We start from the raw sequence: 288,358 nt of genomic DNA on the forward strand, positions 1-288,358 counted from the left end.
TTACACACTTAGCCACAGCACCAGCCCCTGTAAGTGATTTTTAAGAGCTTCATTAGTTTTCATTTTGAGGCTTACACACAATAGACCTGAAATGACCGAGTAATCAAGGGTTCATTAAACCCAGAGTATATCACCTGTTGCTACTTTGCACATTCCAAGAACCTGAGCTTGTTCCAAAGGAGACCATAGCCCAGTGTACGAAAGAACAAATCAGAAAGCAGATTATAGCATTAACACTCCGTGTGAAGCCAGTGAGAACTGGGATCAAACTGGCACTGCTGAGCTTGTGGCTGAGGTTTCATTTACTTTGCAAAAGTTTCTGATGGGCGGGGCATCAACCCCTTATTTCCTAAGCTGTGTTTCAACTTCCTTTTGGAGCAAATACTTTCTGCACTAATTTCAGTTTTCAGCAGAGGGAAGCTAGACGGAGTAAGCAGTGTCAGCTCATCAATGTATCACTAAAGCTCCCCAAAATGAGACTTCCGGCAAAGCTGCTCTGGTTTGTGATAGGCACTGTCTGTGTAGCACAAGGTAAGGTTTAAAAGGGAGACCTTTTTTCCACTGCTTTATTATGAAACATTTGCTAGTCATGCTTTTTACATTGGTAATAAAATTTTGGTCTAGAATATGTGATTTAACTACTAGTCTGTAGCTTAGCGTTTGTGTGACTTTTAATATTGTTAAGTTTAAAAAATAAAAGTAACTCATTTGAATGCTATATATGATTATTTCTTATAATTTTATTTAATGTAAAGTTTAAAAACGTTTTAATGAATGTTTTTGAAAACTACAATTTGGCATAATGGTTTCCTTTGCAACTATTATACAAAGTAATTTACTCTTTATGTTTAGAAGTTTCACCAAATGCTTTAAGTGAGTCACATGCTTCTTAACATTTTAAAAACACTTCAAATTGATGAATAATTGAATTTATTTAAGATTTAATTTTAACTTTTTCAAAGAAAAGTATATTTATAACTTACAATTGATATTGCCATAGTCTTAAAAGTCTTACAGAGAGGCATTCCATGTATTCTTATAATGAAAATACCATTTTAGGTTGAAATGCACTTGAATATACAATATTTGTAGTATTTAAATTGTTTTTTCCAGGTAATTTTTAAAAGCCAAAATTCAAGTATAATTAAAATAAGTTCAAACAAAGTAGAATTTGAGATATTATTAAAATAGAGTGCTACAAAATATATGAGATAATTAAATAATAATGATGTAAACGCCTTTACATAATTGATTCCAGCTGACTTGTTCCAGTTGTATTTGATTTTTCATCAGTGTGCTTAGATGTGCTATCAGTTCCTGCTGGTGAATTGAGCAATAGCACACTATACTTGTAGTAAAAATAATAACAAATCTTATTATTTCCTAACAGATAAGCTTCAGTGATTAAGGTAATGCTGAGGTTAGCCTTATAATTTTCAGAAAATGCACGTAACGCACAGGCCAGCCAAGAAAAACATTCCGTGAGTTTTTAGTGGAAATGGAACTCCTATCTGATCCCTTGTTGGCTAAGTAGTCTAAGAAACTAAACTACCTTGAGATTTCAATCAGTTTCAACAGTTTACCATACCTAACAGAAAGATATTCAAAACCTTGATAGTTTAAAACTAAAAACCAGGTACTGCAACATTTGCTTCTGGTTTTGTATGCCACGTTGAACATTGAATATCACATTGAGAAACTATGAAAGACTATCTGCTTACCCCAATCAGACATAACACTGTTTCATTTCACAATTTGCTACAGCCCTGTTAAGAGTAAACATGATTCAAAAAATACTGTTCATTACTAAAGAAGAATAGCCAACAGGAAGAACTTATCAACTCAGCTTGGCTTGTTTTTTTCCTGTGTAATACGTGGGGGAACAAGTAGGAGCTTTTAGATGCAATGCATTGTCTGCATTCACATTCCTTTTTGTGCAGGAACATTACTTGCTCCCTCCTGTAAATGTCCTGGCTCAAAGGAGTCGCCTGCTACTAAAAACTGGGTGAGATTTATTTACAGGACAAAGTTTAAACCAACACTTCCGCAGCCAAACTACACAGTTTCAGCTTTTTGGAACCTATTATGATCAAGTTGCATTAAGTAGATCTTTTAGATTTAGGGTCTAATAATTGTATACTATATAAAATTACACCACAGAAATTCCAGAATGATTAACGTGAATAAATAAAACCTTGCCAAAACCTGTCCAAGTAAATCCTACTTCTGTTGCTTAAGGAGATGTTTACTGATGTTGGAGGTTTGATGGCCAATAATGTCTTTCAGACCACATGTTACATTGTAGACTAAAGATTGAGTGATTCCATTTCACTTACAGAAAAAAATCATTTTGTTATATATTATATTGTTTCAAGTACGATATAGCTTCAAATTTGAGTTAATTCTACATGAAAAAATTAATTTTATAAATATTTTTAAAATAATTATAAGTCAATAGAAATTGTTCTTTATAAGGATATTATGTGACTGCTATATATCATTGTCTAGTTCAGAAAACTGGTGATGATTTATTATCCTAAATTTTGTTCTAATTTCAATGTGATAAATAAGAATTCTTTTTCTTTCTCCCTAAACACTTGTATTTTCAGAGTAGTGTGGGTATTTATATGGTGTGACTTAGAGTTGTTCAGTGTCCCAACTGCCTTTTTTTTTTTAACTTTTATTTAATGAATATAAATTTCCAAAGTACAGCTTATGGATTACAATGGCTCCCCCCGCCCCATAACTTCCCTCCCACCCACAACCCTCCCCTTTCCTGCTCCCTCTCCCCTTCCATTCACATCAAGATTCATTTTCAATTCTCTTTATATACAGAAGATCAGTTTAGCATATATTAAGTAAAGATTTCAACAGTTTGCACCCACATAGAAACACAAAATGAAAAATACTGTTTGAGTATTAGCTATAGCATTAAATCACAATGTACAGCACATTAAGGACAGAAATCCTACATGAGGAGTAAGTGCACAGTGACTCCTGTTGTTGACTTAACAAATTGACACTCTTGTTTATGGCATCAGTAGTCACCCTAGGCTCTTGTCATGAGTTGCCAAGGCTATGGAAGCCTTTTGAGTTAACCAACTCTGATCATATTTAGACAAGGTCGTAGTCAAAGTGGAAGTTCTCTCCTCCCTTCAGAGAAAGGTACCTCCTTCTTTGATGCCCAGTTGCCTTTAGTATCTTCTCTCCTGCTATTTAGTTTCCATGTTGATATTACCGTAAATTCAACCAACCTGTAATTTACATGCAATGACAAACACTCTGCATAAATACATAAGGGAGGTTAAATGCAGTTAATTCACTATAATTTACTGTGAATTATTATAATAATCTAAAAACTTCCACACAATAATTTTAGGGTAGAAGGATGATGAAGAGGATAAGAGGAACAAGACGACATGATTGTGTAAGATGAAGTATTTCTAAGTAAAATAGGTCTGATGCATGAAATGCTACAGCGAGTACTATGGGAAGAGGTAGAAAAATTGCCCACAGGAATGGCACAGGAGTGACAGGTGTACCAAGACAGGCTTTGCTTATTTTAACTAAGCATATCCTGGGAATGCATATGCTACAATTTTTGAAACATTTAAGTATTGTAAACTAAAATAATTCTAAAGTAGAAGTAAGTTCCCAAATGTAAGTAGAAAAGGATGGTAAAATATCCTTTATTTTTGCCTTTGTTTGCTAAGGGGTAAGCCAAAGGCTTCATAGATTACTTTTATTTGCTCAGTCCCTGTTATGCAGTCTTTGCCAGTTTCCTTCTTCCCCCGATGTCTCCTCTTCCTGCCCTACTCCTACACCATCCACCAGCTGCCCAGGACTGAGATCCTGCCAAGGAAGTCTACCTTGTGCTCCTTTAACTAGGGGTGTACCTTACCTATTTCTTAGCAACCTTAACAAGTGCTCAGAACAGAGTGCATGGAAAGGGCATGATATAATGGGGAGGCGGGGTGATAATTAAATTTGAGCATAAAATTATAAGGAGATATTATAAAAATGGCCCAGAGAGAGTAAAGTAACTAAACAGAAATAAAATACAAAATTTTAAAAAAAGGAAAAAATGATTTGACACAGTTCTTTTAACATTTTGGAGTGCCAAGATTCTCATAAACCTAGTCAACAGAAAATGTAATAGCTTAAAAAAAGTCCTATAGAAATGTCTCTTCAGAAAATCTTTTTTTTTTAAAAAAAAAAGATTTATTTATTTATTTGAAAGGCAGAGACACAGTGAGGCAGAGGCAGAGAGAGAGAAAGAGAGGTGTTCCATCTGCTGGTTCACTTCCCAGATGGCTACAATGGACAAGCTAGGCCAACCTGAAGCCAGGATCAGGAGCTTCTTCCGGATCTCCCACAATGATGCAGGGGCCAAGCACTAGGGCCATCTTCTACTGCTTTCCCAGGACATAACAGAAAGCTGGAACAAAGTGGAGCAGCCAGGACTCCAACCGGCACCCATATAGGATGCCAGCACTGCAGGCGGCAGCTTTACTCACCTTGCCACAGTAGCAGCACCTCTTCAGAGATTCTTAGAAGTTTTTCTTTGGCTTAGATTCAAGTGATTCCGGACTTCAAACACTATAACATGAATTCAAACACATGACACACAGACCAGGTAGGCAACAGAGTTACAGATGTTAGAGTTTACTGAATTTGTGTAACAGAACTTTTAGGTGCATTAAACAGTAGTCCCCTGTCTTCTCCAGCTTTGTACATCTGACACTGTCTACTGTGCTCTTCCATCCGTAGTCCACAGATACGGAAATGTTTCAGCTAGTTCCGGTTTCTTTCACTGATCCATTTGCTTCTCTGTTTATCCACTTTTTGAGCGACTGCTAAAGTTTTTGTGGATGGATTTTTTTTGTTTTTTAATAGAAGCGTTACTTTAATAAAAATAATTTCAGTCACATAAATTGATAGGAAAACTTTTATTCTTTTGTGGCATTAAATTAATAAGAGCAAAGAAGCTAAATTTATCAAAATAGTAATATAGTTGTGGAAAATAGTTTTCTACTCACAATATTGTATAATTGCAACTCTACATGTGCAATTTAGTTAATTTATTTTTCCGGTAAACTGAACACCAGCAAGTTGGTCGGAATTTTGAATGTGAAAAACACACAGATCAGTTTATAATTAAACAAAGATTCACCATGTACAAATATGAGCAGGACATTTTTAAGACAAAAACGAAAACACACGGTTTTGGTGGTGGTGGTGGCAGGTATGTAGGAGGGAAGCTAGTTTTGTGATAGGGTATCAGCACCATCTAGTGGAATAAAATTATGTTTTCTAAAATTATAAAAATTAAAATAGTTCATGAGAAATCACATGCTACACAATTCACTAACACAATTGTGCTAAAACTTTATACAATCTTCAAAGGAAAACGAGTGTGTATGACAGCCCATGCAAGTATATTTCGTTTCATAAAATACAGGTTCACATTTTTGTTTTATGAAATGCTGTAAAACATTTTCAAATGGCTATGTTCCATCATGCAATTTTATCTAGCAGATTATTTTTCCCCACTTGGCTTTAAAATAAATTCAAGAATACAGTGATAAAACAATTTTTACTGTAAAATCAAGTAAGACAAGGAATTTCCCAATTAAAATAATAATTTTTTTTTTGACAGGCAGAGTGGACAGTGAGAGAGAGAGACAGAGAGAAAGGTCTTCCTTTGCCGTTCGTTCACCCTCCAACGGCCGCCGCGGCCGGCGCACCGCGCTGATCCGATGGCAGGAGCCAGGTGCTTCTCCTGGTCTCCCATGGGATGCAGGGCCCAAGTACTCGGGCCATCCTCCACTGCACTCCCTGGCCACAGTAGAGAGCTGGCCTGAAAGAGGGGCAACCGGGACAGAATCCGGTGCCCCGACCGGGACTAGAACCCGGTGTGCCGGCGCTGCAAGGCGGAGGATTAGCCTAGTGAGCCGCAGCGCTGGCCTAAAATAATAATTTAACAAATATGTTTTAGATATGAGAAGTATCTCAAAATTTGTCATTTTTAAAAGTAATGTGAAGGGTTTTACAATGTAACCATTGCAATATCAGGGTAGTTATATCTAAATTCATCAGTAGACACTATTAAAAACATTAATGACTGGGGTCCGTGCTATGGCTTAGCAGGGTAAGCCTCTTCCTGCAACACCAACATCCCATATGGATGCTGGTTTGAGACCCAGCTGATTCATTTCTGACCCATCTCCCTATTAATATGCCTGGAAAAGCAGAGGAAGACAGCCCCTGTATCCAAGTAGGAGACCTGAAAGAAGCTCCTGGTTCCTGGCTTTGGCCTGGCAAAGCCCCAGATGTTGCAGCCATTTGGGGAGTGAACCAGTGCATGGGAAAATCTCTGTTTCTCCTTGTTTCTCTGTAACTCTGGCTCTCAAATAAGTAAAAAATAAATCTTTTAAAAATCTCATTAACAAAATCAGTCAGCATAAGCTTAGAAATTAATTTTATGTGTTCTTTGTATCACTTTTTTCTTTTGCAAAAATGAGAATCATTATATATACTTTTTTGGGTAAAAAATTATAATTTATTGAAAAACTAAAAATAAGTTGCTGTATATAAATGATTTATTATTTTAATATTTTTAATCATGAAATATAGTACACACAACTGAATAAAATATGAATATACTATACTACAACTACTTAGAATCATACACTCAAGAAGAATATGCCCAGCATCCACAGAAAACTCATGAATTTCTTCCAGATCAATACACTTAAATTTTTTCTGGGGAAAAAATTTAACTTGATTTTTATGGTAATTACATTTTTTATTCATTAATAGTTCCATAACCTACATACACATCCTTAACATCCTTAGTAGGATAAATCTGTTCTTGAATTTTATATAGGGGCAATGATTCTATAATTGACACACCTTTGTACTTACTGTTACTTTCTGGGCACCTCAGTTTGTGGCATAGATTTTATTATTCCATTGAATACATATAACATCAATTCTTATCCCTTCAACCATTAGTGGACATTGGGTTTGTTTCCATTTTTGACTAAGAATTGTAGTGCTGTAATCATTGCCACACATGAAAGCTGACTCACGTATGAATAGGTTTTTAATCATATTCATAGGAATACAACTGCTGAGCAACAATCATTATAGATTTCTTATTTATACCTCCCACCCCCAAATTCATATGTCAAAACGTTAACCCACAAATAGGACAGTATTAGGAGGTGAGGCCTCCGGGATGTAATTAGGCTTTGATAAAGTCATGAGTGAAGGGAGCCATGATGAGATTAAGAAGAGGAACAGATTAGAACTCTGTCTCCTATTTTTCTCTCTCTGTAGGTCATGTGATGATACAAGAAAATGACAGTCATCCGCAAACATTTAGATGGCCTTCACCAGGGTCCAACCAGGCTCCTTCCTAGGCTCCAGAAATATAATAAATAACATTTGAGTTGTTTGAGCCACCCAGCCTATGGTATTTTCATTATTGCTACTCCAGCTAAAAAACAGTGTACATGTTCAATTTCTATTCTGATGTGAGGGCTTCCTTCCCATCAGGAATTCTCCATGTTTCACATTCTTTTCAAAGGTTGAGATTTTTAGACTTTTAAACATTTTTGCTATTGTCATTTTTCCCCCCAAAATGTGACTTATTATGGTTTTAATTTTCATTTTTTTAGTTTAAGTAATTTTGTTTTTGAAAGGCAGAATTAGACAGTGAGAGAGAGAGACAGAGAGAAAGGTCTTCCTTTCCATTGGTTCACCCCCCAAATGGCCGCTATGGCCGGTGCTCTGTGCCGATCAGAAGCCAGGAGCCAGATGCTTCTCCTGGTCTCCCATGCGGGTGCAGGGCCCAAGCACTTGGGCCATCCTCCACTGACTTCCCGGGCCACAGCAGAGAGCTGGACTGGAAGAAGAGCAACTGGGACTAGAACCTGGGGTGCCGGTGCTGCAGGTGGAAGATTAGCCAAGTGAGCCACGGCGCCGGCCAATTTAAGTAATTTTTGAAAAGATTTTATTTATTTATTTGAGAGGTAGAGTTACAGACACAGAGAGACAGAAAGCTCTTCCACCTACTAGCTTACTTCCCAAATGGCCACAATGATCGGAGCTGGGCAGATCTGAAGCCAGGAGCCAGGAGCTTCTTCAGGGTCTCCCAAGCGGGTGCAGGGACCCGTCTTCCACTTCTTTCCCAGACCATAGCAGAGAGCTGGATTGAAAGAGGAACAGCTGGGACTTGAACCGGCACCCATATAGGATGCCAGCGCTGCAGGAGGAGGCCTAGCCTATTGTGCCACAGTGCTGGCCCTGAGTAATTTTTTTTAAGTTTATTGATCACATGAGTTTTCTCTTTCATGAAAGACTTGCTCAACCTTTTCTCTATTTTCCTCCTTTTGTGTGTGTGTGTGTGTGTTTACTAGTCTTGAAAAGTTTTAATAGCAAAGTTAGTTGTCATTGGTGACTTTGTAGAATGAGCTGGTGCAGCCAATGTTTTCCTCCAAACTGTTATTTTCTTATAAATTTTGGTTATGAGACTGTAGATGTTTAAAAAACCTTCTGTGTCAGTTTTGATGAAGGTGTTTTTTTTTTCAAGGAATTTGTCTATTTCATCAATATTTTTTAAATGCATTGACAAACAGCTATGTATAGTATTCTTTTTTTTTTTTTTTTTTTTTTTGACAGGCAGAGTGGACAGTGAGAGAGAGAGACAGAAAGGTCTTCCTTTGCCGTTGGTTCACCCTCCAATGGCCGCCGCGGCCGGCACACCGCGCTGATCCGATGGCAGGAGCCAGGAGCCAGGTGCTTTTCCTGGTCTCCCATGGGGTGCAGGGCCCAAGCACCTGGGCCATCCTCCACTGCACTCCCTGGCCACAGCAGAGAGCTGGCCTGGAAGAGGGGCAACCGGGACAGAATCCGGCGCCCCGACCGGGACTAGAACCGGGTGTGCCAGCGCCGCAAGGCGGAGGATTAGCCTAGTGAGCCGCGGCGCCGGCCTGTATAGTATTCTAAAATAAGATTTCTAGGGATGTTCCATTTTTATTCCTGAATGTAATTATTTGAGCTTTCTCTTTTTTAAAAAATTTGATCAGTGTTTCCAGAATTTTGTCAATTTTATTTCTTATGAAAATATTTGTTTTTAAATTCATTTATATTTTATATGTATCATGTTTCATTTTATTTCTTTTCATTATTATCTGTTCATTAGTCTTTTTCCATAATTACAATTCTTTAGCTTTTTGAGCATTTTACCACCTCTTAAATTTTATCTTAGCTATAACATTTACATGATTTACAAACTTTATATTTAGAATTTTTTATATTGTTCACTTCAAAATATTTTCTCTCATTGTGATTTGTTCATTGACTCATTGGAAGTGATTTACTAGTTGGCAAACCCACTATTTTTTGTTGTCATTTTATTTTTTTTTGTAACATTCAGGGTCAGAGAATATATTTTATTTAATTTCAATATTTTAAAATTTATTGACTTACAGTATAACCCAATGTGACCTATTTTCATAAATCTTTGATGTGTTTCTGAAATATTTTAGGAATAATATTCTTTGTAAATTATATATTTTTCCCATTTTTAATATCCTTATGGATTTTTTTCTTGCTTCTCTCCCATCAATTATCAAGAGAAGTATACCAGATATGATTTTGGATTTGTCTCTTTCCATATATATTTGTGACTCTATTACAAGATGTTATATAACATTTTAATTTTTTTCTGATTAGCTAACTTTTCATCATTATGGAAAGACCTTTCTTTAACCCCTTTTCTTACTGAAACTTTTCCTGTGAGACTTTGGGACAATTCTAGGCTTTAGCAGTGCACCATGATTCTGCACAAATTTTTAGATTCTGTCAAGCTAATCACCTCCGTAAGTTTTTCTTGTATTTTCTTCTTTCCCATTTGGGCAAAGCCTGACCTTCAATCTATATCCAGAGTTAGCAAACCTAGCCAGGCATGAAATTGCTGTAGAAATTGCTATATGTTTGGTTAAAGCAGGCCCATCCCACTTAGGTTTAGTTGTTTAATCGTTTTTGCTCATATAAGTTGCTTTAAACGCACATACATTCCAACAATTGTTTGTTCTTTTTTTTTTTTTTTTTTTTTTTTTTTTACAAAAAGGGTTTATTTATTTATTTGAAAAGCAGAGAGAGTGAGAGAGGGAGACAGACACAGAAACCTCCCATCCTCTGGTTTACTTCTCAAGTGCTAGCAATGGCTGGCACTTGTCCAGGCCAAAGCTAGGAGCTTGTAGTTCCATCTGAGTCTCCTGCATGAGTGGCAGGTGTCCAGTACTTGAATCATCTTCCACTGATTCCTTAGGCAAAGTAGCAGGGAACTGGATTGGAAGCTAGCAGCCAGGGCTAGAACTGCTGCTCCAACATAGACTGTCAGCATTGCTTAACCTGTTAGGCCACATGTTGGCCCAAATTTGCCATTCCTTTAGAATTTATACTATAAACCTATTGTGATCCATGTTATTCTATCCTATTTGAAGGTCACTAAATAATTTTGTATTATCAGGGGATATTTTATAAATAATTTTATCTACCTATAATGCAAATTATTCATCTCTTTGATTACTTATTTAATGACTAACTTCCCTTTCTAGAGAGTAAGCACTTTAAGAACAAATACTTTGTTTTATTCATTATTTTGTCTGCAGAACTTAGAACATGACCCAATAAATATTTTCCCAACCAAAGAAAAACAGTAGAATTGGTGCAATGTTAAGAATAATATTATTAAGAATAATATTATTGTTAATAATATTATTCTTAACATATTATTCTTTTTTTCTTTTTCTTTTTTTAACAGGCAGAGTTAGACAGTGAGAGAGAGAGAGACAGAGAGAAAGGTGTTCCTTTTCCGTTGGTTCACCCCCCAAATGGCCGCTATGGCTGGCGCACTGTGGCCAGCGTGTGGCACCCATCCAAAGCCAGGAGCCAGGTGCTTCCTCCTGGTCTTCCATGCGGGTGTAGGACCCAAGCACTTGGACCATCCTCCACTGCCTTCCCGGGCCACAGCAATGAGTTGGACTGGAAGAGGAGCAACTGGGACAGAATCTGGTGCCCCAACTTAGACTAGAACCCGGGGTGCTGGCGCCGCAGGTGGAGGATTAGCCTAGTGAGCCACGGCACCGGCCGCGTATTATTCTTAATAATATTAAAGTATATCCATTGATGTGGAAAATCATTTAGGTTATTTTTACAGAGCATACATTATTTAAATTATGCAGATTCTATTTTTATAGATGAAATGCACATTTTATGTATATTAAAACATATTTGGTTGGATCTATAACTATATGTGAGGTCTTCAAAAAAGTCCATGGAAAATATAAATTATGGATAAGCTATTCATGTATTTCAAAAATTTTTGCATCAAAATAAACATCTTTTAATTCCATTTTCATGAACATTTAGATGTAAACTCATATAGATTTTTTTAAAACTGGACTGCCTATTTTAATGGCTACTGTCAGCAGTTATTTTGTCTTTATTGTTTGCAGATTGTAAAGAACCTCCTCCAAAAAAAAATATAGAAATTCTGTCAGGTTCCTGGAATGAACAAACATACCCAGAGGGTACTCAGGCTGTTTATAAATGCCGACCTGGATACAGAACTCTTGGAACTATTGTGATGACATGCAGGAATGGAGAATGGGTGGCTGTTAACCCCGCAAGAGTGTGTCGGAGTAAGTACTTCAAACATTTATGACATTTACAAAACTTTTAATTAAGAAAATACTTGTATGTGACATTGTAGTAACACCTTCTGAATTATATCATCATTATCACCTAAATACAGAATAATACATCATTATTTTTGAAAAAAGGTAGTATTGCTCTAAAATCAAAAAAGGCATATATAGTTATATCTAATTATAAAATAATAGTTTTGTCATTTTCAATTTTCCTTATAGCCCGTGCTGTCCTTTACTATACTATCAATATACTTGTACCTCAACTCCTATACAAAATGTGTTTCCTATTTTACATATTAATATCATATACTTTTTTTTTCATTTTAGAAAAGCCCTGTGGACATCCTGGAGATACTCCCTTTGGATCTTTTCATCTTGCAGTAGGAAATGAGTTTGAATTTGGAGCAAAGGTTGTTTATACATGTAACGAGGGGTATGTAGTCAGTATAATAAAAGATTTATAATCGAAATAGTAAAATGACCTGTATTAATGTATACTTCTAATGTTATTGTATTTTTCTATGTACATTTTTATACTACTTGAATCCTTTAGAAGAAATTGTTGGATATTGCAGATACCTAATGATCATTGGTTCTTATGACTTTAGTCTTTCTTTGGTCACAACTGAGGGAGTTTTTTCAAATGCATTTTTAGCCCAACCATCAGTCCTTTCTGCTAACTTTACACACATAACCAAATAGGTTGAAACCACGTGAGTCTGAACTAATCAATTAGCTCTTCACTCTTCACTTATGAAATATTTTTTATTTGAGGCTAATTTTCCCCCTTTTGTCTTGACCTGACAAAGAAAGTGAAAACTCATATTTCTTCCACTTGATTCTCTCCATCTCATCATTCATAATATTTATAGCTTGATAAAAAAAATAGCTTGCACTTGCCTCTAACTTTCGGCTCTGTTTAAATGTTCTTCATCACCGTCATCTTGTGAGTTCTGTTATTGCTGCTCTGTAAGAGTTACTTTTTCTAACATTGAACTTGAGCCTCCAAAAGAATTACATGTCTGTCAATGAAATAGTCATTGGGCCATCTAGCATCAGCAAATTGAAAACTTTATACTATTTTAAATTTTACTGTGGTAGTGTTTAAGCTATCTGAGGGGAATTTTGTTGGGATGTTTGACTTATCTGTGGAAGCTGGTGGTGAGACAGGATTACTATACCCATGATTTCAGCCAGCCAGTTTATCCCTTTGGATCCCTTGCCCTCATCCACTGTTCCTTTTCTGGATATCTGTTTAGTTGAATGTCAGCTCTTTAGCAGGATATTCAGAATGACAATCTAGTTTTACCACCTGAGAGAAGGCAGTTTTGAGAACACAGTCTGTAAAAAGATTTTCAGCTGTTATGCCTGTGCGGGTTGCAGAAATGTGAGCTGTTACATTTTCCCAGCCACCAACATGTGAACTATGTCTGTCTCTTCCCTCCATGCCTATATGTCTATGGGCCTTGGGTAAATTCTGCAGAGTATCTGAAAGTGTTCTGGGGGGTACACAAGGAAATCTTTCTCTCTTGAAAGATGGCACATTCTGCCTTGAAGAGCTCGAAGATTGACATAATTATCAATAATTGTGTTTCCTCATAACAGAGACAAAGGATAAAAGCTTGACTTTAAGTCCTGTAATAACCTTTCTTCCCTTATGGAATTAGGAACAGATCAATGACAATAAAAAAGACAAGGCAATTTTTTGAGAGAAAATGTTCGTTTCATCTGTCAATGAGTTAAGTAGCTCTCACCTGCAGATGAAGGAAACAAATGTTCATGTAGAATTGTTTAGAATTTAATGAAAAATACTGTTTTCAAAAATATCTATCATTATCAAAATGTTTCCCTGTTATTTATTTTTTGAGAAAATGTTTTGTCCCTTAGTGTCCATTATAATATTGAGACAATGTTTTACCTTGTTCTGGAGCATCTGACAATGATGGCACATTTTGTGCCAGCCCCAAGGATCTTGTATTCAAATAGAGCATTTTAGATTTGAAGAGCTGTCTTGACAGGCTACAGCAATTAGATATGTTCAATATTAGTTGGGTGGGATAGCCAGATTTGATTCAGTGAACACAGTCGGGAAAGGAACTGTAGGAAAAAGATGGAGACAAGTATTGAAAATAAACCACACACTAAGAATGATTGGCTAGTACTTTATTTTTATTATATAAAGACTAAAATGTCAACAAAATAGAATTATGGAGGGAAGAAATATGGGAAAACACATTTTTAGCTATTTCTTACCATTATTCTTTTAGTTTTGGTTTTGGTTATTGTTTATGGAGGCTATTAGATTATTGAAGGTATTTAATCACATTGACTCAATGAAAAAAATAAGAGTACTGTGCATAAGACAATAATGAGTTTGTCATGAACTAAATATTATGATGATTTCAAATCCATAGACCAGAGGCCTTGCAAGCCTTTCAAAAGAAGGAAATTTAAGAAAGAGAAAGAAGAAATTTTGGAAATCTAAGACAGAAAAGGGGAGGAAGGAAGGAAACAGAGAGGGATGCAATAAATGAACAAAGGGAAAATAAAGGAAGAAAATAGGAAAAAATGAAAATGCATATACTGTTAATTTTCCTTGAAATGGAGTTTCTGGACATTCAAAATGGCATTAAGCTTTAAACTGCATTTAAGGCACTGGTGCTGTGGCTCAGTGGGTTAAAGCTGTGGGTTAAGCCTCTGTCTGCAATGCCTGCATCCCATATGGGCGCCAGTTTGAGATCCAGCTGCTCCACTTCCAATCCAGCTTCCTGCTAATAATGTGCCTAGGAGAGCAGCAGAGGATGGCCCAAGTGCGTGAGTCCTTGCACCCCCACACGGGAGACCTGGAGGAAGCTCCTGGCTTCTGACTTCAGCCTGGGCCAGTCCTAGCTGTTGTAGCCATTTGGGGGAGTGAATCAGCAGATGTAGGATCTCTCTGTCTCTCTTCTTCCTCTGTAGCTCTGCCTTTCAAATAACTAGATAAATTTAAAAAAAAATGGTTTACTTAAGCACACATTAGCTGATTGCTGTGGTTTGTTTGTTTACTTTTTGGATTCTTAGGTATAGAATGTTAGGTGACATTGACTACCGGGAATGTGCGGTAGATGGATGGACCAATGATATTCCTTTATGTGAAGGTAGGTATGACATTGATTTATAAGGTATATTGAAATGTCTAAAACAATTGAGGTTTTCAAAATATCAAACATTAAAATGAAAGTCTGTAATTTCTTTTCAAATTATTTTTATGGTTTCTAGTAGAGTACAGAGTAGGTATCTCACCCTCTTAATTGCCACATTATTTCGTGTTTCCATAAACAAACAGAAATAAAGCCAGATCTGATTGAATTGTCAAAGTATTAGACATTATGAAATCTAAAATTCATTGTTCTTTACCCTGGGATCCTAACCATGAGAAAGTCATACAAATATCAGTGGGCAAATGAAGATCAGAATTTCAGCTGCCCAAATTTAGGACCCAATGCAAGCATCCGAAATTGAGAAGATGGTTGAGATCTCTCCCCGCTCCCTACAAAGGGAAGCTTTCCGGTGGTCTTAGTTTTACTGAAAAGACAGGGAAAAAAAGAGAGCTCTAATTTTTTTATTGATCTGTAAAACAAACAATGTGCATGAGAAAATATAGATTCTGTTTCCAAGTGTTGAATAAATAATCCAATTTCTAGTCATTTTAGAAATAGATCAATCAGAATAGTATTTCTTGGTCACATGGTAAGTAGTAAGTGGAGTAAGAGAAAGCAGTAGGGAAGAAAAAATGTGATGATCACTCAAAACAACTAAATGGTGAATGGAATATTTTTTCTATGGAAATGAGATGAAAGAGGTAAATGTTCTAGAGAACATCTTCACTGAAATCACCTGGGATGCTTGTTAAAAACTGAGATTTTTGGTTATTAAAATGGACTTATTTAGTCAGAATCTTTGGAGTGATTTGTCAGGAAGATACTCCTAGAATTTACATCTTAACAAGCATCAGGATCATTTGCAATAACATAAAGTTTGAATTTCAACTTTAGAGAAAATGGAAAATTCTTAGTAAAATCAAAAGAAGTACTCAAAGTAATCTACCACTGCTGTGGACAAGGAAGGAAAATTAAGGGCAAATTTCTCTGTTAAAATAAATGTTACCATAAAATTTGCTTTTAACTCTTTTAGGAACGCTCATGATTTTATTATTTATTTATTTATTTATTTTGACAGATAGAGATAGACAGTGAGAGAGAGAGAGAAAGAGAGAAAGGTCTTCCTTCCATTGGTTCACCCCCAAAATGGCCGCTATGGCCGGTGCTGCACTATATATATATATATATATATATATATATATATACTTTTTTTTTTTTTGACAGGCAGAGTTAGTGAGAGAGAGAGACAGAGAGAAAGGTCTTCCTTCCATTGGTTCACCCCCAAAATGGCTGCTACGGCCCACACGGCCAGCACGCTGCGCTGATCTGAAGCCAGGAGCCAGGTGCTTCCTCCTGGTCTCCTATGCGGGTTCAGGGCCCAAGCACTTGGGCCATCCTCCATTGCCTTCTCGGGCCACAGCAGAGAGCTGGACTAGAAGAGGAGCAACTGGGACTAGAACCTGGTGCCCATATGGGATGCTGGTGCCGCAGGTGGAGGATTAGCCAAGTGAGCCACGGCGCCGGCCCCTTGCTGATGATTTTATTTATACACATTTTTCAAGATGAAGTGTTTAAATTTTATTATTATTTATATTTATATGTAATATATATTTATTTATAAAGTATTTATTAGAAACTTACATTTATCTTTTCAGTTGTCAAGTGCTTGCCAGTGAAAGAACCAGAGAATGGGAAAATTATCAGTGAATTGGAACCAGACCAGGAATATTTCTTTGGACAAGTAATACAGTTTGAATGTAATTCAGGCTTCAAACTCGATGGAGATAAGCAAATACATTGCTCAGAAAATGGTATTTGGAGTGGAATAAAACCACAATGTGTAGGTAAGATATATTTACTATTTTTAATTTTTTGAATATTTTTAGTTTTTTTTTTGAAAATATATATTTCAAAACATTATCCAATCTAGAGAACATAAAAATACTAATAACAGCAAATGGTTGTCAAGCACTTACTCTTTCTCTATAACTGATTTAAACTCTTTGTGAGTGTCATCTCCTTTTACCTTCAAAACAACTCCCTAATTTATGTACTCTGATCATTTCTATTTTATAATTGAAGAAACTAGGATACAAGAGGTTTAATCATGTGCCCTAGATTACCATGAGATAGAGTTAAGATTCAAACCTAGGTTCTCAGACACTGACGTTCATGCTTGAACTATGATTACATCATAGCTGGCTCTGACAGGTGGAAACAGAATGCTAAGCCCCTCCTGCAAGTTGTAGTACTGACTTCCAGAACATACCTTTGTGGCTTTTTTGTTTTGTTTTTAGTTTTTAAAGCCAAGCATTCATTATTTATTTCCACTGATGCATTATGATGACATTCTATTTTTAAAGATTTATTTTATTTTATTTATATGAAAGACAGAGTTACAGAGAGAGGGAGAGACAGAGAGAGGTCTTCCATCTGCTGGTTCACTCCAGATGGCCACAATGGCTGGAGCTGCGTCCAGCTGAAGCTAGGGGCCAGGAGCTTCTTCTAGGTCTCCGACGTGGGTGCAGGGGCCCAAGGACATGAGCCATCTTCTGCTGCTATCCCAGGCCAGAGCAGAGAGCTGGATTGGAAGAGGAGTAGCTGGGACTATAACCAGTGCCCATGTGGGATGCCAGTACTTCAGGCCAGGGCTTCAACCCACTGCACCACAGTGCCAGCCCCGACATTCTATTTATTTATTTATTTTTGACAGGTAGAGTTATAGACAATGAGAGAGAGAGAGAGAGAGAGAGAGAGAGAGACAGAGAGAAAGATCTTCCTTCTGTTGGTTCACTCCCCAAATGGCCACCAAAGCTGGCGCTGCGCCAATCTGAAGCCAGGAGCCAGGTGCTTCCTCCTGGTCTCCCAGGCAGGTGCAGGGGCCCAAGCCCTTGGGCCATTCTCCACTGCCCTCCTGGGCCACTGCAGAGAGCTGGGCTGGAAGAGGAGCAACCGGGACTAGAATCCAGTGCCCAGATGGAATGCCAGTGACACAGGCAGAGGATTAACCAAGTAATCCACGGCACCGGCCCCCTATTTTTTAATGAACACTTCTAAGAAGTGGCCTTGCTTTATATTTGCATGGCAAATTTCATATAAATATTGCTGAATTTAACCAAATAAATCTTTGACTTTTAAAAAAGTCTGTACTAAACAATAAGTCAAGATTTATTTAGTCATCATATTGCTGGCCTATCAATTATAATCGATTGATCTTGGCTTTGGTATTGAATGTCATTGACAATTTGTTTAATAGCACCAAACTTCATTTCACCAATACATGTTTGACAGAAATTTCTGTTCTAATTCACTGTTAACATTGTATAAAATCTCCAGATTATTTGGACTTTCTAGAGCCAGTCTACCTGATGGTGAGATACAGAGAAAAGCATTTTTCTTCCTAAGAATTTTTTCTAACAAAATTACTTCTTTCTGTTAGTGGTTAACAAAGCAAATACCATATTCTTGAAAAGTTTGTAGATATTTATGTGCTTAAAACTAGATTTCTGTGGCTAGTGAAATCTTGCTAGAATAGCTGCAGCCTTGGGTAAGTCTAAAAGGAAGAATGAGTTTTTTAAGAGGAAGATGAAGAGGGCCAGAGCATCCCAACCAGAGGAAGTTCATGAAGTGAAGCTCCAGTGAGCACAAGGCTCCACTGATCTTGTCGGCTTTTCTCAGGGGCCCCAGTGTGCAGTGTAAGTAGGGAATTAGTGATACGTTGAGGACAGGCCAGCCAAAGTGCTGAGGAGCCACATGCACAGCAGGCTGGAGAACTTGGCTTTTATTCCGGATGATTTGGGACTCAGTGAAGGATTTTAAGTGGAGTAATGAAATGACCATATCAAAGGTTATGAAGTTACACATAAAGAAAATTGGTTAGAAAGGTGGGAGAACAGGTTTGGGGAATTAGTTATCCTTACTGCAATTCCAGGGAAATGTGAGAAATGGTGTTGAAGATAATGGCCAGTTTTTCTTTTGGAGATAAAACCTGAATCAATGGTGAAAACATAATAACATAACATCAGTTACTTTTCAGAGATATAATGGCAATGAGTTAAATGAGTTTCTCTGAGAAAGTGTCCTATTGATAATATTCCATTATCAATAAATGAAAATGTGTTATCAGGTTATTCAGTGAAAATACTTATCATAATAAACCTACATCTATATTCAGTTTCATTATATACATTTAATGAATATTATTGGCCACCATTTATTTCACAAGAAATAATTTATCTTCAAATCAATTAAAATTAGAATGAAGTTTAATACAAAATTTAACTTCTTTCTAAACCGAAGGTTAATAATAGGAAAGTCATTTATTGAGTAGACAAGTCAAAACACAACTATTTTTTGTTGACTGATTTCCCTAATGGAAACAAAACTTATGTCATCATGAAAGTCTGTCTAGGTCACAGTCCTTTAATTCATAATAAACATTTTGGAAAATAATTTCTTCTTTCCAGAAATTTCTTGCAATTCTCCAGTAATTACAAATGGGCATAGTCTTTCTCAGAAGAAAATTTATAAGAAAAATGAACGATTTCAATATAAATGTAACCCAGGTTTTGAATATACTGAAAGAGGAGATGCGGTGTGCACTAGCAGTGGATGGAGTCCAGAACCTTCATGTAAAGGTAAACGTTTTATATATCATTTCTTCTTTTTGGATATAAATTATTTTAATTAATATAAACATTTCAATTCAACAATTTTTTTCTCAAAAATAGAATATTAATTTTTATAACGATGATCCAAAGCCAGGAGCCAGGAGCTTCTCCTGGTCTCCCTTGCAGGTGCAAGGCCCAAGCACTTGGGCCATCCTCCATTGCACTCCCGGGCCATAGCAGAGAGCTGGTCTGGAAGAGGGGCAACCGGGACAGAATCCGGTGCCCCGACCGGGACTAGAACACGGTGTGCCGGCGCCGCAGGCAGAGGATTAGCCTATTGAGCCATGGCACTGGCCCCCCAAAAATCTTACACTTTAATTCCACTTACCATGAACTTTTTGAAGTGGCCTCTTACCGAGCTTTATGTGTGTAAGGTCCATTTTGAGATCTATTCAAGTGATCTTTTCACTCTGAAGATAGACATTGGCCTATTGTCATAAAAACACATCTAAAACAATAGACATTGGCCTATTGTCATAAAAAAACATCTAAAACACATGGAAAACAATTATGCTAGACTTCCTAAATCCCATTTATATACAGTTCCCATCAATTAGATTATTTCTCTAAAGCCTAGGATTTAGCCTCAAAAAGTTTAAACTTCAATTGGCAATGGAATTAAGTGGAAATAAATGGAGATTTTTGGTAACAAACCTAATATGGGTCAAAAGTGATTGTAGCGTTAGAAAAATGTCCATCATAAAAGGATGTTATAGGGAGAAAGAATTAACCTCAGTTGTGTTCTTTGCCCACCAAAAATATACCTGGAATATTGTATTCTACTTAGCCTACCTCATTTTTTTTGAAAGGAATGAATTAAAACTACATGTAGACCAAGAATTTAAGAAATCATACTATGAGAAAAATAGCAAGATACAGCTAGTAGTATAATGACCACCTTGAGATACTTGCAAACATTTCTGAAAAAGAAGTTTGTTGGCTTTTGATGAATGTTGTTGTAGTGAATAAAATAAACTACAGTGTTATGCGTGGTCAGTGACCTCCTGAAAGGGCTGCTTTATAGATACTGTAATACTGTGATAGGAAGAAGGTCGAATTCTTAAGAACCTTATGAACTTTAAACCATATGCCTCATAAATGCACACATAACTCTTGCTTTAGGGTTTTCTCTTTCACACGGCAGTTTGCTAAAAATCAACATAAATGGATATTCACTCCAAATTAGATAAAAATGCATTCTCTCTTATAATGTGCTTCCCTTTCTTGAAATATATTTGGATTAACTGAATAGTTTTCTTAATATTAATAACAGCAGCAGTAATAATACTCTACTTTCTGCACCTCAGCTAATGTATCCCAAATAATTCTCTTTTTTTCCTGGCACAATGCAAGAAATTGCTTGCTGATATATGATGAATTCAAAATCTATTTGCCCTACTTTCTCTGAAATTATATAACTCAAAACTCTCTTAGTTGCCTCAATAAGAGTCTTGAAGCCAAATAACAAAACAAAATTTAAATAAAACAATCTAGGAAAAACATACTTACATGATTTTATTTCTTTCTGATCTGTGGCATGTCCATGTCTGGAGTTTCATATCTGGGTAAATTGTCAAAACTTACAGGAATAATTAAAGGTTCCAAGACTTGCTCTATATAGGGATTTTTGATCCAAATCCATCTATTCCCTGCCCAGACTTATTTTTAATTAATTCATAACATAAAGTGCTAATCTAGATTTATTATTTATAATTTAAATGACACATGGCTATTTCTTTTTTCCTTTTTTGTTTTTAAATATTTATTTATTTGAAATTTAGAGTTACACAGAGAAGGAGAAGCAGGGGAGGGGATTCTCCATCCACTGGTTTACTCCCCAGATGGCCGCAACGGCCGGAGCTGCGCCGATCCGGAGTCAGGAGACAGGAGCTTCTTCCGGGTCTCCCATGTGGTTGCAGGGGCCCAAGGACTTGGGCCATCTTCCACTGCTTTCCCAGGCCAAAGCAGAGAGCTAGATTGGAAGTGGAGCAGCTGGGTCTCGAACTGGCGCCCATATAGGATGCCGGCGCTTCAGGCCAGGGCTTTAACCTGCTGTGCCACAGCGCTGGCCCTGGCTATTTCTAATAGTAGGGAAACAGTAGCCTGGAATTTTGAATGGTCTCAAATATTATTGTTTGTGATATAAAACATGATATGGCAATGTATTAGTAGCACTATTTATTTGAAGGGCAATTATGATGGTGTGGAATTAATGTTTGTTAAGGGATTTGTGTTTGTAGCACCAAAGAAATCACCAGAAGTCTTTATTTTTAATTATTTTTTAAATTAATATTATTTGGTTGGTATCTTACTTAAAGTTCTTTTTTCTATCTCATAGCTTTAAGGTGAGTTACACCATGGGGTGAGACCTAAGGGAAGAAAAACTATACTGCAATGGATATATGAAATGAGTAAATGAAAATATGATAGATATATCAGAATGAAGTGAGAGAGAAAATAAAAAAAAGAACACATTTAAAGCTCAGTTGAGATTAGTGTCGGTTAATGTCAAATACTGAAGACATATTAAAATTGGATGTATCTTTGGATATACACAGGAACCTGTACAGTGTGCAGCTATAGTGGGATATTTGATTTGGACCTCATTAGAGAGGTTATTAGCATAAAATGGGGTTAGCTTTTAAGTATGGAAATATCTTAACTCACAGAGATTTTGAACAGGGAAACAACAATATCAATATCTCCACGAAAACCACTGTAAAGTAGAAATGCTTGTTTACATGATCTCTATAGAATCTGCAAGAAAGAAGTTTCTGAGGGGCCGATGAGCATCCATGTGAAGATCTGGGGCAGGATCATTCAACACACAGGAATGGGGAGCTCCAATGATAGGAATAAGCTTGGGGTATAAGAGGGTCAGGGCCGGTGCTGCGGCTCAGTAGGCTAATCCTCCGCCTGCGGCGCGGGCACCCCGGGTTCTAGTCCCGGTTGGGGCGCCAGATTCTGGGATTCTGTCCCGGTTGCTCCTCCTCCAGTCCAGCTCTCTGCTGTGGCCTGGGAGGGCAGTAGAGGATGGCCCCAAGTGCTTGGGCCCTGCACCCACATGAGAGACCAGGAGGAAGCACCTGGATCTTGGCTTCAGATGGGTGCAGTGTGCCAGCCGTGGCGGCCATTTGGGGGGTGAACCAACGGAAAGGAAGACCTTTCTCTCTGTCTCTCTCTCTCTCACTGCCTAACTCTGCCGGCCAAAAAAAAAAAAAAAAAAAAAAAAAAAAGAAAAGAAAAAGAAAAAAGAGGGTCAGACAACTAAGCATGTTTGCAGTGTAGAAAGCAATAGTAGGAAAGATAAGGGGAATAGTCAGGGCCTAAACATTAAGTAGCAGAAGAGGAACCACCAACAAATATAAAAATAAAAGAAAATCATAAACTATAAAGTGAAAGTATTATTTAGACAAAGCAAGGAGAAGCAGGCAAACATAGTCAGTGATCAACAGGGTCAAGTGTTAGAAAGCGTTTTATCGGTTCAGTTCAGTACATAATGAAGGACTTTGTAATATATATCAGCCATGGTATAGGTGGAATAGAAAGAGTTTCTGGATTTGGAAAGTGGAGCACACTGGTGACTTTTTTCAGGGAAGTGGCAGAAACCAAAGAGTAGTTGGTTGTAGAAAAAAAGAGATAAGAAAGTAGAGATATCAATTGGGATAATGTATCTTAAGAATTCTGCTTGTGAAGGAGAGACAGAACTTACCACATTAGCTAGACTTTAATAAGGCTTGAGAAAAGGAGTTTAAAATCACAGAAGCTTGCATGTCCATTTAAGAGAGAGTAGCTGACAAAGTGAGAGGGAAGAAATAAACAATGGTCCAAGATTCATGGGAAAACAAGATCTGAAGCTAACCTGCATTTCAATGGAATACCTTACCACTGAAGGTCTTACCTTCAACTGCTAATGTTGTAGTTTATAAAAAGCTAATGTTGAAGGAATGTTGGAAAGAAGTATAAAGATGTCTCAACTGGTGGTTTTATCTGATTTGTGTGAATGCAGACTATTCCTGTTGGCGAAGGAGCAATAGTTTAAGTGACTTGAGGAAAGTGAGGAGACTATAGGTCACTGTGACAGCTTGAATAGAATTTGGTCTCCAAGTCCATGCAGAAGGTCAGAGCCAAAGTCATAAATCAAGGTTACTAAGAAGGTAGAGACTTGAATCTAACTATGGTGTTCAGATACCTTAGCGAAGTAATTAAGAGTAAGCTAGGCACTAGGATGAGTCTCCAAGGTTTGATCCTTGTGGCTGTATAAGGACAGAGAGACTGCAGGCTGATAGAGAAACACAGACAAGTGCCCTCCCTACATCTAACCAGGTGATGCCCCACCCAACCTTGGAACTCTGCCAGCAAGAAGGCCATTACGAGAGAAGACCCCTAGACTTTGCACCTCCAGAACCATGAACCAAAATAACCCCTTTTCCTTTGTTGTTAACCTGCTTTACAAATTTATTATAGGAACAAAAAGTTGACTAAGGCCATCACTTACTTTGAAAAATGGAAGAGGAAGTGAATTAGAGGCATATAAGTGGATTTCGGGCACTACCAAATGCCCACCATACATTTTTAATTTAAAATACAATATAACCCTAATGTAGATAACTATGTAACTTTTCTACAAAACTTAAAATACAATGTTTTATTTGAAAAGGAATATTGAAAATCGTTCCATTATTGAGAGATGGCACAGTTGATGAAAAGGAATGAGAAGAATGTTGTAAGTTAGGAAAGATGAGGTCAAAGGTAGCAGACTATAGCTCATAGGTCAAAAAAGTGTTTTCAGATCACAATCATGCCCATTTGCTTATGGTGTGTTAACTAATTGTTATGGCTACTTTTGCTCCACAGTGGCAGAGTTGAAGAACTGCAACAGAGATCTTCTATCTGGCCCTTTGCAGAAAGGTTGTCCAAGCCCTGTACTAGGTTATTCTATCACGGCAAGGAAAATCTATTGTAATATCTTGATATCTTCATAGGCTATGTTTTCCAGTTCATGCTCATTTTCAAGGATTCTCTTCATTTTAATAGTTTTAAGAATTAGATGAGAAAGATATCACTTTTCCGTGTCCTTCCGTAGTCACTGCAGCTATGAGAGAGAGCATAAAAATTCACAGAATAGCTTTGAAAACTTCCTCTCCAAGATGAAAGATACTACATCCATTTTCATTTCATTGTCTTATACAAGGCACATGGTCACATTTACTTCAAACAGGAAGGATGTACTTCCCACAAACTGTCTGGAAGAAAAAGACACTGAGTATTGCAAACAGCCCCTATGAGAATAGAAACCTAAGAGGTAAAAAGAAGTGGAAAGAACAGTTGAAGCTATATGTCATGGAGTCATTGCTGGATATGGAAAATCATGAAGTGTATGTTGGCTTTCGAGAAAGAGTGATTAAAAGTCCAAGGGGTACAAATGCATCTAATGACAAACATAGTGGAGGAAAATATGAATGATAAAGCAGAAAGGATATGAAGATGTACACATTTTGTGATGTTGCAAAGATATATAATTAACATCTACTTTTTTATCTTCATGTAGTTGATTAACTTGTCTGGGCACTGATTTCTACATTATTCACATATCCCTTTTCTTTTCAGAAGTAACATGTAATGCTCCTTATATTCCAAATGGATCCTACTTACCGAAAAGGATTCAACACAGAACTGGAGATGAAATCAAATATGAGTGTAAAACAGGTTTTTATCCTGCAACCCGGGGAAATACAGCAAGATGCACGGGGAGTGGCTGGGTGCCTGGTCCAAGATGTAGCTGTGAGTTCCATTCCAATTCTTTCTCAGACATTTTATTAACATTCAGTATACAGACCAAGAACTACACATAATTTACAGATCATGACTTTTGGTCATGTGATCACACTCATAACCAACACCCAAAATAAGAACAAAACATTGCTGGTACTGCAAGGGTCCTCACTATCCTTCACTCTCTATTTCTTTATTTTGATGTGTTAAATAAGAGTATATCATCATATACATAGTTTGATTCAGTGAAGCAATATTTACAACTAAATACCAAATAACCTGATGTCCTCACAACTTTTATCCTCTGAACATATTAACTGATACGAATAAGAGAAAACATGTGATATTGAAACTTTGGGTGTGGCTTATTTCATTTAGCACAATAATCTCTCCAGTTGTATCCATTTTGCTGCAAATATCAGGATTTCATTCTTTTTTATGACCAAGTATAATTCCAGCCTGTATATACCATACTTTCTTTATCCAGTCATCAGTTGATGGACATCTGGTTTGATTCCATATTTTAGCTATTGTGAACTGAAGGGTTACAAACATGGGAGTGCATGTAACACTTTCTTATGCTGATTTCATTTCCTTTGGATAGTTTCCCAGGAGTGGGATAGCTGGTTCATATAGTAGATCTATTTCTAGTTTTCTGAGAACTTTCTATAATGTTTTCCAGAATGGTTGTACCAGTTTATATTCCCACGAGCAATGTATTAGGGTATTTTTTTCTCCGCATCCTCACTGGCATTTGCTATTTTTTGACTTTTGAATAATAGCCATTCTAACTGGGGTGAGGTTATGCCTCATTGTGGTTTTTATTTTCCTTTCCCTGATGGCTAGTGGTCCTGAGCATTTTCTCACATGTCTGCTGGCTATTTGTATTTCAACCTGGAGGAGTTCCTGTTCATGTTCTTTCCAATTTCTTAGCTGGGTTATTTGTTTTGTTGTTGAGTTTCTTTTGTTCCTTACATATTATGGACATTAATCCTTTATCAGATAAATAGTTTGCTAATACTTTCTCCTATCCTGTAGGTTGCCTTTTCACTTACTGAGTTTCTTTTGCTTTGAAGAAGCTTCTTAGCTGATGTAATCCAATTTGTCTATTTTTCCTTTCATTGCCTGTGCTTCTGGGATCATATCCAAGAAATCTTTGCCCAGACCAGAGTCTTGTACATTCCCCCGATGTTTCCCTCTAGAAAATTGTTGGTTGGTGCTGTTGCTGTGGTGTAGTGGGTAAAGCCATTGCGTGCAGTGCCGGCATCCCACATGGGCGCTGGTTTGAGTCCTGGCTGCTCCACTTCCAATACAGCTCTCTGCTATGGCCTGGGAAAGTAATACAGTCCTTGGGCCCCTGCACACATGTGGGAGACCCAGAAGAAGCTCCTGGCTTTGGATCAGCATAGCTCTAGCCATTGTGTCCATCTGGGAAGTGAACCATGGATGGAAGACCTCTCCCTCCCTCTCTCTCTCTCTCTCTCTCTCTCTCTCTCTCTTTATCTCTTTCTCTTTCTCTCTCCCTCTGCCTCTCTGTAACTCCACCTTCAAATACATAAATGAATCTTTCAGAAAAAAAAGAACTGTACTTTCTTTAAAAAAATTGAGAGTTGCAGTTCTTAGGTATAGATCCTTGATAAATTGTAAGTTGATTTTTGTTTAAGGTATAATGTAGTGGTCTTGTTTCAAATGTCTGCATATGGAAGTCCAATTTTTCCAACACAATTTGATGAAGACTGTCCTAACTCCCAGGAGTAATTTAAGCTCATTTGTCAAAGATCAGTTAGTTGTGGATGCATGGATTAATTTATGGAGTTTCTATTCTGTTCTATTGGTCTATACATCTGTTTTGTCCAGTACCTGGCTTTTTTGATTATACCAACCCTGTGGTAGGTTTTGAAATCTGATATTGTGATGCCTCCCCTTTGTTTTATTGCTTAAAATTGCTTTGGCTATTTAGGATCTTTTGTGTTTCCATATGAATTTTAGAACTGTTTTCTTCTAGTTCTGTGAGGAATGTCCTTGGCATTTGACTGGGATTCTAATGATCTGCCCATCCTAATGTGGAACATTTTTCTTTTTGTGTGTGTCTCCTATTTCTTTCATTAATGTTTTGTCATTTTCATTGTAGAGATATTTCACATCTTTGGTTAAATTCATCCTAAGGCATTTAAATGTTTGGGACCTATGGTGAATCAGACTGACCTTGTAAGTTCTTTCTCAATCCAAGAATTATTAGTATATATGAATGCTACTGATTTTTGTGTGTTGATTTTATATCCTGCAACTTTGCCAAACTGAGTTCCATCAGTCTCAGTGGAGTCTTTATTTCCCCAGTATAAAGGATCAGATCAGCTGCAAACAGGTATAATTTGACTTCCTGCTTTCCCATTGATTTCTTTGTCTTCTCTAATGGATGTGGCTAAAAGTTACAAAAATATATCGAATAATAATGGTGAAAGTGCGCATCCTTGTCTGGTTCCAGAACTTGGTGGCAATGCTTCCAGCTTTTCTCCATTCAATATGATCCTGGCTGTGAGTTTATCATATATTGCCTTGATTGTGTTGACGTTTGTTCCTTTTATACTCATTTTTAATTTTAATTTTATGGAAGGATATTGTATTTTATCAAATGCGTTCTCTGCAGCTGTTGAGAGAATCATGTTTATTTTCCTTCATTTTGTTGATATGATGTATCCTGTTTATTGACTCTTGTTTGTTGAGCCATCCCTGCATCCCTGGGATAAATCCCACTTGTTCTGTGCGGATGATCTTTTTAATGTTTTGTTGACTTCAGTTTACTATCTTTTGTTGAGGAATTTTACATCTGTATTCATCAGTGATATTGCTCTATAGTTCTCTTTGCTGTTGTATCTTTCTCTGGTTTTGGAGTTAAGGTAATGCTGCCCTCATAGAATAAGTCTGGAAGAGTTCCTTCCTTTTAATTACTTTGAATAATTTAAGATGAATTGGGTGGGGGCCTGGTGCTGTGTCTCAGCGGGTTAAGCTGCCATCTGCTGCACCAGATTCACATATGGGTGTGGGTTTGTGTCCCAGCTGCTCCACTTCCAATCCAGCTGCCTGCTCACGGCCTGGGAAAACTTGGGTCACTGCCACCCACATGTGAGACCTGGTGGAGTCTAGATCCTGGCTTCAGCCTGACCCAGGCCTGGCTGCTGTAGCGATTTGGGGAGTGAACCAGCAGTTGGAAGATCAGTCTCTCTCTCTCTCTCTCTCTCTCTCTCCCTCCTTCCCTCCCTCTTTCTATTCCTCCCTCCCTCTCTTTAGCTGTACTTTTCAAATGAATAAATAAGTAAGTAAGTAAATAAATAAAATAGATGAATTAGGATTAGTTCTTCCTTAAAAGTTCAGTAAAATTCAGCAGTGAAACCATCAGGTCTTGGGCTTTTCTTTATTGAACAAGTTTTTGTTGCTGACTCAGTATCAGTCTTGGCTATTGATGTATTCACACTTTCCATGTTCTCATGCCACAGTTTTGGTAAACTGTATCTCTCCAGAAATACATTCATTTCTATTATATTTCCCAATTTATTGACATATAGCTATTTGAAATAATTCCTAATTTTTTCCATTCCTGTGGCATCACTTCCTGTTTCCCTTTTCATTTCTTTTTTTTTTAAACGTTGATTTTATTTATTTGAAAAACAAAGTTACAGAGAGAGGTAGAGACAGAGAGAGAGGTCTTCTATCCATTGGTTTACTCCCCAGATGGCTGCAATGGCCGGAGTTGTGCTGATCCGAAACCAGGAGCCAGGAATTTCTTCTGTGTCTCCCATGTGGGTGCAGGGGCCCAAGCACTTGGGCCATCTTCTATTGCCTTGCAGGCCATAGTAGAGAGCTGGATTGGAATAGGAGCAGGCGGGACTAGAACCAGCACCCATATGGGATGCCGGTGCTTCAGGTCAGGGCTTTAACTCACTGCGCCACAGCACCAGCCCCTCCCTTTTCACTTCTGATTTTAGTAATTTGGGACTTCTTCCTTTTTGTTTTTGTTTTGGTTATATGGACAAATCTTTTATCAATTTTTTTTTTCAAAAAAAACCAGTTCTTCATTTCACTGATATTTTATAATTTTAATTTCTTTTTATTCTCTAATTGTATTATTTATTTCCTTCTCCAGATTATGAATTTTGTTTGTCCTTGTTCTTCAGGTTTTTGAAATGCCTTTTTAGATTCATTATTTAATACCTTTTCAATTTTTGATGTAGGCAATAATTGCTATAAACTTTCTTCTTAATACTGTGTTTGCTGTATCCCAAAAGTTTTGATAAATGTTTTGTGGTATGATGAAAAGAAAAATTTTTTTGTTTTTCTATATTTCTTAAATTGTCTGAAGTAAAAATAAAAATAAAAATTTTAAAACAAAACAAAACCAAACTACTATCTCCCTATATTGCATTTTTATGAGAAAAGGTGGATTCTGATTTCTGATGAGAATTGAAAATTAAAAAAGAAAGGTATGAACTGAAAGGTAAGATCCATACCTTCACCTCTTAACAAGAATGTTCATTTAATTAGCCGGAGTGAGGATATGTCATATGTACTCGAGGAGAATTTGTAGTATAAGTCTGTACTCTTTTTTTTCCCTGAAGGCTTTATACTAGTTTGTAGGTCCTTGTGAATGACAAGACACATTTTCATTTTCATTAACAAAGAGTCCCCCCCCCCAGAAATCCGAATTCTATAACTTGCCTTATTCTAAAAACCTTATTTCAATGGGTGTAATTATAGTATCAAGAGAATATAATTCATTGACCAAATGATTCAACTCTGATGTGATTGTTCAATAAAGTAAAAGATTTTTTGCACTTTTTTTGTTTCTTATTGCAAGTGAAACCCTGTGATTTTCCACAAATAAATCATGGACGTCTGTATTATGAAGACAGATATAGACCATACTTTCCAGTAGCTGTAGGAAACTATTATAGCTATCACTGCAACCCCAATTTTGTGACTCCTTCAAATTCATACTGGGATTACATTCATTGCACCAAAGAAGGATGGTCACCCGAAGTGCCCTGTCTCAGTAAGTACCTGTCTTAGCAGTTAGATTTACATAAATATTCCCAAGAGTGCAAAGAGGAGCACATAGGTGCTAACAACTAAGACTTGCATGACAAGAATAGAACCCAGGAAGGTGAGCCTTCACCTAGTGGTCAGACACCTCTGGATCACTCACTTCCTGTTTCAGAGTGCCCGAGTTTTAGTCCTGATTTTGCCCCAATTCCAGCTTCCTGTGAATGTGCATTCCTGGATGCAGCAGTGGATGGCTCAAGTAGCCGGATGCATGTCACCCATGTGGCAGACTTGGATTGGGTTTCTGGCTCCTGGCTTCAGCTGGCCCATTCCCTGCTATTGCAGACAGTGGGAGAGTGAGCCAATGGATAGAAGTTTCCCCTCCTGTCGCTATCTCTCTCACTCTCCTTCCCTCTCAGCTTCTCAAATAAATAAATAAACTGAGAAATAGACAAATAAATATGAAAAATAAAATGAAGGAATAATTCTACAACAAATGACCTCAGTAGATTTTTCTTTTATAAAGAGCTCTTCATAAACATCATGTGACAAATATTGAGATTTTTTACAAGAATCTCGATACCTTTTATGTATATAGCAATTTTAAAACTAAAGATACATAGCATGGAATATTGATTTTTTTAATAAGCATTTAATAGTAGTTTCAGTGTTTCTTAATTATAGGTTATTTTTGGATACATATACTTTATTGTTTAAATATTATAAAGGTAATTTTTAACTTACAATATTGACCAAATTAATATTCTTACCTTTCAAATCATTTTTATGATCCTTAGGAAAATGTACATTCAGTTATGTGGAAAATGGATATCGTCCATCTTCAGAAAGACCTTATTTACAGAATGAATCTGTGAAAGTTGACTGCTATCCGGGCTATAGTCTTCCAAATGAGCAGACCGAAATCACATGTACAGAGAATGGCTGGTCCCCTCTCCCCAAGTGCATACGTGTCAGTAAGTAAAGTGCTCTGAGACCTCAGTATGTTCATCATTTCCTAATACTCTTCTCCAGTGGGAAGAAAGAGGATACATCTCTCCCTCTCTCTCAATAACTGTTATCTTTCAAATAATTAAAATAAATCTTGAAAAACAGATACACATTACAAGTCTCTTACTCAGTTGACTCAAAATTGTCATAAAATTTTAATTTAGGCCAGCACCGCAGCTCACTAGGCTAATCCTCTGCTGTGGTGCTGGCACCCTGAGTTCTAGTCCCGGTTGGGGCGCCAGATTCTGTCCCAGTTGCTCTTCTTCCAGTCCAGCTCTCTGCTGTGGCCCGTGAAGGCAATAGAGGATGGCCCAAGTGCTTGGGCCATGCACCTGCATGGGAGACCAGGAGGAAGCACCTGGCTCCTGGCTTTGGATTGGCACAGCGCACTGGCCGCAACACGCCAGCCATAGCGGCCACTTGGTGTGTGAACCAAGGGAAGGAATACCTTTCTCTCTGTCTCTCTCTCTCTCACTGTCTAACTCTGCCTGTCAAAAAAATTTTAATTTAAAATAGAAAATAATACCATTTTCACAAAAAAAATGACCTTTGTGCATTTAAGTACTTTCCACTGTACTGTTACTGAGTTTCCCTAGCATATATAACTAGAAATGGGTTTTTCTCAGACATGGTTTACATTCTGCCTTACAAGGTTTTCCTAAAATGGGTGTACCAGTGTACACTCATATGTACATTTCCTTGTTGGTCTGGCTAATGATCAAGTGATAACCCACTTTAATATTTACAGAAAGAGTGGCTATAAAATGCTATAGCATGGTAGTGTTAATGGGCATTTCCTATTACTTGAGTTAGACATGTATATTCATAGGTCAATGGCAGTAAATTATTCTAATCTGTGAAATCTAGTGTGATGGTTATTTAAATTTACCTTTTTAAGGGTTTTTATGCTGAAGAATCTTAGTCATTCTACATGTTAATCCTCTTTCAATTATATGTATTGTAAATATGTCCTTGATTTCTGTGGCTTGTGTTTTTCTTTTCTTTATATTCTAAAGAGAAGTTGTTCTATTATAAAATTATAAGTATTTTTATGATTAATCTGTTTCTTTCTAAAGTATTATTTCTCTTCTTTAAAACCTAGTGACATTATATTGAATTTTATTTTAAAAAGTAATGCTACCTTTTTTCATATATTTAATCCATTTTGAATTTATTTTCATGTAAACTAATAACCATAATTCCTTTTTTAAAATTATGGGAAATGACATTTTCGCAGTACTCTGTTATTGTACCTTTCTCATATGTTAAATATTATTAATATAAATATATTAGCTATTCTTCTGGATAATCTATGTTATACTATTTGTAAATAATTTTCCCAAGTGTTCTATTTTAATTACTGTAGATTTAGAATAAGTATGGGGGGCGGAGCCAAGATGGCGGAATAGTGAGGGCGCGCACCGATAGTCCGGGAAAATTTAGTTTAATAAAAGTGGAGTTACGGTAGCCTCAGAAAAAGGATCAGGAAAAAATTGCAGAGGAAACTCTTCCGGATCTAGTGGCTGTGACTCAGAGGACCTACTGGCAGAGCAAGGTCGCCCACCGCGTGGACGGGAGCCGTAGGGTCTGCGCGCCAGTGTGGGAAGGGGAGTGGATGTCACACAGACACCAATGGGGAGAGCAGGGACGCCCAGGGCTCTGAGTCCACACATCTGCGCTGGAAGGTGAGGTGAGCTCAGTAACTGGAGACATTGGCGGGGAAACAGCGGACAGAATCTAGAGGGAAGCAGGCTTTGAGGTGGGAAAGTTCACCAGACTGACTACAGGAGAGAAGGAAAAAAAAAATGGTGGGGGGGGTACTGGTACAAACAAGTTTCTCTCTCCACCAACCTTGCAAAGGTAAGCAAGAGACAAAGAGCAGGCCCCACTCGGGATATACATAACAAAAGGGGAGAGCTAAAGCTACAATTCAGTAGCCTAGGGAACCCAGTGGGAGTCCTCAGTAGAAACTGAACCTGCACAGACTCATTGGGTAGAAGCCAGAGATCAGAGGCTAAATACCATCAATTCTGCTCAGCCATGTGGTATTACTTACCTCCTGAATAAAAAATAAAATAAAATAAAATAAATAAATAAACAAATACATAGAGAGAGATTTACCACGCATAACCTGAGGGTGTCACCTTTGCACACCCGTAACACGGAAGAACCAAGCAGAGCTCTCAGGCCACACCCATCTCAAGCTTCCAAGGCTCCTCCAACAGCAGGCAGTCCACTTAACACAGACATAGTATAAAAAAAAAAAAAACTCAGAGTGAGGGAAGAAGAATTAACAATGCCAAGCAACAAACACAGAAATCGAGGAAACAAGATCAACGATGACACTATGACGCCTCCAAATAAACAAAACACCCCAAGCCAAGATTATGAAGATGATGAGATAGAAGAAATGCAAGATACGGTTTCAAAAAATTTATGATAAGAACATTTAGAAGTTTTCAAAAGCAAATCCTTGAACTACAGAAATCCTTATTGGACAGGATTGAAAATCTCTCTCGTGAAAATGAAATTTTAAGGAAGAATCAAAATGAAATGCAGAAACTAGTAGAACAGGAAAGTGTGATAGTGAAGAGAAATCAAAGTGAAATGAAGAGCTCAATAGATCAAATGACAAACACATTAGAAAGTCTAAAAAACAGAGTCAGTGAAACAGAAGAGAGAATATCGGACTTAGAAGACAGAGCACAGGAAAACAGACAGTCAAACCAAAGAAAAGAAGAGGAAATTAGAAATCTAAAAAATATTGTTGGGAATCTACAGTATACTATTAAAAAAACCAACATTCGAGTTCTAGGAGTTCCTGAAGGCATGGAGAGAGAGAAAGGATTAGAAGGCCTTTTTAGTGAGATACTAGCAGAGAACTTTCCAGGTTTGGAGAAGGACAGAGACATCCTACTACAGGAAGCTCATAGAACCCCCAATAAACATGACCAAAGGAGATCCTCACCACGACACGTGGTAATTAAACTCACCACAGTGAAACATAAAGAAAAGATCCTAAAATGTGCAAGAGAGAAACGTCAGATTACTCTCAGAGGATCTCCCATTAGACCCACAGCAGATTTCTCATCAGAAACACTACAGGCTAGGAGGGAATGGCGAGACATAGCAGAGGTGCTAAGAGAGAAAAATTGCCAGCCCAGAATATTATATCCTGCCAAGCTCTCATTTCTGAATGAAGGTGAAATAAAGACCTTTCATAGCAAACAGAAATTGAAAGAGTTTGCCGCCACTCGTCTGGCCCTGCAAAAGATACTTAAAGATGTGTTACACTCAGAAACACAGAAACACGGCCATCAATATGAAAGAAGGGAAAGGAAGAACACCTACCAGTAAAAGAGCATGGGAAGCTCAAAGCATATACTAGAAAATATTTCCGGGAAAATGGCAGGGCAAAGTCACTATGTATCAATAGTCACATTAAATGTTAATGGTCTGAATTCTTCAGTTAAAAGACACCGATTGGCTGATTGGCTTAAGGAACAAAACCCAACTATTTGTTGCCTACAAGAAATACATCTCTCTAACAAAGATGCAAGCAGACTGAAAGTGCAAGGTTGGAAAAAGATATTCCATGCCAATAGAAACCAAAAAAAAGCAGGTGTAGCCATATTAATGTCAGACAAAATAAACTTTAATACAAAGACTGTTAAGAGAAACAAAGAGGAGCACTATATAATGATTAAGGGTTCAGTTCAACAGGAAGATGTGACTATTATAAATGTATATGCACCTAATTACAGGGCACTGGTCTATTTAAAAGATATGTTAAGGGACTTAAAGGGAGACTTAGATTCCAATACAGTAGTACTGGGGAACTTCAATACTCCACTCTCAGAAATAGACAGATCATCCAGACAGAAGATCAACAAGGAAACAGCAGATTTAATCGACACTATTGCCCAAATGGATCTAACAGATATCTACAGAACTTTCAATCCTACATCTAAAGACTTCACATTCTTCTCAGCAGTGCATGGAACCTTCTCTAGGATTGATCACATACTAGGCCATAAAGCAAGTCTCAGCAAATTTAAAAGAATTAGAATCATACCATGCAGCTTCTCAGACCACAGCGGAATGAAACCCTAGAAAGTATGCAAACACATGGAGACTGAACAACATGCTCCTGAATGAACACTGGGTCATTCAAGAAATCAAAAGAGAAATCAAAAACTTTCTGGAAGTAAATGAGGATAACAACACAACATATCAAAACTTATGGGATACGGCAAAAGCAGTGTTGAGAGGAAAGTTTATATCAATAGGTGCCTACATCAAGAAATTGGAAAGGCACCAAATAGATAAGCTTTCACTGTATCTCAAGGATCTAGAAAATTTGCAGAAAACCAGACCCAAAGCTAGTAGGAGAAGAGAAATAATTAAAATCAGAGAAGAAATTAATAGGATTGAATCCAAAAGAACATTACAAAAAATCAGCCAAGTGAAAAGCTGGTTTTTTGAAAAAATAAACAAAATTGACACCCCATTGGCCCAACTAACTAAAAAAAGAAAAGACCCAAATCAATAAAATCAGAGATGAAAAAGGAAACCTAACAACAGACACCACAGAAATAAAAAGAATCATCAGAAATTACTATAAGGACTTGTATGCCAGCAAACAGGAAAATCTATCAGAAATGGATAGATTCCTGGACACATGCAACCTACCTAAATTGAACCATGAAGACATAGAAAACCTAAATAGACCCATAACTGAAACAGAAATTGAAACAGTAATAAAGTCCCTCCCAACAAAGAAAAGCCCAGGACCAGATGGATTCACTGCTGAATTCTACCGGATATTTAAAGAACTAATTCCAATTCTGCTCAAACTATTCAGAACAATCGAAAAAGATGGAATCCTCCCAAATTCTTTCTTTGAAGCCAGCATCACCTTAATCCCTAATCCAGAGAAAGATGCAGCACTGAAAGAAAATTATAGACCAATACCCCTGATGAACATAGACGCAAAAATCCTCAATAAAATTCTCGCCAATAGAATACAACAACACATGAGGAAAATCATCCAGCCAGACCAAGTGGGATTTATCCCTGGTATGCAGGGATGGTTCAACATTCACAAATCAATCAATGTGATTCACCACATTAACAGACTGCAGAAGAAAAACCATATGATTATCTCAATAGATGCAGAGAAAGCATTAGATAAAATTCAACACCCTTTCATGATGAAAACTCTAAGCAAATTGGGTATAGAAGGAACATTCCTCAATATAATCAAAGCAATTTATAAAAAACCCACAGCCAGCATCCTATTGAATGGGGAAATGTTGGAAGCATTTCCACTGAAATCTGGCACCAGGCAGGGATGCCCACTCTCACCACTGCTATTTAACGTAGTTCTGGAAGTTCTAGCCAGAGCCATCAGACAAGAAAAAGAAATCAAAGGAATACAAATCGAGAAGGAAGAAGTCAAACTATCTCTCTTTGCAGACGATATGATTCTTTACTTAGAGGATCCAAAGAACTCTACTAAGAGACTATTGGAACTCATAGAGGAGTTTGGCAAAGTGGCAGGATATAAAATCAATGCACAAAAATCAACAGCCTTTGTATACACAAGCAATGCTACCGCTGAGAAAGAACTGCTAAGATCAATCCATTCACAATAGCTACAAAAACAATCAAATACCTTGGAATAAACTTAACCAAGGACGTTAAAGATCTCTACGATGAGAATTACAAAATCTTAAAGAAAGAAATAGAAGAGGATACCAAAAAATGGAAAAATCTTCCATGCTCATGGATTGGAAGAATCAACATCATCAAAATGTCCATTCTCCCAAAAGCAATTTATAGATTCAATGCAATCCCAACCAAGATACCAAAGACCTTCTTCTCAAATCTAGAAAAAATGATACTGAAATTCATATGGAGGCACAAGAGACCTCAAATAGCTAAAGAAATCTCACACAACAAAAACAAAGCCGGAGGTATCACAATACCAGATTTCAGGACATACTACAGGGCAGTTGTAATCAAAACAGCATGGTACTGCTACAGAAACAGATGGATAGACCAATGGAACAGAATTGAAGCACCAGAAATCAACCCAAACATCTACAGCCAACTTATATTTGATCAAGGATCTAAAACCAATCCCTGGAGCAAGGACAGTCTATTCAATAAATGGTGCTGGGAAAACTGGATTTCCACGTGCAGAAGCATGAAGCAAGACCCCTACCTTACACCTTACACAAAAATCCACTCAACATGGATTAAAGACCTAAATCTATGACCTGACACCATCAAGTTATTAGAGAACATTGGAGAAACCCTTCAAGATATTGGCACAGGCAAAGAGTTTCTGGAAAAGACTCGGGAGGCACAGGCAGTCAAAGCCAAAATCAACTATTGGGATTGCATCAAATTGAGATGTTTCTGTACTGCAAAAGAAACAGTCAGGAGAGTGAAGAGACAACCGACAGAATGGGAAAAAATATTTGCAAACTATGCAACACATAAAGGGTTGATAAGCAGAATCTACAAAGAGATCAAGAAACTCCACAAAAACAAAACAAACAACCCACTTAAGAGATGGGCAAAGGACCTCAATAGACATTTTTCAAAAGAGGAAATCAAATGGCCACCTGTACTCTTTTTTTTTTTTCTGATAACCCTGTTTAAAAGAATCAGTTTCTGGGATCTCCTAAAGTGAAATGCTTTTTCTTGCATTGTTTATTTACTTTTTTATTTTTCTTCTTTATTATTTTAATTCTGTTCTTACTGGTTTATTTCTTCTACTTTTTCTGCTGTCTTAGCATTGTAGCCAAGGTAAATGATGTGGAACCTTGTTCTTCCTGATACCAGTGATAGTGCAGCCTGTTTATTCCACACTGCTTCTCTGTCATTCCGCAGATTTGGATTGTGGTTTATCCATTGGCTTCAGTTAGGCGTAGCTTGAGCACTGCTGAAAAGAGTCTTCCACTCAGACTGACCACATTGGAATGTCAGCCTGTTTTGCTGGTGCTCAGTTGACCTTATTGATCCCTGGAAGTCATTCTTTCTCCCTGTTCCTGCAGTCTTGTCCTACCTGGAGCATGTCAATATTCAGCCGAAGATCCAAGGGGTCATGCTATAGGTGTTCAGAGCTTGTCCACTCCAAGCTCACTTCTGCTCTGGCTCTCTCTTCTGCATATTCTAGTAACCTCAATCCCTCGGAAAACACTGAGTTTGTTACTTTTTTCCAGCAAGACTGATGTCTTTGCTTAGATTCTTTCTTTCTGTGCTGTTTTCTGGAAAATCCCTGCAAGTCTAAAACCACTTGAAACAGAGTGCACATCATTTGCTTATTTTCTCTGTAATTACGGTCAAGTACTCCTTGTTTGCTGATACATGATGACTGTTATTTTTATCTTTTTATTCCAGTTTCCTCATTGTGGAACTCGGTTTTTCTTGATTATTCTTGCCTGATGTTTACCAATTTTAATGCATATCGTTGCAAATGTTGCTTTTGTTAATTTCCTCTAATATTTTATTTTCTCATATGAATTTTTTCAAAATGTGTACTTATGTTTTGTTTTCTTTATTCTAATTTTTTAAACTCAGTAGCTTGTTTTCAGTATTTTTTCTTTTATAGAAAGAATCCTTTAGATTTTGTTAGATGATTAGATGTTAGATTGTATAGAACATACGGCATTTGTCTTTTTGTGACTGACTTATCTCACTAAGTATAATGTTTTCCAGTCACATCCATTTTTTTTTTTTTGGCATTTCATTTTTTCACTCCTGTGTAGTATTCCATAGTGTACATATACCATGGTATCTTTATCCAGTCTTCAACTGATGGGCATCTGAGTTGATTCCATATTTAGCTAGTATGAATTGAGCTGCAATAAACATGTGCTACAGGGAACTCTTTCATATGCTGATTTCATTTCCTTTGGGTAAATTCCCAGGAGTGGAATAGCTGGGTCATTTTATAGGTCTATCTTCAGATATCTGAGGTATCTCCATACTGTCTTCTACAGTGGCTGCACAGTTTACATTCCCACCAGCAGTGGATTAGGGTACCTTTTCCCCTACAGCCTCACCAGCATTTGTTGGCTGTGGATTTCTTTATGAAAGCCATTAAATTTCATGAAGTATCTTGAAAAACTATTTTTGGAAACTCATAGCTTTTTTTCTTAGACACAAGAACTTGAACAATTATACTTAATCCAGGTTTTTATTTATACATGACTCATTGTTCTTACATGGACATCTTAATAGTATTAAAGTCAATGTAAGTATAATTAAACATATTGCTATCTTTTCTTGCTTTTTTTCTCTTTTAGAAACATGTTCAAAATTAGATATAGAAGTGGAGAATGGGTTTATGTCTGAATTTGATTTTACGTATGCCCTAAACAGAAAAACAGAATACAGGTGTAAGCCAGGATATGTAACCACAGATGGTGAAACATCAGGATCAGTCACATGTCTGCAGAGTGGATGGTCCCATCAACCCACATGCATTAGTGAGTAATGTACACGTTCATATCCCATTATTTATTCATATTATTTATGACAGGATAAAGTTACTTCAGTTTTATTTTGGTTTTTTTTGGGGGGGTTGAGGGCATAAGTGATTTTATTCAAAAAATAAATAAAAACTTTGAGAAAAAATCATATATGTATTCTTCCTTTTAAGATTAGATACTAATATGGTAGAATATCAATGTCAGTTCAATTTTTTTTTCCACTTAAATCATCCTGTGATTTGGAAATTGTTTAGGAAGCTTAGGTGTTTCTGGTGTACATGCACTTATTTTAGCTGAGACCTTTGTGAATGTTAAATATGCCTGTTTTTTAGGTGATCAGCCTTTTTATATCAAAGTCTTTGCCCCATACATATAAAAGTAATGTTTTCAGTGGTATGTTTCCATAGTATACAATCCCAGAAAAATCTAATCTTTATAATGTATGCTTTCTATTGTTTGGTAGGTACATTTCTGAATACCCTTCCTCTTAGAAAATCTTCATCAATATCTAGATAGTAGAAAGAAAGAAATATTTCAAGGTGGTACCAACCTTTGCTGTGTTGAAAGATTTCTCATCACATTACCCAAATGTTAGTACAGATTTTCCAAGAGGAGTTAGTTCAGTTTATCTTATTTATCCCCAACCTGTTCTGGGATATTTTTGCCTGATATCTAACAAGCTATTAATGAAATGGAGAGTTAGACTACCCATTCCTGCTCTTTTAATTCTTTCTAATTTCTATGCTTATTATGAGTTCTATCTATAGAAAAATTGATAAAATATCCTCATATAAAGCTCATTCTGTTCTACATTATAACAAATAATCAACCTGAAACCTTCTTTTTGAGGAATAGGAAATGTATGTTATAGCTTAATCTTTGTAATCAACTAATTTTTTCTCTTATGTATGTCAGAGCAACTATGTCTGACATCTAGTTCACAAAATGCTATTCTGGTTTACTTTAAAAATTCTTTATATTTATAATGGCCTATTTTATTACCAGCAGTGCTATCACATTAGTTTTCTTAGATAATTTTTATATAGTATTTAATTTATTAGCACATGCTAATGGATAAAGCCATTTGTTCTTATAGTAAATGTTCCTTAGATTGCCCATTAAATTACATGAGAAGTGAAATATTATATTTTATTATGTATTAGAATCTTGTGACATGCCAGTTTTTGAGAATTCCAGAGCCAAAAACAATAGCATATGGTATAAGCTTGGTGACCAATTGGACTACGAGTGCCATGATGGATATGAAAACACAGATGGACACACCAAAGGCACCATAGAATGTGGTTACAGTGGTTGGACTGATTTACCCACATGTTATGGTGAGTACTGAATTTTCAGGAATTTTTTGATTAAATTATGTGTCCCATTTTTTTAAGTATTCTAGTAGCATTTAAAAAAACCACAAGGATGAAATCAACCTATTTCTTTTTGACTTGATGTAAACTGTCTTTTGAAGCCAAAAAATAATCTATTTTTAAAATACCCTAAGGTACTTTTTCCTAGGGGTGCGTCCATCACAGTATTCTGATTAGAAAAGAACTGTCTTTGTTATAGTAAATGTAAGCTTGCAAATGACTTAAAACTGGGCTCCAATGACCATCATGGTTTGTTACAACTTGCTCAGCTATTTTACTCCTGAGTTTCTACTTTTAACCTTCTACTTTGATTACTAGTTTCTGCAGATCATAAGGGTAGTTCTTTTTCCTTTATGACAAGTTGTGTGGATAATTACAGGAATCTCTTTTATATTTGATAATCAGCTCTCTGTTTTCCAGGATTAGAAGGGGAAAGGGGGGAAGATGAGCTCATGTAGAATGTTTCTAGCCAAAGGAGTAAACACTGTTTCTCAGAGTCCCATAGGAATTTGCAGGGTGGATAACCATGTATAACAGTTTTCCCAGGAAGAGAATTTATCTGATTCCCCCAGTATATCCATCACTGAGTATCTGCTCATATTTATATGACACATTTAAAGCTGACTTTGGCGAAGATTAATTATATATTCTCATTAAACTACTTTATGTTTTTAGAAAGAGAATGCAGGGTTCCTCAAGTAGGAAAAGAGGTATTTGTTATTGATCCCAAGAACGAAAAATACAGAGCTGGAGACGTGCTGAAATTCACCTGCAGAGCGGGACTTAGAAGAGTGGGACCAGATTCAATACAGTGTTACCACTTTGGATGGTCCCCTAATGTTCCAACATGTAAAGGTGATTATTTATCTTACAATTGCTGAACCAAGAAGTCAGATTTTGAATATCCTAACTGCTCTCCCTCTCCTAATTTCTGTGAGCTTCCAGCATGTCCTTATGTGAACGCTGATGCATTAACTCCGAGAGGGTTCTGTAAAAGACATGTGCTGGGTGGGGGGGCAGACTCCTCAGGTTTCCTTGCTTCAGAAAATAATTTCCAATAGTTTCTTGAACTATTTAATGGAAGTGTTTGTACATACATAGTGGTGGCTGAGATAGGAAGGACTTATTTTGATAATTTCCCTATTGCCTACTATACCACCACTAATATTGGCCATTTTTCCATAGCATGAGCCTTATGTCACAGTCCTTTGCATGTGTACGGTCAATTCAATTGAATGAGTTACTGAATCAGAGTGAAAATATGTTGATCAAGTATTGCCTCAGTCACTGTACTTTCTTCAAAAATTTATGATAAAATGTTTAAAATCATTGTAATTTAAACAACCATATTTGCTAATTGGTCTGCATGCATCTTCAAAATATGAACATATTTAAAACCTAAATTTATCTTCAATGCTAATTCAATATAAGTCATTCACAGGAAATGTGAATCTGGTGAAACACCACTCCTGTTCAATGTTTAAAAATGCTATAATGAAAGATGATGAACAATAAATTAAAGAAGATGATGTATCCATTTGATTGTTTTTTAATTATAAAATAGGCAATTTAACCAATATTTACAATATTTCTACTCTAGGGCAAGTACAATCATGTAGTTCACCTCCTCAGCTCCTCAATGGACAAGTTAAAGGAATAAAGAAAGAAGAATATGAACACAGTGAGGTAGTGGAATATGTTTGCAATTCTAAATTTCTGTTGAAGGGGCCTCATAAAATTGAGTGTGTTGATGGAAACTGGACAACCTTACCAACATGTATTGGTAAAATATACAGTTATTAATATTGAAACAGTTTTTGTTTTCCTAACACCTACAAGCTGTGTTTATCTATAACTACATTTTCATGAAATTTCCACAGAGGAGGAAAGCACATGTGGAGATATACCTGAACTGGAGCATGGCTACGTTGAGCCTTCTGCCCCTCCCTATCACCATGGAGATTCAGTGGCGTTCAGCTGCAGAGAAACATTTACAATGATTGGACACAGATCAATTACATGCATTAATGGAACATGGACTCAACTTCCTCAGTGTGTTGGTGAGAATATTTAAGAATACTAAACTATAATAATAATTATATAGTATATTATGTTTTTATTTTATTAGAAAAATAATATTTGCAGTATCTTTTTGAAAGTTAAAGATATTCCTGAAAATATGCAGTCTTAAAAACAATGATTACAGATTTTGTTGGTGATAATTGAATATGTGCTTAAAGAGTAAAAATAGAAGTAGCAAGATCTTCCTAGAGCTTTCTTTTTTTTTTAAAGATTTATTATTTATTGGAAAGACAGAGTTACAGAGAGAGGTAGATACAGAGAGAGGGAGAGAGGTAGCATGAGAGAGAGGTCTTTCATCTCATGGTTTTCTCTCCAGATAGCTGCAACGGCCGCAGCTGTACCGATTCGAAGCCAGGAGCCAGGAGATTCTTCTGGGTCTCCCAGATGGTTGTAGAGAACTAAGGACTTGGGCCATCATCCACAGCTTTCCTAGGCCGTAGCAGGGAACTGGATCAGAGGAGGAGCAGCCGGGACTAGAACCGGCACCCATATGGTGCTTCAGGCCTGGGCTTTAACCCGCTGTTCCACAGCGCTGGACCCTAGAGCTTTCTTGAATATTGCATTCAGAGAGTCCTGGCTCTTCAACCTAATTGATTTGATCCATCACATCTTTAGCTGTTAGTTAATTCCAGGAACAGGCCAGCGCTGCCACTCACTAGGCTAATCCTCTGCCTTGCAGCGCCGGCACACCAGGTTCTAGTCCCGGTGGGGGCGCCAGATTCTGTCCCGGTTGCCCCTCTTCCAGGCCAGCTCTCTGCTGTGGCCAGGGAGTGCAGTGGAGGATGGCCCAAGTGCTTGGGCCCTGCACCCCATGGGAGACCAGGAGAAGCACCTGGCTCCTGCCATCGGATCAGCGCAGTGCGCTGGCTGCGGCGGCCATTGGAGGGTGAACCAATGGCAAAAGGAAGACTTTTCTCTCTGTCTCTCTCTCTCACTGTGCACTCTGCCTATCAAAAAAAAAAAAAATTAATTCCAGGGAAAGACAGAGCTTCAAGAAAGCATAGATTTTTATATATTTTGCTCACAGAAGTGTCTCCAACATCTAGAAGACTGATGTATAGGAGATACTCAATAGGAGTTTGTCGAATGAGTCAATAAAAGTTGTTGGATTAATTGTTAACTTTTTGTCAAAAATACTGCCAGTCCTTCAGTTTCTAACCTTGTCTTGTCTTCTTCTCTCTCCAAAATGATTTACCTTACTACACATGGAGTGAACACTCAAGCTACTATCAGATATGAAATTCTCAATTCTTCATTCTAACTTACATCAAAACTTCTTTTTGAATTATTATTTCTTCCAGTTTCAGAGTTTTCCTTCTTAATGTTAATCTCCTACCCATATTCAGCTCAATATAAGTTATTTTTGTCCTTCATAGACCTACTTGAATTTTTCCCTCCCAGTATTTATTCATTTATTCTGTACTTTCTACTAGCGTAGTGTTTTGTTTTTGTTTTTGTTTTTTAAGGCTGGCAGAGAGAGAAAGAGAGAGAGAGAACAAAAGAAAGAGGGAAGGAAATATACAGAGATATCTTCTATCCAGCTATTCACTTCCCAAGCAGCCAGGGCTGGGCCAGGCCAAATCCAGGAGCCAGGAACTCTATCAAGGTCTCACACAGCTGGCAGAGGCCCAAGCACTTGGCCATCTTCCACTGCTCTCCTGGGTGCATTAGCAGGACGCTGGATGGAAGTGGAGCAGCTGGGACTCCAATCAGCAAGATAATGGATCAGCCTGCTGTGCCACAATGCTAGCTCCTAGTTTAGGTTTTTAATTTTTCCCAACAAAGAAAATCTTGCAGAAACCAGTCATGCACAGACCATAACCAGCACCACCACCACCTCTCCTCTGGCCTTAGGTTTCTCTCCACCTCTCAAACAACTCGTTTGTCTTGCTCAGGACTCCAGTCCTCAAAATGGAACTTATGATCACACATAACAGCTTGCATTATGCAATCTGTCCAGGACTAATTCAGCTGATGGAATCTCAGGAAATAAATCATAATGTTGTTATACACTGACTAAATGGCTATTTTATGTCATTATTTGATTCTTAATTAGTCTTTGCATGGAAATATTTCACTTTATAGCGACAGATCAACTTGAGAAGTGTGTAGTACCAGATTCAATTGCAAGTGAGACAAACCTATCAAGTAAGAATGAATATAATCATAACTCCAACGTAAGTTACAGATGTTGGGGAAAATCAGGAAATAAACACTCAATCTGCATAAATGGGAGATGGGATCCCAAACTAACTTGCACAGGTAAGCTTTTTTTACAAAATTTATTTTATTGCTTTCTCACTTGTGAGAATAGTATCTTTGGGCTCTATAAAAATGTAGTTATTTGTTATTAAAAGTCATTTTTAAGCTGATAAGCTGCCATAAAGCTGAAAAGTATAGCATACATATGTAGAATATTGAGAATTTATGATAGTATATTATCATAGTTATGGATATTTATATTTATTGACAATTATCTTTTTAATACTTTAAAATGATTTTACTCAAGAAATCTAATTTTAATATTTTTTAGAAGTAAAAATACAGCTATGCCCACCACCACCTCAGATTCCCTATTCTCAAAATGTGACAACCACAGTGAATTATCAGGATGGAGAAAAAATGTCTATTCTTTGTCAAGAAAATTATCTAATTCAAGGAGCAGAGGAAATTGTGTGCAAAGATGGAAGGTGGCAATCAATACCACGCTGTGCTGGTCAGTACTCTATAACTTCTTTTGTTAATTCCTTCCAATGCTGTTAAGTCTCCCCAGTGCTTTGTGTAATGAAAGAATGAAAACATATACTTTATCCTGAAACCTTACATCAAGATTACAAAGAATATGAAATAATTACCATTGTTTCACTCCTGTGAGCAAAACTGAGATTAGATCCTTGGGATATTGTGTAAATATTGTGTAAAGTATCTGTTTACCCATATTTTACTCCTCACAATAGGACACAGATGAAGGAGGATATTGACCAAAAAGTTGATACTAGAAAAATGACACATATATCCTTGAAAGTTTCAATGTTTAAATTTTTGACTATTTGTTCAAATTACACTTATTTTAAACTCCCAAGTATTAGTTGATTTTGTTTTTCATTTTAAACATCTTATTTGGGTTTTATCCTTGATTTCTCTTCTTCATATAGAAAAAAGTCCATGTTCTAAACCGCCTGACGTAGACCATGGAAGAATTAGATCATCTATATTTCCAGAAGAAGGGGAAGGCAGAGTTTACCCACATGGCACTAAATTAAGCTATGTTTGTGAAGATGGTTTCAGCATATCGGGAGGAGATGGAATAACGTGCCACATGGGAAAATGGAGTTCTCCACCTCTCTGTGTAGGTGAGAATGGACCATGTGAAGCTTCAAGTTCTTTTTATAGTTTAATTCAATAAGCATATCTATTATCAAAGTCATGATCTAGAATAATTTAACCACTACACATATGGTGTCATTCATATATTTTACCACTGAAATGCTTTCTGCATAATCTTATCCTAATTTAATATTATCGATTCATTAAAAAATCACCTATTATTCTGTTTCATTGTTTTTTAAAAAAAAGTATGTTGTGAAAATAAGCCTCCTATTCATGCAAGTTGTAGTGTTTGCTTTGCCTCTAGATTTAATAAGTGTATGTTATGGTCTTCCTACAATGTCCCTTCTGATATCTTGCAGTGTACAGTGATTTTGATAGCTTTATAATCCTCTATGTGTTTTTCCGTTAACAGCAATACTTGTTAATTCCTAAGTGTGTTGATAATTTTAATTTTACATGCTTTCTCAAGCTCTAACGTTTTGACAGGCAGTCACATACTAGAATGGCAGCTTTAGGAAGTATTAGCATGCTTTCTCGGTGATATCACTGTAACTGCTATGCTATCATACCTTTTCAAGTAAAACTACTGAATATTAAATCCAGCGCCTGCAATTCAATTCCTGAGTCAGTGAAACTTTTGGTTTCAGGACTTCCTTGTGGCTCTCCACCTGAGATTTCTAATGGTGTTGCCTCTGACATGTCGAACAGTTACCAGTATGGAGAAGAAGTTATATACAGGTGCTCCAAAGGTTTTGGAATCGATGGACCTGCATTTGCAACATGTTTAGGAGGAAAATGGTCACCACCACCAGAATGCATAAGTATAGTATATTTAATGTATTCTATGTATTAAAATTGCCCTTCTTTCAAAGTATAAATTAGATAAACAAGAAAGCTGTAATTCTAGAATATCATAAGGAGTCTATTGAAGGTTTCAGATTCTAAGAATCACAGCCCTAGTAAGATTAAAAAAAAGAGTTTGATGTTATGAGCCTAATAACTTCAGTTTTGCATCATTTTGTGTGAACTTTCAGCTTCATGTAACACACATTCTCTGACTTCTCATCTCTGTTCTTGGAGTGTCGCTCACCCCAACTCATAAAGCTCATCATTATACATTCTGCTGTGAATTTATAAGCTACTTCCCTACAAATGTACATTTCCAAAGTTGTTTAAAATAATTAATGTAAGTAATTACATTTTGTAGAAATTAAAAACAGAAATACATAACATGGGTGCCAACAAAAAGTAAAGTAAAATGAATACAAAAATAGTCTCTCAAGTACAACTGCCACTGTCTCATCAGACATCCAGTATGATCCCCTTTTATATTTTTTTTTTTTTTTTTTTTTTTTGACAGGCAGAGTGGACAGTGAGAGAGAGAGACAGAGAGAGAAAGGTCTTCCTTTGCCGCTGGTTCACCCTCCAATGGCCGCCGCTGCAGCCGGCGCACCGCGCTGATCCTGGCAGGAGCCAGGAGCCAGGTGCTTTTCCTGGTCTCCCATGGGGTGCAGGGCCCAAGCACCTGGGCCATCCTCCACTGCACTCCCTGGCCATAGCAGAGAGCTGGCCTGGAAGAGGGGCAACCGGGACAGAATCCGGCGCCCCAACCGGGACTAGAACCCGGTGTGCCGGCGCCGCAAGGTGGAGGATTAGCCTATTGAGCCACGGCGCCGGCTTCTTTTATATTTTTAATAACAATAGAACAGTTCAATGCAACTAAGTCAAAACTGCTAACATCACATTTCACATCATCAAAAATGACTGTGCAATATTTGCTGGCTCTAGGTGTATCTAACAAATATTTTAGAATATAATTATTGTATATTGTGATTTTCTGAACATATAAATATTCTTTTCCTTTCAGAAACAGATTGTGTAAATTTACCCAGCTTTGACGGTGCCATACCCATAGGCAAGAAAAAGAAGTCATATAGATCAGGAGAACAAGTGAGTTATAAATGTCCAGAAAATTACAGATTGGATGGGCCTGGTGTTATAACATGTATTAACAGCAGATGGATAGGAAAGCCAACGTGCAAAGGTACTTTGATAAGCTTTTATAATGTAATTATGAAAGTATCTCAAGCAATAAAAATAAAACTGCATCCAGTATCATTAAAAATGGGTATACATTAAGTTTTTAAGCCAGGACCACATAGGTTTATGCCAAAAAAATAAAATGATGAAATTAAATACCAAGTGATTAATCTCATAGCCCAGTGGTTCTCCTAGTGTGCTTCCTGCACCACCAGCATGTCCTAGCAAATTGCTAGAAATATAAATCAAGATTCATGAACTCATCTTTGACCTACACAATCAGGAAATCTAGGGATGGGTTCCTGAAACTTGTTTATCTCATCCTCCGGGGAATTCTCTGCAAACCTCAGGATGGAATAGTTGCCACATCCTTCTATGGCTCCACATGGCCCTGAAGGTCTCTGGTGATTGATACCTTGAAACTGATAGTATTCTTAAACGTTTGCAGATAAATAGAGTGGACTTTATAATAATAGATATTTTTGTCATTTTCACAATCTTTAGTTGGTAACTTTTCTGATCTTTAAGATATTTTTGGGCCGGTGCCGCGGGGGCTTACTAGGCTAATCCTCTGCCTGCGGCGCCGGCACACTAGATTCTAGTCCTGGTTGGGGCGCCAGATTCTGTCCCGGTTGCTCCTCTTCCAGGCCAGCTCTCTGCTGTGGCCAGGGAGTGCAGTGGAGGATGGCCCAGGTGCTTGGGCCCCTGCACCCGCATGGGAGACCAGGAGAAGCACCTGGCTCCTGGCTTCAGATCAGCGCAGCGCAGCGCGCTGGCTGCAACATGCAGGCCATAGTGGCCATTTGGAAGTGAACCAATGGAAAAAGGAAGACCTTTCTCTCTCTCTCTCTCATTGTCTAACTCTGCCTGTCAAAAAAAAAAAAAAAATTAAGATATTCTCAAACTGTGTTCTTAATTCTAGACTGATAGAAAATCGGGTCAGTTTTAGGAACTGTTTCTAGCTAGACGGACTGGTGTCCTTCCAAGTCGAGCATTTGGGATGTGGGAAGTTGTTGTGGTGTGGTAGGGTTTTTGTTTTCTTCTGCTTCGAGTTATTTTTTCCAATGATCTCCTGGCTTTTTCCTTTCCCTTTTCTTTCTCCTACATTGGCCAGCCTGGGCCTTGCCCCCTGTCCTTGCCTCTAGGAAGGTGCCCGGCCCTCTGCCTGCAGACTGGGTTGGTGCCTCCTCTGCCTCAGGGGCATGGGAGCTGGGGGAGAGGCTTTAAAAAATTAGTAATAGAAGGAAAAAGGGTAAATCCTTGGCAGTTTCTCCCCACCCAGCCCCTGGAAGGCTGCAAGGCTGTGCTGACCTGAATTCATCAGGGAAGTCTTCCTGCCAGCCGTGCCGGACCCAGGCCAGCTGCAGCAGAGGCCGTCCTGCCAGGAGACTCCGTCCCTCGGGGAAGGGGGCTCTGCACAGAGGCCTGGGTCCGAGGTCTCAGGCTGCAGAGGTCCGGGGCAGCCAGCGTCAAGAAGCCCCTCTCAGGGGCCAGAGCTCCTTTGCCAGCGTGGATTCCTCAAGTCAGGACTGCATAACTAAAGCAGTTGCAGTTTTATTTTTTTTACAGCTTTTTTCCCAAAAAGTGATTTGTAGTTGTGTGTGCAGCACTTTGCCCTGATGCGTGTGCTCTACAATAAAAACTAAATCTAATATATTTTAGGAAAAAAAAAAAAAGAGGCCCCGCCCCCCTCAGCGCCTGAACTGCGCAGGCGCAGTAACTGGTCACGCTCGCTGCTGGCGGCGTCTCGGTGAGGTGACTGCGGCTGGGTGCGCGCCTTCCTGGCTTGCAGGTGGCGGTTTCCTCCTGAGCCCGAGTCTGACAGGACGGCGTATGACAAAAGGACTCGCGCAGGTGTCTGGGGCCAGTTTTCCTGCTTTGCTCTAACCTCAGGGCCGCTAATCCGTCCACCGGCAGTTCCGGTTGGCAACCCCAGAGCGTCAGTGCTGCGTGGAGAGCTCTCTGCTGTGGCCTGGGAAAGCAGAAGATGCCCGAGTGCTTGAACCCCTCAGGGGAGGCCAGGAAGAAGCTCCTGCTCCTGGCTTTGGATCGGCCCAGCTCTGGCCATTGTGTCCATTTGCAGAGTGAACCAGCAGGTGGAAGACCTTTCTCTGTCTCTCCCTCTCTCTGTAACTCTACCTCTCACATAAGTAAATAAATCTTAAAAAAAAAGTGTTTAACTTAAAAAATTAAATTATAAGTAATAAGCAGAATAATGGCAAAATAAAATCTGATGCCACGTAATTTCTTTTTTTCCTTTTTTTACAGTAAAACCTCATTTTTACATAATTTTAAACACAGACAAATGTAGTGGTAAAACAGTTGGTCCCAAACTTTCACTGTCTAGATAATACCAATTGACATTTAAAAATAAAATAAACAAAATAAATAATACGTTTGCAAAATTAGATATTCAAGCAATATATACACAGGACATATACAGAGGATAATCTTACAAATAGACCATCACTTTCAGCAAGACTTTTGTTCCAAAGTAAACATTGCTGAGTTAAAACATCAACATATTCACGTTTTATTAAAATTATGACATTTATAGATTTATGCATATTTTGTGTTTGAATGAAAACAAAAATACAGTGATATACATTGTTCTGCACTTTGATCCTTGGATGTTCTGGTAAATCTAGAAACTGCCTCATTTCAGAGCAATTTCATTGTTTTAAATGCAATATAGTGTATACTTGCATGGATATATCATAATATGTAAAGAGAATAAAGAATTTTTTAAAAAATATTTATTTATTCATTTATTTGTAGGTCAAAATAACAGAGAGAGAGAGAGAGAGAGAGAGAGAGAGAGAGAGATCTTCCCTTGTTGGTTCATTCCCCAGATGCCTGCAACAGCCCGGGCTGAGCCAGGCCAAAGCCAAGGACTCCACCTGGGTCTCCCACATTAGTGGCAGGGGCACAAGCACTTGGCCATCTTCTACTGTTTTTCCTAGGCATATTAGCAGGGAACTGGATCAGAAGTAGACCAGTCAGGACCCAAACCATTGCCCATTAGGGCAGGCATTGCAGGTCATGGCTTTATTCATTATGTCACAGTGCCTGCCCTTAGGGGAATGAAGAATTATTTCAAATATTCTATGGTGATTTGTAGCTCACAAGACTTACACTGTGTTTAACTATCTTAAAATTTTTTTTATTAAAGATAACATACAGATCTGTGGACTACAGTTTGACATTTCAATATTTGTATACAATGGGTGCTGATGATTCAGGGCAATCAACATTTCCCTTTTGTTGACATTCCTTTATGTTAGGATCCTTGGAGCTCTCTTCTTTTATTTGCTCATAAGATATCTAATAGATTATTTGGAACTATAGTCACCTCACCTTACTGTGTAAAAATCTCTCTCTGTTTTGGTACCTATTCTAACTTTTTGCATTTTCTAAATTCATATTGAATTTCCAGAACTTGTAATATGTATTTTGGTAAACTCAAGTAGAAATATACTGGAAAGGGAGCCCATGTTGTGGGGCCCTAGGTTAAGCAGTTGTTGCAATGTTGACATCCTAATTTGAGTGCTGGTTTGATTAACAGCTGCCCACACTTCCAATCCAGCTTCCTGCTAATGTGCCTGAGAAAGCAGTGGAAGATGGCCCAAGTACACAGGCTCCTGTGACCCTTGTGTGAGACCCAGATGGAGTTCCAGGCTCTTGGCTTTGGCATGGCTCTGCCCCAGCAATTATGACCATCTGGGGAGTGAGCCAGTGAATGGAAGATCTCTTTCTTTCTCCCCTCTTCTTCTCCCTCTCTCTCTCCTTCTCATTCCCTTACTCTTCTTTCTCTTTCATTCTTCCTATTACAAAAATAGGGAAATGTACAGGAAAACTCATTTTCACTGGCTCCCAAGGGAGGAAATGTTTATCACTATTCTAGTGAAGGAGGTGGAAGATTTTTAAGGAGATGAAACTTAAATTTTACAAAATATGTGTTATTTTCCTTAATATTATGTGTCTATATTTGTTGACAAAAGCTCATGTTTCCTGACAGATTATCTACTGATTTTAAATATCCCTCAAAACATATTTGCTTGTGCAATGACTGGCTACTCAACAGGAACACTAGAATGATTCTTTTTCCTGTTTATTCAGATGTTTCCTGTGTGAATCCACCTAGCGTGAACAATGCTATTATAATATCACGTAAGATGGCCAGATACCCTTCTGGTGAGAAAGTACGTTATGAATGTAAACAACCTTTTGACATATTTGGGGAAGTAGAAGTAATGTGTCTAAATGGAACCTGGACAGAACCACCTCAATGCAAAGGTAGGATATCATGTTTCCCCACAGGTATCTGAAAATATAGTAGGGACAAATATGTTGATATAAAATGAAGTAATTCTTGTGCAATAAATAAAATGACAATGCTAAGAATTCAAGACATTTTATGAATGGGATCAAGAAATATGGCATTTTTTAAAGAAAGATTCAATCAAATTAAAAGGACAATTGGAATCTGAGAGAATTCTTTATCTGAAATGTTATATTATTGGTTATTTTCTGAGGAGTATATTCACAAAATGTAGATTATATCCACTTGACTGGCCTAGGAAATATCTAACATGGTATTTGGTATACACAGTTGAAGAGTAATCAGAGTATATGTTTTACATTTGGGCATAATCAGTATATAGATTGTAACTGAAGAAGGAGACTGACTAAACTTATCTAAGAAAGTACTACACTTATAAAAAGAAGTCATGGGCAGTCTGATACTCAGAGTTCAGGAAATAAGAGAAACCAACAATGGCGATATTTCCATTTTAAAAAATAATTCTCTGCCTAATATTTTTCCTAGTCTTTCACTTTGAATCTACCTGCGCGTTCATTTGAAAGGATTTGATGCTTACAACATGCAGTTGGGCCTTCTTTACATTTTTTCTTTAACTGGCATATTTAGTTCATTTACATATAAAATACTATTGATGTGTTAGGGCTTATCTCTCATTTTGTTTCTTTATATTTCTTTTCTGATTTTTTGGTTCTGTTTCTCTTTTCTTACCTTCATGTGGGGGACATTTTTAAAGAATTTTATTTTGATTTATCTTTGATGTTTTCAAGTATAGCTTTCAACTCCACTGTTGTTACATGTTTATAGATAACTTATTCTCTACTCATGTTTACATTGTGCCATTAAATTGAAATCTGGAACTACTTCCATTTAGATCCATTTATCCTTCCATATTTGGGATATAAATGCCTTAAGTATGTTCGGTACATATATTGAGCATGTAAATGCCTTATATTTGGGATATAAATGCCTTAAGTGTGTTCAGTACATATATTGATATCACATGATCTAATTTGGCTTCAAACAGCAAACATAATTGTGCTAGTTCATGAGGAATAATGTCTATTCAACGTTTACTCTTCTGTTTGTCCACTGTATTGTTCTTTGTTCCCTCCTGAAGTCGTGGGATCTTTCACTTATATTCCCATTTCTCTTTGAAAAATTTCTTTAGTTCTTTAAGGGTAGGTCTGCTGGAGACAAAGTCTCTTGGTTTTCGTTTGCCTGAGAATGTCTTTATGTCTTTATCTGAGAGGATGGTGTCCTTGGATTTAGAATTTGAGGTTGTTGGTTCAGTTCTTTCAACACTGGAAAAATGTGCCAATTCTTTGTGGCCTCCATGGTGACTGGTAAGAAACCCACTTTCATTTGATGTTTGCTTTAATAGGAAATACATAGTTTCTATGTAGCAGGTTCCAAGATTTGTGTTTTTTTTTAAAGATTTATTTATTTATTTGAGAGGTAGAGTTACAGACAGAGAGGCAGAAACAGAAAGATCATCCATCGACGAGTTCACACCCCAAATGGCCACAGCAACCAGAGCTGGGCCTCTCTGAAGCCAGGAACAAGGAACTTCTTCTGGATCTCCCACAAGGGTGCAGGGACCCAAGGACTTGGGCCATCTTCTGCTTTCCCAGGCCATGGCAAAGAGCTGGATCAGAAGAGGAGCAGTAGGGATATGAACCAGCACCCATATGGGATGCACGTGCAAGCCAGGGCTTAGCCTACTATGTCACAACACTGGCTCCCCCAAGATTTGTTTTCTTTTTATTTATTTCTAAGCAGTTCCAATATGACATATGATGGCATGAATGTCACTGGGATTGTCTGAGTTCATTCAGTTTTTGGAATATGGTTTGATGCTTTATCCTCAATGCGGCAAATTTTCACCTTTTTTTTAACTTCTAATTTCAGAATAATTTTAGATTTATAGAAAAGTCAAGAACACAAACTTCATTTAGCTTTCTATAATGTTAACATCTTACATAACTGTGATACATTGTTCAAAACCAAAGAATTAAGTACCAGTTTAATTGGTATCCAATTAAGGAAGCCAGGAAGCCACACTACCATTATTTTTCGCATTTGTTTTCAGTCAAATACACTTTCTCTTGTCTTTCTACATTTCTAATTTTTTGTATTCTTCTAAAACTGATGAAGTTCAGTTCTTTGTTTTATTTGGTTTTGAAACTGAGTCATTTGTGTTGTTTTATCTACAAATTCACAGATTTGTCCTTTGGTCATCTTCAATCTATTATGAAGCCCATTCTGTGAATTTTTAAAATTTTCCTATAATTCTTTCAGATTTATGCATCATATTGGGTTTTTAAAAATGTTACAAGTTTCAATATCTGTATCATCTCACTGTTGTACATTAATATTTAAAGTTTCCTGGTCCTTAATATGAGAGATATAATTTTTTGTTTTTAATTTGAGACAGGCAGAAAAAGTCAAGGGAAGCTTCAATCTGCTGGTTCACTCCTCAAAAGCTCCAGACAGGGCTGAGCCAGGCTGAAGCCAGGAGCCTGCAATTCAGTTCATTCCAGGGTTCCCATGAGGTTGGCAGGGACCCAAATATTTCAGAAATCAGCTGCCTCTTCTAGGCTGAGGTTTAGCAGGAAGTTGGAATGAGGACTGGAGTCAGAACATGAACATAGGCGCTCTGATATATCATCCATTGTACACAAGTTCCCAAACAGAGCAAACAGCACATTTTGTGTTGTTCTTGAGTCCTAAAGAACCTGGGCAAATGGACTTCTTTACCTCTTTCAGGGTCTTTCTATGTTGTTGTTTTGAATATAGCATGTCTAGGGGTCCGTGCTGTGGGGTAGCAGGTAAAGCTGCCACCTGCAGTGCTGACATCACATATGGGCGCCAGTTCGAGTCCCAGCTGCTCCTCTTCAAATCCAGCTCTCTCCTTTGGCCAGGGAAAGCAGTAGAAGATGGCCCAAGTTCTTGGGTCCCTGCACCCGTGTGGGAGGCCCAGACAAGCTCCTGGCTCCTGGCTTTGGATCAGCACAGCTCCAGCCGTTGCAGCCAATTGGAGAGTGAACCAACAGATGGAAGACCTCTCTCTCTCTCTGCTTCTCCTTCTCTCTGTGTAACTGTGACATTCAAATAAATAAATAAATCTTTAAAAAAAACCTAAATAGACATTTTTCAAAAGAGGAAATCCAAATGGCCAACAGACATGAAAAATGCTCAGGATCACTATCAATCAGGGAAATGCAAATCAAAACCACAATGAGGTTTCACCTTACCCTGTTAGAATGGCTTACATACAGAAATCTACCAACAACAGATGCTGGTGAGGATTTGGGGAAAAAAGGACATTAATCCACTGTTGGTAGGAATGCAAACTGGTAAAGCCACTGTGGAAGTCAGTCTGGAGATTCCTCAGAAACCTGAATATAGCCCTACCATACAACCCAGCCATCCCACTCCTTGGAATTTACCCAAAGGAAATTAAATTGGCAAATATAAAAGCTATCTGCACCTTAATGTTATTGCAGCTCACTTCACAATAGCTAGGACATGGAATCAACCTAAATGCCCATCACAGAAGACTGGATAAAGATATTATGGGATATGAATTCTACAGAATACTATACAGCAGTAAAAACAACAACAACAACAATGAGATCCAGTCATTTGCAACAAAATGGAAGAATCATCTGGAAAACATCATGCTGAGTGAAATAAGCCAGTCCCAAAGGGACAAATATCATATGTTCTCCCTGATCTGTGACAACTAACTGTGCATCTAAAAGGAAACCTGTTGATGTGCAATGGACACCAAGATAAACAGTGACTTGATTAGCCCTTATCCTGACTGTCTGGGAAGAACTTCTTTATACCTTTTAGTATTTCTTTGTTCTACTTAAGATCATAGGTTGAACTATTTTTTTATGTTTATTTTTTTGACAGGCAGAGTTAGACAGTGAGAGAGAGAGAGAGACAGAAAGATCTTCCTTTTTCTGTTGGTTCACCCCGCAAGTGGCCACTATGGCCAATGCGTTGCAGCCGGCGCACTGCGCTGATCCAAAGCCAGGAACCGGGTGCTTCCTCCTGGTCTCCCAAGTGGGTGCAGAGCCCAAGGACCTGGGCCATCCTCCACTGCACTCCCAGGCCACAGCAGAGAATTGGACTGGAAGAGGAGCAACGGGGGATGAACTCTTTATTAACACACAATTATTCTTAGGTGTCTAAATTTAACTGAAAAGTGATCCCTGTTAAATATAAGAGTAGGAATAAGAGAGGGAGGAGATGTACATTTATATTTATTAAATAAAAGTTAAAAAAAAGAAGGCAACTCCCTTTGAAAATAAAATAAAAAATAAAATAAAACAGTATGTTTCGGAGTTAAATTATACTAGGTGGAAATGTTCTTTTACCTAATGCAAAAATTCCCTTTGCCTTTTCAAATTTAGATTCTGTGGCTTTTCTCAAAAAGTTACTGTGTCTTTTAAATAAAGAAAATCAAGGTAAAAAATTAGAGCCACAATAAGCACTGCTGTATGATGCACTTAAGAACCAGAAATGTGGGGCCAGCATTGTGGAGCAGCAGGTTAAACTGTTGATCACAACATGCCATTCCATATCAGAGCAATGGTTCAAGTCCCAACTGCTCCATCAGCTCCCTGCTAATGAATCTGGGAAGGCAGCAGAAGGTAGACTAAGGCTTGGGCCCCTGCCACCCATATGTGTGAGAGCAAAATGGAGTTCCTGTATCCTAGCCCTAGCCTAGCCTAATCTGGCTGTTGTGGCCATTTGAGGAGTGAACCAGCAGATGGAATGTTAAAGATATCTCTCTCTCTCTCTCTCTCTCACCCTTTCTCTCCCTTTCTGTCATTTTGCCTTTCAAGTAATACAATAAATCATAAAAACAGCTTAAAATATAACTCAGTTTATGTGATAAAATTTCTTCTAGAAAATACTTTTTAAATCTCAAGATCCAAGATTCATGATACTATGCATTGTGCTGCAATTTTATTAGTTTTCTTAATCAGTGGTTTGATTTTATATCTCAGTAACTCATATATTTTTCAGATTCTACAGGAAAATGTGGACCTCCTCCCCCAATTGAAAATGGAGACATCACCTCATTGTCATTACCAGTATATACTTCAGGTTCATCCGTGGAGTATCAGTGCCAGTCCTTGTATCGACTTGAAGGTGACAAGAAAATAATGTGCAGAAATGGAAAGTGGGGAAAACCACCAAAATGCTTACGTAAGTACTTTAACATTCTCATGGACTCTGGAAAGTCAGTGATGTAAGAATGGAGTCTTGCTGTTTATAGTAGAGTTTTCACAGATGACTAATAACTATTGTGATGAATGCTTGACCTCCGAGTATTTATATGTGAGGTAATAAAGTTTAGAAAACTTTTCATTTTTATATTTTATTTTAAAATATTTAATTGATAAAATTGCATGAATTTCAAATGTACAGATTGATGATTTGATCTATTTCTGATGAAATGCTTACCACATGAGTAACCAATACACTATTATTAAGTAAAGTCAACATGCTTGTATGTTGAGCCCCAAGATCTTATTCATCTTACACCTTACAATTTGCACTCTTTTACCTAAATCTTAATCAAACAAAACCAGTAGTGAAAGGTTCTAAAATGTGGAGTTCTTGACATGATAATTGTTATGACTCTTTGGAATTAATATAATTTTCACATGTTAAAAATCACATTTTTATATCACTGACTATTTTTTCAACTTTTATTTAAAAAATATAAAATTCCAAAGTACAACTTTTGGCTTATAGTGGCTTTTTCCCCCCAAACCATCCTCCCACCCACAACCATCCCATCTCCCACTCCCCTTCCTAACCCATTCTTCATCAAATTTCATTTTTAATTATCTTTATATACAGAAGATCAATTTAGTATAAACTAAGTAAAGATTTCAACAGTTTGCACCCACACAGAAACACAAAGTTTAAAGTACTGTTTGAGGACTAGTTTTACCATTAATTCACATAGTACAACACATTAAGGACAGAGATCCTACATGGGGAGTAAGTGCACAGTGACTCCTGTTGTTGATTTAACAATTGACACTCTTATTTAAGACGTCGGTAATCACCTGAGGCTCTTGTCATGAGCTGCCAAGGCTATGGAAGCCTCTTGAGTTCGCCAACTCCAATTTATTTAGACAAGGTCATGGTCAAAGTGGAAGTTCTCTCCTCCCTTCAGAGAAAGGTACCTCCTTTGATGGTCCATTCTTTCCACTGGGATCTCACTCACAGAGATCTTTCATTTAGTGTTGTTGTTGTTGTTGTTGTTGTTTTTGTTTTTGTTTTTTTTGTTTGTTTTTGCCAGAGTATCTTGGCTTTCCATGCCTAAAATACTCTCATGGGCTTTTTAGCCACATCCAAATGCCTTAAAGGCTGATTCTGAGGCCAGAGTGCTGTTTAGGACATCTGCCATTCAATGAGTCAGCTGTGTATCCTGCTTCCCATGTTGGATTGCTCTCTCCTTTTTCTCTCACTTACTATTGTTTAAAAGTTTTATTTTATTTTTTGGAAAGGCAGAGTTACAGATAGATTTCTTCCTTCTGCTGATTCAATCCTCAAATATCTCTATTAGTGAGGGCTGGGCCAGGCCACGTACAGGAGCCAGGAGATTTACCTGGGTCTCCTACACAGGAGGCAGGATCCCAAACACATGGGTCATCTTATGATGTTGTCTCAGACCATGAGCAGGTAGCTGGATCAGAAATGGAACAGCCAAGACTTGAGCCAGTGCCCATGTGGGATAATGCAGGTGGCAACCATATCTGCTACACCACAATGCCAACCCCAATCACTTATTATTTTCACTGAATTTCATCAATATGAAGTCTCTAAAGACCTTCTATAGAAAGGTTTAAGAAAGACTTCCTGGTCTATTATATAACATTCTACTTCTAAACATGAACGTTTTTGGAGAATATTTGTGTACTATTTAATGTTTTCTGTTCATTTTTCTGCTTTCAGATGCATGTGTAATATCAGAAGAAATCATGGAAAAATACAACATAACATTGAAGTGGAAAGAAAGACAAAAGCTTTATTCCCAAACAGGGGACACAGTTGAATTTATATGTAAATATGGATATCATCCAACAACTTCACAGTCATTTCGAAAAACATGTCAGGATGGCAAGTTGGAGTATCCTAGTTGTGCGAAAAAAGCAGGAAGATATTACCATTATTAAAATTTTTTCAGAGTTTTTATTAATGTATTTCTCAATTTTGTTTTTCAAGTATTGTTTAACTCATCTTTGCTGTTAATTAAGGATATGTATTGATCTGTGATGATGAATTTATAATCTGAGAGACTAGTGCCACACTTCTTTTTAAAGATTATTAGCTGATGTATTTGAAAGGCAGAGTGACTAAGAGGGAGAGGCATAGAGAGAGTGAGAGAGAAAGAGATCTTCCATTCCCCAAAGACCTGCAACTGCCTTGGCAGGGCCAGGTTCAGGGTAGGAGCCAGGAACTCCCTCCAGGTGCCCCACATGGGTTTCAGGAACCCAAGTACTCCAATTACCATCTGCTGCCTCCAATGTATATTAGTTGTAAACTGAATTGGAAGCACAGATCTGCTGGCTCTATGATATGGGATGTGAGCATCCCAGGCTGTGAGTGTCACACTTCTCAGAAGCACTACACTAAACCTGATGAACGAGGAGCAAGGACTTAGCCTGGTGGGATACCTGCATCACATGTGAGAATGCCTGGGTTCATGTCCTGGCTCCACTCCTGATTCCAGCTTCCTGCCTCACTGGGAGGCAGCAGGTTGATGGTTCAAATGGTTGAGTCTCTGTCAACTATCTGGGAGACCTGGACTAAGTTTCCTCCCCAGCCCAGCTCCAAAGTTTGTTGAGCATTTGGGTTGTGAGGCAGTGGATGGGAACTCTATGTCTGTCTGTCTTCCTCTCACATGAATAAATAAAAATTAATAAATAAATAAAACTCGATGAAGCAAAATTCTGTGTTTCCTGTTCTTATAATGTCTATGGTGAGAAATTAGCTATACTTACTTCAGTCTGGCCTCTATGCTTCACTCTCTTAACACTCTCACAGCTTTGTAGCTAGTGGTTTGGAGGCATTTCACAGGAAATGCAATGTATATTATTTTCATCTAGAAAATTATACCACACAAAAATATAAAATCAAATACTCATATCTTATTTATAACAATAAGATATAATTACTACTGAATACCTAGCCATCGGTAGATGAATTATACCACAATTATTAAATACATAAATTTCTGTAATACATCAATCTAGCAGTGATATAAACAAATCATTAAAGAAAACTACAATTGAGTACATGACTATCATAACCCTGACACAAAAATCAAAGTTACATGACACACAAATGCACATATGCACACATAAGACTTTGTTTCCTGATTTAATGTTTCTTTCTTAAAAAACTGTCAGGATATGGGGTAAAATATGTTAAAATTACTTGTGTTTAGAAATAGTAATGTTAGCAGCTACTTAATTTTCTTATCCTTATGTGTATTTTTCAATTGTTCTACTTTAAACATACAATAGTTGAACCACAAGAATATATTATTTTAAAATTCAGATGTTTAAGAAGAAAAGCTGGGAATAGTGAGGGCGCGCACCGATAGTCCGGGAAAATTTAGTTTAATAAAAGGGGAGTTACGGTAGCCTCAGAAAAAAGAACCAGGAAAATATTGCAGAGGAAACTCTTCTGGATCGAGTGGCTGTGAATCGGAGGACCTACTGGGAGAACAAGGTCGCCCACCGCGTGGAAGCCGAGTCTCGGGACCGAACTGCGGAAGCTGCAGGGTCTGCGCGCCAGTGCTCGAAGGGGAGTGCATGCCACACAGACAACAGCGGGGAAACTTGGGACGTCCAGGGCTCCGAGTCCACACATCGGCGCTGGAAGGGGAGGTGAGCTCAATAACCCGAGACATTGGTGGGGAAACGGGGGTCAGAATCTAGAGGGGGGCCGGAAAGTGCAGCAAACTCACTACCGGAAAGAAGGAAAAAAAAAGCTTCGGGATTTCTCTTCCCCCTAACCTTGCAAAGGTTGCAAGGCTGCAAGGCTTGAAGAATTCCCAAGAGACAAAGAGCAGGCCCCCCTCTCTGGATTTACATATCAACGAGGGAGAGCTAAGGAACTGAGTCACTACAATTCAGTAGCCTAGGCAACCCAGTGGGAGTCCAGAGGAGCCTAAACGGACGCTGTGGGTAGAAGCCAGAGACTGGAAGCTAAATAACATCAATTCTGCACAGCCGTGCCATGCAGTGTTACTTACCCCCTGAATAAATAAAATAAATAAATAAATAAAAAGAGAAGATTTACCACGCATAACCTGAGGGTGTCACCTTTGCACACCCATAACCAGGAAGAACCAAACAGAGCTCTCAGGCCGCACCCATCTCAAGCCTCCAAGGCTCCTCCAACAGCAGGCAGTCCACTTAACACGGACATAGTATAAAATAAAAAAAAAAAAAAAAACGCACTGTGACACAAGAAGAATTAACTATGCCAAGTAACAAACACAGAAATTGAGGGAACAAGATCAACGATGACACTATGATGCCTCCAAATAAACAAAACACCCCAAGCCAAGATTATGAAGATGATGAGATAGAAGAAATGCAAGATACGGTTTCAAAAAATTTATGATAAGAACATTTAGAAGTTTTCAAAAGCAAATCCTTGAACTACAGAAATCCTTATTGGGCAAGATTGAAAATCTCTCTCGTGAAAATGAAATTTTAAGGAGGAATCAAAATGAAACTCAGAAACTAGTAGAACAGGAAAGTGTGATAGTGAAGAGAAATCAAAATGAAATGAAGAGCTCAATAGATCAAATGACAAACACATTAGAAAGCCTTAAAAACAGAATGGGTGAAGCAGAAGAGAGAATATCGGACTTAGAAGATAGAGCACAGGAAAACATACAGTCAAGCCAAAGAAAAGAAGAGGAAATTAGAAATCTAAAAAATATTGTTGGGAATCTACAGGATACTATTAAAAAAACCAACATTCGAGTTCTAGGAGTTCCTGAAGGCATGGAGAGAGAGAAAGGATTAGAAGGCCTTTTTAGTGAGATACTAGCAGAGAACTTTCCAGGTTTGGAGAAGGACAGAGACATCCTACTACAGGAAGCTCATAGAACCCCCAATAAACATGACCAAAAGAGATCCTCACCACGACACGTGGTAATTAAACTTACCACAGTGAAACATAAAGAAAAGATCCTAAAATGTGCAAGAGAGAAACGTCAGATTACTCTCAGAGGATCTCCAATCAGACTCACAGCAGACTTCTCATCAGAAACACTACAGGCTAGGAGGGAATGGCGAGACATAGCAGAGGTGCTAAGAGAGAAAAATTGCCAGCCCAGAATATTATATCCTGCCAAACTCTCATTTGTGAATGAAGGTGAAATAAAGACCTTTCATAGCAAACAGAAATTGAAAGACTTTGTGGCCACTCGTCCGGCCCTGTAAAAGATACTTAAAGATGTGCTACACTCAGAAACACAGAAACACGACCATCAATATGAAAGAAGGGAAAGGAAGAACACCTACCAGTAAAAGAGCATGGGAAGCTCAAAGCATATACTAGAAAATATTTCCGGGAAAATGGCAGGGCAAAGTCACTACGTATCAATAGTCACATTGAACATTAATGGTCTGAATTCTTCAGTTAAAAGACACCGTTTGGCTGACTGGCTCAAAGAACACAACCCAACTATTTGTTGCCTACAAGAAACACATCTCTCTAACAAAGAGGCATGCAGACTGAAAGTGAAAGGTTGGAAAAAGATATTCCATGCCAACAGAAACAAAAAAAAAGCAGGTGTAGCCATATTAATGTCAGACAAAATAAACTTTAATACAAAAACTGTTAAGAGAGACAAAGAGGGGCACTATATAATGATTAAGGGTTCAATTCAACAGGAAGATGTAACTGTTATAAACGTATATGCACCTAATTACAGGGCACCAGTCTATTTAAAAGATATGTTAAGGGACTTAAAGGGAGACTTAGATTCCAATACAGTAGTACTGGGGGACTTCAATACTCCACTCTCAGAAATAGACAGATCATCTGGACAGAAGATCAACAAGGAAACAGCAGATTTAATTGACACTATTGCCCAAATGGATCTAACAGATATCTACAGAACTTTCAACCCTACATCTACAGACTTCACATTCTTCTCAGCAGTGCATGGAACCTTCTCTAGGATTGATCACATACTAGGCCATAAAGCAAGTCTCAGCAAATTTAAAAGAATTAGAATCATACCATGCAGCTTCTCAGACCACAGTGGAATGAAGCTGGAAATTAGCAACTCAGGAAACCCCAGAAAGTATGGAAACACATGGAGACTGAACAACATGCTCCTGAATGAACACTGGGTCATTCAAGAAATCAAAAGAGAAATCAAAAACTTTCTGGAAGTAAATGAGGATAACAACACAACATATCAAAACTTATGGGATACAGCAAAAGCAGTATTGAGAGGCAAATTTATAGCAATAGGTGCCTATATCAAGAAATTGGAAAGGTACCAAATAAATGAGCTTTCACTGCATCTCAAGGACCTAGAAAAACTGCAGCAAACCAAACCCAAATCTAGCAGGAGAAGAGAAATAATTACAACCAGAGAAGAAATTAACAAGATTGAATCCAAAAAAAACACTACAAAAAATCAGCCAAGCGAGAAGTTGGTTTTTTGAAAAAATAAACAAAATTGACACCCCATTGGCCCAACTAACTAAAAAAAGAAGAGAAAAGACCCAAATCAATAAAATCAGAGATGAAAAAGGAAACGTAACAACAGACACCACAGAAATAAAAAGAATCATCAGAAATTACTACAAGGACCTGTATGCCAGCAAACAGGAAAACCTATCAGAAATGGATAGATTCCTGGACACATGCAACCTACCTAAATTGAACCAGGAAGACATAGAAAACCTAAATAGACCCATAACTGAAACAGAAATTGAAACAGTAATTAAGGCCCTCCCAACAAAGAAAAGCCCAGGACCAGATGGATTCACTGCTGAATTCTACCAGACATTTAAAGAAGAACTAATCCCATTTCTTCTCAAACTATTCAGAACAATCGAAAAAGAGGGAATCCTCCCAAATTCTTTCTATGAAGCCAGCATCACCTTAATCCCTAAGCCAGAGAAAGATGCAGCACTGAAAGAAAATTACAGACCAATATCCCTGATGAACATAGACGCAAAAATCCTCAATAAAATTCTCGCCAATAGAGTAGAACAACACATGAGGAAAATCATCCAGCCAGACCAAGTGGGATTCATCCCTGGTATGCAGAGATGGTTCAACATTCGCAAATCAATCAATGTGATTCACCACATTAACAGACTGCAAAAGAAAAACCATATGATTATCTCAATTGATGCAGAGAAAGCATTTGATAAAATTCAACACCCTTTCATGATGAAAACTCTAAGCAAATTGGGTATAGAAGGAACATTCCTCAATATAATCAAAGCAATTTATGAAAAACCCACAGCCAGCATCCTATTGAATGGGGAAATGTTGGAAGCATTTCCACTGAAATCTGGCACCAGGCAGGGATGCCCACTCTCACCACTGCTATTTAACATAGTTCTGGAAGTTTTAGCCAGAGCCATCAGACAAGAAAAAGAAATCAAAGGAATACAAATTGAGAAGGAAGAAGTCAAACTATCCCTCTTTGCAGACGGTATGATTCTGTACTTAGAGGATCCAAAGAACTCTACTAAGAGACTATTGGAACTCATAGAGGAGTTTGGCAAAGTGGCAGGATATAAAATCAATGCACAAAAATCAACAGCCTTTGTATACACAAGCAATGCCACGACTGAGAAAGAACTGCTAAGATCAATCCCATTCACAATAGCTACAAAAACAATCAAATACCTTGGAATAAACTTAACCAAGGACGTTAAAGATCTCTATGATGAGAATTACAAAATCTTAAAGAAAGAAATAGAAGAGGATACCAAAAAATGGAAAAATCTTCCATGCTCATGGACTGGAAGAATCAACATCATCAAAATGTCCATTCTCCCAAAAGCAATTTATAGATTCAATGCAATCCCAATCAAGATACCAAAGACATTCTTCTCAGATCTAAAAAAAATGATGCTGAAATTCATATGGAGGCACAAGAGACCTCGAATAGCTAAAGCAATCTTGTACAACAAAAGCAAAGCCGGAGGCATCACAATACCAGATTTCAGGACGTACTACAGAGCAGTTGTAATCAAAACAGCATGGTACTGGTACAGAAACAGATGGATAAACCAATGGAACAGAATTGAAACACCAGAAATCAACCCAAACATCTACAGCCAACTTATATTTTTTTCTTTGCTTCTCTGTTTATTGCAGTAGAAATAACAAAAAAAAAAAAAACAAGATATGGAAGCAATCTAAATGCGCATCAAATAGATGAGTGGATAAAGAAATGGGGTACATAGACTCTCGGTCCAGAAACCATCTTGGAAGTGAAATCACTTTTTATCAAATCTATTTCTCTTCTGAGTATGAAGAATTCACAAGGTACGAGTAGAAACTGATAGGGTAGTCAAGGGAAGAACGGTGGGCACCCACTAAACCAAGCACATTTTTACCAATTGTGAATTTACCAAATGTGAATTTGTTTACCTGCACCAGAATCCCTATTACAGAATATTCCTATCACAGCAAGAGCCCATGATGAAAACAGCAACACATTTGCAGGCATGGAAAGCCAAGACACTGTGGCAAAAAATGACCTAAATGAAAGATCTTTGTGAGTGAGATCCCAGCGGAAAGAACGGGCCATCAAAGAAGGAGGTACCTTTCTCTGAAGGGAGGAGAGAACCTCCACTTTGACTATGGCCCTATCCAAACAAGACCGGAGTTGGTGAACTCAAGAGGCTTCCATAGCCTTGGCAGCTCATGACAAGAGCCTAGGGTGATTACTGCCGCCATAAATGAGTGTCAATTGTTAAATCAACAGGAGTCACTGTGCAATTACTCCCCATGTAGGATCTGTGTCCTTATTGTGTTGTACTATGAGAATCCTCGGTAGAAATAGTCTGCAAACAGTACTTTATACTTGGTGTGTTTGTGTGGGTGCAAACTGTTGAAATCTTTACTTAGTATATACTAAGTTGATCTTCTATATATAAAGATAATTAAAAATCTTAATGAAGAACGGGATGGGAGAGGGATTCAGAGATGGGATGGTTTGTGGGTGGGAGGGTGGTTACGAGGGCAAAAACTGCAAGGATCTAAAACCAATCCCTGGAGCAAGGACAGTCTATTCAATAAATGGTGCTGGGAAAACTGGATTTCCACATGCAGAAGCATGAAGCAAGACCCCTACCTTACACCTTACACAAAAATCCACTCAACGTGGATTAAAGACCTAAATCTACGACCTGACACCATCAAGTTATTAGAGAACATTGGAGAAACCCTTCAAGATATTGGCACAGGCAAAGAATTTCTGGAAAAGACCCGGGAGGCACAGGCAGTCAAAGCCAAAATCAACTATTGGGATTGCATCAAATTGAGAAGTTTCTGTACTGCAAAAGAAACAGTCAGGAGAGTGAAGAGACAACCGACAGAATGGGAAAAAATATTTGCAAACTATGCAACAGATAAAGGGTTAATAACCAGAATCTACAAAGACATCAAGAAACTCCACAAAAACAAAACCAACAACCCACTTAAGAGATGGGCCAAGGACCTCAATAGACATTTTCCAAAAGAGGAAATCCAAATGGCCAACAGACACATGAAAAAATGTTCAAGGTCACTAGCAATCAGGGAAATGCAAATCAAAACCACAATGAGGTTTCACCTCACCCCAGTTAGAATGGCTCACATACAGAAATCTACCAACAACAGATGCTGGAGAGGATGTGGGGAAAAAGGGACACTAACCCACTGTTGGTGGGAATGCAAACTGGTCAAGCCACTATGGAAGTCAGTCTGGAGATTCCTCAGAAACCTGAAGATAATCCTAACATTCGACCCAGCCATCCCACTCCTTGGAATTTACCCAAAGGAATTTAAATTGGCAAACAAAAAAGCGGTCTGCACCCTAATGTTTATTGCAGCACAATTCACAATAGCCAAGACCTGGAACCAACCTAAATGCCTATCAACGGTAGACTGGATAAAGAAATTATGGGATATGTATTCTTTAGAATACTATACCGCAGTAAGAAACAACGAAATCCAGTCATTTGCAACAAAATGGAGGAATCTGGAACACATCATGCTGAGTGAAATAAGCCAGTCCCAAAGGGACAAATACCATATGTTCTCCCTGATCGGTGACAACTGACTGAACACCAAAAAGGAAACCTCCTGAAGTGAAATGGACACTATGAGAAATGGTGACTTGATCAGTATAGCCCTGACTGTTAATGAACAACTTAATACATTATCCCTCTTAGTATTTTTTTTTGTCTGTTCTACTTAATATGACTGGTTTAATTTGGTTTAATTCTGTAATTATCACACAGTTATTCTTAAGTGTTGAAAATGAACTGAAATGTGATCCCTGTTAAACATAAGAGTGGGAATAAGAGAGGGAAGAGATGTATAATTTGGGACATGCTCAAGCTGACTTGCCCCAAATGGTAGAGTTAGAAACATACCAGGGGATTCCAATTCAATCCCATCAAGGTGGCATGTACCAATGCCATCTCACTATTCCAAGTGATCAATTTCAGTTCACAATTGATCATAATGAAAGGACTAAGAGTCAAAGGGAGCATATAAACAAGTTTAGTACCTGCTAACACTAACCGATAGAATAAATAAAGGGGAGAGTGATCCAACATGAGAAGTGAGATACTCAGCAGACTCATAGAATGGCAGATGTCCTAAATAGCACTCTGGCCTCAGAATCAGCCCTAAAGGCATTCGGATCTGGCTGAAGAGCCCATGAGAGTATTTCAGGCATGGAAAGCCAAGACACTCTGGCAAAAAGATCTCTGTGAGTGAGATCCCAGTGGAAAGAACAGGTCTTCAAAGAAGGAGGTACCTTTCTCTGAAGGGAGGAGAGAACCTCCACTTTGACTATGACCTTGTCTAAACAAGATAAGAGTTGGAGAACTCAAGGGGCTTCCATAGCCTTGGAAACTCATGACTAGTGCATAGGGAGATTACTGATGCCATAAACAGGAGTGTCAATTTGTAAAGTCAACAACAGGAGTCACGGTGCACTTACTCCTCATGTAGGATCTCTGTCCTTAATGTGCTGTACATTGAGGCTTAATGCTATAACGAGTACTCAAACAGTATATTTCACTTTGTGTTTCTATGGGGGTGCAAACTGTTGAAATCTTTACTTAATGTATACTAAACTGATCTTCTGTAAAAAAAAAAGAAAAAGAAAAAGAAATTATCAACTCCCAACTTGACTCTCACTAGGATTAAACACGACAATAGGTCTGATCTGATTTCATCATCATTTAAAAAAAATCATCTATTATTTTTCACTTTATGTTTCTGTGTGGGAGCAAACTGTTGAAATCCTTACTTAATGTATACTAAGCTGATCTTCTGTATATTAAGATAATCGAAAATGAATCCTGATGTGAATGGAAGGGGAGAGGGAGTGGGAAAGGGGAGGGTTGTGGGTGGGAGGGACGGTATGGGGGGGAGCCATTGTAATCCATAAGTCGTACTTTGGAAATTTATATTCATTAAATAAAAGTTAAAAAAAAGAAGAAAAGCAATATATAATTAGTATATAGGGGCAGCACTGGTAATGAACTTAAGGCCCGAGTAGCATTTTAGTGATATTTGTCATAAATAAGAGTTTTAATTGTTAAAGGAACAATAGAAATCTCTGTGCACTTACTTCCCATGTAGACCCTCGTCCTTAATGAGTTGCAAGTCTTGTTCTCAAACTGCTCTATATGTTGTGATGTGCATGGGTGCAAACTGTTGAAATCTATGCTTATCATGGAGTTGGTCCTCTGTATATAAAATCAAACTAAAAATGAACCATAATGAAGAAGGAGATGGGAGAGGGTCAGGAAGTTGAGGTGGGAGGGTGGGAAAGGGGGAAGGAAGCACTATGTTCCTAAAGTTGTATATATGAAAAAAATGCATTCATTAAATAAGAACTTTATAAAAAGCATTCTTTAATATAATTTTTGTTGAAGTACCTCAAATATTTATCCATTCAAATTTTCACTAGAAAATTTTTAAATCCTAAAAAAGAAGAAATCTTTAGGCTGTAAATAAAGATGTAAATAATGAGATAAATATTTTTAAATGATACCTCATTACTTTTGTTTTAATTTTATTTATAAAGATGTATTTATTTATTTGAGAGGCAGAGTTGCAGACAGAACAGGAAAGACAGAAAGAATGGATTTTCTATCCACTGATTCACTCCCCAAGTGACTGCAATGGCCAGAGCTTGGCCTATCTGAAGCCAGGAACCAGGAGCTTCTTCCTGGTCTTGCTCGTAGGTGCGGTGGCCCAAGCACTTGACCATCTCCTACTGCTTTCCCAGGCTGGAAGCAGAGAGCTGGATTGAAAGTGGAGCAGCAGGGACACAAACTGGCACCCATATAGGATACCAGTGCCTGAAAAGGAGGCTTAACCTACTATGCCACTGAACCGCCCCCACATCATTACTTATTATTGCATAAAATTTCTTGGTCAATTCTATGGTTGTTCTCATGTTTGTGGAATGAATGAAGGACTGCCAGCTTTCTCAAATTTGAAGGAAATTGTTATAATTAGTAAGTTATCCTTGTGTTTTATGTTACCATTCAAAATACCTTGTCACTTGGACCACTATAAAAAATGAATAGGAAGTGGGTGGTTCACAGAACCAACACAAAGCACCCACTGCCTTGGTGTCTGGTGAGGGCTCACACTGTGTTTGATGGAGGCCAGCTTCTTGCTATATTCTCACCTGGTTGAAAGGACCCTCATGACCTCATCACCTTGAAAAGCCTGTCTTCCAATATATTCACCAGTGGTGGCTGTGGTTCATCATATGAATTTTGAGGGAGAAATTTTCAGATCTTAGCATCGAGCAGTGATTCAGGAAAACATTCAATGCAAATATAAACAAAAAGGGAAAAGAATTGCTATACTTGCACCACAAAATAATAAAATATAAGCCCAAACCTACAAATCAGATAACAATGTCATTATATAGCTCTAAAACGATCAATTTACCAAGAGGATATAACAACTGTAAGTAAGAGCCTACAACTGCTTCTAAAAATTCATGGAAAATAAAAGGTAAGTTTATTTGGTGCAAAAAAATTAGAAAGCTGTGCATTAGAGATACACCCAATTTGGAAACCACTAAACACGAAAAGAAATATTAGTAGATCTCAAGGTGAAAATAGATTACTAGACTTAAATATTCCACTTTTATCGCTAAATAAATCATGCTGGCAATGGGTGAGAAAAATTGGTCTTAAACCACATGTGAGAACAAGGTAACTACCAAAAATACTCCAAACAATCCATCCAAGATCACAGAATAGACAACCTTCTTAGGTGCCCAAGGAGTATTCTCCAGGACAGGTCATATGTTAGTCCACAAAGCAAATCCTAAGATATTTGAAAATACTGAAATCATGTCAAGTATCTTTTCCAGACACAATGGCAGGAAAATAGAAATCAATTAGAAGAGAAAATTCAGAAAATTAAAAAAATACATGGAAATAGAACCACATGATACTGAACGATCAATTGGGAAATGAAGAAATTTAATAAGCTCTCAAGACAAAACAAAGTGAAAACACAACTTACAAAAACTATGGCATGTCCCAAAAACAGTTCTAAAATGGAAGTTTATAGCCATAAATGACTGCATGTTGAAAAAAAGATCTCAAATGAACAACCTAAATATACACCTAAAAGAAAGAATATGGATAGCAAACTAAACAAAGGAGAGCAGAAAGATTGGTTTCTCAAAAGATTCAGCAAAATTGAAAAAAAGCTAACTAGATTTAAAAACACAGAAAGTAAAAAAAAAAATCAGGAATTGAAAGAGGAGATACTGTAGCTAACAGCACTGAGATTAAAATATTGCAAGAGATTACTATGAACTATTAATCACCAAGAAACTAATCATATACCAAAACAATAGAACAACTGCCTAGATACATCCAATCTACAAAGATTACATCACAAATAAACAGAAAATGTGAACAGATCAATGAACTAGAAGATGAAATTAATAAAAGAAAAAAAGTCTTCATCAAAGAATAGCGTAGGACCTGAAGGTTTCACTGCTGAGTCCCAGCAATCATTTCAATATTTAACACCAACCTTTCTCAAATTCTTCCAAAACATGTACAGAAAAGACGCCTTGGAGGCTAGTACTGTCAACACCAAAGGAACAAAAGGAAACCAAAGGAAAAGAAAAATATAGTCCAAAATACCTGATGAATATAAATGCAAAAATTATAAAGTAGAAACCACAACAAAGTAATAGCAAACTGAACATAATGGCACATTGAAAGAACCATACAGCATGATCAAGTGAGATTTATCTCTGTGATGCAATGATGGTTCAATACATACCAATCAACAACTGTTACACAGCACCACAGAAGACCAAAGGGAAAATGTTGATGACTTCAACACATGCAGAAAAAGCATTTGACAAGATTCTAAAACTCTCAATAAATTCATATAAAACTCTCAATAAATTAGGGGCAGAGAAATTACCTCTAGACAATAAAATCCATATAAGCCTACAGCCAACTTCATCCTTACTGGTAAAAAGGCTTCCCCTCTTAGATCAAGAACAAGACAAGCATTTGCACTCTTACTATGTCAGTTCAACACAGTACTGGAAGTCTTAGCTAGAGCCATTGGTGAAGAGAAAGAAATTAAAACATCTGAATTGGAATGGAAAAGTAAAATTCTCCCTACAAATGACACAATTTTATATAGATGTAAACACACACACACAGAAACACACACACACACACACACACACACGTTCTTCTCTACTGCCTTCATGATGCTTTTTCAATGTTCTCTAAAGTAGCATTCAGCAGTTCATTTTCTTTGGCCGCAACAAATGAACTCTGTGAACGTACCCATCGTTCTTGGTATTAGCTGAGCTTCCTGTTCTTGATTCTCCTTGATTCTCTGGATCCTGTGTTTTTGTTTTTTTGTTTTGTTTTGTTTTGTTTTGTTTTGTTTTGTTTGACAGGCAGAGTGGACAGTGAGAGAGAGAGACAGAGAGAAAGGTCTTCCTTTGCCGTGGTTCACCCTCCAGTGGCCTCTGCGACCAGCGCATCGCGCTGATCCGAAGCCAGGAGCCAGGTGCTTCTCCTGGTCTCCCATGGGGTGCAGGGCCCAAGCACTTGGGCCATCCTCCACTGCCCTCCTTGGCCACAGCAGAGAGCTGGCCTGGAAGAGGGCAACCGGGACAGAATCCGGCGCCTCGACTGGAACTAGAACCTGGTTTGCCGGCCCCGCAAGGCGGAGGATTAGCCCAGTGAGTCGGGGCGCCAGCCAATTCTCTGGATTCCTGTCTGTAACAGCAGTGGAAAATCATCAGCTAGAATTTTTCAAATTGATTCTCTTCCACCAAATTTCTTTCCTAGACACATATTTGTTGTTTCTTGGGAACTTATTTTCTCTTGGCTTTTTCTTTTTCAACTGACAGATGTACTGCTAGCCCCAGACTCAAATATCTAAATTAACAAACCTTTACCCTAACCCTTACCCTAACCCCTAACCATAAACTACTTAAGCTCTATGATCTAATATCTATTTAAACAAAGAGTAGAAAGTGTACTTAATATTCACTGGAATGACAGTCATTTTTAGCTTAAATATCTTAATTTACTGAGGCCTGCACTGTGGCATTGCGGGAAAAGCCGCCGCCTGCAAACCAGCATCCCATATGGGCGCCCCTTCCAGACCCAGCTGCTCCACTTTTGATCCAGCTCTCTGCTGTGGCTTGGGAAAGCAGTAGAAGATGGCCCATGTCCTTGGGCCCCTGCACCTGCATGGGAGACCTGGAAGAGTCTCCTGGCTCCTGGCTTCAGATCCACGCAGCTCGGGCCATTGTGACCATTTGGGGAGTGAACCAGGGATGGAAGACCTCTCTGTCTTTCTCTCTCTCTCTCTCTCTGTCTCTCTCTGCCTCTCCTTCTCTCTCTGTGTAACTGTGACTTTCAAGTAAAATAAATAAATCTTTTAGAAAAAATCTTAGTTTACAAGTAAAATTTGACTAAATAAATAATGTTTTGGTGCTAATGCTGTGACCTGGTCTTTGATTTGTTTTCTGTTTTATGGCAATATATTTTCAACATGAAGTATCTCTAAATTCAAATCTGTATATTTAAGAATTATACCTCAAAACTTAACTATATAGTTGGTAGACTCTGTCTTTAAATAAAAAAGCAATTAATTATTAAGTGTTCTGGAAACATTTCTGTAGAATCTTTAAAGCCTTATTTGTACAGTTATGATTTCCCCTCCCTTTTCCATCTGTATAAATTCTTCATTTGATAACTTTTGAAAATATCTCATTTCCTTTTGAAATCCTTTCCTTTCCAAGTTGTTATAAATAGACTACAGCACTGTAGGATATTTCATTATACATCATTTATAAATGGAAGAGAATCACTGTGCTATGATCTTTAACTACAATATAAATTATCTTAACAGTTACTGCATGCTGGGTTTCTTATGTTATTGAAGCGTGTTTGGGCGATTTTGCTCACTAACAGAAATAGCACCAGCATGACGAAGCTTCCATGACAGTCCTAAATGTCTCAGTTAAGACAGTTTACTAGAGGGAGGGCTCCGTCATCAGAGTTTCTCATCAGCACACTGCCTGCAAGCTGGGTGGGTCATTTGATTGTCATTTCTCAGGATTCTGAAAGCGTGTCCAGTGGTTGTTCTGTCGGTTAGTGGTAGCCCTTTAAAGAATACGGCAAGTAAGAGCAAGCGTGATCACGGAAATATAAAAGTGGAAAGTGGGTAAATTCTCACCTGATTGTCCAGATGAAAAATAAGCTCCTCCAGTGAACCCTTCCTGAGAGAATTCAGATTAATGCCCTCCCGTGTGGGCTATTCCTGTGTTTAGGAGGCAAAGGAAAGAGCAAGCCAGTAAGCGCCAGGACAAGTTTGTGTAGATAGCAACATCTCCGCATTTTGCAGCGCGATATTTGTTGAGCAGCTTATTCTACCTGAAGCTGCAGAACAGAAGCTGGCAAAGGAAGGAAAGAACAGCCACTTCTACAGCATTTGGTTATGGGATAAAACATTGAAACAAGTATGTGTGTGTCTGTGTACACATGTAAATTTAATATTAATAATGTAGCTACTCACCACTCAGACGATTACCCGGTATTAAAGGAAATTGTGCTCTTACATATAAGCCTCCAAACACTTTGAAGATTGTGTATGTTTGTTCCATATACTTACTACTTATTTAAAATATATATTTATAATATATAATTATTTTATGTATATATAATATATAAAATTTATATTTTTTGGATTTTAATATATATGCACTAAAACATGACTGTTAAGATTCAGATGATCAGCTAATGGAGTCCTATACATAGAAGTAGTGACTGACATAACAAGAGAGTTTAAAAGTTTGTGGCAAAGTAGAATTAAAATATAATGTACATTTTTTTCATGAACATTTGAAGGCCTCCTTAGATTAAGTTCTCAATAAATATTGACTGCACATCCTTCAGTGAGAGTCTAATGGGAGGGAACAAAACTCTGAGAAGTTCAAAATCATTTGAATCTTAATGTAAAATAAAAGTATCCTAATTTTCTTGAATTTTACACTATTTTAGCAAGTATGACAAGAACCATATTAATTATTACATTAAATGATTATGTTCCATACCTACCAACTAAAATGTGGAGATTTTCAAAATGGATTGCCCTTTAGCTTCTATTTATTTATTTTTTTTTTCAAAACAGAGGGAAACAGAGAGACAGAATGATCCACAGAGAAATATCTCCAATCCTGGTTCACTCCTTTTTTTGTTTGTTTGTTTTTTGACAGGCAGAGTGGACAGTGAGAGAGAGACAGAGAGAAAGGTCTTCCTTTGCCATTGGTTCACCCTCCAATGGCCGCCGCGGCAGGTGCACCGCGCTGATCCAATGGCAGGATCCAGGTGCTTATCCTGGTCTCCCATGGGGTGCAGGGCCCAAGCACTTGGGCCATCCTTCACTGCCTTCCCGGACCACATCAGAGAGCTGGCCTGGAAGAGGGAAAACCAGGACAGAATCCGGCACCCCAACCAGGACTAGAACGTGGTGTGCCAGCGCCGCAAGGCGGAGGATTAGCCTACTGAGCTGCGGGGCCGGCCACAACATGCTTTAGATACTTGTACAGATACACACAAAATGTTGAATGGCTAGGCCAGCGCTGCGGCTCACTAGGCTAATCCTCCACCTTGTGGCCCCGGCACACCGGGTTCTAGTCCCGGTCGGGGCGCCGGATTCTGTCCCGGTTGCCCTCTTCTTGGCCAGCTCTCTGCTGTGGCCAGGGAGAGCAGTGGAGGATGGCCCAAGTGCTTAGGCCCTGCACCCATGGGAGACCAGGATTAGCACCTGGCTCCTGCCATCAGATCAGTGCGGTGCGCTGGCTGCAGCGCGCCAGCCGCAGCGGCCACTGGAGAGTGAACCAACGGCAAAGGAAGACCTTTCTCTCTGTCTCTCTCTCTCACTGTCCACTCTGCCTGTCAAAAAACAAAAAAATAAAAAATTTAAAAGAAATTAAAAAAAAGATACAGACACAATGTCGAATGGCTAAATCTAGATAGGTAACATTTGTTACCTCATGAAGTTATAAGTAGTTACCTGTTGTATTTTTTTTCAGTGCTCTATACACATTAAACTGCTTTGCCACTTTCATATAGTTAGTCCAAAACCTGGGTTTTCACAAAGACTATATTTAGTGCTAGTTTTTAATTTTGATTTGTCTTATTGCTGTGGAGTATCTTTCTTACTTCTTTCCATGTCTCATAACATTTATATTGAACACAACTTGTTATTGAATAAAAATGCTGGAATCTTAGATAATACATTGTGAATTGTGAATCCTCCCAACCAAGGGCTTCTTGTTACTGCAGGTTTTGTTCATTTGTCTTGTGACTCGCCTAGACTAATTCTGTAGTCTGTTTCCTCGCAGTATATAAATTTTGAGGTCTTTGCTCAGTTATTATTTCTTGTTTATATTTTGTAGTCTAATTTCCAGGGAGTGACCGCTCAGTCAGGATAGCTTAGTGGTGAACCAATAATTGCTCAGAGGTTGAGTCAGTAGGCTTCCTATCTATGGCCAATGTATCTGTGAGTGATTGGAGAAACACCTTGAACAAGAAAGTCTACAAGCCTGTCGCACATTAGTGAGGGACTGGGAGCTCACAGGACTCTCCCTCTCCTCCAGTTGGACACAGCCTGGTGCATGTCCTTGGACCTCTGCACCACAAGTAATAAGTGTCGTCTCTGAGGGACGCTTGCTGGCTCCTTCTCCAAGTTTCCCTGCTAAAATTCTGACTGGCCTGCCACTCTGCTGATTGCCTAACTAGTAATTAGGGACCTTAGTCTTCCCTAAGTGTTTCCCACTGTAATCTCTTTGTATTCGATGGTGTCCTGGGGCATGGATTATCAAAGCTACTAAACCATTGCTCTCATCAGCACAACTACCAGTCCTATGTACTTCCTGTCTGCTCAGGGCACAATCTGAGCCATAGAATTGAGCTGGGAGCTGGCAGTGGATGAAAACAGCCACTCTTCTGCACTAATATTTATAGATTTCTTGAATACATTCTCCTCAACAGTGTACTATTTAACCAATTTCCAGGGACTATACATGATTTTTAAAAGAATTTATCCAGTTGGTATTGCTGTATTTTGGAAGGAGAGAATATACCAATTTCTTTACACAGTAATCTTGAAGTCCCATGTGAATAAAATGATTTTCAAACCCAGTTGGTTCAAAAATTCCAGGAAGCGCTACTTGGAAAAAACCATTCTTAACCAGATTTTACAATATCTACAGAATGTGAAAGCTATTAAGGCAGAACCTAACCCTGGTGCCAGTGTTAAAAGAAACTCATTACTAGAAATTGATGCTGTTATATTACAATGAGAACGGTGACCGCACTAGTGCACGTTTTGAAGCAGCTGACGTCCTGGTGAGGAAGAAGGCAAAGAGGTTGCATCTCTGCCCCTCAGAGACAGGGACTGCAACGTGGAAACTGAACAGCTATCGTTTTGCTCAGATAGATAGCAAGTCAGCATTCAGAGTATTAATGCAAACACATTGATTGGACACTATTTAGTTATTTCACATGTCCCTTGTGCACTCTGATGTTTACCGAAATTACTTCACCTAACCAGTTTCCCGGTAGTCACTGAAACCCAAAGTCATATCAGCACGGCTGTGAGTGGATTCAAAGCCGCAGCACCCCGGCTGAAGCATTGTTACGCAGGATTGGAATTTTCGACATGCTGCTCTTGGTCAACGTCATATTAATCTCTGGCTTTTCCACTGTTGGGGGACAAGGTGAGTTGAAAGCTGTTCTGACTTCTTAGCTCCTTTCTAAAACATATTTACTGGTTGTGTGTGTGTGTGTGTGTGTGTTTGTGTGTGTATATATATTTGATTCTGACTTTTTTTCCATTGAGGTATATATTTAGCCTTTTATCTCTATGCCCTGCTTTGATTATTATAAAGGTGGGTTCTCCAAATTTTTAGTAGATGTTGAGTTGTAGCATTTATGTTCCAACAAGGTACCAAGATGGTCGGTTAGGGCAAAAAGATATTTGTTTCTAGAAAGGACAGTGGGCAGGGCATGTGAGAGGACATTAGTCCACCCAGCCTAGAGGTTTGGCCTTTTCAGCTACCGACCAGAAGGGTGTGTGTTTTGGCTGGCAAGCAGAAAAACCTCATCTGTAACTATTGATCATGATAAGGGGCAGCAAGGGGTACAGGAAGACAGGAAGTTTCTTCCATAGCTACCAACCTGGATAAGCAAGAGCAGAATGGGCAAAGCTGCTCATTCACAGTGTATGGTTCTGGGCTCTCAAACAGTCTCCTCAGGGTGCATGTAACAGTGTTGCTGATGCAGTGCATCTCACCAAGTTTGTGGTTAACTATTTGTGTTCTGTGGTTTTGCATGTCCTAATACTCTAACAATTTAGTATATATACAAATATGCATATTTTATAATTATGTCAAAAGAAGAAAGAAAGATTGAAAGAAAGAGGAAGGAAGGAATGAAGGAAGAAAGGAAGAAAGGAAAGGCGGGAGGCAATAAATCTTGCGTATTTTATGGAAACAGGGTTATGGAGGTTGGGGAAGAAAGGCCAAAGGAGCCTCACTGACTGCTTCCTGGGGAGAAGGAGCGTGGTTATGGAGGTGATCCCTCACCTCCACCCACTGGACTGAGCACAGTGAGGCAGGGGCAGGTACTGGACATCTCAGGAGGAGGATGTTCTTGGCGCGGGTTTGAGTGAGGTTCTGAATCACAGAGTGAACGTACTCTTTTAGCAACAGAAGGAGAAATGGAAATATGAGAAGAAAAATTGTCACCATGGGAGTGGGAAGAATCACATGGCAAGGTACCCAGGAGGATTTTTGAGACCAGCTGTATATATTACATATGTTAAGGATTCATAGATTAATAGAAGGATTACATATTATTACATTTTACATATACATTAATTAATAAAACATAATATATTAAGGATTAACATATTAATGCCAAGGATTACATACATTAAGGATCAGACAGCATTGCTGAATTTGGATGTCCTACCTGTTGAGAGTGGCATGATGGGTGAGACCAGATTGTTTGACATAAAAACAACATTTTTCTGTAGGTATAAACAGAGACCCTTTTTCTTGTGTATTTTTATAAAGAGCTTGCTCATTGGAGAGGGATGTAATAAGTCCTGCTACCCCATGCCCAGCGGGTGACAATTCTGAATCTTGCTAGGACGGGTTTTGGGAAGATAGCTATTTTACAATGAAGGCTTGTAGAAAGGGAAACAGGTAGAGATTGGTTATTGGGGGCCATGATGCCATTAAAAGACAAAGACAATAGTGCAAATTCCAGAATAGTTAGTAGGGAGGCAGATGTAAGTGTTGGTTCCACAAAGGAAGAGGGTCCCTTTTATGTGAACACATTTTATTTGGAAGGAGGCCTGTGTCATGTGAATATTTAAGGTAGGGTGCCAGGGAAATAAGCTACACTACCTATGGGATGGTCTGCACAGAACAGGGAGTTAGGATTAGAAGAGTCAGAATCAGACAGAAGGAGCCAGGAAACAGGACTGGTGTGATGTATTTGCCATTAGCCTGGGGAGAGGTGTTGAAATTTTCCTGGTGAGACTGGTGGTCAGAGGGGCTGATGATCTTGCATTTGCATTGTATTGCTCAGGAAGCTTATTTCCTAGGGTAATTGTGTCCTTGATTCAATCCAGGTGGATTGTAGGGTGAAGAGGGTGATACAAGAGGATGAGGATAAGAAGAGGCATAATCAGCTGTCCTCTGTAAGATTAGTGTTTGTGGTATTTACAAGGGAGAAATGAGAGGCAGTGTGCCCTCTAAGTGCTGTGTGGTGAGAAACTTCTGCCATGGGGCCGAGCTGGAGAGAGACAGGGTATTGGACAGGAAACCAGCTTGGGAATCATCTTTGAGTATCTGGGCTCAGACTGAAAGGACCACCCAAGCAGAGAGAAAGGCAGGCAAAAGTGCAATCAAGTGGCTTTCGTGGTGGAGCAGAGGGTAAAGCTGCTGGCTGTGATGCTGGCCTCCTATTTGAGCGCAGTTAGAGACCTGCCTGTTCCACTTCTGACCCAGCTCCCTACGAGTGCACCTGAGAAAGCAGTGGAAAAGGGCCCAAGTGGTTGGGCCCCTGAACCCATGTGGGAGATCTGAAGAAGCTCTTGACTGCTGTCTTCAGCCTGGCCTAGCCTCAGAATTTGTGGGTATTTTGGGAGTGAATCAGCAGATGAGACGTCGCTCTCTCTCTCTCTCTCTGTCTCTTCTTCTCTCTGTGTAACTCTGATTTCCAATGAATAAATAAAATTTAAAAAGTATAATTGGGACTGGCGCTGTGGCTTAGCAGGTAAAGCCTCTTCCTGCAGTGCCAGAATCGCATATGGGCGCTGGTTTGAGTATCAGCTGCTCCAGTTCTGGTCCAGTGCTCTGCTACGGCCTGGGAAAGCAGCAGAAGAAGGTAAGGTGCTTGGGCTCCTGCACCCATGTGGGAGAACCGCAAGAAGACTCCAGGCACCTCGCTTCAGCTGGGCCCAGCTCTTCTCTCTGTAATTATCTTTCAAATAAATAAATCTTTAAAAAAAAGCATATAATCAAACAGGTACATTTTGACTTCCTGCTTTCCACTTTATATCCCATTGATTTTTTTTCTTCTCTAATGGATGTGGCTAAAAGTTACAGAAATATATTGAATAATAATGGTGAAAGTGCGCATCCTTGTCTGGTTCCGGAACTTGGTGGCAATGCTTCCAGCTTTTCTCCATTCAATATGATCCTGGCTGTGAGTTTATCATATATTGCCTTGAATGTGTTGACGTTTGTTCCTTTTATACTCATTTTTAATTTTAATTTTATGGAAGGATATTGTATTTTATCAAATGCGTTCTCTGCAGCTGTTGAGAGAATCATGTTTATTTTCCTTCATTTTGTTGATATGATGTATCCTGTTTATTGACTCTTGTTTGTTGAGCCATCCCTGCATCCCTAGGATAAATCCCACTTGTTCTGTGCGGATGATCTTTCTAATGTTTTGTTGACTTCAGTTTACTATCTTTTGTTGAGGAATTTTACATCTGTATTCATCAGTGATATTGCTCTATAGTTCTCTTTGCTGTTGTATCTTTCTCTGGTTTTGGAGTTAAGGTAATGCTGCCCTCATAGAATAAATCTGGAAGAGTTCCTTCCTTTTAATTACTTTGAATAATTTAAGATGAATTGGTGTGGGGGCCTGGTGCTGTGTCTCAGCGGGTTAAGCTGCCATCTGCTGCACCAGATTCACATATGGGTGCGGGTTTGTGTCCCAGCTGCTCCACTTCCAATCCAGCTGCCTGCTCACGGCCTGGGAAAACTTGGGTCACTGCCACCCACATGTGAGACCCTGGTGGAGTCTAGATCCTGGCTTCAGCCTGACCCAGGCCTGGCTGCTGTAGCGATTTGGGGAGTGATCCAGCAGTTGGAAGATCAGTCTCTCTCTCTCTCTCTCTCTCTCTCTCTCTCTCCTTCCCTCCCTCTTTCTATTCCTCCCTCCCTCTCTTTAGCTGTACCTTTCAAATGAATAAATAAGTAAGTAAGTAAGTAAATAAATAAATAAATAAAATAGATGAATTAGGATTAGTTCTTCCTTAAAAGTTCAGTAAAATTCAGCAGTGAAACCATCAGGTCTTGGGCTTTTCTTTATTGAACAAGTTTTTGTTGCTGACTCAGTATCAGTCTTGGTTATTGATGTATTCACACTTTCCATGTTCTCATGCCACAGTTTTGGTAAACTGTATCTCTCCAGAAATACATTCATTTCTATTATATTTTCCAATTTATTGACATATAGCTAATTGAAACAATTCCTAATTTTTTCCATTCCTGTGGCATCACTTGCTGTTTCCCTTTTCATTTCTTTTTCTTTAAAGTTTATTTTATTTATTTGAAAAATAGAGTTATAGAGAGAGGTAGAGACAGAGAGAGAGGTCTTCTATCCATTGGTTCACTCCCCAGATGGCTGCAATGGCCGGAGCTGTGCTGCTCTGAAACCAGGAGCCAGGAGCTTCTTCTGTGTCTCCCACGTGGGTGCAGGGGCCCAAGCACTTGGGCCATCCTCCACTGCTTTCCCAGGCCACAGCAGAGAGCTGGATAGGAAGAGATGCAGCCAGAACTAGAACCAGCACCCATATGAGATGCCGGCACTTCAGGCCAAGGCTTTAACTCACTTCGCCACAGCGCCGGCCCACCGTTTTTATATCCGATTTTAGTAATTTGGGCCTTCTTCCTTTTTTGTTTTTGCTTTGGTTATATGAGCCAATCTTTTATCAATTTTGTTTATTTGTTTTCAAAAAACAGCTCTTAATTTCACTGATTTTTATAATTTTTATTTCTTTTTAATTATTCTCTAATTTTATTATTTATTTCCTTCTCAAATTATGAATTTTGTTTGTCCTTGTTCTTCAGGTTTATGAAATGCCTTGTTAGATTTTTTTTTTTTTTTTTGACAGGCAGAATTAGACAGTGAGAGAGATAAACAGAGAAAAATCTTCCCTCCATTGGTTCACCCCCCAGGTGGCCGCTATGGCCGGCCAGAGCTGCACAGATCCGAAGCCAGGAGCCAGGTTCTTCCTCCTGGTCTCCCATACAGGTGCAGGGCCCAAGGACCTGGGCAATCCTCCACTGCCTTCCCAGGCCACAGCAGAGAGCTGGACTGGAAGAGGAGCAACTGGGACAGAACCAGCACCCTGACATGGACTAGAACCCAGGGTGCCGACAATGCAGGTGGAGGATTAGCCTTGTGAGCCACAGCGCTGGCCTAGATTCTTTATTTGATACCTTTCCAAGTGTTGATGTGGGCAATAATTGCTATTAACTTTCTTCTTTATACTGTGTTTGATATATTTTTGGTACAATCAAAAGAAATTTTTTTTGTTTCTCTATATTTCTTACATTGTCTGAAGTAAAAAGAAAAATAAAAAATTTAAAACAAAACAAAACCAAAATGCTATCTCCCTATATTGCATTTTTATGATAAAAGGAGGGTTCTGATTTCTGATGAGAATTGAAAATTTAAAAAAGAAAGGTATGAACTGGAAGGTAAGATCCATGCCTTCACCTCTTAACAAGAATGTTCATTTAATTAGCCGGAGTGAGGATATGTCATATGTACTCGAGGAGAATTTGTAGTATAAGTCTGTACCTTTTTTTTCTGAAGGCTTTATACTAGTTTGTAGGTCCTTGTGAATGACAAGACACATTTTCATTTTCATTAACAAAGAGTCCCCCCCAGTCATCTGAATTCTATAACTTGCCTTATTCTAAAAACCTTATTTCAATGGGTGTAATTATGGTATCAAGAGAATATAATTCATTGACCAAATGATTCAACTCTGATGTGATTGTTCTATAAAGTAAAAGATTATTTGTACTTTTTTTGTTTCTTATTGAAAGTGAAACCCTGTGATTTTCCACAAATAAATCATGGACGTCTGTATTATGAAGACAGATATAGACCATACTTTCCAGTAGCTGTAGGAAACTATTATAGCTATCACTGCAACCCCGATTTTGTGACTCCTTCAAATTCATACTGGGATTACATTCATTGCACCAAAGAAGGATGGTCACCCGAAGTGCCCTGTCTCAGTAAGTACCTGTCTTAGCAGTTAGATTTACATAAATATTCCCAAGAGTGCAAAGAGGAGCACATTAGTGCTAACAACTAAGGCTTGCATGACAAGAACAGAACCCAGGAAGGTGAGCCTTCGCCTAGTGGTCAGACACCTCTGGATCACTCGCTTCCTGTTTCTGAGTTTGCATCCTGGTTGTGCCCCCAATTCCAGCTTCCTGTGAATGTGCATTCCTGGATGCAGCAGTGGATGGCTCAAGTAGCCGGATGCATGTCACCCATGTGGCAGACTTGGATTGGGTTTCTGGCTCCTGGCTTCAGCTGGCCCATTCCCAGCTATTGCAGACAGTGGAAGAGTGAGCCAATGGATGGAAGCTCCCCCTCCTGTCGCTATCTCTCTCACTCTCCTTCTCTCTCAGCTTCTCAAATAAATAAATAAACTGAGAAATAGACAAATAAATATGAAAAATAAAATGAAGGAAAAATTCTACAACAAAAGACCTCAACAGATTTTTCTTTTATAAAGAGCTCTTCATAAAAATCATGTGACAAATATAGAGATTTTTTACAAGAATCTCTATACCTTTTATGTATATAGCAATTATGAAAACTAAAGATACATAGCATGGAATATTGATCTTTCTTTTTTAATAAGCATTCATAGTATTTCAGTGTTTCTTAACTATAGATTATTTTTGGATACATGTACTTTATCATTTAAATATTATAAAGGTAATTTATAACTTACGATTTTGACCAAATTACTACTCTTACCTTTTAAAACATTTTTATGATCCTTAGGAAAATGTACTTTCAGTTATGTGGAAAATGGATATCGTCCGTCTTCAGAAAGAGCTTATATACAGAATCAATCTGTAAAAGTCGACTGCTATCCGGGATATAGTCTTCCAAATGAGCAGACCGAAATCACATGTACAGAGAATGGCTGGTCCCCTCTCCCCAAGTGCATACGCGTCAGTAAGTAAATTGCTCTGAGACCTCAGTATGTTCATCATTTCCTAATACTCTTCTCCAGCAAGAAGGATTTTTGAAACCAGCTGTATATTTTACATATGTTAAGGATTCATAGATTAATAGAAGGATTACATAATATTACATTTTTATATATGCTTATATTAAGGATTATATATTAATACCAAGGATTACATACATAAAGGATCAGACAACATTGTTGAATTTGGATGTCCTACCTGTTGTGAGTGGCATGATGTGTGAGACCAGATTGTTTCACATAAAAACAACATTCTGCTGGGGCCGTGGCTCACTAGGCTAATCATCCGCCTAGTCCCGATCGGGGCGCTGGATTCTGTCCCGGTTGCCCCTCTTCCAGGCCAGCTCTCTGCTGTGGCCAGGGAATGCAGTGGAGGATGGCCCAAGTGCTTGGGCCCTGTACCCCATGGGAGACCAGGATAAGTACCTGGCTCCTGCCTTCGGATCAGCGCGGTGTGCTGGCTGCAGCGCGCCAGCCGCGGCGGCCATTGGAGGGTAAACCAACGGCAAAGGAAGACCTTTCTCTCTGTCTCTCTCTCTCACTGTCCACTCTACCTGTCCAAAAATAAATTTTTTTTCTGTAGGTATAAACAGAGACTCTTTTTCTTTTGCATTTTTATAAAGAGCTTGCTCATTGGAGAGGGATGTACTAAGTCCTGCTACCCCATGCCCAGCTGGTGGCAATTCTGAATCTTGCTAGGACGGGTTTTGGGAAGATAGCTATTTTACAATGAAGGCTTGTAGAAAGGGAAACAGGTAGAGATTGGTTATTGGGGGCCATGATGCCATTAAAAGACAAAGACAATAGTGCAAATTCCAGAATAGTTAGTAGGGAGGCAGATGTAAGTGTTGGTTCCACAAAGGAAGAGGGTCCCTTTTATGTGAACACATTTTATTTGGAAGGAGGCCTGTGTCATGTGAATATTTAAGGTAGGGTGCCAGGGAAATAAGCTATACTACCTATGGGATGGTATGCACAGAACAGGGAGTTAGAATTAGAAAAGTCAGAATCAGACAGAAGGAGCCAGGAAACAGGACTGGTGTGATGTATTTGCCATTAGCCTGGGGAGAGGTGTTGAAATTTTCCTGGTGAGACGGGTGATCAGAGGGGCTGATCATCTTGCATTTGCATTGTATTGCTCAGGAAGCTTATTTCCTAGGGTAATTGTGTCCTTGATTCAACCCAAGTGGATTGTAGGGTGAAGAGGGTGATACAAGAGGATGAGGATAAGAAGAGGCATAATCAGCTGTCCTCTGTAAGATTAGTGTTTGTGGTATTTACAAGGGAGAAATGAGAGGCAGTGTGCCCTCTAAGGGCTATGTGGTGAGAAACTTCTGCCATGGGGCCGAGCTGGAGAGAGACAGGGTATTGGACAGGAAACCAGCTTGGGAATCATCTTTGAGTATCTGGGCTCAGACTGAAAGGACCACCCAAGCAGAGAGAAAGGCAGGCAGAAGTGCAATCAAGTGGGTTTCGTGGTGGAGCAGAGAGTAAAGCTGCTGGCTGTGATGCTGTTTGGGTGCAGTTAGAGACCTGCCTGTTCCACTTCTGACCCAGCTCCCTATGAGTGCACCTGAGAAAGCAGTGGAAAAGGGCCCAAGTGGTTGGGCCCCTGAACCCATGTGGGAGATCTGAAGAAGCTCTTGACTGCTGTCTTCAGCCTGGCCTAGCCTCAGAATTTGTGGGTATTTTGGCAGTGAATCAGCAGATGAGAGGTCTCTCTCTCTCTGTCTCTGTCTCTTCTTCTCTCTGTGTAACTCTGATTTCCAATGAATAAATAAAATTTAAAAAGTATAATTGGGACTGGCGCTGTGGCTTAGCAGGTAAAGCCTCTTCCTGCAGTGCCAGAATCGCATATGGGCGCTGGTTTGAGTATCAGCTGCTCCAGTTCTGGTCCAGTGCTCTGCTACGGCCTGGGAAAGCAGCAGAAGAAGGTAAGGTGCTTGGGCTCCTGCACCCATGTGGGAGAACCGCAAGAAGACTCCAGGCACCTCGCTTCAGCTGGGCCCAGCTCTTCTCTCTGTAACTATCTTTCAAATAAATAAATCTTTTTAAAAAGCATATAATCAACCAAATCACTCTGGAGAAAACAGCCCCACAGGATTTAAGCAGTTTTAGTTTTGATTGGAGGGAGGTAGTGGTGGCAGGTTTTGAGAAGGATCAGCAGAGTATCATAGAACTCTCTCAGATCACACTTTGAGTTTGAAGAAGTCTTACGGTTCAGTGAGTGGCTGTGTCTTCCTCTTCAATTTGACAAGGAGAATAGGAGTATTATAAGGGGATTTAGTTGGAAGTCTAGTGATTATAAGTTGAAGCCCTTGTATGGCTTCTGGGTTGAAGGGCTATTGAGGTTGGGAAGTGTTTTTGAGGGAATCTTCGTGGGCTGTGCTAAAAGGCAACTGAAGGATGCTGAGTGTCCTAGTAGGAGGGTCTACCTGGCTGGAAAGGATATATGGCATTCCTGAGAGATTTGGGGTATTCGGAGAGGGGGCTAGCAGTAGGACAGAGGGTAAGGGAGAGTGCAAGTGTGCAGGATAATGGTGGAAATTTGCTTGGTCCATATGCCCCACCCAAGGAGCAGAGTGGGACAGGTATGTAAGACATAGATGCTGTGAGTGAACATGGTGGATCCTTTTGAGCAAGTATGAGGTTGAGTCATGAGTGGCTGCGAATTTGGCCATTTTCAACCCTACTTCAATAGAGAGAGAGAGGAAGTGGCTAAAGGTCACATGATTCTTGTAAGAACAAAAAAGTTGCCCAGCCATGTCCAGGACGAAGGATATCAACTCAACTGTAACTATGAGACAAACGCTGGGTTCTCACTGGTGATGGCAATAATGGGGGCCTTTGAGGCCGGCGCCGTGGCTCAATAGGCTAATCCTCCACCTTGCGGCGCCGGCACACCGGGTTCTAGTCCCGGTCGGGGCGCCGGATTCTGTCCCGGTTGCCCCTCTTCCAGGCCAGCTCTCTGCTATGGCCAGGGAGTGCAGTGGAGGATGGCCCAGGTTCTTGGGCCCTGCACCCCATGGGAGACCAGGAAAAGCACCTGGATCCTGGCTCCTGCCATCGGATCAGCGCGGTGCGCCGGCTGCAGCGGCGGCCATTGGAGGGTGAACCAACGGCAAAGGAAGACCTTTCTCTCTCTGTCTCTCTCTCTCACTGTCCACTCTGCCTGTGAAAAAAAAAAAAAAAAAAAAAAGAATGGATTAAAATAATGGGGGCCTTTGAACCCAGGCCTGGGGAATCCACAGCACTCTGGGGAAAGATCGTCAGTTCGAGTCTGGGGTTGGAAGGAGTGACTCTGACTCCAGAGAAAGGGGCACTGGGACTTCCAGTGTACCCTGTCCCCACATGCTGGGCATGGCCTCAAGAGAGCTTGGGGACGGGTAGGCTTGCTGGGTGTCCTTCCTTGCCACACTTGAAGCCAGCCCCAGGGGTTTTAGAGAGTGTTGGCCAGGGTGTTTTTTGGCTCCTTGGAAGTGTGGAAGCAAGTAGCTGGTATTTAGCCTGACCTTGTTTTTGTTTTTGAGTTTTAGATTCCTCTTCTCTATGAAGACCCTGAAGACTGCTCTTATGAGATCCTTTTTATAGTATGCACCTAGTGGCTTCCCTTTGGTCAACAATATTCTCCCTCCTTTTCATAAGTGAGGAGATGGAGAAATTTATCCTGGAATATTCTTGGCAATTTGATCCGTAGTATTTAGAGGTACTAACATGCTGTTAAGTTTAGCATCTGATTCTTTGTCAAACAAATTAAAGGAAATCCAGGTCCAAGCACTACAGCATCATGCAGTGTTCAAAAAATTCAGTAATGACACTTTATTTGAATTCTAGTGGTAGACACATTCAAATCATATGTTAGTTATACTCATATACACCTGGGAGGTCTAACTTAAGGGGGTGGTCTCAGATAACAAGGACATGTGCAGGCTCTGTACTTTAGGTTATTTGGATACTTTTTGGTCAAAATATAATTAAAATTTAACAAATGGTATTAAGAAAAAGAAAAAAAACACTGATCCTCAGCAGTCAAGCCGGGGCAGCTGAAAAGCATTGCATCTCAAAGTGTCAATTTCATTTCTATTTCTATTTCATTTGTGTGGATCACCTTTGAGGTACTCTTAGTTGCCACAGATCAGATAGAACATATGGTATTTGTCTTTTTGTGACTGGCTAATCACTAAGTACAATGGTTTCCAGTTGCTTCCATTTTGTTGTAAGCCTCAGGATTTCATTTTTTCACTGCTGTATAGTATTCCATGGTGCACATAAACAATGATTTCTTTATCCAGTCTTCAGTTGATGGTCATCTGAGTTTATTCCGTATTTTAGCTAATGTGAATTGAGCTGCCATAAACATGGGCTACAGAGAGCACTTTCATATGCTGATTTCATTTCCTTCAGATAATGAGAAGATAAAATATTGGAGGCAATTAACACAGGTAAAGCTTGTAAAGAAGTGTAATAAAATTGGTACACATCAGGCAAAAATAATCAATAAAAACCGAGTTCCAGCCACAATGAGGAAACTGGAGTAAAAAGATGAAAATAACAATCGACAGGTATCAGCAAACAAGGATAAATTGGATAAATTCCCAGGAGTGGAACAGCTGGGTCATTTGGCAGGTCCATCTTCAGATATCTGAGGTATCTCCATACTGTCTTCTACAGTGGCTGCACAGTTTACATTCCCACCAGCAGTGGATTAGGGTACCTTTTCCCCTACATCCTCACCAGCATTTGCTTGTTGATTTCTGTAAGAAAACCATTAAATTTCATGAAGTGTCTTGAACAACTATGTTTGGAAACTCATAGCTTTTTTTCTTAGACATAAGAACTTAACAATTATACTTAATCCAGGTTTTTATTTATACATGACTCATTGTTCTTACATGGGCATCTTAATAGTATTAAAGTCAATGTAAGTCAATGTAAGTATAATTAAACATATTGCTATCTTTTCTTGCTTTTTTTCTCTTTTAGAAACATGTTCAAAATCAGATATCGAAGTGGAGAATGGGTTTATGTCTGAATTTGATTTTACATATGCCCTAAACAGAAAAACAGAATACAGGTGTAAGCCAGGATATGTAACCACAGATGGTGAAACATCAGGATCAGTCACATGTCTGCAGAGTGGATGGTCCCATCAACCCACATGCATTAGTGAGTAATGTACACGTTCATATCCCATTATTTATTCATATTATTTATGACAGGATAAAGTTACTTCAGTTTTATTTTGTTTTTTAGGGGGTTGAGGGCATAAGTGATTTTATTCAAAAAAAACTTTGAGAAAAAAATCATATATGTATTCTTCCTTTTAAGATTAGATACTAATATGGTAGAATATCAATGCTAGTTCAGGTTTGTTTTTTTTTTTTTTCATTTAAATCATCCTGTGATTTGGAAACAGGTTAGGGAGCTTAGCTGTTTCTGGTGTACATGCACTTGTTTTTAGCTGAGACTTTTGTGAATGTTAAATATGCCTGTTTTTAGGTGATCAGCCTTTTAATATCAAAGTTTTTGCTCCATACACATAAAAGTAATGTTTTTGGTGGTATGTTGCCATAGTATACAACCTCAGAAAAATCTGATCTTTATGTTTTTTTACTGTTTGGTAGGTACATTTCTGAATACCCTTCCTCTTAGAAAATCTTCATCAATATCTAGATAGTAGAAAGAAAGAAATATTTCAAGGTGGTACCAACTTTTGCTGTGTTGAAAGATTTTTCATCACATTACCCAAATGTTAGTACAGATTTTCCAAGAGGAGTTAGTTCAGTTTATCTTATTTATCCCCAATGTATTCCAAGATATTTTTGAAGTGATATTTAACAAGCTATTAATGAAATGGAGAGTTAGACTACCCATTCCTGCTGTTTTAATATTTCTAATTTCTATGCTTATTATGAGTTCTAGCTAAATAAAAATTGATAAAATATCCTCATATAAAACTCATTCTGTACTACATTATGACAAATAATCTACCTGAAACGTTCTTTTTAAAAAACAGGAAACATCTGTTATAAGATACCTCAATCTGGCCAGTGCCGTGGCTCAATAGGCTAATCCTCCACCTAGCGGCGCTGGCACACCGGGTTCTAGTCCCGGTTAGGGCGCCGGTTCTGTCCCAGTTGCCCCCCTTCCAGGCCAGCTCTCTGCTATGGCCCGGGAGTGCAGTGGAGGATGGCCCAAGTGCTTGGGCCCTGCACCCCATGGGAGACCAGGAGAAGCACCTGGCTCCTGCCTTCGGCGCGCCGGCCGCGACGACCATTGGAGGGTGAACCAACGGCAAAGGAAGACCTTTCTCTCTGTCTCTCTCTCTCTCACTGTCCATTCTGCCTGTCAAAAATAAAAACAAACAAACAAAAAAAAATAAGATACCTCAATCTTTGTACTCATTTTTTTTCTGTTTTATGTATGTCAGAACAATTAAGTTTGACAGCTTAATTCACAAAATGCTATTCTGGTTTCCTTTAAAAAGTCTTTATATTTATAATGGCCTCTTTTATTACCAGCAGTACTATCACATTAGTTTTCTTAGATAATCTTTATGCAGTATTTATTAAATTAGCAATACTAATTGATAAAGCCTTTTTTTCTTAGTTTAAATGTTCCTTAGATTGCCCACTGAATTACATGTGAAGTGAAATATTATATTTTATTATGTATTAGAATCTTGTGACATGCCAGATTTTGAGAATTCCAGACCCAAAACCAATAGCAAATGGTATAAGCTTGGTGACAAATTGGACTATGAGTGCCATGATGGATATGAAAACATGGATGGACACAGCAAAGGCACCATAGAATGTGGTTACCATGGTTGGACAGATTTACCTACTTGTTATGGTGAGTATTGAGTGTTCATGAATTTTTTTTGAGTAACTTTTTGTGTCCCAATTTTTTAATATTCTAGTAGCATTTTAACATGCAACAAGGATGAAGTCAACGTATTTCGTTCTGATTTGTTGTAAACTGGGAGAAGTAGGTCTTCTGAAGCCAAAAGACAATAATCTATTTTTAAAATACCACCCAAAATTAATGTTTCCTATGGACTATATCCATCACAGTTTTCTGATTAGAAAAGAATTGGCTTCATTACATTAAATGTAAGCTTTCAAATGACTTAAAACTGGGCATCAATGATCAACATGGTTTGTTACAACTTCCTCTTCTATTTACTCCTGAATTTCTACTTTTTATTAAGATTTATTTATTTATTTGAAAGTCAGAGTTACAAAGAGAAGATAAGTGGAAGAGAGACAGAGAAATAGAGAGGTCTTCCATCCGCTGATTCACTCCCCAAGTGTCCGCATCCGAAGCCAGGAGCCAGGAGCTTCTTCTGGGTCTCCCACATGGGTGCAGGGGCCCTGGGACTTGGGCCATCTTGTACTGCTTTCCCAGGCCATAGCAGAGAGCTGGATGGGAAGTGAGCATCCAGGACTCGACCAGTGCCCATATGGGATGCTGGCAGGCAGGCGGCCGCTTTACCTGCTATGCCACTGTACCGGCCCCCTAAGATTCTACTTTTCACCTTCTACTTTGATTACTAGTTTCTGCAGATCATAAGGATACTTCTTTTTCTTTCTATGACAAGTTATATGGATAATTACAGGAATCTCTTTTATATTTGACAATCAGCTCTCTGTTTTCCAGGATTAGAAGGGGAAAGGGGGGAAGATGAGCTCATGTAGAATGTTTCTAGCCAAAGGAGTAAACACTGTTTCTCAGAGTCCCATAGGAATTTGCAGGGTGGATAACCATGTATAACAGTTTTCCCAGGAAGAGAATTTATCTGATTCCCCCAGTATATCCATCACTGAGTATCTGTTCATATTTATATGATACATTTAAAGCTGACTTTGGCGAAGATTAATTATATATTCTCATTAAACTACTTTATGTTTTTAGAAAGAGAATGCAGGGTTCCTCAAGTAGGAAAAGAGGTATTTGTTATTGATCCCAAGAACGAAAAATACAGAGTTGGAGACGTGCTGAAATTCACCTGCAGAGCGGGACTTAGAAGAGTGGGACCAGATTCAATACAGTGTTACCACTTTGGATGGTCCCCTAATGTTCCAACATGTAAAGGTGATTATTTATCTTACAATTGCTGAACCAAGAAGTCAGATTTTGAATATCCTAACTGCTCTCCCTCTCCTAATTTCTGTGAGCTTCCAGCATGTCCTTATGTGAACGCTGATGCATTAACTCCGAGAGGGTTCTGTAAAAGACATGTGCTGGGGGACAGACTCCTCAGGTTTCCTTGCTTCAGAAAATAATTTCCAATAGTTTTTGAACTATATCCATTTCATTGTTTTTTAAATTATAAAATAGACAATTTAACCAATATTTACAATATTTCTACTCTAGGGCAAGTACAATCATGTAGTTCACCTCCTCAGCTCCTCAATGGACAAGTTAAAGGAACAAAGAAAGAAGAATATGAACACAGTGAGGTAGTGGAATATGTTTGCAATTCTAAATTTCTGTTGAAGGGGCCTCATAAAATTGAGTGTGTTGATGGGAAGTGGACGACCTTACCAACGTGTATTGGTAAAATATACAGTTATTAATATTGAAACAGTTTTTGTTTTCCTAACACAAACTCTGTTTATCTATAACTACATTTTCATGAAATTTCCACAGAGGAGGAAAGCACATGTGGAGATATACCTGAACTGGAGCATGGCTACGTTGAGCCTTCTGCCCCTCCCTATCACCATGGAGATTCAGTGGCGTTCAGCTGCAGAGAAACATTTACAATGATTGGACACAGATCAATTACATGCATTAAAGGAACATGGACTCAACTTCCTCAGTGTGTTGGTGAGAATATTTAAGAATACTAAACCATAATAATAATTATATAAGTATATTTAATGATGTTTCTATTTTATTAGAAAAATAATATTTGCAGCATCATTTTGAAAGTTAAGGATATTGCTGAAAATACCCAGTCTTAAGAGCAATGATTACAGATTTTGTTCATGATAAGTGAATACGTGCCTAAAGAGGAAATATAGAACTAGCAATAGAGTTTTGTGAATTTTTTTCTCCCTGGGGTAAATATTGTTTATCTTATAAATGTGAAGCCAAATTTTACTTATAAATTATAATTACAATTACATGTATTAATAAAATATAAAATATTAGTGTTGTATGCACTAGTTAGTATTAATTACCAATAAACTAGTCATTTTACATGGATATCATTGAGTTACTATATGATACTCTGTGGCCAGCGCCATTGCTCACTAGGCTAATCCTCCGCCTGCGGCGCCGGCACACCATGTTCTAGTCCGTCAGGGCGCCAGATTCTGTCCTGGTTGCTCCTCTTCCAGTCCAGCTCTCTGCTGAGGCCCAGGAAGGCAGTGGAGGATGGCCCAAGTGCTTGGGCCCTGCACCCACATAGGAGACCAGGAGGAAGCACCTGGCTCCTGGCTTCAGATTGGCGCAGCGCGCCAGCCATTAGCAGCCATTTTGGGGGTGAACCAACGGAAGGAAGACCTTATGAGATACTCTTTGAAGTCCTGGTAAGCCAAGAAATAAAGTTGACAAAATATCCATTTGTAACCTTCACATAGGATTCCCTCCTCTCTCAAAGCTTCTAACAGCAATGATTTCGCAGTCTGTTCCAAACACAGTGAATAGAAGTGAATGTACTGCACGATGGGCCATAGGCACTCTAAGTCATGAGCATAACTTGGTGGCACAGGGCAGCAGGGGACTAGGCCAGGAGACCTAGCTCACTGATGGACTTTACTCTTTGACTGAATCAGTTTTAAAAATTTTGATTAAAAGAGAACTTTTTAACAGGCATATAAAAAGGTTACAAATTTTATGAGGTATGGTATGATTTTCAAACATGTAAACATTGTATATTGACCAATCTGGCAAATGTATCTATCTCCTCAACATTTATCATGTCTTTATGGGGAAAAGATACCGAATGCCATGTTCTAGGTTTTTGGTCTTGTTTTTCTGTGTGTGTGTGTGTGTGTGTGTGTGTGTGGTGGGACGGGGAGTCTGTCTGTTTTAGAGAGAAATGTACCCACCCTTTTGATGATCTAGTCTTCAATGTGTGACTGGGAGGCTCTTGGGAGCCCTCATTCACTTTTCTTGTAGGCTGAGCTCTTCCTAGAACATTCTCGAATCCAGCGTTCAGAGAGTCAGGGCTAGCCAACCTAATTGATTTCATCCATCACATCTCCAGCTGTTAATTTATCCCAGGGAAAGACGGAGCCTCAAGGCAAGGCTGGATTTACACATGTTTCGCTCACAGATGTATCTCCAACATCTACAAGACTGTTTGATGTATAGGAGATGCTCAACAGGAGTTCGTCGAATGAGTCAATAAAAGTTGTTGGATTAATCGTTACAGTCCTGTCAAAAATACTGCCAATCCTTCAAGTCCTAACCTTATCTTGTCCTCTTCTCTCTCCCAAATGATTTCACTTTACTACACGTGGAGTGAACACTCAAGCTGCTATCAGATATGAAACTCAATTCTTCATTCTAACTTACATCAAAACTTTCTTTGAGTCATTATTTCTTCCAATGTCAGAGATTTCCTTCTTAATGCTAGACTCCTACCCATATTAGGCTCATTAGAAGTTCTTCTTGTCTGTTATAGACCTTACTCGAATTTTTCCTTCCCAGTGTCTATTTTGTACCTTATACTAGCTTAGTTTTTTTTTCTTTTAAGCCAGAGAGAGAGAGAGAAAGAGAGAGAAATGGCAAATGAGCAAGAGAGGGAAAAAGAGGTATCTCCATCCAGTGGTTTGCTTCACAAACGGTAACAACAGCCAGGGCTGGGCCAGGTCAAATCCAGGAGCCAGGAACTCTTTCAAGGCCTCCCACACAGCTGGCAGAGGCCCAAGGACTTGGCCATCTTCCACTGCTCTCCCAGGTGCATTAGCAGGAAGCTTGATGGAAGTGGAGCAGCTGGGACTCCAATCAGCAAGATAATGGATCAGCCTGCTGTGCCACAATGCTAGCTCCTAGTTTAGGTTTTTAATTTTTCCCAACAAACAAAGAAAATCTTGCAGAAACCAGTCATGCACAGACCATAACCAGCACCACCACCACCTCTCCTCTGGCCTTAGGTTTCTCTCCACCTCTCAAACAACTCGTTTGTCTTGCTCAAGACTCCAGTCCTAAGAATGGAACTTAGGTTCACACATAACAGCTTGCATTATGCAATCCGACCAGGACTAATTCAGTTGATGGAATCTCAGGAAATAAATCATAATGTTGTTATACACTGACTAAATGGCTATTTTATGTCATTATTTGATTCTTAATTAGTCTTTGCATGGAAATATTTCACTTTATAGCGACAGATCAACTTGAGAAGTGTGTAGTACCAGATTCAATTGCAAGTGAGACAAACCTACCAAATAAGAATGAATTTAATCATAACACCAAAATAAGTTACAGATGTTGGGGAAAATCAGGAAATAAACACTCAATCTGCATAAATGGGAGATGGGATCCCAAACTAACTTGTACAGGTAAGCCGTTTTTTACAACATTAATTTTATTGCTTTCTCATTTGTGAGAATAGTATCTTAAAAAAATTTAGTTATTTATTATTAAAAGTCATTTTTAAGCTGATAAGCTGCCATAAAGCTGAAAAGTATAGCATACATATATAGAATATTGAGAATTTATGATAGTATATTATCATTGTTATTGATGTTTTTATTTATTGACAATTATCATTTAATACTTTTAAGTCATTATTTTACTCAAGAAATCTAATTTTAATATATTTTTTAAACTTTTATTTAGTAAATATAAATTTCCAAAGTACAGTTTAAGGATTACAATGGCTTCCCCCCCCCATAACGTCCCTCCCACCCGCACCCCTCCCATCTCCTGCTCCCTCTCCCATTGCATTCACATCAAGATTCATTTTCAATTATCTTTATATACAGAAGATCAATTCAGTATATATTAAGTAAAGATTTCACCAGTTTGCACCCACACAGAACATAAAGTGTAAAATACTGTTTGAGTACTAGTTATAGCATTAATTCACATTGAACAACACATTAAGGACAGAGATCCTACATGAGGAGTAAGTACACAGTGACTCCTGTTGTTGACTTAACAAATTGACACTCTTGTTTATGGCATCAGTAATCTCGTTAGGCTCTTGTCATGAGTTGCCAAGGCTATGGAAGCCTTTTGAGTTCACGAACATTGATTTTATTTAGACAAGGCCATAGTCAAAGTGGAAGTTCTCTCCTCCCTTCAGAGAAAGGTACCTCCTTCTTTGATGGCCCATTCTTTCTACTGGGATCCTGGGATCTCACTCACAGAGATCTTCCATTTAGGTTTGTGTTTTTTTTTTTTTTTTTTTTTTTTTTTTTTTTTTTTTTTTTGCCACAGTGTCTTGGCTTTCCATGCCTAAAATACTCTCATGGGCTCTTCAGCCAGATCTGAATGCCTTCAGGGCTGATTCTGAGGCCAGAGTGCTGTTTAGGACATCTGCCATTCTAAGAGTCTGCTGTGTATCCCACTTCCCATGATGGATCGTTCTCTCCCTTTTTTATTCTATCAGTTAGTATTAGCAGACACTGGTCTTGTTTGTGTGATCCCTTTGACTCTTAGACCTATTAATGTGATCAATTGTGAACTGAAATTGATCACTTAGACTAGTGAGATGACATTGTTGAAGTGAAATGGACACTATGAGAAACAGTGACTTGATCAGCCCTTGTTCTGACTGTTGATATACAATTTAATACTTTATCCCTTTTAGTATTTTTTTTGTTTTAGTTAATAATATTGGTTGAACTCTGTAATCAACACACACTTATTCTTTGGTGTTTAAATTTAACTGAAAAGTGATCCCTGTTAAATATATGAGTGGGAATAAGAGAGGGAGGAGATGTACAATTTGGGACATGTTCAATCGGACTTGCCCCAAATGGTGGAGTTAGAAATAATTTTAATATTTTTTAGAAGTAAAAATACAACCATGCCCACCACCACCTCAGATTCCCTATTCTCAAAATGTGACAACCACAGTGAATTATCAGGATGGAGAAAAAATGTCTATTCTTTGTCAAGAAAATTATCTAATTCAAGGAGCAGAGGAAATTGTGTGCAAAGATGGAAGATGGCAATCAATACCACGCTGTGCTGGTCAGTACTCTATAACTTCTTTTGTTAATTCCTTCCAATGCTGTTAAGTCTCCCCAGTGCTTTGTGTAATGAAAAGAATATTTTATATTGAAAATATTTTATATATATTTTATCTTGAAACCTTACATCATGATAGAAAGAACATGAAGTATAATTGTCACTGTTTTCACTCCTGTGAGCAAAACTGAGATTACAAACCTTGGGATATTCTGTAAATACTATGTAAAGTATCTATTTATGCATATTTTACTCCTCACAACAAAAAGGACACAGATGAAAGGGGATATTGACCAAAAGGTTGATACTAGAAAAATGACACATATATCCTTGAAAGTTTCAATATTTAAATTTTTGACTATTTGTTCAAATTACACTTATTTTAAACTCCCAAATATTAGTTGATTTTGTTTTTCATTTTAAACATCTTATTTGGGTTTTATCCTTGATTTCTCTTCTTCATATAGAAAAAAGCCCATGTTCTAAACCGCCTGACGTAGACCATGGAAGAATTAGATCATCTATATTTCCAAAAGAAGGGGAAGGCAGAGTTTACCCACATGGCACTAAATTAAGCTATGTTTGTGAAGATGGTTTCGGCATATCGGGAAGAGATGGAATAACGTGCCACATGGGAAAATGGAGTTCTCCACCTCTCTGTGTAGGTGAGGATGGACCACGTGAAAATTCAAATTGTTTTTATAGTTCAATTCAATAAGCATATCTATTGTCAAAGTCAAGTTATAGAATTTATTCCTACACATATGGTGTCATTCACATACTTTACCACTGAAATACTTTCTGCATATTTTTATCAACCAAAAGTAGAACAAACAAACAAAAAAATACTAAGATGGATAACATATTAAGCTGTTCATCAACAGTCAGGAAGAGGGCTTCAAATCACCGTTTCTCATAGTGTTCATTTCACTTTAACAGGTTTCCTTTTTGGTGCTCAGTTAGTTGTCACCTATCAAGGAGAACATATGGTATTTGTCCCTTTGGGATTGGCTTATTTCACTCAACAGAATGTTTTCCAAATTCCTAACAGGGATAACTTTTCAGTTAAAATTTAAACACCTACGAATAATTGTGTGTTAATTGCAGAGTTCAACCAATGGTACTAGAACAAAAAAAATACTAAAATGGATAAAGTATTACATTGTACATCAACCATCAGGACAAGAGCTGATCAAGTCACTGTTTCTCATAGTGTCCATTTCACTTCAACAAGTTTCCCCTTTGGTGCTCAGTTAGTTGTCGCCAATCAGGGAGAACATATGATATTTGTCCCTTTGGGACTGGCTTAATTCACTCAGCATGATGTTTTCCAAATTCCTCCATCTTGTTGCAAATGATTGGGTTTCATTGTTTTTGACTGCTGTATAGTATTCTATAGAGTACATGTCCCATAATTTCTTTATCCAGTCTACTGTTGATGGGCATTTGGGTTGGTTCCAGGTCTTAGCTATTGTGAATTGAGCTGCAATAAACATTAATGTGCAGACAGCTTTTTTGTTTGCCAATTTCATTTCCTTTGGGTAAATTCCAAGGAGTGGGATGGCTGGGTTGAATGGTAGGGTTATCTTCAGGTTTCTGAGGAATCTCCAGACTGACTTCCATAGTGGCTTAACCAGCTTGCATTCCCACCAACAGTGGGTTAGTGTCCCTTTTTCCCCACATCCTCTCCAGCATCTATGGTTGGTAGATTTCTGAATGTGAGCCATTCTAACTGGGGTGAGGTGAACCTCATTGTGGTTTTGATTTGCATTTCCCTGATTGCTAGTGATCTTGAACATTTTTTCATGTGTCTGTTGGCCATTTGGATTTCCTCTTTTGAAAAATGTCTATTGAGGTCCTTGGCCCATCTCTTAAATGGGTTGTTTGTTTTGATCTTGTGGAGTTTCTTGATTTCTTTGTAGATTCTGGTTATCAACCCTTTATCAGTTGCATAATTTGCAAATATATTTTCCCATTCTGTCGGTTGTCTCTTCACTTTCCTGACTGTTTCTTTTGCAGTACAGAAACTTCTCAATTTGATGCAATCCCAAATGTTAATTTTGGCTTTGACTGCCTGTGCTTCTGGGGTGTTTTCCAAGAAGTCATTGCCGGTACCTATATCTTGAAGGGTTTTTCCAATGCTCTCTAATAAATTGATGGTGTCAGGTCGTAGATTTAAGTTTTTAATCCATGTTGAGGGGATTTTTGTGTAAGGTGTAAGGTAGGGGTCTTGCATCATGATTCTGCACGTGGAAATCCAATTTTCCCAGCACCATTTATTGAATAGACTGTCCTTACTCCAGGGATTGGTTTTGGACCCTTGATCAAATATGAGTTGGCTGTAGATGTTTGGATTGATTTCTGGTGCTTCAATTCTGTTCCATTGGTCTATCCATCTGTTTCTGTACCAGTACCATGCTCTTTTGATTACAACTGCCCTGTAGTATGTCCTGAAATCTGGTATTGTGATGCCTCCGGCTTCGTTTTTGTTGAACAAGATTGCTTTAGCTATTTGAGGTCTCCTGTGTCTCCATATAAATTTCAGCATCATTTTTTCTAGATCTGAGAAGAATGTCTGTAGGTTTTCTAGATCTTTGAGGTGAATTGAAAGCTCATCTATTTGGTGCCTTTCCAATTTCTTGATGTAGGCACCTATTGATATAAACTTTCCTCTTAACACTGCTTTTGCTGTATCCCATAAGTTTTGGTATGTTGTGCTGTTATCCTCATTTACTTCCAGAAAATTTTTTATTTCTCTTTTAATTTCTTCTATGACCCATTATTCATTCAGGAGCATGTTGTTCAATCTCCATGTGTTTGCATATGCTCTAGGGATTCCTGAGTTGCTAATTTCCAACTTCATTCCTTTATGGTCTGAGAAGCTGCATGGTATGATTCTAATTCTTTTGAATTTGCTGAGACTTGCTTTATGGCCTAGTATGTGGTCAATCCTAGAGAAGGTTCCATGTACTGCTGAGAAGAATGTAAAATCTTTAGCTGTAGGATTGAAAGTTCTGTAGATATCTGTTAGATCCATTTGGGCTATAGTGTCATTTAAATCTACTGTATCCTTGTTGATCTTCTGTCCTGTTGATCTGTCTGTTTCTGAGAGTGGAGTATTGAAGTCCCCCAGTACTATTGTATTGGGGTCTAAGTCTCCCTTTATGTCCCTTAACAAATCTTTTAGATAAACCGGTGCCCTGTAGTTAGGTGCATATACATTGATAATTGTTATATATTCTTGTTGTATTGATCCCTTAATCATTATATAGTGTCCCTCTTTGTCTCTCTTAACAGTTTTTGTGGTAAAGTTTATGTTGTCCGATATTAAGATGGCTATGCCTGCTCTTTTTTCATTTCTGTTGGCATGGTATATCTTTTTCCAGCCTTTCACTTTCAGTCTGTATAGATCTTTGTTGGAAAGATGTGTTTCTTGTAAGCAGCAAATAGATGGGTTTTGTTCATTAACCCAATCAGCCAATCTGTGTCTTTTAACTGGACAGTTCAGGCCATTAACGTTCAATGTGACTAATGATAAGTGGTAACTTTGCCCTGCCATTTGCCAAAGGTAAGTTCTAATATATGCTTTGAATTCCCTGTGATCTTTTGCTGTGAGGTTTCCTTCCTTCACCTTCTTTCATATTGATGACCGTGTTTCTGTGTTTCTGTGTACAACACATCTTTAAGCATCTTTTGCAGGGCTGGACGAGTGGCGACAAATTCTTTCAATTTCTGTTTGCTATGAAAAGTCTTTATTTCACCTTCATTCACAAATGATAGCTTTGCAGGATATAATATTCTGGGCTGGCAGTTTTTCTCTCTTAGTACCTGGGCTATATCTTGCCATTCCCTCCTAGCTTGTAGGGTTTCTGATGAGAAGTCAGCTGTGAGTCTGATTGGAGATCCTCTGAGAGTAATCTGACGTTTCTCTCTTGCACATTTTAGGATCTTTTCTTTATGTTTCACTGTGGAGAGTTTAATTACAATGTGTCATGGTGAGGATCTCTTTTGGTCGTGTTTATTAGGGGTTCTATGAGCTTCCTGTACTAGCATTTCTCTGTCTTTCTCCAAACCTGGGACATTTTCTGCTAATATCTCACTAAAAAGGCCTTCTAATCCTTTCTCTCTTTCCATGCCTTCAGGAACTCCTAGAACCCGAATGTTGGTTTTTTTAATAGTATCCTGCAGATTCCTGACAATATGTTTTAGATTTCTAATTTCCTCTTCTTTTCTTTGGTCTGACTGTATCCTTTCCTGTTCTCTGTCTTCTAAGTCCGATATTCTCTCTTCTGCTTCACCCATTCTGTTTGTAAGGCTCTCTACTGTGTTTTTCATTTGATCTATTGAATTCTTCACTTCATTATGATTTCTCGTCACTATCCCAGTTTCCTGTTGTACTAGTTGTTTTGTTTCATTTTGATTCCTCCTTAATATTTCATTTTCACGAGAGAGATTTTCTACCTTGTCCATTAAGGATTTCTTTAGTTCAAGAATTTGTTTTTGAGAACTTCTTAATGTTCTTATCAATTTTTTGAGATCTGCTTCTTGCATTTCTTCTAACTCATCATCTTCATAATCTTGAATTGGAGTGTCTTTTTCATTTGGGGGTGTCATGGTGACTTCCTTGTTTTTATTACCTCGGTTTTTGCGTTTGTTATTTGGCATATTGGAGATATTTGGTTTCTTCACTGTGGTGTTTTTTCTTGTTATACTATGACTCTAGATTAAGTGGACTGTCTGTTTTTGATGGAGCCTTAGAGGCTTGAGATGGGTGTGGCCTGAGAGCTCTGTTTGGTGTGCCAAAGGTGACACTCCCACGTTAGGCGTAGTAGATCTCTCTCTCTCTCTTTCTTTCTTTCTTTGATTCAAAAGGGAAGTAATTCCGCACAGCTGAACGAAGTTGGAGGTAGTTAGCAGGCAAATGATATAACCACAGGAGCCAGAGATCAGAAGCTCTTTCCCAAGGACCACACAGGGAATCTGTTCTGCCCTCAGAGTGGGCTCAGATTCTCCTTCAGTCTCCCACTGGGTTGCCAAAGTTATGTAATTGTAGCGTCTCTGGAGAGTACTCACGTGAATGTGAGTTCTGTGAGTTCTCTCCCCCACCGTCTCTTTTTTCACAGTCTCAGTTCAGTAGCACCACAAATTTACTAGGTCCTAATCTCCTGTTAATTCGCCCCACCCAGAGTCAGGTTTTTCTGCTAGGCTCAGGGCCGGTGCAGACCTGAGGTCGCTCTGCTTATGACGTATGTCCAAGATGGCGCCTGCTCTTTGTCTTGCTCGCCCTTGAGAGGTGAGCGGAGAGAGAGAAACCCGTGTCCGTACCAGTCACCTTTTTTTTTTCTCTCTCTCTCTCTTCCAGTTAGCCTGGTGAACTTTTCCCCCCCAGGGGTCGTTCCCTCTAGTCTCCTCTTTCCGCTTGCCTGCCGGTGTCTCAGGCTATTGAGGTTCGGCTCACCTCGCGTTCCAGCGCTGGTGTGTTGAGTCTGCTGCTGGTGTCCCGAACTGTGGGCTCCCACGCTCTCCACGCAGGTCCGCTGTGAATCACGCGTTCCGGAAGAGTTTCTTCTTCTGTTTCCTTCCCTACTCTTCCTTGAACCTGCAGTATCTCCATTTTTATTAAACTGTCTCTCCCCGGACTATCAATGTGCTCCCTTCCTATTCCACCATCTTGCCTCTCTCCCATACCTTCACCTCTTAACAAGAATGTTCATTTAATTAGCTGGAGTGAGGATATGTCATATGTACTCGAGGAGAATTTGTAGTATAAGTCTGTGCCCTTTTTTTCTGAACTCTTTATACTAATTTGTAGATCCTTATGAATGACAAGACACATTTTCATTTTCATTAACAAAGAGTCCCCCCGCCAGTCATCTGAATTCTATAACTTGCCTTATTCTAAAAACCTTATTTCAATGGGTATAATTATGGTATTAAGAGAATATAATTCATTGACCAAATGATTCAACTCTGATGTGATTGTTCTATAAAGTAAAAGATTATTTGTACTTTTTTTGTTTCTTATTGAAAGTGAAACCCTGTGATTTTCCACAAATAAATCATGGACGTCTGTATTATGAAGACAGATATAGACCATACTTTCCAGTAGCTGTAGGAAACTATTATAGCTATCACTGCAACCCCGATTTTGTGACTCCTTCAAATTCATACTGGGATTACATTCATTGCACCAAAGAAGGATGGTCACCCGAAGTGCCCTGTCTCAGTAAGTACCTGTCTTAGCAGTTAGATTTACATAAATATTCCCAAGAGTGCAAAGAAGAGCACATTAGTGCTAACAACTAAGGCTTGCATGACAAGAACAGAACCCAGGAAGGTGAGCCTTCGCCTAGTGGTCAGACACCTCTGGATCACTCGCTTCCTGTTTCAGAGTGCCCGAGTTTTAGTCCCGATTTTGCCCCAATTCCAGCTTCCTGTGAATGTGCATTCCTGGATGCAGCAGTGGATGGCTCAAGTAGCCGGATGCATGTCACCCACGTGGCAGACTTGGATTGGGTTTCTGGCTCCTGGCTTCAGCTGGCCCATTCCCAGCTATTGCAGACAGTGGAAGAGTGAGCCAATGGATAGAAGCTTCCCCTCCTGTCGCTATCTCTCTCACTCTCCTTCTCTCTCAGCTTCTCAAATAAATAAATAAACTGAGAAATAGACAAATAAATATGAAAAATAAAATGAAAGAAGAATTCTACAACAAATGACCTCAATAGATTTTTCTTTTATAAAGAGCTCTTCATAAATATCATGTGACAAATATTGAGATTTTTTACAAGAATCTCGATACCTTTTATGTATATAGTGATTATAAAACTAAAGATACATAGCATGGAATATTGATCTTTCTTTTTTAATAAGCATTTAATAGTAGTTTTAGTTTTCTTAATTATAGATTATTTTTGGATACATGTACTTTATCATTTAAATATTATAAAGGTAATTTATAACTTATGATTTTGACCAAATTACTACTCTTACCTTTTACAACATTTTTATGATCCCTAGGAAAATGTACTTTCAGTTATGTGGAAAATGGATATCGTCCGTCTTCAGAAAGAGCATATTTACAGAATGAATCTGTGAAAGTTGACTGCTATCCGGGCTATAGTCTTCCAAATGAGCAGACCGAAATCACATGTACAGAGAATGGCTGGTCCCCTCTCCCCAAGTGCATACGTGTCAGTAAGTAAAGTGCTCTGAGACCTCAGTATGTTCATCATTTCCTAATACTCTTCTCCAGTGGGAAGAAAGAAGATACATCTCTCCATCTCTCCCTCTTTCTCAATAACTGTACCTTTCAAATAATTAAAATAAATCTTGAAAAACAGATACACATTAAAAGTCTCTAACTCAGTTGACTCAAAATTGTCATAAAATTTTAATTTAGGCCAGCACCGCAGCTCACTAGGCTAATCCTCTGCTGTGGTGCTGGCACCCTGAGTTCTAGTCCCGGTTGGGGCGCCAGATTCTGTCCCAGTTGCTCTTCTTCCAGTCCAGCTCTCTGCTGTAGCCCGGGAGGCAGTGGAGGATGGCCCAAGTGCTTGGGCCCTGCACCCCATGGGAGACCAGGAGGAAGCACCTGGCTCCTGGCTTTGGATTGGCACAGTGCACTGGCCGCAACACGCCAGCCATCCCGGTCACTTAGTGTGTGAACCAAGGGAAGCAATACCTTTCTCTCTGTCTCTCTCTCTCTCTCACTGTCTAACTCTGCCTGTCAAAAAAAATTTAATTTAAAATAGAAAATAATACCATTTTCACAAAAAAAAAAATGACCTTCGTGCATTTAAGTACTTTCCACTGTACTGTGACCGAGTTTCCCTAGCATATATAACTAGAAATGGGTTTTTCTCAGACATGGTTTACATTCTGCCTTACAAGGTTTTCCTAAAATGGGTGTACCAGTGTACACTCATATGTACATTTCCTTGTTGGTCTGGCTAATGATCAAGTGATAACCCACTTTAATATTTACAGAAAGAGTGGCTATAAAATGCTATAGCATGGTAGTGTTAATGGGCATTTCCTATTACTTGAGTTAGACATGTATATTCATAGGTCAATGGCAGTAAATTATTCTAATCTGTGAAATCTAGTGTGATGGTTATTTAAATTTACCTTTTTAAGGGTTTTTATGCTGAAGAATCTTAGTCATTCTACATGTTAATCCTCTTTCAATTATATGTATTGTAAATATGTCCTTGTTTTCTGTGGCTTGTGTTTTTCTTTTCATTATATTCTAAAGAGAAATTGTTCTATTATAAAATTATAAGTATTTTTATGATTAATCTGTTTCTTTCTAAAGTATTATTTCTCTTCTTTAAAACCTAGTGACATTATATTGAATTTTATTTTAAGAAGTAATGGTATCCTTTTTCATATATTTAATCCATTTTGAATTTATTTTCATGCAAACTAATAACCATAATTCCTTTTTTAAAATTATGGGAAATGACATTTTCCCAGTACTCTGTTATTGTACCTTTCTCATATGTTAAATGATTACATATTAGCTATTCTTCTGGATATTCTATCTTATACTATTTGTAAATAATTTTCCCAAGTGTTTTATCTTAATTACTATAGATTTAGAATAAGTATGGGGGGCGGAGCCAAGATGGCAGAATAGTGAGGGTGCGCACTGATAGTCCGGGAAAATTTAGTTTAATAAAAGTGGAGTTATGGTAGCCTCAGAAAAAGGATCAGGAAAAAATTGCAGAGGAAACTCTTCCGGATCTAGTGGCTGTGACTTGGAGGACCTACTGGCAGAGCAAGGTCGCCCACCGCGCAGACGGGAGCCACAGGATCTGTGCGCCAGTGCGGGAAGGGGAGTGGATGTCACAGAGACACCAGCGGGGAGAGCAAGGGTGCCCAGGGCTCCAAGTCCACACATCGGCGCTGTAAGGGGAGGTGAGCTCAGTAACCGGAGACATTGGCAGGGAAATGGTGGACAGAATCTAGAGGGAAGCGGGCTTTGAGGCGGGAAAGTTCACCAGACTGACTACAGGAGAGAAGGAAAAAAAAAAATTGGTGTGTGGGGGGGGGTGTACTGGTACAAACAAGTTTCCCTACAGGGCAGTTGTAATCAAAACAGCATGGTACTGCTACAGAAACAGATGGATAGACCAATGGAACTGAATTGAAGCACCAGAAATCAACCCAAACATCTCCAGCCAACTCATATTTGATCAAGGATCTAAAACCAATTCCTGGAGCAAGGACAGTCTGTTCAATAAATGGTGCTGGGAAAACTAGATTTCCATGTGCAGAAGCATGAAGCAAGACCCCTACCTTACACCTTACACAAAAATCCACTCAACATGGATTAAAGACCTAAATCTATGACCTGACACGATCAATTATTAGAGAACATTGGAGAAACCCTTCAAGATATTGGCACAGGCAAAGAGTTTCTGGAAAAGACCGGGGAGGCACAGGCAGTCAAAGCCAAAATCAACTATTGGGATTGCATCAAATTGAGAAGTTTCTGTACTGCAAAAGAAACAGTCAGGAGAGTGAAGAGACAACCGACAGAATGGGAAAAAATATTTGCAAACTATGCAACAGATAAAGGGTTGATAAGCAGAATCTACAAAGAGATCAAGAAACTCCACAAAAACAAAACAAACAACCCACTTAAGAAATGGGCCAAGGACCTCAATAGACATTTTTCAAAAGAGGAAATCAAATGGCCAACAGACACATGAAAAAATGTTCAAGATCACTAGCAATCAGGGAAATGCAAATCAAAACCACAATGAGGTTCACCTCACCCCAGTTAGAATGGCTCACATTCAGAAATCTACCAACAACAGATGCTGGCGAGGATGTGGGGGAAAAGGGACACTAACCCACTGTTGGTGGGAATGCAAACTGGTCAAGCCACTATGGAAGTCAGTCTGGAGATTCTTCAGAAACCTGAAGATAACCCTACCGTTCGACCCAGCCATCCCACTCCTTAGAATTTACCCAAAGGAGTTTAAATTGGCAAACAAAAAAGCGGTCTGCACCCTAATGTTTATTGCAGCACAATTCACAATAGCCAAGACCTGGAACCAACCTAAATGCCCATCAATGGTAGACTGGATAAAGAAATTATGGGATATGTACTCTTTAGAATACTATACCGCAGAAAAAAAAAAAACAATGAATTCCAGTCATTTGCAACAAAATGGAGGAATCTGGAACACATCATGCTGAGTGAAATAAGCCAGTCCCAAAGGGACAAATATCATATGTTCTCCCTGATCGGTGACAACTAACCAAGCATCAAAAAGGAAACCTGTTGAAGTGAAATTGACACTATGAGAAACGGTGACTTGATCAACATAGCCCTGACTGTTAATGAACAACTTAATACATTATCCCTCTTAGTAGTTTTTTTTTTTTGTCTGTTCTACTTAATACTACTGGTTTAATTCTGTAATTAATACACGGTTATTCTTAAGTGTTGAAATTTAAATGAAATGTGATCCCTGTTAAATATAAGAGTGGGAATAAGAGAGGGAAGAGATGTACAATTTGGGACATGCTCAAGCTGACTTGCCCCAAATGGTAGAGTTAGAAACATACCAGGGGATTCCAATTTAATCCCATCAAGGTGGCATGTACCAATGCCATCTCACTAGTCCCAGTGATCAATCTCAGTTCACAATTGATCATAATGAAAGGACTAAGAGTCAAAGGGATCACATAAACAAGTCTAGTGCCTGTTATACTAACCGATAGAGTAAATAAAGGAGAGAGCGATCCAACATGGGAAGCGAGAAACACAGCAGACTCATACAATGGCAGATGTCCTAAACAGCACTCTGGCCTCAGAATCAGCCCTAAAGGCATTCGGATCTGGCTGAAAAGCCCATGATTGTATTTCAGGCATGGAAAGCCAAGACACTCTGGAAAAAAAAAAAAAAAACAAACAAACAAAAAAAAAAAAAACAAAAAAAAACCACCAAACACCTAAATGAAAGATCTATGTGAGTGAGATCCCAGTGGAAAGAACAGGTCTTCAAAGAAGGAGGTATCTTTCTCTGAAGGGAGGAGAGAACTTCCACTTTGACTATGGGCTTGTCTAAATAAGATAAGAGTCGGAGAACTCAAAAGGCTTCCATAGCCTTGGAAACTCATGACTGGAGCATAGGGAGATTACTGATGCCATAAACAGGAGTGTCAAATTGTTAAGTCAACAACAGGAGTCACTGTGCACTCACTCCTCATGTAGGATCTCTGTCCTTAATGTGCTGTACATTGAGATTTAATGCTATAACGAGTACTCAAACAGTATTTTTCAGTTTGTGTTTCTATGTGGATGCAAACTGTTGAAATCTTTACTTAATATATACTAAACTGATCTTCTGTATATATAGAAAATTGAAAATGAATCTTGATATGAATGGAAGGGGAGAGAGAGCAAGAAAGGGGAGGGTTTCGGGTGGGAGGGAAGTCATCAGGGTGGGGTGGGGAAGCCAATGTAGTCCTTAAGCTGTACTTTGGAAATCTATATCCATTAAGTAAAAGTTAAAAAAAATAGAATAAGTATTAATAACTTATTATGGGCTTACACAATAATCATTTGCTTTTTTCTATCTCTACTTTGGGGGATGCGTAGCTATGATATCTGTATATTTTAATCAGTTCTCCAGAACTTCATATCAACATATTTATATTTGCATATATTTTATTATATCTGACTTTACTTCACAAAATGTTCCATTCTTCCAAGTTTGTTTCTTGCATCATTAATTCATTCATATTGTGAAGAAATATAAAGATACTTCAAAAGGTCATGGAAAATGAAATGAAATTAAAAGATAAATTCTCACTGGTGATGGCAGTGGTGGGTGCCTTTGAACCCAGGCCTGCTGAATCCACAGCACTCTGGGGAAAGATCGTCAGTTCGAGTCTGGGGTTGGAAGGAGTGACTCTGACTCCAGAGAAAGGGGCACTGGGACTTCCAATGTACCCTGTCCCCACACGCTGGGCATGGCCTCAACAGAGCTTGGGGATGGGGTAGGCTCTTGCTGGGTGTCCTTCCTTGCCACACTTGAAGCCAGCCCCAGGGGTTTTAGAGAGTGTTGGCCAGGGTGTTTTTTGGCTGCTTAGAAGTGTGGAAGAAAGTGGCTGGTATTTAGCATGATCTCGTTTTTGTGTTTGAGTTTTAGATTTTCAGATTCCTCTTCTCTATGAAGACCCTGAATACAGCTCTTATGAGATCCTTTTGACATTATGCACCTAGTGGCTTTCCTTTGGTCAAAAATATTCTCCTTCATTTTTTTTCTTTTCTTTTTTTTCGACAGGCAGAGTTAGACAGTTGAGAGAGAGAGACAGATAGAAAGGTCTTCCTTCCGTTGGTTCACCCCCAAAAGGCCACTACAGCCTGTGCGCTGCGCCGATCCGAAGGCAGGAGCCAGGTGCTTCCTCCTGGTCTCCCATGGGGGTGCAGTGCCCAAACACTTGGGCCATCCTCCGCTGCACTCCCGGCCACAGCAGAGAGCTGGACTGGAAGAGGAACAACCGGGCGCCCGAACCAGGACTAGAACCCATAGTACCGGCACCGCAGGCAGAGGATTAGCCTAGTGAGCTGCAGTGCCAGGCCTCCCTCCTTTTCATAAGAGGAGATGGAGAAATTCATCCTGAAATATCCTAAGCAAAATGATCCATAGTGTTTAGAGGTACTTCCTTCCTGTCATGTTTAGCAACTGATTCTTTGTTGGAACCTGTTAAAGGAAATCCTGGTCCAAGCTCTACAGCATCATACAGACTTCAAAAAATTCAGTAATGACATTTATTTAAATTTTAGTGTTATGCTGCTTGTCTCTTCTCTATCTTCTTCCCAGTTATTTCAAAGATTGATGCAATGTGATCATACTTTACTTCCACGTTGCGTTTTAACACAAAGTAAACTACACAAGCCATTCTATTATGATTTTATTGCCATCTTCCTACACAGATTACTTAATAAACATTTAAGTTGCCCATTCTAGTTTTTGATTAGTCCATTACATTTTTGGTCATGTATGGTTAGTTTACTGAACCCAATATTTTTTAGGCCTTTGTTGCACTACACCTACAATAAATTGGATTTAAGATGATATGTGTATTAGTCCATTTGCTGTGGCTACCACAAAATATGAAGTTGAGTACTATATAAAGAAAATAGATTTATTTAGCTCACAGGTTTGGAGGCTGAATATCTAAAGTTAGGCAGCCTTATCTCAGTCTCTGGTGAGACTCTTGGCTGTGACACAACATGACAAAGGTCTCATGACGGGGCAACTTTCCAGAGGAAGAGATCACATGACAGTCAGGTAAAGGCTGGAGAGGGACAGCTTTTGCTCTTCTAATAGCAGTTCACTCTTGGAAGAACTAACTCTCTCTGTAAGATCAGCAGTACAATCTTTGAGGGCAGAGCCCTCAATGACCTAATTACCTTCATCTAGGGTGCCCTTCTTAAGTGTTCCACCCCCTTCACATCAATACATTGGGAACCAAACCTTCATCACAAAAAACCTTGGTAGACACACTCAAACCATATGTAAATTATACTCATATACACCTGGGAGGTCTAACTTAAGGGGGTGGTCTTCGGATAATGTAGAGACACTCAGAGGCCCTGTGCTTTAGGTTATTTGGATACTTTTTGGTCATCCTATAATTAATCATTTTTAGCTTGATCTTCAGATAAAGGTATCAACATTGTATCATGAGTATATACTGTCATCAGTGAATCATAGTACTCTTCAATTGATCAGATCTAAATTTCTCATAACCATTGTATGACAATAAGGAGAGGAATTCAAATATTCTTCAGTGGGTACAGTAAACATATTACAGTATTTACAGAAGATTGCAAATAGACTGTAATTTCCTTTAAAACGGTCACTAGAGAGAGTACATTAGCAAATGGATCACTTAGCTTGTGACATTTGATTTACTAGTATCATTTTGACTAAAGTTATGGATGGTCTGACCTTTTCAGTATTGAAGATTCTTCCATTAGCCTAGTCTTTTTTGCCCATTTTAACTAGTTAAAAAGGAAGTTGTTGGCATTCATATACCAATGTCTAAAATCTTTAATGAAAGTTGAAAATTTTTAATATGCCTCCAGTTACCAGTTTTTAAAAAACTTTACCTCTAGAAAATCTATGATTTTGTTTTTGTTGTACAGCTCTATGACATCTGAAAATCAAATAGTCTTATAATTACCAGCAGCTCTCTCACTACAATACTGCCCTCTGCTACACCTTTAGAGTCACAAGGGTTTTACCCTGAACCCTGAAAATCACTGATCTGTTCTTGATACCTGAAGTGTTGCTTTTTCCAATGGGTTATAAAACCTATAGAAGAGAATCTGCTGAGTGTGGCTTTCAGTGAGCACAATCCATGTTGTTGGGTGGATCCATGGTTCATTTCCTTTACTGCCGACTATGGCTCCCTTGTACTGAGCACCACACTCGGTTAGTCCATTCAACTATTGAAGGACATCCGGGTAACGTCTTCTTTTTGGGCATTTGTGAATCCTGCTGCTAAAGATATTTACATATAGATTTTTGATATAAATATAAATTCCAATCTCATGAGTAAATATCTAGAAGTGGCTTACTGAGTCCATAGTGAGCACAGATTTATTTATTGTAAGAAATGTATCTGGTCATGCTTTGTGGTGTAGTGAGTAAGCCGCTGCCTGCAACACTGGAATCCCTTATGGGCTCCAGTTTGTATCCCCATTGCTGCACCTCCCATCCAGCTTTCTGCTAATGCACTTAGGAAATGGAGAGGAAGATGGCCCAAGTAGTTGGGCCCTGCCCACCCACATAGGAGACCCAGATGAAATTCATGGCCAAGTTAGTAATTGGAGCCTATATAGGTTGTTGGAGTCACAGGCTGCAGCTTAACCTGCTACACCACAACGTGGCCCATCGAGTATTACATGTTGAAAAGATTATCCATTTTCCATTAATTTATTTTTGGCCATTTGTTAGACAGCAATTGCCCACAAGTTGGACTCTATTTCTGGACTCCCTCAACTCTTTCATTTTTCTTATGTTAATACTTCAAACAGTATCAAAGATTATTTAATTATTATCACATTATGAAGAACAAAAATCTTGTGATGAGAGCCCTCTCTATTTACTTTTGAAGAATTAGTTTGCTTTTTTCTCCTTGCCTTTCTGTATGACTCTTATAATTACCTGTTCAACAGGGAGTAAAATGAAAAGAATTATTAAAAAAGAGAATTGTCTTGTTCATATGTACAAAAAGATGTATGTGTTGATTTTGATTAGTATGTATTTATAGACCAAATTGGGAGAATTATCATAATATCTTTGGGTATTCAATCCACAAACATTTTATATTTCTGTGGTTTTTAGATATTGCTTGATTTCTTATGGTAAAGTGATATAGTTTCAGCATAAAGATCCTGTATGCATTTTGCTACATTTTTAATTAGTTCATGTTTTTTCATGTCTAGATATTAGCACACCAATGTTATCTATATTTTCTTGAGTGAACAATGGAAGTTTTTGGCATTTGAAAGTTTTATTAGTTCATCTAGGTTGTTGAATTGATAGGATACTTTTGTCCACAATATTCCTTTATTGTTCTTCTCAGATATATACAAACTACAGTGATGCTATTCTTGCCCTAGCCAATGCTGGTGATTTGTGCCACCTGTACTCTCTCTCTCTCTCTCTCTCTCTCTCTCTCTTTTTTTTTTTCTGATAACCCTGTTTAAAAGAATCAGTTTCTGGGATCTCCTAAAGAGAAATGCTTTTTCTTGCATTGTTTATTTACTTATTTATTTTTCTTCTTTATTATTTTAATTCTGTTCTTACTGGTTTATTTCTTCTGCTTTTTCTGCTATTTTAGCATTGTAGCTACGGTAATTGATGTGGAGCCTTGTTCTTCCTGATACCAGTGATAGTGCAGCCTGTTTATTCCACACTGCTTCTCTGTCATTCCGCAGATTTGGATTGTGGTTTATCCATTGGCTTCAGTTAGGCGTAGCTTGAGCACTGCTGAAAGAGTCTTCCACTCAGACTGACCACATTGGAATGTCAGCCTGTTTTGCTGGTGCTCAGTTGACCTTATTGATCCCTGGAAGTCATTCTTTCTCCCTGTTCCTGCAGTCCTGTCCTACCTGGAGCATGTCAATATTCAGCCGAAGATCCAAGGGGTCATGCTATAGGTGTTCAGAGCTCGTCCACTCCAAGCTCACTTCTGCTCTGGCTCTCTCTTCTGCATATTCCAGTAACCTCAATCCCTCGGAAAACACTGAGTTTGTTACTTTTTTCCAGCAAGACTGATGTCTTTGCTTAGATTCTTTCTTTCTGTGCTGTTTTCTGGAAAATCCCTGCAAGTCTAAAACCACTTGAAACAGAGTGCACATCATTTGCTTATTTTCTCTGTAATTACGGTCAAGTACTCCTTGTTTGCTGATACCTGATGACTGTTATTTTCATCTTTTTATTCCAGTTTCCTGATTGTGTCTGGGACTCGGTTTTTCTTGATTATTCTTGCCTGATGTTTACCAATTTATTACATTTCTTTACAAGCTTTACCTGCGTTCATTTCCTCTATTATTTTATCTTCTCATATGGATATGGATTTTTTCAAAATTTGTACTTATGTTATGTTTGCTTTATTCTAATCCTGAAGTAGAAGCAGTAGGTTATTTTCAGTATTTTCTTTTATAACTCTTAGGTGATGAAGCTCTGTCTCTATTGTCATCTCATTAAATTACTATATATGATTTAATTAATTATGATTTCATTAAAGCTGTTTAATATTTTCCTCGTTACTCTTTATATGTATATAAGTAAAGATAGTTCTGGGTGGTCCAACAAATGAATTAATATAAATACTTTGAGGAATTGTGATGTTAGGGTAAGGAGAAAAATAAATGTGTGTTACTCTTCCTTATCCTGTTTGATTCCATATATCCATACGGTTATAAGCACTCAATTATGATAACATTTCAAATTTTCAGAGACGAAATTTGTGTCAAAAAATGTTGGCAGATTCCTGACCCATTAGATTTCAAATAATTTCTTAGGAATATTAATGTTTAAACCTTGCTTTTTTTAAATTTACAAACCATCTATTCGGGGTGTACAATATTCATGCATTTCATATATACAAATTTAGGCAGATAGTAATTCTTCCCATCCTACAGTTCCTCTGGCCCACCCTCCGACACTTATTCCTCCTCCCTCTCCTATTCAAATTCTTTTTTTGTACAAAGATATATTTTCAGTTAACTTTATACTCATAAGATCAACCCTACACTAAATAAAAAATTCAAAAAATGGTATTAACAAAAAAAAAACCACTAATCCTCAGCAGTTAAGACAGGGGCAGCTGAAAAACATTGCATCTCAAAGTGTCAATTTCATTTCTATTTCTATTTCATTTGTGTGGATCACCTTTGAGGTACTCTTAGTTACCACAGATCAGATAGAACATATGGTATTTGTCTTTTTGTGACTGGCTAATTTCACTAAGTACAATGGTTTCCAGTTGCTTCCATTTTGTTGTAAGCCTCAGGATTTCATTTTTCACTGCTGTATAGTATTCCATGTTGCACATAAACAATGATTTCTTTATCCAGTCTTCAGTTGATGGTCATCTGAGTTTATTCCGTATTTTAGCTAATGTGAATTGAGCTGCCATACACATGGGCTACAGAGAGCACTTTCATATGCTGATTTCATTTCCTTCAGATAATGAGAAGATAAAATATTGGAGGAAATTAACACAGGTAAAGCTTGTAAAGAAATGTAATAAAATTGGTACACATCAGGCAAGAATAATCAATAAAAACCGAGTTCCAGCCACAATGAGGAAACTGGAGTAAAAAGATGAAAATAACGATCAACAGGTATCAGCAAACAAGGATAAATTGGATAAATTCCCAGGAGTGGAACAGCTGGGTCATTTGGCAGGTCCATCTTCAGATATCTGAGTTATCTCCATACTGTCTTCTACAGTGTCTGCACAGTTTACATTCCCACCAGCAGTGGATTAGGGTACCTTTTCGCCTACATCCTCACCAGCATTTGCTTGTTGATTTCTGTAAGAAAACCATTAAATTTCATGAAGTGTCTTGAACAACTACCTTTGGAAACTCATAGCTTTTTTTCTTAGACACAAGAAGTTGAACAATTATACTTAATCCAGGTTTTTATTTATACATGACTCATTGTTCTTACATGGGCATCTTAATATTATTAAAGTCAATGTAAGTATAATTAAACATGGATGTCTTTTCTTCATTCTTTTTCTCTTTTAGAAACATGTCCTGAAAGAGGTAAAGGATTCCATTTGCCCAGGTTCTTTAGGACTCAAGAACAACACAAAATGTGCTGTTTGCTCTGTTTGGGAACTTGTGTACAGTGGATGATATATCAGAGTGCCTATGTTCATGTTCTGACTCCAGTCCTCATTCCAACTTCCTGTAAACATCAGCCTAGAAGAGGCAGCTGATTTCTGAAATATTTGGGTCCCTGCCAACCTCATGGGAACCCTGGAATGAACTGAATTGCAGGCTCCTGGCTTCAGCCTGGCTCAGCCCTGTCTGGAGCTTTTGAGGAGTGAACCAGCAGATTGAAGCTTCCCTTGACTTTTTCTGCCTGTCTCAAATTAAAAACAAAAAATTATATCTCTCATATTAAGGACCTGGAAACTTTAAATATTAATGTACAACAGTGAGATGATAGAGATATTGAAACTTGTAACATTTTTAAAAACCCAATATGATGCATAAATCTGAAAGAATTATAGGAAAATTTTAAAAATTCACAGAATGGGCTTCATAATAGATTGAAGATGACCAATGGACAAATCTGTGAATTTGTAGATAAAACAACACAAATTACTCAGTTTCAAAACCAAATAAAACAAAGAACTGAACTTCATCAGTTTTAGAAGAATACAAAAAATTAGAAATGTAGAAAGACAAGAGAAAGTGTATTTGACTGAAAACAAATGCGAAAAAATAATGGTAGTGTGGCTTCCTGGCTTCCTTAATTGGATACCAACTAAACTGGTGCTTAATTCTTTGGTTTTGAACAATGTTTCACAGTTATGCAAGATGTTAGCATTATAGAAAGCTAAATGAAGTTTGTGTTCTTGACTTTTCTATAAATCTAAAATTATTCTGAAATTAAAAGTTAAAAAAAAAAGTGAAAATTTGCCACATTGAGGATAAAGCATCAAACCGTATTCCAAAAACTGAATGAACTCAGACAATCCCAGTGACATTCATGCCATCATATGTCATATTGGAACTGCTTAGAAATAAATAAAAAGAAAACAAATCTTGGGGGAGCCAGTGTTGTGACATAGTAGGCTAAGCCCTGGCCTGCACGTGCATCCCATATGGGTGCTGGTTCATATCCCTACTGCTCCTCTTCTGATCCAGCTCTTTGCCATGGCCTGGGAAAGCAGAAGATGGCCCAAGTCCTTGGGTCCCTGCACCCTTGTGGGAGATCCAGAAGAAGTTCCTTGCTCCTGGCTTCAGAGAGGCCCAGCTCCGGTTGCTGTGGCCATTTGGGGTGTGAACTCGTCGATGGATGATCTTTCTATTTGTTTCTCCCTCTCTATCTGTAACTCTACCTCTCAAATAAATAAATAAATCTTTAAAAAAAAAAAACAAATCTTGGAACCTGCTACATAGAAACTATGTATTTCCTATTAAAGCAAACATCAAATGAAAGTGGGTTTCTTACCAGTCACCATGGAGGCCACAAAGAATTGGCACATTTTTCCAGTGTTGAAAGAACTGAACCAACAACCTCAAATTCTAAATCCAAGGACACCATCCTCTCAGATAAAGACATAAAGACATTTTCAGGCAAACGAAAACCAAGAGACTTTGTCTCCAGCAGACCTACCCTTAAAGAACTAAAGAAATTTTTCAAAGAGAAATGGGAATAAAAGTGAAAGATCCCACGACTTCAGGAGGGAACAAAGAACAATACAGTGGACAAACAGAAGAGTAAACATTGAATAGACATTATTCCTCATGAACTAGCGCAATTATGTTTGGTGTTTGAAGCAAAATTAGATCATGTGATATCAACATATGTACCGAACATACTTAAGGCATTTATATCCCAGGGTCTTTCTATGTTGTTTTGAATATAGCATGTCTAGGGGTCCGTGCTGTGGGGTAGCAGGTAAAGCTGCCACCTGCAGTGCTGACATCACATATGGGCGCCAGTTCGAGTCCCAGCTGCTCCTCTTCAAATCCAGCTCTCTCCTTTGGCCAGGGAAAGCAGTAGAAGATGGCCCAAGTTCTTGGGTCCCTGCACCCGTGTGGGAGGCCCAGACAAGCTCCTGGCTCCTGGCTTTGGATCAGCACAGCTCCAGCCGTTGCAGCCAATTGGAGAGTGAACCAACAGATGGAAGACCTCTCTCTCTCTCTGCTTCTCCTTCTCTCTGTGTAACTGTGAAATTCAAATAAATAAATAAATCTTTAAAAAAAAAACCTAAATAGACATTTTTCAAAAGAGGAAATCCAAATGGCCAACAGACATGAAAAATGCTCAGGATCACTATCAATCAGGGAAATGCAAATCAAAACCACAATGAGGTTTCACCTCACCCTGTTAGAATGGCTTACATACAGAAATCTACCAACAACAGATGCTGGTGAGGATTTGGGGAAAAAAGGACATTAATCCACTGTTGGTAGGAATGCAAACTGGTAAAACCACTATGGAAGTCAGTCTGGAGATTCCTCAGAAACCTGAATATAGCCCTACCATACAACCCAGCCATCCCACTCCTTGGAATTTACCCAAAGGAAATTAAATTGGCAAATATAAAAGCTATCTGCACCTTAATGTTTATTGCAGCTCAATTCACAATAGCTAGGACATGGAATCAACCTAATGCCCATCACAGAAGACTGGATAAAGATATTATGGGATATGTATTCTACAGAATACTATACAGCAGTAAAAACAACAATAACAACAACAATGAGATCCAGTCATTTGCAACAAAATGGAAGAATCATCTGGAAAACATCATGCTGAGTGAAATAAGCCAGTCCCAAAGGGACAAATATCATATGTTCTCCCTGATCTGTGACAACTAACTGTGCATCTAAAAGGAAACCTGTTGATGTGCAATGGACACCAAGATAAACAGTGACTTGATTAGCCCTTATCCTGACTGTCTGGGAAGAACTTACTTCTTTATACCTTTTAGTATTTTTTTGTTCTACTTAAGATCATTGGTTGAACTATTTTTTTATTTTTATTTTTTTGACAGGCAGAGTTAGACAGTGAGAGAGAGAGAGACAGAAAGATCTTCCTTTTTCCGTTGGTTCACCCCGCAAGTGGCCACTATGGCCAATGCGTTGCAGCCGGCGCACTGCGCTGATCCAAAGCCAGGAACCGGGTGCTTCCTCCTGGTCTCCCAAGTGGGTGCAGAGCCCAAGGACCTGGGCCATCCTCCACTGCACTCCCAGGCCACAGCAGAGAATTGGACTGGAAGAGGAGCAACGGGGGATGAACTCTTTATTAACACACAATTATTCTTAGGTGTCTAAATTTAACTGAAAAGTGATCCCTGTTAAATATAAGAGTAGGAATAAGAGAGGGAGGAGATGTACATTTATATTTATTAAATAAAAGTTAAAAAAAGAAGGCAACTCCCTTTGAAAATATAATAAAAAATAAAATAAAACAGTATGTTTAGGAGTTAAATTATACTAGGTGGAAATGTTCTTCTACCTAATGCAAAAATTCCCTTTGCCTTTTCAAATTTAGATTCTGTGGCTTTTCTCAAAAAGTTGGTGTGTCTTTTAAATAAAGAAAATCAAGGGAAAAAAATTAGAGCCGCAACAAGCACTGCTGTATGATGCACTTAAGAACCAGAAATGTGGGGCCAGCATTGTGGAGCAGCAGGTTAAACTGTTGATCACAACATGCCATTCCATATCAGAGCAATGGTTCAAGTCCCAACTGCTCCATCAGCTCCCTGCTAATGAATCTGGGAAGGCAGCAGAAGGTAGACTAAGGCTTGGGCCCCTGCCACCCATGTGTGAGAGCAAACTGGAGTTCCTGTATCCTAGCCCTAGCCTAGCCTAATCTGGCTGTTGTGGCCATTTGAGGAGTGAACCAGCAGATGGAATGTTAAAGATATCTCTCTCTCTCTCTGTCTCTCACCCTTTCTCTCCCTTTCTGTCATTTTGCCTTTCAAGTAATACAATAAATCATAAAAACAGCTTAAAATATAACTCAGTTTATGTGATAAAATTTCTTCTAGAAAATACTTTTTAAATCTCAAGATCCAAGATTCATGATACTATGCATTGTGCTGCAATTTTATTAGTTTTCTTAATCAGTGGTTTGATTTTATATCTCAGTAACTCATATATTTTTCAGATTCTACAGGAAAATGTGGACCTCCTCCCCCAATTGAAAATGGAGACATCACCTCATTGTCATTACCAGTATATACTTCAGGTTCATCCGTGGAGTATCAGTGCCAGTCCTTGTATCGACTTGAAGGTGACAAGAAAATAATGTGCAGAAATGGAAAGTGGGGAAAACCACCAAAATGCTTACGTAAGTACTTTAACATTCTCATGGACTCTGGAAAGTCAGTGATGTAAGAATGGAGTCTTGCTGTTTATAGTAGAGTTTTCACAGATGACTAATAACTGTTGTGATGAATGCTTGACCTCCAAGTATTTATATGTGAGGTAATAAAGTTTAGAAAACTTTTCATTTTTATATTTTATTTTAAAATATTTAATTGATAAAATTGCATGAATTTCAAGTGTACAGATTGATGATTTGATCTATTTCTAATGAAATGCTTACCACAATGAGTAACCAATACACTATTATTAAGTAAAGTCAACATGCTTGTATGTTGAGCCCCAAGATCTTATTCATCTTACACCTTACAATTTGCACTCTTTTACCTAAATCTTAATCAAACAAAACCAGTAGTGAAAGGTTCTAAAATGTGGAGTTCTTGACATGATAATTGTTATGACTCTTTGGAATTAATATCATTTTCACATGTTAAAAATCACATTTTTATATCACTGACTATTTTTTCAACTTTTATTTAAAAAATATAAATTTCCAAAGTACAACTTTTGGCTTATAGCGGCTTTTTTCCCCCAAATGATCCTCCCACCCACAACCATCCCATCTCCCACTCCCCTTCCCAATCCATTCTTCATCAAGATTCATTTTTAATTATCTTTATATACAGAAGATCAATTTAGTATAAACTAAGTAAAGATTTCAACAGTTTGCACCCACACAGAAACACAAAGTTTAAAGTACTGTTTGAGGACTAGTTTTACCATTAATTCACATAGTACAACACATTAAGGACAGAGATCCTACATGGGGAGTAAGTACACAGTGACTCCTGTTGTTGATTTAACAATTGACGCTCTTATTTAAGACGTTGGTAATCACCTGAGGCTCTTGTCATGAGCTGCCAAGGCTATGGAAGCCTCTTGAGTTCGCCAACTCCAATTTATTTAGACAAGGTCATGGTCAAAGTGGAAGTTCTCTCCTCCCTTCAGAGAAAGGTACCTCCTTTGATGGTCCATTCTTTCCACTGGGATCTCACTCACAGAGATCTTTCATTTAGTTTTAGTTTTTTTTTTTTTTTTTTTTTTTTGCCAGAGTATCTTGGCTTTCCATGCCTAAAATACTCTCATGGGCTTTTTAGCCACATCCAAATGCCTTAAAGGCTGATTCTGAGGCCAGAGTGCTGTTTAGGACATCTGCCATTCAATGAGTCAGCTGTGTATCCTGCTTCCCATGTTGGATTGCTCTCTCCTTTTTCTCTCACTTACTATTGTTTAAAAGTTTTATTTTATTTTTTGGAAAGGCAGAGTTACAGATAGATTTCTTCCTTCTGCTGATTCAATCCTCAAATATCTCTATTAGTGAGGGCTGGGCCAGGCCACGTACAGGAGCCAGGAGATTTACCTGGGTCTCCTACACAGGAGGCAGGATCCCAAACACATGGGTCATCTTATGATGTTGTCTCAGACCATGAGCAGGTAGCTGGATCAGAAATGGAACAGCCAAGACTTGAGCCAGTGCCCATATGGGATAATGCAGGTGGCAACCGTATCTGCTACACCACAATGCCAACCCCAATCACTTATTATTTTCACTGAATTTCATCAATATGAATCTCTAAAGACCTTCTATAGAAAGGTTTAAGAAAGACTTCCTGGTCTATTATATAACATTCTACTTCTAAACATGAACGTTTTTGGAGAATATTTGTGTACTATTTAATGTTTTCTGTTCATTTTTCTGCTTTCAGATGCATGTGTAATATCAGAAGAAATCATGGAAAAATACAACATAACATTGAAGTGGAAAGAAAGACAAAAGCTTTATTCCCAAACAGGGGACACAGTTGAATTTATATGTAAATATGGATATCATCCAACAACTTCACAGTCATTTCGAAAAACATGTCAGGATGGCAAGTTGGAGTATCCTCGTTGTGTGAAAAAAGCAGGAAGATATTACCATTATTAAAATTTTCAACTTTATTCAGAGTTTTTATTAATGTAGTTCTCAATTTTGTTTTTCAAGTATTGTTTAACTCATCTTTGCTGTTAATTAAGGATATGTATTGATCTGTGATGATGAATTTATAATCTGAGAGACTAGTGCCACACTTCTTTTAAAGATTATTAGCTAATGTATTTGAAAGGCAGAGTGACTAAGAGGGAGAGGCATAGAGAGAGTGAGAGAGAAAGAGATCTTCCATTCCCCAAAGACCTGCAACTGCCTTGGCAGGGCCAGGTTCAGGGTAGGAGCCAGGAACTCCCTCCAGGTGCCCCACATGGGTTTCAGGAACCCAAGTACTCCAATTACCATCTGCTGCCTCCAATGTATATTAGTTGTAAACTGAATTGGAAGCACAGATCTGCTGGCTCTATGATATGGGACGTGAGCATCCCAGGCTGTGAGTGTCACACTTCTCAGAAGCACTACACTAAACCTGATGAACGAGGAGCAAGGACTTAGCCTGGTGGGATACCTACATCACATGTGAGAATGCCTGGGTTCATGTCCTGGTTCCACTCCTGATTCCAGCTTCCTGCCTCACTGGGAGGCAGCAGGTTGATGGTTCAAATGGTTGAGTCTCTGTCAACTATCTGGGAGACCTGGACTGAGTTTCCTCCTCAGCCCAGCTCCAAAGTTTGTTGAGCATTTGGGTTGTGAGGCAGTGGATGGGAACTCTATGTCTGTCTGTCTTCCTCTCACATGAATAAATAAAAATTAATAAATAAATAAAACTCGATGAAGCAAAATTCTGTGTTTCCTGTTCCTATAACGTCTATGGTGAGAAATTAGCTATACTTACTTCAGTCTGGCCTCTATGCATCACTCTCTTAACACTCTCACAGCTTTGTAGCTAGTGGTTTGGAGGCATTTCACAGGAAATGCAATGTATATTATTTTCATCTAGAAAATTATACCACACAAAAATATAAAATCAAATACTCATATCTTATTTATAACAATAAGATATAATTACTCCTGAATACCTAGCCATCGGTAGATGAATTATACCACAATTATTAAATACATAAATTTCTATAATACATCAATCTAGCAGTGATATAAACAAATCATTAAAGAAAACTACAATTGAGTATATGACTATCATAACCCTGACACAAAAATCAAAGTTACATGACACACAAATGCACATATACACACATAAGACTTTGTTTCCTGATTTAATGTTTCTTTCTTAAAAAACTGTCAGGATATGGGGTAAAATATGTTAAAATTACTTGTGTTTAGAAATAGTAATGTTAGCAGCTACTTAATTTTCTTATCCTTATGTGTATTTTTCAATTGTTCTACTTTAAACATACAATAGTTGAACCACAAGAATATATTATTTTAAAATTCAGATGTTTAAGAAGAAAAAGCAATATATGATTAGTATATAGGGGCAGCACTGGTAATGAACTTAAGGCCGAGTAACATTTTAGTGATATTTGTCATAAATAAGAGTTTTAATTGTTAAAGGAACAATAGAAATCTCTGTGCACTTACTTCCCATGTAGACCCTCGTCCTTAATGAGTTGCAAGTCTTGTTCTCAAACTGCTCTATATGTTGTGATGTGCATGGGTGCAAACTGTTGAAATCTATGCTTATCATGGAGTTGGTCCTCTGTATATAAAATCAAACTAAAAATGAACCATAATGAAGAAGGAGATGGGAGAGGGTCAGGAAGTTGAGGTGGGAGGGTGGGAAAGGGAGAAGGAAGCACTATATTCCTAAAGTTGTATCTATGAAAAAAATGCATTCATTAAATAAGAACTTTATAAAAAGCATTCTTTAATATAATTTTTGTTGAAGTACCTCAAATATTTATCCATTCAAATTTTCACTAGAAAATTTTTAAATCCTAAAAAAGAAGAAATCTTTAGGCTGTAAATAAAGATGTAAATAATGAGATAAATATTTTTAAATGATACTTCATTACTTTTGTTTTAATTTTATTTATAAAGATGTATTTATTTGAGAGGCAGAGGTACAGACAGAATAGGAAAGACAGAAAGAATGGGTTTTCTATCCACTGATTCACTACCCAAGTGACTGCAATGGCCAGAGCTTGGCCTATCTGAAGCCAGGAACCAGGAGCTTCTTCCTGGTCTTGCTCGTAGGTGCGGTGGCCCAAGCACTTGACCATCTCCCACTGCTTTCCCAGGCCAGAAACAGAGAGCTGGATTGAAAGTGGAGCAGCAGGGACACAAACTGGCACCCATATAGGATACCAGTGCCTGAAAAGGAGGCTTAACCTACTATGCCACAGAACCGCCCCCACATCATTACTTATTATTGCATAAAATTTCTTGGTCTATTCTATGGTTGTTCTCATGTTTGTGATGCTTATCTGGAATGAATGAAGGACTGCCAGCTTTCTCAAATTTGAAGGAAATTGTTATAATTAGTAAGTTATCCTTGTGTTTTATGTTAACATTCGAAATACCTTGTCACTTGGACCACTATAAAAAATGAATAGGAAGTGGGTGGTTCACAGAACCAACACAAAGCACCCACTGCCTTGGTGTCTGGTGAGGGCTCACACTCTGTTTGATGGATGGCAGCTTCTTGCTATATTCTCACCTGGTTGAAAGGACCCTCATGACCTCATCACCTTGAAAAGCCTGTCTTCCAATATATTCACCAGTGGTGGCTGTGGTTCATCATATGAATTTTGAGGGAGAAATTTTCAGATCTTAGCATCGAGCAGTGATTCAGGAAAACATTCAATGCAAATGGAAGCAGAAAGAGAAAAAAATTGCTATACTTGCACCACAAAATAATAAAATATAAGCCCAAACCTACAAATCAGATAACAATGTCATTATATAGCTCTAAAAGGATCAATTTACCAAGAGGATATAACAACTGTAAGTAAGAGCCTACAACTACTAAAAATTCATGGAAAATAAAAGGTAAGTTTATTTGGTGCAAAAAAATTTGAAAGTTGTGCATTAGAGATACACCCAATTTGGAAACCACTAAACACCAAAAGAAATATTAGTAGATCTCAAGGTGAAAATAGATTACTAGACTTAAATATTCCACTTTTATCGCTAAATAAATCATGCTGGCAATGGGTGAGAAAAATTGGTCTTAAACCGCATGTGAGAGCAAGGTAACTACCAAAAATACTCCAAACAATCCATCCAAGATCACAGAATAGACAATCTTCTCAGGTGCCCAAGGAGTATTCTCCAGGACAGGTCATATGTTAGTCCACAAAGCAAATCCTAAGATATTTGAAAATACTGAAATCATGTCAAGTATCTTTTCCAGATACAATGGCAGGAAAATAGAAATCAATTAGAAGAGAAATTTCTGAAAATTAAAAAAATACATGGAAATAGAACAACATGATACTGAACGATCAATTGGGAAATGCAGAAATTTAATAAGCTCTCAAGACAAAACAAAGTGAAAACACAACTTACAAAAACTATGGCATGTCCCAGAAACAGTTCTAAAATGGAAGTTTATAGCCATAAATGACTGCATGTTGAAAAAAAGATCTCAAATGGACAACCTAAATATACACCTAAAAGAAAAAGAATATGGATAGCAAACTAAACAAAGGAGAGCAGAAAGATTGGTTTCTCAAAAGATTCAGCAAAATTGAAAAAAAAGCTAACTAGATTTAAAAACACAGAAAGTAAAAAAAAAAAAAATCAGGAATTGAAAGAGGAGATACTGTAGCTAACAGCACTGAGATTAAAATATTGCAAGAGATTACTATGAACTATTAATCACCAAGAAACTAATCATATACCAAAACAATAGAACAACTGCTTAGATACATCCAATCTACAAAGATTACATCACAAATAAACAGAAAATGTGAACAGATCAATGAACTAGAAGATGAAATTAATAAAAGAAAAAAAGTCTTCATCAAAGAATAGCGTAGGACCTGAAGGTTTCACTGCTGAGTCCCAGCAATCATTTCAATATTTAACACCAACCTTTCTCAAATTCTTCCAAAACATGTACAGAAAAGACGCCTTGGAGGCTAGTACTGTCAACACCAAAGGAACAAAAGGAAACCAAAGGAAAAGAAAAATATAGTCCAAAATACCTGATGAATATAAATGCAAAAATTATAAAGTAGAAACCACAACAAAGTAATAGCAAACTGAACATAATGGCACATTGAAAGAACCATACAGCATGATCAAGTGAGATTTATCTCTGTGATGCAATGATGGTTCAATACATACCAATCAACAACTGTTACACAGCACCACAGAAGACCAAAGGGAAAATGTTGATGACTTCAACACATGCAGTAAAAGCATTTGACAAGATTCCAAAACTCTCAATAAATTCATATAAAACTCTCAATAAATTAGGGGCAGAGAAATTACCTCTAGACAATAAAATCCATATAAGCCTACAGCCAACTTCATCCTTACTGGTAAAAAGGCTTCCCCTCTTAGATCAAGAACAAGACAAGCATTTGCACTCTTACTATGTCAGTGCAACACAGTACTGGAAGTCTTAGCTAGAGCCATTGGTGAAGAGAAAGAAATTAAAACATCTGAATTGGAATGGAAAAGTAAAATTCTCCCTACAAATGACACAATTTTATATAGATGTAAACACACACACACACACAGAAACACGCACACATTCTTCTCTACTGCGTTCATGATGCATTTTCAATGTTCTCTAATGTAGCATTCAGCAGTTTCATTTCCTTCACCCGCAACAAATGAACACTGTGAACGCACGCATCCTTCTCCGTATTAGCTGAGCTTTCTGTTCTTGATTCACTGGATTCCTGTCTGTAACAGCAGTGAAAGATCATCAGCTAGAATTTTTCAAATTGATTCTCTTCCACCAAATTTCTTTCCTAGACACATATTTGTTGTTTCTTAGGAACTTATTTTCTCTTGGCTTTTTCTTTTTCAACTGACAGATGTACTGCTAGCCCCAGACTCAAATATTTAAACTGACAAACCTTAACCCTAACCCTAACCTTAATCCTAAACCTAACCTTAACCCTAACCCTAACCCTAACCCCTAATAATAAACTACTTGAGCTCTATTATCTAATATCTATTTAAACAAAGAGTAGAAAGTGTACTTAATATTCACTGGAATGACAGTCAGCTTTAATTTAAATATCTTAGTTGACTGGGGTCTGAGCTGTGGCAGTGCGGGAAAAGCTGCCGCCTGCAAGCCAGCATCCCATATGGGTGCCCTTCCAGACCCAGCTTCTTCACTCCCAATCTTGCTCTCTGCTGTGGTCTGGGAAAGCAGTAGAAGATGGCTCATGTCCTTGGTCCCCTGCACCTGCGTGGGAGACCTGTAAAAAGCTCCTGGCTCCTGGCTTTGGATCCGCACAGCTCTGGCCATTGTGGCCATCTAGGGAGTGAACCAGCGGATGGAAGACCTCTCTCTCTCTCTCTCTCTCTCTGTCTCTCTCTGCCTCTCCTTCTCTCTCTGTGTAACTGTGACTTTCAAGTAAAATAAATAAATCTTTAAGGAAATCTTAGTTTACAAGTAAATTTTGACTAAATGAATAAATAATGTTTTGGTGCTAATGCTGTGACCTGGTCTTTGATTTGTTTTCTGTTTTATGGCAATATATTTTCAACATGAAGAATCTCTAAATTCAAATCTGTATATTAAAGAATTATACCTCAAAACTTAACTATATAGTTGGTAGACTCTGTCTTTAAATAAAAAAGCAATTAATTATTAAGCGTTCTGGAAACATTTCTGTAGAATCTTCAAAGCCTTATTTGTACAGTTATGATTTCTCCTCCCTTTTCCATCTGTATAAATTCTTCATTTGATAACTTTTGAAAATATCTCATTTCCTTTTGAAATCCTTTCCTTTCCAAGTTGTTATAAATAGACTACAGCACTGTAGGATATTTCATTATACATCATTTGTAAATGGAAGAGAATCACTGTGCTATGATCTTTAACTACAATATAAATTATCTTAACAAGTTACTGCATGCCGGGTTTCTTATGTTATTGAAGCGTGTTTGGGCAATTTTGCTCACTAACAGAAATAGCACCAGCATGACGAAGCTTCCATGACAGTCCTAAATGTCTCAGTTAAGACAGTTTACTAGAGGGAGGGCTCCGTCATCAGAGTTTCTCATCAGTACCCTGCCTGCAAGCTGGGTGGGTCATTTGATTGTCATTTCTCAGGATTCTGAAAGCGTGTCCAGTGGTTGTTCTGTCGGTTAGTGGTAGCCCTTTAAAGAATACGGCAAGTAAGTGCAAGCGTGATCACGGAAATATAAAAGTGGAAAGTGGGTAAATTCTCACCTGATTGTCCAGATGAAAAATAAGCTCCTCCAGTGAACCCTTCCTGAGAGAATTCAAATTAATGCCCTCCCGTGTGGGCTATTCCTGTGTTTAGGAGGCAAAGGAAAGAGCAAGCCAGTAAGCGCCAGGACAAGTTTGTGTAGATAGCAACATCTCCGCATTTTGCAGCGCGATATTTGTTGAGCAGCTTATTCTACCTGAAGCTGCAGAACAGAAGCTGGCAAAGGAAGGAAAGAACAGCCACTTCTACAGCATTTGGTTATGGGATAAAACATTGAAACGAATGCGTGTGTGTCTATGTGCACACATATAAATACAATATTATGTAGCTACTCACCACTCAGAAGATTTCCTTGTATTAACGGAAATTGTGCACTTACATATAAGTAATGTGTATGTTTGTTCCATATACTTACTACTTATTTAAAACTATATATTTATAATGTATAATATATAGATATTTTATGTACATATAATGTATATAAATTATAATATATTTGATTTTTAATATATATGCACAAAAATATGACTGTTAAGATTCAGATGATCAGATAATGGAGTCCTATACATAGAAGTAGTGAATGACATAACAAGAGGGTTTAAAAGTTTTTTGCAAAGTAGAATTAAAAGATAATGTACATTTTTATGAACATTTTAAGGCCTCCTTAGATTAAACTCTCAATAAATATTGACTGCACATCCTTCAGTGAAATTCTCATGGGAGGGATCGTTTTGAATGAGAGTAATTGGAATTTTTTTAACCGTGGAAAAATATAGAACAAAACTCTGAGAAGTTCAAAGTCATTTGACTCTTAATGTAAAATAAAAGTATCCTAATTTTCTTGAATCTTACACTATTTTAGCAAGTATGACAAGAACCATATTAATTATTACATTAAATGTTGATGTTCCATACATACCAACTAGAATGTGGAGATTTTCAAAATGGATTGCCCTGTACCTTTATTTATTTTCAAAAACAGAGAGAGATATAGATAAAGAGAGAAAATGATGTACAGAGAGATATCTCCCATCCTGGTTCACTCTTCAAATGCCTCAATCCAGGACTGGAGCAGGCCACAGCCAGGACCCAAAAATTCAATGTTTCTTCCATGTGGGTGGCAGAGGCCCAGTTACCTCAGCCATCTCCTGCTCCCTCTCACAATGCATATTAACAAGAAGCTGAGAACAGGAGTACAGCTTGGATTTGAACCCAAGTTCTGCAGTATGCGACGCAGGCACCCCAAGCAACATTTTAACTGCTACATCAAAGGCTTGCCCTTTAAATGGATTTTTAATGATGTGATTATCTGCTATCAACAAGAAATTCAGGCTAAATTTGACTATCTAGACTGATGTTGAAGGAACAAAAATGTTATGAAAATAAAGAGGCAATCTGGAATGACTATAGTAATATCACACAAAGTAGATTTAGAATATCAATAAAGAAAGGCATTACCAAATCATGAAATCATTAAATCAGCAAGAAGACATAACAATTCTGTGAGTATCCATCTAGCAACAAAGTTCCAAACTATTCCAAGTAAACACTGATAAAAGAGAGTGGGAAATGGCCAAGTCTAAAATTATCGTGGGAACTTCAGCACCTATTTATACCTATTCCAGGCACGGCTCCGCGAACATTTTCCCAAATGTGTTTTAGCTTAGGGTGAGAAGAAGGCCTATAGATTTTATAGCTCTCAGTATACATAAATATAATTTGCTATTTAATCATTTGAGCTGTCACATAGCATTTAAGTAATGCAGATATAGTATTATATATTTATATACATTATTTTTATCATTTAAATTAAATTAAATTTTACCGGTGTGTTTATTTGTTCTCTCAAAACTCAAATGTGATTTTTCAGATTCTACAAAAAGTCAAAATCTTTCATCTATTATCAGTGGAGATATTACTTCTTTCCTAGTAAAAGAACATCCTCCAGGATTAATAGTTAAATTTCAATGCAAATCTTTCTATGACTCTAGGCCTTCTAATAGTTAACAAATAGAAATGGACAGAACCGTCATGATCCTTGGTAAGTTCATGATACATTCAGAGAAAATTGACGAATAAGCATAACTTTTAAAATTATAGTAAATGTAAAGGTAAAAATAATATAGACATTTAAAAACAGAGATTCATACAAATTAATGTCTAATAAGGAAGTGCAATATATTGTCACATGAGATAAACATAAAATTGTTTTAGCTAATCTAATGATTAATGGAAATTAATATTATGTGAATAAAACTAATATAGAAATATGCTAATGTGCACTGTAGGTCAACAGAATTATGCAAGATAATCTTAAATGGATGTAACCAAAGGATACATTTTCCTCTACCAGTGCAAGTCTAATAAGACTTTCCATAGAGAGTTTGAAATAATTATCTACACAGGGTATTCTGAACCAGCATAAACACTGCTGCATAAATACCTGAAAAACACATCTTGTAGAACACTAAACTGAATTCATCTAACAAGTGTTTCTCTGCTAATATCATTTATCTGCTTTTTTCATAGTGAGAGACAGAGACAGAGAGACTGAGAGATGTAGAAAAACGTGGAGAAAGAATTCTCATTTACATGTTTACTCCTCAAATGCTTTCGAGAGATGAGGGTGTAGCAGGGCAAAGGCAAAGACAGGATCCAGAGACTCAGTCCGGGTCCACACGACTGGCAGGAATCTGATAATTGAGTCACTAGTGCTACCTCCCAGGGTCTGACCTGGTAGAAAGCCGGAGGCAGGAGACAAAGATCAGAAATGAACACAGGTACTCCACTGTGGCCTGTGGCACATAAACTGCTAAGTTAAACTCCTGCTCCTCAGATTTATATTTGACACATCCTCACTTGAATTTACTGTTGCATAGAAAACCTCACCTTGCTACTTCTTGAATATGCCCTGTGCATATGGACAATTTCTTCAAGTGTGGACTTCTAAACTAGCAGGTATCCTCTGAATGCCTTTTGTTTCCCACATACTGCTTTTTCCTTCAAATGTAATTTCAGTCACACTTCCCAAAAGGAAATCTATTTTATGTGTATAGCCTTTGGAAATTCCTCCCTCATTTTTCATTTTTAGACTACTCAATCATTATTTTGCTAAATTATATACCTTAGCCATTGCTTGGCAGTCCTTTGTCTCTTAGGCTTACACAGGTAAAGCTGTATGTATTTGCCACATACAACATGTTTTAAATACTTGTACACAGGGCTGGCGCTGTGGCGCAGCGGGTTAACACCCTGGCCTGAAGCGTCAGCATCCCATGTGCGTGCCAGTTCTAGTCCCCGCTGCTCCTTTCCGATCCAGCTCTCTGCTGTGGCCTGGGAAGGCAGTAGAAGATGGCCCAAGTGATTGGGCCCTGCACCCGCATGGGAGACCTGGAAGAAGCTCCTGGCTCCTGGCTTCGGATGGGTGCAACTCTGGCCGTTGTGACCAATTGGAGAGTGAACCATCAAATGGAAGACTTCTCTCTGCCTCTCCTCTCTGCGTGTGTAATTCTGACTTTCAAATAAATAAATAAATCTTAAAAAAAAAAAAAACTTGCACAGATACAAACACAATGTCAAATGGCTAAATCTGGATAGGTAAAATTTGTTACCTGACGAAGTTATAATTATTTACTTGTTGTATTTTTTCAGTACTCTATACACATTAGACTGCTTTGACACTTTCATATTCTTATTCCAAATCTAGGTCATCAGAAAGACTATTTTTATTGCTCGTTGTTAATTTTTATTTGTTTTTTTGCTGTGGAGTATCTTTCTTACTTCCTTCCACGTCTCATAACATTTATGTTGAATACAATTTGTTATTGAATAAAAATGCTGGAATCTTAGATAATACATTGTGAATTGTGAATCCTCCCAACCAAGGGCTTCTTGTTACTGCAGGTTTTGTTCATTTGTCTTGTGACTCGCCTAGACTAATTCTGTAGTCTGTTTCCTCGCAGTATATAAATTTTGAGGTTTTTGCTGAGTTATTATTTCTTGTTTATATTTTGAGGTCTGATTTCCTAGAAGTGACCGCTCAGTCAGGATAGCTTAGTGGTGAACCAATAATTGCTCAGAACTTGAGTCAGTAAGCTTCCTATCTATGGCCGATGTATCTGTGAGTGATTGGAGAAACACCTTGAACAAGAAAGTCTACAAGCCTGTCGCACATCAGTGAGGGACTGGGAGCTCACAGGACTCTCCCTCTCCTCCAGTTGGACACAGCCTGGTGCATGTCCTTGGACCTCTGCACCACAAGTAATAAGTGTCGTCTCTGAGGGACGCTTGCTGGCTCCTTCTCCAAATTTCCCTGCTAAAATTCTGACTGGCCTGCACTCTGCTGATTGCCTAACTAGTAATTAGGGACCTCTGTCTTCCCTAAGTGTTTCCCATTGTAATCTCTTTGTATTCGATGGGTCCTGGGGCATGGATTATCAAAGCTGCTAAACCATTGCTCTCAGCAGCACAACTACCAGTCCTATGTACTTCCTGTCTGCTCAGGGCACAACCTCTGAGCCATAGAATTGAGCTGGGAGCTGGCAGTGGATGAAAACAGCCACTCTCTGCACTAATATTTATAGATTTCTTGAATAAATTCTCCTCAACAGTGTACTATTTAGCCAATTTCCAGGGACTATACATGATTTTTAAAAGAATTTATCCAGTTGGTATTGCTGTAGTTTGGAAGGAGAGAATATACCAATTTCTTTACACAGTAATCTTGAAGTCCCATGTGAATAAAATGATTTTCAAACCCAGTTGGTTCAAAAATTCCAGGAAGCGCTACTTGGAAAAAATCATTCTTAACCAGATTTTACAATATCTACAGAATGTGAAAGCTATTAAGGCAGAACCTAACCCTGGTGCCAGTGTTAAAAGAAACTCATTACTAGAAATTGATGCTGTTATATTACAATGAGAATGGTGACCTGCACTTTGCACGTTTTGAAGCAGCTGACGTCCTGGTGAGGAAGAAGGCAAAGAGGTTGCATCTCTGCCCCTCAGAGACAGGGACTGCAACGTGGAAACTGAACAGCTATCATTTTGCTCAGATAGATAGCAAGTCAGCATTCAGAGTATTAATGCAAACACATTGATTGGACACTATTTAGTTATTTCACATGTCCCTTGTGCACTCTGATGTTTACCGAAATTACTTCACCTAACCAGTTTCCCGGTAGTCACTGAAACCCAAAGTCGTATCAGCACGGCTGTGAGTGGATTCAAAGCCGCAGCACCCAGGGGCTTTCCAACATGCTGCTCCTCGTCAGCGTCCTGCTGATCTCAGGCTTTCCCACTGCTGGGGGACAAGGTGAGAAGAAATCATTCTCACTTCTTAGCTCCTTTCTAGAATGTATTTACTGGCTCTGTGTGTGTGAATGAACAGATGAGACTGCTTAGAATGAGGTAGCGTATCTATTTTATGAAAATATTCACAATGTACCTTGCAGGAAAAATGGGACAAAACAGACTTTCTCTCTGTTCTTTAACTCTAAAGTGTGAATAGCCACCAAATTTAGAATTTGTAGAGGAATTAAATTATGAAAATCTATGTGTAAGGAAGGTGGAGGTAACTAGGCAAAGCCCCAGAGTATTTCGGTGTACCGCTACAATGTTTCTGATCAGAAGAAAAAGTAGCACCCTCAGAAAATCTGGACACTTTCACACTGTTTGCAGGTTTTTGTTTTCAAAGGTTTGCTGATTCAAGATTGTAAATACCATTACAATGAGAGATATAGCATTTCATTCTAGTTATCATTCAACAAAAGGAAATACCTTTTTAGTAAAACAATAGAGCATAGCCTTATTTTTGTTGTAAACCAGTAAAAGGCCACAGAGTGGCATTAAAAGGGCATTTGCGGCCAGCGCCGTGGCTCACTAGGCTAATCCTCTGCTTGTGGCGCCAGCACACCGGGTTCTAGTGCCAGTCGGGGCACCGGATTCTGTCCCGGTTGCCCCTCTTCCATGCCAGCTCTCTGCTGTGGCCCGGGAGTGCAGTGGAGGATGGCCCAGGTGCTTGGGCCCTGCACCCCATGGGAGACCAGGAGAAGCACCTGGCTCCTGGCTTCGTATCAGCGTGGTGCGCCAGCTGCAGCAGCCATTGGAGGGTGAACCAATGGAAAAGGAAGACCTTTCTCTCTGTCTCTCTCTCTCACTGTCCACTCTGCCTGAAAAAAAAAAAAAAGGCATTTGTAAGTGGGGAAATTGCAAAGTGAGGCAATTGAAAATAAAGGAGGAATATGCAGAATTTTGACAACCCTTAACCCAGGAAAAGATATTCAAACTTTATTGCATCTCCTGGAGAAATCAGTGAAACACCATACAGAGGCTGTCCCAGTACTAAATAATCTGTATGTATGCATTGCACTCTCTGTGCTGGTGTCAGTAAGATGATTAAAAAATAATTTAATGATTTACTTATGTTGATAGGTATTTAATACTTCTATTTTATTTTGTTTTTCTCAGTGGGATTTTGTGATTTTCCAAAAATAAACCATGGCATTCTCTATGATCAAAAGAAGTACAATGCATTTTTGCCAGTTCCTATACGGACAATTTTCTATTACTCCTGTGAATATAATTTTGTTTCCCCTTTGAAGTCCTATTGGACTCGGATTACATGCACCGAGAAAGGATGGTCGCCAACACCGAGGTGCCTCCGTGAGTACATGTCCTGGCCATTATGTGGATTTTCATGCCTGGAAAAGGGAAAGAAGGTTGCACACATCACAGAGGCTTGATCATCACTGGGCAAGGACTGGAGGAGCCAGTGAAGATAGGAAATGCAGTCCTTCTTTCTTGAGATGACTTTTACCAAAATAAATGAGAAAAAATCAACTTTCCAATATGATCCAGAAGTCCTCTATGTATTATAATGTGTCAACTTTTTTTTCCTTTTTTAATTAATTAATTAATTTCTTTTTTAAGGAATACAAATTTCCTATGTACACCTTTAGAAATGTAGTTATTCTTCCCATCATATCCATCCTCCCACCCACACTCCCACCCCTCTGTCTTCACATCCTTGGTACTTAAAACTGTATATTTATTATCTTTCAATGAATATAAAAAGCAACCCCAGGTGACAGGTGTTACTGTTGAAAACAATAAGAGACAGAATAGATGAGCCAACAAGAGAGTTATAAATGATCTTTCTCATCCTGAAAAGAAGAGTTTATGGAGATTAAGAGAAAAATAGATAAATTAATATATTGGTATGTATTAGGAGAGCTTATAAGCATAAAATATTGTAGAAACCACAGAACAGCATGAAATGTTAGTTTACTTCAAACTTATGCATATGCATATATGAGAAAACATTTCATTCATATAGCATTATCTAAATTCTTCTGAAATTTTGTTTTTATATTTGATGTTCCCTATTCTTTCTAAAATGTTGTAGAACACAATTTTACCATTTGCTTTTACCAATTCTATCTTGTTACCAATCCATTTTTCGTAGGACTGTGTTTCTTTCCCTTTGTGGAAAATGGTCATTCTGCATCTTCAGGAAAAACACACCTGGAAGGTGACGTCGTGCACATTGTTTGTGATAGAGGCTACAGCCTTCAAAATGGGGAGAATACCATTGAGTGTGCAGAAACAGGCTGGTCTGTTCCTCCCGAATGCGGCTCCACCAGTAAGTAAAATACTGTCTCCCTGCTTCCAGTTTGTTTGTGATTATTCTTAGGGAAAAGGATCAGGTGTTAAATTTAGGACTTACCAAAGCCTCTGTCGTTATGCTTTTTCGGTTTGTTAAGACTTTTTTTTTTTTTTGAAGGTCAATGTTTATTGATTTTTAATGTGAATATTTGCACAAACAATAAAGGTAATAGCGGCAGTTTTGCTTTTCATTTAACTTAATTTCATCTGTAAATTTCTTCTGCCTTATATGGTAATTTTCATGGATTCTGGAAATTTCACTATAGGTGTCTGGAAGGGCCATTATTCAGGCTACCACAGAAAACTACAGTAAAAAGAATAAGCTTATTGATGACCAGAAATCCATTGTTGTACCTAACAACTGAAGGAATAGACCGTCTACCTGAATAATAATTCTTAGCCTCAGATGATCTACACATCAATTTTTTTCTCTATCCTCAGTGTACTCTTTCCATACATAGTCAATCCTCTAGAGCCAATTGTTTCCACCTATTTTTTTTTACTATTTGTTTCTCCAGTTATTAATATAATGCCATTTCTGGTTTGATACAGAACCTGGCCTGAGACCTTCAATTTAAACGCATTCTCTCACCCAGTAAATCTGAAATATGAAAACTGAGTGATAAGGTCCAGTTTATTGCAAATTTTCCTTCCCATATTCCTTTATAGGGAGCTGTTACATTACTGAGTCTTTTTACTGGTGGGCATGCCAGATCATCTTAGCCACATTTCTTTGCACTTGTTTTTTTGTTTTTTGTTTTGTTTTGTTTTTTGTTTTTTGACAGGCAGAGTGGACAGTAAGAGAGAGAGACAGAGAGAAAGGTCTTCCTTTGCCGTTGGTTCACCCTCCAATGGCCGCCGCGGCCAGCGTGCTGCGGCAGGCGCATCGCGCTGATCTGAAGGCAGGAGCCAGGTACTTATCCTGGTCTCCCATGGGGTGCAGGGCCCAAGCACCTGGGCCATCCTCCACTGCACTCCCGGGCCACAGCAGAGAGCTGGCCTGGAAGAGGGGCAACCGGGACAGAATCCAGCTCCCTGACCGGGACTAGAACCCCGTGTGCCAGCGCCGCAAGGCGGAGGATTAGCCTAGTGAGCTGCGGCGCCGGCCTGCACTTGTTTTTGATGTCAGTATTTGCTTTATTATCTGATATTTGTTATATTTTTAAGTAGTTTCCTTGGATAGTCTCTTTTAAAAGGTTTGACTTAATTAAGTTTTCAAAAAATATTTATATATTTGAAATCCAGAGAGACACAAACAGAGAAAGAAAACCTGCCCATCTGCTGGTTCACTCCCTAAATATTCACAATGGGTGGAAAATGGGAACCAGAAACTCAGTCCAGTTTTCCTACGTAGGTGGCAGTAACCCAATCACTAGAGCCGTCCCTGCTGCCTCCTATGGTCTGTATTTTCAGAAAGCTGGATCTGGAGCTAAAGCCAGCTACCAAACCCAAACACTTGAGAGCTCAACTGCCAGATCAAACACTTGCTGGATTTTATTTTTAATGTGCTAAGGACTTGACTGCAAGAATAATTCCAATTTGTAGAAGACTTACTTTTTCCATTTTATTTTTGTCATTATTTATTGACAACGTGTAATATTTTAATGAACACATTTTTCTTTTTTTTTTCTTAGAAAACTGTTTAACATCAGACATTGTAATTGACAATGGGTTTTTGGCTGAATCAGACTACACTTATCCTTTAAATAAAGAAACACAATATAAGTGTAAACCAGGATACATAACAGCAGATGGAAAGACCTCTGGGACAGTTAAGTGCTTGCAAGATGGGTGGTCTATGCAACCTACTTGTATTAGTAAGTAATTTGGTATTTTATGGTGGGTTTTATGAATATAGTAACACCAACATTTCCTGCAACTATTATTTTTCATTCTTCTGGGTTTATCTGATAATCACATAAATAAAACCCATTTCCAAAGAAAATATGTTAACAAAATACATAAATACCCCATATGCTAAATTGATTTAACTTTTTGTTGTTATTGTTGTATCTCCCCACCATTTCAAAGGACATAATCCCTACTCCTGTAATAAATGTCATTATTTAAAAAAAGAAAGAAAAAAAAGAGGGAAGGAGGAAAGGAGGGAGGCAGGGAGGGAGGCAGGGAGGGAGGAAGAGAAGATTGGAGGGGGGGGAGGGAGGGAAGGAGGGAGGGTGGGAGGGTGAGAGAGGAAACAAGAGCAGAAGCAGAGAGGAAGAAATGAAAGACTCCAGAACTGTACAGGGTTTTAGCACAATTTTATTAGTGACCAAAACACTTGTGCACTTCTCTTTCACCATTTTCAAATTATCTACCTCCTATAGTTAATTTCTTATTCTTTTGAATAGCAGTTATGTCTATAGTGGATGAACTACATCGACCGTTCAGTGCTCAAGAGAATATTGTATTACTCAAGTTTTGTGTTTTATTTTTCACCTCTAATCTAATTGCAGAGAAAGAACAGGACTAGATATTTCTGAAATTTGGGAATATTTGAGGAACACTGGTGGAGTAGCAGGTTCTGGTTTAAGAAAACCACAAATAATTGATTTTTGATTTTTAGTTCTAAGGTTAAAAAAAAGCAATAAATCTGGGCTAATACGAGTACAGAAAAAATCTGAAGTTGGAAAGACTTTGCAGTTACGTAGAGATTTTTGTTCTCTTTCTTATTGCAGACTTATCAAACTTCATGTCATAAACTTAGCTCAGTGTTGCTTCCAGAAAGTAAGAAAACCACTCCCATTTATTACCTTTTCTCTCAGTTTCCAGCCTTCCTGTGGCTTTAGCAAAGAAACATAAACTATTTTCTCATAGGATCCTGTCTCTGGAGTTCTAAAATCCAAGAGTATTTTCCTCACTTCTACCAAATTTACAGTGAATAAGCTATCACAAAATATACCACACAGAAGAAAAATTCTGCATGTTAATATAGGTCTTTATGTAACTAATGCATATAATCCTTTTCTTATGTTTGCTGCATTACTGATAGTGCTATTAACAAAACAGTTTATTAATAAACCCATAAAATTTATTTCAAGGCCTGGAAAGATATGTTTCTGCTGCTCTCTTTCTATTTATTGGCTTGCTTAGAAGTAAAAAATGTCATACAGCACAAGTGTAGTTTATGTCATTACAGGATTTCAGGGCTGGGACAGAAAAATAGATGTATACAAGATGGCAGTAGTGCACATGCTTATTAAGGTGGGACTTGGACAAATGGTAGGAGGATGCCTCCCAGAGGCCACTCCTAAAAAGGGGAGGGTGCAAAGTAACTCCTAGTGGGTAGGGAGTTGAAGAGCAGGTACAGGTATTGGTGATGCCACACAGCAGCCCACAGGGAATCGCTGGACCAGGTAACAACCAAAGTCAATGACTGCTTGGAGACTTTTATAGCCACAAGGGCTTCCTATCTCTGACCAACAGGTATTTCATAGGGCTTGCAAAACTGCCATGTGCTAAGTGACTTAATGTGCTTATTGAACTATGTTTAAAACAATTAATTGTGCAACCACTTTAATTTGGTGCTGGCAGCCTTTGAGTTAATGGTCAGGCATTGGTTTATTTATATAACAGTAACTTTTAGAGGATTTGACTATGAGAAAGGTAATGTACAAGTAAATGCAGTTTTTAATATTTTAGTAATTATATAAGAATGACAAGTCATCATTGGCTGGTACTGTTATATCAAATATTTACTAAAATGTGATGTACTTAAATAATTAAATAGGTAATAAACTCTAGGTAATCACGAAAATATGATTGATGATCATGGATACAAAAGTGAAATTAAAAAAAAATTCCAAAAATTTTAAAACAGACAAAATTTTCCCATAGTGCTTGAAGTTAGGAGAGGAAGTAATGATGGGGGAGGGATCATGGGATGTTTCAATAATTATTCTTTTTTAACCAGGATTGTAGTTACAGAGTTGTGCTTATTTTGTATTAATTTATTAAACAATATACTTCTAATTTTTACACTCTACGTACACTTTATGCTTCAATCAGTGTAAGACATTCTGCATGGCCCAGGCTTTCATGGCAAATTTGGCAACCAGGACTTAAAAGTTACAGAGAGTATATTGCTCCAGCAACATTCATTAAGTGTCTCTTTGGAGTCATTTGCCTGGATCCCGCAGTAGGAAACAAACAAACAAACAAACAAAAACCCAGGGACCTACTTATCTCTTCCCCAGAGGACACAAGTCTGCATTCCAGTGTAAACATCACCTCTCTCTCCTGAGAGGAGAATGGACCAAGGTGCCTGCTGCCCTAGAAAAGGCCAAGTCTCCTAGCTTGGAGGTTTCTTCTCTGTGCTACAGTCCCTACATGAGCAGTGGAGCATCAACCACTCATCGCCTCTGATGCACTGGGACCCGACAGACTAGGTGTTGAGATTCAGGGAGCTGGGCTATGGCTATCCAGGAGTTACAAACTGTTTGGCCTCTTGTCTAGAGAATTGTGCTACCAATCAATCAATCCATCAACCAGTTCATACATTTGATATTTACTTCATTACTTAGTGTATGTATCTAACATACCATAGATGATAGAAATAACTATATACATATACATAGTTATGCAGAGTACTTTACATTTAGCATTTTCTTAATTTGTGCAGGAGCTTATGTGTAAGAAAAATGAAGTTAAATCAATTTTTTATTAAGTTGCTATAAATAATATTTTCTACAAAGGCATTTGATTTATATTTAGTAGCACATAATGATTATTAAAGACTTTCGTGTGTTTCTTGTATGCTTGAGGCAATGTTAGATATAAAATCCTGTTTTCCAATGTTCTGTAGAGTCTTGTGATATGCCAGTATTGATGAATGCCAGAATCAGAAATGACAGAACATGGTTTATGCTCAATGAGCAGCTGGAGTATGAGTGCAACGATGGCTATAAAAGCAGAGATGGAGGTCCCACGGGTTCCACAGTATGTGGTGAGGATGGCTGGTCCCATTTGCCCATGTGCTACGGTGAGGAGGTTTTCCTTTGGAAAATAAAAACAATTCTGGACACACTGCTTTTCTGGGTTCTTTCAAGAGGTGTTTGCTGAGGAACAATTTCAAATTCAAGATGTCTTCAGATAACTTTAAGATGCTAGTGTTATAACTTAATATAATAACATGTGTATGGAGAGCACATAGTCCATTCAGTTGGGTGGCTTATATGTTATCCACATCATATCTACGGCTTAAATGACAGGCTTTTTTGAAGTATATTAAATTCATACTGACAATGCATTCAAAACTTGGTGAACATTCCCAAAAACATAGTTGCTTATACTTCATTCAACAACTTTAGAAGTTTTGCTCCTTGACCATGTTCCTGTCCCCTTTACCTATTAGTCCTATCATTTATTGTCAGAGTCTTAGACTTGAAATCTGCACAGAATGCCCTCAAGTTCTACCAAATCATCCTTCCTCTTAAATATTACTGCATATTTTTGTCCTTATGCATTCATTTTCAAGTGCTGCAATTGTAAATTCCCACAAATTTGATTTTTACTAAAAACATGTCAGTCCATTTTGTGTTGCTATTTCAAAATAATTGAGACTGTTGACAAAGGAGACATTTTATTTTGTCACACAGTTTTAAGGCTCAAGAGCATGGTGCCAGCATTGGTTACTGGTGAGGGCCTCATGGCAGTGTTGACCACGTGGCAGGAGATCCTGTGAGAAAGAGAAGGCATATAGCAAGATAGGAAGCAAGAGAGCATGCTGAGCAAGCATGCAAGAACTTGCTTTGTAACAACCCACTCTTGCTGTTACTAATCCAGTAATCCAGTCCTGTGATTCCTACCCCACTCACATCAATAACTTCCAAAGGCAGTGCCCGTGACCTAATTGTCTCCCTTAAAATTTCTACCAGCTCAGTAAACCTCACCCAGAGGGTTATGTTCCTTCTGGAGGTTCTAGGGAGAATCAGCCTCCCTGCCTTTTACAATTTCCAAAATCCATCTGTATTTCTTGGCTCATGGCTCTTTCCTCAAATCATTCCAGCCTCTGCTTCTCTTGTCACATTTCCTACTGTCACTCTTACATGCTGCCTCCCTCTTATTGGTTACACTGGCCCTATTACGCACATAATTCAGAATAAGCTCTCCATCTCAAGGTCTCTAATTTTTCCTGCAAATTTTGTTTATTTATGTGAGGTAGCATGCAAATTTCAGGGACTAGGACAGAAACACAGGGAGGGTATAATTTTGTTATAACACAGTGTAGTAACTATGAATAAGGCAGCTGGAAATTAAACCTTACATCAGTCAAGATGAATTATTTTCTAAGACTTTTTTTGCCATTAAATAAGAAAAGACTAACAACAAAAAAGAAATGTCATGCAAAGTATTGGAATCCAGAATCAGGAACCAGGAGTGTAAATTTTATAGAAGCTGAATCACATTCCAGTAGGATGCTCTTAAATAAACTACTACTGAACCATTAAATAAGCAATAACAATATATAACATTGGCTCACTTAAATAACATTTGCTATCATTAATTATAAATTAATTTCATTTTATTTTTGTGATACATGTTTGATTTAGCATATTTACTTTGTCTAGTGTCAATTATATATTCAACTTTGACATGTAAGTTTATGAACTAAACATGGAAGATGATTAAATGAGAAAAATACACATATATTCTTATACATATCCATTTAAATTAAACCAGGAAATATGAGTCTTTATAAAAATATTAATGATTTAGTTGAGTGCAATGGAACAATTCCAAAAATTTAGAAAGTTTAGCAATGTATTTTGAAAGCCTTTGATATTTAGTTATGCATTTGTAAAATTAAGAATTATTTCATTTTTAATATTTCCTCTAACTTAAAATTTATCAGATATATCTTCTTTGGGTGTTGCAAGTAGTCTACTTTTTCAATGTAAGTATCTTGTTTTGTGAAAAATGTCATAAATGTATTGCATTTTAGCTTTGTGTTACTTGAAAGAACAAATTTCTTGGGATTTGAACATGGAAACTATTCATATTCTATTTTGTAAAATAAGTTATTACATTATAATTACTTATTATATTAAATTAAAACATGTTAACTAAACAAATACTTTTCTTATAAGTAATTTCTAAGGAATTTTCTAGTATGACACTGAAGAGATTCTCATACAAAGTTTTACCTCACTTATTTTGCCTAAAGGGTTTTGAGTGTATTTGCTGGGTATGAATAATTAGCTTATATTTTTTAAGTATAATATATATTATGCTGTTCTTCATGTAAATCTGATTGCATCTTTTTATCTAGCATATATTAAATTAATTTTGCAAAAAAATTTCATATATGCTCCTTTTCTTTATTTTTAGAAGTAGAATGTCCTCTTCCATTTTTAGAAGCAAATTTAGATGTTCACCCAAAACAAGAAAAATACAAAGTTGGGGATGTGTTGAAATTTTCCTGCAGACAAAGATTTACAAGAGTTGGACCAGATTCAGTTCAGTGTTACCAATTTGGATGGTCACCTAATTTCCCAACATGCAAAGGTCAATACTTATTTTGGAAATAAGAATTTGAATTTTTATATTAATGTTTACCTATTTTATTATAACTCTCATTACATCTAGAATCTGACAAAGTAGAAAAAATGGCAAAAGTAGTATTTTATTTGGGAAGGAGGGATGTTGATTATAGTAATTGAGTTGCCTAGGTAACTTAAGTTCCTCTAATCAACTAGTAATTCTATCTCCATGTTTTAAAATATTTTATGCGATTTTATAAATTAAAATATAGTAGCTGACCAATTGGGTTTTTGACTGTGCCCTTAAATACCCACATCACAGATCAGAGTGCCAGGGATCAAGTTCCAGTTTCACTTTCAGTTGTGGCTTCTTGCTCATGTAGCAGGTGCTGACTCAACTGCTTAGGTCCCTGCCACACACATGGGAGACCCACATGAAGTTCCTAGCTCCTGGCTTCATCAAAACCCATCTCCAGCTGTTGCCAGCATTTGGGAAATGAACTGTTGAAAGTCTGCTTCTTTCTCTCTATGTCTTTCTCCATCTTTTTATCTCACCACCTCTCACAATAAAATAAAACAAAACAAAAAGAAATATGTCATTGAGATGAAAAGTGTTATGTATTTCCTGTTATCTAAGTTTTTTTAAAAATACTTTAAAAAATTGTATGGTCCTCATTATATCTTATGAAATTAAGTAAGATAATAAGCAAGTCATCACATATATGGATTATTCAATAGAAAGCAATGATGATTTGCTACTGACTTCAAATTACATTATTTTCATCAAAAATGTCTCATCCAATTTAGGTATTTATAGACATTAATAAAAATTATTATTATATTTTATATGTATAAAATATGTGGTATAATATTGTTTACTTTTATACTATATTTTACACTATAGTTTTACTATATTATTATGTATTATTATATTTTCACATTATATTTTTACATTATAGTTTTTTACTTTTGCATTATATCGAGATTATTGACCTTTAAAATCTTCAGTGGTACAATTTAATACCCTGATTAAGGTAAACATCCTGCAAAATATGGGGGAGGGAGCAATAAGCTATTAAAGTATTGAAAGAATGTAAGATTCTACTAAGAAGTTACTCTTAATTTTGCCAAATGCAATTAGATATTTTGTATTTGCAAGTAAAATGTTTATTTGCTAGATAGGTATTCTGATGAATTTGGGAATAAAATTTCTCTGCTATTTACATTATTTTACAAAAAATAAATAAAGCAAATAGGACAAAGTGTAATATTTTAATATAAAGTTTGATATATCAATAATTATGTATTCTTTAATTTATTAAAAATTATTCATAACAAAAACTCTGTGTTTGAGAAAATGAATATGATCAATATACTATGTACACTGAAAGACAGACTTAAAAAGCAAAGGTAGTATAAATGTAATTAAGCTCAAAGTCAACTCAATTAGTAACTACATTTTTCTGGGTTTACAATTATAAGATTATTTAAGCATTTACAGGTTGTTTATTATAGGGCAAGTACAACCATGCGGTCCACCTCCCCAGCTCCCCAACGGTAAAGTAAAGGACACAAGGAAAGAAGACTACAGACATGGTGAAGTGGTACAATATGACTGCAGTTCCCATTTTACAATGAAGGGGCCTGAGAAAATACAATGTGTGGATGGAGAATGGACAACCTTGCCCATTTGTGTTGGTAAATAGATATTGATGTCTAAATAGCACAGTTACTTTCATTTTACATCCATATGTAAATACATATGTAAATGGACTTTAATACTTTCAGGGTAAATATAACTTCTATTGTATTTCCCTAGACTCAGTGAAAACATGTGGCCATTTACCCAAACTTGAGCATGGCTATGCCCAGCCCTCTGTACTTCCCTATGAACATGGTGCTTCAGTAGAGCTGAGTTGTAGAAATACACACACGATGATTGGAAACCACATAGTTTCCTGCATCAGTGGAATGTGGACAGAATTTCCTGAATGTGTTGGTGAGAATGCACATCTAACTTTCTATCTGTTTACATTTTTATTAGGATTGTGTGAAAATAATAAATCTGGTTAGAATTTTGATTTTATTGATATCCACTCTTGCTCCCAGGAATATTATACATTATTCCATTTATTCTGGTCTCACATTAAACTTCCATATGATTTTATGAATTTGTTTTTATTCTCCATAGGGTTCTTACCCAGTTTCTTCTCTTGTTTTTACTGGTATGGTGAATAGAATTCTTCATTAATTCATATGTCTCAATAGTTATACTTTTATATAAAAGAATATAATTTAATTGTCAGTATTGATTTTATTTTGACTAACCTTGTTGAATTCTTATGTTAGCTCTAGTGTTGAATTTGGATGTTATATTTCTTTTTTTTTTAAGATTTATTTATTTATTTGAAAATCAGAGTTACACAGAGAGAGGAGAGGCAGAGAGAGAGAGAGGTCTTACATCTGCTGGTTCACTCCTCAATTGGCCACAACAGCTGGAGCTGTGCCGATCCGAAGCCAGGAGCATGTAGCTTCTTCCCGGTCTCCCACGTGGATGCAGTGCCCAAGGACTTGGCCCATCTTCCACTGCTTTCCCAGCCCATAGCAGAGAGCAGGATCGGAAGTGCAGCAGCCGGGACTCAAACCAGCACCCATATGGGATGCTAGCACTGCAGGCTGCAGCTCTACCCACTATGCCACAGTGCTGGACCCTGGATAGTATATTTCAACAATTACAATTTAATGTCTTATGTCATACTGTAGCTCAGTTTTTACCTCCATGTTCTAGAAAATACAACCAAAACAGTAGCCATGTAGCCTGAGTACTCTGAAGTCCTGGGGAGTTTGGAGACTTCTGTTAGGGGAAGAGCAAGGACCCAGACCCAGGAACTGGGCATTCCTGCTCCTCTAGTCCTCACGGTCCCTTAACCGCACTCCAGAAGCTTTTCTGTGTTTTCCCCACAGAAGCAGACATCTATTCTAGATTTTTCCATCAGTCCATCAGCTTGTGTGCTCTGCTCTTACATTGTATTCTAATAGTGTTAAGACTTCCAGCCATAATGCAGAAGCAGTTTCTTCTGACATCCTCAGATCCTGGCTTCTTTTGTCCTGTTTCTCAGAACTCCGATATAGTAAAACCTCTCACTTTCAGCTGTAAAGACCAGCAGACTCTCTGCTGCTGTTCTCCCAGAATCTAAGATAGATATCCAGGACCACCCTCTTACCCCATGGCCTAGATTTTGTGTTGTCAACTGGCCCACTCTCTTCTGGAAAAGGAGACCATAGCAGTTACAGCCCCATGGGCCGGGTAGATACCTGGTCACTGCTCTGTGACCACCTACTGTGAGGCAAGGTCTTCTGCTACCAGGACACTAAACCCTGGTATGGGAAGTTGTAGACCACATATTTTAATGGCCACTAATTTTTATGCATAAGCACCATACAGGCCATGTCTCAAGCAGCGGTTGTTGCAGAAAAATACTTACAAACATAGAAGTAGCAGAGCAATCCCATGTCTCATTATCCCTTCGTGGGATACAGAAAAGCCTCCACAAAGTCATTTAGGGGAAAGGAGAAATGTAGCAATGACAGCTGCAAGCAAGCCAGAGAGTGTTGAACAAGCACGTTCTGAAGCTCAGCGGTACATCACTGTTAGTGAGTTCTTCCTTGAATTTCCTGTCTTTCTGAGTCGGAGTTTCTGCTAATTTCTGAAATGTCAAAGTAAAAGGATATCTGGATTTATCTCCCCTTACTGACACCATCCCTCCTACAGACATACTCCTGTGTGGCCTCTTTTTGTTATGTAAATTAGTTGAGGCTTTTTTTTTTATATGACTTCATGGAAAACAATCATACCTGTGTACAGGTACATACTTGTATACATAAGCAGTTTCAGAGTCACTGGAAATTTGGCGTAACTAAAATTCCCCTTGGGATGCGGCTCCGTAGCAAAGTAGGTTAATCCTCCGCCTGCAGTGCTGGCATTGCATATAGGCATCGGTTCTAGTTCCGGCGGCCTCTCTTCCAATCCAGCTCTCTGCTATGGCCTGGGAAAACAGTAGAAGATGGGTCAAGTGCTTGGGCCCCTGCACCCACATAGGAGACCAGGAAGAAGCACTTGGCTCCTGGCTTCAGGTGGGCACAGCTCTGGCTGTTGCGGCCATCCGGGAAGTGAATCAACAGAAAGAAGACCTTTCTCTCTGTCTCTCCCTCTCACTGTCTGTAACTCTATTTCTCAAATAAATAAATAAAATGTTTTTAAAAACTGGGGATATGTTTTAAAATAAATAAACAAATAGGTTCTCCTTGATCAGGGGGAACTGTCTGTACTTGTTTCCCGCAAAGCTTTCTGACATATATTTCTCAAGTTTCTGTCATTCAAAGATTGGATACGGTATATTTCTTTTCATTTTTTTCAACACCAGAGCCTATTTTATGCCATGAGTTCAAGAATCGTTCTTTGTGATGTTGCTTAAAAGTATCATTTAGTTATCCTATTAATAATCCACATATTTTTAATAATTCCTTCATTTCTCTTAAATATTCTTATTATATATGAATCTATTCATTTTTATAGCCACACATCAACTCAAGAACTGTACAAGATCAAGTCTTGGCACAAGAATATTCTTTAGACCATATTTAACTGAGTTTATTCATAACACCACAGTAAATTACAGATGCATTGGGACCCACAGCTACATGCAAACAGTGTGCATAAATGGGAGATGGAATCCTGAGCCAGCCTGCACAGGTAAGAGCTGTCTGAAAATTTTGTTAATCTCTTGTTTTTATACCATAAATTACTATTTTTAAATTAAATAATTTATTTGCCATATATATTTTTTAAAATGAAGGAAATAGAGCATATTATTTCTAGACAAATATTAACCTTCAAAAACTCTGACTTGAGTGCCAGAGCCGAGCTCAATAGGCTAATCTTCCTCCTGCGGTGCCGGGACACCGGGTTCTAGTCCTGGTTGGGGTGCCAGATTCTGTCCCGGTTGCCCTCTTCCAGGCCAGCTCTCTGCTGTGGCCCGGGAGTGCAGTGGAGGATGGCCCAAGTGCTTGGGCCCTGCACCCCATGGGGGACCAGGAGAAGCACCTGGCTCCTGGCTTTGGATCAGCATGGTGCGCCAGCCACAACGTGCCAGCTGCAGCCGCCATTGTGGGGTGAACCAATGGAAAAAGGAAGACCTTTCTCTCTGTCTCTCTCTCTCACTGTCCACTCTGCCTGTCAACAAAACAAAACAAAACAAAACAAAACAAAACAAAACAAAACACCTCTGGCTTGGGGCAGACATTTGGCCTAGCAGTCAAGAAACCATTTGAGGAAGCTGTATTCCGTATCACATTGCCTAGCTTCCACTCCCAGCTCCCACTTCTGACTCCAGTTTCTTGCTAATGCAAACCCTGGGAGGCAGCAGGTGACAGCTCAAGTTTTTGCGTTTCTGCCGTGCATGTGAAAGACTTGGTCTGAGTTTTGGGCTACTGGCTACATTCTGGTCCAGCCCCAGCCAAGGGAACAGTAGATGGAAGATATCTTTCTCATCCACAATTCTCTACATGTGTGTGTTTCTCTGCCTTTAAATTAAATAAAAACAATAAATTTGTTTTTTAAAACAAATTCACAAAATAATCTTTACAAATTTCAAACACGAAAGCCCTATAGGTCACATTCTATAATTATAAAGAGATAACACTTAAAGTACTCATACAAAGTTATCTACTCCATAACCTTCATTTTGGATAGCAGAATAATTCACTTCCAAATCATAATATTTAAAATATTAAGAACAATCTTACAGGCCGGTGCCGTGGCTCACTAGGCTAATCCTCCGCCTTGCGGCGCCGGCACACCGGGTTCTAGTCCCGGTCGGGGCGCTGGATTCTGTCCCGGTTGCCCCTCTTCCAGGCCAGCTCTCTGCTGTGGCCAGGGAGTGCAGTGGAGGATGGCCCAAGTGCTTGGGCCCTGCACCCCATGGGAGACCAGGAGAAGCACCTGGCTCCTGCCATCGGATCAGCGCAGTGCGCCGGCCGCACTGCCATTGGAGGGTGAACCAACGGCAAAGGAAGACCTTTCTCTCTGTCTCTCTCTCATTGTCCACTCTGCCTGTCAAAAAAAAAAAAAAAAAAAAAAAAAGAACAATATTACAATTAAATGAACACATATTAAAACCTATAAGATGCAACCTAACCAAAATTCAGAGTTTTAAATTCAAATTCATTTTTGGTCGGAAAATATGTTTAAATATATATCCTAAAAAGATAGGAAGTAAAATTCAGATATGAAAAGAGAAATAACAAAAGTTACAACACAACTGGATGAAATAGAACATTGTACTTACAACTGATCTATACCATGAAACTATTTTTTTAAAGATTAGTAAGCAGACCTATCTAACCAAGTTGACTCTATTCAAGAACTGTAAGCAGATGCAAATAAACATTTCTACAACCAAAAATAGATAAATAGAAATACGGGGAAAATCATATGAGGACAATTTTTCAAATAAATAAATTAAAAACATAAAGAAAAAGGAAATGTCATGGGCCATTTTGGATGCTAGAGACAGCACCATTTCTTGAGATACCTTCTTCACATAGGATACTTACCTGACACAACTCAGCCAGCCCTGGAATGGGAGCTCATTAACCTGTTGGAGTTACCTCTCTCTGCTGTATTGGGTACAGCCCTTTTAAGCAAACTACAGTAGCCCTCGTTGAAGGGGCAATCGTAACCAATGAAACTTGAAAATGACAGGTGTCACTGGTGAGGCCATGTCTTGGTGTTGTTATCAAACAAGTCACTTCAGTTACTCTGGATTTTTAGCAGAGGCCGGGAACTCTTCCCTGCTCCACTAATGCCATGGGAAACTGGCAGCCAAGGAGCTTCCCACCTTCACTCCACTTCAGTCGAGTGGGAGTTGCCCTTCTCTCCCCGATGGACACAACATTCAGATGCCTTGTTTTAAACAGATCATCCCCGCTAGCCCTTCAAAGCTCTTTCTTTATTTTTCAGTGCTTACAATAGCAGTTTCATGCTGACGGAAGATGTCTTAGAATCCCTTGTGCAACTTTTAAAAAGTTGTCTAGCGTCTCATTTTAAACCTGGGACAATTGAAATTGGATGACCTGGCAAAGGAAACAAGAAAATTCTTATGTTCATGGTTGGTTTTGTATAAACAAATATAAATGAATATTAAAATATATATGACCCTTCTTTTTAAAAGTAATGCATGGCCTCAAGAAGTTTCTTGATCAAAATCAATACTGGAACTTCTTTCTAGGTTCTTATTTTTGCATTGTTTCAACTGGCTTGTTCTATAAGAGGTTGAAATTTCTAAAGACTGTCTAATTCTGTAAGGAAAGTACATTGGACATCTGAGGCCATCATGATTTTCTTCTACCTCAGACACAAAAGCAATGATATTTATACAACATTTGCACATCTAACTTGCTCAGTTTGGACTTTTAATAAAAGTATCATTATTTATATGTTTGAGATTACACAAAACTTCAGCCTGCCTATTCCCCTGCATCAGCACTTCTGACAGCAGCTGATTGCTGACTGCAAAGAATGGTCTTCCTGGAATCTTGACGGTACCTAGTAAGTATTCAGCCTTATGATTGGATGTAAACAAAAGCATTTGAAAAACTCAACAGACATGAGTGAGTGATACTGAAAATATCCAAAGAGGCAATAATACATCTAATAGGAAATCGTGAACAGTACAGTTACCTTCCCCTCTCTCTCTGTGCAGTGTCTGGTATCCTCTTTCTGTGTGCTCTCCACTGCTCATCTTCAGCATGTGAGTCAAGCTTCACTATTGTAAAATGTACAATAACATCATCAGGCTCATCTTTATCTTCTTTTGCATCACTCATTATTTAACCAATATGGACCATAAAAACCTGCTCCAATTAACAGTTGACTAGAATAATGATATAACATAATTCTTTATTTCCAGTATTTCTTAAACCACCAAATAAGCAACACAAAACATATGCAACCTAGAATATGCTGAGTAGGTGCAGTTACTTCTCTAGTTATGCACAGAAACATTACTTTGCTTTAGAAAATTTGTACTATGAAATGCTATTTCTTTTCCCTGAAAAAAAAATAAAGAAAAATCCAATGCAAAATTCCTGTTTAAAATATTATGCAAACTTTGACTTATTCTATATTGACTTTAGATTCAATGCAGTTCATTTGTTAAACCATTATTATATAAAAATTATATTTTAGAATATAATAGATTAGATTCATCCTTCCACCTTGATTTTAAATAAAAAAAATAGTATAGAAGGGAAAATGATATCTGTCACTGTCTTTGTTATGACTGTGAAGGGATGTTGCAGTAGACAGAAGTCACTGCTCTGGAAAAAAAATGGGATGGAAGACAGCACTCTAAGGGGGTACACCTAGGTCAGGAGAAGGGACTGTGCCAAGCAACAAAAAATAAACTAACTCTTCATCCAACGGAGGTATTCTGTTTATGTTCATTACCTGCAGTTCCTAGGTTTAGAAGACTATGTCCATCTCTAAAATCCTCTATTGAGATCTAGGGTTGAGTTGCTAAGGAAAGTCTTAGTTGGACCTCTCACTGTTATTTTTTCTACTGTTGTCTTTTTAAATTTTAGGTTCTAGCTTGTTTGGCTTACATGTTCATTAACTTTTTGAATCATATAGATTAGATAGAAAAAAAGTGGGTTAATTTGTAAATTATACAAGAGAAGCAATAGAAATAAGACCATGTGAGAACCTGCAAAATTTTATTTGTTTATTTTTACTTAAGAGAGAGAGAGAGAGAGAATGGATTTTGGTTTATTCACCAGATGCTTACATTATCCAGGGCTGGGCAAGGGTTGAATTTGGGAACGGGAACTCAATATAGGTCTCTTATATGTGTGGCAGGGACCCAATTACATGAGCCATCACCAATGCCTCCCATTAGCAGGAAGCTGGTGTCAGAAGTCAGAGCACATTATCAAACCCAGGTATTCTGAGTAGGGGTGAGTATGTCTTAATGGTTACGCTTGTTCCCTACCTGAAAAATTTTAAAGCAATGATTGTAACATGAAAGTCATCTGTAAACTTTAAAATATATTAACACAAAGTACATAAAATATATAAAGTACACAAAATATATTAACATAAACTGTTATTATAATTTGCTATTAAATCAGAGAGAGAGAGAATTGTTGGATGTTCCATTATACTGAGACACTATCCTGTTGAGCTACTTTTTGTTAACCTTTATTGATCAAATAACTGAATTCCTATGTTTCATAGAAAGGAAGAAACGGCTCTGCCCACCTCCACCTCAGATACCTCACGCTCAGAATATGACAACCACAGTGAATTATCAGGATGGAGAAAAAGTAGCTATTCTCTGTAAAGAAAATTTTCTACTTCAAGAAGCAAAGGAAATTGTATGTAAAAATGGACAATGGCAGTCATTACCACAGTGTATTGGTTAGTAGTTTATTCTAAGCTTCATTTAAAAAAGGATTCTAATTTCCTTTGTCTTAGCTGAAGAACAATAAAAATAACTTATAACTTAACTATTACACTGTATTTGAAATATTGATTACTATGTAAGTACTCAATTCTGTCTCTTTGAAATTTGTTCCTCTGAGAGGTGTTTCCAACAGTGATCATAGAAGAAACAAGTTTGGGATTTATAGCAGATGCCCAATTCTATTAAACATATATACAATCAAGTCAAGATGTAGAATGGGCAATCTGAGAGGATGCAGGGGTGCAGAAGGGATAGGGCTAAGGTAAAACTTTTGGTTAGTATGTAAATGCTGTTTTACACCACAGAGGACAGGAGATCACATAGACAATTTAAATTGTTAAATAAATAAGACAGGAGGTCAAAAGCTCTCAGCTTTGGAGACCTCCATTATTAGATATCTGGGTGATGAAGGGCAGCCATATAGAGTCATAGGAGAAAAACTATAGAAGGCTGGAATCCCAGACACAACATCAAGGGGTCATTTCAAAACGACATATTACAAAAAATCATTCAACATGAAGTCAGATATGTCAAACATTCTTTAGAACTGGACAAGGTGCCTAATAATTGAATATTAGATTTAGCTACCTGGAAGTCATTGGTAACTTTCCTTAGAGATGTTTCTTAAGAGGGTGAATGCATAATTGAAGTATATTAAGAAATAATATGGATTAGTTCTTCTTTAAAAGCTTGGTAGAATTCAGCAATCAATCCATCTTGCCCTGGGTTTTTTATTTGTTGATAAAGTCTTTATTAGTGATTCAAACTCTGTCTTGGTTATTGGTCAATTTAGGTTCTCTGTCTTCTTGGTTCAATTTTGGTAAATTATAGGTGTCCAAAAATCTATTTCTTCTAAATTTTCCAAATTGTTGGCATATTGTTGTTTGTAGTAATTCCTGATGATTCTCTTGTTTCTGTGGCATCTGTTGTAACATATGCTTTTTCATTTCTGATTTTATTTATTTTGGTTTCTCCCCTAGTTCCCATTATTTTTGGTTAGTTGAGGCAATGGTTTATCAATTTTGTTTATCTTTTCAAAAAAACAGTTCTTCATTTCACTGATCGTTGCATCACTTTTAATTTCAATTTTGTTTATTTCCTCTCTAATTTTTATTATTTCTTTCCTCCTACTAATTTGGGTTTTAGTTTGTTCTTTTATTTTCTAGGCCCTTGAGATGCATGGTTAGATCACTTATTTGATGTCTTTCCAGTTTCTTGGTGTAGGAACTAATTGCTGTAAATTTTCCTCTTATCACTGCTTTGGCTGTATCTCACAAGTTTTGATATGTTGTATTGCCACCTTCATTCATTTCTAGGAATTGTTTTATTTCTCTTTGGAAATCTTCTGGACCTGCTGTTCATTCAGGACCATATTGTTCAAAATTGATAATATGTTTGCATATTTCTAGAATTTCTTATGATCTTAATTTACAACTTGATTTCATTGTGGTCAGAAAAGATACATGGTACAGTTTCAATTGTTTTTTCAATTTTTGAGACTTGTCTTATGGCATAGCATATGGTCTATCTTAGAGAAAGCTCCATGCACTGATGAAAACAATGTGTTTTCTGCAGCTGTGAGATGAAATGCTCAGTAGGTATCACTTAGAGCCATTTGATAGTGCAGGTTAGCTCTATTGTTTCTTTGTTGATTTTTTTCCTAGTTGATCTGTCCTTTGATGAAAATGGTGTATTAGAGTCCCCTATTATTATTGTGTTGGAGCCTAAGTCCCTTTAGATCCATTAGCATTTGTTTTAAATAGCCTGGTGCTCTAGCACCAGGTCTGTATATAATAATTATAGTCATATTTTCCTGTTGGAAAGTCTTTATTTCACCTTCATATTATAAATGAGAACTTTGCTGGGTGACCACTTTCACATTACTATTCAGTAAAGTTCTGAAAGTTTTAACCAGAGCCATTAGGCAAGAAAAAGAAATCAAAGGCATACAAATTGGAAAGGAGGAAGTCAAACTGTCCCTATTTGCAGATGACATGATCCTATATATATAGGGAAACCAAAAGTCTCCACTAAGAGGCTGCTGGAACTCATTAGCAAATTTGGTAAAGTTGCAGGATATAAAAATCAACACACAAACATCAACAGCATTTATATGCACAAACAATGCCTTGGCTGAGAAAGAACTTATAAGGTCAATTCCACTCACAAGAGCTTAAAAAAATTAAGTGCCGTGGAATAAATTAAACCAAGGGTGTGAAATATGTCTACAATGAAAATTTCAAAGCATTAAGGAATAGAAGACACACAGAAAAATGGAAAAAAAAATTATGTTCATGAATTGGAAGAATTAATATCATCAAAATGTCCATAGTACCCAGAACGACTTACAGATTCGATATGATGCCAACCAAAATAACAAGGACAATCCTCTTGGAAGATTTGGATCTTGGAAGATCCAGAAAATAATGATCCTAAAGTTCATATGGAAACATAAGGGAGCATGCATAGCTAAAGCAATCTTTTTTTTTTTTTTTTTTTTTTTTTTTTGACAGGCAGAGTGGACAGTGAGAGAGAGAGACAGAGAGAAAGGTCTTCCTTTGCCGTTGGTTCACCCTCCAATGGCCGCCGCGGCCGGCGCACCGCACTGATCCGATGGCAGGAGCCAGGAGCCAGGTGCTTTTCCTGGTCTCCCATGGGGTGCAGGGCCCAAGCACCTGGGCCATCCTCCACTGCACTCCCTGGCCACAGCAGAGAGCTGGCCTGAAAGAGGGGCAACTGGGACAGAATCCGGCGCCCCGACCGGGACTAGAACCCGGTGTGCCGGCGCCGCTAGGCGGAGGATTAGCCTAGTGAGCCGCGGCACCGGCCCTAAAGCAATCTTAAACAATAAAAACAAAGTGGAGGCATCACAATACCAGACATATTACAGGGCAGTTAAAGCAACCTAGTACTGGAAAAAATAAAATAGACCTGTGGAACAATGGAACACTTTAGAGACCCCAGAAATGAATCTATGCATGTTCTTCCACTGTCTAATATTTGACAAACAAGCAAAAACCACTCCTAAAGTTAGCTAAAGACCATCTCTTCAACAAATAGTATTGGGAAAATTGTATCTACACATGAAGAAGTATTAAACAAGACCCATATCTTATACCCTATACAAAAATCAACTCACAAGGGTCAAGGATATAATCCCAAGACCTGAAACCACCAAAACACTAGCAGAAAGCAAAGAGGAAAATCGCAAGACATTAGTCTGGGCTAACAGTTCTTGGATATAACCCCAGAAGCATAATAGCAAAAATTATCAAATGGGATTACATCAAGCTAAGAGCTTTTGCATAACAAGGGAACCACTCAACAAAGTGAAGAGGCAACAAAAAGAATGGGAGAAAATATTTACAAACTATTAATCTGAAAAATGATTAATATAAAAAAATTTGGGCTGGCGCCGCGGCTCAACAGGCTAATCCTCCACCTAGCGGCGCTGGCACACCAGGTTCTAGTCCTGGTTGGGGCGCTGGATTCTGTCCCAGTTGCCCCTCTTCCAGGCCAGCTCTCTGCTGTGGCCTGGGAGTGCAGTGGAGGATGGCCCAAGTGCTTGGGTCCTGCACCCCATGGGAGACCAGGAGAAGCACCTGACTCCTAGCTTCGGATCAGCATGGTGTGCCGGCAACAATACGCTGGCCGCGGCGGCCATTGGAGGGTGAACCAACGGCAAAGGAAGACCTTTCTCTCTGTCTCTCTCTCTCACTGTCCACTCTGCCTGTCAAAAAAAAAAAAAATTAAGGAGCTCAAGAAACTCAACAACAAAACAAATAATCCAGTGAAGAAATGGGCAAAGGACATGAACCGGCATTTTTCAAAGGTTGAAATCAAATGGCCAACAGACACATGAAAAAATGCTGAAGACCACTAGCTATCAGGGAAATACAAATAAAAACTACAATGAGGTTTCACCTCTCCCCAGTGAGAATGACTATCATCCAAAAATAAAAAAAAAATAACAAATGATGGTGAGGATGCAGAGAAAAAGGTGGTGGGAATGTAAACTAGTACAATCACTATGGAAGACAGTATGAAGATTCCTCAAAAATCTGAAAATTGGTCTACCATATAACCTAGCCATCTCACTTGGAATTTACCCAAAGGAAATGAAACCAGCATATAAAAGAGTTATAAGTACCTCCATGTTTACAGCAACTCAATTCACACTAGTTAAGGTGTGTATTAAGCCAGATGTTCATCAACTGATGGCTGGATAAGGAGAATGTACCTATACATGATGGAATACTACCCAACCATAAAAAGAACTGAAGACCATTATTCATTGTGAAATACACCAGACCCAAGGAGACAAATGTCATATGTTTTATTTGATTTGTAACTAATATAGATAGTACACAAATGTAAAGCATGAGTATAATTGAATCTTGAGATTTAATTATTGTTTATAACCTTTGTCTATACTCTTGCAGAACAGTGGTATTTCTGCTTTCTACTTGAACTCTTTATTTAGTGGAGGCAAAGAGAGTGGGAAGTATCATTATTGGCTTAAAATTGTATATATGAAATTCATGTAATCTATACTCTATTTTATAAAAAAAGAAACCATGTGGAATGACAACACAGACCAGGGAAGATAGGAAGGAAGAAAGTTTACTCTGAAGGGAATAGAGAAATGAGACAGGCTGGAAAGTGGCTGTGGATACAGGGAAATTTTACTTTGCAGAGTTGTGACATTCTAGCCATGTTTTCAGGTTGATGAATGATTCAGTAGAGAGGCAGAAAATGATGCTACAGAAAAAGGGGTATAATTCATGGAGCAAAGTCTTAGACTAGTCGAAAGAGGAAACAATCAAGTTCCTACATGAAGGAGTTAGTCTGAGAAAGTATGGACAATAATTTGATGAAACAATAGGCAGAACAAGTTATTTGGGACAAGATTACCTATTTAGCAATTCCATATTAACACCTTTAGTAATACATCAGGGGAGATGTACCAATAAATGGAATGTATCAGTCAATCTTAGCAAGAAATTGAAACATTTAGGACAAGGGAAGGATGCCAATAAAACTTATACTAAAAAAAAAAAAGAATGAATATATAAGACTATGTCTGTAGTTCATTTTTCAGTTATGACCATATATGACTAGGTACATGATATTTGCATAAAGTAACATTTGCTTCTGATAATAGAAATGGGGAGGGTGTTATTCAATTCTTCTTTTTCTCTTTGCGTAAGAATTGAATATCAAGGGAATGTGCAAAAGTAACTACACCAAGGTTTGCACATTTACCCATCATGCTTTAAATAAAAAGATGCTTAATACACATATGCCCAGTATATTATGTAAATTTTCGCTTTGTCATAAAAGGAAGTGCTATAATATGTTCTATCAGCCTGTACCATGTAAATTCTGTAATTGGTTCTCAAATATCATAAAATATTGAAGGCATATTATATGTAGTGCTTTATCGATATGATTTTACTCAAATAAGCATGCTGATTTTCTCCCCACAAATAAATGTTCTTTTCCAGACTCTACACAGAGTTGTGGGCCCCCTCCGTCTATTGACAATGGTGATATCACCTCATTCCCATTGTCAATATATCCTTCAGGATCAAGAGTGAGATATCGTTGCCAGTCCTTCTATGAACTCCAGGGCTCCAGAGATGTTATATGCAGCAACGGACAGTGGTCAGAACCACCAAAGTGCCTAGGTGAGTGCTTAATATTCTCCTGTAGTATGAGATGGAATATTTGTGGCAGAATTTTCACGGACTAATTTCACAGGATGATATATTTAGTAAAATTTCATTCTGCTGGAAACTTTTCTTGCCAAATGTGAATAATAAGAAAAAAATGTTTGAAAATATGCTTTATACAAAGTGGGGAAAAATCTGTAAAAACTATAACCAAATTTCTGAAAGACTTAAATACCATAAGGTACATTATTAAGCTTCATAAATAATATCCAAATTGTATAACCATGGGACCTATTGGCACCCAACTAGATTCTATCATGTTGTAATCACCTTCTTGAGTATTTTCCACAGAGAACAATTTGCAAAACATTGGTCTAGGAAAGTTATCATTTACCAATAATAAGATTCTACTTAGAAACTTGAAGTTTTATCTATCAAAACTCTTAGTCACTGTTACTGGCCTTCCATCTGTGTGTTGTTAGGATTTCTAGCAGTAAAGGCACAACAAACTGAGTTACCAAGCTTTTCCCAGATCTTCGGTTAACTGAGGACATCAGTGCATAACATTCAGTCTCCTCCAAACCATATGAACCTCATGGCATTAGAAATATGAACATGGTCAATCTTTTATGAAAAATTGGAGGGGTCACATTCAAGGGCATAATGGAAGATTCTTTTACTGGTGTTAACAAACTGAAGGGGGCAAAATGCGAAGAATATGAGTCTCAATAATAATGACAACAATAGCAAAAACATGAAGCCCAATTTATTCCAGGCAAGCAGATGGAAACCAGCACTTCCATAAAGCACTGGTGTTTTCTGGTGTTCTAAAGAACACCGGGTAAATGAGGGCCTGAATAAGGACTGTTCCTGCGACAGTCTCCAGATTTGCCAGCGCCTCAATCCACAGGGCTAGACCAGCCGTTTCTTTCAGACTTGAGACCTTATCCTTCTGACAATGTCACTTTCCTACACCTTCTGTAATGACAGGTTGTCTCTACACTCCGGTCTGTACTGTGCCTTGTCACTCATCATTTTCTGAGTCCTCTTTCCTACATATCATCACAATAACGTAGGAACTGAGGAAGAATATGGCAGAGGTAGCATTGAGTAATTTTTCTAGAATGAAGAAAGGCTAGGTTTCAAAGCTAATTTCTTGAATGGAGGTTACAATTACCAATAAGTAGATAGATTCTGTTATGTAAGACATTAAATATAGCAAAGTTTCAGGTGTTCCAAGGATTAAAAATAAGTAGAAATTATTATGAGAAGACAACATAAAATGAATTTCCTGAAGAAAGGTAAGACCAGAATTACAATGTACAGACTGTATGCCATATTGACAACCAGAGTTTATAGGAAGGGTATTGCAGTAAAAAAACAACGCTTTGAACACCAGCACAAACATCAACAAAAGCTAAACAAGCAAACAAAAAACTTACCATAATCTTTAGACTATTTAAAGGAACATGATCAAACAATTTTCTGTAGGGTAGAAGAGTCAACACAAAGAATTCAGGAGAAGCAATTTTTCCAAAGCCAGATGTAAACTTCATTGGATAGTTCATTTATTTAATGTAGTAGGGAGCAATTAAATATTTTAATAGCAATCTTCTGATACAGTGTTCTAAAGGGATCGGCTAACTAAGAAGACCTGAATGTAATGTAATAAGAAAATGCAACTTGAGGAGATTGTTTAAGGCCTTATAAGAGATGGATTGTAGTCTTGACAAATGAGCAAGAAAACTTGGAGCAAGAGAAAAAGGATTTAAAAAGTAACATCAAAATTCCTCAATAAATTCCGGGGTAAATTCTCAAGTGTTCAACATGTAAGAATTCCTCTACATCAATTAAAAACCCAGTAGAAAAATACATAAAGCACACATAAAGAGAAAGTGACCAGTGTAGGATGAGTCAACCTGCAAAAGTGCTTATGTCCACCAAGATGAAATTCCAGTGAGAAGACAGTGCTGTTAGGAGACTGGCAAAAGGAAAAATACATCCATGATGTGCGCACACAGCAAAGAAAGCATTCCCACACTCTTGTTGAATTTATAAATGAGTCCAGACTCTCCAAAGCCTCACATTTTAAAGGCAAACATTTTTTAACCTAATGATGTTATTCCTGAAAAACTATGCAAAGAAGTGTCCAAGAATGTGTGTGTAAGGATATTCATCTCCTCATTCTAGTTGCAAGAGATGGAATCTGCCTAAGTTTCTATTAATAGTTTTATGCAGTTGCTAATAATTTATATCTACAGATAAGAAACTGAGGCACAGAAAGTGTGAGTATAATATTCAAACTCCACATTTGGTAGAGCTAGAATTCAGACAGAATTCCATGTGCCTAAGCCCTATGTTATGCAGTCTCTCATGTCTACAAAAAAGCCAGGGAGAAAGAAAGTAAATTCCACCTGGACAATTTGTCATGTATATCTAGAAAATAGGACAGGAGCTCAGAAGTAAGTGGAAAAATGGAATTAAAAATAAGTTTATTTTGGTGCCAGAAAAATAAAATTTATTTATAGTTTCTTCATAGTATGCACTTTCCATGAAATTTTTGAAGACCTATGTTCAATGAACTTTTTGAAGTCCCTTAGACTTAAAGTCCATGAACATTTTAAAGACACGTGTCCAAAAAATTTTTGCACTGAAATAAAATTAACTATTGATTTTGTTTCCCATGAATTTTTTTGAAGTCTCTTGGACTTCTCAATGTACATGAGGCTCTCCTGGGCATGAATAAATCTAGGTACAAAGAGATGTCCCTGTGTGATGTCTGCTTCCTAGGACAGATGCTGCAATTAAGCTCTGGGCTTATTTCAGCATCTTCTGAAGAATTCCTGTATCAGGGATTATGGTTGAAGAGAACATGCTGAATGTGCTACTATCTCTCATTAAAAAAAAAAAAAAAAAAAAAAAAAAAAAAAAAAAGTTACCTCAAGCAAGAATGAGTGGAGTCAGTGGTCACTGGGGGAAGATAACTGTTCTCCATAGAAATCATTTTCCCAAAAGTTAAGATCCACTGGTACAAATTTCAGTCTCATTGATAACAGTCTTCTTCAAGAATGTGCCTTTTGAATGTTCAAAGGGATGATGGGCTTCGTCACTCCCTATACTGTGCATGTCATAGACAGAAAGAAATTGATTTAACTGTGGTATTCGGACAGATGTTAAAAGATTTGCCATGTTCAGACTGTGTATACTGGGCAATTACTAAAGTAAAAGAGAGGCCGCGGCTCAATAGGCTAATCCTCCACCTTGCGGCGCCGGCACACAGGGTTCTAGTCTTGGTCGGGGCGCCGGATTCTGTCCCTGTTGCCCCTCTTCCAGGCCAGCTCTCTGCTGTGGCCAGGGAGTGCAGTGGAGGATGGCCCAAGTGCTTGGGCCCTGCACCTGCCTGGGAGACCAGGAGAAGCACCTGGCTCCTGCCATCGGATCAGCGCAGTGTGCCGGCCACAGCGTGCCAGCCGTGGCGGCCATTGGAGGGTGAACCAATGGCAAAAAGGACGACCTTTCTCTCTGTCTCTCTCTCTCACTATCCACTCTGCCTGTCAAAAAAAAAAAAAGTAAAAGAGAATCCTGAGTTAGGAACAGAAAGTGCAGAAAGTGAACAACACAGACCCTGGGAAAATGTTCTAATTTAACCCTATTTGTTGTATGACTTCTGGGTCAGTGAGGCACAATTGCAGGGGCCCATACTCGGGCTCGAAAACACTGCCTTTGCCCACATGACTTTGAGGAAACCTCTCAGAGCCTCCCTCTCTCCTGGTGTAGCCCTGGGCAAGTAATGCAGGATATACATAGACAACACATACATGGGCTGAGAGCAGGACTTGGTGTGACTCAGCAAATAGAGGCTGTTAATATTCTTTCACTATTTCATCATGTCCTTAAATGCAATTTCACTATTTTATAAAAAAGGAAGGAACTATTATTAGTTACTTATTTTATTTTACTATTGCTTCTTCCAGATGCATGTGTAATATCAGAAGAAAATATGAACAGAAATAACATACAATTAAAGTGGACAAACAACAAAAAACTTTATGCAAAAACAGGAGCCATTGTTGAATTTGAGTGTAAATTGGCACATAAAGCAAAGAGACTGTCACCATCATTTCAGGCAATCTGTCAGGAAGGGAAATTTGAGTATCCCATATGTGAGTGAGAAAACCACAATTTCACTGAAACTATTTTGACCGTCGTCATAAATGCATGTTTAAATGTCCCCTGTGTGGACACTTGTATTGTCATGGCCTTTATTCTTTTAAGTGTCAACTCATTTTCATCTAGGACTCTGGGTTTTCAGAAGTTCAGAAATGTATGAGCTGAGAGATCGGTGCCTCGCTCACTTGGAGAGTCACCCTATAGCCAGGGAAATCACAAAACGGCTCTCTTGTTTATCAGGATCTACAGAAAGAGCATTGTCCTTAGCAGCAATTCCTTTCCTAACCTCTTCTATCTGCCTGAAAGTTTTAACATAACTCTGAAGTTTTCTGACTCAACTTTATTTCACAGGACCTAGGGAAGTCGTGGTAGTCTCTGTCTCCATGTCATTACCACTATGTACGTGCAAAAACTGTCATGTTTCGTGATTGTAGCAAGCACTCATCCAGTGTGATGACTCTTCAAGTCCTCTAATGTAAGCATAGCTGCCCTGCACATGTTGACTATTGCTTAAAGAGTTAAATAGATCATCTCCAACCAGTGGGAGACTTTGAAAGGTAAACAATTGTAGTGTGGTGATTCTAGTAAAGGGATAAAGGGCTCATATGAAAAAGGTGATTATTAAGGACGGGCAGTGGCAAAGCAGTTAAGATGCTGCTTGGGGTGCCTGACTTCGAGTTCTGGGTCTGTGCCTGATTCCAGCTTTCTATTGATGCACACCCTGTCAAGTGACGGGTGATGAATTAAGTACTTGGGTTCTTGCCACTTGCGTGGGAGACTTAGACCGAGTTCTTGGCTCTTGGCTTTGATCTGGCCAGGCCATGACAGTTGAGGGCATCTGGGGAGTGATTCAGCAGATGGGAGCTCTCTCTCTGTCTCTCTTTCTGAAATAAGTAAGTAAGTACATAACTAAGTAAACAAATAAATAGGAGATCTTTAAAACTGATTGTGGAGATCATTGTACAGCTCCGTGATTATACTAAAATTCATTGAGCACTTCAAATGTGTGAATTGTAAGTTATATAAATTATGTCTTGATAAAGCCACTACCAAAAACTTTCTCAACACTTAAAAATCAAGAGAAAGACATAATAGAAATTAAAAATCAAAAATAATATTTAAAAAAGAAGGCTTAGTATAAGAATTTAGAAGGGGGGCCAGCACTGTGGCATAGCAGGTAAAGCCGCTGTCTGCAGTGCCAGCATCCCATATGGGCACCAGTTCAAGACCCAGCTGCTCCCTTCCAATCAGCTCTCTGCGATGGCCTGGGAAAGCAGTAGAAGATGGCCCAAGTCCTTGGGCCCCTGTACCTACATGGGAGACCCGGAAGAAGCTCCTGGCTCTGGGCTTCAGATCAGCTCAGCTCCGGCCATTGTGACCAATTGGGAAGTAAACCAGCAGATGGAAGACCTTTTTCTCTATCCTTCTCCCTCTCCCTCTCCGTCTCCCTCTCCCTCTGTGTAACTCTGACTTTCAAATAAATAAATAAATCTTTAAAAAAAGAATTTAGGGGTCGGCACCTTGGCTCACTTGGCTAATCCTCCGCCTGCGGCGCCAGCATCCCATATGGGCACCGGGTTCTAGTCCCGGTTGCTCCTCTTCCAGGCCAGCTCTTTGCTGTGGCCCGGGAGGGCAGTTGAGGATGGCCCAAGTGCTTGGGCCCTGCACCTGCATGGGAGACCAAAAGGAAGCACCTGGCTCCTGGCTTCGGATCGGCACAGCACGCCGGCCATAGCGGCCATTTTGGGGGTGAACCAATGGAAGGAAAACCTTTCTCTCTCTCTCTCTCTCTCTCTCTCTCTCTCTCTCCCTCTCTCATTGTCTAGCTCTGCCTGTCAAATAAAAAAAAGAATTTAGAAGAAACCTATCTGAGGTTGAATAATTTAAGAATTGTGACTCATACTTGCTATCTATTGAGGCAGCTGACCTGTCTCGGAAAGAGGACATAGCAGTTTTATTTATGCTTCTCAGTTCTGAAAGGGAAATCCTGAAGAGAAATATCACCTAAAAGTGTCAGAAGAGTGAAATATGCATAAAATGTTTTTTCTGAGTACAAGATGTAAAAGTATTTTAAACTTGGATTTTTCCCTCCCATTTTCTTAGAATGTGTTTCTGACTTTCTCAAGTTACTTGGGGGCACATGATCTAGATGTTTGAGCAACAGCTCAAGGTTTGTTGATAAGGTTTGCTCTTCTTAGCTTATTGTTCCCCTTGTAGATGAGAATGAAGTTAGGAAAAACAAAAGGAGCAAGTGTGGAAATTCTAGAAAACATTTCTTTAGTGATAGTGCTCAGTGCCGTGTGTACTGCAAGCACCTTTCTCCTGGAGGGTGGGTGGCATTTCACTTCCCTCTCTCCCAAGTCTAATACGGCTTCAAAGAGACTACTTGGAAGCTTTGATATTTATTTCATGGATCCATGACTTACTCACACCTGGGGGAAATTAAAGAAAGGAAGAAGGAAACTCAGAAAGAAAAGGAGTCACGACAAAGGAGGGAGCAATTGTCTTGGAAGGAACTTAAAGGGACTTTATTCAGAAGTCACGTCCTGTAACACACTCTGACAAGGAAAACCAGGCAGGTGTTGGAATGCAAAGGATGAACCAGGTTCGAAAGAGTTGTTTTTATTATCTGCGCTTGTGTTGCTCTGGCTTTTCTGCTTCTAATAACCCTAAAAGGTCAAGGGCTGCAGCTGTTAAGTTTGAGGGCAGAGCTTGCAGGGTTATCAGGTGTCAACGGTGTGCCCATTTCCACTGTACCCTTTCACTTCGTAGGAAACCAATGTGGAAAAGGGGGCGAAGCTTCACTTCAAAGCAACCTCAGGACCTTGATCATTATATTGAATTGTGCTACAAAGTTTTTTGACAAGAAGGTCTAACAGGTCAAGATTGCAAATTTCATATTGCACCACAGATCTGTTAATGAACAGTGTAGCTGTGTAAAATTAAGATATAGTATTAAAAAAAAGAAAGACTTGGGGCCGGTGCTGTGGTGCTGTGGGTTAACACCCTGGCCTGAAGCGCCGGCATCCCATATGGGCACCAGTTCGAGACCCAGCTGCTCCACTTCTGATCCAGCTCTTTGCTATGGACTGGGAAAGCAGTAGAAGATGGCCCAAGTCCTTGGGCCCCTGCACCCACGTGGGAGACCCAGAAGAAGCTCCTGGCTCCTGGCTTCACATCGGAGGATTTCTAGCCATTGCAGCCAATAAGGGAGAGAACCATCGGATGGAAGACCTCTCTCTCTGCCTCTCTTCTCTCTGTGTAACTCTGACTTTCAAATAAAGTAAATAAATCTTTTGAAAAAAAAAAAGGAAAGGCATATAAAATTGCTGACAAAACATTTCTGAAGCTAAGATTGAGCCTCAATAATGAAAGAAGAGTTTGAGTTGTGCCATGATGTTTTTTACCTTCAGTCTATAAAAAAAATAAATAAAACCTGTGTGCTGTTACATTTGAACAGGACAAGTTCCCATAGTATATTCATATTGAATTCTAAAGAGCAGCAAGATAATAGAGGCTCCTTTCATGAAATTCTCATCCTGCATTGCACCAGTAGCTATTTTTAATGACAAGAATGTGAACAAATGCTTGAATAAACATCTCTATTCAACAATTGCTGAAACACCTAAATTTATCAATTAGCCTTTAGCCTATTTGTTGTATTAATCTATTTATCCAGCTATACAAACCCATCTATACTTTCATTAAAGCAAGTCAAGTGAAGTTACTGACATCATGACAATTCTTCATTTCAAGTCAACATCTTTTGAAGTCATCGGAATGGGAGTGTTTCCTTCAGTAGCAGATTCGTTCACTTTGGTTTGACCGTTTTGTTGAGGTCATACTTTTTTTTAAAGATATATTTATTTGAAAGGAAGAGTTACAGAGAGGCAAAGGCAGGGAGAGAGAGAGACAGAGAGACAGAGAGTCAGAGAGAGAGAGAAAGTCTTCCATCCACTGGTTCACTCCCCAAATGGCCACAATGGCCAGATCTGAGCTGTCCCCAAAACCAGGAGCCAGGAGCTTCTTCTGGATCTCTCACACAGGTGTAAGGCCTAAGGACTTGAACCATCTTCCACTGCTCTCCCAGGCCATAGCAGAGAGCTGGACTGGAAGTGGAGCAGCTGGGACTCAAACTGTCGCCCATATGGGATGCCATCACTGCAAGTGGCAGCTTTACCCACTATGCCACAGCACCAGCCCTAGAGAGTATCTATACATTTTTGAAAAATATCCTCAAAATATGTGAGGGGACAGTAGCATACTACTGAGACATTAGGAAATTATAGGGGCAAAATTTATAACACAAAGAAAAGTCAGAGAAATATCCCAGCATTTGAGAAGGGCCTTTTTCATCTTGAAGCAATTGCTTATTTGAAAGTAGTAATAGAAAGACTAAGTTGAGGATAGTTGTCAACAGACCCAGGGCTTAAAAACCAAATTTCTTAAACATTACTTAACTGCTGAAACAAATGCCCATCCCTGTTAATATCTTACATGTTTTGAGAAGTGTCTATTTGTCTCTATTATAAAAAATTAACTCACACCTTCTTTCTCCCTTCTTCTTCCTTACCTGTCTCCTCCATCACCTAATTTTGAGGTCTTCCTTGGTGCATATATTTGTTCTTTTAACACATTATGCCCCATCATCCTATATATAGAATATCTATAAAGACTTATTGAGCAATAAATGCACCACTTATAATAACTTTAAGGTAAGTATTATATCATTGAAATATTCAGAGTTGAAAACTTAGGACTTAATGGATTAAATATTTTTAGAATTCTAGTAATCCATGTCAGCCTACAGTTTTGTATCTGACTCCTACCTATTACATATGATGGAAGGAATGAAGGGAAGTACAAAGAAGTAGGAAGGAAGGTAAAAAGGAGGGAAGTGAGGAAGACAAAATAATCAAAGAATAATATAACAAAATATGTTACCTCCAGCTTGTGAAATGCTATTCAAGTATTTGTATTTATATGTTGATAGATATATCACATTCTAGGTGAAAATGTAAGTGCTAAAACAATATTTTTTTCAATTTCTATTTAATAAATATAAATTTCCAAAGTACAACTTTTGGATTATAGCAGCTTTCCCCCCATAACCTCCCTCCCACCTGCAACCATCCCACCATCTCCCACTCCCTCTCCCATCCCATTCTATATTGATTCATTTTCAATTATCTTTATATGCAGAAGATCAACTTGGTGTATACTAAATAAAGATTTCAACAGACTGCATGCACACAGACACACAAAGTATAGAGTACTGTTTGGGTAGTAGTATTACCATTAATTTGCATAGTACAACATATTAAGGACAGAGATCCTACATGGGCAGTAGGTGCACAGTGACTCCTGTTGTTGATTTAATAATTGACACTCTTATTTATGATGTCAGTAATCACCCGAGGCTCTTGTCATTAGTTGCCAAGGCTATGGAAGCCTCTTGAGTTTGCCAACTCCGATGTTATTTGGACAAGGCCACAGTCAAAGTGGAAGTTCTCTCCTCCCTTCAGAGAAAGGTACCTCCTTCTTTGATGGCCTGTTCTTTCCGCTGGGATCTCACTCACAGAGATCTTTCATTTAGGTCATTTTTTTTTTTTCCAGAGTGTCTTGGCTTTCCATGCCTGCGAAACTCTCATGGGCTTTTTAGCCAGATATGAATGCCTTAAGGGCTGATTCTGAGGCCAGAGTGCTGTTTAGGACATCTGCCATTCTATGAGTCTGCTGTGTATCCTGCTTCCCATGTTGGATGGTTCTCTCCTTTTTAATTCTATCAGTTAGTATTAGCAGACACTAGTCTTGTTTTTGTGATCCCTTTGACACTTAATCCTATCATTATGATCAATTATGAACTTAAACTGATCATTTTGACTAGTGAGATGGCATTGATACATACCACCTTGATAGATTGACTTGGAATCCCCTGGCACGTTTCTAGCTCTACAATTAGGGGTAAGTCCAAGTGAGCATGTGCCGAACTGTTCATCTCCTCCCTCTCTTATTCCCACTCTTATATTTAACAGGGATTTTCAGTTAAATTTAAACACCTAGGAATAATTGTGTGTTAATTAAAGAGTTCAACCAACGGTATTAAGTAGAACAAAAAAAAAAAAAAACTAAAAGGAATAAAATAGTAAGTTGTTCTTCGACAGTCAGGACAAGGGCTGATCAAGTTATTGTTTCTCATAGTGTCCATTTCACTTCAACAGGTTTCCTTTTTGGCGCTAAGTTAGTTTTCACCAATCAGGGAGAACATATGATATTTGTCCCTTTGGGACTGGCTTATTTCACTCAGCATGATGGCTAAAACAATATTTGTATTACAGTATGATATATAATATGTATCCCATGTATAGGCATGTGTGTATATAAATAAATTTTTAAGTATGATTATTTGCACCTGCAAAGACACACAGAGAAAATTCTCTATGAAGGTAATTACACCAAGTAGGTAGATCTGGGCTACTGAGAGAACAATAAAACTTATTTTTGGGTCAGCTGTCTGCTGCCTGCTAAACCACAATGCTGGCCCCAAAAAGTTTATTTTTAACCTATTACATTTGTTCTGCTTAACTGCTTTACACTGTAAAAGAGTTGCCCTTATACTTAAGAGAGAAAATAAGTTATTTTAAAATATAATTTTAATATGGCTGGCCATAGAATAATTTATTTGATGCTAATAGGTGAACTGAATTTTAATTTTCTCATAAATTATTTTGAAAGTACATAAAAGCGTATTAAAATGTCTGCAAAGTGAAACCTTGCATTTTTGTCTAATAGAATTCTACTTTTATCTGAGAAGAAATATACTAGGCGAACTACCTCTAAGTTTTGGTAAGGCTTTTTAGACCCCGTTTTCTCCATTTTTTCCTCAAAGGAAGCATGTTGGGATCCCTGAATTCAGTTTGAATGTATAATGTTCTCCAGAGTTTTGATCTTTCTTTTTTATGAAGAAGAGGACTTATATCCATGAATTCTTAACTGCCCTTTGAAAAATTAAAGTTTCTCAGTGCAGAACCAGGCAGTGCCTTCGAAGCTTCGGAATACCCTAGGGTGATCATCATGCTAGTGATTCTTTGATCTTCTCAGCCTCCCTATGCTACAACGATGGCAAGTCCTGTAGCAAAATTTGCTTTCATATTCATCATGATGAGAATTGTCCTACAACATAAAGCTCTTTAAAAACAAAGTGGTCATCATTGTAACACTATCCTCAGTTCCTCAGACATCTAATTGAAGTGATAATTCAGTGAAGCGGTGGCAGTCAGTCGGCTGAATCCCCTTGCTGGATTATGCTTTTTTATCAAGCGGTCCCTGCCTTCTGCCATCATCTTACTCCCTCCACGGCTTTCTCAAACATCTTCATTCTCTTTAGTCCATGACTTCCCGGCCCAGATACTCCTCCACTTTCACAGGAACTGTCACGGGAACTGTGATGTGGATGACCTTATTCCAGCCACAAATCCAGTTCCTCTTCTTGGCCAAGGGCTGTTCCCCTTCTGTGCCCTTGGTCCTGTCTCTTCTCACCTTTTGAAGAATTCTTCTTTTTAAGAGTCTATTATGCAATATTTTCCTATCCTCTTCCACTTGTCCTTGTTTATTGTCCTATTCCCACTTACTATGAACATGTTCAGCTTTCTCCCACTTTTGTCCAAGGAGATATTCTTTATTCCCATCTGCCCTTGCACCATCACACTTCTGACAATCTCTGCATACATGTTTCTGGTTTTTGTACGTACATTTATTCTTCACCCTACTCCAGTCTCAAGCCCATGCTTGATGCTGTTCCCTTCAGACTCATCCCTGATATCCCACCCACATTTTTAGGCCCTGTCTCTTTTGGAATCCATTCAATCAACTCAGCCATTCCTTACCAATTTCCTTCGTTGTAACCTAGCCTATATTCAAACATTGAGCTTTGGATGCCTTCAAAACTCTGAACTTGGCCTACATCTTTCCTCACTCTGGGAAACTCGTCTATTACTTTAATTGTGATAAATGTCCACTGACTGATAACTCCAAATTATACCTAGTCCAGCATCTCAACACCCACACTTTTTTACATAGAGGGTTGTCAGGGAAGCAGACATTGCGATGGAAACAAGCATCCGAGAGGATTTTAGGGAGTGCCCCCAGATTTATACCCATGGCAGAGAAAGGAAGAAAGCAAGATGGAAGAAGCTGAGCTGCAATAGGACTTCAAGCAGAGATCCCAGCCAACATCCCAGCAGGAACTCAGGAGCCGGGACAACCCTCAGAATTGCCTCTTGGTGGAGTGAGGGGCCTTTTCTCCTGTTTTCAATGCCTGCAGACCAGTCATTGGTACAGGCCAGCTGGGAAGGAGTTACGAACTGAAAGAGAAGGCTCTGTTACTGAGGTGACTCCCGTAAGGGATGGACCATGGAGAGCTCCCAAGCGCTGAAGAGAAGTCTGTCTTTCTGCTGGGAACCTGGGTGGTTCATCACAGGACTGATCAGAAAAATCAATTGGTTAATTAATATTTTCACTGGTCGTCCCACAGACATGTCACAATAACATTTCCAAAACTCAGATGTTTGTGCTAATTTGCACGTCTTACACATTCTTCTTGTCATCTTCCATGGCTGCTTAGTCAAGGCAAAGCCAGGGAGTCCCCCTGAGCTCTTTTCTCTCTGCTCACTTTCATCTCACATCTCATCACTTGCCAGCATGGTGATTTCACATCCTAACTGTCTCGTGAATCAGCCTGGCTTTCACCATCCCCACTGCTGCCTCCAGGGTATATGACTGCATACCTTGTCTAAATGACTGCATCATTTTTCTCCAGGCCACACTTGCCCCTCTTCGATCAGTCTCTCCAAACTGCAGTCACCAGTGTCTGTAAAAGTCAGTGTAAGCATCTTTGTGCATTTGGTGACTTTCAAGGTCTTTAATTTGGACTACAAAGGCCTTTGCATCAGGCCTACCTCTCCTCCAGAGTTATCTTGTTCCTCCTTCCCCACTCCTTTCCACTCAGGCCACACAGGATTTTTCTTAGCTTCTTAGAAACACCATGTTCTTTGCTGCTGTCCACATGTTCTTGCTGGAACAGAAACAATCTTCTTTCTCTGTGTAAATCTTGGGAATCTGTCACTTTCTTGGGCATCCAGGACTAGGCTGTGTCCCCTGGTGTTCACTCACAAGATAGTGTCTTTACTGGCACATTCATCTTCTGGGATTTTTTTATATCTTTCTCCTGTAAGTGCCTGTAAGAGCAGGCACTGTGTGTTACTCACTGGTGGTGTCCACCGCTTAGCATAATGCCGAGCATATGGTGTGTGCTAAATATTTGACAGCACCTTTGCCATTCCCGCTACTTAGAATGTCTTAATCTTGTAACCTTTACACTTTCACCTGCCACCCACATGATAAAAGTTAATCACCACCTCTGTTGTGCTTTGGACCCGCTTCCATTGTTGCAATTTTCAAGTTTTTATTTCTTTCACACTTCAGGCATAAAAGCTGGCAGTTTAGTGGGTGCATTGCTCACAGAATGTTCTACCACCCCATCATATTAAATCAGTAAATTTTGTAACTAATAAATCAGAAGATGTGTCAGGACTAGATACATATTCCCACATGACAGCTATTCACCTTGAGAAAAGAAGGAGCTGCCCAGGATAGACAGAGTGTTCCCCTCTCAGTCCACAAGAAATATCACCAGACAAGCTGCAGGCATCATGCATGCTTTATGTGTGACCCACTGGGCATTTGAGTTTCAACTAGGAGTGTCTTTATCTTTTCTACTAAACTAAGCTGGTAGAATGAGTTCTCTAGATACAATGAGATTAATTCTATTCATCTCTGAATCTTGTATTATCCAACATGTTATATGACTCCCACATATAGCAGGTGTTCAAGATTGTTCATTAATCAATTGATTAATGAGTGGATTACAGAGAATTAACACTTCCCTATCGATATTTAATTTCATGAGATTGACTACAGAAGCACAGAAGATATAATTAATATGGACTCAAAGATAGTTCTACAGTACATATTTTATAGTGAATGAGTTCACAGAGTTGGTACAACTGTGGCTTCGCTTCCAGAAGTTATTTTACAGGACAACATTAGAGAATTTTGAGTTGGGGGTTCGAAGAACGTCATCATCATAAGAAAGTAAGATCTTGAGTGAGAGAACTGGACAGCTTCCAGGGGAGAAAACTATGCTGCACTGACACCCACAACCAGTCCTACAGGGATCCTGAGATCCAGATGGTGCCGTACATGCACTTACAAACGAACTGGAACAACAACTGAGAGTACAACTGTTACTTCAGATGGAAAAGTGCCCATGTTGCTGTTTCCGGTCTCCAACATTCCTGGGTAACAATGACACTGGCATCTTTCAGTGCTTGCTGCAAGACCCACTGATTTCCAATTTTGCAATCTGTATGATTCCAGCAATTAATCTAGAAAAAATATTACTTGGAAAGTGTAGAATGTAAAAATTGCAGTAATTCCTTTAGTTAATCATATTCCTCTAATAATATATGAAGACATGGGTCCTTTACTGCCTTGCAATTTGATTACTTACCTTGTTGCAAACACGGTTAACTTAAAACATTCTTTACATTTAGGAAGTTTGGAGAACAGTGTCTTCAGCATTCAACAAAGTAAACCTGTTAATATAATCTCTAATTTCATATCACAGGTTTGGGTCTTTAGTATTAATACAAAAGTAGGAGGCCGACGCCGTGGTGCACTAGGTGAATCCTCTACCTGCGGCATCGGCATCCCATATGGGCACTGGTTCCAGTCCCAGTTGCTCCTTTTCCAGTCTAGCTCTCTGCTGTGTCCCGGGAAGGCAGTGGAGGATGGCCCAAGTGCTTGGGCCCTGCACCCCATGGGAGACCAGGAGGAGGTTCCTGGCTCCTGGCTTCGGATCGGTGTAGCTCTGGCCGTTGCAGCCAATTGAGGAGTGAACCAATGGAAGGAAAACCTTTCTGTCTCTCTCTCACTGTCTGTAACTCTACCTATCAAATAAATAAATAAAAATCTTAAAAAAATACAAAAGTGCCAGAGAATTCTAATATTAATGAAGAAGAGCAAATGCAAATATAAATTTGCACATAGATTGAAAACAATACAGTCCAGTCAATGGACATTAGGAAATGAGACTATTTTGATGGGTAGATCAATTTTTAACAGAAGGAGGATGTGCAGTAAAGTTTAAGTTATATACATCAAATAACCCAACTAGAGGTGAAATATTTTTGGCCTTTATTTATAAATAAAGAAAATGTTTAGCACAAACAATGTAGTTTCAAATATTCAAAAGAGTGAAAATGGAATTTTTAACATTTCTTCTAAAAATTAACTTTTATAAGGGATTTTTATGAGATGTTGAAGTGATTTTCCATGGGTTTACATCTAGGAGCTATTCTTCTTTCTGCCATTTGCTTTATGTCTGTAATGGTTGTTGGTAAGATCAAAAACTTTAGAGAGAGAGAAAGAGAGAGAGAGTGCGTGTCAGTTTTTTTTTTTTAATAAACAGTAATTGCAGTCAAGTATTTATTACAATTATATGCCTTCAATATTTCATTTGAATCATTTGTTATTGGGTACTGATAAGAGCAAGTAACCATACTTGGGACGTCATACCACTAGTTCCTTTTAAAAATCAATGTCACTTATTACACTAACTATTCTTAACAATTTTATTTCTAAGTTATTTACTCTTTTTTTTCCTCTGGGAAACGAGGAATTCAAAATACACTAACACATTTAAATAACAAATAAAATGTTTCTGTTCTGACTTAGACACATTTGTACAACTGCATTGCCCAATCTTTACTGGTTACACTTGAACTTACAATGAAAAGTGGGAGAAAATGTAATCTAGTCTTATCTCAGAACATGTAAGTTCTACACATGTAAATATTGCACATAGAAGTTGATTTATTTATCCAATTCCAGATTGTCACACATATCAAATGGCAAACAATCCTTTGACTTCAGACAACTTAGAAAGCTTGTTGAGTAAATCCTTCCAGGAGTACATGTGGTTTAAGAAAATATGATCCTGTTTCCTTTCCAATGGTGATAAAGTTGGAGCTCCACAACATAACATTTCTGAGATTTACAACGTAATGAACCTCTTGAATATCAGTCTGACAAAAAGAAATAGCTATAGGTGAAAACCTCTTCTTACCTTTCTCTCGCAATGCATCTTGGGTATTTTAAATGCCCTCTGACACACTGAACTCTGAGTTCAGATCCAAGAGTAGATGCCTCAGCTATGTAACTATTTCTTGTACAAAGAAACTCAACATACTCTCCATGGAAAATATAAGGCCTATTGTCAAAATCCCATTTCAGGCGTAAATTATTCTTTTCCATTTCAAAAAAAGATAATATGCAAGGCTCTGGAAAAAAAAAGAAAACTTTCTTGATATATCTTGGTACTAACAGAAATCATATGTTACCTACTAACAAAGACCTTAAAGTTCTCAGAAGTGATAGTGGCAAGTAAATAAGATACAGTGACTGAGTTAGAAAATAGAATCACGCCCAGGAAACAGAGCAGCATTTCCCCCCAGGGCTCTGGATTTGGAGCAAGGGTATGTACTGCCAGTCCTTTAGTTTCATGGATTAGGTTTTTCAAAGATAGTGACCAATAAAAAAGTGTTTGGAGGAGCACTGATAATTATGAACATCTTTGAAATAGTGCTCTTTATCTCTTTAGAAAGTTCAAATAAATTATTCATGAGACAAACCATTGATCATAGAATAGCTAATGGCTTATGGAAATACAAACAAGCTAGATTCTCAATCCTGATTCAAAATTTGTAAACTGATGCTGTCCAAAGTGATTGATAGCTTTCTCACTTTTAAATTTCCAGTTAAATAGATCAGAATTAGAAGGATGACCGGAGTCTGGGAAGGGTAGATGGAGTGGGAATAGAGGGAGATTGAATAACAGGTAGCAAAACATAGTCAGATAGAAGCATTATCTTACAGCTTTGTTCCATAGCACAAAGGACAACTATAGTTCACAGTAATGAACTATACACTATGTAAAGAATTGGAAGGAAGGATCTGCTGGGCTCTATCACAAAGAAAAGAAGGAAATTGAAAGGCTAGTTGCCTAATTTTATTGGTTAGCTCTGTGTATATGTATTAAAATATTATTGCTCTGTATCCCATAAAAATGGACTAGTATTGCATATAAATGAACAACTACTAATAACATGAAATAATTAACTGTCAAAGAATGTCGCAATTGGATTAAAAAGCTTTAAATTCTAAGCATGTCTTTTCCTGCATATATTAAAACAAGAGAGTACAAAATATTAAACTAAATATGAAGTTAACTAACAAAACTTGATTTTTCCCATAAAAATATTTTTTAAAAATATCAAATATCTGCTCATTTCAGAAAATGAGATTTCCTGTGTCCGTGTTTGCTTGGGTGACCTAGTATTAAGGAGTAACTTCTGAGATAGGTAAACATGTCCAGAGTTGCTACTACAGCATGTAAAACACACCTGCAATTAGCAAGTTTACTGATTCAGTTATGTTTTTCAACAAGTGTTTATTGAATGTCCATGTGTCAAATGGTGTGCTAAAAGTTCCTCAGACAATAAAAATGAAAAGATATCAGGAAAACTATAAAATCTTTCAAGTCACTGCAAACCAGTTTTGAAAATGAAGTCAAATTTTATAATTTAGGAAGTCATTGTTTTACAGAATTTGAGATTTTAATTAAAACAAATTTGAAAATTGATTCATGAACCTTCTGCTTTCAGCTATGACAAAGTAGCTCATATCAGAAATAACCAAGAACCAGACTAAGAATTAGTAACTCTGAAAAACAGCTAAGAGAAAGCAAGACTTTCAAGGTTTTAAGAGAACCTCCAAGGTAGTCAAGGAACTGAGTCTCTGGAGGGGGAAAATTCATTCAAATGAGGTCAACATCCCAAGTGTCATTTTCCTTTTGGAAAAGTGCTCATGCTCAACTGAGCTGAGAGACCAAGTAGAGAATGGCCAAGCTTCAGCAGAGCTTTTGAAAATCTCCTGGGATTGCAAATAGACTGATAATAGTTTGGGCAGGCAAAGCAGCCAAAAACTTGAGAAGCTAAGAACTCAGGGGCTGGGAGCATAGAAAAAGGAACCTGATATTCTGCACTGGTTTTCCTTTAGTTGTCTATTGTTGTTGTGGTTGCTGTTGTTGTTAAGATTTTCTTATTTATTTGAAAGTCTGAGTAAAGCAGGGAGGAAGAGAGAAAGACATCTTTCATCTCCTGGTTCACTCACGCAAATGACTGCAAATGACTGCAGCAGGCAGAGGCTGGGCCAGGCTGAAACCGGGAGCCAGGAACACCATCCAGGTCTCTCATGTAAGTGGCAGGAACCACAGGACTTGGGCCATCATCTGAGAAGGCCTGGGATTTAAGTCTGGACTCTACTTCCAATTCTAGTGTCCTGCTAAAGAGCATCCTGGGAGGCAGCAGTGACAGCTCCCACATGGGAGACCTGAGTTGACTTCTGGGAACCTGACTTCAGCCTGACCCAGTCTCAGCTGTTGCAGGCATTTGGGAAGTGAACCAATGAATGAAAGATTTCTCTGTCTTTATCTCTCTCTCTCTCTCTGACTTTCAAATAAATAAAAGTAACAGCAAAACAAAGTTCAAACTGACATACACAAAATAACTGTGGACACAATTACAAAGTAAACTTCTTTAAGTACAAAAGAACATTTACCTAAAAGAAATACTCTTCTATTATAAATGAGGTATCATTGCATTTCAAAGAAAAATATATAATTCATATATATCTCAATGTAATTAAACTAAAAATAAATAACCATAAGAAAGCCAGAAATTTCCTCAAATGTTTAGAACTTAGAAAAGTTCTAAATTATTCAGAATTTATAGAGAATATCTAAATGGACACTATGAACTCAACTGAGTGATAATAAAAACCCAAAATATAAAAATGTGTGGGATGAAGTGAAAGTTGTGCTCAGAGGAAAATTTGTATGCTGAAATTGATAATTTAGGAAAAAATATAAAAGCTGAAAGTTAGTAATCTAGGTGCTCATCTAAATAGGCTAAGAGGGGCAAACATTGTGGTGTGGTGGATAAAACCTCTTCCTGCAATGCCAGCATCCCAAATGGGCACCAGTTCATGTCCCAGCTGCTCCACTTCTGATTCAGCTGCTCAATAATGGCCTAGGAAAAGCAGCGGAAGGTAGCCCAAGTGCTTGGGTCCCTGTTATCCATGAGTGAGACCTGAAGAAGCTCCTGGCTCCTGGCTCCTGGCTTTGGCCTGGCCCAGCACTGGCTGTTGCAGCCATCTGGGGACTGAACCAGAGGGTGGAAGATCTCTCTCAGGTTTTCAAATAAATGAATGTTTTAAAAAATTATAACAGGCTAGAAAAAAAAATAATAAAAAAAGAAGAAATTTGAAGAGAACAAATAAAAGTTAAGAGCATGAACTAATGAAATAGAGAGCAACCTTTTATGAAAGGATTAAAAAATGCAAATGTTAGTTATTTGAAAAGACCTCCTTAGCAAGACATGAAAAGGAGATACGTGCTAACTGCAGTAATAACAAAAGATACATCACTAGAAACATTTAAAAAATGAAGTCATGGGGCACTTTAGGTTGATTAAGTTGACAATATATATGTAATGGACAAATTGCAAAAAAACTATTCCATACCCAAACTGACAGAGAATAGATAATAACTTCATGCCTATTAAGCAAATTGAAGTTGTCATTAAAATCTTCCCACACAGAAAACTCAAGATACAGATGACAACTCTGGTGAATTCTTATAATTATTAAGAAAGAAATAGTGCCAGTCTTTAGTGTCTGCAAATACTAGCTGATAGAATAAAAAAGGGAGAGAACGATCCAACATGGGAAGCGAGATATACAGCAGACCCATAGAATGGCAGATGTCCTAAACAGCACTCTGGCCTCAGAATCAGCCCTTAAGGCATGTGGATCCAGCTGAAAAGCCCATGAGAGTATTTCAGGCATGGAAAGCCAAGACACTCTGGAAAAAAAAAAAAAAAAAAAAAAAACCTAAATGAAAGATCCCCGTGAGATCCCAGTGGAAAGAATGGGTGATCAAAGAAGGAGGTACCTTTCTCTGAAGGGAGGAGAGAACTTCCACTTTGACTACAACCTTGTCTAAATATGATAAGAGTCGGTGAACTCAAAAGGCTTCCATAGCCTTGGCAACTCATGACAAGAGCCTAGGATGATTACTGATGCCATAAACAAGAGTGTCAATTTGTTAAGTCAACAACAGGAGTCACTGTGCACTTACTCCTCATGTAGGATCTCTGTCCTTAATGTGCTGTACATTGTGATTTAATGCTATAACTAGTACTCAAACAGTATTTTTCACTTTGTGTTTATGTGAATGGAAGGGGAGAGGAAGCGGGAAAGGGGAGGGTTGCGGGTGGGAGGGAAGTTATGGGGGGGAAGCCATTGTAATCCGTAAGCTGTACTTTGGAAATTTATATTCATTAAATAAAAGTTAAAAAAAGAAAAAAAAATATTTTACAAAACCAAGATGGAAATAAAAATAAAATTCCTCTATAACCACAAACTAAAAGGAAAAATTAAGTACAATTAAAATCCAAAAGCAAGGAAAGATAGATAAGCTGATTTCAAACAAATTTAAAATAATGTAGGGGCTGGCCCTAAGGTGTAGTGGGTAAAGCCGCTGCCTGCAGTGCCAGCATCCCATATGGGCACCGGTTCCAGTCTCGGCTGCTCCACTTCCGATCCAGCTCTCTGCTGTGGCCTGGGAAAGCAGTAGCGGATGGCCCAAGTCCTTGGGCCCCTGTACCCACGTGGGAAGACCTGGAAGAAGCTCCTGGTTCCTGGCAGGATCAGCGCAGCTCTGGCTGTTGTGACCATCTGGGGAGTGAACCAGCAGATGGAAGACCTCTCTCTCTGTGTGTAAGTCTGACTTTCAAATAAATAAATAAATCTTTAAAATAAAAATAAAATAAAATAATGTAAAAAAAAGAAAGAAAGAAATAGTGCCAGTCTTGCCCAAATTCCAGAGAATCAAATAAAGGGAACACTTCCCCATTCATTGTATGTGGTCAGCAGAAACTTTATAATCAATCTGAAAGGAAAATATCACATCACTCCTACTCATAGAAATAAACGCAACACTCCTATGTAAAAAAATAGCAAGTAGAATCCAACAGCATATCATAAGCATACTTTATCACTAGTATGTGGGATTTCTTATAAGAATACATGCTTTAACATTCAAAAAGAAGCAATATAATCCACTAAATTACAGACAAATTACCAAGATATTAATCATATGGTTGTTTCAATACATTGCTAAAATTAGAAATGAATGAAGATTCTTGAAAATAAGTACTTTTAGCAAAATAGAAAGTTTTTACATCTTTAATTTGGTTTATAAAAATATTTATAACACCACACTTAAAGATGAATTATTGAAAGTTTTACTTATGAATTTGGGAAGCAAAGGCAGTCATTACCTCTCCCATTCAAAATTACTCTAAAGTCCTAACTGGTGAAGTAAGATAGGAAAATTAATAAAAGCCAGAACTAGAAACAAAGAAATGTCTTCCTATTATTTGTACATACGCTGTCTTACCCCTTCGCAGAGCCATGATAAATGTCATTACGTCTGTGAGTATGCCCTGCTAACAAAGCCTTCACGTGTTTCATCTTCCCCTGCACAGGCACTCACTTCCATTCTTGATCCCCAAGTATACACGTGTTTTCTGTGATAGAACCACTCACACTGATTGATGACTCTTAACCTGATTACTCACACCACTGTAGTTTATTCTACATATAGCCCCACACCAAATTGGCACCTGACACATGGATTGCACTTAATAAATAATAATATAATAAACAACTTGACTACAGTTATCTGTGAGCCAGAAGAAAAAAATGGGAGCCAATATTTAAATAGACACACTTAAAAAATGCAGGAGGAAAAGCATTATATTAGTATTGTATCAACTCTAAAATCACAGAAAGTTAAGCATATACAGGTTTACCTTGTTGGAGGTATATCTAGCAGTACTTACCTAAACACTGCGGTGGTGTCGTCCACACTCCTTCTACACAATACACCTCCCTAGATCCTTGTAGAAAATAGTGATCAAAACATTGGTATTCTATTGAGGAGCCATTTTCATAGGTGCCTACTATTGAACCAATAATGACTCCATGTTTAATAAGTGGAGGGGATGCACACATTCCTGTAGATTCTGCAAAAATAATTTTTCAAGTACACAATGAGTATCCAGTGCTTTCAAAATTTTACCTAAGATATGTAAAGGCATTTTAAGGCAGTTCTCAAATATTTTTTAAATATTGTAAACACTTCTGCAACAATGTCAGTTTGTAAAATTTAGTGAAACACTTAGAATCCCATGTTATCATATTTAAATATGTATTTAAAGTATCAAAGTATTGGGGGAACCACTGTGTCATAGCAGGTAAAGGAAACCTCCTGCGGTGCTGGCATCTCATATGGGCACCGGTTCAAGTCCTGGCTGCTCCATTTCCGATCCAGCTCTCTGCCATGGCCTGGGAAAGCACTGGAAGATAGCCCAAGTCTTTGGGCTCCTGCACCCACTTGGGAGACCCAGAAGAAGCTCCTGGCTCCTGGCTTCAGATTGGCGCAGCTCTAGCCATTGCAGCCATCTGGGGAGTGAACCAGCAGATGGAAGACCTCTCTCTCTCTGCCTCTGCCTCTCTGTATCTTATCTGTAAATTATCAAAGTATTAACAATCTTGATTTTATTTTTTCTAGCCAAAAATGAAAGAATGTGAGATGTCTTATAAAGCTATGCTTTCTGTATGCATTCTCTCCCCTTTTTTCATATTATAAGTAATAATCTTGAGATGGGTGTTTGGCCTAGCAGTTAAGGCACCAGTTAAAACCTCTGTGTCCCCCACCGTGGTACCTGCATTTGATTTCAAGCTCTAGTTTCCAACCCTACCTTACCACTAATGTAAACCCTGGGAGGCTGGAGTGATGGATCAAGGAACTGGGTTCTTGCCACCCACGTAGGAGACCTGGATTGAGTTCCCAGTTCCTGGCTGCATTGAGCCCTGGCCCGGCCCAACCATTGCAGGACTTGGGAAAAGAACCAGGGTTTGGGAATACTCTCTTGCTCTCTCTCTCTTTCTCTCTTTTTCTGCTTTCAAAAGAAAGAATATATATTCATATCCTTGGAGCCTATGAAAGCATACACTTGCACCAAGCCCTTTTCTGAGACAATAGGCCCCAGGAAACTCAAAGACCAGTGTTTTACAGCGTTGTTGAGCATTCAGATCAGGGTCACCAGTTCTGTTATAGTCTGGTAATATTTATAAATCCTCTTGATTTTTCCCTTCAAACAACTGACATACTGGGGCCCGCATCATGACGTGGCACGTAAAGCTGCCACCTGTGATGCATGCATCAGGTATATCGCTTCTCGGCCTTTTGGCTAAGATCAAGTGCATGCATCAGGTATGAGCGCCGGTTCGAGTCTTGGCCGTTCCACGGAGGAGGCCGCTCCCTGCTAATGCACCCAGGAAAAGCAGCAGAAGATGGCCCAGGTGTTTGGGCCCCCGCCACCCACGTGGAGGATCCAAAAGAAGCTTCTGGCTCTGACCTGGCCCAGAGCTGGCTGTTATGGACATCTGGGGAGTAAACCAGCAGATGGAAGATCTCTCTCTCTCTCTCTGAAACTTTAACTTTCAAAATAAATAAAATATTTTTTTTAAAAATTGACTTATCATAATTAAAGATGTCAACATAGCAACATAGTCATCCAATTAAGTGTATGGAAATGTAAGCAGATTGGAAATTTGAAGTTGGCTCACTCCCAACCTAGACAGTAAGGATGATACTGGTGAATTACTTCAGGTCATTAAAATAAACTTGCAGGGGGCCAGCGCTGTGGTGCAGCAGGTTAATGCCCTGGCCTGAAGCACTGGCATCCCATATGGGCACCGATTCGAAACCCAGCTGCTCCACTTCTGATCCAGCTCTCTGCTATGGCCTGGGAAAGCAGTAGAAGATGGCCCAAGTCCTTGGGCCCCTGCACCTACGTGGGAGACCTGGAGGAAGCTCCTGGCTCCTGGCTTCGGATCAGCGCAGCTCCGGCCGTTGTGGCTAATTGGGGAGTGAATCATCGGATGGAAGACCTCTCTCTCTCTGTCTCTGTCTCTCCTGTCTCTGTGTAACTCTGACTTTCAAATAAATAAATAAATCTTTAAAAAAAAAGATAAACTTTCAGTCCAGGTGGCAAATACTGACCAAGTAAGAACTTTGGAGAAAGCATTACTGTTTTACCTTTCTTAATGCATAAGGGATATTTCACTTCTCCTCTGTTGCACTTCACAGATAATTCTGACAGTGGGGTTGATGGAGATATGTCATATCCCCGTTTACACACGAAATCTATTAAATCACCGTGTAAGACTTTTCCTTCATATTTCCACTTCATCTCTATGTGATTCCTGTTCATGTCATCCACACTAACTGTACATGGCTCTGCAAAACAAAACACTCTTTTAAGTTCTTTACTCCTCTGACAAATATGAAAGTGATATGCTTTTAAAATAAAAATTTGATGGCATCAAATGTCATACTTTATGTTTTATTTTTTCATTATTAAAGCACAACACATGTGTATAATAATATACAGCCTTTTCATTATCAAATGAGTTTATGCATTTGTTTTTGTCTTCATTATGTCATAAAATTAAACCCTCTTACTTTGAAATATTGTAAGCGTTGTTTAGGGAGAGTAAGTACTCAGTTTAATAATGATTTCCTTTTTATAAAGTAAAAACCTTGATGTCAAAAGTGTATTTATTGTATAAATATTCATTGAAAACACGCCATTTGATGTATGAGAGTACTTCAAAACACTTATGGAAACATGGAATTAAAAGATAAGTTCATTAATTGATGGAAAACTTTTGAATTCATGCCTGGTTTTTTCCTCACACACATTTTCCATGAACTGTTGGAAGTCCCCTCACATATGAGTCAACAAAACAAAGACTCATGCCTCCACGGAGCACAGCTTCCAAGGAGAAGAAACGCCCACAATAATTTGTAAATATTTAGCTACTGCATATGAAAGCTTAGATGGCAAAAAGAGTAATGGCAGCAGGAGCTATTAACACGGTTTGGGAAGAAAGGCTGCATTGTTAAATACGGTGTCTGTGGTATGCCTAAGTAAGAAATGACATTTGCACAAAAACTTAGCTGAGGTGTGAACCATGTTGTCTTTTAATGAAACCGTCGCTGGCAGAGCAGGTGAGCAGTGCAAAGGTCCTGAGGTATTTGAGAAAGTACAAGGAAAGGAGAGTGACTGCAGTGCAGGAGATTGGGAAGTGTGGGCAGAGGTTAGAGGTCCATAACGCCTGGAATAACAGTGTGTATGTAGAAAAGTCTCCTCTCTATCACACCATGTGTGAATTAGTGTTGATAATACTTTCAATTCCAACGGATACATCAGATGTGCAAAGCTCTCTCCTCTCCCCTTGATGAAAGTGACTGTCATTTGCTTTGCTTCACTAGCACCACACCTGTCTCAACACAATTTAGTTATAGAGGACAGATTAATTTAAGCCTGGTTATTCCCTAAGGGGTTGTTTCCATACTAGCTTTGCCATCACTGTTTTAATCCACCCTCTGTCCTCAGAGATGTCTATACTCCAGTTCAACGCAATATCAATCACATCATCAAAACTTAATGTCAAAAAGATTTTCACCAAGAGTACTAGGATAATTACAGGTGAAGACATATCTGAATTTGAATAGGAATAGATTCTTAATAATTATTTGAAAGGAGAAAACACAAATGAAAGGTGAGACGTGCACAAGACTTAAGTTTATGTACATTTTAAGATACCAGATAGAGGGCCAGTGCCCTGGCTCACTAGGCTAATCCTCCACCTACAGCACCGGCACCCCGGGGTTCTAGTCCCGGTCGGGGCACCGGATTCTGTCCCGGTTGCTCCTCTTCCAGTCCAGCCCTGTGCTGTGGCCCGGGAAGGCAGTGGAGGATGGCCCAGGTGCTTGGGTCCCTGCACCCCCATGGGAGACCAGGAGGAAGCACCTGGCTCCTCGCTTTGGGCCATCTGGGGGGTGAACCAACGGAAGGAAGACCTTTCTCTTTGTCTCTCTCTCTCTCACTGTCTATAACTCTCTCTCTCTCTGTCTCTCTCTCAAAAAAAAAAAAAATACCAGATAGAAAAAGAAAATTTAAAAAGTCACAATGTCATGATTCCCACATAGATAACATAATTTATGGACACAGTTCTTTTAAGTATGAAGAGTGAAACTGTGAACAATCAATTCATTAAAAGAAAAAAAACTGTGGCCACTAGACAATTTTCTTACAAAATTAACAATCAATGTGAAGTTAAAATGTTCCAAGTTGACATAGATTTAGAAACTACTACTTTAATTCACTGATGGTAGGGTTATAAATCCTAATAAGCATTCAGGAGAATAATTTGGTGATTAAAAAGTCAACATTAAAATTCCAGATCTATTTGATTCAGAAATTTAACTTCAGAAAATCTGATAAATAATAAGAAATAAAACATGGACAAAATACTTGTAAGTAGCTTTTTAAAAATTAAAAATTTTTAATGTACAAATTTTAGTTACATAAAGCACTCTTTCTAGCATAGGAATACTGGACACCACATTTGTCTATAAAGTTCAGTTGATTATGAAATTATATATATATATATCTGAATTATGGAATACTATGCAGCCACTTAATTAGATATTTTAGAAATATATAAAACCGTGCTCATAATAATTTTAATTGAAAAAAAACACAATACTCAAGCTTTGCACAGCATGACAGCCATTTTGGTGGTGGTAGTGGGGTGTGTGTGTGTGTGTGTGTGTGAAGAAACAGATTGAAAAAACAATCATCTAAGTCATTAACCATGAAGAGCAATAGTTTCAGTCAAGGTTGCTGATATTTTCTGTTTATTTCTAGTTACTTCAATTTACTTACCAATTTTCTGGTAAATTCTAATGATTTGCTTTGTAGTTTAAATTTTTTATATAAATAATATTTTAACTCAGGAAGTTTAGTGTGTCACTGTCTATTTGGAGAAGTCACAATGTAACACATAAATGCAACTGTGACCACTTGCATTACTTTTATTTATAATTCTAGGCAGCAAAATCAAAAAATAAAGTGAATGCATAGGTGTAGGACAAGAGGTGAATATTATCTTCTTAAAGTTATCACATTATAAGTAATTACTTAGATAACTGTCTCAATTTTCCACTTGAAACATGAAAAGTCATTATATCATGCCTTAATCCAAAAAAAAAGAGGGGTCAGGGCCAGCGCTATTGTGCAGCGGGTTGAAGCCCTGGCCTGAAGCACTGGCTTCCTATATGGATGCCAGTTCTAGTCCCAGCTGATCCTCTTCCAATCCAGCTCTCTGCTATGGTTTGGGATAGCAGTAGAAGATGGACCAAGTCCTTGGGCCCCTGCACCCATGTGGGAAACCCAGAAGAAGCTTCTGACTCCTGGCTTTGGATCAGCACAGCTCCAGCATTGTGGCCACCTGGGGAGTGAACCAGCGGATGGAAGACCTCTCTCCATCTCTACTTCTCTTTTTAACTCTGTCTTTCAAATGAATAAAATAAATCTTAAAAAAAAAAAAAGAAAGAAAGAGGGGTGGAGTATAGGTGGGAATGCGGGCACGGTGGGAAGAATCACCATGTTCCTAAAGTTGTAATCTTAAATGTATGAAGTTTATAACTGTAAAGCTGTACAGTACTGCATACATTTCTATGGACTTACTTCTAAGAGTACAGTGTAAGAATTTGCCATGGGACCCCAAATCCCCTTAAGCTGAGTAGTAAAAATGCTATCTTAAGTGTTAAAGTGATCACATGAATAGGAATAAATGTTAAGATGATCATATAAATAGGATTAAGTATCTAGTAATAATAATAGAATTAAAAAGGAGTGAATGCTCCAACAAGGGAAGCAGTCCATACAGCAGACTCATAGAATGAAAATCACTTTAAGTAGCATTCTGACCTCAGAATCAGCCCTTAAGGTATTCTGGCTGAAAAGCCCTCAAGAGCATTTCAGGCCTGGAAAGCCAAGACATTGTGGCAAAAAAGTCCTACAAGAAGGACCCCCATGGGTGAGACCCCAGTGGAAAGAAGTTGTCATCAAAGAAGGAGGTACTTTTCTCTGAAGGGAGGAGAGAACTTACACTTTGTTTATGGCTTTGTCTAAATACTGACAGAATTTGTGCATCCAAAAGGGTTCCATAGCCTAGGAAGCTCATGTCAAGAGCCTTGGGTGATCATTGACGTTATATGTAAGAGTGTTAGTTGTTAAATTAACAGGAGTCACAGTGCACTAACTTCCTATGCAGGACCTCTGTCCTCAAAGAGTTGTATTCTGAGAATTAACAGTAAAACTGGTTCTCAAAGATTTATTTCATTTCAGTGTATTAAGTGGAGGATATTCTTGGGTCTCATAAGTCTTAATTATGCCTAATTATCCAACTCCATTGCTTGTTTTCTTAGATGCTTCCTTGATTAATGATAAAACTCATTTTCAAGGACTTATTTCTTTTAATATATTAAGTGGAGGATATTCTTATGTCTCATAAGTTATAGTTATGTCTAAGTGCTCACAAAAGATGTATCATTCTTGGGTGCTTCTTTAAAGTTCATTAAGTGGGCTGGTGCTGTGGTATAGTCAGTAAAGCCATTGCTTGCAGTACTGTCATTCCATATGGGCACTGGTTCGAGTCCCGGCTGCCACTCTTCCAATCCAGCTTCCTACTAATTGCCTGAGAAAGCAATGAAAGATTGCCCAGGTCCTCGGGCCCCCTGTAAACATGTAGGAGACCCAGAAGAAATTCCATGCAGTTGGCTTCATATTGGCTCAGCTCCAACTTTTGTGACCATTCAGAGAGTGAACGAGCAGATAGAAGGTATATCCCTCTCTCTCTCTGCCTCTGCCTCTTTGTAACTCTGCCTTTCAAATAAATAAATCTTAAAAAAAGGTTAATTAAGTTTCTAAAAAAAAGTGAAATTAACTTTGAGATGTAATGACTTTGAACAGCCCTTGTCTCGACTGTGGAGGAACAGTTTGTGTGTGTGTGTGTGTGTGTGTGTGCAAATTGTTGAACTCTTTACTTAGTATAGAGTTAGTCTTCTGTGTATAAAGTTAATTGAAAATGTGGCCAGCGCCATAGCTCAATAGGCTAATCCTCCACCTGTGGCACTGGCACACCGGGTTCTAGTCCCGATCAGGGTGCCAGTTCTGTCCTGGTTGCCCCTCTTCCAGGCCAGCTCTCTGCTGTGGCCTGGGAGGGCAGTGGAAGATGGCCCAAGTACTTGGGCCCTGCACCCCATGGGAGACCAGGATAAGTACCTGGCTCCTGCCTTCGGATCAGCGCCGTGAGCCGGCTGCAGCGCGCCGGCCGCAGCAGCCATTGGGGGGTGAACTAACGGAAAAGGAAGACCTTTCTCTCTGTCTTTCTCTCTCATTGTCCATTCTGTCTGTCAAAAAAAAATGTATCTTAGTGGAGAATGGGACTGGTACTGGGAATGGGAGAGGGAGGAGGAGGAGGAGGAGGGATGGGAGTGTGGGTGGGAGGATGGGCATGGTGGGAAGAATCACTATATTCCTAAAGTTGTACTTATGAAATGTGTAAAGTTTGTATTCCTTAAACAAAAGGTTTCTTTTGGAAAAAATACATTTAGAGTAGCTAAAAACAATTTTATAGGATCAACAAGATATAGCATGGTCACTCAAGGGAGGCAGTGGTGGCAAGAAGAGTTAACACTGTGCTTAATCAAGGAAAGAACTGGATTTACAAAATCTCCAAAGGACGTTCTGAGAACAGTATAAGCAGAGGCATTGAGGGTTATTGTAGAGGGAAATATTCAGGTAGAGGGAAAACAACACTAAAAGGAATTGGTTATAAAAATTTGATATGGCTAATGCCACTGAATAGAATACTTAAAATGCTTAAAATGGTAATTTTATGTTATGTTATGGTATATTGTACCATAATAAAAACAATAATGGAGTAAGAATTACTGTAATGCCAGAAACTAAGACATTGAAGCTTTTCTCCTGCTAGGAGTGAGATGAGAAAACAATTTGGGGAAAAGGATTTATACATAATCATCTTATTTTTGCTATGAGACACTGTAAGAAAATAACATAAAAATATAAACATGGTAATAAAAGAAATTTAGTGTTTCTCTTTCTTACCCAAGCAAACAGGTGGAGGTGACCATCTTCCTTGCTCACAATGAGATATTTTTGATCCCCTCAGTAAGTAATATTCGTTGCATCTGTATTCCACTGAGGATCCTGATGTGTAACTCAGCCGCGACTCATTGACAACAGCTCCATTGGTTACATTGGGTGGAGGCTTACAATGTTCCTTATTTTCTAGGAAAAGAAATTGTTTCAAAATTAACAGGAACTCAAAACAGCATAATTATATAATGTAGTTACCCAGACTATCGAATCTAAATATTTATACTGTATAATTTAGGACAATGGATTTCCAAATCCATCATAAACAAGATGAGTATTATGCAGCTCCAATATTTTAAACATTTACCAACCAGGAAAGAACATGTTTCCCTGAAAAACAAGTATGCATATTTTTCTCTTCTCTTGATTGTGAAAGAATTATGATAGATATTCTTAAAACATCTAGAAAGGGAAGTCGTGTTCTTTAGCCTGAAGATTACATTCCATTTTACAGCTGGCCTTTGGAATCTCCACTTTTATTTTCTTCTCTTTCATCTTTATCTCGGGTCTCAATAAACCCATGGAAGAAACATCTATTGTTGTTCTTGCTTTTCCACCTCTGGAATCTTTTTTTTTTTAAGGTTTATTTTTTATTTGAAAGAGTTACAGAGAGAGAAAGAGAAAGAGACAGAGACAGAAAGACAGACACAGAGAGAGAGAGAGAAGAGAGAGATCTCGCATTCCCTTATTCACATCCAGATGACTGCTACTACCAGTGCTGGCCCAGGTCAAAGCCAAGGGTTTCATCTAGGTCTCCCATATGAGTGGCAGGGGTCCAAAAACTCCTGTTTTCCCAGGCCTTTAGCAGGGAGCTGGATCAGAGGCGGAGCAGCTGAGACACCAACTTGCAGTTGCATTGCAGGCGGTGGCTTTACCACCAATGCAACAACCCCTCTCTTTATTCTGATAATTTCTTCAGCATTCTTTATAGCCATAGCAATCAATATCCCAGGTAACCATGTTCTGATCAAGACAGGAGAAGGATTGTCGCTCCCCCTCTTCGTGGAGGAACGACACAGGACCCTGCGCTGTTCTTTTGTCTGCTCGGCCCTCCCCGGGTTTGCTGCTGGTTCTTCCCGGGTTGGCTACCGTCCCTTCCACCTCTGTGGAAGGGCGGTTCCCCCTAGCCACTTTCCCCACTTCCGCGGGGGAGCGGCACACCGCCGGCCGGCTCTCTCGGGGGCTGCACAGGTGTTCCTCTTAGATGTTCCTGGTGCATGTTGTCTCTCTCCTCCTTTATAGTCCTCTTCCACCAATCCCAACTCTGCTACCCACACGCCGAGTACGCTGCTCTCCTCCAATCAGGAGCAGGTCCTACAGTTTATTGGTTGAACTGGAGGCAGCTGCGTAGAAGCTGTTTCTCCCTTCTCAGCGCCATATTGTGGGAGAGCAGATGCATAGAATAAGTCTTAATTCCAGTAACTTAGTCTAGTCCGGGTTGCTCCCCACAAAGGATGACAGGAAAAAGCACCCAAGAGTGATAGTGTTACTTGGTGGTACTCTTTGGTGCATGTCTCCAAAGGGTGTATGTTTCAGAATGACCAGGTGCACAGGGAGTATCAGCTGAACTCACCTGAAGTCAGGAACAGAGTTCTCTATCCTACGAGCAGGACAGAAAGAGAAGAAGAGGGAATTGGCCTTGCTCAGGGCAGGCACTCAGTACAGTTCGCCCTTGCTTACTTCTCTCATGAAGCACATTATATTTTTGTGCTGCCATTTAAAGTCTGTAGTCATCACATCACATGGGTCAGATAACAGTGTCTAGCTTTAAAGTATTTCTTTAAAGTATTCTTTCCATTGTCTTAAATTCTATGGCTAGAATTTAATACACACACCCACACACAAATGGCAGAGCAGGTGCAATCACAAAGAGTTTCTAAGTCTTCTAAGCAGTGGTCTCTTGCTATGAGTATGTGGATTAAATACCCAGAATGGAAATGTTTTCCTTGTGGGCCTAGCTATGGAATTACCTGCAAACACGTACCGGCACATTCAGGGGGAGCTGTCCATTTCCCACGGTTACAAGTTATCTCATTTGCTCCACGGAGATGGTAGCCACTTTCACATGTGTATGACACTGTATCCCCACTGTAGTAAGTCTCAGAGTGCAGGTTTGCTGCACCATTCTCAATGACAGGTGGCTGCACACAGGCTACCTTCTCCTTTTCTTCTGAAAGATACAAGTTAAAAAGATCATTTAGCTAAGTATGAAAGGGCCTTCAATAATTCATGCAAAATGCCTACTCTGAAAAAAACCACTTGTGGGTTTCAAATGTTTTTGCATCAAAATAAATATCTTTTTTTTTTTTATTTTTTGACAGGCAGAGTGGACAGTGAGAGAGAGAGAGACAGAGAGAAAGGTCTTCCTTTGCTGTCGGTTCACCCTCCAATGGCCGCCGCGGCCAGCGCGCTGCAGCTGGCGCACCGCGCTGATCCGCAGCCAGGAGCCAGGTGCTTCTCCTGGTCTCCCATGGGGTGCAGGGCCCAAGCACTTGGGCCATTCTCCACTGCACTTTCCTGGCCACAGCAGAGAGCTGGCCTGGAAGAGGGGCAACTGGGACAGAATCCGGCACCCCGACCGGGACTAGAACCCGGTGTGCCAGCGCCGCAAGACGGAGAATTAGCCTAGTGAGCCTCGGAGCTGGCCCCAAAATAAATATCTTTAAATTCCAGTTTTTCCATTGTGGGGAGCAATCCGGACTAGACTAAGTTACTCGAATTAGGACTTATTCTATGCATCTGCTCTCCCACAATATGGCGCTGGGAGAGAAGTAAACAGCTTCCGCACAGCTGCCTCCAGTTCAACCAATTAACTGTAGGACTTGCTCCTGATTGGAGAGCAGCGTACTCAGCCGAGTTGGGATTGGCGGAGGAGGACTATAAAGGAGGAGAGAGACGGCATGCACCAGGAACATCTATGGGGAACATCTAAGGGAACCCGTGCAGCCCCCGAGAGAGCCGGCCGGCGGTGTGCCGCTCCCCTGCGGAAGTGGGGAATGCGGCCAGGGGGAACTGCCCTTCCACGGAGGTGGAAGGGATAGTAGCCAACCCGGGAAGAACCAGCAGCAAACCCGGGGAGGGCCGAGCGGACAGAAAGAACAGCGCAGGGTCCTGTGTCGTTCCTCCACGAAGAGGGGGAGCGACATCCATGAACTTTTTTATGCGTTTTTAAAAAGATTTATTTATTGTGACTGGCACTGTGGCATAGCAGGTTAAGCTGCCTCCTGCAGCACTGGCATTCCATATAGGTGCCAATTCTAGTCCTGGCTGCTCCACTTTCCCTGTTATGCACCTGGGAAAGCAGCAGAAGATGACCTAAGTCAAATCTTGTTTTCTTTTAAAGATTTATTTGAAAGGCAGAGTTACAGAGAGGCAGAGAAAGAGAGAGAGAGAGAGAGAGGGAGAGGGAGAGGGAGAGAGAGGGGGGGGGGGGAAGAGAGAAAGTCTTCCATCTGCTGATTCACTCCCTAGATGCTTGCAATCAGAACTGTGCCAATCTAAAGCCAGGAGCTTCTTCCGGGTCTCCCACATGGGTGCAGGAGCCCAAGGACCTGGGCCATCCTTCACTGCTTTCCCAGGCCATAGCAGAGAGCTGGATTGGAAGTGGAGCAGCCGGGACTTGAACTGGCGCCCATATGGGAAGCCAGTACTACAGGCAGTGGCTTTACCTGCTTCACCACAGCACCAGCCCCTCAAATCTTTAAAATGTATTTACTTATTTGAAAGCAGAAGCAGAGTTACAGAGCAAGAGAAGGAGAGACACAGAGAGATCTTCCATCTGCTGGTTCATTCCCCAAATGGCTACAATGGCTGGAACTGGGTTGATCAGAAGCCAGGAGTCAGGAGCCTCTTCCTGGGTCTCACAAATGTGTGTAGGCATCCAAGGACTTGAGCCATCTTCTGCTGCTTTCCCAGGCTATAAGCAGAGAACTGGATTGGAAGTGAAGCAGCCAGGACTCGAACCAGCACCCATATGGGATGCCAGCATTTCAGGCTATTGCTTAAACTGCTGTGCCACAGAGCCTGTTCCTTACAAAGATTTATTTATTTATTTGATAGATAGAGGGTTAAAGAGAAAGAAGGAGAGACAGAGAGAGATCTTCCAGCCTCTGTTTCACTCCTCAAATGACCACAAAGGCCAGGGCCGAGGCAGACAGAAACCATGAGCCGGGACTCCCACATGGGTCACAAAGGCCCCCACTTGGGTCATCTTCCACTGCTACCGGGAGCTGGATTAAGTGGAGCAGCTGGGGTGGGGGAGCTTCAAACCAGCCCTCATACGGGATGCCAGCATCGCAAGTGGCAGCCTAACTCACTATTCCGCAATACCGGCCCCTCCATGAACTTTTTGAAATGCCCTCATATGCACATTTCACTTTAGGGAAACCTTGTTCAAGGTGTTACAAACCAACGCATTTTGGAGGTTCTGTCCATTTTCCATTTTCACAGCGTATTTCTTCTGACCCCTGGATCTCAAAATTTAGTTCACATTGTATGTGAACTGTTTCTCCATGACGGTAGGTTGTTGAATGTGTTTGAATTTTGGAGTTCAGAGGCACAGGTGGAGGAGGACATCGAGTTCTTCTTCCTTATGGAAAAGCATCCGCATAATTGCCAGAGGTAACACAGATTTAGTGAGAATGCAAACTGAGCCAAGCACCATAGAAAGGTGGGCAGGGAGAGTCTAGGAGCACCCCTTTCACCCCAACCTCCAAATGGGCACTGACAGGCTCCGGGCAGCAGAGGAGAGCAGAGGAGGTGGCTTCCTATGTGACTGTGTAGACACAATCATGTCTCAGAAGGTGAAAGGCCCTGCTTGCTGGGACACTCTCTTCCCTGCCACACTGTGTGTTTCCCAGAGTAGACAGCCCTGAGGCAAGGGGCAGGCAGCTGCCACCCCCAGACAGCCGGCCACAAGCTGGGGCTCTCAGCTCAGCAGCCTGCAGCGCATGAACCCTGCCAAGGACCCAGTGAGTTTGGGAGAAGACTGTAGCTCAGTGGAGACTGGCCCTGCCATCCAACACCCTGCCTGCCACGTGGTTCCGCTCTGAGGCCGTGGAGCCAGTGTCTACGGTGACATAGACATTGCTGCTGAGTGGTGGCTTTGCACAACTTGCATGACGACAATGATAAAGCAGCAAGCTTTTCACATGCATTCTCTTCTTTAGCACTAAAGCAACTTATAAAGTAGGGAACACAATGTGAAAAAAATTCTAAAACTCATGAAGTAAATACTGCAAAGAAGAATTAGGTGGTAGATCTGTTCTTGATCCCGTGTGTCTCTGAATTAAAATATTCTTAATTATTCTAAAACATTGAATATTATTTTCCTGCTTATTCAAACATTTTGCTCATGGTTTTTAAATCATTAATCACATCATAGTAATTGTTTCTTCATGTTTCCTCTGCTAGATTATGCACTTCTTCATATCACACTGTAGTGTGTGAACTGGCAAGCACACCACCTGCTTAGAACACATCGGTTGACAGAAAGGTAGCCTCGGCTACCTTTTGGGTGGCCCTTCTTAGATGTGTTTGGGTGACCCTTCTTAGACGACCTAGTTTTCCATTTTCACTTCTGGATGATATCATCTGCTTTTTCAGCTCTTTCCTCCACTGTTTTAGAGATCGAATTCTCTCATCTGGAAATATGTGGTCAGTTAAGAAGGAACCTTCAAGAGGCTGCCTCAGTCACTGGAGAAGTCGAAGGGAACTCGCCCATTGTAAGAAGAAATTCAACTTCATAACTGGTATTTTAAGATGTTAAATTTAAGATATATCTACTTGGCAAACTAACAGAAAACTGAAGATTTCTTCCTATGAAGTATATGGCAGATGGCTGAAAATAGTGCTGATTGAAAAGACGTTATCTGTTTTTAAAATAATATTCAAGAATTAGATAGCACCACAGACATTTTCTTCAGCACTCACAGAGAGGAAAGCTAATAAAGACATGGGATTTTTCCTGAGCAGGGTGTGAAATATGAACACTTACCTTCACATACGGGAGATTCTGGGTACCAGCCAAAGTTGTAACACTGAATTAAATCAGGTCCACTTAGGTAATAATTTTCATGACAGAAAAATTGAATTACATCTCCTTCTTCATAGGTTTGCTTTACAGGATGGAAATAACCATGTTCTATTAATCCTAAAGGAGAGCATTTTAATTCTAAAAATGAAAAAATAAGTTATAAGAGAAGGTTTAGTTTTCCTGCTAGGACAAAATTTCCTTACAACTTACATACCATATCTGGTACAGAAAATGATAAATTTGCCATAATCTGTTTAACTGATTAAAGCTTATGAATTCATTTAGCATTTTTATTTGATATAATTGGGCTTTTCTTAAATTAATTATTTGAGCTAAAGGATTTTTCAGTTTTAAACTTTCAGTGATCAAAACCTACTATGAATATAATGAAATTCATGAGCAAAAACCGAGTATAGAAAATGGAACACAACTCACATGACAAACTATAAACATTTTGTGAGGGAAATTTTTCAGAGTGAAAGCAGATTTTATTTGACAGGAGAACCTACTGGTGCACTTTGGTGTGACCGACCACCCATGTGGGCGACACTCCACTTCCTCTGTCTTCTGTCCTCCAGCCGTGTAGTAGCCAGGAGAACATTCATACTGCACGCTCTCCTTCACTTTGAATGTTTTCTGCATTGTGGAATAATTTCCATTGTTCAATTCAGGCACCAAACAAGTTTCTAAAAAAAAATTGAAGTTAGTTATTGACAAACTTCATCAATAACCTAGAATATTAAAGAGAAACTCCAAATATAGTTTCAACCTTAAGAATACAAGGCAAAATTAATGCTTGGCAAAATGGAAAAGTAGTCAAAAATTGCCTTTGCTTCTATTCTCATTTTTTTTACACTCTGTGAATTGTGGATACGTACAACTGAAACAATTTTCATCACACTAACAATGTGTATGTTCAAGTATTGGATGATTTTTAAGTATATTTAACATCAGTTTATAGTATAAATAATGTGCAAGACTTATATTTTTCTGTAGTAAAGAAAATATTGATTTACATATGCTGCAAGAAAAAGATTAAAGCCCTTTGATTTTATTCCATTCAAATACTTTTCTGCTAGTATGAAGTTGGACCCACTGGAGTAGGATTTGAGAACACTCAGACTAAGGAAACATTTAGCATATGAGAAAATATAATGTCAACTTCTCACACTTGCAGAGACAAAGAAAAATAAATGATATAAACATGCTTATCAGTGTAAGAATGGACACGCCTCACCAGTTTTCCCCTATGGTTTTAGGAAATGGTGCTCCCACACATACCATGAAGCTGCCTGCAGGCTGGAGGAGAAGACCACCCATCTGCAAGACACTGAACCACCTCTTCATCTTCCCCTCCAGTGGTTTTGTATCCTGAAGCACAACCGTAACGCATGTTCTCTCTGACTTTGTACGCCAGTTTTGCATCCGAGATGTAACCATTTCTCAGTTCAGGCTTTGCACATTTTTCTATGGAAAAATACATTTATTTTCTTAACCTGATGACATTATCTTTCATGAAGTTGTAAAATTAAGACAAAAATATAATATTATTCTCAGTTGAAATATGAAGTACAATGGAAAATAATAATATTTCCTTCACAATTCTTTGATTTAATTTAATTGTGGAAACATTTTGCATTGATACATAAAATTTCTTTGAAAATTGATTCAAGTTCACATTGAATTTATTTGCATTTATTAATTTCAGACCTTATAGTCATTCCTACTCCTACCACACCTACTTTTAGAAAATATATCCAGAGGGGCAGTGTTTGGCTAGTAGCTAAAATGCCACTGTGTTACGCTGGAGAGCTTGGGTTCAATACCTGGCTCTGAGTCCTGACTCCAGCGGCCTTTGAATGCAGACCTTAAGAAGCAGAAATGGCGGGACAAGTAGGTGGGTCCCTGCCACCTCTGTGACGACCTGCACTGAGTACCTGGTCTCTGCCTTCAGCCTTGATCCAGCCTTCGCCATTATAAGCATTTAAGGAGTGAATTAGTAGATGATAACGCTCTTGATCTCTCTCTTCTCCGTCTCTCCAACTCAACACACAAATAAATAAATGAAAATGTATCCATTCTTAATATTTTTAAAGGTACTGTGTTCTATGAGTTTTAACATCATGTAACAAAAACACACATCTATTCTATGAGTCCTTAAGTAGTTCTGCAAACTTAATATGAAAACGCTTTTTCATTCAGTCTTTCAGCAAGTATTTTGGGATCACCCAGCTACACAAGACTGAGTAGTCAGTACACACAGATTGTGACTGTAGGACAGATAGTTGCTGTGGATCTTAGAGTTTCCAGTGTTAATTTTTAGTAAATACTTGCTAAAAAACACATTAGATAATAAAATTATTATAGCATTATGGAGCTCTGTCATTTCTATAAACTACATTCAGAAAACCAGTTCAGAAGTGTTAGGAGACTTGTCTAAGGCTAATATTAGTTTAAATATATTTCCTATTTTCTGTGTGGCAGAACACTACATAAATGATTTAACTGAAGCAGTATTCTATCTATTTCATAGATAAGAAACCGACCATCAGGATGGTATATAACGTCCCAGTGTTGGAGCTGAATTCACTGGAGGTCAGCCTGGCTGCAAAAGTTGTATGTTAACTGATATGCTGATCTTTTCTGGCTTCCATTTCAATCTTCTTTCCTACATACTCAATTAGTTAATAAATGTGACTGTTTAATTTATTTCTATGCTCTAGTTGTGCAAGGGATTTATTTGTTAATGTGAATCTATGATCCATGTTAATCCTAAAAGTGTAATGCTTAAATTTATATTTTGTCCATAAGTCATAGAATGGATAATGGATCTGTTTACTAGATATGTCAACCATATTAGCTACCACACTGAACCCCTTCTTCTAATAAAACTGACTCAACTGAGGACAGCACTGGGGCATAGCAGGTAAAGCCTGCAGTGCCTGCAGTACCGGCATACTATATGGACTCCGGTTCAAGTATCAGCGGCTCCACTTCCGATCCAGCTCTCTGCTATTGCCTGGGAAAACAGTAGAGGATGGCCTAGGCCCTTGGGCCCCTGTACCCACATGGGAGACCCAGAGGAGGCTCTTGGCTTCTGGCTTCAGATCAGCGCAGTGCTGGCTGTTGCGGCCATCTGGGGAGTAAACCAGTGTATGGAAGATCTCTCTATCTCTGCCTCTCCTTCTCTCTCTGTATAACGCTTCCAAATAAATAAATAAATAAATAAATCTTTAAAAAAAAAAAAAACTGACTCAACTAAAGTCCTTACCTCAAAAAGCAGAGGTTTAGGGAATTCTTAGCTCAAGATAGATCATCTGACCCAATAGAAGACAACTGATAGTTTGACTACAGCATAATCTGACATGAAATAAAGGGATTAAGTTATCAGATTATCTTCTCACAAATCTGAATTCAAAATTTAGAAAAACATGATTTTTAGTGGAAATTATGAGAGAAGCTGGCACACAAAGGAGGAAGGGTTTTCAAAAGGATAGAGCACTGCTCCAACGATCTTGCCTTGCTGAGGCCGGTATTCAACCAGTTTTCTGGCTTCCGGAGCTATAAAAGTCCCTCATTACTGAAAAACCACTCAGCTGCCTGCACCTGCAATGGGATAACTTCCGCTCTTACTCTTACCCTCTTCACAAGGTATTATTAAAAACGAAGAAAGAAAATAACATTTTCATGAGAAAGCACTATTTGTGGATTTCAGAATATGACACTTTGTAAGAAGATGGCCAGTACTTTTGTTCTTGCCTACCAAAAGATTTAACCACTTTCCGTATTTCATTGATGTTTCTTTCTACTATCCGACTCAGAGGAGTCCTGCGCCCGCCAACTTACTGAAGCACCGCGGCTCTGGGGCCCAGCCTTGCGCGGTGCATCTCGTTTGTGCTTCGTGCTTCCCTGTTTCAGTCGTGTAACCAGCCAAGCAGAAAAATGGCAATTTTCTGTCTATGCTCATTGGAAAGTAAAAACTTTTAAAAGTGTAGTAATATTGGGCGATTCTTCCATTTTCCACACTAGGAAAGCCACAGCGTTTCTCTGAAATGAAGAAATGTGAAGATGAAAATAGAAAAACATCTAAAACCAGGAAATCTGTGATCAAGTGACATATTTTTAAACAACAACTCTGAGAACACTCAATGTGTACTTATTTTTCATTACTCAAAGTTTTGAGGAGTTTTTTATGACAGGCCTTCCTTTTTCCTTTTCAATCATAATTAATCTGCGGGGAACTCCAGTCAGCTCTGTCAGACACCATCAAATGGGCAGGCACCATCCAGTAGGAAATGCCATATGCTGTGTGCAAGTCACATATGGAATTTCAAAATTTCTGGAAGTCACACTAATAAAAGCACAAAGGCACAGTTGAAGACAATTTGATAACATGTTTTTGAACCAATATGCTAAAAATATTTTTTCATGCTCTATCTTTGGGGTTTTTTGACTTAGAGTGATTCTTTAGGAGGTTTCTGGGGTGTTACTAATGTTTTATTTCCTAACCTAGCTGCTATAAAATTTTATAAACATTTACAGAAGGTTATTTTATAATTTTTCAGCCTTATGTATGCATTATACTCTAATTAAAACATTTATTTCAGGGGCCGGTGCTGTGGCTCACTTGGTTAATCCTCCGCCTGAGGTGCCGGCATTCCATATGGGTGCCAGGTTCTAGTCCCAGTTGCTCCTCTTCCAGCCCAGCTCTCTGCTGTGGCCCGGGAGGGCAGTGGAGGATGGCCCAAGTGCTTGGGCTCCTGCACCCACATGGGAGACACAGAGGAAGATCCTGGCTCTTGGCTTTGGATCAGCACAGCGCCGGTTGTGGCGGCCATTTGGAGAGTGAACCAACGGAAGGAAGACCTTTTTCTCTGTCTCTCTCCCTCACTGTCTATATCTCTACCTGTCAAATAAAAAAAATTGAAAAAAAAACATTTATTTCAAATATCTATTTTCATGCTGGATACCTTAAAATCATAAAAATGCTTTAAAGAGGGAAACCCTTGAGCACCCCCTAAAGTACACTGGGAAGAAACCGCAGTCAGGGGTCGAGGAAAGCCTGGAGCCAGTGGGACTACTCTGGCTTCAATACCTTGGTTAGTCACTGCCGACCCTAATGCCACCCTGAGACGTAAAACAACAGTGCCAGCCCAGGGCTGGGGGGAGTGGGAATGGGTGATGGGTAGGAAAACCACCAGCATCTAACGGAGCAGAGGAACAGATTAAAAAACATGGACAGAACATGCTCCTGAGAATGCTTCTTGCCATTTTCCATACCCAAGCACCAAGAGTTGGCAATGAGAAGGCGTGAAACAGCAGAATCATGGACAGAGCACAGGGAGGTTCCCTGAGGGGCGTGATTGCCGGTTAGGGACAGGAAGCTGACAGTGGAGAATACGAGGTTGTGGCTATGGAAACTGTGCTGGAACAAGTCCCGCACCATCAGGACAGCCACAGTCCTCATCCAGGTAGCTTGTAGGCCTTGGACAACATGAAACCATGAGAAAAAAATGAATGAAAACTTGACAATTTCAACCTCGATAAAAATAATGTCAGCAAACTGGACACTCAAGACCAGACAGAGCAAAATTAATGGAACAGGTAGATGGGGAACTTCAATATTGTATGTCTGAATACCTAAGGGAAGATGCAGGTCGTACATAAATGGCAATAAAGAAGAAACAAGTAGAAAGGGTGATTATGAAACAAATAATACTTCATTAAAAAGTTACCCATTAAGCATGGAAAATAAAATTGCTTTGGCCAAATAATACACTAAAATATAAAAGTTATAAGTTCTTACTTTATGACATTAGGGCACTCATTTTCACAGTTCTAGAGGAACTGTTTACCTGTATAATTCATAGGCACAGGAACAAAATCAGATACTATATGGCAAGATTTAATGAATCTGATTACATCAAAATTAAGGATTTCGATGAAAGTCACTGTCAACCAAATACACAGATAGAAAGTTGTGGCATAATAGGTAAAGCTATGACCTGCAGTGCCAGCATACCATATGGGCACCGGTTTGAGTCCTGGCTGCTCCACTTTCAATCCAGTTTCCCACAGAGGAAGATGGTCCAAGTCCTTGGACCCCTGCACCCATAGATCAGCTAAGCTCTGGCCGTTGTGGCCACTTGGGGAGTGAACCAGCAGATAGAAGATCTCTCTTTCTTCCTCTCTCACTCTCTCTCACTCTCTCTCTCTCTCTGCTTATACCTCTCTGTAACTCTGCCTTTCAGACAAATAAATAATCTGTTAAAAATTTTAAAATGAAAGCTTTGGAAAAAAGAATTTGCAGTGTCTAAAATTGATAAGTATTTGTTTATTTAATACATTTGTATTCATGTAAACAGAACAGATTTCATGTATTTCATAGATACAACTCTAAGAAAGAAGCTAAAATTATTAGTTTACAAAGAACTCCCACAAAGTTCTGTAAAAAAGCATAAGATACAAATGTAAATCAGAAGATCACAGAAATCTGAACAATAGAGAAATATATGAAGAAGTGTACAACTTTGCTAGAAGTCTGAGAATTGCAAATAAATGAAAGTGGGATATAACTCTGGGCAACAGCCTGGCAAATAGTATGAAAGTGGATTAAATGATGTGCTAATGAGACAATAGGAATCAACAACCCACAGTCTCTCTTGGAGACAAGATTGAAATGGCCAGTCTGCAAAAGAATCTGTCACTATGTACTCACAGAAGAAGAATCGACCCATCAGTCATGCTTGTGAACTCATCCAAGCTGAAGAAATTCTCAGAGAGATAAAGTGGTTACATGACAGCATTCATCTCAGTTATTTATGGTTAGGTGGGAATTAGAGTAATTATCATTATCTTCTAACTATCATTAGAAGAGTTAAGAGAAAAAATATGAAACATTGTGTAGCCGTTAAAAGCAACAAAATAGCTTCAGCAAAGTGGGAATATTTTTAAACAGTAGATCAAGTAAAAATAAAACAGAAGATAAAAATCTACAGTAACTTCTCACTTATGCAAATATAAAATATATACACAAAGCAAAACATGCTTCACAAAGGTTTTCACATATTTAAAAACATGTCAAAACATTATGGGTTCAATGGGAAATGAAATTCAAGAGCCGGTATAAAGAGAAAATGTCTAAATCAAAGTGAGACCTCTATAGGCCAATAATGATAGCCTTCCACACAATGAGAAATGAAATGGACTGACTTCTTCAACACGATGTTCCCAAGAGGGGCCAGGGAAGCTTGGGAATCATGGTCTGTCTCTGTCTTCCAGTACTTTTCATGTTTTTGTTTGTGTGAAATAAATTATAGTAGTATACTAACTAGAAAATTAGGTAGGCATTGTAATGTCTTCATGGTATAGATAAATAGACACTTATACCAGTTGATATTTCCCTTCATGAAATCAAAGGTTATCCTAGTGTGAATTAAATGTATCCAGTGAGATGAATTCTATGTATATCACTTTGATAATTTTAATTGCAATACTTTTTATGTTAGAAAAGCTATGGTAATCTATTTAATAATGATAACTTACAGGGTATTTTGCTTCAAGAACTCCTTAAGGCGTTTATTTTAAGAAAAGCCTTCTTTCTGTGGTTTCCGACTTTGTGTAAGTCACTCTTACTCACACTGTTACTTGCCTAGGTTCTTAACCCTGCAGCTTTGTAACACAGCAGCTGTTCCCGAATTTACACACAGCCCACCCGTCACTCTCACACTAATCCTACACAGCAGCCAATCTGCCATAAACATTTCTACTAGTTAGGGAACCTCTTGGTATCCACTTGTCTGGACAGTTCTGATTTATACCTGTTGTCCAAACACAATCGAGCCCTGTTTTCTTTCCCAAGTGTCCCTGTTTGTATAACCAATGACATGGTCTTCCTAATAACCACTGCTTCATGACTCCAACTAACGCATAGGTCATTGGGATAAAAACCAAAGAGTCGTGAGTTGAAAATCTTGCTGATGCTTTACTGTTATTTCTTTTTTATAACTTCCCACAGTATGTTCTATCATATGAACAGATTTCTAAAAGTGCGAAAATCTGGCATTGTCAAGGATGGATTCCAGCACGAAAGTAGAATATAGGTTAACATGGTTAACATGCAACTTCTAAACTGCCACATGACTAGCCTGCCTGAAAATACTTTAAAGTAGCTTGTGATCGCCTATGGCCTCAAACCTGGGGACACAACGGGCTTTGGTATTGTTTTGCTTTTCTAAATTATGCTATGATAAAAATAGCTTACTTTTTCCCAAAAGAAAAAAACTTACTAAATACTATGACAAGTCACATTTATAAAAAGTATGTTATAAAATTCATATATCGAAATGAAAGAATATATTAAAACTCAAGTTGTAGGAATGTTAGACTTTCCATTTATATTTTTAGAGAATAAAGAATATTAAGAATTAATTTTTACCTTCTTCTGCATGGAGTTCTCCTGAGATTATTAATATAATAATAAAAGCCAAGTCTTTCAAGCTCATCTTCAGTGGTGTGCCTCATAGAGTTTTACAGTTTTGAAGCACTAGGGACTCATTGGTAAGTACACAGTACTTCTCATGAAGAGAAAGTTAATAATTTACAACACCTATGTAAGTCCCTTTGTACCAAGTCTTATCCTTTGCTGAAAGTGTTTTCAAATCATGGAAAATAACACAAGCACATTAGTTGCCATTACTTTTCATACCTGAGTCCAATAAGAGCATGATAAGCAATAAGGGTGACAATAGCGGCAGCATAAATAACCACCAAAGACTGTGTAAAAAAGCTGAGTGCATTTCCACCGTTAATTCCCAGTTGTGAGCTCATAGAGTAAAGTTCAACGGTGGCCACTGATATTTGCTAATATTGATCAAGCAAAAAGACGAACTTAGGAACATGAGATAATGGATGCCTGATGTTAAAATGTGTTGTTCTCTAAATGTGTTGTACTCTAAATCCTATTCTTTAGAGAAATAAGTGATCTTACTTATAGAATGGTATTACTAAAAATAGTAATGTTGAACATTTAGAAGGCTTGAATTATGTGGCAAACGGTAAGATAAATGTGCTATATCATCACTCATTCCTGAAAAGATTTTAATGCCCACCATATGCTAGGCCATCTCATAATCTTGAGGTGGATAGTAGTGAAAAAAAAATGCATTAAAACTATTGCCGTCACAGAATTTACATTCCACCAATTTAAGGTGGGAGCTTCATTATTTCAATTTTGTAACTTAAAAATTTTTTAAATCATGTATATATTTTCACTTTATCTGAAAGAGAGCGAGAGAGAAAGACAGATCTCCCAGCCTCTGGTTCACTCCCCCCAAATGCATGCAACTGCTAGGGCTTGGCCAGGCTGTTGGATATTCCGTTTCATGGGGAGTGAGGTAGGCAGGGACCCAGGTACCTGAGCTATCTATCATCTGCTGCTTTCGCAGGGTGTGCATTAGCAGGAAGCTGGATCCAAAGCAGAACAAGCAGTTAAACCTGGCACTCTGATGTAGTGTGTGACCGTCCCAAGCAGCATCTTAACTAAAATTTTATAACCACTTCATTGAAATATAACACATATACAAACACATATATGTATATATACACATGTAACATATGTATATACATACATTACAAATATATAAAATATATGTTTTGTGCTTCCAACAGAATTACAGGATAGGCATAGAATAGACATTCTTAGTCCAACAGAGACATAGGAAAGACTAACTGATCCCCCCAGTAAGTCTAAAACCATACAGTGAAAACATTACATCTTAAGGTTTGGAAATAATCTTTGACCAGATGTTCGACCTTTTGGCCACATTTAGGCAGAAGTTGGACTCCCCACTGCTCCAGGCAGCCTTATTCTCATGGTTTTGCTGGGTGCAGCTCATGGAACAGATCTCATGGGTCGGAGTCACTTGCCTGGGGCTCTCCCAGGCTAGAGTTTCCCCCTGGAGGCCCTACCATTTGGGCGGTCTATGGAGAAGCCACCCCCCTGTGGTTCTGCTGGGCATTTCTTCTGGGCTCATGCTGGTGGCCCTGTCTGTGGCAGGTCTCTTTCTGGGCCTTGTAGCTCTCTGGGGCATCCTTTCAAATCTAGATGGAGTGTCCCTATAGCATGGACACTCTGAATGCCAGTGGTGACACCATCATGTACACACCACAGGCTGCTCTCTGAAGCTGGCCTGAGTTGCACCAGAATGCAGACAGCAGAGCCTTGAAATCATTACAGCTCCAAGGCCCTGACATTCCGGAAATGCCTTCCCCAAATTCTGGAAATGCCATCAGGGCCATTCTGCCATCCACCGTTTTGATGAATAACATCTTCCTTCAATCTATGCGTATCTCATCAAATGTTCGCTTGGGCACGCCTTTAGTGTTCTCTTCTGAACACTTTTCCATTCTTCTTCTTTTAAAGTTTATTTTATTTAATTGAAAGACAGAGTTACAGAGAGAGGTAGAAACCAAGAGGTCTTCTATCCACTGATTCACTCCCCAGATGGCCACAACGGCTGGAGCTGAGCTGATCCAAAGCCAGGAGCTGGCAGCTTCTTCTGGATCTTGGACGGGGCCCAAGGACTCCAGCCATCATCAGCTGCTTTCCCAGGTGCATCAGCAGGGATCTGGCTCGGAAGTGGAGCATCCAGGACTTGAATTGGTGCCCATATGGGATGCCAGCGCTGCAGGCCGGGGCTTTAAACCACTGTGCCACAGCTGGCCCCAGTTTTTCATTCTTTACAACATGCCTAGCTGAGAATTTTACCTTCTGCTTCCTTTTTGATTATAAATCCTAACTGTAGCATTTCTCACCATTTACATTTTACTGAAAGCAGCCAAGCCACTCCTTGCCCTCAGCTCTTTGCTTAGACATTTCTCCCATCAAATACTCTGATCACGCCTATGTTCTATCTTCCACAAAGCACTAAGACATGGACACAATTCAGTCAAGTTCTTTGCCATTTTAGGACAATGGTCTCCTCTCCAGGAGAGTTCGAAGTTCATTTCCATTTGAGACTTCATCAGAATGGACATTGCCATGTATACTTCTCCCAACACTGCCATCACGGCCTTTTCAGGAATCTGAGATGACTGGCTTTCCTCCCCTTCCTCTTCTTCCGAGCCCTCATCAGAATCACTCTGAATTCTCCATTCACAGTAATGCAGGCTTTTTTATACCAGCATCTCCACATTTTAGCTGCTGCTCATTAACCAGTTGTGTTTTTTTTAAGATTTGTTTACTAATTTATTTGAAAGAGTCACAAAGAGGCAGAGGCAGAGGGAGAGAGAGGTCTTCCATCTGCTGGTTCACTTCCCAAATGGCCGCAATGGCCAGAGGGGGGCCAAGCCAAAGCTAGGAGCCAAGAGATTTTTTTCCCAGGTCTCCCACACAGGTGCAAGGGCCCAAGAACTTGGGCCACCTTCTACTGCTTTTCCAGGCCATAGCAGAGAGTTGGATTTGACATGGAGTAGCTGTATGGGATTAAAGCCACTTCCATACTTTAGGTCTTTGTTACAGCAGCTCTCCACTCCTCAAAAACAATCCTCAGCCTATTCAGCCTGCTCTAATGAAACATCTTACACTGGGCAATTTATAAACAACAGAAATTTCTTCATCATGGTCCTGGAGGCTGTGAAATCCAAGATCAGGTGCCTGCAGATTTGGTGTCAGGTGACGGCTTGCTTCTTGGTTCGTAGTTGGTGTCTTTCCTGTGACCTCACTTGGTGAAAAGGATGTAGACGCTCACCCAGCTTCCTTCATAAGGCATTGATGCCACTCTTGGGAGCTCATTATGGGATCACCTCCTCATACCATTGAGGTTTATTATTTTAATGTGTGAATGTTAGGAAAATACATCCAGACCACAGCAGCTTCTTGGACTCAGCATGTTTTGGGGTTCATCTGTGTTGTCTAAACTTTTCCAAGAATACCCTGAAACAGAGTATTGAAGTTGAGGTGATTTGTTTAAAATCATAAAACTAATGAGATTGAGAGCCAGAGTTCAAAAAAAGTCCTTTTTGAAAAGTGAAGTTACATATTGAGCCATCAAAATTAAACATCTGAATTTTAGGCATTAAAAAATTGCTAGTATTTATTAGTGTTTTTTTTTTGTTTGTTTGTTTTTTTTTTTTTTTTTACTGGGAGCTGGGAATTCAACTCAGGTCTCCCACCTCAGTGGCAAGAACCCAATTACTTAATCCATCATTGCCGCCTCTTGAGGTCTGCAGCAGGAAGCTGGATCAAAACCAGGCACCCTGACGTGGGATGCCAGTGTCTTTTTTTTAAGATTTATTTAATTTATTTGAAAGAGTTACAGAGAGAGGTAGAGACACAGAGAGAGAGGTCTTCCATCTTCCATGCTGGTTCACTCCCCAGATGGCTGCAACGGCCAGAGCTGCACCAATCCAAAGTCAGGAGCCAAGAGCTTCTTCCAGGTCTCCCATGTGGGTGCAGGGGCCCAAGGACCTGGGCCATCTTCTGCTATCCCAGGCCATAGCAGAGAGCTGAAGTGGAAGAGGAGCAACCAGGACTAGAACCAGTGCCCATATGGGATGCCGGCGCTCCAGGCCAGGGCTTTACCCCACTGCACTGCAGCGCCAGACCTGCTAGTATCTACTAGTTTCAGTAAATATAGTAAGTATATTTTGTCTAAACATCAAAGTAAACTAAGATATGTGTGTAAGGTTTCAAATATTATAAAAATGGAAAGAGTTTATTACATTTTAGGTCAGAACACAGATAATATCATTTAAAATGCTTTTAAAAATTATCAGTATCTTTATGCAGTATAACTTCGAAGTTCACATAAAATGAAAGTCTGTGTTCCATACTTGTTCCTCAGCTAGCTGGTTCTCCTTCTCCTGGAGGAAAATCATGCTCCCAGTTTCCTTTGCACTTTTCCAGAATTACCATATGCATATGAGTATATGTACATTCTAACTCATTTCCTTTTCACTTAACAGTATACATTGAAGACTGACTGATAGTAATGCAAGTAATTCCTCGTTTATGACTACATAGCCTTCTAGTATGGACATCTTATTTAAAATTTGCTCATTGTTGCTGGCTAATTGTCTCTAATATTTTATTATTGCTAAAATAGCTACAATGTCAGTACTGCAATGCTATTTTGCATGTGTGAATATATAAGTAGTTTAAATCCTGTGAAATGTGCATTTGTAGTACAGATAAAACATTATGTCAACTATTTCTCTGTGAACTGCTTGTTTGTGTTCTATAGAGCTGTTTGTTTTATCTAAAGAAGTTGTATTAACAGGACCAGTGCTGTGGTGTAGTGAGCTGAGCCTCCACCTGTAGCACTGGCATCCCGTATGGGCAACAGTTCGTGTCCCGGCTGCTCCTATTTGGGGCTAGGCGCCCACATGGGACTGTGAGGTGCCCCTGGCCTCCCTGCAGCCCCCAAGGCTGCCTCGGCAGAGTACTCACAGGCGGCTGGCTCTGCAAGCACCTCTGCCTCTCTGTGGATAGGACGGACTGGAAAGACAGTGGATCCTCGTTGCCCCTTGTGTGCTGGGACTGTGGAAACACTGTGGCTGTGTGGGAGGGCGCAGTGTATGGCTGCATCTCTGGGCTCCACAGGCTCAGGGTTCCCTGACTGCCTGGGATGGGTCATTGCTGCAGGATCCATGCTCAGATGAAGGACTGCATGGATCCTTTGTGTGGTTCTTGCGGCAGCACAGATGAATATTGCACCTTCTAGGGCTAGTGCCCAGGCACTGGTCACCTAGGAGGAGAGGAGGTGAATATGAGACTATGCAACAGAGCTGATCAAATCTTCTCCTCTGATAAGAGAGAGAGAGAGAGAGAGAGAGAGATCTACCATGCCCAACTTGGTGTCACTTTAGATACTCTCCTCATCCTAGAGCACTGAACAGAGCTCCCTGGCCACACCCAGGACACGCCTCTGGGTATTCACTAAAAGAGCAAACACTCCACTAAGCTATAGAAGTATAATGCAAAGACAAATGCTATCTGAGAAAAAAAGGAAAAAGCCAAGAAGTATCTCCACAAATGCCTAAAAATAAATGTACAAATTCAAGAAATAAGAGTAAGAAAGACAACTTGATGCTCCCAAAGAAACACAATGTGAAGATAAAGAATGTGAAGATAAAGAAATTGATGAAATCTCAGAAACAGAATTCAAAAAAATTAACCATAGGTTACTCAGAAGTAATCAGAAGCAAATCTATGAATTAAAGAAATCCATACATAATAATCCATACATAATAAATTCATACCTGAATAAAAAATTTTCCCATGAAATTGAGATTTTAAAGAGAAATCAAAATGAAATATTAGAAATGAAGAATTCAATGGATCAAATAAAAAATGCAGTGGAAAGCCTTAACAACTGACTCGGTGAAGCACAAGAAAGAATATCTGAATTAGATGGCAAATGTTTGGAAATTTTACAGTCAGACCAAAAAAAAAAAAAAAAAAAGAAAGAAAGAAATTGGAAAAATTAAAACCAGTGTTGGAGATTTAGAGGATATTATCAAATGACCCAACATACAGGTCTTAGGAGTTCCTGAAAGCGTGGAAAGAGAGAATGGATTAGAAGGCCTTTTTAATGAAATAATTACAGAAAACTTCCCCAATTTGGAGTAAGAAAGGGACATCCTTACAGGAAGCACACAGAACTCCATATAGACATGATCAGAAAAGATCTTCACCATGATACATTTTAGTCAAACTTCCAACAGTAAAAGATGCTAAACTGTGCATGAGAGAAAAGCCAGATTACTTTTGGAGGATATCCAATTAAATTCTCAGCTGACTTCTCATCAGAAACTCTGCAGGCTAGGAGAGAACGGTGAGATATAGTCCAAGTCTCAAGAGAAAAAAACTGTCAACCCAGAACACTGTACCCTGAAAAGCTCTCATCTATGAATGAAGGTGAAGATCCATAACAAACAGAAGTTGAAACAGTTTGTTACCTCTTGTCCAGCCTTACAAGAGATGCTTAAGGATGTGCAACACATAGAAACACAGAAAGATAGTCATCATTATGAAAGAATGTGAAGGCAGAAAATCCCCCTCCCCCGTAAAAGTATGAAAGAAATCCAAACAATAGGAATATTCAGAAAAATGACAGGACCAAGTCATTACATACCAATAGCTACCTTGAATGTAAAGGGCCTCAACCCTCCAGTTAAAAGATAGACTGTCCAACACATTAGAAAATAAGACCCATCCATTTGCTGCCTACAATAAACACATCTCACCAACAAAGATACATCCAGACTGAAAGTAAAAGGATGGAAAACATGTTCCATACTAATGGAAAGCAAAAAAGGGCAGGTGTATTCATCCTAAAGTCAGACACAATAGAATTTATTTTATTTTATTTTTTTTATTTTTATTTTTTTTTGGCAGGCAGAGTGGACAGTGAGAGAGAGAGACAGAGAGAAAGGTCTTCCTTTTCCGTTGGCTCACCCCGCAATGGCTGCTGCGGCCAGTGCACCACGCTGATCCGAAGGCAGGAGCCAGGTGCTTCCTCCTGGTCTCCCAGGCGGGTGCAGGGCCCAAGGGCTTGGGCCATCCTCCACTGCACTCCCGGGCCACAGCAGAGAGCTGGACTGGAAGAGGGGCAACTGGGACAGAATCCAGCACACCGACCAGGACTAGAACCAGGGGTGCCGGTGCCGCAGGCGGAGGATTAGCCTATTGAGCCGCGGCGCTGGCTGACACAATAGAATTTAAGACAAAAACTGTTAAAAGAGACAAGGGCACTATGGGATGTCAATACAGGCAGCTTAACCCACTGTGCCACAATGCCACCCATTCCCTACTCCCTGTTCTATCTTTTCCATAGTATTTATGACCTTCTAAAATATTCAGTGACAGGGCTGGCACTGTGGTGTACTAAGTTAAGCCTCTGCCTGCGGTGCCAGTTTGAGTCCCAGCTGCTCTAGTTATAATCCAGCTCCCTGCTTATGGCCTGGGGAAGCAGTGGGAGATGGCCCAAGTGCTTGGGTCCCTGCACCTGTGTGGAGACCCAGAAGGATTAATATCCAGAATTTAGAAAGAGCTCAAGAAATTCAACAATAAAACAAACAATCCTTAATGTTAAGAAATGGGCAAAGGACTTGAACAGGCATTTTTCAAGTGAGGAAATTCAAATGACTAACAGACACTTCAAAAAATGCTCAGGATCATTAGTAATCATGGACATGCAAATCAAAACCACAATGAGGTTTCACCTCACCCCACTTAGAATGGTTCTCACACAGAAATCAACAAACAATAAATGCTGGTGAGATTGTGGGGGAAAAAGTACCCTAATACACTACTGGTATGAATATAAACTGGTGCAGCCACTGTGAAAGACAGCATGGATACCTCAGAAGTCTGAATATAGACCTACCATATGATTCAGCCATCACACTCCAGGGAATTTACTCAAAAATAAATCAGCATATGAAAGCATTATCTGTCCCCCATGTTTATAGCAGCTCAATTCCCAACAAACAGCTAAGATATGGAGTTAACCTAGGTACATCAACTAATGACTGGATAAAGAACTTAAAGTATATTTTCAGCACAGAGTAGTACTCAGCTGTAAAAAAAAAAAAAAGAAATTCTGTCTTTTCCAACATAATGGTTGCAACTGGAAAGCATTATACCTAGTGAAATAAGCCAGTCCCAAAGAGACAAATACCATATGTTCTATCTAACCTGTGGTAACTTATAAAGTATCTAAAATGTAAAGTATTGATGTGAAATGGACATTTTGCAATTGTCCATTTTGCCCTTGTCTCTATTGTTGAGGAACAGTGTTTTTTTCTTCATACTACTTGTTACTCTTTACTTAGTGTAGGGTTAACCTTATGAGTATAAAGTAATCTGAAAATCTTTGTAAAAACTGAGTGGGAACAAGAGAGGAAGAAGGGTTAGAGCATGGACAGCAGGGAGGGTAGGGTGGCAAGTATCATTGTGTTCCTAAATCTGTATATATGAAATACATGAAACTTGGATACCATCAATAAAATTTTAAAAAATGTGCAAGGAAATTTATAAGGCAGATGTATATTACTCAAGACCCTCAGAGCAGTGATCACATTGCAAATTAGCATGGATTTTAAAAAATGTAGGAAAAATGTTTCACAAGCATGCCAAAGCAGATTAAATGAACATGTTAAGATGAGATGGAGTACGAATACATCAAGTCATCAAGGACTGGGAAGTAAAAATCAGTGTAATGAAATCACCTGATGCTATAATCACACCACTTTGTGTCTTTCATACTTCACATTTTATCTTGCCTGATATGATTGTTTCAGGACTAGAACTACACTTCTGTGTACAACAGTGATACCAGTGACCCCTAACATAATACCCCTAGCATTGAATTTGATAGGATGGTTCCTTAAAGAAATTAGAGTGTATCACAACTTCACTCCAGATTTCCAAATTAAGGCTGTGGCCCTATCATTCCTTGCCTGGCAAATGGAACTTATTTCTGCAGGAATGACAAAGGGAGCGTCCAAGTCTGACAGATGTTATTGCCTGCTTTAGGAGCAATTAGTACAGCTGAGTCAGGGGAGGAAGTGTGTAGGTTGAAAGCCCATTAAAGTTTTATAGTTGAGATCCAACGATAAAAGAGCTATCTTAAAAGCTGGAAGTCGTCATCTTGCATGTCTAACTACATCTAAATATTTCTTGTACGACTACTAATTGGATATAGCCACCTTAGGATAAATTTGTACCAATAACATCTTTCATGCTGATCAATTATATCCTAACAGTATTACCAAAATGAAATTACATCAAGATTTTGTTAAATGGAGGAGAAAAATAAAGCAATGAAAGGATGAACAAAAAATATTGTTTGGAAAACAGTAGGACAAATTCCTAAAACTATACTGGAACAAATTTTAAAAAGAAAGAAATAATTTTAAAATTATCAATTAATTTCTATATACTCTTTAACAAACCAATATATTTAGATCATGACCAAATTATAAACACATAACTGCAGTCTTATTAATTGAGCTTAATCCTTAAACTGTTGTAGTAAACAGCCTTGCCTCTTCTAGCTACTACTGTTTTTCTCCAAATAGTTAAAGAACTTTTATGGCATCCAAATATGGAGACTTTGAGACTTTATCAGATGTCAAACAGAATTAGACTTTCTATAGCCTTGGAAAACCACAAGCTAATGTTTCAACATTGAATCACTTCTAGGTCTGTGGTATACAGATAAAGACATTTCTATTATAAGCAATACTATGGGTTATAATTTAAAGTGGAAAGAGCAATCAGTTCAAAATTAATGACTGTTAGAATATACAGTGGCAGGTGGCATTCTTTTTAACTTTCCCAAAGGGGCTTTCTTGCCTATGTGGATATTCCAGCCTGTCAAGGATACAAATGAAGATGCTGTCCACAGGCATTTGGGGGTTTATTTTATCCTCTTCTCACTTCCAAGTGAGTCAACAGAATCTTCAATTTGCATTATTTGTTTTGGAAAAATGCCTTAACATCTATAAAATAGAGGTATAAGCTAGTTTTTCTCCTTTCAGAAAATGACTCATATTTAAACCAATATAATACTTTAATAGGCATGAATAACAAAGCATGATAATAATTTTATAATGTAATAGTTTATTATATACATAAGAGTATTAAATAAAACAATGAAGACCGTTTTGTTTTTGTTATACATATATGCATTTTTTTAACTTTGATACAATGTTCAATTCTGAAAGTTGTACACAGAAAGCAAAAAATACTACATATTCATGATTAGTTTAAATTTTTTATGCTGTATAAACTGAAAATGTTTACATTTACTAATAAGGAATGCCAAGTGTATCCATCACCATTTGAATAGCTTGTAGGGGATTCGTGACTTCTTCCATGTTATCTCTTCTCAAAACCCAATTTGGTTTAAGTCTGTTAAGAAAAAATATGGTATTAATAAAGTTCTTCTCTTAAAACAGTTGGCTTCAATTGTTTTCCATCTTCATTAAAATGTGGTTTTTCTTGAACACATCATTTTCCTTACAACTTTGTCAAAGAGGTGGGAAGGGCTTCATATTGTTGCTTATTACCAGTTCCATACTACTGCTATGGGACAATGCTCCTCTATACTTCTCTCCATCCTTCCTAAAAAATGATCTTGGCTTCCTTGATGCTTATTCTGCTTAGCTCCATCATTGCCTTTTGAATAGAACCAGACTTCCAATGTCTTGTTCTTTGTACACCTGGTTCTTGGTTCTCAGCTCCTTTCACCATCTCACTACAGTCAAAACCCACGTGGCCCCAAAGCCAACAACCTGGTCAGTTTTTGTCTCTTTCTGTTCTACCTCAACCAATTCTTTCTCATGTGGTCCCACACTAGACCTCCTCCTCATCATCATCATCATCATCATCATCAGAAATACACCATCACTAACATCTCAGTTTGAGACTTCAATTCTCCAACCAACATTTCTGATTTATACTGAACCAATCTTCCCACCACACTGAGCTTTCTAGTTCATTTGACCTCAATATGTTCCTACCATTCTTCAGAATTTTGGTCTCATTTCCCTCTGTCTTTATTTATGTGCTTCAATATAATCCCCTCTGCAAATATCATGACCTGTTTATCTACTACAAAATTCATCTAGAAAATTCTATTCAGATTCTAAATAGAACCAAAATATCTTCCCATACAGCTGAATGTTGCTAAATAAAAATTATTATACAAACAGGCTGACTGATTTTATGTCAAGAATTTCAAATCTGAAATGGGCACTATGAAATTGACTCCCTTTCTCTCAAAGATGACTATTTTCTTCCTTTCCTTTTTTTCTTTTTTTTTTTTAACTTTTATTTAATGAATATAAATTTCCAAAGTACAGCTTATGGATTACAATGGCTTCCCGCCCATAACGTCCCTCCCACCCGCTACCCTCCCCTTTCCCACTCCCTCTCCCCTTCCATTCACATCAAGATTCATTTTCAATTATCTTTATATACAGATCAGTTTAGCATACATTAAGTAAAGATTTCAACAGTTTGCTCCCACACAGAAACATAAAGTGAAAAATACTGTTTGAGTACTAGTTATAGCATTAAATCTCAATGTACAGCACACTAAGGACAAAGATCTTACATGAGGAGTAAGTGCACAGTGACTCCTGTTGTTGACTTAACAAATTGACACTCTTGTTTATGGCATCAGCAATCACCCTAGGCTCTTGACATGAGCTGCCAAGGCTATGGAAGCCCCCTGAGTTCACCGACTCTGATCATATTTAGACAAGGCCATGGTCAAAGTGGAAGTTCTCTCCTCCCTTCAGAGAAAGGTACCTCCTTCTTTGATGACCCGTTCTTTCCACTGGGATCTCACTCGCGGAGATCTTTCATTTAGGGTTTTTTTTTTTTCCCCAGAGTGTCTTGGCTTTCCATGCCAGAAATACTCTCATGGGCTTTTCAGCCAGATCCACATGCCTTAAGGGCTGATTCTGAGGCCAGAGTGCTGTTTAGGACATCTGCCATTCTATAGGTCTGCTGTGTATCTCACTTCCCATGTTGGATCGTTCTCTCCCTTTTTGATTCTATCAGCTAGTATTTGCAGACACTATTCTTGTTTATGTGATCCCTTTGGTTCTTAGTCCTATGATTATGATCAACTGTGAACAGAAATTGATCACTGGGACTAGTGAGATGGCATTGGTACATGCCACCTTGATGGGATTGAATTGGAATCCCCTGGTATGTTTCTAACTCTACCGTTTGAGGTAAGTCAGCTTGAACATGTCCCGAATTGCACATCTCTTCCCTCTCTTATTCCCACTCTTATATTTAACAGTGATCACTTTTCAGTTAAGTTTCAGCACTTAAGAAGAATTGTGTATTGATTACAGTATTCAACCAAAAGTATTAAGTAGAACAGACAAAAAAAATACTAAGAGGGATAACATATTAGGTTGTTCATCAACAGTCAGGGTGAGGGCTGATCAAGTCACCATTTCTCATAGTGTTCATTTCACTTTAACAGGTTTCCTTTTTGGTGCTCAGTTAGTTGTCACCTATCAGGGAGAACAAGTGGTATTTGTCCCTTTGGGATTGGCTTATTTCACTCAGCATAATGTTTTCCAAATTCCTAACAGGGATCACTTTTCAGTTAAAATTTAAACACCTAAGAATTGTGGTTGTGGTTTCACAACTGTAATGGTTTTAAAACTCATTAAATTGTATACTTAGAAAATGATATTGGCAAATTTAACCTCTATCAAAAGAAATAAAGAATCTGTTCATTCATATGTTAGTAATAACTTTAAAACCTAATGAATAATAAATTCTAATAATGCATTAAACTAAAACCATATGTAGAAACGATACATTAATGAACTTTAAGCAAGTAGACTATTTTTATGCTATACTGTGAAACATGTATGCATAAAATCAATTTCTAATGTTATTATACATTTTATAATCAAAGTGAACTCTGTAACATCTGTCTTCACTCAGGTCAAGAAATGGTGAATTGTCAACACCACAGGACTTATTCCTAATATGCAGAAGTTGTGAGGTACATAAAGGAAAAGAGAGAGGGAAAGGAAGGAGGGAGGTAATTAAACCTCATGATAGCTCACCAAAATAAATTCAATCTTTTTGTTAAGGTAAAATCAGAGCATAATAAATCAATAATTTTCTGATATAATTTTCTATTTCAGCAAAATATTAAGTCTCAGCTGAAGTTCTAGTGTTACAAGTTTTAGATCATTAAAAAACTCATGAATATTAACACACTTGTATCTTATATCAGTATTATAATTCTACTTTATACTATCTAATAGAAGAATAATACTAGAGTCCTATAAAAGAAGACCAACACAAGCTTCATAAAGAAAATTTATCACATTTTACACTTTAAAAGGATAGGGCTTATTATATGCAAATTAAACCTCAATAAGGCTATCTTAAAAAATACGTAACTGCAAGGTCAAAGGTTAAATTACCATAAAAGTTCTCCACACTCTCTAAATTTCTGAATGTTTATCAACAAGGAACAGTAATATAGTTTGTAGTCTGACACTAGTCTGTCCGTGAGTCACACCCTGAGTAGCATTAAAAAGGACTGAGTAACTAGGGTTTTATGGAATGAAATCCTGTTTAGAAGATGCTATGTGCCACAAGACACAGGTATCTGCTTGTTTTAGTTTTTTCTGATATCAGGATACGTCAATAGATTTGATTATTGTTATCAGATTCAATCAATATATTCAAGTGTTTTGTCAGACCTCCATGATCATGGCCTATAGCAGAGAACTCTTTTATATGTACAAGACACAGTCTATAAGAAGAAAGATGATAAACAGTTGATTCTTTCCCTTCAGTTGTGAGGTGACTTCACATAATTCATGGAAAATAGAATTAAAAAATTGTTTCAGTGCAAATTTTTGAAATCTAGGCATAATAAAGGGTCTTCAAAAAGTCTGTGGAAAATGCATATTATGAAAAAACTATGTATGGCTTTTAAAAATCTTTGCATTGAAAATTTTGCACCAAAATAAGCTTATCTTTAATTTCAATTTTCCTGTTAAGTTTTTGAAGTACCCTCATATTTGGCTTTATGAGTTGTTTCTCTAAAATCCTCTAAAGGCCTTCTTTGTTCTTTAGTATCCAGACATAAATTTCTCATATGCTGAGTTTCATTTGTTTTCAATTCTCATCTGGCACATGTCACTACATCAGCATTAATTCCACCTTGCTAAATCCAACAGGCATTTTTTCATCTTCATTTAACTTGAGCTCTCAGCAGTATTCCATATAGATGATTGACACACTACTTTCTTTAGAATATTTCCTATGTGAGTAGCAACCTCTTTTAAGGGTCCCTGGCTGGCTCATTCTCTATTTGGTTCTGGAATAAGCAGAATTACACTGGAATTAAATTTGGGACTTTGCTTTTCTACATATTCTCTTCCCTCAAGGTGATCGATCACATTCATGTCCTGGCCTTTAAGTGCTACCTGTATTCTGAAACTAATGATTTCCCAGTTTACTTCTCTAGCACGGGTCTGACTTTTATAATAGGTTTCTCAGGCTTATCCAAAACAAAATCCATGATTAAGCGCCCCTCTCCAATATATTTTAACCTTTCTTTAATTCTTACTTTTACTTCTCATCCTTCAGGACTCACTTTAATTATTACAAACCTGAGACAATTTCCTGGTCACCTGAATTCCATGTTACCCTATCTTAGTAGTTGTCAAAATCTTTACTATTTTGTTCCTTTATTTGAACATTCATGGTCATTCTCTTGACCTACAGAGTTCTATGATCTACAATAAATATAACTTCAGTACCTGGTAGTGTCTACAGCTCCAAACCATTTTTACTCCTTCACAGTGACAGAGGGATCTGTCTGGTTAATCAGGTTAAGCGGGCACCTATTTTTCTCTAAACTTCTAAATCAACCTATCTTAAACTATTTAAATATATGGTCTCTACAGGTCTGAAGTAGGTTGCATAGTGGCCCCCACAAAAGATATATCCATGTCCTAGTCCACAGAACCTATAGATGTTATCTTATTTGGAAACACTTTTTGCAGATATACTTAAGGATCTTGAGATAAGATTTTCCTGGATTATGTGAGGTGGGCCTAAATCCAATGACAAATGTTCTCATATGAGACACAGAGGATGAAGAAAGAGAAGGAGGCCATACAAAGATTAAGGGCAGGAAAATGACTTCTATAGCCACAAATCAAGGAAAGCGTTGAAGCACCAAGAGCTGAAAGACTCAAAGAAGGACTTATTATACACTAGAATCTCTGCTAAGAAACATCTTGATTATGAACTCTTGGTCTCCAGAACTGTGAACTAATACATTTCCATTGTTTAAAGCCACCGGATTTGTGGTAATTAGTTAAGGTAGCCTTAAAAAACTAATATAGGTTCTCATAAAGAATTTCTACGGGGACTGGTGTTGTGATATAGTGGGTTAAGCTGTTGCCTACAATGCTGGCATACCATGCAGGCACTGGTTCACGTTCTGGCTGCTGCACTTCCAATCTGGTTCTAATAATGCACTTGGGAAAGCAGTGGAAGATGGCCCAAGTGCTTGGGTCCCTGCATCCATGTGGGAGACCTGGAGGAGGCTCCTGGTTCTGGCTTGGCCCAGCCCCAGCTGCTGCAGTCATTGTGGAGTGAACCAGAGGATGGAAGAGCTCTTTGTCCCTCCCTGTCTCTCTCTGTAGTTCTGCCTTTCAAATAAATAAATAAATCTTACGAAAAAAACCTTCTCTACAAAATGAAATTTCAAAAATTATGATTATGAGAGGAATTTCTGGCAGGTTCTAAAGTTTGTTCTCCATGTAGGGGGAAACAGTGATACAATAAAATGATAATAAGCTTAGCCTTAGCTTTTAACTATTTAATACAAGGAATTTGCTGAATAATGATTAAGTGCTCAAAGTTATAAAGTTAAGTGCTCAAAGTTATTACTTCATTACTTAGAATGCCTCCTTTATATTTACCACACATTCTCATTCATATTTTGTTTCTCTATAGTTAAGAACAATATACTGAGTATAGTAAGTGCTCAATAAATATCTATTTAATGAATGAATCAATTAATGAATAGTGACAAAAAACTACGGAGTACACTTAACTGCTTACCTTGAAACCATCCTGGTCCTCACAGGTGTTTCTGGAATAAAGGGAGTGCCTGTACAAAGATTCTTCTTTTGTTTGTAAAGTATTCTTTTAGTATCCATTTTATGTTTATGAGCTGTAAGTTTGTAAAGACTATAAATACGGTCAACCACTTTGGACCTACTTCGTACATCCTAAAAGAGAAAATGTACATTTATTAAGAAGTAATAATAATTGGCCGGCGCCACGGCTCACTAGGCTAATCCTCCACCTGTGGCGCTGGCACTTCGGGTTCTAGTCCCCGTTGGGGTGCCGGATTCTGTTTCTATCCCAGTTGCTCCTCTTCCAGTCCAGCTTTCTGCTGTGGGCCGGGAAGGCAGTGGAGGACGGCTGAAGTGCTTGGCCCCTGCACATGCATGGGAGACCAGGGGGAAGCACCTGGCACCTGGCTTCGCTGCACCGGCCGTAATGGCCATTTGCGGGGTGAACCAATGGAAGGAAGACCTTTCTCTCTGTCTCTCTCTCACTGTCTATAACTCTCTCTCTGTCTTTCTCTCTCACTGTCTAACTCTGCCTGTCAAATAAAAAAAAAAAAAAGAATAATAATTGAATTTTTATCTCTTCTAGAATAACACAACCATCATAATAAGCTATACACAGTAAGTGTTGATCTTTTAACAACAAAGGACAAAGCTCTTTCATTTCAGCAGGCAGACTGATTTAAATGATGAACTAATCTACAAGACAACTATAAAGAAGTCAAATATTCAAAAATTGTACATTAACTCATACAGAAATATCACACCCAGTTATCAAGTCTCGTGAATTTTATCATGTCAAAGCTTCTGAAGTCATCCACTTGTCTCAGTGACACAACCCTAAGTCAAGTACAGTCTCGTGCAGAGATCATTCCATATCTGTACTTGCCTTCTTCCTTAGTGTCTCCCTCCTATATCTGCCTGTGCTCTTCCAGATTCATTCTTCAGTCAGTAGCCAGAATGATATTAAAACTTAAACTGGAAAATATCATTCCCTAACTTAAAATCTTCAGTTATTCCCCACTGTTACCATGATAACAAACACAGTCAAATCATAGCTTATGGCTACCCCCATATTAATTGTGATACCTACAGAGAATAACTCAGAGGTATCTCCTTAGAAAAACTTGAAATACATTTATAGTCACAACAGGAAGATAAAGAGTTCTACATATCTAGTTTTCTACCTTACTAGGATAATTTATTCCCTTCGGTACATGTGAATTGGTTACTTATCTGGATGGAATAAATTCTATTTCCAGAATTTCATTTCTTTAACATCAGAAACAACTTATACACACACACACACACAACCACACACACAACCACACACACACACACACACACACATACATGAGTTAAAAGTACCAAAGTCATAGTCTTAAGAACCTAGAAAAATAACTGATTAGGGGGCCAGTACTGTGGCATAGTGGGTAAAGCCATCGCCTGCAGTGCTGGTATCCCATATGGGTGCCAGTTTGAGTCCCAGATACTCCACTTCCAGCTCCCTGCTAAAGTGCCTAGGAAAGCAGTGGAGGATGGTTCAAGCCCTTGGGTTCCTGCATTCATGTGGGAGACCTGGAAGAAGCTCCAGGCTCCTGGCTTCAGATCGGCCCAGCTCTGGCCATTGGGATCCTTGGGGGAGTGAACCAGTGGATGGAAGACTTCTCTCTGCCTCTGCTTCTGTAATTCTGCCTGTCAAATACACAAATAAATCTTTACAAAAAAAAAAAAAAAAAGTAACTGATTAATACTTACAGAGGCTCGATTTGTTGTCTTCATTAAAACAGCCAACAAACAACAAGTTTTTGTGAAAATGCTTCCACCTTTGTCTGCAACTCTATCACCAGGTTTTTCTCTGTACATCTGCAAAAGCTCCAATAATGTATCTATACTATTTTCTACATCATAAACTGCTGAAGTAGTTTTCTCATACTTGAAAAGAAGAGAATGAAATTAAAAGTTACAATGGATACGTAATTTTAGAAACTGACCAGTCAAAAAGAAAGTTTAAAATCTCTCACAATGAACATCTGGAAGTAATTAAGAGGAAGTTTTTAAAGATAAGACCATTTCTTTTCCTTTCAGGAAAAGAACTTATGTATGACAGTCAATCACAGGGTAAGATAACAAGTAAAGCCAAGATCTACTTAGTTACGTTAATGTATGCTATTGAACAGAAAATGAGTCTGCTTTGAAATTAAAAAAGTGTGACATTAATAAATCTAGGATATACTTATCCCAATGTGCATTTATATAATTGTATCATTAGATTCATATTCAATTTGCATGGTTACACAAATAACAAAATGACATTAATTAGCTGGCAGTTATAAGGCATGTTAGTGTATCAAGTACTTACATACATTAACCCACTTAATCCTCAAAATAATACTTTGAGATGGGTACTGTTACTCTATCCATTTTACAGTTGAGGAAAGTGAGGCACTAAGAGGCCAAGCAACCTCTAATGCAGGTCATTACCTGCAGAGCTGAGATTCAAACCCAGGCATTAGAATCTACGCTCTTATCCCCTGCCTCTCAATATGAAAATGTAGCTCAATGTGCTCTAAGTTGTGGTAGTGCTCTAAGGGCTTGGGTAGGGAAGAGAAATCTTTCATACTAATAATTTTGATTGCCAGCAATCTAGCTTGGTATAATCCAAAGCTAAAGACTTACACTAATACACAGAACATGGCAGGGTAAGTATGTTGTAGCAATCACATTTTGGCAGACGTGATTACAATGAGGTGTTACTGTTTTGAGACATACAGCAGGTAACAGCAGCAGCTTCATGACAGAGTGAATTTAAATTCAAGTCCATAATTTAACACACTTAGGTTTTTAGAAGAGGAAACTAATGAATATAACTTATTCCATCTCTATAAAATGGGAATACAAACTATATTTGAGGATTTTTATAAGGAGTCAGTTAAAAAATGCATGAGAACTCCTAGCATGTAGTATATACTCAATGTCAGTCATCACTGTTATAAATATTGGAAAAGCAGGAGAAATAAAATTATATTAAAATTAGAGTTTCTATCTGTAGTTCTTAACAGATTAAACACCCCTCCCCCTCAGACTCTAGCACATAAATTAATTTTAACTTAGATCTAAGTTCTAGTGATGAGAAAGCATAAACTTAATTTGTAGGGTCATGTTTCTTGATCAATGAATATTTTATTATTAAAATGGAAAATTACCTTAGCTACATTAAGCAAGACTTGTATAGCATATCTGATAACTTCCATACAAGGAACACTGCGATTACAACTTCGGATCAAAACAAATATTTTAGGAATTGCTTCACTCTGGGCCATGTTTTCACAGCAAAGAGGAGACAATCTAGTAACTACCTCTGAAAGGGAAAAAATTAGGTAAATTCACAGCAACAAAATGAAGTTTTAGCTAATACTGTACCATTACAACATTCGTTAAGCATTCCTTATCTTATTCAAGATATCTCAAAAATAACTAACCTAGGTGCTTTAAAGCTTCAAGAATGGCAGAAAGGTGCTTATAAGTTGAAAGATAATGAAGTGCAAGTGCAGTTCTGTTGTAGAGTTTGTCATTTTCTTGAATCTCTCTATTAACAACTTGTAGACTTAGTCGGATAGCTTTAATTTTTGTACAATCATTTTTCTTCCTCCAATAATAGCCTCTCCATAAAGCCTTAAAGAGATAAAATAATAACTTTAGTAATATAGCCAAGGTTTTAAACTTATATCTTTGTCTATTTCCACAATGTATATATTTTTAATACATTTATACATAGTATCATTTCAATTAAATCAATTCAGGTCCTAATCTTAAAAATCACATAATTTTCATTTACCTGAATTTTAGTGATTCCATTACTAATTTTTTCTTGTTTTTTGCGAAGGAGAAATTGGCGCACTGCTTTCTGTATTACTGTTGCAGCCTTATTTTGTTGGTTCAGACATTCTTGAACAGCATGTTCAATTTTTATCATGCTATCATTTTTCTGAATAAATCTCTTTTGTTGTAAGCTTGCTCTAAACCATCTCTGTTTAAAACATATAAGGATTGTTCTCATTTTTACTTCAAGATTTTAAAAAAATACATATATATATTTAAATACATGAGAAAGAAAAAGAACAGTATACTGATGTATGTATGTTTAAAAGTTATTTATTTGAAAGGTAGAGAGGACAGAAAGAAAGATCTTCCACCAATGGTTCACTCCCCAAATGTCTAGGTCTGGGTCAGATGGAAGCCAGAGCCTGGAGCTGGATAGGAAATAGAGCAGCTGGGACTTGAACCAGTGCTCACATGGGATGCTGAAGTCACAAGTGGCAGCAAAACCCACTGTGTCACAATGCTAGCCCTTGAAGTAGCTTTCAGCCCTCACCAGTAGCATCACTTCCCTGTTCCACTTGGTGCAAACCCTTCATATACTTGTGTGTGTGTGCACACATGTATTTCATCGTGCACAACACTGCCTTCATTTTACAATTTGTATCAATTATATTCAGCTGTATACATCATTCTGCAATACTTGTCACTCAATATTTTATGTATATATATAGATCCTTCTCCAGAATATAAAAAGCACACCTAATATCATAAGAGCATCCAACAGAAAAATGAGTAATGCACACAAAAATACAATTAAAATACACTGATAAAAACTTGAATAAACTAACACATATGAAAAATGCTAGCAACTGAGTAAATCAAAACAAAAATGAGATCGTTTTCCCATTCATTAGAATGTCAGAAAGCAGAAAGTGTTCCAAAGCCCTGTGCTTGCAAGGATGAAGGATGTAGAGAAATATTCTGCTGGTAGAACTGTTCATAAGTACAACTACAAAACAGAATAATTCAGTTTGGTTTCTTGTGCAATAAAACATCAGCCAATTTCTAACCCTCAAATCATCCTACTGGCTAAATGGTGAAAGGCTAAATATTATATGCCCTTCAAATAAGGTGTGTGGAAACTCTTTATGATATATGAAAAGTTTTTAACAGAAAAACTGTATCATCGAGTTTGTTGCTAACCTGAATACAGATGGCTGAATTAACCTGCTTGTTAGCATGCTTCGCAGCAAGGTGACGTCTGAAAGCTCTTTGGATGCTGACGGCAGCCAGGTGATAATACGAAGCTGCTGTGAAGCGGAGCAGCCGACTTCTGGTTTTCTGTTCTAAAATCTAAAGAGGGGGGAAGAGTAGCACATTAATTATTAACTCTCTGACTCCTAAGATAATTAAGGTTTATTTTTGTATAAACTCAATATCAAAATCTATCAACTAGTAAAAAATACTTTTAGTATTAGTTACATTATAATTCAAAATTATTATAATCTGTACTAATCATATTTTAACAGTGTAACACTCATAACTCTTAATCTGTATTAACCATATTTTAACAGTGTAACAAAACTCATAGCATAGAAAGCAAAAGTACATTTTGGGCACTTAACTAAAAAATAATAACATTTAATTTAAGTAAACTGCTCAATATATTCTCTATAACACTAGTTAAGGCTTTTCAATCTACTTACAATGAGAAAGGTATAAACATTAAAGCTAAAATAGGTTACAGGAAGACTATTAGAGATGGTGATACTAAATTAGACAAAATAAAATGAATTATTTTTCCAATATTAGTCTAGCACAAGTGAGCCTAAGACTCATATAGTATAAGTTTTCTGCAGTAACCCGTGACCTTTAGACTTCCAATTTATACTTAATGAACAAAATACAAAATAGTTCTTTTTATTTTCAAATCTCATTATTATTTTGTCTATGCCAAGACTTTACACACTGGAAATGTCTCATGAGCATCCTAAATATGGATTTTTTTCTCAATGAAATGTGGAAGCTATTGCAGGAATGAGACATATATGTCAAAGAGCTGATTTGTGGTAGCAAAAAGCTACTTGAACAATAATTGTCCTTCTTCAACTATGGTTTTTTTGTCTCATACTTCCATCAGTTCTTTTTAAAGAGTTAATATGCGGCCGCCGCGGCTCACTAGGCTAATCCTCCGCCTAGCGGCGCCGGCACACCGGGTTCTAGTCCCGGTCAGGGTGCCAGATTCTGTCCCGGTTGCCCCTCTTCCAGTCCAGCTCTCTGCTGTGGCCAGGGAGTACAGTGGAGGATGGCCCAAGTGCTTGGGCCCTGCACCCCATGGGAGACCAGGATAAGTATCTGGCTCCTGCCATCGGATCAGTGCAGTGTGCCGGCCGCAGCACGCCGGCCACGGCGGCCATTGGAGGGTGAACCAACGGCAAAGGAAGACCTTTCTCTCTGTCTCTCTCTCTCACTGTCCACTCTGCCTATAAAAAAAAAAAAAAAAAGTTATTATGCAAGAGAAATTTTATTTTTCACCCTTGGCAGTGAGCATCTCTAGGAAAAAGCAGGGTCACAGAACAAAAGTCTGTCAAAACAGTGCTCTTGTCAGCTGAATGAATTTAACAGTGCACACGTATTCGTTCTGAAATTCTCTAACATCCAAAATTTCTTCACACTACTTAACATCAAATACTTTCATTTCATAACACTGAGAAAGTCTACTTAAAAATACGTACTCTTTTTCTTACTAACCAACCGCGAACCAGTGCTTGAAGAATAATTGTAGATTCTTCTAATTCAGCATATTTCATCCTTTCACACTTCTCAGCCTCCCTGGCTTGGATATATTTTTGTATGATCAATGCAGGTTTCTGGTGAAGAAAGACCTGCCTTCCTTTATATGTTCTAAAATGTGCTTGGATCACACTAGCAGCTCGATGTCTCTACAAGGAAAAATTTGCAAGTATCATTAATAGATGGAAATAGTACAAATTTCAATGAATCAAGAGGCTCTTGAATTTCTTAGCATAAAATGGGATGGGCAATTATCTTCTTTACAATTATAGTTTTAAAATGTTCTGTATTTCATAGATATGACAGGTGATGAAGTGTTATTTCTAAACTCATATAAATCTAGAGCCAAAAATGAAGGAGCAGGCCAGGATCAATAATACCTAGGGCTCCTTCCCTCTTATCTTCTTGATTATTTTCACAGTAAGGCAGAAAAGAACAAAGATTATTATAGGACAAACGCATCTGACAAAAATGCTAGCTACAGTAAGCGCAGAGTGGACATTATAAACAGCTATGAGGGAAACTTTACATAGCTTCAAGAACCATATATTGCATTTTACACACCGCAATCCCACAGATATGCTCACAACCAAAGTATAACAAATATACTAAAAAGGATATGAATTAAAATGGTTTAAGTCATTTAAGCTAGGTGAGTTTTAAGGCTAGTTTTAGAGCCTAATTCCCTTGCCAAATAGTGAAATGACCTTGAGAAATACCATTTTATCTCTTTAAATCTGTTTCCTCATCTGTAAAATGAGTGGGCTTACAGAGTAATTGCCTCATAAGGTTGTTACAAGGAACAAATACATTAAGTGTCAGTAGTAAGAATTTTAACAGATTTATTTAATAAAAGATCATAGGAATTTTAGCTACTTTAAAACTTTGACGTTTAATGTTACATTATGACTGTCCCCAAACATTATTTATTTTCACTTAACTCATTCAAACTTGAGTTTGAGAATATTTCATAAATATGTATATATACACAATACTAACAAATATGCATGTTTTTATTGAAGAATATAATTTCCAATTGACTATAATATGTATATGTGAAATACATACATAGGTATAAAAACAATATTTTTGTTATTTTCCTAAAGTAGTTCTTGGAAAAATGTTTCTTATACCTACTTTTATCATTAAGAAGTTCTCACGAGCTATTCTTGCAGAAAGTATAGCTCTCCATCTTCTCTGAATGGTAATTGTTGATGTTCTCAAATTTAGAAATCTAAAAAAGTAGTTATTAGAAAGTAATTTTAAATTACTTTAATATATAAGACAATTCAATGAACAGTGTTATTTCCCTTAAATGTTTATTTATTACAACTAGTTGAAAGGCAGGGGGAGGAGGGGAGAAAGGAGGGAGGGAGAGAGAGATCAATTGATCTTTCATCTTCCATCTGCTGGTTCACTCCCCAAATGCCTACAAGAGCCAAGACAAGGCCAAGCTGAAGACAGGATTCCAAAAATCCATCTGGTCTCCCATGTGGGTGGCAGAAGCCTAAGCACTTGAATCTATAATCTGCTGCCTCACAGGATGTACATCAGCAGGAAACTAGATCGGAAGCAGAGTAGCCAGTACTCAAACTGGCATTCTGATATGGAATGCAGCATCCCAAGCTGCGGCTTAACCCACTGAGCCAAAGCCCACCCAATAGTGTTATTTTATATGAGCACTTAGCTACATACACAAGATACTCTCATTCTTCCATAGAGCTACAATATATTACCGTTCTCTCTCCAGTTTGGTATAGAAGTAACCTTGAATAATTTTAACAGCTTCTAACACAGCCAGATATTCTTTGCGTGCTCTTTGACACCGATACCAGGCTTGAATCCTGCGGACAGCTTTCACTTTACGTAAATATTTCCTAGCCTTGTATCTCCTCCACATGGCCTAGTAAATACACAAATATAAGAAATATGCAATGAGCTATTTTTTATAAAATTGGAGAATCAATATTAAGGACAATTAACATACGCTTAAGGCTGAAAATAATCAACTGCAGAGATATGATCATATCATGACTCTGACACACATTAAGTCTTTTTTTTTTTTTTTTTTTTTGCCAGGCAGAGTTAGACAGTGAGAGCCAGAATCTTACTGCCTCTATTGCCAAAGTAGTTTCATATCACTTTTTATTGCTCTCTTTAGGTTTTGGAGTTTTCCATGTTAATCTGCTGCAACTGAATATTCCTTTTACAATTTACTTGGCTATTTCCAATTGATCCTTCAACTCAGTATTCTAAGTTTAACAGCCACCGAGTAAAACACTAACATTTCACATCTAAGTTCAAAGCTCAGTTTATTATAGGTAGAACAGAAATAGCTGAAGCACCTGGATTCAACTCCTGCACCTGTCTTTTCTGTGCAACACTCGCAAGTTATTTAACCTGGTTCCTATATTTTATGTTTTAAGTAAGTTGGTAATTTACACACAACACTATGATTTTCATGATCTGTTTTAGTTTGCTTTATAAATTCTAACAAAAACTGGTCAGAAAAGGTTAAAGCTTTGCATTCAAATATATAAATACCTGAATTTTGAAGGTGCTATTTTTAATTTTTTGAAATCTCCTTTTCTGTATAAATCCTTTAACTGCAGCTTGAATAGTGATAATACTGCTCCTGATTCGTAAATAAAACTGTCTTTGATGTTTTACAGACAGAAGGGCTCTGTAGTGATTTTGTAAAACCACTGCAGCCTTTCTATACATTAGAAACTGTTTTCTGGTTTGCCATGTCCTGACATACTGCTGCAGTGTGACCGCAGCTCTTTTCTGGTGAAGAAATCTTCTTCGACACACAGCCATCTGAAGGAAGGACTGAATTCGCAGGGCTGCGCATCTACGTGTTTCCAGTTTTCTTGTGACCATTTTACGAAAAGCTTTTTGAATTTTCATGGCAGCCCGATTCTCTGCTTCCTGTGAACAAGCAAGTAGAGAAGCTTTACATCATGTGTGAATCACATCGCCCCCTTTGCACAGCTTCATATTGAGCTTTCACTCTGTTACAGCAGAACAGACTGGTTAACAATGGCTACTGTGTTTTGCTGACAGCGCTTTCAATTCCTGTGTAACTTTACTTCCCCTAAATACATAGCCTGAACAGTTCAGATGGATTTTTGAACTGCTAAAAATTTCTCCCTTTCCTTTCTCATTATGACATATGATCCACAATAACTCTGAACAACAATAACCATAGTTCTCTTTGAAAATCAACCATGGACCTGTGCATTCAGTAGAGTGACTGAATCAGTGTGGTAGCCAATTGCATACACTGTAAGAAGACTGCATGCAAATAACTGCTTAGGTTTGCCTTGCTGTTAATGCTCTATATCTTCTTGCTCTAAGGTGGAGATACCCCCTTATTTTAAAGGCTTTAAAATGCTTCTGAGTAACAGCAGCAGCCTTATGCTATTTCTGAATGTTTCCTTATATTCATTTCCCAAAAACTTGCCTGAATACAAGTTGCTGCTACTTCCTTAGGTGTGTTGTGTAGAAGAGCTTCTTGTTTCTTTTTATTTGCTCTGTATTTTCCTTGTATTAATTTTGTAGCCCACTGAAGCTTTTGGTACAGACAGTACTGCTTATACATTCTATATGTGCTTTGTATAATGACAGCAGCTCTGTGTTCTTTCTGTAAATGCTGTCTCACTTTCATTCCTTTATAAGCAGCCTGAATGACCACAGCAGAATCCCATCGCCTGACAAAATTGTCTCTCTCCAGTTTTGCAGCTGTGTATGCTCGATAACGTTGTTGAATTAGAATTGAGGCATTTCTCCAAGTCTGAAATGTAACATATGTTCTGTGCATTCTGAAAGTGGCCTGAATGACAGTTGCAGCCCTGTGCCTTTCTTGTAACTTCTTCCCTTGGAGTCTTCGGTAAGACGACTGTATCACAATGGCTGCTTTTCGTAACTGCAAGAATTCATGCAATTTTTTCCTGGCACAAACGGTGGCTCGATATTTCTGTTGAACAAAAATAGCAGCTTTTCTGAGGGAAATGAATCTTCTTCTCATCACTAAAGATCTAAACCTACTCTGAATAAGAGTTGCAGAGGAATGCATGCTTTTCAAATGTCTTCTAGTTTTCATGCCCCTAAAGGCAGCCTGAAGGACCACAGCAGAACGTCTCTGTGTGAGGAAACACTGCCTCTGCAGCTTCCCAGCTCGCTTTGCTTGGTATTGTTGTTGGATCACAAGTGAGGCCTGTTTCAGTGCCTGGTATCTCACATATGCTCTGTGCATTCTGAAAGTAGCCTGGATGTAAGTAGCAGCTCTGTGCATTTCTTGAATCTTTTTCCTCACCACCCATCCTCTATATGATGACTGGATTTGAATAGCTGCCCTCTGCAACTTAAGGAATTGTAAGTGATGCTTTGTACAAAGTTTTGCACGGTATTTTCTCTGAATCCAAACAACAGTTTTTTTGAGAGAGAGGAATCTTCTTCTCATGATTAGAGTTCTAAATCTCCTCTGAATAAGGGTAGCACTTAAATGCATAACTTTTAAATGTCTCCTGGCTTTCATTCCCCTAAACGCTGACTGAATGCATATTGCAGATTGTCTCAATTTGTTGTACCTTTGAAACTGCATGTTTCTTTCTTTCACTGCACGGTATCTCTGCTGTACTATTTTTGTTAACTTCTTCAACTTATTAAAGTGTGTTTGCTGTCTGTATCTTCTATAGTGTGACTGAATGAGTGTTGCTGCAATCTGCATCTTTCTTAGAGACTGTCTAACTCTAGCTCCTCTAAAACTTGCCTGAAGAATATTAACAGCTTTCAAAAATGTCAGGTAATTTTCACGCTGAATTTTACCTTGATAATATGCTCTATATCTTACTTGAATTACAACAGCAGCTTGTCTCAGTCTATGGTATCTTACTCTCAACTGATACATTTTAAACATGGCTTGAATAAAAGTGGCTGCCATATGCATGCGTTTAATATGTCTTCTTATTCTAACACCTCTATAAACAGCTTGGATCTTAACTGCTGTCTTCTTTAAAGTAAGGTATTCCCTATGTTGATGGCTTGCAATTTTAATATTTCGATACCATCTCTGAATTATAATAGCTGAGGCTCTATAGGCTGCATATTTCTGTTTTGTTTTATAGGCTCTATATTTAGTCTGTATAGTGACTGCTGCTTTGTTGCAATCCTTTAGTCTTTTTCTCACTTTCATACCACGGTAAGCTGACTGTAAAATTACGACAGCTGCTTTTGTCTTCAAATATAAATGATGCTGTTCTCTACCAATACTGTAAGCCCTGTAATACATTTGAATCAGAAGAGCAGCTTTCTTCATAGTTTTCCACTTCTTTTGTTGCAGATGCATTCTACAGTATGACTGTAGGAGGACAGCACATTGGTGTTGCCTCTGAATCTGTCTTCTCAGTGTTCTTCCTCTCCATGTAGACTGAAGCATTAATGCAGCACGACGGAGCTCAATATACTCCATACGTTGCTTCTTTCCTGCAATCCATGCTCTCAGATGTTGCTGGATGACCACTGCTGCTGTCTTTAACAATCTAAACTGTTTCTGGGCCTTAGTCATTCTAAAAGCAGACTGAATCTTCATTGCAGCTTGATGCTGCCTCCTGATCTGCTTCCGAACTTTCCAGCCACGATAAGCAGACTGGAGAGAAATCACTGCTGCCCTTGTCTTTAAAAAATGTGTTCTTACATCACAAGCAGTCTTATGTGCCCTATACCATCTCTGAATCTTTACAGCAGAAAGAAGCACAGATTGGTATTTCACCCTTTTACTGTAGCCTCTAAAAGCAGTTTGAATTTTAAGGGCAGCCACAGACTGTTGTTTCATCAGCTGCCGTACTTTATATCCTCTGTAAGCTGCTTGTAAGCAAGTAGCTGCTCTTTTGACTTGCAAGAAATTCTTTCGCTGATTGACTAGTGCCTTGTATGCACGATAGTAAATCTGAATGACAACAACTGCTTTATAAATTTTCAGGTAGTCTTGCCGCATCTTTCTCATTCTGAAATAGGATTGCAGTAAAATAGCAGCTTTTCTCTGCAACCTTATCTGCTTTCGGACCAGATGTCCCCTAACAAAAGCTTGCAGTCTGATACAAGATTCCCGCATCTGCACATATTCTTCTCTCTTCTGTGCACCCAGTTTTTGGGACCGGTACCACTGCTGGATAAACACTACAGCTGCTCTTAAACGTAGATATTGTTTACGTGTTTGTTTCATCCTGACAATTGACTGCAGTTTTATTGTAGCATATTTTAGTTTCAGAAATTTCTTTTTGGAAAGATAAGCACGGTAATATGATTGGATCTTTACAATGGATGTGAGGATGCGAACAGATGTTTTCCTGGCTTGCATCCCTCTGTATGCAGATTGTAGAACAATGACAGCAGAACGTATTTTCTGATAAGTTGCTAGAGCTTTCCTGGCTGTAATATAAGCTCGGAAATAAGTTTGAATTACAAGAGCTGCTTTTTTCATCTTCTTGTATTTCTGTAACTGTTGATGTTTTCTTATGTGTGCCTGCAATCTGATAACACACTTCTTAAGGCTTAAAAATCGAAATCTGTTTTGTCTCATTCTCCAGTATGATTGTAAAATACAGGCAGCCCTAATCTGTCTGTGTAAATTACGAGCTCTCATTCTCCTGAAAGCAGCCTGCAGTTGAATGGCCGCAGCTCGTTTCTGCAGATAATTGGTGCGTTCAATCTTTCCTCTCAGATAGGCTCTGTAGTACTTCTGGATCGTCAGCACAGACTCTTTTCTTCTTTTATATAACTTTTGGGCTTGAAAGCACCGAAATCTTCTCTGAATGATAACAACGCAAGATCTAATATAAATATATTTCCGTAATTCTTTGTGCATTCTATACCATGATTGTATGACAACAGCAGACTTTTCCTCTTTAACTTGTTTCCTGAAATGCCATTCTCTAAAAGCTCTTTGCAGAATAATCACAGCTCTTAGCTGTAATTTCATTTTACGTTGCCTCCACCTTCTGAACACAGACTGAATTATCAGGGCTGATGATTTTAACATTTCATATCTCTGTTGATCTTGATTTCTTCTTAAACAGGCACGCCAATGCCTCTGAATTGTAACTGTAGCCCAAAGATATCGCTTATAAGATGCTACAGCAATTAGCATTCTTATCCTAGACTGCAAAATGATTGAATAATATTTCAGTTTCAGAAATCTTTTTCTAGCAGAGTATCTTCTCCAATACCCCTGAGAAAGGTAAGAAAGAACAAAGTAAAATAGATGTAACGTTCCATACTTAACATTTCTGAAAATACTAATTTTTCTAACATTCTGTTTACAAATAAAAACATTAAATTAGAAAACCAGTGTATTTTTACTACTTATCTCTGACTTGTACTTTAGTTTTTACATGGATAGTATTGTAGCCAATTCAAAAATAAATATCTCATTCCTCATTATATTTACATTGCATTTGTATTCCAGAGTCATAAGCAATATAAACAAATTTGTTATATATAATAGGAGCAAAAGAGTCAAAATAAAACTATTGTAATATTATTCTTGGTTACCTACTGATCCTAAATGGTTTTGTATGCGTTTTCTCTGGATGTTATAGGATCCCTTTATTTATTTCCTATTATTTATTTCTCTGGATGTTATATGTTCCCTTTATTTACTATCTTAAAATGACCAAAAATTACTTAATTGAGGGATCCTATACCATTATATTACAGGCTCAATAATACAAGCATAGTTGGTCCTCTGTCTCCATGGTTTCATGGATTCAACCAGTATCAGACTGAAAATGTCTGGGACAAGAAAATTGCATCTGTACTGAACATGTAGATGTAGTCTCCCTGTCCTTTTTCCTTTAAACAATACAGTATAACAACTATTACACAGCTTTTACATTGTATTTTCAGGTATAATAAGCAATCTATAGACAAGTTTAAAGTATACAGAATAATATGCACTAGCTTATAAAATTCATTTTGTATAAAAAACTTGAACATTCACAGATTTTGTGGTATCTGCTAAGGTCCTAAAACCAATGTAACTGGATTCCAAGGAACAACATACAGCAATGTGGGAAATAAAGAAATCAAATCATTTTCAGTTACTATTTACTTAGGAATAACATTAGTTTCTTTCTAAAAATTTAGAAATTATAGATACCTGGCAAAAAAAATTCAATAAGATGATATATTTGTCCAAAATATAAAGAGGGGAGCTGTCTTAATTTTTCTCAAGTATTTGTTGGACAGTACAGTAGCTGAACACCTCACACTTCTTTAACAGTGTTTATTGCGCATGCTGCTATGCTTGACCCAAGCACATCTATCCAAGGACAAGAAAGTTATGGAGAACATTTGTCTCCTGCTGGCCATTTTTATAAGTTTTACTGCCTTCTCTATTAAATGTCACCTAAAATCCTGTTCCTACTCTTTAGCCTGAGAAGAAATGACACATACTCTATATTATTTCTCTTAATATTAAGAGATGTAATTAAATAAAACATGAATTGACGTACAGTCAAGGTTATTTGTGCAAAATGACCTTGAAAACTAACTATAAGCTATCTCTTATAAGTAAGCTGCCCTAAAAAATAAGCAGGGGGACCACTATTGTGGTGCAGCAGGTTAAGTTGCTTATAACTACATCCCATATCACAGTGTTGTTCAAGGCCTTGCATCTTTGCTTCAGATTCAGCTTCCTGCTAATGCACCTGGGAAGGCAGAGGAAGATGGTCCAACTACTTAGGCCCCTTTCACCCACGTGGGAGATCTGGATGGAGTTCCTGGTCAAGCTTTGGCCTGACCTGGACCTGGCTACTACAGTCATTCAAGGAGAGAACCAGCAAATGGAAGACTTCTGTCTTTCCCTCTGTCACTCTTTCAAATAAATAAGTAAACAAATTTTTATAAAGAAAAGGCAAAGTAAAGCAGAAAAGGCAAAGTAAAAGCAAAGTAAAGTACTAAGAACTCTAGTATTTAGAGTTGCAGTTACCTTTATTTTTATTTTTTTTCCCCAGATATTTGAAGATACAGATCAGGATCTAGACTTGAGGGTGGCTACTGAGTGAAAACACACATGGGACTGATACCCATAGAAGGCAGATATGAACCTCTGGCCTCAACCTAACAAGCGGATTATCTGCTAACACATATCAACCTTCTCCACTGGATTTAAACAAAACACTCTCTCATATTTAAAAAACTCAAATGAAATGTAAAAATGACTTGGCATACATTAAAGGAAATTTTCAACTTGCACATTTAAAGATAAAACTAACGCCAGTGATGAGATGACACATATATTAGAAATACCTAACACAGGTATTTTTTAAGATAGCTAACTTGAAAATGTTCTAGTAAGTAGAACCTAATGTAAAGATATGTCTCAGTAAAGATATCAAAGGATAAATAATCAAATGATAATAATAGAACTAAAAAACACAATAACTGAAACAAAAAATTCAATGAACTAATAGAATGGAGATGGAGAAATCAATTAATTTGAAGATCAGAACAAATTATTAATGATGAACATGACAGAGGAAAATAAGGGAGAGGAAAATATCTCAATAAACTATGGATAAGGGGGACTTCCTCAATTTGATAAAAATTAGCTCCTCAAACCTATGGCTAACATCAGACTTCATGGTCAGAAATTATATCCTTTCCCTTAAGATTTAGAACAAAGCAAGAAAGGACCTCTCACCATTCCTAATCAATATCATGAAAGCAATAAAAGAAGGAAGAAATGAAACTATACTTATTTACAGATGATATTATCAGGAAAATTTAAAGTACTAACCAAAAATATCCTAGAATAATAGCAAATTGAACAAGTTTATAGACTACAACATTTATATTAGCATCAAAATACATACACATATATCTAAAATACATACACATACATCTACATACACATCTATCTAAAAAATATGTACAAGATACCTATGAACAAAATTTCTAAATTCTGATGAAACAGTCCATAGTTTTAAAAGATCTAAATGAACAGACACTTTCTTGAAGAGGAAGAATCAGTATTATTAAGATTTCAGTTCGTCCAATTTGATTCAATGCAACCACAGTCAAAATCCTACCTAGTTACTGTTAGAATCAACAATGTGATTCTAACATTAGATGGGAAGGCAAAAAAAATCAATACTCAATAGCACACTGAAGAAAAACAAAGTTGGTGGACAAATACTACTTATTGTCAAGACTCAGTAAAACTACCCCCCAAATACCCGCTACAGCCGGCACGCTGCACCAATCTGAAGCCAGGAGCCAGGTGCTTCCTCTGGTCTCCCATGCGGGTGCAGGACCTAAGCCTTTGGGCCATCCTCCAATGCCTTCCCGGGCCACAGCAGAGAGCGGGACTGGAAGAGGAGCAACCGGGACAGAATCCGATGCTCCAACCGTGACTAGAACCTGGGGTGCTGGCGCCGCAGGTGGAGGATTAGCCAAGTGAGCCGTGGCGCCGGCCAGAAAGTTATTTTTAAAAAATGCTAAAATATGTCACATCCACATGCAAAAATATAAAAGTTAATCTCTTTACCTTTTATAATAATTAACTAAAATAAAAATATAATCGCTTCTCAGCATTTTGGCTAAGATCAAGTGTAGTATCTGTTCTTATTAGTTTAAAAATATGAAATTATAAAAACTTTTAAAAGACAACAGTACAAAATCTAAACGACTTTAGTTTGGCAATCACTCTTTAGACAAATACAAAAAGTATCCTACTCATAAAAGAAAAATTTATCAGCTAGACTTTATTAAAATTTAAGAATTTGGCTCTTACAAGATTCTGTTAAGAGAAGGAAAAGACAAGACACAGATTAAGGGAAAATATTTTCAAAAAAATCATCTGATAAAGGTTTTATATTTAAATTATATATATATATATCTGAAGCCTTTAAAACTCAATAAGAAATTATACAATTTTAAAATGAGCAAAAAAATTTTTAAATGGGCAAAAAGATTTGAATAGATGCTTTTCTAAGGAAGATATTTAAATGGTAAATAAGCATATGAAAAGTTTCTCAACATCATTTGAGATCTGCAAACTGATAAATATGTGATACCACTATCTACCTATAGAATAGCTAAAATTGAAAGTACTGGCAACACTAAATGCTAGCAAGGATATGGAGCAAAAGAGACTCTTATTCTTTTCTGGAGAGAATGCAAAATGACAGCCACTTGGTAGACAGTTTGGCAGTTATGTGAAAAGCTAAACATAGTCTTATTGTGCAATAGAACAATCACCCCAACTCAAGACAGTTCAAAACAAGTCCATGGAAAATCCTGCACAAAAATGTTTATAGAAGCTTTTTTTATAATTGCCGAAATTAGAGTAATTGAGATATCCTTTGATAATTGAATAGATAAAAAGTTCTAATATACCCATGCCAAGGAATATTATTTGCTAATAAAAAATAAGTTAACAAGCCTGGAAAAGTATAGAGTACTCTTTAAGTACATGTTACTAAATGACAGAAATCAAAAGGTTTCCAACTATATGATTTTCTGGAAAAGAATGAACTATTGAGAAGAAGAGCACTGATTGCCAGAGTTTAGGGGGAGAGAAAAGGGAGGAGAAAATCATTAGGATAAAGAGGGACATTACATAATGAAAAGAGTCAACTCACCAAAAAGATATAGCAATCCCAAATGTGTATGACCTAACCAGACCTTCAAAATATATGAAGCAAAAACTCAAAGAACTGAATGGAAAAACACATGTCCACATGTTAGAGACTGTCACCTCTGCCTCAGCAAAAGAATGAATGGAAAAAAATAAGTAAGGATATCAAAGAACTGACCATCAACAACCAAATGGAGCTATCTGACATTTATAGAACACTGTGCCCAACAACAACAGAATACACATTCTTTTTAAGCATACATAGAACATTCATTGGGATCGTGGGTCAGTAAATTTTTGTATATAAAATATCACATAGCAAGTACTTAGCTTTGAGGGCCAATTCTGTTTCAAAAAGTCTATTTTGCCACCACAGTGCAAAAGAAACCCACAGATAACACATAAAAAAATGGATGTGGCTGTGGTCTAAAAAAAATTGCATTTCAAAAACATATCAGGACAAAGGTAAAACACATTCTGGGTTTGAGTAACCACATTTTTGGTATCTGCTGGGTCCAGTAATCAATTCCCCTCAGATATTGAGGATGCCTGCATTTAAAGATCTTAAAATATAATTATTTAAAACTATCACATTTTGCCTTCCTACTTAAAAAATGCCATTAAGAGTTTTTAAGTTTAGTAATGAGTCAAATATACTCTACCTGAATAACAGATGCTGATTTTTTTTTAACTTTTTCCAGTTTTTCTTTTTTTAATGTTAACAATTTTTGCTGTGCTAAAACTCTTCGCCAATATTTCTGAATTACCAGTGCTGCATTAACCTCTTTTTTCAATCGTCGTTTAGCTAGAAAATTGATTACAGCAGATTGAATAATTCTTGCAGCTTTATCTCTTTCCTTAAAAAGAAAAATATTAGCAATGTGAATTAAACACTTAAGAATCTTAAAAATTGTTCTTTGATAATTGTCTATTAGTCAAATTGATCCTGGAATTAAAATGTCTGCCAAGCCTCTTGTGTTCCTCTTTGGAGAACAGATTCACTGGGCATGTTAAAAGGGCCTATTGCTGGGCTTGTAGGTATCTGTGCATGATGGAAAAGAGTCCTAAGAAATAGTCTAAGATAAAAATCAAAGAAATGATTTATCCATCCGAGATCCTCAGCAACTGAGATAAAGACAATATGAAATATAATGAGGCGTGTTTTTAGATTTGGGTCCAGCAAATTCATGCTTGAAGTGTAGGAAACAGAATTTATAGCATAAGGTAGCTATTATTTTGTTGCAATATAAAAAAGGGAAGAAAGAAACAATTCTTCTTGAGCACAGCTCTGTGGTGGTGTTAACCACAGAGTCTCAGAGGTCAAAGTGCAGCTGGGCTTTGGAGGGGTGGTATCTGATACGCCCTGCACCATCGTGGTCAAAGAGCAGACAGCCACCACGGGAACACTAGAGGCCAGCACTCTCCAAATCTCTTATTTCTATGACTTCTGATAACAAACTACTATGAAAAATAACAACATATTTTTGTTCAGTACCAATCTAAATACTTCATGAATGATACATTTAGACCTCACAATAACCATAAAAACAAATGAGCAGATAATACTTTTCAGACTAGCAGGAAGCAGAAGTAGAAAAGTTATGTGACTTGTCTTTTCCATAAACATAGTTAGGATTTCAAGCAGGCAGTCTAATCTGGCAGATAAGTCCTTGGCCTTAATCACTTTGCTACACTTTCCAAGGCTACCTTAGCAATTCATTTTAATTGAATAGCAAATTAGAATTTGAGTTACTTCCTCCGGTGGAAATCAACTTACAGATGTCTACCAACCCTTTATGTTTCTGTCTGGGATAGTAAATTATGCAAGGATGGGCTCTACACAGTGATAAGCTATATAGTTCCTCACTAATAATAACAACCAGTAGATGGTATCTGTATGTGAAGGCTGTCAAATTGATAATTTAACATAAAAAAGGTAGTCAATCCAATTAAAACAAATATTAAGAAATGGTAAGGGCCATATACTGGATCACTCATCTGCAGGAAGACCAGAAACATGTAAAACTGGGCGGGAGGAATTATATATACATCAAGTTGACCAAGTCACCTAACATCACTGCCAGAGCCTCTGTGAAACTTAGGACCTTTAGATCTGTAGACAGTCAAGTTAAAAAAACACCTCATTAGCTAAAAAAGAATTTTAAAAAATACTGTAGTTCAGAATTACATAGCATTGAGGTAGAAAGTGACAGAGGCCAGAGGCTTCTGATCTAATTCCCTGATAATGCAATTGGGAAAGCAAGAGAAAATGGGCCAAGTGGTTAGGCCCCTGCCACCCAAGTGTGAGACCCAGATGGAGTTCCAGGCTCCTGGCCACTGACTATCCCAGCCCCAGCCATTGCAGCCAGTTGGGTAGGGAACCAGCAGTTGGAAGATCTCTAACTCTGCATTTCAAATAAATAAAAATAAATCTTTAAAAAATTTCAAAAAGAAATACAAAAAAAGAAAGAGAAAAAAAAATACCAAAAGTGCTTCACACATCAGTAACATGTAAAAATCATGCGAAGAATCAATCAACCAGCATCTTATAAGTGACAATCCACACTGCAGTGTTTCATTTACTGCAGTGTTTCATTTACAGGGAGTACCTGATAGCATTTCAGATCTTTTTGTAGTTTATATTTTCTCCAGGTTGTCTGTATAAGACGGGCAGCTCTTATTTCTTTACGAAGATCCAAAAGCCTTGCACAGAGAAATGACAAATAAGTAATGACCACCTAAAAAACAAAAGATGTTAAGTGAAGATCGACAGAGAATATATGCCTTCCTATCATCTTCTGAGACTCTTGTTATCAAAGGTTATAAAGAGATCTTCTGTTACCTACCTTCTCATCTGGAATTGTATTTGACATATCTGAATGATGAATCATTGCAGGTATTCCACCAAGGTCTCGAACTGCAGACCTAACTAAATGAAAATTTTTCTTCTCATTTTCTAGGAGCTCTTTGTATAGTTCTGAAGCATTTTCTAGTATGCAAGTGAAAAACAGTTATTAGACTACAGCTGCCAAAGATCAAGCATGGCAAAGAATTGGAAAAGTTACATATAAAAAAGTACTAACCATGATCAAATGCTTTAAGAGACAGATCCAAAGAACTATCATCAGATTCAGATGATGAATTTAATACCACTGAACCGGTCTGCGTGCACTCCACAGTTTGGGTAGTGCGCTGACAAATGGCATCAAAAGGCACATAGCAAGGGTGGTAGTGGTGGATCAGGTAACACAACACACGACCATCTGAGAAAGCCACTGTGAAATTCTCCACCTGAGAGAAAATGCCAGAAAAATATTAACTATCTTTTTAGATAGTAAAACATTTTAATAGCTTTGTAATCCTTTATTTTCTTTTAATAGCTAAGAATACCAGTTGCTAACAGTATCCGTGATGATACTATTGTCACCAATTCTCAATTATAAAATACCAAACATTCCTAAAATAGGATATGGTTTTATTAATAATAAATTTGTGGTATTATTATAACATTAATCATTATCCTTGATTGAAGAGAATCCCTCAAAACCTCATGTCTTGCCTAGAACCTCAGAATGTGAACTTATTGGGGCCGGCACCATGGCACAGTGGGTTAACACTCCACCTGCGGCACTGGCATCACATATGGGCACCAGTTCTAGTCCCGGCTGCTCCTCTTCCAATCCAGCTTTCTGCTACGGCCTGAGAAAGCAGTGGAAGATGGCCTAAGCCCTTGGGCCCCTGCACCCACGATGGAGACGCAGAAGACGCTCCTGGCTCCTGGCTTCGGATCAGCACAGCTCTGGCTGTTGCAGCCAGTTAGGGAGTGAACCAACGGACAGAAGCCCTTTCTCTCTGTCTCTCCCTCTCACTGTCTGTAACTCTACCTCTAAAATAAATATAAATAAATAAATACATAAAAAGAATGTAAACTTATTTAATGAAGTCACACTGGTATAAAATGAGCTTTAATCCAAAATGAATCAACCCAGATGTCTACCAACTGATTACTGGATAAAGAAAATGTGGTATATTAACACTATGGAATACTAGTTAGCCATAAAAAAGAATGAAATCCTGTCTTTTGCAACAAAATAGATGTAACTGAAAACTATTATCCGTAGTAAAATAAGCATCTCAAAAAACATAAATATGTTTTCTCTGATAAATGGTAGTTAATACAGAATACAAAAAAAAAAGTATAGGAATGAAATGGACAGTTTGTGATATGATTGTTTATACTTATGCAGAACCGTGGTCTTCCTACTTTTTACTTGTTGAATATTATGGTTAGTAGTGAAATAAGCCTGCAGATATAGAGTGGATTAAAATTACATCTTTGTAAAAACTGATGACAGGAAGAGATGGGAGGGAGGTAAGGAAGTCAGAGAATGGTAGGAGGGAAGCATGGTTGTCTTTTCAGAACTGTACCTGTAGAATGCATGAAATCTGTTCTCTTTATGTTAATATAAGAAAACTTCAAAAAATAAATAAAGCTAACAAAAAAATAAAAAAACAAAAGACAAAAGAAGCAAACATACAGGGAGAACTCCATGTGATAACAGAGGCAGACTGAAGTAACACACCTACAACACAAGGAATGTCAAGGATTGCTGAAAACACCAGAATTTCAGAGAAAGGCATGGAATAAAGTCTCCCCCAGAATCTTCAGTGAGAGCATGGCCAGGCTAACACTTTGATTTCAGACTTCTAACCTCTAGAACTGTGACAAAATACATTTCTATTCTTTTAACTGATACAATATTTGTATATACTTAAGGAATACAATAAAATAAATTCCATAAACATAATGTGTGATGAGCAAATCAGGGTAAATAGCATTTGACCTCCTTAAACATTTATTATTTCTATGCACAGAAAACCTATGAAACCTTCTAGTTATTTTGAAATACGTAACAAAGTGACGTAGACTATCGTTAGCCAACTATGCTATAGAACACAATGAAAATAGACATTGGACAATTGGTTGCAATAAATTTCTATTTTAAGCCACCTAGTTTGTAGTAATTTTGATAGCAATCTTCATAAATTACAATAATTATGGTTGATTCTCATTATTCATGATCACTGAATTAGTGAATATTGAACTCATCAGGGAAATACAAGTACAGGGTTAGGCTCCTGTGTGCCTCTGGTCACAATATTTTCATCAACCAGTCAATATATAACCTTGTTTTAGGTATGTTTCTCATTCAGTAACAACGAATTTGCAGCAAAAGCATTACAAGTCATACTTGAATGAAACTTATTTAGCACACTTATTTCTGCATATTACAATCTAGGAACACTAGACTATTACAGCACTACACTTGAGGGACATTTTAAACAGGAAATGAGCAAGAAAAAGCACAAAAATGCAAAATACAGGACACTTGCTTTTTTCAGTGGAACTGCTGAAACAAGAAGGCAGAGTATCACTTCACTGGACCTCACTGGAAATGAGTGCCTTGGTGTTTACACACCAGCATTAATTCTTGCATTAGAAATAAATTTTAGTTAGTAGGCAAATTCCAAATAAGGCATCCATGAATAAGGATGTCAACTGTGTCTTCTTTAGCTCTCTAGTATTAGTTAAAACAGAGATATGTAATTGACAGTTTTTCTACTAACAACTTCAAGGTATAAGAGTTTACCATATCTAGTTATATGTGCTCTACATCATTTGTTCCTGTTTTATATTCCTTACTAGATGTGCAGCAGAGCATTTTTTCCACATAATTATACTCTTAATGGCAATAAAAGCAAAAATAGATTTTATGTATTAAGTTTAATTGTACTTCACCAAAATGTGTTTCAGCATCCTGGGTTGGGACAGGTGTTGTGCAGCTGTGGATTAAGCTGCTGCAAGGGGCACCCACACCCAACATGGTAGTGCTGGTTTGAGTAGCAGCTAATCTGCTTCTAAACCAGCTCTCTGCTAACACACCTCAGCAGCAGAGGATGATGGCTCACGTGTCTGAGCCTCTATCACCCATGTGGGAGAACAGGATAGAGTTCCTGGCTCCCAGCTTCAGCTCAGTCCAGCCCCGGTCATTGTAGTCATTTGGGGAGTGAACAAGTGTATGGAGGATTTCTTTCTTTTTTTCTCTCTGTGCTACTCTACCTTTCAAATAAATAAATCTTTAAAAATATATTGATTTTAAACAAAGTCAAAGAAATTTACCTTTTTATTATAGAAAGCACAAACAGCATTCACCCAATCCATCAATAATTTAATGCTTTCACTATATTGTCCAAAGGAATCATGATTCCTTTTGTCTTTTTTATTAACAAAAGCATCAGAATGACATGTTAGTGCAGACATTGTTTTCTTTATACGCCGCGTTTGTTTTAGAAAGTCAATTTCATCCTTTAATTGATCTAAATTTAGGGAAATATCCACCTGAAATACACATAAGAAAAAATAAATACCTTTATGTTTTCTGTTGAGTATTTTTAAACCACAGAATTTAAAATAACTATCTTTTACTTAGAGAAACTATTGAAGGCTGAAATATAACCCATAAAGAAATTTTTTAAAAATCTAGGGAAATACATACAACATATGTTTTAGCATAAAAATGCATTTTAAAAAAGACAAACACAATCCATGGAAGTGCTAGAATGCTTAAGACTTAAAAATGTGGAATTTGTAGCAATATAAACCTCTGTTCTAATCTCTACTTTTAATCAATGACATAAGCTTCAGCTTCAGTTTCCTCACTGTGAGGAAGATTTTACAACCAACATTGCCAGTGGATGGAGAAGATTAAACTGGAACATATACATGGCAAATATTACATGTCCAGGGACAGAATAAACCCCAGCAATCTCTATTTGATTCAAATTGCTTTTGTACATCATTATTCAAAATTAGTAAAAACTGCAAAATATACCAGATATACAATACCTGAAAGGCAAATGCTATTTTCCAAAGCAACCCAAGAGTTTTTTCTCTGTGCCTATCCACAATATCCTTAGACAGAATTGTATTTCCTATAAATGAAAAGATAGCCTGTTAGCATAATCTATGTACATATGAACACTCAGTGTAGAAATCAATTTTAGTTGTCTTTACCATGCTCATCACTTAATTCAATTCCTTTTGATTTTAGGACTTGAAGAACAATGTCAACATTGTGCATCTTTTGAAGACGACTTATTGCAGGAATCCTGAGTTTCTTTGAGAGATCCCAGTTCTGTGTGAGAAGTTCCATGGTTCGCCTAGCAGGAAATAAATTTTCAGATGAAATTGTTATGTAAAAACATATATGAAAAGCATATAAAAATGAATAATTTTCATGTAACTTGGTTATTATAAATATAAATTCCAAGAGATAAAGGGTGTTATTAATGTCAGAAAGACTCCAGAAAATTATTTTATAGCTCTGTTGCTCCATGGTTAGCAAGTAGAGTAATTTTTCATGTTAAGTCTGGGTTGTTGAAGTCCATGCACAAACTATAAAAGAAAACAATGAGACAATGGGCTGGCACAGTGAATTAAACCACCACCATCCCATATGGGCTCTGGTCCAAGTCCCAGCTGCTTCACTTCCAATCCAGCTCCTTACTAATGCACCTGAGAAAGCAATGGAAGATAGCCCATGTGCTTGGGTCTCTGTCACACATGTGGGAGACCAGGATGAAGCTCATGGCTCCTGGCTTCAGTCTGGCCCAGCCTAGGCCATTGTGGCCAAGATGGAAGAAATCTCTCTCTCTCTCTCTCTCTCTCTCTGTGTAACACTACCTCTCAGACAAATAAATAAATCTTTAAAAAAAAAAAGAAAAGAAATTGAGACATACACTCAGAAATATACACATGAATAAAACAAGAGGGCTCTAGAGTGAAAGAAAAAGAGAAAAGAAATGAGAGAAGAGGAATATTATTCAGGTATTTTAAATTCTACATATCAAACATGTATTCTCTTCTCTTATTTCAGTCATCACAGTAAATCCCTCAATCAGTTCTTATTACCCTATTTAGATAAAGAAACCAAGCCCAGTGAAATTAAGTAAATTGCCCAGGGTCATATAAGCTGGTAATGCCACAACTAAGTCAAGAACTAAAGGCTAGTTTTATCAGTTTCCATAGTCATTCTCTAACAGATTACTTCAAAAATAATCTGAGGGCATACCTGAAAAAGACAGGTACACCACAGTTTGACCTCAAATCCCTAACACCATCTAGTGCTTTATTCTCTAGACAACAGTTGATAGTCCCACAGAAAAAGCAAGCTCCAACTGATTATGTAAGAGCTGGCAGAATTACTTATAGAACCATAGTCTCTAAGAGTTAGAAAGTGACTTAAGCTCATTCCAGGCCAACCACCCAATCAATGTAGGAAGCATGTCGGCAACAGAACAATCCATAACCGTTGGTATTAAAGGAGTCCACATATTTTAAAGTGACTTTCAAAAACCATGAAACAGTCATTGTTGTTAACACTGAACATAATAAAAATTTGGCATGTAAAACTGAGACTCTTAATGATTGACACTTTAATCAACCACATATCATCAAAATCCAATATTGCTAAGTCCTTAGTAACTCATGTTAAAGCATTAAAAATGTCTGGGAAAATAACACAACATTAAACCTACCCCTGCTCCTCCTGGAAAGTAGAAAAAGTTTGAAAACATGAATTCCTACTGGCTAGACAATAAATGTGGTGGCTTAAAATTATAGAATGAACAAATGCACCAAATATAAAAAAAAATCTGAAATAATTTCAGCAAATGATATAGAATGTATGGAAACTGCTTGAATGATAGAAATTAACAATAATATTCAGAATATTAGGGGCCGGCACTGTGGCGCAGTGGGTTAACGCCCTAGCCTGAAGCGCTGGCATCCCATATGGGCGCCAGTTCAAGACCCAGCTGCTCCACTTCTGATCCAGCTCTCTGCAATGGCCTGGGAAAGCTGTAGAAGATGGCCCAAGTCCTTGGGCTCCTGCACCCGCATGTGAGACCTGGAGGAAGCTCCTGGCTCCTGGCTTCGGATCGGCGCAGCTCCGGCCATCGTGGCCATCTGGGGAGTGAACCAGTGGATGGAAGACCTCTCTCTCTCTTTGCCTCTTCTCTCTCTGTGTAACTGACTTTCAAATAAATAAATAAATCTTAAAAAAAAAAAAAAAAAGATACTAATTTGTGAAAATACTCAGAAGGAAGAAAGGGACATGCATGTTTTTGAAGAAACTGGGGATTCCTTGTATTCCTAAAAACTGAGGGATGTCTTCCTCAAAAATGAAGAATTACTCCATTCCAGCCAAGTAGACCCTTATCCTCTGCTTGAATCTTTCAAGGTTCCTCCTCAAAGACATCTCTGGGTCATAACAAAGAAGTTAACTGGTATAGCCAAGTAGCCTCATTTCTGTTCAGTAGCTTTTAGCCCCTTAGTACTTTAATTTTTTTATTTTATTTTATTTTTTATTTTTTTGACAGGCAGAGTGGACAGTGAAAGAGAGAGAGACAGAGAGAAAGGTCTTCCTTTTCCATTGGTTCACCCCCCAATAGCGGCTGCGGCCGGTGCACTGCAGCCGGCGTACCACGCTGATCCAAAGCCAGGAGCCAGGTGCTTCTCCTGGTCTTCCATGCGGGTGCAGGGCCCAAGGACCTGGGCCATCCTCCGCTGCACTCCCAGGCCACAGCAGAGAACTGGACAGGAAGAGGAGCGACCAGGACGGACTCCAGCGCCCCGACCGGGACTAGAACCCGGTGTGCTGGCACTGCAGGTGGAGGATTTGGCTATTGAACTGCGGCACCGTCCGCCCCTTAGTATTTTGACATGAAGATTGCCTGCAAGATTCTGGCTATACCACAGCAATTTAAGATGCAGTAGGTCAGGTAAAGAGTTCTGAAAGTTTTATTGTAACAGAGATATTTTATGAAGACCATTAATTCTGTACTTCCCATATTTCAAAACTGAAATGGCTCTTTTGAGGCTTAGCAATTCTTAAATACACAGAGAAAAATTGTATCTTTGCTTTACAAAAATCCTCTTCTTTGACTCTAAGAGTGCTTCCTTGAGAGGACATACAACACATTGGAGAGTTCCCTAGAAACAAGACAGTTGTCTCCAAGCCCAGTGTCCTAAAGAGGCAACCACAGAAACATGCCACAGGCCATTCCTTCCAAAGCAGAAACTGGCAACCCATTACTTAATACCATAGCCAATTTTAAGAATTCTACTTTATAACTAAGAAAGTATTGTATAATTTGAAGGCAGACATCATGAGTATATGTCCAGATTCCATTGTATAAACTTGGGCAAGTCATTCTACCTATTCAACTTATATTCCTCATATGTATAATAAAGTTAATGCTACGGTCTCAAATAATACAGAAGCCACTGTCAATACAGGGTGCTATTTCAATGTTTGCAATATGAGCTTCATGTTCTTCCTGTCCTGAGACATCAGTAGTTCCTATCACAGACTCTAATCACATACCAGCAGAGGGAAAAAAAGTATTTTCCAGAAAATTTTAGTCTATTATTCTGTAAAGTAAAATAATTCTATTTCTTATACTTACACAAGACGCACCCCACATTGCAAGTCCACAGCAAGATTGGTCACAGCAAAATCGAATTCATCAAATGGTGTCTGGACATGACTAACAGGTAATCCCAATAAGCTAAGGTGACGGGAAAGGTCACCTTCTCCACTTAGGAAATCTCGTGAAAAAGCCAGAAGAATCTCTTTACTAGCCTATAAAGACACAAGTTGTAAATATTGTATTACATTGTAATAATTTTGTTTATGATAAAAACAAATCCAAACCATTCTTTACATATAGAAATAAAATTAAATATTACTACAAAAATATTTCCAGTTTCATGCCATATGGTAATAATACAAACTTCTATACTGCTAATTTAAGACCTTTTTATTTATTTTTTATTATTATTATTTTTTTTAGTTTGTTTATTTGAAAGATAGAGTTAGACAGTGAGAGAGAGAGAGAGACAGAGAGAAAGGTCTTCCTTCTGATGGTTCACTCCCCAAATGGCTGCTACGGTCAGAGCTATGCCGATCCGAAGCCAGGACCCAGGTGCTTCCTCTGGTCTCCCATGCGGGTGCAGGGGCCCAAGCACTTGGGCCATCCTCCACTGCCCTCCTAGGCCACAGCAGAGAGCTGGACTGGAAAAGGAGCAACTGGGACTAGAACCTTGCGCTCATATGGGATGCAGGCGCTGCAGGCAGAGGATTAACCAAGTGAGGCTCGGCACCAGCCCCTAAGACCTTTTTAAAAAAGGTAAATAATTAATGTTCTAGTGAAAGATCAACCAATAAAAAGAAGGCCTGGTTATAATTAATAACGAAAACTCATTAAATAGGTATTCTTATTTTACAGCACAGTACTATTCTTCTGAAAATTAATTTTTGTCTAAAGAGAGAATATGTCATAAAAACAGGCAAGTTTTAGACAGGAAATATGAAATGTGAAACAGAACATTAAAACTATACCTTGAATTCAGCATCTTTACAGAAGAGACAAGGATCATGATCAATAAGTCTGGAAAGTTTAGCATAATCAAGGAAACAGATCAACAACAATAACTTTTTCAGTGTAAACTTCGACAAAGTTTCTTCATGATCTTAAATAAAGTACAAAAAAGCATAGTAAGTTAATCATGGAAGGTAAGTTTCACTTTGAAATAAGCTAACCCTAATGCTAATCATGTACAAATAAAAAAATGTAGCAAGCAACAATAAAATACTTTGTTTTACATTTCATCCTCATAATGACTCTGAGGGCCAGGTACCATTTAAAATACCCAACTCATGGATGAGGAAATAGGCACAAAGACACCAAGAGATCTAACTGATCTCACTCAACAAGTATTTACTGAACACCTACTATATGCAGGCATCATCCCGGATACTAGATCTACAGTAACAAACTATAACAAATAAGATCTCCACAGGAATTACAAACTACTGGAGGGAGTGAATGGGCAGAGACAACAAACAGATAATAATGATTATAAACAGTAATGGAGGAAATGATGGGGAATGATAAGGAAAGAGGGGCGGATGAAGGGAAGGTAGTGGAAACAGAGAGGTATTAACACCGGTTTCTTTGATAAAGTAAAATGCAAACAGAAAGAGTGACAAGCCATTTACACAGCATGGAGATAAAGCAGTGCCAGCAACACCTACCTTCTCTATAGAGATGTGGAACAGTGGGGTGTCTATATTCAGCTGCGATATCAGGATTCCAAAGCAAGCGATTCAGAATAAACATAGCTAACCCTGTGACATCACTATTATCTTCCAAAGAAATGAGTTCTCCATAAATTGTCTGAAAAGAAAAAATTACAGCAGAACTGAGGCTTATGCTATCTTTAAGAAGCAAAAAGGATATAACCGGGGAAGGGCATGATCTTCTAAGGAATGCAATTTGTTGTTTCCAGAAAAGTATGGAAATGATATGTTATATACTAAACAACCCCCTTAAATTTTACATGCATGCTTTATACACATTTTGGTATGTATACTACTTCACAGTGAAAAAAGACAAAGTTTAGGACTAAGATAAGTTCTTATTCACTTGGAAAACAATATTTACATTTAAAATTTTTCATATATATTAAAAAATATCAAATACTAGCATATTGTTAAAATTTAATATAATTGTCCTGCTAAATAAATGAAGGTATAACAGAAACCAACATATTCAAAATTTTCTATTACTTATCAAATGAAAAAGCATCTGCACATAACCTAATAATTTGGGATGTTCAGATCTATTTATAGTCAGTGACTTAAATGTGACATTAGTTTAACCTCACCATGCTTTTTAACGATTTTTCGAAGAAATTAGAAAAAACTAAAGACATATCAAATTATTCTGTAATCCTGTAATATACTGATAAAATGTAGAGATGAAAGCAGGAAAAAGTGTTAATAGTTGCCACAATAGAGAAATCTATCTTTTTCTACTTAGTTTTTTAGCCTTTGAAACTTTCTTAAAATCTTCCAAGGCCATGCCCATTAACTAAAATATAGTGCTGAGGCAGAATGTTTTATTGTTCAAGTCATTTATCCACCACTCCCTGTGAAAGGATTACACATCCCCACTATTTGTCACAGACATGCTGTGTCTCTTGCGGGAAGTTAATACATTTCTGACTAGTTTGTGCTTGATAGATAATGTACTCTGGTAATGAAATAAGGGTAGAGGTAATGCACACAACCTTAAGCACAAGTTTTAAAAGGTATTCCAAATTTCTATCCAATGTGCTTGCTTTTTACTCTTGCCACAAATAAAACTATGTCCCAAAATTGAGAACCCTACTGAAACTGAGGTTCAAAAATTATCTGACATGTAAAGCAAAGCCAGTTAGTAGGTAATTTGCTGACTAATGAAAGGAAAAGCATACTTTAAAAAGGATTTAAATTAGAAATCTAACCAATGACACTATCAAGTTGAGTGACTGCAGTAAGCTGATTATTTATTCTTTCTGGGCCTCAATTTATTAGCACATAAAAGTCAGATTATTTGCAATGATTCCTTTCAATCCTAAAGATTCTACTATTCTAAAGCCTGAAATAAACTGAAAGCGTGGGAAATATCAGGTGAGGAACATAGCAAACCTAGAAAAGCTATAAAAGTATACTAGAAAAAAGACTACAGGGGAGAGAAGCAAAGAGGATTTTTGAATAAATGCATACTTTTAAACGCCAACCACTAGTAATAGCTTTCTAATTCAGTTAGTTTTAACATCCTAGCTATTACTGAGCTAAGACCCATGTGAATAACTGAAATCCTGATGACATTTTCATAAGGAGTGCTTCATTAGAATGGTTACTACATTGAGCCTTGATATTAGGCTGGTAAAGGCTCAAATCTTGACTGATATTGGCATTTGGCAATTCACTTAGCATTTAACCTTCTGTTTTCTTAGTGAAGTGGCAATAATAACACATACCTCACTGGGTACTAATGAGGTTTAAATCAGAAAATGTATTTAATACAGTCTAGTCTTTTCATTTGTAAATGTTCAGGAATAAGCTTAGTATAGTTGTCATTACCTACAGCAAAACCTGTAGCTATTTAAGAGGTTACAGGTAAACTATTCTGTAATAGTATCACAATAATGGTAATATATAATGGCACAGTCTATTTAACTGATGAGCATTTATTAACAGATCTTACATTTTTTACTGAAAGGTGAACCAAACTAACAAAATGACTTCCTAACTTTTATAAGTAAAACCATATTTTATTAAAGAATCTATTCTACTAAAATTATGTAATAAAGAAATACTGTTTTCAGAAACAGAAATATATGCTTACCTCTAGACCAATTCGAAGCCACAAAGGATTATATGACAACAGCCAATTCAGGACTTTCTGGCGTTCTCCTGAAATGCATGTCAAAAGCAAGTAAACTCAGATTGCTAATCAAATACAGACAATAAATAAGGCTTCATGGAAAGGATATTAGTGGGGGAAAAAAGTGCTTACATAGAATAATTTAACTGAAATATACCTCTAAAAGATAAATGATCATATTTATGTAAGATTTTGGGCAACAAAGTTAAATAATGCAGATTTAGCAGTGAAATATAAATCTCTTAAGCATATATCATAAGGAAATGAAACCAGTATCTGGAAGAGGTATCTGCATTTTCATGTTCATTGCGGCATTATTCAGAATAGCCAAGATATGGAATCAGCCTAACTGTTCACCAAAGGGTGAATGAATTTAAAAAAAAATGACATACATGCATATATACAAACACACACACACACACACACAATGAAATACTATCCAGCCTTTAAAAAGAAGGGAATTATGTCATCTGTGACAACATGGATGAACTTACATTCTGTGAGTGATTAATTACATTATATAAGTGAATAATGTCAAAATGTACAAATTATCCAAAGCAATCTACAGATTCATTGCAATTCTAATCAAAATACCAACAATATTAATCTAAGATCTAGAAAAAATTCAAGGAGACCAAGAATAGCAAGGCAATATTAACAAAAACAAAGCCAGAGGCATCATAATACCAGGTTTCAAGACATACCTACTACAGGGCAGCTACTACAGTCAAAATAACCTGGTACAAACACAAAAATAGACATGTAGGCCAATGGAACAGAATAGAAACTCCAGAAATTAATCCATGCATCTACAACCAACTAATCTTTGACGTACAAACTAAAATCAATTCTTGGAGAAAGGACAGCCTCTTCAACAAATGGTGTGGGAAAATTGGATCTATGCATGCAGAAGTATAAAACAAAACACCTACCTTAAACCTTATAAAAAATCAACTCAAAATGGATCAAAGATCTAAATCTACAGCCTGATACCATCAAATTATTTGAAGAACACATCAAGGAAACTGCAAGACATTGGCATAGGCAAAGTCTCCTTGAAAAAGACTCCAGAAGCACAAGCAGTAAAAGCAAAAATAGACAAATGGGATTATATCAATCTAAGAAGCTTCTGTACTACAAAGGAAACACTCAACAAGAAGCCAACTGACAGAATGGGAGAAAATATTTGTAAACAATGCAACTGCAAAAAGGGTAATATCTAGAATCCCAGAATCTATAAAGAGATCAAGAAACTCAACAACAACAAAAAACAGTCCAGTTAAGAAATGGGCGAAGCCTGGGAAAGCAGAAGATGGCCCAAGTCCTTGGGTCCCTGCACCTGTGTGGGAAACCAGGAAGAAGTTCCTGGCTCCTGGCTTCCAATCGGCACAGTTCTGGCCATTGTGGCCATTTGGGGGGTGAACCAATGGAAGGAAGACCTTTCTCTCTGTCTCTCTCTCACACTGTCTGTAACTCTACCTCTCAAAAAAAAAAAAAAAAAAAAAAGGAAATGGGCAAAGAACATGAATAGGCATTTTTTCAAAAGATGAGATTGTTATGGCCAACAGATGCTCTGGATCACTAACCATCAAGGAAATGCAAATAAAAATACTGTGAGGTTTTACCTCACCTGGGTTAGAATGGTTATTATCTCCAAATCCAAAAACAATAAATGCTGGTAAGGATGTGGGGAAAAGGAATACTCTGGTAGGAATGCAAACTAGTACAACCATTATGGAAGACAGCATATAGATACCTCAAAAAGCTGAAAATAGATCTACCATATGACACAGCAAACCAGCTCCTGGGAATGTACCCAAATGAAATGAAATCAGCATATGAAAGAGTTAACTACAGCCTCATGTTTACTGCAGCTGAATTCACAATAGCTAAGATATTCACCTAGATGTTCACCAACCTAGATGTTCACCAACTTATGACTGAATAAAGAAAATGTGTTATATAAACACTATGAAATACCACTCAACTATAAAAAGAATTTAATCCTGTCTTTTACAACAAAATGGATCCAACTGGAAACCATTATGTTTACTGAAATAAGACAGTCCCTAAAAGGAAAGTACCATATGCTTTCCCTGATTTGTGCTAACTAAATACCAGGTACCTAATGTATATGAATGAAATTGACATTCTGAGATTTGATTATTGTTTACAGCCCTTGTCTATACTCGAGGAACAGTGGGTTTTCTACTTACTACTTGTTGAAGTCTTTATTTAGTGGAGGGTTAAGGTTGTGATTATAAAATAAACTGAAAGTATGTCATTGTAAAAATTAAAAGGAAAAAATAAAAGAAGGAGGAGAAAGTGTGGGAATGTGGGCAAGAGGGAGGGTAGGGTGGGGAGCATCATGCTTTAAATCTGTATATATGAATTACATGAAATTTGTTCACTTTATATAAGTAAATATATAAACACTGTATCATATTTAAGAGAGTATCTTGGGGTCAGCATCATGGCACAGAGGGTTAAGCCACCACCTGCTACACTGACATCCCATATGGGAGCAAATTCGAGTCCTAAATGATCTACTTCCCATCCAGCTCCCTGCTAATGCACGTGGGAGCAGTGGAAGATGGCTCAAGTTCTTGGGCCCCTGCCATCCATGTGGGAGACCTAGATGAAGCTCTTGGCTGCTGGCTTCAGCCTGGCTTAGCTCTGGCTGTTGCAGCCATTTGAGGAGTGAACCATCAGATAATCTCTCTCTCTCTCCTTGTGTCTCTCCCTCTCGCTGTGTAACTCTGCCTTTCAAATAAATAAATAAATCTTTAAAAAAAGTGTTTTTTAAATGCTCTCACCACACGTATACATAAAAATGTAATTATGTGAGGTAATGTATATGATAATCAGCTTGGTTATTGGCATCATTTCCATAATATATACATGCTAAGAACATCATGTTGTATACCTTAAGCATATACAATTTTTGTGTTATTCCTCACTAAAGCTATGGGTGGGAAGGGAATACAAAATCTTTATCTCAAGATTTTTGGAATCTTCTTACCCACATCCTTCCAAAGGTGTCTATCTTTCCGAACAATTAATCGCCTAGCTTCAATTTCAGTTTCAAGCTTTTTAATAGCTTTAACCATTTTTTCAGAAGTAAATAAACGGCATGCTGCACGACGCAATCTGTTCAACCTGCATCGAGCAGTATAAGCTCTAAGAGACATTTCGTCTTTTGTAGGTGCTCTCTGAACACTTATTTTATGTTGATTCTCCACTCCTAAAAGAAGAGTAGCAGCATTTACTAGAAAAAAAAAAGGGAAAATGTTTCTGGTTAAAAAATATCTCTGTAATTGTCTCAATTCCAGTAATAAAATGCAACACAGAACAATCAACACTCTCTGCAAGTTTCTATTGCTCTTTCTTATCTCAAAATACAGGTGTTATCATTCACTGAATATCAAAGGCCAATCATCTATCACTGCAATCTGTCAGTTCTAATTGCAAAATATATCTCCAGTCTAACCACTTCCCACCACCTCTAGCATAAGTTCCAACAGTATGATCACTAATCCTAATAAAATGGCCTCTGAACTGGCATGTCTATTTCTATCCTCTTTATAAATTCGTAAAAAGGCAAGCTTCTAAGGAATGAAGTTTTTAAATAACAATTAAAATATGAAATGTACATAAATTTTTGTAAAGCATTTATTTTCTCTTGAGAACTAAACATCTGGCTTTTATCCTTCAGAGAAAAATAAGTGATCTTAGAGATCACCTAATCCAAAGACATCTCATACACGCAGAAATCCTATACATGTTTCTCTGACACATACAAATGGATATTTATTCAAACATTACAACATAGGGCAATCACTATTTTAAAAGACAGTCTTTAGATGGTTTGACAATTTAAATGTATTTAAGGGATTTCCTTATCTTGAGCTGAAACTAATTCTTATCACTTCAGTGTGACAGCTACACAAAAGTTAATTTCCTTCTCTTTCAGAAGAAAACCTTTCAAATGTTTGAAGGGTCCCATGTCTCCACTGTGTCTCACACTCAAGTCTTCCCTTTCTCAGAATAAATACAGAAGTATTCTAACTATTCCTAATATGATTTACTTTTCAGATTCCTCATAATCCAATAGCTTGCTTATATACTTTGAAAACCAATGTACTTGACAGCAGAGACAGTATGCCCAACATGATCAGGCTACACAGAACTGATTGCATTCACTGATGAGAGAGAATAGAAAGCAAAGAACAAAAATAAACTTCAGTACTTTCAGTACAGAAAAATCTATGTAAACCCGTGCAGGTAAGCATTCTTACCTGTTTTACTTTTAGCATTTACAATGAAATCGTGAACCATGCCATCAACTACAATATAAAGTATGTGTAGTTAAAGAATGACAAATCATGCTATAATTTTGATGTTAAAACAAGAGTATTATTTAACTTAAATACTAATTAAATGCTTACCTTCAGAAACATTTGTTTTTACAGTGAAGTCATCAGGAGTCAATATGAAATTTAGCCACCAAGTGAAGCCCTGTTCCTGCTTTTCCTTCCAGCGCTCATCATAAAACATGTTTTTTGCAGCGAAAGGCATTGGATGTCTAGGAATATCTAAGAATACAATTAGATAATTGCATGAAAAATTTTCCTTTAAAATATTATTTAACACATAACAAAAGGCCATTTTTATTAGCAAAGCCATCTTTAAAACACTGAACAAATCTGCCTTCCCACTCCTTGTTGTAAAGAATTGAAAGTATTTTGGTCATGAAATACAATTACAGCAAAAGGGAAAAACATAAAGCAACACTTCTTGGTTATCTAAAAATCCTAATGTGTCATGAATCAGCTTCATCAAAATCTGTTAGAATATTTCAAATATAATTTGAATATACCTTTTAACAGTTGTTCAAAACCTTTATTCAACAAAAGTATTATTTCATTTCCATTTGAAATGCAATTAATGGCTCAGTCCATGTCACTTTTTCAGAGTTTAAATTTAATAAACACTTGCCTGTTTTTAGAGGTTTTATGAAGGTCAAACTGGACTGCGCCACAGCAATAATTGGTTTTGTCCTTTTATTTGTTTTATAAATAGGAGTTTTGAATACTAATGAATCTGAAATAAATTAGAAAACATATCCATTAACATTAAAATTAAACAAGTTTGATTCCTTCATAATCATATTCACTTAGCAATACTTAATCACTTCTGTGATCCAGGCATTTGCACTATGAATTCAGTGGTCAATGAAACCACCAGTTTGAAGTTATAGACCACAAACTAGAATTTGTTCTTTGTCTACAGAAGCAAAAATCTAGATTCAACAACTTATTGTGTACTCATATTCCAGGACTCTGTGCTAGGTATTGGGAATATGTAGAACTGAAAGATACATTCTCAGCTCTTACCAAGTTTTTGGTCTAGTATGGAAAAAGCATAAAAAAGGGATGGGGCTGGCATCATGGCTCACTTGGCTAATCCTCTGCCTGTGGCGCCAGCATCCCATATGGGTGCCAGGTTCTAGTCCTGGTTGCTCCTTTTCCAGTCCAGCTCTCTGCTGTGGCCCGGGAAGGCAGTGGAGGATGGCCCAAGTGCTTGGGCGCCTGCAACCGCATTGGAGACCAGGAGGAAGCACCTGGGTCCTGGCTTCGGATCAGCATAGCTCCGACCATAGCAGCCATTTGGTGGGTGAACCAGCGGAAGGAAGACCTTTCTCTCTGTCTCTCTCTCTCACTGCCTAACTCTGTCAAAAAAAAAAAAAAGTATAAAAAATGGTAGGAAAGTCTTCCTCGATGGGAATACTCATACAAGCCATCTTAAAAAGTTCACAGAAAGTATGTGTTATGAAAAATCTATGCATGGACTTCAAAAATGTTTTATACCCAGGTGGGCACTTGGCCAAATGGTTAAGATGTGTGTTAGGAAGCCTGCATTCCACATCAGAATGCGAGTCCGACTCCTATTTCCTGATTCCAGCTCCCTCCCATGCAAATTATGGAAGGCTACAGTGATGGCTCAACTGGGTTCCATCCATCCACAGAGGAGACTTGAATTGAGTTCTTGGCTTCTGGCTTTGCCTCCCAGCCACTGTGGGCATTTCCAGAGTGAATTAGAAAATGAGGCGCTGGCGCTGTGGCACAACAGAATAACACCCTGGCCTGAAGCACCAGCATCCCATATGGGCACCAGTTCTAGTCCCTGCTGCTCCACTTCCAATCCAGCTCTCTGCTATGGCCTGGGAAAGCAGTAAGAAGATGGCCCAAGTCCTTGGGACCCTGCACCCATGTGAGAGACCCAGAGGAGGCTCCTGGCTCCTGGCTTAGGATCGGCACAGCTCCGGTCATTGCAGCCAGTTGGGGAGTGAACCATTGGATGGAAGACCTCTCTCTCTGTCTCTCTCTGCTTCTCCTCTCTCTGTGTAACCCTGACTTTCAAATAAATAAATAAATCTTAAAAAAAAAAAAGAAAGAAAATGAGAGCTCACTTTCTACTTTAGCACCAAAATAAACTTATCTTTTAATTCCAATTTTCCCCAAAATTTTTGAAGTACACTTGTATATATCACTTAACTCATGAAATGGAAATTAGGCATGAGGAATATGACTTGTTGACAGAACTATGAGAGATCTGGAACAAAGAATACAAGTGAGAAATTACATACAAGAAGAGACTGGAAGTAGAGAAGAGTTCAACAGGATCAAAAAATAATAGTGGCAAGCAATATTTGAATACTTTGTCGTCACTAAGTCTTTTACTTAACCATAAATTTCACAACAAACCCATAAGACTTGTACTATTTTTATCTACCACTTTCATAATTGGGAGACTGAGGGTTAGAGCAATTAAGCCCTTTGGTAAAGGTCACATAAGGTAGCAAGTAGCAGGGGTTTGAACCTAGGCAATACAACTGGGGAGCCAGCACCATTAATCACTTTGAAGCACCTTCTCTGACAGTGAAGGATTTTTTCCCAGTAAGAACACATCCTCATTTATATCTTAGAAAACAGAATGATGAATGGAATGAATAGGTCAAAACCAAAGACAAGGTGATTTTTGCCACTGTCCAAGTTAGGTATGATGAGACAAATTAACACAGATGCAGTGGAGACAAGTAGAGAAGAGTTACTTATTTTATTTAGAGATTTATTTATATATTTGAAAAGTAGGGTTACAGAGAAGGAGAGGCAGAGAGAGAGAAATCTTCCATTTGCTGGTTTACTCCCCAAATGGCCAAAATGGCCAGGGCTGCGCCAGATTGAAGCCAGGACCCAGGAGCTTCATCCAGGTCTCCCACATAGGTGTAATGGCCCAAGCACTTGGGCCACCTTTGGCTGCTTTCTCAAGCACAATAGCAGAGAGCTGGATCAGAAGTGGAGCAGCTGGGACTCAAACCAACACCCATATGAGATGCTAGCACTGCAGGCGGTTGCTTTATCTGCTATGCTACAGCCCTAGCCCTGAAAAGAGTTATTTTAATAGCAGAATAATATGCCTTAAAGCCAAATAACTAGGAAAGTGATAGAGAATGAGAACAAGCTGATTCCCAGGTATGCAACTGATGATAGCTGGCTACCAAGGAAAAAGCAATGAAAATCACCTAACCTATAGGAACAGCAATTCTCTCTCTCAAAGCAGGTTTCACACCAGCATAAACTGCTACTAAATATGAGCAAGGCGCTAATAAGAACCAGGCTTAACACACAGTCCACCAGACAAGCATAGCTTTTACATTTGAAAAAAAAATCAAGAGTAACGTTTTATGCTACACAAAGATTATATGAAATTGAAATTTTAGTTTCCGTAAATAAAGTCTTAGTGGGACCCAGCCACACTCATCAATTTGCAGATGATCAATGGCTGCTTTCCCATTACAGTGGCAGAGTTGAATAGCCTGATAGAAATATGGCCTGCAAAGTGTAAAACAGGTATTATTTGGACCATTAGAGAAAAAGTTTGCTTAACTTTATATTAGAGATATTTCAAATCTGTGTTAATTATGAAAAAATAAGGAATATAACCAAACTGCAATGGAATATTAGGTTCTAAGCTTCTTCCTAAATTTCTGAAGAGAAAGCCTTTATTCTGAATGCTTGCCAAAGCCAATTCCTCTGCCTGGAACCAGGTTATTGTCCTGGAAGCCTTTCTTAGAACTATGTCATACCTCCTACCACATACACAATACCTCTGCCTCTACAGAGACTCCCTAAGTCCCTGGGCATAGTTTAATCATAGAATAGACAGCAATATGAGGACTGAAATTATGCCTTTTCTCCCTGTATCCATAGATACTAGACCAATGCACAACTCAAAGTGGACACATTATCAACTTGAATAAATCCATCTAGAAAATTGCTTTTTTTCTCTGCTTTCCTAGATTTTCCAGAAAAGAAATCTAGAATTACTCTAGAAAGTTACTTGGCTCTCATACAGGCTCATAAAGCAGGTACTTCATGTGTACAATTCTTTCGAAATCTAGGAAAGCAGCTCAACAAAGTGGCTGCCTCAAACAAACTGTAGCTATGACTGTCAACATTTCAGTGGTTCATTTGTACATTCACTAATTAATTCATTCATCATGTATTGTACACCTCAAAGGAGATCAAAATAAATATGTTCATTACAATCAAAGAACTTATTATCTGATCAGAATATATCTACAGAAAACCATACAAGCAAAGAAACGGTTAATATAGGTATAAGATATCATATGAGGGAGCTTCAAAAAGTTCATGAAAATTTTGCATTAGCATTTAATTCCTTTTTCCATGAACTTTTTAGAGTTCCTCACATTTCCTGGGATTCTTTTAAATAGCATGGTGTAAGAACTAGCAGAGTCTGTTTTCCTGTGTGGACCTTGATTGTCAAAAGAAGTAATGTGGGTGAAAGCGGCATGGTGGGACAGAGCCTGACTATTTTTGAGGCAGATACCAGTGGTGAAGCTTTTAATACTAGTGAAGAAACAATGAGGTTTTTCTGCAAAAGACTGAAGAACTTCGGGGCCTAACTATATTTCCATTTAATGGCTGGACAGAGGCTGAGGAAGCATGAACTCCCTGGGAGCGCAGAATTTGCAAGGGCCTTTGCTGCATTCTTTCAGACAGTATTATAGAGCCATGCACATCATTGGGCCTGTCAATCAAAATCTGAACTAAAATGAGGCACGTAAAAACACTTTCTATGGCTGTAAACTTAGGGAGATGCCAAGAACTCAGTAATTAAGATAAATACAAGAGATTGGCTATTATCAAATAGACAATAGATAACCAGTAGTGGCAACGTGGTAGAGAAAAGGGAATCTTTGCAAGCTGTCAGGAGGAATGTAAATTAGTAAAACCATTGTGGAAAATAGCATGGAGGTTCCTTAAAAACTTAAAAATAGAATGAACATATGATCTAGCAACCCATTAGTGGCTATATATCCAAAGGAAAGGAAATCAACCTATCAAAGAGACATCTGTTCTCCCATGTTAATTGCAGCACTATTCACAAGTGCCAATAAATGGAAATCACCTAAGTACCCTTCAACTGACAGATGGATTTGTAAAATGTGATACAAATACATAAGGGAATACTATTCAGCCATAAAAAGGATGAAATCCTATCATATGCGGGCCAGCGCTGTGGCTCACTAGGCTAATCCTCCACCTTGCAGCGCCGGCACACCGGGTTCTAGTCCCAGTCGGGGCGCCGGATTCTGTCCCGGTTGCCCCTCTTCCAGGCCAGCTCTCTGCTGTGGCCCAGGAGTGCAGTGGAGGATGGCCCAAATCCTTGGGCCCTGCACCCCCTGGGAGACCAGGATAAGTACCTGGCTCCTGCCATCGGATCAGCGCGGTGTGCCGGCCACAGCGCGCCGGCCACGGCGGCCATTGGAGGGTGAACCAACGGCAAAAGGAAGACCTTTCTCTGTCTCTCTCACTGTCCACTCTGCCTGTCAAAAAAAAATCCTATCATATGCAACAACATGGACAAAACTAAAAGTTATTAAGTGAAATAAGCCAGGCACATAATGACAAGTACTGTATAATCCCACTCATACATAGAATCTAAAAAAGTTGGTCTCATAAAAGTTGACTATAGAAAGCTGTCACCAGAATATGTGGAGATTAAGGGACAGGGGGATGGAGAAAGTTTCATTAATGGATACTAATTTACAGTTACATAAGAGTAAGAAGCTCCTGTGTTCTGTTGCATAGAAGGGTGATATTAGCTAACAATAATGTATGGAAAGATCATGGAAAACATGTTTCATGAAAAAACTATACATGGATTTCAAAAGGTTTGGCACCAAAATAAACTTATAAATTAATTCCATTATTCCTTGAACTTTCTAAAGTATCCTCAACTGCACATTTTTTTAACAAAAAGTTGGAGGAAAGGATTTGGATGTGTCTACCACGAAGAAATGATAAATGTTTGAGGAGATAAAGACCCTGATTTGAGAATAACACAATGTACACAGGTACTGAAAACATCTCATGATAATCTATAAACATGATAATCTATAAACACGTACAATTTGTATTTCTCAGTTAAAAATCTTCTAACAGCAGAGACATATACTAGAATGCAGTATTTTTTTTAATCATCACAATTAATGTAGAAAATTTGAGGTGAATAAAATACCAAAAGTATAAATAAGGATAGGATAATAACTATATCAGAATCAGGTTCCACACCTCATTTGTTCCATCTTTCAGTAAGCAACCAGGTTGAATTATATGTTAAGAACATGTATCAATACAGATTTACCAATCTGAAAGACATTAATTAACTAAACCAAAAGAAATAGAAAATACACCTTATAGTTTTACGTTCACTGAGATAAAATAAGACTCACCAGTTTTCTTCTTCAGGTTTAATTTTTCTCTGTTGCTGAAACATTTTGAAATAGGTGTTACTGTGCTTTTTGTTTTTTTAACAGTTGATGTTTTAGACTCCAGGGGAGAAAAGTGGATTCTTTTGCTTTCTCCCACTTCTGTATGTTCTGTAACAGCAACTTTCACATTCCCATCTTCCATGGTTCCCTCACTTTTTCTTTTACGAATAACTAAAGCTTTCCTTGAAGGGGGAGTTATTTCACTTTTATAACTTTTGGAGTTACTTAATTCTGGATCTATAATTGGAAGAAAAGAATGAAAACTGCCTTTCTCTTTCTGATAACTGATGACTTTTTCACTCACTGCATTGCTGAGGCATCTTTTTGCCTTTGGTTTCTTCATCTCAGTTTGGTTTTCTCTGCCATGGGTGGCCCTCCTTTTAGTAACAGTGGCAGAAAGTATTGGGCGTCTTTTAGGTTCTTTATCATGGCTGTGACTGGAACCATCTTGAACTGCAGGAAATGTAGGATGATTTTGTTTTCTGAGACTGTAGTGATTTGGCTTCATTTCCACAACTTTAGTTTCTTCAAAAACAGTTTTAGGAGATTTTACACCCTGATGTGTAGGAATACATGGCAAAACTTCACTTTTCGCACACTGTTGAGGAGACTCTGGGACTTGGTAATTTTCACTTGATAACAATACTTTACTTGTTTGCTGCGATGTACACAGATATGCCATGTTATCTTTTACAAATTGATTTGGGGATAAAATGGGATGAACCGACTCTGATTCTCGCTCCTGATTTATTCCATAGTTATCATTTATGAAAGAATCTGGACTTAAAATTGTCCGATAAATTTCATGCACAGTTTTTGACTCCAAATGTACAGGCTCTGAATCATCTCTCATAAAGGCATCTGATGAAGGACATGTCACTGTTTCTAGTCTATTAGCAGTCGCATGACTATTATTTACAAATGAATCTGGACTTAAAAAATTTCCCTGGTTTTGTGTAATGTTCAAAGTTGAAGAATAGTTTGGAGTAAGAGTAAGTTTACTGTTCTCCTCACTTTGGCCATTAATATGTATAGCATTAAAGCAAGTTTCAGTTATAACTTTCTCACTAAAACTATAATGTTTTGAAATGTTGGCATCTTCTGCTTTCAAAAGTTCCACATTTTCAGATACATGAAGAGATGAATAAGTAGTAGATCGACGTACAGACAGTGGCAAGCAAGTTTCACCGTGGCATTCTTTGAAAATAGGGCTGATAGGGGATAGGGGGATTTCATCTTCTTCAAGGGTTAGAGAATTGTTTTTTGTTGGAGAACAGTCTTCATTCGCAGCCAAATTCTCACAAGCCTGTAATGGGCTCCTAACCCTGTCAACTTTGTGGGAAACACTAAATGTTTTATTAACATTTTGAGTATTTGAAATTCTTTTGTTATAATTAGATGAGGCTGAAATTTTCTTCTTACTAATGGTATTCCAGACACTCCTCTGCAAAAATAAGCAAAATATACCTATTAAGTTGACAGCTATTAAATACTACTCTTAAAAATGCAATACTGTATATGTTACTCCAAGCCTCTAATGAACATAATTTTTACATATTATTAAATACTTTCTTACAGCAAATCACAGAATGATTAAAACATTACCTTTTTCTTTTTCTTTTCTTCTGCATTTCCTAGTAATATTGCTTGGTGTTTCAAAATATCATTTACAAGAAATGTCACAATCTCTCTTACTCGGCCTTCTTTTAATGGTGTCCAGGTAACAGAAATCACAATTTTTTCTTTAGGCTATCAGTAAAAGAACATATTTTAAGTGATTATGACTATGATAACTACATAATAATGAAAACATATTACATATAACTTAGAAAAGGGATTAAAATTATTAGTCACCAATACTATCTACTAACAAAATTTAGTAAGTCAAATATATTTTTCAACCCTATGTGTTCATTCCATCATAAGGAAAGAAATTATTAGCAATAACAGCGTTCACCACAGAATTAAAATTATAGAATGTTAATTCTATGAGGCAGAGTTACTTTAGTTGAGCGGTTCTTAAAAATTTAATTGTATATTTCTACTTCTTTAATATGTACACTACTTCTATTTCAAATATAATGACTATGCATTATGAAGATTTTATTCAAAAAGAAATATAAATCAGATCAACTAAATTTCCTCTAAAATCCACATCATCATACAGTATGTGTCAATTGTTGTGTTCCTTGCAAAGTTGAAAGTGTTTTAAAACTCATTCACTGCTAACATCTTTATGAAGCTATTACTAAGATCATACACATTCACAGATAAGAAACTAATGTTCAGAGAGCTTTGTCAAAGTCACCAGAACCCAGACACACTTTGCATCCACGCCCCACAGCCTGGCAGATGGACAGAATGGGCCAACTGCAAAACTGCCCTGACAGGCTCTGCTGTCACTCATGAGGAAGACAAGTTTGTGTTTTAGAAGAGAAGCTATATAATAGCACAAGCAGCTGCCTTTAAAAAATAAGAACAGAAAAGTTATACTCCATAAAACAGAATTTATTCAAAATACAAAAAGCTTCAGTTCCAGCTTATCACAAAAAGGAGTAAGTAGAAGTGTTAACGTTGATAGAAAAGGAATCTACGGTTCCGCGGAAAGGAAAAACACTCAGAGGGGAGGGGCAGGCGGCTTCCGAAGCTTTAGAGGGGCCACTGCTGTCTAACAGATCAGCTCCTTCTGGAGAAATGGGACATGGGACTGGGGGCACCACTCTGGCCCACGCGATGCTGTAAAAGCTAAGGGATGATATTGCTAATACTAAACTGGATATATCACTACAATCATAGGGGCAGCAAAGAGAAAAATATTAGAAGTGTGCATACACACCACAGACGCATACAGAAAATCTCTCGAGGTTTTTGGTTTGTTTTTGGCTGTAGACATTCAGCCAAAACAAAAACTATTCCATCAGAAAAAAGTCGTGACCCTGACTCTAACGGTAACGTGCGTATGAAGACGTCTAGTGGGAAAACCAAGTGGAAGACATCAAAAAAGTTGCTCTAAGCAATCAATTGAGAAATAGTTTACGAGAAAACCCGTCCGTTCATTCGCAGCCGCAAGAGCATCTTGCAAAGCCCAGTACTAGACAAGCCCAGTGCGCGCGCCCGGACGCGCTGTCACCGCCCGCGTCCCTGCCCACCCCGGCCTCCTGAGGGGCACCCAGGCGCGCGCGAGGGGTCCACGCGCGGCGCCCCCAGGGCCCACCCGGCCTACCTGCAGCACCAGGCAGCGCGGCGACACGCTGAAGCCCTGCTCGGCGGCCGGGAAGCGCGAGACCTTCACCTCGGCCACCTCGTCGTTGGGGTTGTCCAGCGCCAGGGGCCGCGCGCGCGAGGAGCCCAGGCGCACGTCGCCGAAGCACAGGAAGGGCGGCCGGCAGAAGTGGCTGAGGGACAGCACGGGCGGGGAGGCCGCCGCCTCCTCAGCCGCGGGGCCCGGCCGCCCCGTGGGGCTCAGCTCCCAGCGGCTGCGTCCCGCTCGCCGGGTCGCCATGGCGGCTCGGAGCCGGCTCCTGAGGGGCGTGCAGGTCGCGCGCCGACCGCTCTCCCTCAGGGGGCGGCTGCCGGAGGTCGTGAGGGCGTGCTCTCCCCCTGTCTTTTCCAAGAGCCGACAGCCTCCGGGAAGCGAAAGGAAAGCCGGCAGATTCGCCAAAACCCAACAGAGGAGCTCACTTAAGTGTGGCCTCTCGCCTCGTTTAAACTTCCCGCCTCCGCCAATGGGCGCCTCCGGGCACCGCCCACAGCGCCGCGGACCAATCGCTGCGTACAGCTTCTGGCCAATGAGGCGGCAGCGCCTTATTTAAATGATAGGACCGGGCTGCGGGCGCTCCCCGCGTGGGAAGCGAATGCGGCAGCGGGGTCCTAGCGACCCCTGAAACCAGGGCCCTGCGACTGAAATGTGCTTTGCGGTTTTGTAGATCCGTTGGGCTGCAAAGGGAGAGACTTCGAGCACTTCCAAAGCGACCGTGGCGATTATTTTGGTGGTACGGTGCAACCGTAGGTAAAGCTGTTAAGTAGGCAAAAACTGGTTTATGACGCTCCTCTCGTCTGATTATATCCCGCCCAGAATGAATCGGATTTACTTTCTCCGCTTCCTGAGCCGAATGGTTGAAACGTCTAGAAATTTAAATCTGTGGTTTGTGTATTTATTTTGCTGACTGACCCCAAAGCAGGAGGCTCCTTACCTCAGGATGCGGGGAGCAGAGCTAGAAAAACACAGGAAACCCGAAAATCCCAATAACTCATACCTGATCATTTTCTAGGCAATGCCCTTGACAGCTTCTTGGCTTTTATTTTGATTGTCAGGATCTAATAATAATGAGTACAGGGTACATCCCACTATATTCCAGGGTCTACTGTAATCCCTTTCTACCTACATGAATCAACTTTCAGTGGATGTTAAGAACTTTTTTGTATTTTACGAATGAGGATTTCAGGGGTACAACTAAGTTGGAAGTGGCAAAGCCAGGATATGTCCCCAGGCAATTTGGTCGGAATCTTGCTCTTACTGCCTCTAAAAGTAATAGGAAACTTAAATAATAGCAACAGTGTATGAATGTGTATGTAACTACACAACATAGGAAGAAAAAGTAGAAAAGCAAAGAAGATGACATATGGAATTATATCCAATGACACCTGGAGTTGAACTCTATTAGTTTAACAATAAACAAATAAAATTGCTCATAGAGGTTTTTTAATCCTTCAGGACTGATGGACAATGAAGTTATTACTACCTAATTTTATTCTCAGCAAAAATGTCAATATGAATTGTAATTATTTTCAAATATATTTAACTTAGTTTGGTGTGGCTGTTACTCATTAACATTGCAAATAACCCCTGTTTAGGATAGAGCACTCAAGTAGCACAATTTTTCCTATTTGCTCATTCCTCACAGTTTTTAAATAAAGCAATACTATTGGCACACATTTTTTAAAAAATCAGAATGACCTGTATTGGAGATTTTTATTTGCTCCTTCACTTGCACACTCCGTCCTTTCCCAGCCGTCTCTTTGGGGACTGCTTATTTCCATTGAGTGCAACAATGCGTTTTCTTACTCTGGGTCTTCTATTTTGCTTCAGAAGAGAAGTGAGGTGAGGGTTTTTCTGAGCTACTCACCTCCGTCCTGGGATGTTGGTTGCCTCTCTCTACATTAAAAATCACACATAGCTGTGGCAGGTACCCTCTCCATAGAGATTCTTCCCTTCAGATGTGGGGTGGGAATACCATGTTATTACTAGTTTCAATGTTCTGCACTATCACTTATGGCTTCCTTACATCCTGGTCACATGTTCACATTTAGTCACTTAATTAAATTTTGTTTTCTATTGACTTGGTGACCCTGATTGATTTAACAGTGGTCTTGTGTCTTAGTATGGAAATCTAGAATTGATTTGCTCATGGTTTTTTTTTTTTTTTAATGTATTTATTTTGGAAAGTCAGAGTTAGAGGGAGAGGCAGAGCAGAGAGAGAGAGAGAGAGACAGACAGATTGACCTTCCATCCATTGGTTCACTACCCAAATGGCCAAAGCCAGTATCCAAGAGCTTCATCCAGGTCTCCCACGTGGGTACAGGGGCCCAAGGACCTGGGACATCCTCTGCTGCTTTCCCAGGTGCATTAGCAGGGAGCTGGATTGGAAGTGGAGCAGTCAGAACTCGGAACCCAAAGGGAATGCTGGCACCATGGATGGCAGCTTTACTGCCACACCTCAGCACTAGCCCCTGGTTACTTGTATTTCAAGAGCATGGGATATACTCTTGCCAGAAAGGAACAGATCCCGATGATCTGAGGCATGTGGAGGCATCATGATTATTAAAATTACTGCTGGTAGCATGAGACAAAGTATACATGAGTAATTCATTCAGAAATCAAGTGGCTGTGGTACACAGATGCTATGCCACCACTTTACAAATGATTAAAAGATTACAGTGCCACTTAAGTTTTTCTGGTACCCTAGAGAGCAAACACAATGGAAATGAAAATGAAAGTCTATAAAGCATACAACTAAGAACGTTTTTTGAAAACATGAAGGCACTGATGAAAGCTCTTAAGTCCCTTCATTCCTGGAAAGATACAGCCAAGTACTAAACTCAGATGTCTGCTAATAAACCCAAGGATCTGATGGTAAATGTGGTGCACTATCTCAATGCTCAAAGCTGCTAGCTTTCTTAGGCAGAAGGATGCAATAGTGCTTTTGTTGGATGAAACAGTGCAGATATGATCCTCCTTATTTCCACAAACCTCCCCTGCTTGGAAGAGAGGCAGCCTCGTCCAAATCTGTCCCAAGTTGAGGGCTTCTTTAATCTGCTAACTTCACCTGGAGACTAGACTCACGGCTCACGGCCAATTCCCCTCGGCCTCCACCTCATGACTCTCGTTAGCTCAGGTTCAACAAAATAAAACCTGGTCAAAGAGGTAAGTGCAAGATGCGCTGATGAAGAAATAGCCTATGCAAGTGTACCCCAAAAGAGTTTTGAGACCTTGACATTCTAAAGTAGATTGTACTGGTGTTAGACCAAGGGCACAAACCCTAAGGAACAATCAGCAAAATGTATTGTCACAGGTACAGTTTACCTATTTAATACCCTGGCTCAAGTACTGGGTATGGGTATGGCAATGAGAGTCTTCTAGATTCACTAACTGAAAGTTGCATTCAGTAGTGTTTTACAGTCTGTTAAATTAATATGCTGGAACCTACTTGACACTCTAGAATAAGGTGTGTAAAGGCTCAGGAAGGTGGGAATATTGGAGGTTGTCCATATCTGCTATATACTCAGCTAAGACACATGTAAAAAAAAAAAAAAAATATATATATATATATATGTATGATCTCAGCACCCCCACTCCAAATCTTCCCTTTACCAAGGGGTAAAGAAATACATAAATGAGGATGACTCAGTCATCCTTAAAAGGACTTATGATGAGTCTTCTTTATAGGTCATAAATGATGTTAGAGAATATTACATTGAAAATAGCTTCTCTGGTCTCCATGTAAAAGATAAGATCCCCAAGTGCCAAGTCCAGTTGGCACTCAGATAAAGTGTTACAGCACTTCACACAATGTGTGCAGGACTGAACAGTCTGAACAGGGGAATGAACAGGGAAATGTAGCAATAGCTAATTGATCAAAGATCCCTAGAAATAACTTGGGCAGTATAGGATCATGTTACTTGGCATAAAGGAGAAACCTGTAAAGGAGAAACCTAACTGAAGTCAATGTAGTGATTCACTCTTTTGTCCGGTTCTCAACAGAGCCAATTCTATGAGAAAGGATTCTGTAATATGAATGCAAGTGTATACCAGAGTGAAGTGCAGCCACTTACCAATGTGACTATGGATAGAGGGAGGGGAAAAACAAAACTTCCCACAGGTCATGAGATAATAGCTCTGCTACAATGCAGAAACCTCAAATGCCACCATGGACCACCAGTCACGGTGGGACTGTCTAGAGATGAGGCAATAGATGCCTGCAGGCCTGAAGCTGTTTCACAGTGTCTGCTGGATCCATCCAATTCCAGAATACAAAATAAGAATACTTTCTGGTAGCATCCTCACTCTGGTTCCCAGATCCAAAAAGTAAGGGATAGTATGGTAGAAAAAGGCCAAGTGGAATTCCTCCTTCCTCATTTCTCCAATTCAGAGATTATTCAGAGATGTTGGGATGATTATATTCACATATCCACTTGTCTCACTTACTTGGCTAGTAAAAAACAAACATAAAACCAGGTGAGTCCTGAAGAATGACAGATTATAGCAATTAAGTGATGATGCCAATTACTGTGACAGTTTCATATTGTTATCAGCATCCTGTTGCCAACTGGCTTGTAGATATTGACTAGGAAGTAGATTTTGCTTGTTTTTCTCCCTTCATCCAATGTGAAAAACTGAAGCAATTTCTATTTATGTTGTGGGGCAATACTATAGCATTACTGTCTTATCTCAGAGCTAGTCAAATCTCTCTAAACCACAGTATTATCCAAAGCATCTGGATTTCTTGAAAGCTCTCAAAATATCCCAGTGGTCTATTTTACTGATGGCATTTTCTAATTAGGATCAGTGAGTGATACGTAGCTGTCAAGAACTCTGAGGATCTGGATTTTGTCCCACTTGCATCATAAATGCTGGCAGATGATTTGATAGTCCTGGGTAGTGACAAGTAACTTCATTACCCACAGAAAAAAGTAGTCATATTGTTTATATTTTTATTCACATGGCTTTCTCTTGCTCCACAGGTTTCATGGGGCAGTCCAAGGGTCCATGATGAATTCCAGCACACACAGTAGGTTGTTACAGGAGAGAACACTGAGCTGGAAATTTTAGCTTTTATAGCACCACCCCTGGGAAGGTGGACATCACTGCATCCTTCAGGATTGCCCTCTGCAGACATAACCTGGAGAAATGGCCTGGAGAAAGACAGTCAAGACTTTACATTCTTGGCATAACCAGTAAGAATGTATAACCAGGCCCTTGGTGAGCTGTGTCTCTAACAGCAGCAAGCATTCTAGATGCCAGAAATACAGCAAACGCAAGTCAGACAGGATATGTCTGTACTAATCATTTTTTCATTACTATTACAAAATACCTGAAGCAGGCTAATTTTGTAAAGAAATGGTTTTGGAGGATCACAGTCTAGCAGGTGGGCCCCATGGGGTCAGCCTCTGGTGATGGTGTTCTTGCTGGCAGAGTTCTGAGGTGGCACAGGGCACCACATGGCACGAGACAAGAGCACATGTGTCTGCTTGTGTTTCTCTTATAAACTACCAGGATTTAATCAAGAGGGCTCCACACCCATGACCTCATTTAATCTTTTTCTAATTTTTTTTTTTTTTGACAGGCAGAGTGGACAGTGAGAGAGAGGGACAGAAAGGTCTTCCTTTGCCCTTGGTTCACCCTCTAATGGCCGCTGTGGCCATCGCGCTGCGGCCGGCGCACCACGCTGATCAGCAGCCAGGAGCCAGATGCTTCTCCTGGTCTCCCATGCGGGTGCAGGGCCCAAGCACTTGGGCCATACTCCACTGCACTCCCAGGCCACGGCAGAGAGCTGGACTGGAAGAAAAGCAACCGGGACAGAACCTGGTGTGCCAGCGCCGCAGGCGGAGGATTAGCCTATTGAGCCACAGTGCCAGCCGACCTCAATCTTACCATTTCCAAAGGCTTTACCATAATTGGATTAATTTTTCATTCTCTTACTAGCGTTAACATGATTTTGTTGTCTAACCTGCATGGATTTGGGGGCCAAATCATATTCAAACCATAGCATTCTAACAAAGTTCAGAGTTTTGCCACATCAATAAAGTTATAGGGTTTCAATGGTCAGATATGCCAGAATATCCATTCTAAAATAAATTACCACTTGCTATATTTTGTCTTGTTTTCAGGCAGTGAATACTTTATTAGGGTATGTCTCAGCAATCTATTTAACTGGTAAACTGCTAAGATCTGCATTTTTCAAGTGGGGCCTGGACCTGGGAAGGCCTCTGGGGCAGGTCCAGGTTGCACTGAGTGCTGCCCGGCTTTTCATGTTACATGGCCTAAAAGACTCAACTGTGTATGACAATCAGAGGTATAGAACAGAAGCTCTGGCAAGTTTACAGAGCAGAATCACAACACAAAATTCCAGGCTTAGCAATAAGGTCAGTCTTCCTCTGCAGACAAGCACTCACCATTTGAAAAGCTGATCCTTTTTTAGTTGTTTTGCTATTGGGCTGGTAGAGACTAAATGTCTAAGCCTAGGGAGGTGACTATACAAGCCAAACTGTCTATCATCTCAACTATTACCTAGTCCAGGTCGAAACAACTAAGACCTGAAGCCCAAATCTGGCTCCCTGATGTTTAGGAAATTTTACTGGAATGAAGCCATGCCCATTCATTTGCATATCTTCCATGATAGCTTTTCTACTACAATGGCAGAACAGCTATGAAACAAATCATAGGCCAGTGCCACGACTCAATAGGCTAATCCTCCGCCTGCGGCACCAGCACACCGGGTTCTAGTCCCGGTCGGGGTGCCGGTTCTGTCCCGGTTGCTCCTCTTCCAGTCCAGCTCTCTGCTGTGGCCCGGGAGTGCAGTGGAGGATGGCCCAAGTCCTTGGGCCCTGCAACCGTGTGGGAGACCAGAACACCTGGCTCCCGGCTTCGGATCAGTGTGGTGTGCCTGCTGCAGCACGCTGGCCGCAGCGGCCATTGGGGGGTAAACCAACGGAAAAAGAAGACTTTTCTCTCTGTCCACTCTGCAAGTCAAAAAAAAAAAAAAAAAAATGGGGGCTGGCACTATGGCATAGCAGGTAATGCCATTGCCTGCAGTGTCAGGATTCCATATGGGTGCTGGTTGAAGACCTGGCTTGGCCAGTGCCGCAGCTCACTAGGCTAATCCTCTGCCTGCGGCACTGGCACACCAGGTTCTAGTCGCAGTCAGGGTGCCGGATTCTGTCCCGGTTGCCCCTCTTCCAGGCCAGCTCTCTGCTGTGGCCCAGGAGTGCAGTGGAGGATGGCCCAGGTGCTTGGGCCCTGCACCCCATGGGAGACCAGGAGAAGTACCTGGCTCCTGCCTTCGGATCAGCGTGGTGCACCAGCTGCAGCGGCCATTGGAGGGTGAACCAACGGCAAAGGAGGACCTTTCTCTCTGTGTCTCTCACTGTCCACTCTGCCTGTCAAAAAAAAAAAAAAAAAAAAAGACCTGGCTGCTCCACTTCCAATCCAGCTCTCTGCTATGACCTGGGAAAGCTTTGGAAGATGGCCCAAGTCCTTGGGCCCCTGCACCCACGTGGGAGACCCAGAAAAGCTCCTGGCTTCAGATCCCTGCAGCTCAGAAGTTGCTGACTATTGGGGAGTGAACCAGTGGATAGAAGACCACTCTCTCTCTCCTCCTCTCTGCCTTTCAAATAAATAATTTTTTTTTTTTGACAGGCAGAGTGGACAGTGAGAGAGACAGAGAGAAAGGTCTTCCTTTGCCATGGGTTCACCCTCCAATAGCTGCTGCGGCCAGCGCGCTGTGGCCGGCACATCATGCGGATCCGAAGCCAGGAGAGGAGACAGGTGCTTCTCCTGGTCTTACACGTGGGTGCAGGGCCCAAGCACTTGGGCCATCCTCCACTGCACTCCCGGGCCACAGAAAAGAGCTGGCCTGGAAGAAGGGCAACCGGGACAGAATCCGGCACCCTGACTGCGACTAGAACCTGGTGTGCCAGTGCCGCAGGCAGAGGATTAGCCTAGTGAGCCATGGTGCCAGTCCAAATAAATAAATCTTTTTAAAAAATCATATGGCCTGTATAACTTTAGTGTCTAGCCCTTTACAAAGAAATCTGCTGACTTGAGATACAAAGGATCATAAAATTGGATGTTAACATGCAACATTCCATTACTTGTCCCACAAACTGGCAGGTAGTAAGTAACCTGTTGTTTGACGCCACTTGGCTTGGTGTAATTTGTTAGTTAGCAACAGATGGAACTAAGCATCACACACAACACTGCCTCCAAATCAGAAGACTCACTTTGCAGAAAAGGGCCCCTGCTTGTAGAATCTACTGGTCTTCCAACACTCAAAAGCAGCTCCCTTGATAGAATGATGGCCTGTTTAACACTGATGGGGTGCTAGGCGGAGATGACTGCATGCAAGATTGGGGTTCTGTCCAGTGGTGTTCTGGTTGTGCCTAACCAGTCACCATTTCTACCATGGCCAGCAGGTGGGGGTCTGGAAGTGAGGGGGTTAGAGAAAAGAGGGGCCACTCTAGTATTATATCTTACTCTATTAATAGGATTTTGCTGTATTTTTTAAAAAATGATTACTTGAAGCCAAATAGTCATCACTGACATTTGAATTTACATTAGACACTCAACATCGTTAAATAGTTTAACGGTCTGCGTTTAGTAAACAAAATATTTCAAAGTAATGTGTAGCTTATGAGAAATGAAAGTTCTTAAAATGTGCCCCAAGATGCTTGGTTTTCCATTTGTCAATGGTCTTGCATTCAATTTTTTTCACAGGCATGCAGAGCACAGTGTCTCCATGCTAAGACAATATAATAAAACCTAGATGGGCTTATCAGGAACAAACTTCATATTTATTTTAAATATCAAAATAACATAAAGAACTAGTTCGATATACAAGACACTTCCTATTCTTCACAGAGAACTGAATTTTTCTATAAAGACATTGGTACTTAATAAACATGAGACAACCAAAATATCTATAAAACTCACAATATATTTTACACACAATTGACAATAATGAATTTTGACAGTTTAGATTTTTTTGTCATTTCTTTTAAAAGTATCCTTAATTAAAAACAAAAATTATGATTTGAGACTGAAAGCAAGTTCAAAAGCATTTCCACTTTAATGTACAACATAAATCCCCTTCATCAGAGTATTTACCACACAACACGCAGCAGCTGAATGCCCAGCTTTGTGTCATCTTTTGGCAGCCACATTCATCAAGTGTGATACAGTTTTATCAAGAGGCATGGATAATAAGAGTTTGATTGTTGGAAGGAATAAATATTTTGACACCACAGTACATTGTCCAACTTTAATGCAAGCAGGAATACCAAGCAAAGAGGTGCAATGAAAAATGAGATGTGCACATGCTCTTCAGTTAAGAGTATTTTAGAATCTCAAACAGTAATTTAAGCACTGAAATTATTTTTGTCTAAGAATTTGGAAAACAAGAGTCATTTCCATCTTTGTACAAACCTCTATGCTCCAAAAAAGATCTTTAATTTCTCTATATTTAAGTGGCTGCAGAGACTAAATATTACTTATGGGATTTTTCAAGAGTCATAGACAGAAGACCAATACATAGCAAGTTGAAACATAAATAAGCAAAACGTAGGCACACTCTCTCTACTAAAACCTGCTTTCTCTCATCTTCCACATAACCTAATCCTATTACTTCTATCTTATTAATGCTATTTCCCAAGAGAAAGAGCAGAAAGCATGCTAATATTATTGGGAAAAATGCACCTTAAGTAAAAATGATTTCAGAGGAAATAAGGCAGAAACCCCCACCCCAAAACCACTAGACTATAAGAGAAACGTGTAAAAGAACAAGAAAAAAAGGTAAGATGTAAGGAGAAAGTGTCTAGAAACTGTTTAGAAAATTACTCTCATATTATCCATTATTCACTCTAAAGCAAGTAACATTTATCATACTACTTAAGGTTTAGAAATGCTACTTGTTCCCTATTAAAGAATATGTTTTCAGTCATCTCAAATTTGGCACCAAATCTAAAAATATCCAAATACGATTGTTTAATCTATTTTTTCCTGAGTTCATCAACTCAAGTTACATGTTGGTTGGGATGTTGCTGCTCCTAAGGATAAATTCACCTCAAACTATCACCTCTTGTTCAGTTTTAGGCAAACTGAAATAAGAAGTCTTAACAGTGCAAAGTTGTGTGGTGTGGTTATGGTAACTAGTTATTTGATAAGAGACAGACAGAAAGAGATGGAAAGACAGACAAATGCCCTACTTATCTGTCAGATTCCTCTAATAAGCATCTAGAGACAGGCCCTGGAGTGGCTTAGAGTAATGATAAAGGCCACGATAGATAATTCTTTTAAAAAAATATATAAATCATAATAACAAAAGTCCACACTAGTACTTAGTGCCAATTTTTCTATGTAAACTTAAAGCAACCTAAAAAAAAAAAATGTTGCCTTACCAGCAGGCAACTAAACATTAAGACCCATAATCAAAAAACCCCCGAACTGAAAACAAAACATCATTTATTAACCAGTACAATCTAGCCAGCAGGATCAACCGTAACTATAACACATAGAAAAGGCACAAAGCATTCAATACAGAAATGAGTGGGTATAAAAGGACACTGTCAAAGAGCTAATGCTCAAAATCTGACTTTCCATCAGTGATGTTTTATACTATGGCAGGAAGAAAACTCAAGCTTATAAACAAAGCAGCTTAACTCTATGTTTGCACTTATAGAGTGAAAAGCAATGAACGATATCTAAGTACTTATTAGCCCTTAAATAACAGTTTATCTTCACTCTACAAAGATGTTTCAAAATTTTTAAAATTGATAGAAAAATGTATTAGTGTACCTATTTAATGATCTACCACCACTTAAAAGGAAGTCTCTTAGTAAAGCACCAATCTAAAATCTTTTTGCTGTTCCTCTTCTCCCAGCAATGTCTAAATTACATAAAAGTATGCAAAGATCACTACCTTTATAGGTATTGGTTAAATCTTGCTGGCACAAGGAACAAACCCTAACCTCAGATGGTATTTTAGGCTGCAAGAAGCAGATAGGGTTTCTTAGAAAAATAATCTTGACTTGAAAAAAAAAATTCTAAGGCAAAAATTATTTTCATAATATGTGGTGTAGTGTAAAAAATAAGCTTATCATTTAGCATTTGATAGTGTTCACTAAAAACATAACATTCAATTAATTAAACTGAGGAAAACAGTATTATTACTTGTCACCAGTTTGTCAGTATGACTATTCCCAGAGTATTTTTTCTGTTCTTATTTTTATACATATAGACACAAACACTTAATACTTCATCTCAGTATTCAAACTAACGACTTTTTAAAAATCCATTATTCCAGGACTTCAAATGTGCTTCTTTGGACAAATATTTATTCAAACAACAAAGAATTTATATTTTTTAAACTATATAATACCTACTAAAAATCTTTGGTGCATTTAAGTTCAAAACCAATTTCTGTACATGATAAATTATTCAATGTACAGATTAAGTGCTAACTGCTATCTGCTAAAATTAATTTAAAACAATAAATTATACTCATAAAATAAAGAATTCAGAATGAGGCTAAACTTAGTTACCAGATTCTAAATTTTATGTATATTTACAAAATAAGCAGATTTTAGAGTTATAGAAAGGTCATCTGAAAACAGGCCTCATACTTTTTGTGCCAACTTCAAAATCTTATATACATTCAGTTTGCCCAAATCTATGAGGTTTTTACTATTTAAGATTTTCTTATACTTCTGGAAATTAGAGGCAGCAGATGAGTTTGTTGTTGTGTTGTTTCTGTGCACCTGTTGAGACCATTTCTTCCTAAGAATTACAGTACCCACTCTGTTGATTGGGTTAGGACTAAAGGAGAGAGAACGTAGTGCCTGGCACACAGTGAGCATTCATCAATGCTCGCTGCCCCTTTCCCTACTAGTAGCTCTGCTACTTCTTGACCACATGAGCTAAAGTGACTCCTTTCATCTTAATCTCAGATTTCTCCTAACATGGGAACACAGCATGTCCTTTCTATTTCTGAGCTGGTTATGAGGTTCAAATAAGATAGCATGTGTGAAAGCATTTTATAAAATAGTAAACCACTATTCAAGTTTCAGTTATCTCTAGTAATAACTAAATACAATTATACAATATTTCACTTTATATAAGAGATGTATTCCAGAAGAGTTCTATGTAAACCAATTCCTACTACTAAATCATATATTTAAAGCATTAGGACATCATTATTGAAGGAACCCTACTGTAAATACCTTCAAAAAGCAAAGTATTCTTTTCAATGTGAAAATGCAATATCCTTTTTTTTCTGCCATCAAATATATAATATACCATATACATACACACATATATATACCAATTGCCTTTCTGTAAGTCCAAATTTTTTATATTCGGTTATATGTAAGGCAGGTATATTTGCAGGTAAGATTTCTTTCCATTATAGTAAAATTTTTAGTTAAATCTTGTCAGTCTTTATGATAAAAATCATAAAGATAGGTATGTTTAGATCAATTTGAAAGCCTAACAGAGCAACAGTACCTCATACCATCAAGCCCAGCCATGTAAGTACCTCAGATATAACATTTCCACAAAAAGTAAGAATGATTTAAAAGGAAATAATGCAGTAATTAGGTGTACTGGTCCTCATATAATTATAACCAAACCTTGACAAGTGAGGCAAAAACTCAGGTTGGTTTTACCATTTATATGAGCTACTTTGGTTAACTGCCTCCATTCTCAACATTTTTTTTTTCTTTTGTTTCATCTTCACTAGCATGGCAAAAGTTCCTGTAAAGTACCTTCATTTCTTAAGTGCTTCAGCAGAGAATTCCCCCCATTTCTAACTGGTTAAATTTTATTCATTAAAAGTTCATTATTTTATTCATCCCCCCCCCCCCCAAGGGCCAGGCCAGACTTTACAAACAAACAAACAAAAAAAGTGCTTAACGCAATTGGGAGTGTAAACACACATGAAACAGAAAATGTTTAAAACTGCTAGTTTCCAGTAGTTCACATAAAAATGACATGCTAATAAATCAACCCTGCCTAGTCTAGTCCTCAAGCAATCTTCCTAGGAAATATTTTCCTAGTTTAAATTTTAATTGACTTGAAAATATGGAAAGTGCATGTCCTTACAGGTAAGTTATAATTTTAACTTTTTCCTCAATTAATTTTAATCAGCGAGGTTTTACTGTAACTGTTATTTCCTTTCACATGTCCTTAACTTTTGTCTCATACAAAATAAAAATCAAGGATAATTACAGACATTAATAAAATGTGAAAGCAAATATAAAGACCCGAATCGCATGCAAATTTGTATATAAGTAGTGGTTGCATTTAGTTAAATGACACAGAGTTAAATTAGACACAAATTTTACAATTTGGCACCTCTTATAACAATTATACATGAAATATCTAGGTTCTGTTCCTTAGTTTCAATCAAAGTAAATGAAATCAAACAAGTATATTCAATGAAATGTCGTTAGTTATAATCACCCCTTCCTTAGTGAGATGAAGACTTATGTTGTATTACATTGTTAATGTTTCTGAAATAAATGGCAAAGTACAAAAGGTGAATCAGAATGACATCTAGTTAAAAGTGTCATAGTTCTCTTAGAACATTTTTAATTTGTAAACTTTAATGCCTAGACCTAAGGTTTTATTTCTTATTCATAATAATTGAATACAGGTAAAAATCAATTATCTGGATAATTATTTCAACCCTATACTTTGTTTAAAAGTTAATCTTACATTTGTTTTCTGGCTTTAAGTTTGTCTACAGTCCAAAGGATGACCTACAATTATGGACAGATGGAAAGACAACATAAAAATATCCAAGTTTTTTTTATAAATTCAAATTCCTAATTTTGATTTTAAAAATCTGGGTGAACTGATAATGAACCTTAAGTTGGGATAAAGAACAGTTGCAATTATTCATATAGTCTTTACATTCCTCCTTAAAGGCTGCATGGTCCTGAAGCTGTTTGTTAAGATGGGAAAGGGAGAAAAAAGGAATGAGACTAAAGAATAAAAATTTCTACTGGTGATTAAAAAAAATTGTCAGTAGCTAATAATTCTGAAAAATTTGAGAACCCATTAAAAATTAGTACTAAATCATCTTTTTAAAAAAAATCACAAAAATATTTGCTTCAAATACTATGCCAGAAAATGTGTCCAAATATTCATATGTTCAGTAAACAAACACACATAGTTTCCTTGATATGAAACTGTTCTGAGGACTTGGGAAACCAGAGAAAATAAAAAAAAAAAATAGCAGCCCTATTAACTGATGAGCCATCAGCTCTTGGCTACATTAACATATGACCACCAAAAAGTCTGTGGAATGTTTAGATGGACTCATGAATGATGCTCACTAGTAGAAATATTCTGAACAGCAGTAGTGTTATCAAGGCCCAGTAATGTACCAAGATAAGACTGTTCTCTAGGATCTAGCATTTGTTCAGGTCGGACTGGATGAACTATATTTGCAGGTTGAGGAGTGAGAGTATATTTTTCAAGAAAAGCTAAATCAGCTGCTCGAGGGTAATCGGTTGATTGTGGTGGTGACGACAGGATTTCATGAGAAGATGGAGGCAGAGTAGTAGTGTGACGCACCAGGTCACTGGGCGGGTCAGGCATGTGAACTGGGACCAGTGTTACTGGAACACAAACTTCAGCAGACACATTCTGTAACATAGTCTTCGCTTCTGATGGATAAACTTTAGGCTGGTCCATATACTGTTTTGTTTCTGTTTGAAAGATTTTATCATCAGATGAGTACTCTACAGGTAAGGACACAAGTTTTTCCTCCGAAGTACTGAGGGGATCATCAGGAGACTTTATCCCGTGAACGTGGTCAATGTGGTATTTCAGCTTGTCTTTCCGCTTAAAGGTTGCATTACAGTGCTGGCAGTTGAAGGGTCGGGCATCAGAATGAATAACCAGATGTTTTGTTAAAGTTTTCTTAATTCTAAAAGACTGATTGCAAATCTGACACTTGTATGGCTTTTCACCTGTATGAACAAAAATGAAATTAAATGCACTCACTTGATAACATGATTGTATGGTGGCAATTTTTTCATGTGAAAACATGCAAGAACTTAGTAATAGCAATAATATAGTATAAATCACAAAACGGAGACAGGACAAGTAAACTTACATCTTACCAGCCAAACCCTAGTTGGCAAGCTAGCCAACTTCTAAGCCTAGTTCCCTAACCTGTAATGTGGTAATGTGGTAACAGTACCTCTTTCATAGAGTTGGTGAGTGGATCAAATAATAAAGTAAAGTAATTGTGCTTAGCATTCTACCTGGCATGTGTAAGTGCTTGGTAAACCTAAGCTACTATTATTATTAACATTGTTTAAAGTTATCCCTACCATAGCCTTCAAAAAGATTTCTTAAACTAAAAGATATGATTTCCTCCAATCTAAGGAGGATAAAAATCAAAAGACAAACTCTGATTGACCTACTTCTTTGGATGAGAATGAGAAGTAGTAATACTCATCTTCAGCCTGAGGTCAAAGTAAGGAAAGTTGATCAGGGTAAAAAGTAAGTAAGTGGGACCAGTTTTCAATTCTTCCTGAGTCAGGTTTTTTTTCTTTTTTATATAAAACGTTGAAAATTTCTAGGTTATCCAATATGGTAGACAGACTAATGAACTCTCCAAGATGTACATATTCTGATTCATGGAACCTGTGAATATGGTACCTTAGCTGGTAACAGAGCTTTCAGATATGAGTCAGGTGTAAGAACTTGAAATAAGAGATTAACAAGATTATACAGGTGGACCAAATATGGTCCCAGGAGAAGGCTGGATTAAAGCGACATAACATGGGAATAGCATACTACATCTTATACCCTATGAACCAATCTAGATTTAGTACAAAAATTATTGAAGGCTTTACATTAAAAAAAAAAAAATCAGTCAATATACTTTGTACATTAATGAAATAAAGGAAAATAACTTGATCATCTTAATAAATGCATAACACTGGAGAGTATGCAAAGCAATACAGCATCCCATCCCCCAAAACAAAACAAAAACAAGGGGCAGGCATTGTGGCTCACTGGATTAACCCAACACTTGGGACACCCACATCTTGTATCAGAATTCCTTAGGATCCTATCAGTTTCCAATCCAGCTTCCTGTTACTCCATCTGAGAAGGCCAAAGATAATGACCCAAGTGCCTGGTCCCTGCCACCCATGTGGAAGACCCTTATGCAGTCCCAGGCTTTGTTTCAACCCAGCCCAACGCTGGCTGTTGCAGGCATTTGGATAGTGAACCAGTAGATGGAAAATCTCTCTCCCTCTCTCTCTGGTCTGCTTTTCAAATAAATAAATAAATACAATAAAACCAAAAAGCATTTGTATTTGTGCACCAGAATTACAAGGATTTAAAAGGGAAAAATAAAACTGTCATTATTCAGATGACCTATTCTATGCTTAGAACAATCCAAAACATCTAGAGATAAAACTAAAAAAATTAATAAGAGAATTTAGCAAGGTCAGTTCAAAAAGTCAATATATATGCATATATTCAATTGCATTTTTATATATAAGAAATAAAAATAAAACTGAAAAATATTTCAAAATTTATACAAAAGCATCAAATTCCTAGATACAAATCTTATGAAAGATGTGTAAGGTACCTACACTAAAAACTAGAACATATCATTGAGCAAATTTCAAAAAGAAAAAATTATAGAGGGATATTCAGTTTCTATGGAATATATGATTCAATACTATAAAGATACTAAATAAAGGAAAAACTGGGCATAAATTCACTGAAATTCAAACAATGTCTGCTAGATATTTCTGTGTGTGAAAGCTATAAATGATTTTTAAATTTGTATAAAAAGAAAATAAGAATAATAAAGATATTGAAAAGATGGCAAAGGACTTATGATACTGCACATTAAGACTCATTGTAAAGCTACAGTAATTAAAATTGAATAGTGTTAGTGCAAGGAGATATATAAAACACAATAAAACAGAATCAAGCTCAGAATCAAGTCACACATATATGATCCTTTAATTTAAAACAAATATGCCAATTAAATACAGTGAGAAAAAAATGACCGTCTTTTCAGTACATAATGCCAGAGCAACTGGATAATCACATATAGAAACAAAATTCTCCTCAGCCTTACCTAATAATAAATACAAAAATAAATTATAGAGGATTTACAGGTCTAAATATGAAAGTTGAAATAAATCTTTTAACCTTAGGCTAAATGATACAAAAGAACAAAAAAAGATGCTTGACTTCTTTTAAATTCAGAACCTTTGTTCACTGGAAGATCCCACTGCAAGAGTGAAAAGATAAATCACAGAGTAGAAAGGAGGGCTACACTATATATATATATATAATATACTATATTATAAATAAAAACACCAAACAATGGATTCATCTCACATCTCCAGGCTATAGAAAGAATTATTACCAATCAATTAGAAAAAGGTAGACAATTAAATTTGAGAAAATGAGCAGACAATGAGTCTGGGGTGCCATAAAAATAGGCACCCCAGTGACCCATAAGCACATGGAAAGGTGCTCAACATCAGTGCTCATCACAGAGAGGCAAACTAGAGCCATTGCAGACAGTGTTACCCATCAGCAATTGTAAAAAACACAGCGACAATGTGGGCAAAAACGCAGAGCAACTAGAGTTCTCAAACTTCATTGGTGGTAGTGGAAACTGACACAGTTACCATGAAAAACTGTTTATTATGAGCCAGGGATCCCAGGGCCAGGCAAATACCCAACAGAAATGAATGCAAACGTGTATGAAAGGACATGGATGAGGTTGTTCAGGATAGTCTTACTCATAACAAAACTAAGTATAAATCAAGTGTACATCAAAGTAAAATGGCTAACGTGTGTAGATTTACATGATAATGAAAATAAACAACTGCCATAGAAGAATCTCCTAGACATATTACTGAGTGAATGAAGTCAGACAAAAAACTGTGATTCCATTTATCTGAGGTTCAAACATGCAAAACTAATTTTTTATGATGTAACTCAAGCAGTTCTTATCAATGTCAAGGAGGTTACTTCTCTGGGGGAGGCTGCAGATGCTGCTTCTGGAGTTTTGTATCTTCATCTAAGTAGTGGCTATAAAAACTGATGTATTCATTTATAAACATTCACTGAGCTGTCTATTAAGATTTAGTAAGATCTTTAGATATATACTGTAACAAAAATATTTATTAAGACCTTTGGGTGTTATACTTATTTATTAAGATCTTTTGGTGCTATACTTCAATAAAAATAACTTACCAAGATTTCACCTCGAATAAAAATTTTAAAAATCAGCCAATACCAAAATCAAGTGCTAAATTTATTGTCAGCTTTATGCAAACTTTAACTAATGTACTCTATTTCAATCAACTACTGAAGCAAAGAAATAATTACTGCTTTGTGGTTAACACAAGCAAAACAAACATGGATGAGAATAAGCCATTTGTACGAGAAAATATTATATATTTTCCAATAATTTCTCTAATTATGCATTTAAAACAGCCCAACAAATTAAAAGGTAGTCATAGGAAAGCACGATAAATAATTAATTGAACAAATACTGAGCAAATACTATCTGCACACCCCACACTATATACTGATCAAGTCAGTCTCATTTCAAGCAAATAAGACAATTGACATGGCCCAAACTCAAATTAATTCACTATATTATACCTCATGTGATGAAAAGATATACTAACAGAGAGAAAAGGTCTGTTTGGAATACGGCTAAGAGGATTCCAAAAAGCAAGAACTGAGCAGTGCATCTAAGGCACAGAGGCACCCAAACTACAGACAAAGAATCAGGGAAAACAAAGTTACTCAGATGGCCACTGCAGTATATACTGCTATACAGGTAAAGGTGGTTTAGCATTCTTCAAATTTCTCCGCATGAGCAATTCTGTAGATGTACTACCCAGTTTACTCTCTATCTATCTTTGGTAAATTTCCTTCTGATTAGCAAATTTAGCAACTCTGCTTCCCCCTATTCAACATACATTAATAGGTCACTCTCTAGAAAGAAAATGAGATGAGCAAACTGACATTTTTGTTAATTAATTTTCAGTAATTACTATGAACTACTCAAAATACTTAGAACTTTCAGCACACAGATAAAATGGAACCTTACAAATCTCAGAAATGGACTTGGGAAGTGGCAACCAGTTCTCAAAACACTCAATCTAAGAATCCTACCTGGGCTACCTTGCTGGTCACTTTCAATCCAAAGCTGGCAAATTACAGCTCATAAACTAAATCCAGCCTGCTGCTTGTTTTTATAAATAAAGTTTTATTGGAACGCAGTCATCCTCATTTGTTTACATGTTGCTTGTGGGCAATTTCATAACACAACAGCAGAAATGAGTGACTGTGATAGAGATGGGCTCACACACCTGAAATACTGACTAACCCTTCACAACGGTTTGCTGACCCATTTTAGATTATTTCACCCTTTCATTCCACAATGGCCAGTCTTTGCTTTATTCTGTAACAGAGCTTCAGTTCCCAAATGGCAGAGACTTGTCTCAAAGTACAATTAACCGGGGCTAGTGCTGTCGCACAGTAGGCTAAGCCTCAGCCTGCAGTGCTGGCATCCCATGTGGGTGCCAGTTTGTGTCCTGGCTGTTCCTCTTACAATCCTGCTCTCTGCATATGGCCTGGGAAAGCAATGGAAGATGACCCAAGAGCTTGGGTCCCTGCACCCACATGGGAGACCCAGAAGTTGTTCCTGGCTCCTAGCTTAGGATTGGCTCAGCTCCAGCCGTTGCGGCCACTTAGGAAGTGAACCAGTGGATGGAAGACCTCTCTTTCTGTCTCTCCCTCTAACTCTATCTCTCAATTAAATAAATAAACCCTTTAAAAAAATAGTACAATTAACTGCAAGATAGCCAGGAAGAAATTTCCTCATTGCCATGGGTCTCCAATAAATTACCATAAATTGATGCTCTCAAAACTTTTAATGCAATTCAGCCAGCACTGCTAAATTTCTCCTTTAGAATAGCTCCTGAAGTTTCAAAATTCTTAAATTATCAATGATTTCAAACTAATTTTTTATAAGTTCAGTATCTCTTGCAAATCATTAGTTCTATTAAGCTGACTGCTTAAAAAACTGTTAATTAGTTCAAGGAGGCAAACAAAGACTAAGGCAATCTATAAGAAAGAATCCAACATATTTTTTATTTCAAAATGTGGTAGCATCTCCCAGGGGAAAAAAGAAACAGTTAGACAATGACAATTTCTAGAAGGCAGCTGAAACACAGTAGTCCACTACAACTATATATAAATGATGAACAGCTTTGTAATAAGGAAATAGTACAATGTTAACTTGTAAACAAGACAATCAAGCCATATTTGCATTATTCTTTTAAAAGAGAACAAAAGGAACAAAACCTAAGAAAAGCCTTCAGAAAGTAAAATAAAGAGGATCAATAAACAAACAGAAAAGGGAAAGATGAGAGCTAAAATTTTAGTAAAACTGCAAAAAACTTCTTTGCCAAATTATAAAAAATATTAAAATATCAAAGTTTACGTAACAGAATAGTGAAAAATATTACTCACTCATGATATGAACTTCAATACAATGAATACACAGTTTAATGAGGAAAAA

The 288,358-nt window shown here is 38.2% G+C and overlaps 5 protein-coding genes and 1 pseudogene across 10 annotated transcripts in view; 3 read left to right on the plus strand and 3 right to left on the minus strand.

Moving 5' to 3' along the window:
• The first annotated feature begins 372 nt into the window (after window positions 1–372).
• On the plus strand, window positions 373–61,001 carry CFH (complement factor H). Its single transcript, XM_008268715.4, has 22 exons — window positions 373–531; window positions 11,532–11,717; window positions 12,054–12,159; window positions 14,787–14,863; window positions 16,522–16,710; window positions 19,333–19,503; window positions 25,147–25,320; window positions 30,164–30,358; window positions 31,146–31,322; window positions 39,678–39,860; window positions 41,027–41,203; window positions 41,915–42,094; window positions 42,840–43,022; window positions 43,120–43,299; window positions 45,407–45,583; window positions 45,855–46,037; window positions 46,477–46,674; window positions 47,299–47,472; window positions 48,519–48,695; window positions 52,811–52,987; window positions 58,059–58,241; window positions 60,006–61,001. Exons 1-22 carry the CDS (start codon window positions 474–476, stop codon window positions 60,224–60,226), a joined length of 3,726 nt encoding a protein of 1,241 aa, XP_008266937.2. The 5' UTR covers window positions 373–473; the 3' UTR covers window positions 60,227–61,001.
• A 17,434-nt stretch (window positions 61,002–78,435) lies between these two features.
• Window positions 78,436–169,063, plus strand: LOC138843009 (complement factor H-related protein 5-like). Of its 6 annotated transcripts, XM_070054917.1 has the most exons (21): window positions 78,436–78,594; window positions 84,241–84,435; window positions 85,220–85,396; window positions 90,414–90,596; window positions 92,109–92,285; window positions 93,348–93,527; window positions 93,810–93,992; window positions 94,086–94,265; window positions 96,776–96,952; window positions 98,412–98,594; window positions 99,059–99,256; window positions 104,623–104,817; window positions 138,768–138,950; window positions 141,938–142,114; window positions 144,463–144,639; window positions 146,130–146,312; window positions 146,434–146,613; window positions 149,191–149,367; window positions 153,910–154,092; window positions 159,646–159,828; window positions 163,788–169,063. In XM_070054917.1, exons 1-21 carry the CDS (start codon window positions 78,537–78,539, stop codon window positions 163,982–163,984), a joined length of 3,726 nt encoding a protein of 1,241 aa, XP_069911018.1. In that variant the 5' UTR covers window positions 78,436–78,536; the 3' UTR covers window positions 163,985–169,063. The 6 variants fall into 6 exon arrangements, with proteins under 6 accessions (XP_069911018.1, XP_051676386.1, XP_069911017.1 ...); XM_051820426.2 differs by lacking the exons at window positions 138,768–138,950; window positions 141,938–142,114; window positions 144,463–144,639; ... (4 more) ...; window positions 159,646–159,828; window positions 163,788–169,063 and adding exons at window positions 105,609–105,785; window positions 121,001–121,183; window positions 122,925–123,927; XM_051820427.2 differs by lacking the exons at window positions 84,241–84,435; window positions 138,768–138,950; window positions 141,938–142,114; ... (5 more) ...; window positions 159,646–159,828; window positions 163,788–169,063 and adding exons at window positions 105,609–105,785; window positions 121,001–121,183; window positions 122,925–123,927 and having other exon boundaries at window positions 78,440–78,594.
• Window positions 169,064–175,216: 6,153 nt separating this feature from the next.
• F13B (coagulation factor XIII B chain) lies at window positions 175,217–204,934 on the minus strand. Its single transcript, XM_008268712.4, has 12 exons — window positions 204,806–204,934; window positions 200,215–200,415; window positions 197,650–197,835; window positions 196,878–197,054; window positions 196,330–196,506; window positions 194,743–194,922; window positions 192,319–192,504; window positions 190,284–190,466; window positions 184,334–184,534; window positions 182,070–182,252; window positions 176,171–176,384; window positions 175,217–175,454 (listed from the first exon to the last, which is right to left on the minus strand). The coding sequence occupies exons 1-12, from the start codon at window positions 204,870–204,872 to the stop codon at window positions 175,448–175,450; spliced, it is 1,962 nt and encodes a 653-aa protein (XP_008266934.1). The 5' UTR covers window positions 204,873–204,934; the 3' UTR covers window positions 175,217–175,447.
• Window positions 204,935–214,979: 10,045 nt separating this feature from the next.
• On the minus strand, window positions 214,980–268,144 carry ASPM (assembly factor for spindle microtubules). The gene is made up of 29 exons (XM_008268710.4): window positions 267,715–268,144; window positions 266,097–266,240; window positions 264,453–265,935; window positions 258,626–258,730; window positions 258,076–258,222; window positions 256,650–256,895; window positions 253,589–253,656; window positions 251,449–251,590; window positions 250,753–250,883; window positions 249,818–249,993; window positions 246,363–246,508; window positions 246,195–246,280; window positions 245,469–245,687; window positions 242,371–242,578; window positions 242,134–242,276; window positions 241,897–242,025; window positions 239,950–240,144; window positions 231,110–234,874; window positions 230,188–230,574; window positions 229,380–229,546; window positions 228,781–228,877; window positions 227,586–227,792; window positions 226,054–226,203; window positions 224,867–225,058; window positions 224,511–224,703; window positions 224,235–224,389; window positions 222,787–222,963; window positions 221,015–221,184; window positions 214,980–215,290 (listed from the first exon to the last, which is right to left on the minus strand). The coding sequence occupies exons 1-29, from the start codon at window positions 267,991–267,993 to the stop codon at window positions 215,188–215,190; spliced, it is 9,810 nt and encodes a 3,269-aa protein (XP_008266932.3). The 5' UTR covers window positions 267,994–268,144; the 3' UTR covers window positions 214,980–215,187.
• Window positions 238,228–238,323, plus strand: LOC127483645 (U2 spliceosomal RNA; annotated as a pseudogene).
• An 8,394-nt stretch (window positions 268,145–276,538) lies between the features above and the next one.
• The window catches only part of ZBTB41 (zinc finger and BTB domain containing 41), a 49,551-nt gene continuing 37,731 nt past the window's right edge, over window positions 276,539–288,358 (minus strand). The window contains exon 11 of the mRNA XM_002717682.5: window positions 276,539–282,740. Within this exon, the coding sequence (XP_002717728.1) occupies window positions 282,085–282,740 (656 nt within the window). The 3' untranslated portion in view covers window positions 276,539–282,084. The remainder of the gene's footprint in view (window positions 282,741–288,358) is intronic.

Source organism: Oryctolagus cuniculus, chromosome 13 (genome assembly GCF_964237555.1).
Source record: "Oryctolagus cuniculus chromosome 13, mOryCun1.1, whole genome shotgun sequence".
NCBI lineage: Eukaryota > Metazoa > Chordata > Mammalia > Lagomorpha > Leporidae > Oryctolagus > Oryctolagus cuniculus.

Bases quoted from the DNA above. Each gene is read 5' to 3' on its own strand.
- CFH (XM_008268715.4), top strand. From the start codon at position 474: ATGAGACTTCCGGCAAAGCTGCTCTGGTTTGTGATAGGCACTGTCTGT. The intron at 41,204-41,914 runs GTGAGTACTGAA...TTATGTTTTTAG, and splicing joins TGATTTACCCACATGTTATG to AAAGAGAATGCAGGGTTCCT. The intron at 58,242-60,005 runs GTAAGTACTTTA...TTCTGCTTTCAG, and splicing joins AAAACCACCAAAATGCTTAC to ATGCATGTGTAATATCAGAA.
- LOC138843009 (XM_070054917.1), top strand. From the start codon at position 78,537: ATGCTGCTCTTGGTCAACGTCATATTAATCTCTGGCTTTTCCACTGTT. The intron at 144,640-146,129 runs GTCAATACTTAT...TGTTTATTATAG, and splicing joins TAATTTCCCAACATGCAAAG to GGCAAGTACAACCATGCGGT. The intron at 146,313-146,433 runs GTAAATAGATAT...GTATTTCCCTAG, and splicing joins AACCTTGCCCATTTGTGTTG to ACTCAGTGAAAACATGTGGC.
- F13B (XM_008268712.4), bottom strand. From the start codon at position 204,872: ATGAGCTTGAAAGACTTGGCTTTTATTATTATATTAATAATCTCAGGA. The intron at 200,416-204,805 runs GTAAAAATTAAT...TCTTCATTTCAG, and splicing joins AGAACTCCATGCAGAAGAAG to AGAAACGCTGTGGCTTTCCT. The intron at 197,055-197,649 runs GTATGTGTGGGA...ATTTTTTTTTAG, and splicing joins AGCCTGCAGGCAGCTTCATG to AAACTTGTTTGGTGCCTGAA.
- ASPM (XM_008268710.4), bottom strand. From the start codon at position 267,993: ATGGCGACCCGGCGAGCGGGACGCAGCCGCTGGGAGCTGAGCCCCACG. The intron at 242,579-245,468 runs GTAAATTTCTTT...ATTTTCTCTCAG, and splicing joins GTGCTTTCTATAATAAAAAG to GTGGAGAATTTCACAGTGGC. The intron at 222,964-224,234 runs GTAATTTTCCAT...CTTCTTTTCAAG, and splicing joins TCTTGCTTAATGTAGCTAAG to TATGAGAAAACTACTTCAGC.